At 44.0% G+C, this 288,358-nt stretch overlaps 9 protein-coding genes and 1 non-coding gene across 18 annotated transcripts; 4 read left to right on the forward strand and 6 right to left on the reverse strand.

Annotated features, from left to right (window-relative positions):
- The first annotated feature begins 4,536 nt into the window (after positions 1-4,536).
- On the forward strand, positions 4,537-20,857 carry LOC149975109 (putative E3 ubiquitin-protein ligase HERC3). The gene is made up of 23 exons (XM_090210351.1): positions 4,537-4,840; positions 5,419-5,575; positions 5,724-5,806; positions 6,227-6,454; positions 6,611-6,702; positions 7,743-7,870; positions 7,991-8,148; positions 8,322-8,371; positions 8,493-8,584; positions 9,085-9,144; positions 15,801-15,897; positions 16,000-16,183; positions 16,368-16,519; positions 16,674-16,796; positions 16,969-17,067; positions 17,311-17,490; positions 17,779-17,919; positions 18,341-18,507; positions 18,609-18,678; positions 18,765-18,835; positions 19,187-19,370; positions 19,655-19,757; positions 20,135-20,857. Exons 1-23 carry the CDS (start codon positions 4,621-4,623, stop codon positions 20,344-20,346), a joined length of 3,051 nt encoding a protein of 1,016 aa, XP_090066477.1. The 5' UTR covers positions 4,537-4,620; the 3' UTR covers positions 20,347-20,857.
- Positions 20,858-22,061: 1,204 nt separating this feature from the next.
- On the forward strand, positions 22,062-31,828 carry LOC110498431 (putative E3 ubiquitin-protein ligase HERC3). 2 transcript variants are annotated; one of them, XM_090210341.1, is made up of 24 exons: positions 22,062-22,608; positions 23,082-23,196; positions 23,320-23,390; positions 23,784-24,005; positions 24,229-24,320; positions 24,509-24,639; positions 24,820-24,947; positions 25,085-25,161; positions 25,259-25,377; positions 25,562-25,621; positions 25,724-25,829; positions 25,984-26,176; positions 26,322-26,479; positions 28,218-28,292; positions 28,413-28,457; positions 28,556-28,642; positions 28,766-28,888; positions 29,105-29,248; positions 29,438-29,604; positions 30,271-30,334; positions 30,425-30,483; positions 30,610-30,793; positions 30,982-31,081; positions 31,187-31,828. In XM_090210341.1, the coding sequence occupies exons 1-24, from the start codon at positions 22,146-22,148 to the stop codon at positions 31,402-31,404; spliced, it is 3,201 nt and encodes a 1,066-aa protein (XP_090066467.1). In that variant the 5' UTR covers positions 22,062-22,145; the 3' UTR covers positions 31,405-31,828. The 2 variants fall into 2 exon arrangements, with proteins under 2 accessions (XP_090066467.1, XP_090066468.1); XM_090210342.1 differs by having other exon boundaries at positions 29,543-29,604.
- Positions 31,829-31,947: 119 nt separating this feature from the next.
- herc3 (HECT and RLD domain containing E3 ubiquitin protein ligase 3) lies at positions 31,948-70,149 on the forward strand. The gene is made up of 25 exons (XM_090210344.1): positions 31,948-32,212; positions 33,245-33,582; positions 37,175-37,334; positions 38,033-38,109; positions 38,256-38,477; positions 38,728-38,819; positions 39,124-39,254; positions 39,454-39,617; positions 40,504-40,577; positions 41,655-41,779; positions 42,029-42,088; positions 43,544-43,655; positions 45,890-46,079; positions 49,141-49,304; positions 49,688-49,801; positions 50,225-50,248; positions 50,340-50,429; positions 50,835-51,005; positions 51,286-51,429; positions 53,594-53,760; positions 58,497-58,563; positions 58,774-58,856; positions 66,161-66,344; positions 67,391-67,493; positions 68,161-70,149. Exons 2-25 carry the CDS (start codon positions 33,357-33,359, stop codon positions 68,367-68,369), a joined length of 3,153 nt encoding a protein of 1,050 aa, XP_090066470.1. The 5' UTR covers positions 31,948-32,212; positions 33,245-33,356; the 3' UTR covers positions 68,370-70,149.
- Positions 50,527-50,600, reverse strand: trnaa-ugc (transfer RNA alanine (anticodon UGC)). The gene has a single exon. It is a non-coding gene; the product is annotated as a tRNA-Ala (tRNA).
- A 247-nt stretch (positions 70,150-70,396) lies between the features above and the next one.
- Positions 70,397-153,475, reverse strand: LOC110498428 (protein FAM13A). 3 transcript variants are annotated; one of them, XM_090210338.1, is made up of 25 exons: positions 153,132-153,469; positions 142,326-142,536; positions 138,129-138,338; positions 131,732-131,909; positions 123,415-123,616; positions 120,576-120,707; positions 119,499-119,585; positions 114,580-114,818; positions 103,426-103,470; positions 96,572-96,613; positions 94,134-94,331; positions 93,299-93,527; positions 90,575-90,642; positions 89,891-89,936; positions 84,491-84,644; positions 81,676-81,741; positions 77,832-78,048; positions 77,034-77,178; positions 76,388-76,675; positions 76,192-76,275; positions 75,102-75,197; positions 73,824-73,907; positions 72,902-73,104; positions 72,454-72,555; positions 70,397-72,284 (listed from the first exon to the last, which is right to left on the reverse strand). In XM_090210338.1, exons 1-25 carry the CDS (start codon positions 153,156-153,158, stop codon positions 72,161-72,163), a joined length of 3,477 nt encoding a protein of 1,158 aa, XP_090066464.1. In that variant the 5' UTR covers positions 153,159-153,469; the 3' UTR covers positions 70,397-72,160. The 3 variants fall into 3 exon arrangements, with proteins under 3 accessions (XP_090066464.1, XP_090066465.1, XP_090066466.1); XM_090210339.1 differs by lacking the exon at positions 81,676-81,741; XM_090210340.1 differs by lacking the exons at positions 73,824-73,907; positions 81,676-81,741 and having other exon boundaries at positions 153,132-153,475.
- Positions 153,476-153,667: 192 nt separating this feature from the next.
- On the reverse strand, positions 153,668-204,650 carry LOC110498434 (ovochymase-2). Of its 4 annotated transcripts, XM_090210349.1 has the most exons (27): positions 202,864-204,650; positions 198,452-198,582; positions 193,404-193,497; positions 191,664-191,804; positions 191,191-191,288; positions 189,648-189,774; positions 188,854-189,036; positions 184,556-184,777; positions 182,500-182,640; positions 181,974-181,981; positions 181,259-181,493; positions 180,025-180,210; positions 168,686-168,795; positions 167,819-167,919; positions 166,056-166,333; positions 163,037-163,200; positions 162,680-162,863; positions 161,995-162,213; positions 161,199-161,333; positions 159,854-160,075; positions 159,454-159,636; positions 158,830-158,942; positions 158,608-158,702; positions 158,387-158,480; positions 157,985-158,180; positions 155,262-155,422; positions 153,668-154,545 (listed from the first exon to the last, which is right to left on the reverse strand). In XM_090210349.1, exons 1-27 carry the CDS (start codon positions 203,012-203,014, stop codon positions 154,354-154,356), a joined length of 4,164 nt encoding a protein of 1,387 aa, XP_090066475.1. In that variant the 5' UTR covers positions 203,015-204,650; the 3' UTR covers positions 153,668-154,353. The 4 variants fall into 4 exon arrangements, with proteins under 4 accessions (XP_090066475.1, XP_090066472.1, XP_090066473.1 ...); XM_090210346.1 differs by lacking the exons at positions 181,974-181,981; positions 184,556-184,777; positions 188,854-189,036; ... (4 more) ...; positions 198,452-198,582; positions 202,864-204,650 and having other exon boundaries at positions 182,500-182,617; XM_090210347.1 differs by lacking the exons at positions 167,819-167,919; positions 181,259-181,493; positions 181,974-181,981; ... (7 more) ...; positions 198,452-198,582; positions 202,864-204,650 and having other exon boundaries at positions 180,025-180,150.
- Positions 204,651-212,848: 8,198 nt separating this feature from the next.
- On the reverse strand, positions 212,849-224,465 carry LOC110498432 (uncharacterized). The gene is made up of 2 exons (XM_036954235.2): positions 223,764-224,465; positions 212,849-216,394 (listed from the first exon to the last, which is right to left on the reverse strand). The coding sequence occupies exon 2, from the start codon at positions 216,296-216,298 to the stop codon at positions 213,479-213,481; it is 2,820 nt and encodes a 939-aa protein (XP_036810130.2). The 5' UTR covers positions 216,299-216,394; positions 223,764-224,465; the 3' UTR covers positions 212,849-213,478.
- Positions 224,466-241,943: 17,478 nt separating this feature from the next.
- LOC110498445 (ELMO domain-containing protein 2) lies at positions 241,944-247,502 on the forward strand. 3 transcript variants are annotated; one of them, XM_090209577.1, is made up of 9 exons: positions 241,944-242,425; positions 243,892-244,039; positions 244,286-244,314; positions 245,084-245,181; positions 245,278-245,407; positions 245,567-245,700; positions 245,838-245,906; positions 246,210-246,343; positions 246,452-247,502. In XM_090209577.1, the coding sequence occupies exons 2-9, from the start codon at positions 243,895-243,897 to the stop codon at positions 246,610-246,612; spliced, it is 900 nt and encodes a 299-aa protein (XP_090065703.1). In that variant the 5' UTR covers positions 241,944-242,425; positions 243,892-243,894; the 3' UTR covers positions 246,613-247,502. The 3 variants fall into 3 exon arrangements, with proteins under 3 accessions (XP_090065703.1, XP_021430737.1, XP_021430739.1); XM_021575062.3 differs by having other exon boundaries at positions 242,413-242,650; XM_021575064.3 differs by lacking the exon at positions 241,944-242,425 and adding an exon at positions 242,460-243,805.
- An 83-nt stretch (positions 247,503-247,585) lies between these two features.
- LOC110498444 (dicarboxylate carrier UCP2) lies at positions 247,586-252,127 on the reverse strand. Its single transcript, XM_021575061.3, has 7 exons — positions 251,888-252,127; positions 250,726-250,862; positions 250,385-250,592; positions 250,046-250,243; positions 249,571-249,672; positions 248,749-248,929; positions 247,586-248,322 (listed from the first exon to the last, which is right to left on the reverse strand). The coding sequence occupies exons 2-7, from the start codon at positions 250,849-250,851 to the stop codon at positions 248,208-248,210; spliced, it is 930 nt and encodes a 309-aa protein (XP_021430736.1). The 5' UTR covers positions 250,852-250,862; positions 251,888-252,127; the 3' UTR covers positions 247,586-248,207.
- Positions 252,128-256,038: 3,911 nt separating this feature from the next.
- On the reverse strand, positions 256,039-287,233 carry LOC110498426 (TBC1 domain family member 9). Its single transcript, XM_036954237.2, has 22 exons — positions 286,428-287,233; positions 278,845-278,955; positions 275,732-275,850; positions 274,918-275,146; positions 274,511-274,587; positions 274,214-274,398; positions 270,613-270,820; positions 269,178-269,384; positions 268,639-268,818; positions 267,325-267,475; positions 265,434-265,648; positions 262,912-263,029; positions 262,373-262,658; positions 261,708-261,837; positions 261,348-261,446; positions 261,126-261,194; positions 260,197-260,449; positions 259,989-260,054; positions 259,219-259,302; positions 258,912-258,980; positions 258,176-258,279; positions 256,039-258,014 (listed from the first exon to the last, which is right to left on the reverse strand). The coding sequence occupies exons 1-22, from the start codon at positions 286,546-286,548 to the stop codon at positions 257,223-257,225; spliced, it is 3,873 nt and encodes a 1,290-aa protein (XP_036810132.2). The 5' UTR covers positions 286,549-287,233; the 3' UTR covers positions 256,039-257,222.
- Between the last annotated feature and the right edge of the window lie 1,125 nt (positions 287,234-288,358).

Raw genomic sequence — 288,358 nt, forward strand, 5'->3', positions numbered from 1 at the left:
TTTCCAATCATCACATCTCCCACCTTCATCATCGCCTGGCTGTAGGGTCTCATGTAGGGGTCCACACTCAGGAACACAGCCTCCAACTGTGGGTGTATTCATTAGTGCACACCGTTTTGCAAAGAATACACATTTTTTTGGTAGGGGACAAATTCAGATTAGTCCCTCCCTGTTTCGGTGCAGATAACCTGTTTCTAATACAAATGTATTAACCACAGATTATCAAGTCATTTCACATAACATGGAATGTGTTAGAATTGGAAAATGAATGTGTTAATTTTGTGTGAAATTTTCAGTAGGGCTACTGCATGTGTCCAAGACCATTTTCCCCCCAGGGACATTAAAGGGCAATTACTCCCATTTTCAACTTCATATTCATTATCTACAGCACCAATCCAGTGTCTACATGTGTGAAAACAGTGCGCTTCTATGATCCGTGGTTAAAAAGATAAGAAGGTCCTAAAAAAGGCTTCTCTGTGACATCACAGGGTAGGATTCAAAGTTTAAAAAACGGTGATTTAAAAAAAACCTGCAATGTGGTTCTACCCAGAGGGAAGGTATTATCTTGCTCCCCACATCACCGTGAATCTCAGTGTTGGAAAACCACTGTTTTTAAAACTTTTGATGTTATCAAGTAGAACTTTTTAATGTTACATATATATTTTTACAAAACATAAAAATGCACCATTTCCACATATGTACACACTGGTATTGTGCTGCAGATAATGAAAGTAAGGTTGAAAAGTGGTGGAATTGCCCTTTAAAGTCTATCCTATCCTATCCTCACCTGTCCATCCCTGGTCTGCAGCAGCATCTCCTCCCTCAGATGGAAATCACTAGCCTTGGGGAAACCCTGGAAGTGCTGGTGTAACGTCCAGGCCTTGGACACCGTCATGGTACTGTGCTCCTCTAGTCTAAAGCAGTGGATCTGTAGAGACTGGCTGTAGGGAAGAGGAGGAGGAGACAGGGGTTTGAGTGTATGAGAGGGACAGAGAGAGATATAGAACATGTGTTGTGTCTCTAGGATGGAAATCACATTGTAAATATTTGCATTCCTCTGTGCATATCCTAATAAATCTTATCACAGCTGTACAGCTATGTTACACAGGGCAGGTCATGAAAACTATTGTTTGCCTATGTTTACTCAGGGCAGGTCATGAAAACTATTGTTTACCCATGGTTACTCACTGCAGGTCATGAAAACTATTGTTTTCCTATGTTTACTCAGGGCAGGTCATTAAAACTATTGTTTACCCTTGGTTACTCACAGCAGGTCATGAAAACTATTGATATGACATAAAAACAGAAAGCTACATTGGGTTGTGAGCAAAACGACACATTTTCATTTCTATTTGGCATATATTTTTCAATTGTGCTGTGTTGGGTCTCACAGGGCGGCAGGGTAGCCTAGTGGTTAGAGCGTTGGACTAGTAACCGAAAGGTTGCAAGTTCAAATCTCTGACCTGATAAGGTACAAATCTGTTGTTCTGAACAAGGCAGTTAGTTATCCCACTTTTCCTAGGCCATCATTGAAAATAAGAATTTGTTCTTAACTAGTTAAATAAAGTTTAAAAAGACTTGTTGTTAGAATACATAACATGCATTTTTTAAACTTGGTTGTACATTGGCAGTTTTCCTCTTGTTATATGTCAATTAATTAGTCCATCTCAGTTACACTTTACAGATTAGCGTTTAGGATTAAATAACTTGTTTAATGGCACATTGACCGATTTTTCACCTAGCCGGCTCAGGGATTCAAACCAGCAACCATTCTGTTACCGGCTTAATGCTCTTAACAGCTAGGCTTACAGATCTCTCTGTACATATTCAATTATAGTTTTTAATCCCAGTGCTGAGTTATTGTGAGTTAATGTGTAGTGGCTAATTGTATAGCTAATAGGCTATGTGTTTTGTAGATCGACTGAGCTTTATTAAGCTACAGCAACCAATGTGATTGTTTTTTAATCGTATAGAAATGCAGTAAATGAGCTTCAACTTCAGACCTCACTAAAACTCAAACCCTGGCAATGACCCTTAATACCATAGTAGGATTATAATGTTATTGTAAAACAAAAAAAACACACAAATCGGGTCGTTAGCTTTGGGGAAGAGGGCTTCAGGTTTGCGGAATGGGGCTGGCAGTTAACCCTTATCACATCTACACCTGGCTATCAGCTGAGCCTTGTCTGGCAGCGAAACAGTTCATTCAGCCTAATTTACTGCCTTTTAAAAAAACATAGCTGATATGACTGACTTGCTTAAACAAATGTGGTTTCTACTGACAATTGAGATGTACAAACTATGGCATAAGGGAACGACGAGCGGATAAGAGGCAATCCGAGCTAGGATGGACGTAGTCAAAATAACTATTTGTTCAGCACTTTGAAATGTACAGTGACATAATTCAAAACATGGGCCATTCTTACAGTATTCTCCCTGCACACCAAGTCAGAACCATAGGATAAATAAAGGGGGCATATAAGCAGACAATGAAAGCTTTTACAATATTTGATGATTACATTTTTCTTAAACAGGCTATAGGCTACATGTGCACCATCAAGTCAGAACAGTAGGCTAAGTTCTGAGGGGGGAAAGGGACCAAATTATTAGGTTGAACTACATGGGCTACTAACATCTTACTACACAACATACACTTAGTATTACTTTCTTAGCTACAGTGTACATATCTCCCTGGCATATTACATAATTTATGCAGCAACATACAAGACATTTTTGGATTCACCTTGCTGTGCTGTGCTCACTTGAACAGGAAGGTGGCACGGCTGTCCTTCTTGTGGGCTCTAGAAAGAGGCCAGAGTTCCCGACTTGGAATTCCGAGATGGATGACCTTTCAAAATTATTTTCCGTATTTTCTCAGTCGTAGCTTTTTTCAGAGTTCCCAGCTGTCTTGAACTCACTGAAGTCTGAGATTTCCCAGTTCCGGGTTTCCAGTTATTTTGAATGTGGCAGAAGTCATGCTGGATTGACAGCATGGCCAACGTCTTCAAGCTTTACCAATTGGATATCACGAAATTGGGAAGAAAAAGGGAGTAATATGAAATACAATTTAAAAAAAGGTTCACATGCAATGCCATGGACCAGAAGTTACGATCTTGTCTCATCACTGCAACTCCCCTAGGGACTCTGCGAGCCAAGCCGCACTGGTTCTTGACACACTGCTCGCTTAACCCGGAAGCCAGCCGCACCAATGTGTCGGAGGAAACACAGTCGTACTGATGACTGACTCAGCTTGCAGGCACCCGACCTGCCACAAGAAGTTGCTAGAGCACGATGAGACAAGGAAATCCCGGTCAACCAAGCACTTTCTTAACCCAGACGACACTGGGCCAATTGTGTGCCGTCCCATGGGTCTCCCAGTCACGGCCGGCTGTGACAGCCTGGGACCGAACCTGAGGCTGCAGTCGCGCCTCAGCACTCATTGTTGAATTTGCGATTCTCAACTTGTTGTGTAATGTTTATGTCCAATGTGCGATGAGCACTGGAACATTTTATCTATAATTTCTCTTCATATTATAAGGATTGAAAAGGATTTTCCAGTTGATTGTCGACTTGATTCATGATGATGACTGCTTGTCTAGCTTGCTAGCTAAGATTTTGAAAGTGTGATGTTGACATCAGTTCAGTCATAGTTACGGTAGATATAACGTGATTTGAAGTAAGTTTTTTTCTGTGGTCAATGACCTTGAGACTTCTTGGATGGGCACTTCTAATGTAAGTCTATGGCAGCACCTAAGGGGCTTGAATATTCGAGCTCTACGTGATGTAGTGACCCCATGAGTGACAGAACACTGAGCCAATCACAGCACAACTAGAGAACATTACCAACCCCTCAGCTCCATATTTTCCACAGGCTGCCCCACCACCACAGAAAGCACTGCACATTTTGGAGCTGCCTCACTTAAGGAAGCAAAAAAGAGACCATGTTTGCATGCGGCTTTACTCCATTTTTTTTACATTGTTTGCAAACTGATATGTGACACATACGGATGCCAAAATAACATGCAAAGAATATATATCTATATATATTTAAAAAAATAAAAAAATAAAAAAAGCTTTAAAAAATTGTTTAAAAAAAAATAAAAAAAAATAAAATAAAAAATAAAAATATATATATACATTTTTTTAAAACAATTTTTTAAAGCTTTTTTTAAATTTTATATTTTTTTACATTGTTTGCAAACTGATATGTGACACATACGGATGCCATAATAACATGCAAAGAATATACAGCGCTATGTGCTTGTGGTTAACATTAGTCATCAGCGATCATATCAGCTAGATTGTTGTTACAAAATGTTTTGGACCCCACCTGTTTTGAGGCTCACCTGTTTAGCCTTAAATTTTTTTTTTTAAATAAATAATAATAATAATATATATATATATATATATATATATATGTATAATTATTTTTTTAAACAATTTTGGGGTCCAAAAGGTGGGGTCCAAAACAGGTGGGGTCCAAAAGATTTTGTACATAAAACAATCTAGCTGATATGATCGCTGATGACTAATGTTAACCACAAGCACATAGCGCGCGCGCAGGTTGGACTGCGTTATTACTAATGTAACGTTAGGCATCACCTTCACCTTCACATCATCATGTTTTGCTGGGGAGACGGTTCGAGTGGACAGTTTGGTCTAAACTTTGAGAATGTGTCTGTTCCTATAGCAGGGAATATATTCTCTGATAAAGTCACAGAAATTGCTTGCGGGGAGCAACACACTTTATTTCTCACGGTAGATGGCAGGATCCTATCATGTGGGCGCAACTCAAAGGGACAACTTGGCAGACAGAGGAACATAAATTCAAAACTACCAGGTAAGACATCAATGAATGCTATCGGAATATGTAGCCAGAATTTGCAGAATAAATGCAGATTATAATCACATTCTTATGTAGGCTAATTTGAAAAAAGTGCTACTGGAAAAGTACGTTTGTTTGACTCTGAATGCGTTTATTATTTTTCATCACTACCCCCAAATATTTTAGTGATATTGTTCATAATGTCAGATTATATAATGTTTCGTTTCTGCTGCGTTTAACGACAACTTTTAGAAACGGACACCCCTCAATAAAACTACTGCACAATAGGCGCTCATGGTTTGGTTCCAGTTTCGTTTCTCCCAAAGTAGAGAAATTAAGGAAAAAAAATCCAATAAAATACACACTAGGATCGAACTTGACGTCATCCTCAAGATGACTCAGATAAATTGACGATTAACTCCTTCATGCATTAAATTACATCTTATCAATGTTCTAGCATTTAACCCTTTCCAGGACAAGACAGGACTTCCAAATAAAACGTTGTCTAATCAAATCAAATTGTATTTGTCACATGCACCGAATACAACAGATGTAGTAGACCTGTGTGTGTGCCTGTGTTCTACCCGTTTCAGCCCCAGTGGAGGGTCTGGGGGTAGTGGTCTCTGTGTCTTGTGGTCAGGACCACTCTGTTGCTGTGTGCGCATCAGGACAGGTCTACTCCTGGGGGGCAGGGGGTGAGGGACAGTTGGGCATCGCACCTACTACTGTCTCCAAAGTCCTCAGGCCAAGGCAAGGAAACCTTTAACTTAAACTTGAAATAGATATTGATAGTTAAATATCATCCATGATTTACATTGTCAAGTAATGAGAGCCCTCTTGGATTCCACTGATCACTAACAAAGACAAAATGTACTAGATGTCTCCTTTTTTTTCACAGACCAGTTCCAATACCTTCGCCCTTGCCGATAACAGTGATACAGGTTGCTTGTGGAAATTCCCATTCTTTGGCCCTGACTAAAGGTATAACATACTGTACCTACTGATGTCTCTCACACACGCTGCATTCCATCTAAACTATGACAACCACATGCATCAGTTAGACTACACTTAGAAAAAAAGGTGCTGTCTTAAACCTAAAAGGATTATTCAGCAGTTCCCATACGAGAACCCGTTGGAGAACCCTTTTGGTTCCATGTAGAACCCTTTTTTCAGAGGCTTCTACATGAAAACCAAAAGGGTTCTACCTGGAGCCAAAAAGGGTTCTACCTGGAACCTAAAAGGGTTATCCTATGAGGACAGCCGAAGAACCCTTTTGGAACAATTTTTTCTAAGAGTGAACATCAAAAGGACAGTGAGATTATATTTATTAGGAAAGAATGTAACTCTGGAATTGTTGTGATGTAATTGTAATGAAATATGTAATTTCCTTGTCTTCTACAGGAGGACAGGTGTTCTCATGGGGTCTGAACAGCCATGGACAGCTGGGCCTGGGGAAGGGAGTCCCTCTGCAGCCCATACCTGCCCTGGTGCGCCCCCTCACAGGGGTCCCAGTGACCCAGGTAGCAGCTGGAGGAACCCACACTCTGGCCCTCACCCTCCCAGGCCTGGTCTACTGCTGTGGGGCGAACAGGGCTGGGCAGCTGGGACTCAACCGTGTGGATGAGAAAGGTACTACGACACTCTACCTCTCTTTGTACGCTACTTGTATAAAAAGTTCATTTGAACTTGGATTCCTTTGTTATAACCACTAAGTCATTTTTCAGATGTATTATATAGAGTGGGAATATTGCATGATGCTTGTTTGATGCTTGTTCCCCCTGCCAGGCCGGTTCAACATCTGTTCTGTGCCTGCTCTCAGAGTCTTGGGGGTTTCGTTCATCAGCTGTGGAGAGGCACATTCTGCTGTTCTCACCAAGGTATCATACTATTACTGTGGAGAGGGACACTGCTGTTCTCACCAAGGTATCATACTATTACTGTGGAGAGGGACACTGCTGTTCTCACCAAGGTATCATACTATTACTGTGGAGAGAGACACTGTTGTTCTCACCAAGGTATCAAGCTATTGCTGTGGAGAGGAACATTCTGCTGTTCTCACCAAGGTATCATACTATTACTGTGGAGAGGGACACTGTTGTTCTCACCAAGGTATCATACTATTACTGTGGAGAGGCACATTTTGCTGTTCTCACCAAGGTATCATAGTATTACTGTGGAGAGGGACACTGTTGTTCTCACCAAGGTATCATACTATTACTGTGGAGAGGCACATTTTGCTGTTCTCACCAAGGTATCATAGTATTACTGTGGAGAGGGACACTGTTGTTCTCACCAAGGTATCATACTATTACTGTGGAGAGGGACACTGTTGTTCTCACCAAGGTATCATATTATTACTGTATTTTTACTGAAGGCCCCAAGGGAGATGTTGGTGTGAAAGGAGACAAATCCGACAGCTGTTCATTAGTTCATAAAAAGTATTTAATGTCCTAAACAGTGGGCCCACTGGGAGATAGTTCTGCACACAAAGTCGGCATCCTCTCGAAGATACAATTCATCACATATAAATAAAGCCAGTTATATGAAATGACCTTGAACAGAGGTAAAAAACAAATGATCAAGTGTCTGGATACACAATGAACCATACAAGTTGTTATCTGAGTGCATGAATACAGTCTCATACTAAATGAGAAGTTACAGTTTATTACAGAATAGAAAGTACTAAATGAGAAGTTACAGTTTATTACAGAATAGAAAGTCACAGGTTATACAGAATATGTCCTGATTATGGCTGTTATTACAGATCAAGACTCAGGGCTACCAGAGTAAAGGTCGACCCTTCAATACTATTATACTGTCTCTTTAAGAAGTGATTAGGGCCCTGACCTGACTAGACCAGGAACAACTCTGGGCCTTGACATGTCAACAACTGGTTCTGGTTCTTTGTGGTCTTTAGGGTGGACAGGTGTTCACCTTTGGAGAGGGAAGCCGAGGCCAGCTTGGGCACAACGCATCAGCTAACGAACTCCTACCCAAACTGGTAGAGGGTATGGATGGACTGGCCTCACAGATAGCATGTGGCAGGTAATGACCAACAGCATAATGCTACTTATACACATATATACACATATAATAAACAGATAGGAAAACAATCTTGAACATTCTAAGTCTGACTGTGTTTTTGTCTTACTGTAACTCTGCCAGCCATCACACCCTGGTGCTGGGGTCCTCAGGTCAACCCTGGGCCTTTGGCAGTGGGGTCAAAGGTCAGCTAGGGACTGGCAACACAGGGGGCAGCTTGCAACCCACCTCAGTGCTGCTGAAAAGGGATTCTGGTGGGGCAGCAACAGTCATACACAACGGTACCAGATACAATGTGTATTCTATTCTCTTCTATTCTATTTTGTATTTGATTCTATTCAATGCTATTATGCAGTTACATACTGACTATGTAGTGTTTGTGTGACTGAGTAAGAACACATTACGAGATTTTATGTCCCTACAACCTCTTCTGTACATTTTGTTTTTTTACCAGACATGAAGATATCAGTGGGATGGAATTCAAACTTCATTTACACCACTGAGGTAATGTTTCTGACCTTTTATACCTCAGTAAAAGGGAGACTGAAACGTTCTAAGTGTCTCAAGCAGCTAATTCATGTTTGAGATATTTGAATTTCTTATATTGCTTTATCTTCCTTTGTAGAGTTCTGAAAGAGAACAGCCAATCGGGAGGTTAGATAAAGCCAAGCTGCAAAAATGGCTGACGATGGAGCAAGGAAATGCAGAGGCGCAAAGGTTCATTTATTATTTACATTAAATATTAATACATACAATCTACCGTAGACAAAGGTTTTTGTTCGTTTTTATTTATTTTCTAGCTAACTCAAAATGAAATAAACAAACATTTATTGTTTGGTTGTATTTTAGTAATAAAAAAAATTATACGATTTTATTTTATATTTTAGAATCTGTACAAAACATTCATGCTAACGATTACATCATACAAACCTCACTACATTACACCTGCCCAGACCCGCTAGCCCCCACCCCTATCTCCAGTGCCCTTATCAAACTGCACCATTTTGTTTCTCTCCGTCGCCCATGCTCTTTCAATTTTTTATAATTGTGTGAACGACGGAGGATTGGCTGATTTCCAGTTGATAACTCTTCTCATCAATTATCTTTTTAAAAAGTATTATGTCCAACCCATCGGGTATGTCACTGCACCCTTCAGTTGTATTTATTTTTGTATAATTGTACTGAAACATCAAATGTGTCCACATTTGTTCCAACAGAGAAATATCCTTGATGTTCTCAACAAGTTCAAGTCTGGTGGCCAGTTTCACCAAAGCCAGGTAAGCTATTTTAAAATGGAAGGTTTGGATAGTTTGAATTGAAAACGGTATGTGTACCAGGGGTATGGGTGTAATGGTTCACCAAACCCACAGTTCGGTGTGCATTGTGGTTTTGGGGTCACAGTTCAGTTTCGGTTAAGGTACAGCGGAAAATATTTTTTTTTGTTTATTTTTGCAAAATACACTAAATTAAAAATCATTCTATTTGTTGCCCAAGTCCAGTTTCATTCTGTTCTGACAGAGCTGGTTATGTTGGGTCTCAAGGAGAGGTCTAAAAAGTTGGACCCGTTCCGATATGGACCTGGAGCTTTCCCACCTGGAGAAATATGCATAAATACATTTGTCAATATAGAGACCTGTTCCAAACGGACCAAAGGACGACTAGTTCCATATAGACGTTGTCGGACCAGAGTGAGGGAAGCAGCAGAAAAGTCCATTTGTAAGCTATTTTATTAACCAGAGCTGATACAGTGCGAGGGAGTGTAGGCGACGGAGTGGCCTTATGAGGGAGAGCAGACGGAGGAAGGGCCTTGCGGTGTGTGTTCTGCGAGTAAGTGAAACGAGAGAAAGGAGGAGGCAGGGAGAGGCAGCAACCAACCGAGTCAACTTGCGCTGTCATGTACTGTCATGTTGTGTCTTGTCTCTGTCCTTTCCCTTCACCCTGTCTCCCTCTGCTGGTCGTTGTTAGGTTACCTTTTCTCCCCCGCTTTCCCCCAGCTGTTCCTTGTCTCCTCTAACTACCCATTCACCCCGTTTCCCACCTGTTCCCTTTTTCCCTCTGATTAGGTCCCTATATCTCTCTCTGTTTCTGTTCCTGTCCTTGTCGGATTCTTGTTAGTTGTGTTTCATGCCTGAGCCAGACTATCGTCATGTTTGCTGTAACCTTGTCCTGTCCTGTCGGAATCTGCCGGTCTATCTGAGCCTACCTATGTTTGGTTATTAAAGAAGCTCTGTTTAAGTTAGTTCGCTTTTGGGTCCTCATTCACTCACCGTAACAGAAGAATCCGACCAAGAATGGACCCAGCGACTTCGGATCCTCTCCACTCAGCCGTCGGGATCCAGGGAGCGATGCTAGGCAGACACGAGCAGGAAGTGTCTGCTGCTCGACATGCCGTTGAGACCCTGGCCACCCAAGTCTCCAACCTCACAGAACAGGTTCACCATCTCCGCCTCGATCCACCGGCCACTTCCAGGGCTTTCGAATCTCCGGAGCCCAGAATCAATAACCCGCCGTGTTACTCTGGGGAGCCCACTGAATGCCGCTCGTTCCTCACCCAGTGTGATATTGTGTTTTCTCTCCAGCCCAACACTTACTCCAGGAGCACTGCTCGTGTCGCCTACGTCATATCTCTCCTTATTGGACGGGCTCGTGAGTGGGGCACGGCAATCTGGGAGGCAAGGGCTGAGTGTACTAACCAGTATCAGGACTTTAAGGAGGAGATGATACGGGTTTTTGATCGATCTGTTTTTGGGGAGGAGGCTTCCAGGGCCCTGTCTTCCCTATGTCAAGGCAATCGATCCATAACAGACTACTCTATTGAGTTTCGCACTCTTGCTGTCTCCAGTGGCTGGAACGAGCCGGCCTTGCTCGCTCGTCTTCTGGAGGGTTTCCGCGCAGAGGTAAAGGATGAGATTCTCTCCCGGGAGGTTCCTTCCAGCGTGGATTCCTTGATTGAACTCGCTATTCGCATTGAGCGACGGGTTGATCTTCGTCACCGAGCTCGTGGAAAGGAGCTCGCGCTCTCCGTCGCCTCCCTCTCCGCATCACTACCATCTTCCTCTGCCGGCTCGGGTGCTGAGCCCATGCAGCTGGGAGGTATCCGCATCTCGAGTAAGGAGAGGGAACGGAGAATCACCAACCGCCTCTGTCTCTATTGGGGTTCCGCTGGTCATTTTGTCACTTCATGTCCAGTAAAAGGCCAGAGCTCGTCAGTAAGCGGAGGGCTACTGGTGAGCGCTACTACTCCTGTCTCTCCTTCAAGATCCTGCACTACCTTGTCGGTCCATCTACGCTGGACCGGTTCGTCAGCTTCCTGCAGTGCCTTAATAGACTCTGGGGCGGAGGGCTGTTTTATGGACGAGACCTGGGCTCGGGAACATGACATTCCTCTCAGACAGTTAAAGGAGCCCACGGCCTTGTTCGCCCTGGATGGTAGTCCTCTCCCCAGGATTCAGCGTGAGACGCTACCTTTAACCCTCACTGTTTCTGGTAATCATAGTGAAACCATTTCTTTTTTAATTTTTCGTTCACCTTTTACACCTGTTGTTTTGGGCCATCCCTGGCTAGTTTGTCATAATCCTTCCATTAATTGGTCTAGTAATTCTATCCTCTCCTGGAACGTCTCTTGTCATGTGAAATGTTTAATGTCTGCTATCCCTCCTGTTTCCTCTGTCTCTTCTTCACAGGAGGAGCCTGGTGATTTGACAGGGGTGCCGGAGGAATATCACGATCTGCGCACGGTGTTCAGTCGGTCCAGGGCCACCTCTCTTCCTCCACACCGGTCGTATGATTGTAGTATTGATCTCCTTCCGGGAACCACCCCCCCCCGGGGTAGACTATACTCTCTGTCGGCTCCCGAACGTAAGGCTCTCGAAGATTATTTGTCTGTAGCTCTTGACGCCGGTACCATAGTCCCCTCCTCCTCTCCCGCCGGAGCGGGGTTTTTTTTTGTCAAGAAGAAGGACGGGTCTCTGCGCCCCTGCATAGATTATCGAGGGCTGAATGACATAACAGTGAAGAATCGTTATCCGCTTCCTCTTATGTCTTCAGCCTTCGAGATCCTGCAGGGAGCCAGGTTTTTCACTAAGTTGGACCTTCGTAACGCTTACCATCTCGTGCGCATCAGGGAGGGGGACGAGTGGAAGACGGCGTTTAACACTCCGTTAGGGCACTTTGAATACCGGGTTCTTCCTTTCGGCCTCGCTAACGCTCCAGCTGTCTTTCAGGCATTAGTCAATGATGTCCTGAGAGACATGCTGAACATCTTTGTTTTCGTTTACCTTGACGATATCCTGATTTTTTCACCGTCACTCCAGATTCATGTTCAGCACGTTCGACGTGTCCTCCAGCGCCTTTTAGAGAATTGTCTTTTTGTGAAGGCTGAGAAGTGCACTTTTCATGCCTCCTCCGTCACATTTCTCGGTTCTGTTATTTCCGCTGAAGGCATTAAGATGGATCCCGCTAAGGTCCAAGCTGTCATTGATTGGCCCGTCCCTAAGTCACGCGTCGAGCTGCAGCGCTTTCTCGGCTTCGCGAACTTCTATCGTCGTTTCATCCGTAATTTCGGTCAGGTGGCAGCTCCTCTCACAGCCCTTACTTCTGTCAAGACGTGCTTTAAGTGGTCCGTTTCCGCCCAGGGAGCTTTTGATCTCCTCAAGAATCGTTTTACATCCGCTCCTATCCTTGTTACACCTGACGTCTCTAGACAGTTCGTTGTCGAGGTTGACGCGTCAGAGGTGGGCGTGGGAGCCATCCTTTCTCAGCGCTCCCTCTCTGACGACAAGGTCCACCCATGCGCGTATTTTTCTCATCGCCTGTCGCCGTCGGAACGTAACTATGATGTGGGTAACCGCGAACTGCTCGCCATCCGGTTAGCCCTAGGCGAATGGCGACAGTGGTTGGAGGGGGCGACCGTTCCTTTTGTCGTTTGGACTGACCATAGGAACCTTGAGTACATCCGTTCTGCCAAACGACTTAATGCGCGTCAGGCGCGTTGGGCGCTGTTTTTCGCTCGTTTCGAGTTCGTGATTTCTTATCGTCCGGGCTCTAAGAACACCAAGCCTGATGCTTTGTCTCGTCTCTTCAGTTCTTCAGTAGCCTCCACTGACCCCGAGGGGATTCTCCCTGAGGGGCGTGTTGTCGGGTTGACTGTCTGGGGAATTGAGAGGCAGGTAAAACAAGCGCTCACTCACACTCCGTCGCCGCGCGCTTGTCCTAGGAACCTTCTTTTCGTTCCCGTTCCTACTCGTCTGGCCGTTCTTCAGTGGGCTCACTCTGCCAAGTTAGCCGGCCACCCTGGCGTTCGGGGTACGCTTGCTTCCATTCGCCAGCGTTTTTGGTGGCCCACCCGGGAGCATGACACGCGTCGTTTCGTGGCTGCTTGTTCGGTCTGCGCGCAGACTAAGTCCGGTAACTCTCCTCCTGCCGGCCGTCTCAGGCCGCTTCCTATTCCCTCTCGACCGTGGTCTCACATCGCCTTAGATTTTGTCACCGGACTGCCTTCGTCAGCGGGGAAGACTGTTATTCTTACGGTTGTCGATAGGTTCTCTAAGGCGGCTCATTTCATTCCCCTTGCTAAGCTTCCTTCTGCTAAAGAGACGGCACAAATCATCATCGAGAATGTTTTCAGAATTCATGGCCTTCCGTCAGACGTCGTTTCGGACAGAGGTCCGCAATTCACGTCTCAATTTTGGAGGGAGTTTTGCCGTTTGATTGGGGCTTCCGTCAGTCTCTCTTCCGGCTTTCACCCCCAGTCTAACGGTCAAGCAGAACGGGCCAATCAGACTATTGGTCGCATCTTACGCAGTCTTTCTTTTCGTAACCCTGCGTCTTGGTCAGAACAGCTCCCCTGGGCAGAATACGCCCACAACTCGCTTCCTTCGTCTGCGACCGGGCTATCTCCTTTTCAGAGTAGCCTCGGGTACCAGCCTCCGCTGTTCTCATCTCAGTTCGCCGAGTCCAGCGTCCCCTCCGCTCAGGCTTTTGTCCAACGTTGCGAGCGCACCTGGAAGAGGGTCAGGTCTGCACTTTGCCGTTATAGGACGCAGACTGTGAGGGCTGCTAATAAGCGTAGAACTAAGAGTCCTAGATATTGTCGCGGTCAGAGAGTTTGGCTCTCCACTCAGAACCTTCCCCTTAAGATGGCTTCTCGCAAGTTGACCCCGCGGTTCATTGGTCCGTTCCGTATTTCTCGGGTCATTAATCCTGTCGCAGTTCGACTTCTTCTTCCGCGATACCTTCGTCGCGTCCACCCGGTCTTCCATGTCTCCTGCATCAAGCCCGTCCTTCGCGCCCCCGCTCGTCTCCCCCCCCCCCCCCCATCCTTGTCGAGGGCGCACCCATCTACAGGGTCCGTAGAATTTTGGACATGCGTCCTCGGGGCCGTGGTCACCAGTACCTCGTAGATTGGGAGGGGTACGGTCCTGAGGAGAGGAGTTGGGTTCCCTCTCGGGACGTGCTGGACCGTGCGCTGATCGAGGATTTCCTCCGTTGCCGCCAGGTTTCCTCCTCGAGTGCGCCAGGAGGCGCTCGGTGAGTGGGGGGGTACTGTCATGTACTGTCATGTTGTGTCTTGTCTCTGTCCTTTCCCTTCACCCTGTCTCCCTCTGCTGGTCGTTGTTAGGTTACCTTTTCTCCCCCGCTTTCCCCCAGCTGTTCCTTGTCTCCTCTAACTACCCATTCACCCCGTTTCCCACCTGTTCCCTTTTTCCCTCTGATTAGGTCCCTATATCTCTCTCTGTTTCTGTTCCTGTCCTTGTCGGATTCTTGTTAGTTGTGTTTCATGCCTGAGCCAGACTATCGTCATGTTTGCTGTAACCTTGTCCTGTCCTGTCGGAATCTGCCGGTCTATCTGAGCCTACCTATGTTTGGTTATTAAAGAAGCTCTGTTTAAGTTAGTTCGCTTTTGGGTCCTCATTCACTCACCGTAACATGCGCTAGTAGACTAGCTTCTAGCTTGTCATAGCTAGGTTATTCATCATCCAATATAATTACCTAGTATCTGTCTTGACTGCATCAAACTGCGAGAAGCTAGCTGGCTAAGATAGCCAGCCATTTAGCTAGTAGACTAACGTCTAGCTTGTCATAGCGGTGTTATTTTGGATGCAGTATTTGCAGCATACTGCAGTTGTACTTCACTCTGACTGCAATATTTTTTTGTAGGGGCGAGGTAATGGCATGCAACGCTACATAGCCTATAGGCCTAGTGTTATTTCTTTAATGTTATAATTCGGGTTCACAGTGCGGACTGAACCGAGGTCCCGTACCGAACGGTCCAGTATGAAAAGGTGTACTGTTACAGCCCTAACCAGGGGTTGGAACTGGTTTAGGGAACAGATTTTTTTTGTTTTCGAGGAACAGAACTAGAACTGAGAACAAAGGTGATCTATACTGTTTCAGAACAGAACCGTTAATCTTAAAAGCATGGGGAAAACACGCTACAAAGAGCCTATATCTTATGAAAAAAGATTGCAGTCAGAGTGCAGTATAACACTGTAGTATAACTATAATTAGAATGCAGTATAACTGCAGTATGCTGCAAATCTAATTCAAAGGTCTAATTCAAAGATGTCAATGTAACTAATATGATGATGAAGGTATGACGTGCACTGTAACTGCCAGATCTTTTTTGTTGATATTTTATTTTACTTTATCTGTACTTTCTTTGTGTTCCTAAAATAAAAACAAAGTATAAAAAAAGAAAGGAACGATATAAACCGTTACTTTTTGGGGGTTCGAACCGGTTCAGAACATCATTTGCATCATTTGCAACAACATTGCATCATTTGCTGGTCAGAACAGGAATGGAACAAAAAAAAGAATGGTTCTGTTCAGAGCGAAACGATTGAAAAATGATTTTGGTTCCATCCCATGATGTGTACAGTTAGAACTATGTTGTGTTCTTGCTAATGCTATGCCCTCTGTTTCTTATGACCAGTGAGATTCCACAAGCAGCCGGAGCTTTGACAGTGGACCTAGAAGCTGCTAGCCAGGTTTTCGACCAGCTACTGAACATACCTTGGATTAGGAAATCAGTTAAGATCAACTTACTCTTTAAACCCATATGTTAAATGAATATATATTTAGAACAGAACTAAATGTTACTCTCCTAATTTCTCTGTTAATTTTCTATATAGATAAATATTGAGCCACTGGTGGACAATATTTGCAGTTCAGCAGCTGTCATCAAGTCACCAGAGATCTTTATGCTACTACCCACAATCTCTCTTCTCCATGAGGACCTCAGCGTCATGAAGATGGTCTTGGCTTTATCTATAGTTATCGTTGAACATCTGAATGACACGGCCATAAAAACATTAAGTATATAACCTCTGACCTTGTCACTTTATCAGTGAATTTAGCATCAGTATAATTTTACAGAATTGTATTATAATAGAAGCATAGCTGACACTGACACATGACCATATATTATAAGATAATATTTTTTTTGCTCAGGCAATATAATTTACATATTTGGGACTTGTATTCTTGTACCATCTTATAGAAGAGTGGTGGTCCTCAATGGAGACAAACATCATGACTAAGCACATTCTGATGTGGAAGAATGCCCTGTCATTCATGCTGAGGAACGGTCTTCTGGCTACCCACAACCCCGGAGTCAAATTCCTGCTGGAAGCCCTCAAGTACCTCCACAGAGTCAGTGTTTGTGTCAATCATTTTTATAATCCTCCTGACCATTTTCTGTAGTTGCCGTCTGTCAGTATTGTTGATCATGCCGTAACATACTTCATATTGTGAACTGCAAGGCAGATGTGCAAATCTATTTTGATGCTGACATGTTATTTCAAAGGCAAACAAAAGGGCCGGAAGAACCCAGGAAGTTCCCGCCAGTACCTTTTATGTGGAAGAGATCAACAATAGTGTTCTTCTATTGGGGGATGTGAATCTTTGGCGTTTTTGGTCAACAAGGGAGGTAATAAAATAACCAAATCATCTCTAAATTACTCAAATGTTAGAATTATAATGTGGTGGAATCTGGTTTCACTTGTCCAGTTCTTTCAGTGCAGATTGATGGAATGAGACAGAGATGGAACCCATGTAGACTATTGAGATGCACTTTCATTTTTCTTTTGTGTCACTTCTAGGACACAGAGGTGACACCAGTCATCTTTTGCCGTTACCCATTTGTGTTGAGTCTGATCTGCAAGATGGCGATTTTCAACAACAATGCACTTTTTACTAAGGTATACTGTGTTATTCCACTGGTTGTTTTAAATCCTTTTATTGAATCTTTGTTTTCATAGCCTACCCAGTGATTTCCAAAGACCAGTCTGTATATCACTCTAAATAGACCCTGGAGCTGACCCTGTATATAGCTTACTTTCTCATGTGTTTATGTACATATATATAGCAGGAAATGCATTTCAATGTACTTGTGCACGTGACATGAAAAAAACTTGAAACTAGTGTATATTTATATATTGCAGGAGATTCACAAACTAGCCCACCGGCTAACAGTGATGTGTCCTTCTGGAACGTTCCCAGACAACCCAGAATCTCCCCTTGCCCCAGTCTTCCAGTTGACCTTAAGGCGCCCGTCACTCATCGAAGACACCTTCAGACAACTGGGTGCTGCAGATCATGACTACTTCCAGAGAGAACTTGTGGTAAAATTATCTTTTGTCAGTTCAAAAGGGACAATAAAGTAACATTCAAATAATTATCCCTGAGACCGAATGTTACAACTCAACTAATCTTGGCCAAATCAAACCAAATCTCAGCTACTCGATTTAACATTTTAATGTTAGACTGTCACTACCCACTGGACACACACTGGTTGAATCAACGTTGGTTCCAGTGAAACAAACGTGGAATAGACATTGAATTGACGTTTGTGCCCAGTGGTAGAGTCTAGAACTCAACCTAAATGTGGCCTATCTTACTGTATCCCTCAGGTGCAGTTTGTGGAGGACATGAAGCTGTCACTCGTCAACAAAAGGGACTTCTTCCTCCATGTGTTTGAAGAGCTGTTGGCACCAGAGTCTGAGATGTTCATGTACAACGACACCAAGACACTGGTCTGGTTCCCTGCCAAGGTAAGAACTAGAATTAGGGAATTACGATTTCATTACTGTATAATAAATCACTGCACTCTCAAGCAAATAAAAATTGTTGAGTAAAAACAATCTAAATACATTTAGTCAGTTAATAGCAACAAAAAGAGATTCAACCACTACAGCAGTGCCACTATCTACACTGTATCAATCAATATACAATTGTTTACAAGTATAATCACCATCACTCCCTACTCTCCTCCTGATGTACCAATGTTTTATTATTACTTAGGCTGTGTCTTGTACACAATCGCAGCAAAAATGTTGAATTGCAATATACAGACAAAATAAATATACAAAAAAGGAGATAGAAGTTAGTTGAAAAAGCAGCTTGGGATGGTGCCTGTTCTTGTTTATTCTTGATCTGTGCCTTGGCTCATGTGCCACCTACCCTTACTACCAGCCCAGAGTGGAGGAGAAGAGCTACTTCCTGTTTGGTGTCTTGTGTGGCATGGCCCTGTACAACCACAACATTGTACACCTGCCCTTCCCTCTGGCCCTGTTCAAGAAGATGATGGGGGTCAAGCCCTCACTGGAGGACCTGAGAGAGTTTGACCCTGTTGTGGGAGGGTACGTTTGTATTTTAGAATGTACATTTTAGCATTGAATTAGTGTCCCTTAGAAACGGATGAAAATGTTTAAACATTAATTTATTTTCATTGTAATTGAAGGAGTTTGCGGTACCTCTTGGAGTACTACACTGATGATGATGTTGAAGAAAACCTGGACATGACCTTCACCGTATGTATAATATTGAAACTGATTGAGCAATGAAATATCCCTAGATACAGTATGTGAATAGTGGTAAAACTGTTTATTTTCATCAGGTGATCTGGGATGACCAGAAGGTGGAGCTGGATCCCAAAGAAACAGGAAAACCAGTCACAAGTTTTAACAAGTAAGGCTACAGCAACTTTTACTCCTACAGATGTAAGATCTTAATTTGATCCACCTGTTGCAGAACATTTTTTAAAAAGTGTGGTATATATTTGAGGTTTAAAAAGGCTTCAGACTTGATTTTCCCTTACAAAAAATTTATCAACCCCTACAAAAATGTCCATGAATTATAATCCACATAATAATTCACATGTTCTGTTGCTGCAGGATTATTTTCCTGCTGTAGCAAACTGGCTCACATTACGGTCTTACATCTGTAATGCATAATACAAAGTTGACATTTTAGAAGTTACAACAATCATGCTTTCTGAGTTTTTTTAAAATGTAAAAATACCATTAATTATATTTACAGGAAGCAGTTTGTTGATGCCTATGTGAACCTTGCCTTCAACCAATCAGCGGAGAAGGTGTTTGAAGAGTTCAGGAGAGGCTTCTTCAAGGTGTGTGACAGGGACGTGGTGGAGTTGTTCCAGCCTGAGGAGCTCAGGGGAGTCATGGTGGGGAAAGAGGACTACGACTGGGACACGCTCAAACAGGTCTCTATGTACAACCATCATTCATTACTCAGTGTGGGGCTGGGTGCTGACTTGAGAAATTAGGGCATAAATCGGTCAGTGTTGATGCATTTATATCAATGGGGATTTGCTTTGATGTCAAGTTATGGGTGCGTATCTCAAGTTAGGACTGGGACTAGGAGATAATGTGCTATACATGGTGCTTTGTGACATACTGTGTGACTTTGAGTGGTGAATCGTTTAAATGGCGTGCAAGTTTAATATTGTTTAATTATTACTGCCATTTGTTTGGTTTGTATATCCAGAACACTGTGTATGATGGAGAGTATCATGCTAGACATCCCAACATCATCACATTCTGGGAGGCTTTTGAGGAACTGACAGATGACCAAAAGAAAGCTTTCCTCTGTAAGTATGGCACTAAATTGCTCTCGGTTGAGTAAAACTGGAGAAACCATACAGTCTTTCATAATGCTGGTTTAGGGTTTTGTCTGCATATTTGAACTTCCTGTTCTACAAGAGCATTTACACATCATTTTTGTCTGAACACATTTGAGTAATTAGCAGACACTTACCCAGAGTAACTTACTGGAGAAATTAGGGTTAAGTGCCTTGCTCAAAAGCACAACAACATATTTTCACCTTCTTTGCTCAAGGTTTTTAACCAGGGACCTTTTGGTTGCTGGCCCAATGCTCTTAATCACTAGGCTACCTGCCACACAACGACATCCACTGTATTTCTTCCCATTCTGTCTACCTTTCACTCTCTCTCCCCTCCTTCTCAGTGTTCCTGACGGGCTGTGATCGCGCTCCCATCCTGGGCATGGACAAGATTCAGATGAAGGTAGCGATCCTGCAGAACTCTACTGAACTACATTTCCCAGAATCCCTTACTTGCCACTTCCTACTGCTGCTGCCCATCTACCCCTCCAAGGAGATGCTGCTGGCCAGGCTCAAAGAGGCATGTGCCCACAACAGAGGCTTCTGGAAGGAGTAATGGACACTATATAAAGGCTACTGCTGTGTTCATAATTTCATTCAATGTGTTTCTTACATGTCAATATATCACTTCAGTTTAGCATAGGATTTTGGTTATAGCCTCCTTTTAGGTTCAGATTTGCCAGTTTCTTTCAAACTTTTACATTTTGCCTTTTACCTTGGCTTTTTCTATTGAAAATGTGAAAATTGCAAATCTAGGATATGTAGGCCTACCCTATTATAGAAAAAACATTCCTTGACTGAATGTCTACTAATTCTGGGTGTGATTTTTAAAAAGAACATTCTTATTGAGTAATATACATTCAGTAATATACATTCAAGAGCCTATTTATTTATGCATGTTTTCTTTATTGATATAGTGTGGCATTTGATGTAATCCTACAAGTGAACATCCTTTTTTTCTGGACACGTCTGCATCATCTTTTGACATATATGTCTGTATCTTGTGTTTTATTGAATAATTTTACAGAATAATTCTGTCTGTATCTAATAAATAGAGATGATTAGTTAATCTCAGTTTTCTTTTATCAATGGGAACTGCTGTCAGCATTTCGATGCAGAGCAGTGGTATGGTTTCTCCTACAACATACATAACGTTCTGAGAACCATGTGTTTCTTAGAGCTTGGTGAGAGCATGGTTTTCCTATGGTTATTTTACATACAACCTTCCCATAACGTTTCCTACAGGTTTCCTCAGGGTTCTATTTAAATTAATGTTCTCAAATTGTTCAGAGAATGTTAAGAAACAACGTTCTTCCACGGGAATTTCAGGACTTCAGCATAACGTTTCTTACAGGTTTTATTTAAAGTCATGTTCTCAGAACATTCAGAGAATATTAAAAAAAAAATCAGTACTTCAGCATAACGTTTTCTACAGTTTTCCTCGTGTTCTATTCAGTCATGTTCTCAGAGGTTTAGAGAACATTAAGAAACAATGATTTTCTGTGGGAATTCCAGGACTTCACATAATGTTTTATGCAGGTTTCTTCATGGTTCTATTTAAAGTAATGTTCTCAGAACATTAAGAAAACTTTCCATAAAAATAAGAACCCATAGTAACATTCAAAGAACGTTGGAAGAATGTTATTTGAAAACATATACATTCCATTCCCAGCATCAACAAAATGCTCTATCCTCTATCTTGTTAAGTGTGTTCGGGTGTGTCTGCTGCACCCACTAATTGGCTACACCTGATCTTAATTAGTGCTTGTTTCCTTTGAAATGGGGTCTGTTTGAATATACTTAAAATGAACAGCTTTCTATGAGTTAAAAAACATGGCATGCTTGCTCCATCCTAGTGGTGCAGTGGACTAATTCCATGGCTAGAGAACAGAGAGTTCATGGGTTTGAATCTCACTGACACCATGCAACATAAAAAAATGTATGGTTTGCATGATTAATGCCGAAGCAAATGAATTGTGCTTGGAGTTCAAAACAGTTAACCTAAACTAGCAGTGTCATTAAAAGTCTTATTAAAACAGTTTCAGGACATTATTTTATTACCCTATAATTTCTGTTCTCAGAATGCTATTAAAACACCCAGGAAAATTTTCAGGGAACCATATAAGAACCTCCCTCTGCAACCTAAAAATGTAAGTTTCCGGAACAGGCAACATTTTCACTTCCATTCTCAAAATGTTTAAAAAACATTCTGTTTTCACTGTCAGGAAACTTATGGCTTTGTCCCCAGAACCAATGGGAAACCAAAAAAGTACTTTCGAACAACTTCCAAGGAACCAAATGTGCTAGCTGGGTTGTTTGTTTAAAATACATTACCTCTACCCTGTCCCACTGCAAATGTGCCAACCTGATATTTTCGTTTACTCAGGCCATGCCCATTGTGGCATACGTTTCTGTTTGGAGGAAAATGCCAATTTAGGTTTCGTTTTCGTTTCATGCTGTGTTTCTTTTACAGATATGTCATATGGTCTCGTTCATCGCTTTCAGAACGCACTGACTCCTAGGGCGCAGACTGACCGTCCTGTGTTCCATCAATATGAGCTGATTATGGATAATAATAACACATTTCCAATGTTTTCGTGGGGAGAGAACACCCGTGATGGCTTCGGTTTAGTGAAATCGAATGATTTGGTAAAGGCGAACACGGACGGTTGCGTAAATTTCATACACCTGAAATCTCCAGTTACGCATCTTTCTGCAGGTAATAAAGTGGTCGCGTTCATCAGAAATAATGGGAAACAAGTGTCCCTCGCTCGGATGCAAGATGACAAAGATGGGAGAAGGATCACAGGAAAACTGAGTAAGCACCTTTTGTATGTGTTTTTCCCCACCACAAGAGCCCACTTCTTTACTGAACTGCTTAAACAAAATGTTTAAATCGGCAATCAGCAGGTGAAACAACAACAAAGCGTCCTCCCCACCCGTTTCTGTATAAAGCTGAGGCATGGGGCTTGAGATATGTAACCACTCTCAAATTCATAGATAGTGCTATTGATGCAAGGACGAACCATCCATGATATCAACATTATAGATTTAACAATGTTTTGAGACTATACAGTGTTTGTTTACATGTACATTGTTTACGGACATTGGAGTAAAACAAGCTTATATTTTGAGTTCTGATGGGGTATGACAGTTGAACTAAGCTCGAGGCATTTCTAAGTTATATTCTTCAAGAATCAATGGGTACATGTTATTAAAAATTGGATGAAGTAACTGCTAATTGCCCCTTTAAGCTATTTAATACATTTAATTTATATTTCATGTGTGTAGAGGGTGTGGAGTGCAGGGAGAAGATTCTGGCTCTGAGTTGCTGTGATGCACATATTATTTTACTGTCTGAAGAGGGCAGAGTTTTCTGCCTCACCCAATCATCCAATGTTCCCAGGTGGGTGCTTGACAGAAATGACACATCTCTCGGCTTAGGCCGACTCACATTTTAGTGGCTTCTGTCAATTGTAGTAATTGACCATGTTGTAATGATTACTTTTGGTTGTCTGTGTTTTCTCAGACCAGTGGGTAACTTGAATCACGTAATTCAGGTTGCATGTGGAGACCAGCATTCCATTGCACTAACCCAAGGTAAACAATCACATTCTAAATCACTCAGTTTGAGAAGGGATATGATAGGAGGCTGTCTGTGCTCTTTGAATGTCCTTTATACCAAATAGTCTCTGTTCCAGGTACGTAGATATCAACATGAGAATACTGGAAGAGATGGAGACCTGCACACTGTCAATTTTTTTTAAATATAAAATAAACAGAGGCTTTAATGCTAAAATAGAGATGTTTTATTGGGACATCATCTTGCCCAAAAGTTCATAGTGCAGAAATAAAAGGTGAAAAAAAACAAATGAGTTTGAGAAGGTTCACAATAGACATTAGAAATAAAACTACATTTATTACATACTCTAACAATGCAGCACGTGTCCTGTGATATTTCCTATGTATAAATATTATTTTACCTTCCATTAGATGGTAAAGTGTTCACGTGGGGCCAGAACTCCAGCGGACAGCTGGGTTTGGGGGAGGGAGGGCCCAGCACCTTGTCTCCCCAGCCTGTCAAGTCTCTGTCAGGGATCCCCCTGGCTCAGATCACCGCTGGGGGAGACCACAGCTTCGCCCTGTCCCTCTCTGGAGCCGTGTTCGGCTGGGGCAAGAACAGCGCCGGGCAGCTGGGACTGGGGGACACAATAGGTACTGTATACACAAATATTATTAAATAATATCTCTTTCATTAATAGTTGGTATGTTTTAAAGAAAAGGAGTACGTTTGATATGTTTGAAGCAGACAGTATGAGTAGATAATTTAATGTCAAATAGTATACGTAGATTTTTTTTAACAGCTTTTTCTTTTTACAATAGTCAAAACAGAAAAAGACAAGCAAAGAAAAAAATGGGTGAAATCTATTTTCTACAGACAGAGCTGCTCCAGCTCCTGTTGATTGCCTGAATCTAAAGAAGACCATTGCTGTTTCCTGTGGAGGGGAGCATACTGCTGTTCTGACAAAGGTTCTGACATACACAACAATATTTCCAACTGATAGTATGTTTTTTTTCTGCCAGTACCATTAAGATCTAAAGAATGTTTGGACCAATGATGTCTTGCTGGTTGCCATCACATACAGTAGAAACATTCATATCAACAACAGGAGCCGAACACATCATCATGATAACTGTGTGAATGGCTTTTGTTCTAGGGAGGTTTAGTGTTCACATTTGGCTCGGGTCGATATGGACAGCTTGGACATAACTCTCTCAGAAATGAACTACGACCTCGACTGGTGGCCGAATTCTGGGGGGCAAAGGTGACCCAGATAGCCTGTGGAAGGTATGTAGTTACTAGATTGATATAAGTCATGTGAATCTCTGTAAAATCATACATAGTCACACAAAGATCAATGGATGTAGCTTGGGGTGTCACTGGGTATATTATTGGATATATGCATTCTTAGGGATAACAGTTGATTTGTGATTTTTCCTTTACCTACAATCCTGTTTGTCAAATTAGAAACCACACATTGGTGTTTGTGGGCTCCTTCAAAAATATCTATTCATTTGGGCGTGGAGAGCAAGGGCAGCTGGGAAATGGAGTCAAGATGGATCAGTCTGTGCCTCTGCCAGTACACCTACCACAGGGTAGTTAAAACATTCCTTTCCTTTGCATAACGTAACCTAATTAAAATGCAATACAGTACTTAGGCTGAAATGTTGGTCTCTGTGAAATGATAAAATAACAGGTTTATAACATCCTAACTGTTTTGGGTAACTTTCAGACCACATTGATGACCAGCAAATTGAACAAACCTTTGCTGGAGGAAACCATTCTTTTGCCTTGTGCAGCACTACTCAAGTAATGTGTTTACAGTTCAAAGTTTACAGTTAGTTTGTTCTGTTTGTCCTTAGTACTTAACATTGTTTTAATACAGTGCATAAAATTGTTATAACAGGAATCAGGAAAATGGTTGAATGACTCCAATCTCGGAAAAGTGACTCAAACATTAGATGATGACATCATTAACAGATGGATCTCGGACTGTGACTCAAAATCATGGAAGACGATACAGAAGTTAGTATAATACAAATAAACCTGATGCCTAGGCTCAATACAAATACGCAACTCATGATGGTTGATAATTGGACAAGGCAACACAAACATACATGACTCAGTGACACAAAACAACTACTGAAAAGTTGAAGGTCTCAGGAACTTACATACACGGAACTATAAGATTCTTCACTTTTATTTTCAGGGAAATCACAAAAACATTCTCTTCTGCATCATGTTTAAATGGGAGCTTCCTGGACAAACGGTAAAAATGAACTGCCTATCCATGAATGTTTTATCACATTATTGAACACTTTGTTTTATTGATGCATATTTAATAGTATTTATTGATCTCATCAATCACTAGCCGTGACAAACATTATCAAACCTCACTGAAGCACTCTGGCCTGGACTTGTCATTCGCCCAACTGGCTTTTCAAAAGCTGGCTAAAAAGAATAAAGTGCTAGCTGAGGTATCATTTAATTTATTATCTTTATGATCAGATACTTATTTTCAATAGTTCTGTTTGTTGTCCTTGATATTCAATTTGACCAGTCATTGATACTGTAAGCCACGATAAGTCATTTTAGTTGTAACCCACACAAGCACTCCTGTTATGGTTCTAGGTTGAAGATGTTGTCCAGCGCATTCTCCTTCCCTCCCTGAGTAAGGATCCCATTGGGGTGGAGGGTCTGAGGGTGTACCTCATCATCCCTGAGCTCCTGAGGGTTCTCCGAAAACAACAACGTGGCATGGATATTACTGAGGCCTTCGCTGCTGCCATCCTCAGACTGAACCCAGACAAGCTCCAGGTCCTTGGTAAAGTCACCATCCATCAGAATACCTTTTTTTCCATTCTCTTCTCTTGTCTTGACTTCTCTCCTCCCCTCTTCTTCTCTCTTTTTAAGATATAGCAGGTTTTGTGTGCTGTGGTATTAACTAAACTTTTGTCTAATTCCAATAGAGGGCCTATGGTCGACACTTCCCGACACCCCCTTCAGAACTCTGGTGAAAACATTCCACTATGTGTCAGCAGAGTATCTCCGTATGGTGGCAGAGGAGGATTATGCTGCTGAAAAACTATTTGAAGGGACTGTAAAGGTTATGGAGAGGCTGTATGAGGTAAATAAATATCCATTGCCATAATTGTGTGCCTTCAAAAAGTATTCATACCTCTTGACTTATTCCACATTTTGTTGTGTTGTATTCAAAATGTATTTTTTTAAAAATGAGTCCCCTCAACCATCTACACACAATACCCCATAATGATAAAGTGAAAACATGTTTGAAAATGTATTGAAAATGAAATACAGAAATATTTAATTTACATAGGTATTCACACCTTGATCAATACTTTGTAGAAGCACCTTTGACAGTGATTACAGCTGTGAGTCTTTCTGGGTAAGTCTTTAAGAGCTTTCCACACCTGAATTGTGCAACATTTTTCCATTATTCATTTCAAAATTCTTCAAGCTCTGTCAAATTTGTTGTTCATTTGCTAGACAACCATTTTCAGGTCTTTCCATAGATTTTCAAGTAGATTTAAGTCAAAACTGTAACTCGGCTACTCAGGGACATTCACTGTCTTCTTGGTAAGAAATTCCAGTGTAGATTTGGCCTTGTGTTTTAGGTTGTTGCACTGATGAAAGGTGAATTCATCTCCCAGTGTCTGGTGGAAAGCAGACTGAACCAGATTTTCTTCTAGGATTTTGCCTGTGCTTAGCTCCATTCCGTTTCTTTTTTATCCTGAAAAACTCCTCAGTCCTCAACGATTACAAGCATACCCATAACATAATGCAGCCACCACTATGCTTGAAAATATGGAGAGTGGTACGCAGTAATGTGTTGATTTGGATTTACCCCAAAAGTTTGTATTCAGGACAAAAAGTGAATTGCTTTGCCACATTTTTTTAGCAGTATTACTTTAGTGCCTTGTTGCAAACAGGATGCATGTTTTGGAATATTCCTATTCTGTACAGGCTTCCTTCTTTTTACTCAGGTTAGTATTGTGGAGTAACTACAATGTTGTTGACCCATCCTCAGTTTTCTTCTATCACAGCCATTAATTAAACTGTAACTGTTTTAAAATCACCATTTGCCTCATGATGAATTCTCTGAGCAGTTTCCTTCCTCTCCGGCAACTGAGTTAGGAAGGACGCCTGTATCTTACTAGTGACTAGGTGCATTGATACACCCTCCAAAGTGTAATTAATAACTTCACCATGCTCAAATAGATATTCATTGTCTGTTATGTTTTTGTTTTTTTACCCTTCTTTGCGAGGAATTGGAAAACCTCCCTGGTCTATGTGCTTGAATCTATGTTTGAAATGTACTGCTCGACTGAGGGACCTTACAGATGGGAACAGAAGCCCTGGCATAAGGAAGAAATGAGTTAATTGACAATGTCAATGAATATGTCAAATAATCTATACTGAATTTAATTAATTGGTGTTGACTTGTATCTGTGGGGTACAGAGATGAGGTAGTCATTCAAAAAATAATTACTACACACAGAGTCCAGGCAACTTATTATTTGACTTGCTCAGCAAATGTTTACTCCTGAACTTATTTAGGCCATAACAAAGGGGTTGAATAGTTATTGACTCAAGACATTTCGGCTTTAAATGTTTCATTAATTTGTAAAAATTCCCTAAAACACAAGTCTACTTTGACATTATGGGGTATTGTGTGTTGGCCAGTGACCAAAAAAATCTAAATTTGATCAATTTGAAATTCAGGCTGTAACACAACAAAATGTGGAAAAAGTCCAGGGCTGTGAATACTTTCTGAAGGCACTGTATTTGTATGTATGGAGAAAATGTGCAATGTTGTATGCTCCCTTAACCTCTGTTTTGTTCAGGTCAATTGCAACAGACGCATCAAAATTGCGGCAAGCAATTTCCACATCAACAGAGCCAATCGTATGCTTCAGAATGTGAGTAGCCTATCTCATAAAATGACTGCAGGTTGGTATGAAAATGGGTAATTATGTTCATGATGTCACTGAAATCTACAAAGAGTGGAAAATGATTTAGTCATTTCTAATCCTCTTTAGATGCTCAACACACTTGTATATTGTGACTACCTAAATCTTCCCGAGGTAAGCCATGAAAGTCAACACCAATCAATTGAATTCAGAATAGATGATTTAAAATATTTATTGACATTGTTGATTAACTAATTTCTTTCTTATGTCAGGGTTACTTTGATAAATTTCACCGACAATCCTGCATCTTCAACACAGAGGCTAAATGTATGGTTTGTCAATTGGAACTCAAATACAGCGTAAGTTGTTTCCAAATGTGGTGTTTATTAAAAAAAGGTACCACATTCATTTACTACACTGCTATCAGATTTGAAAAATGAAGGCTAAGTGTTGCCATATCTCAAATGTGTTCCTTTTTTTAGTTTGCCAACCATGGACTTTTAGCCTTTTACGTCCCTACAATACATGTGAGGAGAGAGAGAGCCCTGGAAGATGCTTTCCGGCACCTTCGACAAAGTGGGCACAACTTCACAATGCCTTTGAAGGTTGTTGTTAGCTAGGTTTTATAGTTTTTTTGTGTGTAAAATGTTCATTTTGACTTTGTAGCTATAAATAAGAACTGAGAAAAGAGTAATGATTAAACAAGTAATACAAACACCAGGACTTTGTACTTATTTTAACATCTACCTCTGTATTAGGCAAAGTATTTTCATTTCCAAATCCTTATTTAGGAGTAAATAGCGTATTTTTTTTGTCTCCAGGTGAAGTTTCAAGCAGAGGATGGTGTGGATGAAGGTGGTGTTTCACTGGAATTCTTCAGCCTCCTGGGGAGGGAACTTCTCACAATGGAACCAAAGACACTGGAGGTTTACGAGGACTCTGGACTTGCGTGGTTCACAACAGATGTATGATCCATATTCAATTACAAATTGTTCCCAGATTTAACTCAATCTTTCCCCCACAATGTTTTTGTGTTATTTACCAACTTAGAAATATCAATTATTAGAAATGTATATAATCTGTTATACTTATTATACTGTTAAATATTGAAAGTTCTGATTAGATTATGGCATTCTGTTTTTTTCAATCCATAGTGCGGCGGTATTACTGATGAATTCTACTTACTTGGCCTGCTCTGTGGGAAGGCACTGTATAATCAGTGTGTTCTGAACCTCTGCTTTCCTCTGGCTCTCTTCAAGAAGCTTCTGGGTCTGACTACAACATTGGATGACCTTAAAGAGCTGTCTCCAACTGAAGCAAGGTACAATTATTCTGCTGAAAAAGCTATACAGGTTACTGCCAAAATAAAGAAAACACCAACATAAAGTGTCTTAAAGTTCCAATGAAAACATTTTTTTAAATCTCACTATCAAGTCATATCTGGGTAACAATTAAGCACCTTACTGTGATTGTATTCAATTAAAATGGTCAAAAAGAGCAAAAAAATAGCTTCTTAGCAGAGGACAATTTCTCAAGCAAGAATTTTGCAAGGACTGTCAGAGTGGTCTGAGTGAAAATGTGCTGTTATTGGCAGAGAGGTTTGGAACGCTCTTTCTTATTGGACTATTAACTAATTTACTTCATGGTGATGTCTGATCATCTGATAGAGATTTGGAAGGCCAAAACTCAGTCTCCACAAAACTTGCACTAAACGTGAATTATGATAATGTGGATATATATATGTATATGTCTTCAACTGCTGGCTGTTGATTTAAAGAATCCATACTACTGTATCTAAAAACATTTCAGGATAATGTGTTTCAATACTCCAGCAAAGTTAAGGTTTTGTCTCCTTCAAGTTGGTGGTTCCTCAGTTGCCACTAGTTTGGGTGTTACAAAGCACTTCATTTTAAGTGTAGTTGTTGTTTTAGAGATACTATTATATATCTGCTCAAATCACATTTATCGTTTGTTTGTTTAAAATCAGTGGCTTGCAGAATGTGTTGGATGAAGATGATGAGTTAGTTGAAGCAATGGATTTGGTTTTCATGGTAAGAGAGAATTGATATCTTTAGCCATTTTTGGTAGCCTACACAGGTAACCCCAGCTGATGCTGTAATAATCTTTATTGTCTTTCTAAGTACAAAGGGCAAGAACTGATACCAAATGGAGAGGAGGTCCCAGTTACCATGGTCAACAGGTATATTTGATGACAATAATCTTATCAACATATAAATCTTATGATTCTCTTGAACTAACAAAATGATTCCACAGGAAGTTTTCTGAACTGATAAATAAACATTGGTCTGCCATATATCATTCACAGGAAGAAATATGTTGACTTGTATGTTGACATGAAGCTCAACAAGTCGGTGCAGATTCAGTTTGCAGTCTTTGAGAGAGGCTTCCACAAAGGCTTCCCTATACAGGCATGGAGGATGTTTCTACCTGAGGAGCTGATGACACTTCTACAAGGAGATGACAACTACGAGTGGGACAAGTTGAGAGAGGTAAAGTTCAACCTGCTTGGATATGTCATAAAAGTACATAAGCAATAGAATATGGAAGTTCATACATGTTTGGTAGCCTATCCTGTTTGGTCTCATCCTGTTTGGGCTATACAGTCTATGGCTATAATACAGTGGTATGGTCTACTGTACATGCAGTTGGTTCATTATGTTTTTCTCTGCACTAACAGAATGCCAAGTATCAAGGATATAGGCCCACAGATGACATCATCCAGATCTTCTGGAGTGTTTTCACAGAGTTCTCAGAGGAGGAAAAGAAGAAGTTCTTAAGTGAGTTAACAGACAGTTAATTAAACTTAAATATGTAAATAATTGTATAGTTCCAGAAATGCTTGGTCAGTGGATAATTATTATCCTCTAATTTCTAACTTCTAGCTTTTCTGACTGGAACGGACAGACTGCCCAGAGGACGAAGTCTCTCCAAACTGCAGATGCAAATCACGCCTTTGGGCAGCACTGACGCTGATGAATATTATCCGAAAGCACAAACCTGCTCTGTGACATTATGCCTCCCTAACTACAGCAGTATCGACACACTACAGGAGAAGCTTCTCCATGCTATCACCCACTGTGATGTGTTTGGAGATGCTTGAAATGGTTAAACTGGGAAGCATGTAGCATTTTTTTAATATTTGTTTATCCTCACCAGTCATTATTATTATTATTATTATTATTATTATTATTATTATTATTATTATTATTATTATTATATTCATGTTTTAAGTCAATGAAACACATTCAGAGCTAACAACTGAACATCTTCAAACATATTAAGTCGTCTTAAATATAGTTTTCCTATTTAAATTACTTCAGTATTGCACAATGTGGACCAATATAAATATGTATTTCTTGACATGTTCTACTCATGTTTCCTTCATGCACTGGGATAACTGGATACTTAAAGACCTCTGCTGTTTGAATATCTAAACGACGTGCTGTCTTTGTTAATAAAAATGTTAAACTGCGAATGAGTGCCATAGTAAAAAGAGCCACTGTTAATAAAGATTTGTTGTGGAAGTTCTAGTGCAATACTGTTTTTTAGGAAGTTATGCAAGTACATCGCATGATTCGGCTAGATTTTGCTGACACCAGTCATGCCCGCCACTAGATTCAATACCCACAAAGTCATAAACCCCGCCCTTTTCTGAAATGTCTCTTCATAAAATGTGATGTAACACCTTACCCTAACAGCACTGATAAACGTATGCCTAACGGAGTCTTAAATGAAGACCAAACTGCATTTTTTTGGCCAATTTTATGGCTGTGGAATCTGACTTTGTGGGTATAGAAGTATAAACCCAAAGTCACATGTTGAGTGACGAAGAGCATCAACCTACATCACAACTTCCTTGTTATTGTCGAAACGCCCAGCTAGTGGAATTCAGGAATGCATCTCTACAGGTAAAACACATGCTATTTGTTGCTTTAAATCACGTAGCTACGTTTTGTGCAATTTATTACATTTCTATATTTGAACGTTGAAGAGTCTGTGAAATGCAGATAGATTCACTAGATTGGCTAAATATGGCAAGCTTGCTAGTATTCTGCGAAATGGACGCATTTGTAAATCTCGTTAAGCCCTTACCCGTTAGCTGTCGTTTTTATCCGTATAGCTAGTTACCGACCGCTAGCGAATACGATGGAGTTGACACGATTGACTAGCTACTGTAACTATTTTACATAGTTATAGGCTATAGCTAACTATATACAGTAGCTATAGGGCCATATGGTGGTCACGTCCAGACGATATTGGATGTACGCATAGAGCAATAGTTGGAATCTTACGTCAGCCAAAGTACATCCATCTGCTAGCGCAAGCTCGGAATCATTCCTTGCATATTCATTCAATGTCAATGTAACCCTCTTTCTGTCGTAACCATCACAACAACTATCATCATCCATAAGGCCTTTATCTAGCAATAAGCCACATAGGTAACTGACACATGCAGAATGAATGATGTGTATTGTCTGAGCATGACAGATTGTAGTTGCATTTGTAAACTGAAAGTGCCACATGACTTCTAAGGAAAGGAGGGGCCCATGTTTCCATGTTTACTCCCAAGAGGGCACCGAACCTTTAGAGCAGTTTCTCTCTGCCTTCACCTTGGCTAACTCTGTCAATAGCACGCACGTTGGGAGTGGATTGCGTTAAGGCAGGACAGTTTGGTGCTGCTTAAACAGGGATTACAGAGGCACTGGGTTTATTTAAACAAGCTGGTGGTGCTTCCACCTTATCTTTTCACCGCTCACGTCACACACTCACACCCAGGGCCAGGCTCCACCCCCAGCAGAGTGTTTACCCAGCCTCACTTCATTTTTAAAACATGATCCAACATATCAGATGATGAGTGCACTGTAAGGGCCAATGATGTGATCTTACTACCATCTGACACCCTACTTCTTCTCCTCCTCTCCCCTGTTTCTCCCTTCCAGACTTGTGATTTACACCAAGGGGAGAAGGCAGGGCCGCCTTCTAGCCTGAAGCTCTCCTCCTTCTCCCCCTCCTGTCTTTCACTCTCTCCTTCCCTCCTTCCCACTCTAAGCCATGATGCTGTGTTGGGGCAGTACTGTGGAGGGCCAGCTGGGTATCGGCGGAGCGGGGGACCCAGTGTACGAACCCCGAAGCTGCCAGGCGTTCAATGGGCGTGGCCTGAAGGAGGTGGCGTGCGGCGGGCGCCATTCGCTATTCCTGTTGCGTGATGGGAGAGTGTACACGTGCGGCTCCAACCGCTGTGGGCAGCTGGGCCACGACAAGCCGGGGGACTCGCCAGGTAAGCTGCCAGTACCAGCCAATTAGCAATCTGCAGATGTTAGCTAACAAGCTAAAACTGTTTGATGTTTATTTGTGGTAAAACCTGTGTTTGTTGATATTGTGGGTGGATTAAAAAAATATGCTATACTGAATGCCCAATCTAGTGGAATATTCTATCTTATTGTACTTGGCTGCAACTCTAATGTGTAAGCGCAGGGAAATCTGCCAATGAGCAGATTTGTTCTCTACTATAATGAAACGTTATACCTGTGTCACAACGTTTGTTTAGACCCCACCTCCTTAATACTACAGTAGCATTTAATCACTTTTGCAATGCAGACTATATGAATTCATGGTGGATTAGGTTATATTTACTAAACAGAGGGATAATGCCTGGGAGGAAGGAGGTATGACAATCTTAAAGCTCATGTTATTTATGACATTTAGTGTACGTCCCAATTGGCACCCTATTTCCTATAAAGTGCACTACTCCTACAGTGTAAAAGTAGTGCACTATAAAGGAAATAGGGAGCCATTTGGGATGAATCCTTACTGGTAGCTCACTGGCTCCTTGGCTAAGCCAGGAGAGTTGATAGGTTGGAGAAGCACTATTTCTAGGACTCTAGGACTGTGTTGTCACTCACATGGCTGTTTAATGAGACCATACACTTGACGACTACTTCTGGAAACTACTACAAAACGTTGATTATTGTTGGAAGCACTCCCTTTGCCACCAGTCATTCTCAGAGCACCTTCTCATTTAATAGGCCCTATAACCAGTTGGGCCGATAACACCAGGCAAGGATAGTTTTTTTTTCTCTGTACTGAAAGTGATCAGTCTTAACTTAACTGGTGACATTTTATACTTTTTGGGGAATTATATTAACAGTGGACTGACAAAATACTGAAATATTGTTTTTATTTTTTATTTATTTAAAAAAAAATTTTTTTACCCCTTTTTCTCCCCAATTTCGTAGTATCCAATTGTTGTAGTAGCTACTATCTTGTCTCATCGCTACAACTCCCGTACGGGCTCGGGAGAGACGAAGGTTGAAAGTCATGCGTCCTCCGATACACAACCAACCAAGCCGCTGCTTCTTTAACACAGCGCACATCCAACCCGGAAGCCAGCCGCACCAATGCGCCGGAGGAAACACCGTGCACCTGGCCACCTTGGCTAGCGTACACTGCGCCCAGCCCGCCACAGGAGTCGCTGGTGCGCGATGAGACTAACCAACCAAGCCCTCCCTAACCCGGGCGACGCTAGGCCAATTGTGCGTCGCCCCACGGACCTCCCGGTCGCGGCCGGTTACGACAGAGCCTGGGCGCGAACCCAGGACTCTGATGGCACAGCTGGCGCTGCAGTACAGCGCCCTTAACCACTGCGCCAAAATACTGAAATATTGTTTTTGAGTGAATTATATTAACAGTGGACTGACTAATGGACAAAATACTGAAATATTGTTTTTGAGTGAATTATCCCTTTAAAGCGTCTATCCTTAGTTGAAACAATAACAAAGCAGACACCCCACCTCTATTTTGGTAAAAATCTGAGGAATGGGCCTGGAGATATTTAAATGCTCTCAAAATTATAGGCAGAGCAATGTATGAAAGGACTGACCACCCAACATATTCAACTTATAGTTTTAAGCATGTTTAGAGTCTATACAGTGTTTGTTTACATTTACAATGTTTGCAAACATTGGAATAAAACAAGCTAATATTTTGGGATCTGATGAAGGTTGACAGTTGCAGAAAGCTCATGACTAATTTATAAGTTATATGTTTCAAGAATCAATGGGTAGGTCTATGTATAATTTACAGTCCAAAATTTAAGCCCAAAAATGGATGCAGCAACTGAAGATTCCCAGTTTTTAAGGTTTCAATGTTAAACGGAGCCAATCTGTTATTTTGTAAATAATCCATTATCGAAACAAGAAAAAAAATCCTTATTTTACCAGGTAAATTGACTGAGAACACATTCTCATTTACAGCAACGACTTGGGGAACAGTTACCGGGAGATGAATGAGCCAATTGGAAGCAGGGGATGATTAGGTGGCCATGAAGGTATGAGGGCCAGATTGGGAATTTAGCCAGGACACCAGGGTTAACACCCCTACTCTTACGATAAATGCCATGGGATCTTTAGTGACCACAGAGAGTCAGGACACCCCTTTTAACATTCCACCCGAAAGACGGCACCCTACACAGTGCAATATCCCCAATCACTGCCCTGGGACATTAGGATATTTTGGGGGGGACCAGAGGAAAGAGTGCCTCTTACTGGCCCTCCAACACCACTTCCAGCAGCATCTGGTCTCCCAACCAGGACCAACCCTGCTTAACTGCTTGGCTTCAGAGGCAAGCCAGCAGTGAGATGCAGGGTGGTGTGCTGCTGGCATATAAGACTGAGACTCAATGCCCTATAATAGTATATTTCTGATACACAGGTAGTTTGTATGACGCTGCAGTACAATACTGTATGCTGTGAAATATCTTTCTCCTTTCATCTTATGAGTGGTTTCTACTGTGCTGTGCGTGCCTGCATTCCTATGAAGCTGCTGCTCACAGCTATATCGCATGCAAACCACCACCACTACCACCCAACCACTCTCTAGGCTACATGGTCGGCCACACAGATTTGTGTACAGGAACTGAGGCACGGCAGGAGGAGACTTGTTGGGATGCATTATTTAGTCATCACACACGTGTTCTTGACTTCCAATTCTCAGGCGATATTTAACTATAATTATATCTGCTAAAGTGCTGAGGTAAAATGTATAATGTTAAGGTACATCATTTTTAAGATACAAATTAAATAATTGAATTTGAAAGCAAAGCAGTCTGATGAAACCTATAGGCCTAATGCTGAAACATATTGTTTTTTAAAATAATAAATAAGTACTTTTCTCCAAGAGTGATTGAAAATATTAAGAAATGACTGACATTAACCCCTGTTTATTTTGCATTAATTTCTTCCTAACATGCCTTCATGATAAGTGAAAATGAAATGTGGAGCTAGATAGTTAGAAAGTACTGGGACATTCCAGAAGATGGTTGGTCAGATAGTGTATCCACACTAAATACTTGAAGTGGGTTTGGTCTCTATGGCTTCCAGACAAAGGCCTAGCATAACCTTCCAGAATGCTCAGACTAGAAGATACATTGAGAAAAGACACTTCCTTTTCTCATCCACAGTATAGTCTAAGATGCACCAGTCCTAAAACTGGTACAGGTGTAAGATCTTAATTTGACCAGTTTCTCACAGCAGGAAAATAATCCTGCAGCAACCAGAAATGTGAATTATTGTGTGGGTTATAATTAATGGCTGTTTTTGTAGTGGTTGATACATTTTTGAGGGCAAATAAAGTCAGAAATTATAAACTTTAGAAGCCTTTTTTAATCCTTGAATAGACTACACGTTTGTGTTTCCTGCTATGCAGGACATTTCCTGAAACAACCGGGTGATCAAATTAAGATTGTGCATTTGTAGATGTGGATCGTTCATTCTAAATACTAGTCTTTCTAGAGAGCCTGGCTAAAGTCTGTCATACCCTCGCCTCCTTCCCCACTCCTCCCTCCCCCTTCGTCCCTCCTCCTTACCCTCTAGAACTGGTGGTGGCCCTGGACACCCAGAAGATAGGGGTGGTATCGTGCGGCCAGGCCCACTCCATGGCGCTGAATGAGCAGGGCCAGGTGTTTGCCTGGGGGGCCGGTGGAGGGGGTCAGCTGGGACTGGGGACCGCTGAGGAGACCGTCCCAATCCCCAGGTGACCCAGCATGCTAGAACATACATTATTGAAGCTTTGCTGAGGAATAGCCTACTGGAAGAGGTACATGAAAACCAATGGAATTGTGAGAACTGCATGTGATGGCTACGGGCATATACTTTTTTTAAACCAGACCCGCAACATAGCGAGACTTCCAGGAAGGCTTACGAAACATACCAGGTTGGGTTTGAGAAGTCAATGAGAGAAGTGAGAAATTGGTTAATTTTCTCGAAATCTAAATGCACAACCTGAGATGCTAGCCAATGTCTTCAGTAGTTAAACATGTTATCACTCAAACCTCGTGAAAATGCCAAACTGACGTTTTGATTTTCATCAAAAACAACTTTGTCGGAGGAGTGCCTTTGATTTGACGGCCTGCACATGCACAGTTCGGCGCTAGACGACCGTTCGACCCGATGACGGGTTTCTGCGCATGGGCTTAGCTAGCCAACGTCTCCATGACATCACCTACAGTGTCATCGGTGATTTCTATTTAAGAAGCAGTTTCTGCCCATCTTCATACTGTACTTTGCTGGGAGGGTTACAAAGGCTACAACACGTACGGTGTTCTAGATGTTGATTATACAGGGATTGTAAAGCTAACTGTACATTGCATGTAGTTGGTTAAAATCTGCCAAATACTGCATAGTTGTTCAGGCATTGGCCTCGCAACTCAATGCATCTCCTGTATTTCTCAGGCTGATCAAGAAGCTGTGCGAGCATCGCATCTCTCAAATAATGTGTGGCAACAAGCACTGCATCGCACTCTCTAAAGGTGAGAATGAAGCCAACAGCAACACATCACACTACCACTGATACTGTAGCGCTACACACCAAAGTTACATGCTTAACAGCTCATGCTAGGCTAATGCTAGGTTAATGCCAGGCTAATGCTAGGCTAACCCCTCTTTTCTCTCCCAGACGGTCAGCTGTTCACGTGGGGCCAGAACTCGAGCGGTCAGCTGGGTTTGGGGAAGGGAGAGCCCAGCACCTTGTCTCCCCAGCCCCTCAAGTCTCTGTCAGGGATCCCCCTGGCTCAGATCACCGCTGGGGGAGACCACAGCTTCGCCCTGTCCCTCTCCGGAGCTGTGTTTGGCTGGGGCAAGAACAGTGCCGGGCAGCTGGGGTTAAATGACAAACAGGGTAGGCTAACTAACTTATACGTCGATGAGACATACGTAGAGAGAAGTAATGCACCCCAATAGACTGATGAAGCCTGTTGGACTACAGACCCATTGCTATATGGGTCCAAATGCCCAATCGTTTCTCCGATTATGTGATTAAATGAATGATGGCTTGTAAGCAGTTTATAAGCAGACCTTCATATAAAGCAATGTGATGTTCTGAAGGTAACACGGAATATGTGCGCGTGTGTTTTATTTCCTTTCTACAGACCGGTCTGTCCCTTGCCACATCAAGTTCCTCAGATCCCAAAAAGTGGTTTATATCAGCTGTGGAGACGAGCATACAGCTGCCCTCACCAAGGTGAGGAACACAACTGTCCTCCTGCGTATCTGTCTGTTATGTGTTTATAGTCTTGTGATGAAGCTCTCATATAGTCTTCAGATGATGGTGGGTTTTGAGAAAGCACAGTACTGAAAAAGGACCTGCTGTCTCGTAAAACCTTTAATCCATGAACGTGTTCATGCCTTTGAAGAATTCTCATGTTTGTTTTGGAGGGTGAGGAATATGCATGTGGAATTGTATCGAGCTATGACAGACTGTCCTTCAGCATTCCTTCTCACATCCTTTATTGTAATTGAAGCCTCGCTCTGTGTTTGGTTGACAGGATGGGGGTTTGTTTACGTTTGGGGACGGCTCTCGTGGTCAACTGGGTCATGACTCCACCAACAACGAGCCTCTACCCAGACAGGTGCAGGAGCTGATGGGCAGCGAGGTTTCCCAGATTGCCTGTGGCAGGTACTGCACAACGTAGCCTGGTCAGCGTAGCATAACCTAGCAAAGCAAAGCATAGCCTAGCAAAGCATAGCTTAGTATAGCATAGCAGTATAATAGAGTACAGTACAGGTTTACATCAGTTAAGTTATGGTATGACTACTTGCCTTCTCTGTCCTAGATTCCTCATACTCTCTTTCTATCCTCTCCGTCTGGGTTTCAGACACCACACCCTGGCGTTTGTGCCTTCCTCCGGTCTGGTGTATGCTTTCGGGTGTAACACCAATGGTCAGCTGGGCACCGGGACACGAGGTGACATCAAAAGCCCACTTCCTGTCAAAAGCAGCCTCACAGGAAGGCTCACAGGAAGTCCTCGTCATATGTCAGGTAACTGGATGACTCCAGTTGGGAAGAAGAGAATGCAGGGAAATGAGGCAAGGCAGAATCAGGGAGCTGTTGCTTGAGGAAAATGTCCGGCCTGTTGTAGGAGCAAGTCAGAATAGACAAGAGAACGCATAGGACGTTAAATGGAACAGGCACACGAGAGCAAGGACTTGTTCAGATACATCCACAGCTTATTCAGTGATTCATATAATGTACTGTATATAAAACTATGACTGTAGGGAGGAAGATCACTAGATCACTATAATTCGCATATTAACCATGCGTATTAAAAGTCTATGAATGGGATAAATTCAATGTTCAAAGAATGAAATAGTATCAAAATAATCCCATGTGGTAAAATGTTTGACATTATTTCAGCACTGATTGATGGTCTTTGAGGCGGATTGCTTAGCTTGTATTGCTTTCCTGCCATCTAGTGGACTAAATCAAAATCTAGGGAGCTTCTCGGTGTAGGGCAGCGTTTCCCAAACTGGGGAACCCAGGGGGTGCACATTTAGTTCTTTGCCCTAGCACTACACAGCTGGTTCAAATAATCAACTCGTCATCAAGCTTTGGTTCTTTGAATCAGCTGTGTACTAGAGCAAAAACCAAAACATGCACCTTTTGGAGTTTGGAAAATGCTTGTGTAGGGCGAAGATGCCCCTAGACACTGATCTTGGATTAGCATTTTTCCCCCACTAATAGTTAAGATTAGAATTGGGGGGGGGGGGGGGGGGAGCTGATCCTCGATCTCTCTCAAGGGGAAACTTCACTCAGGAGCTATTTCCTATAAGCATAAACTGTTCCTGTAAGTCACCACAATGTTGTTGAGCTAGCCGATTTTTAAACCAACAGTCAGTAACTCTTCCCTCTCCTTTCCTCTTTCTAGGGCCTGATCATTATGCCATTACAAAAATCAACTGTGGAGGGGACCATAACTTCCTATTGTACTCAGATGAAAAGGTAAAGGACTTCACATAATCGTTTCTCAGCTTTTGGTCATTAACTGATGTAATAGTACAGGCACCGTATTCATAAAGCATCTCAGAATTGGAGTGATCTAGGATCAGTTTAGCCTTTTAGATCATAATGAATAAGATCACATGCACAGGGGGGCCCTGATCCTAGATCAGCTCTCTTACTCTGAGACGCTTTATGAGTACAGGCCCAGACATTGAATTGAAAGACATTCAATTTTCTCTTTCAGGGATGGGAAGAATATGCTTTAGACCAGGGTTCTCCACCCTGTTCCTGGAGAGCTACCCTCCTTTAGGTTGTTTATCCAACCCCAGTTGGAACTAACCTGGTTCAGCTTGTCAACCATTTCATTATTAGAATCAGGTGCACTAGATTAGGGTTTTAGTAAAAACCTACAGGACGGTAGCTCTTCAGGAACATGGTTAGAGAGCTCTGCTATAGACCTAGTAGTGAGGAAGGATGCTGATGTGTTTTCATTAAGTGAGCCAGTTCTAGTTTTCTGCCACTAAGTGGAGCTGTTGCTCCAGTTATTGACCAGCTAGAATGTCTGGATGGTCTCTGCTCTGGACAGAGAGATTTAAGACCAAGGCTATGTCCCAATTATTTGTCCTACCTCCCAGAATGTGCACCTGTTCACTTCCCTTCACTGGTTCAAAAGAAAAGACTGGTGTAATAAATATGGTGAAAACTCCCTCTAGCCGATGCCTCCACCAATCCAGTGCTTTTAGATTTGTGGGAAGTAGTGAATGAGATATTACTGTGATGCACCCCAAGTAGCCTACATCTGTCTACAACGGATATCCTCCTGTTGATTGCCAGGAATGTGACTTGATAACACCAACACACAGATAGATACTCTCTCTACAATGTACTTGGACCTCTCAGAGTATTTATTTTATCTGCAAGTGGGAAAGGGAATGAACCCAAAACACACGTCTCTGGATAGCCTTGTAATGTCTACAGTGGAAGCGCTATCGAGAATATCGTTGCTAAATGTAGTCGGGGACTAGCTGATGTGCTACGTTACCTTGACTCCCCCTGACCCCCTTCTCTCCTCTACAGAGTTCCACCCCTCCTGAAGACTTCCGCGTCACTAACATCAGTAGAAGCATCTCTTTGATTAATGATGCCAGTTTGAATACGTGGAGGATGAAACTCCTAGACAACACAGATTCCACTATCACCAAGTAAGTCAGTGATATGAGTTATTTGTGGATTCGATTTGTCTTGAAAATATTTTTTTGTGAGCAATTGTTTATCGTTTCCTATGCGGAGAATGACATTTCTTTTAGCAGGACGATGATCCTGTGGTGACCCTTTTTGGCTTCAGCAGCTGGAAGCTCTATACCACTTTGAAGACTGGTATCTGTTTGATCTTGTTTCAATTGATTGATATCATTTCCTGCATTTATGTCTTGGTCTCCCTCTGCTTTTAGTGACGTCATTCTCCTGCTGTCTTCAACCGCCTGTTGGAACGCCAGCTTCCTGGATGAGAGGTGAGCATTGATCGACAGCCTATCCTGTTCTTTCACCTGTTTGGAAGGAGACCACGAAAGGAAGCCATGAATATTGAGTCACACCCGGTGTCTCTCTCTTATGTCTTGTGGGAAAAGGCAGAGCGTTCACAGAGGACAAAATCATGTCCTTAATGTCCTTGTCCGACCAACACTCATTCCCATCATGTGCCTACAATTCAGAACTGCTGACCTTAGGGGAAGAGACTCCAGGGAAATACTCCTATCTAGACACACTGTACAGACACACAGAGATTCCATTAGAGATCCGTGCGGAGATAAAGTGCAGATGGCGTGTATGAGGGAGGGGTGGCCATTTTGTGCTGATTCTCCGCCAGATGCCTATCACTTCATGGGAACGACCCTAGTTCCGAGCCCATCAGCGTAATGGTGTCCTCTAGACTAGAGAAGACCAATAAGCACCTTACTGTATGTCCTGCTCTCTCTGCTAAAGCAGCCTGTCCTAAAAATCTACTGGATTTAACAGTTATATAAAACACTGGCAGGTTAAGCCATTAGCTCAACCGAGAGGGAGAGAAACTGACAATGTGTTGCTGGTAGTATGTTATGTTCCCAATCGCACATCTGTTATTGTTTGTAGAGGTCACTCATTTGTGATGGCATCATGTGGGCCGCCCAAGAACGTCTGCACGGTGTTCCTAAAACGAATTGTCTCAATTTGGACCCTTAGAGTATGAAACACACACACACGGCATGCCACAAAGCTGCCTGATTCTGGTGGGCACAGAAGCACTGTTCCCTAGCTAGCATAACGCCTCTCTACTTGTTAGTGCTTATCGTTCCGGTCGGAGTCTCTGTTTACCAAACAGTCACACAAAGCCAAATCTGGTTTATTATGGCTGAATTATTATTATTTTTTATCAATATCTGGAGGTTGTCTGTAAATAGTCGCTGTCCTTCATGCCTTTGAGTTTTCTGGGCTTTGTGGTGTTTCTCTCTCTCTCTCACACACAACACCCCTGGCAGAGTTCACAAGATAAAGCAGTGAATGTGGTTTGGAATGGGCTTAAATACATGGAGGCTCTGACTAGACTTAATATATGGTCCCTGTTCATCCCTAGGTCTGTGTGTGTGTGTGTTTTTGTTTAGGTCTTCGAGCTCTATACCCTGCAGTGAGCTCACACAACTGCCACGTGCCCAGAAGCTAGAGACTCTATCTAACCCAGAGGAACGTGTTGTGTGTTCTATTCATCAATGGTTCTACACAAATTCCTGGATTTAGTCCATCCGTTTATTTATATCTCTGCTGATGTGTTTTTAAAGGGATGTTCTTGTATTTTGAGCGGAACTTCCCTTTTAAGCGCCACAGTTAAAAGTGATGAAAAGTCTGGGTAGTTTATCATGGGTTTCTCTGTTTGGTAATTTTTTGGGGGGATTGGTCTTAAAGGCTATTTTGTTCTTTGTTTGTTCCCCCAGTGATGACAGCCATTTTAAGACCAACCCTAAAGTCCCTGGCATCGATCTCAACTCAGTCCGCCTGCTGTTTGAGACACTCAGTAAACCGCCCTTCGCCAGACTATTGGAGCAGGTAACGACTCTTGTGTACCATGTCTTATCCCAATACCTGAAAGCGGGACCCTCCCTATGCTCAAAAACCAGGGTATGCATAGTTAAAGTGGCCTCCTTCCATCATCTGTACTGATATGAAAACACAGTGAAAAGCAATATGAATGATGACCACTGGGTTTCAGGTCTTTGGTTCTTTCACATAGGAGCAGGTGAAAGAAAGAAGATGAGGAGAAAACACTTTAGGCACTAAAGGTACACTATGTAGAAATCGCTCAGCCATTTCCTGGTTTGTAAAATTCAAATAGTTTGCATGATTTTAGTTTACGTGACACAACAAGCAAGTATAGTGTAGGTAATCATTGTACCATCTAAACCGCTGTGAAATATATTTTCCATAACCACAAATATTGGTACACATAGATCTACCGCTTCTTAACTTGCTTACAATGACAGATCAATAACTCACATTTATATGTACATTTGGTTGGGTCGCCCAAAAAGTGACATATTGCAGCTTTAAAGATGGAATCTGCAGTAGGGGGAAGCAGCGCCACTGGCCACCCCACCACCGTGAGGAGCGTCGCGCTGCATGAGAAAAAAATAAGTACATGTGCTCTTCTATTGCGCGTGCAGTGATGTCTGATGGGAAAAAAACTGTTGTTTGCAGTAACTTGTAATATAGCAAACGGACGTGGCTGTTTCACCATTAAATATTCTAGATTTAATTGAGATGTACCCCAGGTTTTGACTATCCAGCTACTTGGTTCTATCCATCTACTCATAAACGTGTTATGGCTGAGGCCGGTAGATTTGAACTGAGCGAAATAATGGCATTTACAAATCCCCTTTACAGGGTCATTGTCATGGCAACCCTATCATACAGAGTCATGGTTTATGTTTTGACTCAAATGCAATATTTTAGTCCAAGGACACAAAGCCTTGTCTGTCTGTCAACATACTGACTCAGATCTCTAGCCACTTTAATAATTAAAAATTGAATGCAATAAACGTGTCACTTTAAACAATGGCACTTTATATAATATTTACATACCCTACATTACTCATCTCATATGTATATACTGTACTCTATACCATCTACTGCATCTTGTCTATGCCGTTCGGCCATTACTCATCCATATATTTGTATCTACATATTCTTATTCATTCCTTTACACTTGTGTGTACAAGGTAGTTGTTGTGAAATTGTTAGATTACTTGTTAGATATTACTGCACGGTCGGAACTAGAAGCACAAGCTTCAAAAGGGTTTTTCAGCTGTCCCATAGGAGAACCCTTTTTGGTTCCATGTAGATTCATTCATCTGTGAAAAGGGTTCTACATGGAACTCAAAAGGGTTATACCAGGAACCAAAAAGGGTTCTCCTATGGGGACAGCCAAAGAATCCTTTAAGGTTCTAGATGGCATCTTTTTTTTCTAGGAGTGTACGGCGTCTGTTAGACCTAGCCAGCAGCACTTTGGACTGAGCTATGTAGTAGAGTAAAATAGGGGTGTTCAGGGTACACCGCCCCCCTACGCTTTGTTTTGATGGCTGGAGAGTATCATAGGCCACAGCATTGAATTCCCATGCCACATATGAACTATGTCCCCCGTTGACTTCTGAAATGGTACAGCACACTTTACGCATCATCTCAGTAAGATCAACACATACTCTGCTGGGTTTTGATGGTTTCACGCAGAATGCCTACTGGACTGAGGTCATGAGGTTCAGAGCTAGCTAGCCCACTAATAATATGTTAGGGATTTTGGGGCTTCTCAATCTAACTTGATTTATTGTGTTCTATAAAGATCAGGCAGCATTAGCAACCAGCCAACCACAGGAGGCCTCTCCCAAAACATTTTCCTGTGATGTTTTTGTCCCTTTGCCGAGTCCAGCTAATCCTTTAGATTTTGTAAAAAGCTATCCTTGTTCCGACATAAAAAAAAAAAGATATATTGTATCATTTTGGTACAGTATTGCAATGTTGAAAATACATTTCTTAGTCAATATCAAGTATCTCAATTCTTCACCATCGGTCAGTCATAGTTTAAATTTATAAAACTTCAGGTACTCTACTTAACTCATATCATAATATACTAATTTAGTTACATCTGCATTAGCAAATGAAAATAACAAGCATTGTGATGTACAGTGAACCGGTTGTACGGACAGCTGTTAGGTGATATTTTGATGGATGATTTTAAAGTGATGTATCCATCTCTCTCTCCCTCCATCCATGTGTCTCTGTCCTGCCAGGCCACTAAGAGTTTTGAGAGCCTGCTGATCCCCCAGCTGCCCTGCTCTCCCCCTGACGTTGAGGCCATGAGGATCTACCTGATCCTGTCGGAGTGTCCCGCCCTGCACGACTCCAAGAACTACATCACCCTCACCATCCCCCTAGCCATGGCCATACTCCGCCTGGATGCCAACCCCAGCAAAGTGCTTGGTAGGGGGGCAACATAGTTGCATTTCAAGCACACACACATGCACAATCACATGTTAATGTACTATGTACATTGCATGCACACAGACACCCATACGTGCGCACGCACACACACATTGACGGGGCTGTGGTGCACCAGGTCGAGAGCTTCAAGTTCCTGTGTGTCTACATCACTAAGGATCTATCATGGTCCACACAAACCAACACAGTCGTGGCGGGGCACGACAACACCTCTTCCCCCTCAGGAGGCTGAAAAGATTTGGCATGGGCCCTTAGATTCTTAAAGTTTTTAGAGCTGCACCATTGAGAGCATCTTGACTGGCTGCATCACCACTTGCTATGGCAACTGCTTGGCATCTAGCCGCAAGGCGCTACAGAGGGTAGTGCGTATGGCCCTGTACATCACTGGGGCCGAGCTCCCTGCCATCCAGGACCTCTATACCAGGCGGTGTCAGAGGAAGGCCCTAAAAATTATTAAAGACTCCAGCCACCCAAGTCATAGCATGTTCTCTCTGCTATCGCAAGCGGTACCAATGCACCAAGTCTGGAACCAACAGGAACCTGAACTGCTTCTAATCCCCAAGCCATAAGACTGTTAAATAGTAATCAATAGCTACCTGGACTATCTGCATTGACCCTCCTTTGCACAAACTCTTGACTCATCACACATGCTGCTCTTGCTGTTTATCTATCCTGTGGCCTAGTCACTTTATCCCTACCTACAGTTGAAGTCGGAAGTTTACATACACTTAGGTTGGAGTCATTATTAAAACTAGTTTTTCAACCACTCCACAAATGTCTTGTTAACAAACTATAGATTTGGCAAGTTGATTAGGACATCTACTTTGTGCATGACACAAGTCATTTTTCCAACAATTGTTTACAGACAGATTATTTCACTTATAATTCACTGAATCACAATTCCAGTAGGTCAGAAGTTTACATTAAGTTGACTGTGCCTTTAAACAGCTTGGAAAATTCCAGAAAATTATGTCATGGCTTTAAAAGCTTCTGATAGGCTAATTGACAACATTTGAGTAAATTGGTGGTGTACCTGTGGATGTATTTCAAGGCCTACCTTCACACTCAGTGTCTCTTTGCTTGACATCATGGGACAAAATTGTAGACTTCCACAAGTCTGGTTCATCCTTGGGAGCAATTTCCAAACGCCTGAAGTTACCACGTTCATCTGTACAAACAATTGAATGCAAGTATAAACACCATGGGACCACGCAGCCGTCATACCGCTCAGGAAGGAGACGCATTCTGTCTCCTAGAGATGAACGTACTTTGGTGTGAAAAGTGCAAATCAATCACAGAACAACAGCAAAGGATCTTGTGAAGATGCTGGAGGAAACGGGTACAAAAGTATATATCCACAGTCAAATGAATCCTATATCGACATAACCTAAAAGGCCACTCAGCAAGGAAGAAGCCACTGCTTCAAAACCTCCATACAAATGGTTTGCAACTGCACATGGGGACAAAGATCGTACTTTTTGGAGAAATGTCCTCTGTTTGGCCATAATAACCATTGTTATGTTTGGAGGAAAATGGGGAGGCTTGCAAGCCGAAGAACACCATTCCAATCGTGAAGCATGGGGGTGGCAGCATCATGTTGTGGGGGTGCTTTGCTGCAGGAGGGACTGGTGCACTTCACAAAATAGATGGCTTTATGAGGGAGGAAGGAAGGAAAATGTTGTGGATATTTTGAAGCAACATCTCAAGACATCAGTCGGGAAGTTAAAGCTTGGTCGCAAATGGGTCTTCCAAATGGACAATGACCCCAAGCATACTTCCAAAGTTTTGGCAAAATGGCTTAAGGACAACAAAGCCTATAGAAACTTTGTGGGCAGAACTGAAGAAGCATGTGCGATCAAGGAGGCCTACAAACCTGACTCAGTTACACCAGCTCTGCCAGGAGGAATGGGCCAAAATTCACTCAACTTATTCACTCAACTTATTTAACCCAAGTTAAACAATTTAAAGGCAATGCTACCAAATGCTAATTGAGTGTATGTAAACTTCTGACCCACTGGGAATGTGATGAAAGAAATAAAAGCTGAAGTAAATAATTCTCTCTACTATTATTCTGACATTTCACATTCTTAAAATAAAGTGGTGATCCGAACTGACCTAAGACGGGGAATTTTTACTAGGATTAAATGTCAGGAATTGTGAAACTGAGTTTAAATGTATTTGGCTAAGGTATATGTAAACTTCCGACTTCAACTGTATATGTACATATCTACCTCAATTACCCTGTATCCCTGCACATCGACTCGGTACTGGTACCCTGTGTTTATAGCCAAGTTATCGTTACTCATTGTATATTTACTCCTGGGGTTATCTTTCTATTACTTTGTTATTTTATTTTTCTCTCTGCGTTGTTGGGAAGGGCTGTAAGTAAGCATTTCACTGTTAGTCCACACTTGTTGTTTACGAAGCATGCAGGCTCACCGGCGCACAGACAAATACCCTCATGCACACAAATGTGCTGAACAGTGTTTGATACTGTATACCCTGTACACCTCAGTCTACCACAAATACTCTCTCTCCATACTGCACAGTCAGTCCCAGGAAAATGGCAGTTATACAACTGTCATAATGGTATACACTTCATGTGTACAGTGCATCACATTGCACTTCTGTCATACTTTTAAATATGCAGTGTCACTGCAGGTTCCCTTTAAAAGATGCTGGAATGTGATGTGTTGTCTTGTTTTTTTGTATCCCATAGATAACTGGTGGTGTGTTATATTCTGGATCCCCATAGATAACTGGTGGTGTGTTATATTCTGGATCCCCATAGATAACTGGTGGTGTGTTATATTCTGGATCCCCGTAGATAACTGGTGGTGTGTTATATTCTGGATCCCCGTAGATAACTGGTGGTGTGTTATATTCTGGATCCCCGTAGATAACTGGTGGTGTGTTATATTCTGCATCCCCGTAGATAACTGGTGGTGTGTTATATTCTGGATCCCCGCAGATAACTGGTGGTGTGTTATATTCGGGATCCCCGCAGATAACTGGTGGTGTGTTATATTCTGGATCCCCGCAGATAACTGGTGGTGCCTGGTGGATGGCGGTGTGTTCTCCAGGCTGGTGGACATGTATAAGAGCATCGTGGTGTTCCTGTTAACTGGAGGAAAGGCCCTGCTCGTCCCTGTCTTCCTAGAAAACTACACCAGTGCCACGCTAAAGCTTCTAGAGAAACTTCATAAGGTAACATTTCCTGCTAATGATCATGGGGAAACTTCATTAGCTCATTCTTTACATAAAAGTTTCTCTAGATACTTCACAAGTTAAAGTTTTATACTAAGCTTGTGAAGAAACTTCAAGAGGTGTTATGATTCCCGTCCTTAAACAGGTCTACTGTGCGAATAGGAGCCTTAGGTTAGGAACACGAGTTGTCCTTTTTTTAAAGAATGTTGGTAATGCAAAAAATAAGTTTACAGAATTGTGGGAAAATATCAAGTATGCATGATATCCTTTTATATATAAATGTATCAAACCGCAAGAGACTTCCTGATATAAAATAAAGATAAACAATCATAATGATGGGTGTGTGTTCTGAGCAGGGCTGTTGTGCTGCTGTGTGTGTCCAGGTTAACCTGAAGGCCGGGCATGTGGAGTACAACCGCTTCTATATCCCTGACATCACCACCCTGGTGGACATCCAGGAAGACTACCTCAAGTGGTTTCTGAGTAAAGCAGAGATTGTGAGTACTGGAGATCTCTACGTCTCTCTCTCTCTTGTGACGATGTCGTCCTGTGGAATTTGGTGTGTGTGTGTGTGTGTCCAATTATCTAATTATCATCCTAATCCAATGGGATGCTACTCTCACAGACGAGCCCCCTAGCCCCAACCCCTCTCCCCTCCCTCTTTCTCCCTGCATAGTAGAATCTGTCGAACTGTGTAGGCCCTTTCTAGGAAGAGCACAGAGACTTTGTTGTCCCCACCCTCATATTTTCACCTTTGTGCCTTGTAGCTCTGGCCAATGTCTCAGTAAACTGGTATAGCTAAACAGCTATGCCCCTGCCACCAGCTGTCAATCTGAATACACTGTTATGATCCTCTACAATATAGTTTTCATGGGTAATTTGGACAAAACTGAGTTGATGATTATAATTTTGTTTTTCAGAAAATGAGAACACCAGCAGTACAGGTATACAGACTATTTTCTAGTCAAATGAGTGTAAATGCCACGTTATCTATATGCTCTTCAAACGATAACGTTTCTCTTTTCATCCATTCAGAGCTCAGTGACTTTATGTGCCTACCCGTTCATACTGAACGCCCAAGCCAAGACCACCATGCTGCAAACTGACGCTGAGCTACAGATGCAGGTAACAGCCAGGATGGGAAAATATATATGTACATTTTTACAGATGCTCTGGCACAGAGCGACTTATAGTAGTGAGTGCATACGTTTTCATTAGTAATAGTCCCTCGTGGGAATCGAACCCACAACCCTGGCATTGCAAGTGCCATGCTCTACCAACTGAGCCACACGGGACCGTTATATAAAAGTTTCCCACTGTTAACTCAAAGTTTGAAACTGATTTCTGTTGACATTTGCTGTGATAAAATAACTTGTTTTTATAGACAATGTAAGAATGAATCATGTCCCTTGGAGACCATTTAATTGCAATGGTCTTTTTTTAAACACTTGATGTAAAAAAAAAAAATAATAATAATAATTTCCATCTCTCCTACACATATTATTTCCCCTGTCTGTGACCTTTTCCAAGATGGCGGTGAGCGGGGCCAACATGCATAACGTTTTCATGCTGCTGACGCTGGAACCCCTCCTGGCGCGGAACCCCTTCCTGGTGCTCCACGTACGCAGGGACCACTTAGTGAGCGACGCGCTGAGAGAGCTCACCATCTACTCTGACGTCGACCTCAAGAAGCCCCTCAAGGTCTGAGTTCAGCACCTCTCAGGGTCACAAAGGTCATGTAGTGTGTCGTAAATAGACATGGAAAGATTTTTTTTAGGAGAGATCTTTGTAATCAAAGAGAAATAAGATAACACCACTAATCATCAATTGTTTGTCAACGGCTGCACACTGTTGTTAGTGCCACTTGAATTACAGGAACTAAGGCCATATCACTTGAAGATGAGAAAGTGATTGACAGAGTATTTGGGCTCAGTTAGTGCCACTTTAATTACAGGAACTAAGGCCCTCTCTCCCCCTCTAGGTGATCTTTGATGGGGAGGAGGCGGTGGATGCAGGGGGGGTAACCAAGGAGTTCTTCCTACTGCTGTTGAAGGAGCTGATGGACCCTGTGTACGGCATGTTCACCCAGTACACCCAGTCCAACCTGCTCTGGTTCTCTGATAAAGTGAGTCATGTACCACTCAGTGGAGGCTGCTGAGGGAAGGCTCATAATAATGGCTGGAACAGAGCAAATGGAATCGCATCAAACACAAGGAAACCATGTGTTTAATGTAGTTCATACCATTCCACATATTCGTCACCAGCCATTACCACGAGCCCGTCCTCCCCAATTAAGGTGCCACCAACCTCCTGTGTGACCGCTTCTACTTCACAACACTGTACAACTAACCACGATCTTACTGTACATATAGGGCTGATGGCATTCATAACATGATATAATAAAACCGTGAACCACTCACACTGCACAACACTGTAACACTAACAAATGTTGATAACTGAACATATCTAACTGTAATTATAAACTGGGTGGTTCGAGCCCTGAATGCTGATTGGCTGACAGCCGTGATATATCAGACCGTATACCACGGGTATGACTGAACATGTATTTTTACTGTTCTAATTACATTAGTAACCAGTTTATAATAGCAATAAGGCACCTCCGCGTTGCGTTGTGCATAAGAACAGCCCTTAGCCGTGGTATATTGGCCATATACCACAACCCGCCGAGGTGCCTTATTGCTTAAATATAGTGCTGATGTTACTCATAATTCTGTGTAAAAAAATAAAATGCTAAATAAAAAAACACTGTACTCGAAAAGGGACGTAGTATTAAATATTTCTTGCAAGTGCATTGGAGTATAGTACATGATTCAAGAGAAGTGTATTAAATGCCTTCACTGACCTTGGCAACGGTTGCTAGAGGAACAAAATAAAAAAGGGAAGTGTTGCAAGCGAACAGTGTAGTAGTCTATTGAATAACTGTTTTTTTATGTCTCCAGGTAAGAACACGTTCTCTTTTACAGTAATGACAATAAAACATCTCTAACCGTTAATGGGGTACTGTGACATCATAGAATTGGCTCTTTGTAGAAAACCAATGTTAGTCTGTCTGACATGCATCCTAATTGGCCCACTATTCCCTATATAGTGCTCTATGCCATTTGGGACACAGACCCTATCTATTGTATGAAGCAACACCAAGGTCATATTAGTAGTCAAATCCCTTCTACTCATGTTCTGGAAGCCAGCCAACCGCCTCAACATGTCAGAAGGGTCAATTTCATTATCTTCTAAATCTAAACAACATTATGCATTTTCAAAGCCAAAAAAGGTCACAAACAACGTTTCAAAATATTTCTAAATGCTCTGAATAGACACGGTTGGTCTTGGTTACCTGAGTGTTTAGCGGTGTCTCGTATCGTCTTTTGTCTGTATTTCAATGACCTTTGTTAACCCCCCGACCCAGGCTTGGCTGTGTGGCCTGGCCATTGTGCTGTAAGTTGGATACATTCTATTGTGTGAAGGGACATGCCACTAGGCCAGAAAGGTCATATTTGTTGTGGTTTGTTGAGGGTAGAAATAATTATTGTATTGAAATATGAACCGCTTATGTAATGAGAGCCGTCCTATCGGAGTGAGTTGGCGAAGGTCAGCGTTTTTCCAGGAAAAGGGACACCCATGCGAGGCAAGGCGACATCGGGAACGCTCACTCACGTATACAAAATAGCACCCTGGGTCGTGGGAATATTAATGAATGTCAAAACCCTTTGACACTCGCAATTGACAGTAGTGATTTGAAGGAGGAACTCAAACAGGTCTATAACAACAAAATGAAGCTGAATGGCCTCAGAATAGGTTTGTAGGGTTCATCAACAAGCTTTTGTTAGGAAGGCATAATAGGTCATTATTCATATGTAACTTGTAGTTTTAATCAGAAACACATGCGTAATGAATCAACAACAATTCTGAGTAGCCCAGTAATACATTTCCCAGTTGGTGAACATTATTGAATGAAGTGGTTGAATAAAAACAAATTAAATGTTGGTTTGGATTTAAAAACAGACCTTTGGTGGTATGCCAGCCTACATTTCCATCAAAAACAAGATGTACATCTCAATAGTTTCAAGTCCTTTTGTTTTTTACTCTCTTAATACTGATGAACCATTTCAGTAGGCTTCTCTTGTTTCTTCCACCTCCTGTATTTTCTGATCAGTGAGGAACGAGCAACAACAAGAGGACGCCTTTTAATACTATTGCTATGCACCCAACAATGCATCGCCTCTCTACTTAACTTCCTTGTTGTGTCGTCTCTCTCTGTTTCTGCCCAGTGTTTTGTGGAGTACAACTGGTTCAATCTGATAGGGATCATTTGTGGGCTGGCCATCTATAACAGCACCGTGGTGGACCTCCACTTCCCCCTGGTCCTTTACAAGAAGCTACTGGGCGTAGCACCCACTCTGGAGGACCTCAAGGAGCTGTCGCCCACAGAGGGCAGGTAATGTGAATTCATAGCCCAGCCACGAGGCCTCTAGGCTGGGATGGACTTGCATGCTAACTCCCAACTAGCCACATCTTGTTAAAAGTTCTACATGGAAAGTGAGTGTTCTTCATTCATTAAAAACGACTTAGTGTTGAACACAATCTTTCTACTGCCATTAGGTATATTGATTGTCCATGCTGTTTGTATAAATGTATTTTCGTCTTGGGTACGGAGAGATTTCATTCTGGGTTTATTTTTTAAATTCCCTGTTCCCTCCTTATTTGAACACGTTGTGTGAACTCAACATCTCTTCAGAAGGCAATAATTGAGTGTTGGGCTTAGGGTTGGGCAGCATCCAGATCTTCATAGCGTTCCTGTACCATACTAGGGTATATGGTATTACTGGCAGTGCACACTGTTTCTTTCCAAATGCACAAAACAAATTTAGGCAGCAGGGTTCTCGATCCAGGAGGAGATTGTTTGTCTCTGCTGTAATCGCTGTGTCAGCGATTTACAGCTGTGAGTCTTTCTGGGTAAGTCTAAGAGCTTTGCACACATGGATTGCACAATATTTGCACATTATTCTTTAAAAAATTCAAGCTCTGTCAAGTTGGTTGTTGATCATCGCTAGACAGCCATTTTCAAGTCTTGGCATAGACTTTCAAACCGATTTATGAGTAAAAACTGTGACTAGGCCACTCAGGAACATTCAATATCATCTTGGTAAGCAACTCTAGTGTATATTTGGTCTTGTGTTTTTAGGTTATTGTCCTGCTGAAAGGTGAATTAGTCTCCCAGTGTCTGTTGGAAAGCAGACTGAATCAGGTTTTCCTCTAGGATTTTTCCTGTGCTTAGCTTTATTCCGTTTCTTTTTATCCTAAACTCTCTAGTCCTTGCAGATAACAAGCATACCCATAACATGGTGCAGCCACCACCATGCTTAAAAATGTGGTACTCAGTGATGTGTTGTGTTAGATTTGCCACAAACATAGCACTTTGTATACAAGACATAAGGTTAATTTCTTTGCCACATTTTTTGCAGTATTACTTTAGTGCCTTTTTACAAACAGGATGCATGTTTTCTGCCCTGGATTCCTTTTCACTCTGTCATTTAGGTTAGTATTGTGGAATAACTACAATGTGGTTGATCCATCCTCAGGAGAAAACTATCACAGCCATTAAACTCTGTAACTCTTTTAGTCACCATTAGCCTCATGGTGAAATCCCTGTGCCGTTTCTTTCCTCTCCTGCAACTGAGTTAGGAAGGACGCCTGTATTTTTGTTGTGAATGGGTGTATTAATACACCATCCAAAGTGCAATTAATAACTTCACCATGCTCAAACATCTTTTTCTTTTTTCAATCTGGAAAACCTCTGGTGTTTGTGGTTGAATCTGTGTTTGAAATTCACTGCTTGACTGAGCAACCTTACAAACAATTGTATGTGTGGGGTACAGAGATGAGGTAGTCATTCAAAGATCACATTAAACACTAAGTGTGCAATAATAATAAGTTGCATGGACACGAGTCCATGCAACTTATTATGTGATTTGTCAAGCACATTTAGGCTTGCCATAACAAATGGGTTGGATACTTGTTGTCTCAAGATATTTCAGCTTTTAATTTTTTATTAATTTGTAAACATTTTTTTTAAAAATCCACTTTGGCGTTATTGTGTATAGGCAGTGACACAAAATCTCAATTATAATCAAATTTATATTCAGGCTGTAACACAAAAAAATGTGGAAAGAGTCTATGGGTGTGAATACTTTCTGAAGGCACTGTACTTACTGTACATAACCCAGCGGTTGGCCTAGGGTCTAATTGTCTGCAGATGGCCCGGACTTTGGTGCTGAAGCTTTTTATCCTTAGATTACCAGTCCGAGGGCTACAATTAGGGCAGTGCATCGGCCCTTGAGCGTGTCACAGTAAAAGACAGCTTTCTTTAAGGAGTTGGCTCGCTCGGGAGTGTTGGGCCACAAAACAACCCAGACGATGAATAGTGTCTTGTTGTTTTGTCATGGGTTGTGTTGCTTTCTTGGCTTGACTTTTGGGTACACTTAAGACCGAGGCAGTAGAGAGTCGACACAGCTGTGGGTTTTGAACTAAGTGGTGGTGAAGAAATGAAGAAGGAAGAGAAATGAATGACAGTTGGTTAGTCATTTGGGGTGTTTCTTTACTCTAGCATTTCTGTGTACTCCTAGTACTCTGAGTTGAAATAAGATATTTTTAAATGTATTTAACTAGGCAAGTCGGTTAAGAACAAATTCTTATTTACAATGACGGCCTACCCCGGCCAAACCCGGGCCAATTGTGCACCGCCCTATGGGACTCCCAATCACGGCTGGTTGTGATACAGCCTGGATTCGAAACAGGGTGTTTGTATTGACGCCTCTAGCACTGAGATGCAGTGCCTTAGACCGCTACACCACTCGGGAGCCCAAAGATAACTGGATATCAAATGCAGTTGAAGTCGGATGTTTACATACACTTAGGTTGGAGTCATTAAAACTTGTTTTTCAACAACTCCACATATTTCTTGTTAACAGACTATTGTTTTGGCAAGTCGGTTAGGACAGCTACTTTGTGCATGACACAAGTACATTTTTGTTTACAGACAGATTATTTCAATTCACTGTATCATAATTCCAGTGGGTCAGAAGTTTAAATACACTAAGTTGACTGTGCCTTTAAACAGCTTGGAAAATTCCAGAAAATTATGTCATGGCTTTAGAAGCTTCTAATTGGCTAATTGACATCATTTGAGTCATTTGGAGGTGTATCTGTGGATGTATTTCAAGGCCTACTTTAAAACTCAGTGCCTCTTTGCTTGATATCATGGGAAAATCAAAAGCCAAGACTGCTCCAAAACCGCCATAAAAAGACAGACTACGGTTTGCAACTGCACATGAGGACAAAGATCGTACTTTTTTTTGTCCTCTGGTCTGATGAATCAAAAATAGAACTGTTTGGCCATAATGACCATCGTTATGTTTGGAGGAAAAAGGGGGAGGATTGCAAGCTGAAGAACACCATCCCAACCTTGAAGCATGGGGGTGGCAGCATCATGTTGTGGGGGTGCTTTGCTGCAGGAGGGACTGGTGCACTTCACAAAATAGATGGCATCATGAGGCAGGAAAATGATGTGGATATATTGAAGCAACATCTCAAGACATCAGTCGGGAAGTTAAAGCTTGGTCGCAAATGGGTCTTCCAAATGGACAATGGTCCCAAGCATAATTCCAAAGTTGTGGCAAAATGTCTTAAGGACAACAAAGTCAAGGTATTGGAGTGGCCATCACAAAGCCCTGACCTCAATCCTATAGAACATTTGTGGGCAGAACTGAAAAAGTGTGCGCGAGCAAGGAGGCCTACAAACCTGACTCGTTTACACCAGCTCTGTCAGGAGGAATGTGCCAAAATTCACCCAACTTAATGTGGGAAGCTTGTGGAAGGCTACCCAAAATGTTTGACCCAAGTTAAACAATTTAAAGGCAATGCTACCAAATGCTAATTGAGTGTATGAAAACTTCTGACACACTGGGAATGTGATGAAAGAAATACAAGCTGAAGTAAATCATTCTCTCTACTATTGTTCTGACATTTCACATTCTTAAAATAAAGTGGTGATCCTAACTGACCTAAAACTGAATTTGTACTAGGATTAAATGTCAGGAATTGTGAAAAACTAAGTTTAAATGTATTTGGCTAAGGTGTATGTAAACTTCCGACTTCAACTGTACCTACTTCACAGACTACTGTAGTTCAGAGTACTTTGTGCAGAAAAACTCAACTCTACAACCCGTAAGAACACCACTCCAATACACAGCCCATACAAAGCAAGGCAGCATACTCCCATCCTCCCTCCAACTTCAACAGAATGTGAGACATCCCACTTGGCTGCCCTTTGGGTCTGGAGAGAACGAGGAGTTTATTTTCCCCTTGGCACCCTGTCCCTGGCTCTGTTACTCCATGCATGCTTCCTGTGTTGTGTTAGGGTTGGCTAGCTTCTCCCTAGCAAGCATAGCTTAGCGTAGTCCTCCTCCCACACTCTCCATCACTCACGGTCTGTTATTGTCTCCCAGCATTAACATAGCGTAGCCCCCATTCTCCATCACTGTCTATTATTAGCTCCTAGCGTTAGCATAGCATAGCCCATATTCTTCATCAGTGTCTATTAATGGCTACTAGCATTAGCGTAGCCCCCATTCTCAATCACTATCTATTAGCTGTTAGAATTAGCATAGCCGACATTCTCCATTACTGCCTATTATTAGCCGCTAGCGTTAGCGCTCAAACAGGCTAGCGCTACAGGAAGCCTTGTTGTTCCCTCTTCTGTTCTATCCTAGATAATCCAGGTGCTTTGGGGACAGAACACAGCTGGCCACCAGGGTAAGCGATAAAATGTGACGTTAGCGATGTCACTAAATGCTACTGAGGGCAGAGGCCTTAAAATGGAGAGTGTGTTATCCTCAGCTAGGTTAGGGAGAAAGTCTTTAGCGATGGCTGAGGCTTCCAGGGAGGGATGCTGTCCGTGTCAGTGATGAAAAGTGTGCTGGCTGAGTCTTTACCTCAAGACGCAGCTATGTGGGAGGAATTTTGATGAGGATGACATTGGTCTTCTATTTCTCTGTCTTGCGTTTCCCCTCTCTCTCGCTAGCCCTCGTCTCTTTGTTTTTCCACCATAGTGAGACAGAACTTACATTCTCTACGATCATGTGTTAGTGAATACGTCTCTCTTTCTCTCTCTAGGAGTTTACAACAGCTCCTGGACCATGAGGAAGATGATGTTGAGGAGACATTTTGTCTAAACTTTGCTGTAAGTCCTCACTGGGCCCCCCTGTTGTGAATTGTGCCAACTCTTGGAGATGTCTGAACCCCAAACAAAACATAAACCCACTCCCTCCTGAAACACTACGTCATTACCCATTTAAAAGATGACTGTACAGAAAGATCTTCACAGCATTCAGATGCCAAATCAGATTCTGCAGTAGAAATGGAATCTAACCCCCCACTGTGTCCATCCCAGATCACCAGAGAGTACTATGGTCTGACGGAAGTTAAGGAGCTTATCCCTGGAGGAGACCGCATCACTGTGGACAAGAACAACAGGTGGGGCCCCTTTATTTATATATATACACTTCTCCCAAAAAATAATGGGAACACTTAAACAACACAATGTAACTCTAAGTCAATCACACTTCTGTGAAATCAAACTGTCCACTTAGGAAGCAACACTGATTGACAATAAATTTCACATGCTGTTGTGCAAATGGAATAGACAACAGGTGGAAATTATAGGCAATTAGCAAGACACCCCCAATAAAGGAGTGGTTCTGCAGGGGGTGACCACAGACCACTTCTCAGTTCCTATGGTTCCTGGCTGATGCTGGCGGTGCTTTCACTCTAGTGGTAGCATGAGACTGAGTCTACAACCCACACAAGTGGCTCAGGTAGTGCAGCTCATCCAGGATGACACATCAATGCGAGCTGTGGCAAGAAGGATTGCTGTGTCTGTCAGCATAGTGTCCAGAGCATGGAGGCGCTACCAGGAGACAGGCCAGTACATCAGGAGACGTGGAGGAGGCCGTAGGAGGGCAACAACCCAGCAGCAGGACCGCTACCTCCGCCTTTGTGCAAGGAGGAGCACTGCCAGAGCCCTGCAAAATTACCTCCAGCAGGCCACAAATGTGCATGTGTCTGCTCAAACGGTCAGAAACAGACTCCATGAGGGTGGTATGAGGGCCCGACGTCCACAGGTGGGGGTTGTGCTTATACAGCCCAACACCGTGCAGGACGTTTGGCATTAGCCAGAAAACACCAAGATTGGCAAATTCGCCACTGGTGCCCTGTGCTCTTCACAGATGAAAGCAGGTTCACACTGAGCACGTGACAGACGTGACAGAGTCTGGAGACGCCGTGGAGAACGTTCTGCTGCCTGCAACATCCTCCAGCATGACTGGTTTGGCGGTGGGTCAGTCGTGGGGTGGCATTTCTTTGGGGGGCCGCACAGCCCTCCATGTGCTCGCCAGAGGTAGCCTGACTGCCATTAGGTACCGAGATGAGATCCTCAGACCCCTTGTGAGACCATATGCTGGTGCGGTTGGCCCTGGGTTCCTCCTAATGCAAGACAATGCTAGACCTCATGTGGCTGGAGTGTGTCAGCAGTTCCTGCAAGAGGAAGGCATTGATTCTATGGACTGGCCCGCCCGTTCCCCAGACCTGAATCCAATTGAGCACATCTGGGACATCATGTCTCTCTCCATCCACCAACGCCACGTTGCACCACAGACTGTCCAGGAGTTGGCGGATGCTTTAGTCCAGGTCTGGGAGAAGATCCCTCAGGAGACCATCCGCCACCTCATCAGGAGCATGCCCAGGTGTTGTAGGGAAGTCATACAGGCACGTGGAGGTCACACACACTACTGAGCCTCATTTTGACTTGTTTTAAGGACATTACATCAAAGTTGGATCAGCCTGTAGTGTGGTTTTCCACTTTAATTTTGAGTGTGACTCCAAATCCAGACCGTCATGGGTTGATAAATTTGATTTCCATTGATAATTTTTGTGTGATTTTGTTGTCAGCACATTCAACTATGTAAAGAAAAAAGTATTTAATAAGAATATTTCATTCATTCAGATCTAGGATGTGTTATTTTAGTGTTCCCTTTATTTTTCTGAGCAGTGTGTGTGTGTGTGTGTATGTGTATATATATATATATATATATATATATATATATCACACACACACACACACACACACACACAGTGGGGCAAAAAAGTATTTAGTCAGCCACCAATTGTGCAAGTTCTCCCATTTAAAAAGATGAGAGGCCTGTAATTTTCATCATAGGTACACTTCAACTATGACAGACAATTAGGAGAAAATAATTCCAGAAAATCACATTGTAGGATTTTGAATGAATTTATTTGCAAATTATGGTGGAAAATAAGTATTTGGTCACCTACAAACAAGCAAGATTTCTGGCTCTCACAGACCTGTAACTTCTTCTTTAAGAGGCTCCTCTGTCCTCCACTCGTTACCTGTATTAATGGCACCTGTTTGAACTTGTTATCAGTATAAAAGACACCTGTCCACAACCTCAAACAGTCACACTCCAAACTCCACTATGGCCAAGACCAAAGAGCTGTCAAAGGACACCAGAAACAAAATTGTAGACCTGCACCAGCCTGGGACGACTGAATCTGCAATAGGTAAGCATCTTGGTTAGAAGAAATCACCTGTGGGAGCAATTATTAGGAAATGGAAGACATACAAGACCATTGATAATCTCCCTCAATCTGGGGCTCCACGCAAGATCTCACCCCGTGGGGTCAAAATGATCACAAGAACGGTGAGCAAAAATCCCAGAACCACACAGGGGGACCTAGTGAATGACCTGCAGAGAGCTGGGACCAAAGTAACAAAGCCTACCATCAGTAACATACTACGCCGCCAGGGACTCAAATCCTGCAGTGCCAGACGTGTCCCCCTGCTTAAGCCAGTACATGTCCAGCCCCGTCTGAAGTTTGCTAGAGAGCATTTGGATGATCCAGAAGAAGATTGGGAGAATGCAATATGGTCAGATGAAACCAAAATATAACTTTTTGGTAAAAACTCAACTCGTCGTGTTTGGAGGACAAAGAATGCTGAGTTGCATCCAAAGAACACCATACGTACTGTGAAGCATGGGGGTGGAAACATCATGCTTTGGGGCTGTTTTTCTGCAAAGGGACCAGGACGACTGATCCGTGTAAAGGAAAGAATGAATGGGGCCATGTATCGTGAGATTTTGAGTGAAAACCTCCTTCCATCAGCAAGGGCATTGAAGATGAAACATGGCTGGGTCTTTCAGCATGACAATGATCCCAAACACACCGCCCGGGCAACGAAGGAGTGGCTTCGTAAGAAGCATTTCAAGGTCCTGGAGTGGCCTAGCCAGTCTCCAGATCTCAACCCCATAGAAAATCTTTGGAGGGAGTTGAAAGTCTGTGTTGCCCAGCAACAGCCCCAAAACATCACTGCTCTAGGGGAGATCTGCATGGAGGAATGGGCCAAAATACTAGCAACAGTGTGTGAAAACCTTGTGAAGACTTACAGAAAACGTTTGACCTCTGTCATTGCCAACAAAGGGTAAATAACAAAGTATTGAGAGAAACTTTTGTTATTGACCAAATACTTATTATCCACCATAATTTGCAAATAAATTCATAAAAAATCCTACAATGTGATTTTCTGGATGTTTTTTTTCTTCATTTTGTCTGTCATAGTTTAAGTGTACCTATGATGAAAATTACAGGCCTCTCTCATCTTTTTAAGTGGGAGAACTTGCACAATTGGTGGCTGACTAAATAATTTTTACCCAACTATAACTATATCACATTATAACAACAACACTGACTTTAAAAACCGTAAGCTTCTTCCTATCTATTACATCACGGTCCACAGATCATGTTTTATTTCACATTTTAAAAACAAATTCTTATTTACAATGACAACCTGTGAAACACATCAATAAACAACATGTCAGTAAACAATAATTAAACTATTATATCTACAAGTATGTGGTCACCTGCTCGTCCAACATCTCATTCCAATAGCATGGGCATTAATATGGAGTTGGTCCCCCCTATAACAGCCTCCACTCTTCTGGGAAGGCTTTCCACTAGATGTTGGAACATTGCTGCAGGGACTTGCTTCCATTCAGCCACGAGCATTCGTGAGGTCGGCACTGATTGTGGGCAATTAAGCCTGGCTCGCAGTCAGTGTCCCAATTCGAGAGGGTTGAGGTCAGGGTGAACTGCTTAGAAGGCCAAAAGTATTGGGACAAGTTCACTTATGTGTATTAAAGTAGCTAAAAGTTAAGTATTTGGCCCCATATTCCTAGCACTATATCAAGCTTGCGTCTCTGGTACCCTGTTGGATGCATTTGCTGTTTGTTTTGGTTGTGTATTAGATTATGCCCAATAGAAATGAATGGTAAATAATATATTGTGTCATTGCAGTCAGTTTTATTGTAAATACGAATAGAATATGTTTCTCTATATTAATGTGGATGCTAACATGATTACGGATAATCCTGAATGAATTGTGAAAAGGTTAAGACGTACAAATATTAAGATATGCTAACCTCTCACCATTATTGTTTTCGGGGGGTAGCAGAGTGCAGAGCCAAAACAACCAAAAAATGTTCGCTGTCCCAATACTTTTGGAGCTCACTGTATTTTGAGGCGGCCCTTCTGTCACTGACATACAGTTAGAGCAGCTTATGGAGGAGTCCATTGAGGTAACAGTATGGGGGTGTGCTGGAAGCTTGTGTTGAACAGATGGGGATGTCCCCAGCTGGGATTGGGTTCAGAACAACAGCAGCCCACATCTCTCCACAAATCCTCATTATACTTTGACTAGCCATTTGGCCGTGGGGCCAAATCCTCAGGGCCTCCACCCAGAGAGAGAGAGCAAGCGAAAAACTAACCCATTCATCCTGCCAAAACAGAGTCAGACTACGAAGGCCGTTTTGAAGGCTGTCTTATGACTTGAAGTGCAGGCATATCTAGAATTTTCAAGTGACAGATAGCCTAGTGGTTAAGAACACAGGACCAGTAACTGAAAGGTGACTAGGTGAAAAATCTTTCAATGTACTCTTGAGCAAGGCACTTAACCCTAATTGTTGCTGTGGATAGGACCGTCTACTAAAATGTAAATAAGTGAAAGCATAATTCCAGGAGTTTTTCCTACTTATAGACTATAACTGCAGCCCAGAGTTTTCCTGGACAGGTCAGATGGTCAGGAAAAACTGTTAAACAATGAGTCTGGGAGTCACCTTTCCTCTTCATTACACCGAGGGAGGTTTGTTTATTGTGAGTGGAGTTGTGGAGGTTAGCTTAGCCCACAGATGCTATGGCAAGTTTCCTGCTCCCATTCCTCATTGCCGTTTGCCAGATCGAGTGTTTTTATTTCTGGCTGTGGGGCTCGTCAGTTAAATCTCTGGAGGGAGAGGCTGGGGAGTGTGTGTGTGTGTGTGTCTGTTTGAGTGTGACTGTGTCAGTGTGTGTGAGTGTATATTAGCCACATGTGTGTGTGTTAGTAAGAAAGGGAGAGTAGGCCGAAGAGCAACGTTTCTATTCCCCTGCAGCTCTCCTTACGTCTCTGTAGCTGGCTGCTACAGTATCTGTCAGGAAATCAGGTGGGTGGCCAACCATGTTGCTACACAGAGTTCACACATCAATCAATCAATCAAATTTATTTTATATAGCCCTTCGTACATCAGCTGATATCTCAAAGTGCTGTACAGAAACCCAGCCTAAAACCCCAAACAGCAAGCAATGCAGGTGAAGAAGCACGGTGGCTAGGAAAAACTCCCTAGAAAGGCCAAAACCTAGGAAGAAACCTAGAGAGGAACCAGGCTATGTGGGGTGGCCAGTCCTCTTCTGGCTGTGCCGGGTGGAGATTATAACAAAACATGGTCAAGATGTTCAAATGTTCATAAATGACCAGCATGGTCGAATAATAATAAGGCAGAATAGTTGAAACTGGAGCAGCAGCACAGTCAGGTGGACTGGGGACATCCTCCCTGGGCCATGCTGTGCTGAACTCCAGGCCTGACACACACTGCCATCATCATCTTATCCTCCTCACAGGAACCTCACACAGGGACAGATTGTGTGTGTGTGTGTGTTAAACATCCTATGTGCAAGGGCACATTTGACTCTTTATCCAGTCATGTGCTGTTTTAAAGATAAAGTTCTTTACCAGTTAAGTTCCTGACTAAATGAGAGAAATTAATCAGGATAGTCCCATCCTTTAACTGTCATGGTTGTTTATTACTAGGATGAAAGTATTAATGAGTAGAGCTACAATCCACATTGCAGAATGCGCAGTACAAAGCCTCTTAATAGTGACTAAATTCAAGATGGGTGTCTCAGTCCCATGGATCTCAATTATAGATGGTTATGGTGGTGGGTTATGTATGGTCTATTTTAATCTGTTTTGATTGGCCGATGCAGTGGCCAAGGGTCTCCGGGTCTCCAATCTGCCCAGTAGAGCGTGTCTCCAGAACACAGAACACCTCCCCTGTGACACCTCCTCCTGGGAGAGACCGCTAGTCTGTGTCACAAATGGCAACCTATTTCCTTTGAAGTAGTGCACTATATAGGGAATTGGGTGCCATTTGAGACACAGGCTTAGTGCTGCTCTCACTGATATTCTCTATCCTCACAAATCCCTATTCCCCTCTTGAGGGGATAGGCCTGCCATGAGAATGAAGCTATACTGACAGTCACAGGAACAACATGTTCAGTCGCAGCCTCAAAGGAACATTTCACCAAAAAACTATGTTTCATTTGTCCATTGTTGACAGTGTCCCAAACAGTTTTGCTTGTCAGCAATCACATTTTCAAGATATGTAATGTTCAAAATACAGAAATCATCCCTGTATGATGAATTTTGCATCATATGATTAATTTTAATAACAAACTTGTCAATCAAATGATAGAGTAATGACAAACTCAATCAAAAGGCCTAGCTCTGTCAGAGTATAACTTATTCAATCATCAAGCTGAAGGAAAGTCCTTTGTTTAAACAGTTCTATGGCGCTTGGATAGTCTTCAGCAGCTCCTGCTGCTCTCCATGTGGGGAAACTATTCATTTAAACCATAAGGAGGCCACTCAGGCCAGCTGACCTGTAGAGCAGTGGGTTATGGGCCATGTAGTCTTCACCATGATGGCCATCTTAGGGCTGAGTGGCATGGCCGTAGGTGGAGGGGCTTGCCACATCACATGTAGTATTAGTGCAGCAACATGAGACAGGCAGGGGTTTAAGCAATAACAAATGAAAATGGTTACAGGGAATTTCTCTCACTTAAAAATCATATGAAGATGGCATAAGTCATGGCAAAATGTGCAGAATATCACTAAATTCACTTTGAAACTGCAAACTTTTCTATCCACCCTATCGCAAAATGTGTATACGTGCCAGAAATTGGCTTTAAAACTACAACATTTTCTCTCCGTCCCATGTTAAATAGTAGAATTGCATGAAATTAGTTTCACAACTGCAACATTTTCTCTCCGTCCCATGTTAAATAGTAGAATTGCATGAAATTAGTTTCACAACTGCAACATTTTCTCTCCGTCCCATGTTAAATAGTAGAATTGCATGAAATTAGTTTCACAACTGCAAAGCTTTCTCTCCGCTCCATGGCAAAACGTGTAGAATGCAGGAAATTATTGAAATGTCAAATGTTTCTATTTGCTGCCCAGAGTGTTTGCATACGGCCCACAAAGGGTTAGGGCTGGCCCTGGCTATTAACTACAACCAGACTACTGATTGGATCTCCAAAATTAGGATGGTTAACTGTATGGCCACTCAATATTCTTTGTTATGTCTGTCTGTCTGTGTCTCTCTCTGTGTCAGGGAGGAGTTTGTGGAGGCCTACCTGAAGTACATGTTCAGGGACTCGGTGAGCGAGCTGTACCAGGCCTTCTCCTCTGGGTTTCTGAAGGTGTGTGGTGGGAAGATCCTGTCGCTGTTCCAGCCCTCCGAGCTTATGGCCATGGTGGTGGGAAACAACAACTATAACTGGGAGGAAATGGAGAAGGTGAGCTTTAAAGCTAACGCTAATGGTAGGTGATACGAAGCTAACCCTAATGGTAGGTCATACGAAGCTAACCCTAATAGTAGGTGATGGAGAATGTGAGTGCTAATGCTAAGCTAATCCTAATGGTAGGTGATGGAGAATGCTAAGCTAACCCTACATGGTAGATGATGGAGAATGTAAGAGTGAATACACCCCAGGGCAGTCGATCACTGAGTCAAACATCCACGGAAAACACTGGTGTTGACACTACATACTGTTACCGGAGAACATCAAAATGGGTGTGAAATATAATAAAACAGTTGATGCCATACTGCAAAGCACAGTGTCAAAACTAATCAAAATAATTGTTTTAATTGTTGACCCATCACTAAAACGAACCTGTCTTGACCAGGCAGTTCCCGAGGGCATAGCCAATTAGACAAAACCCTTCAGTCAGAAACCAGGAAGTTCGAGCGTCTGTCTGGTCCGTCTGTCTGTCTGGACATGTATGGCTCGCTGAGCCGGGGAGGGCATGGGGATTAGCCATTGGCTAATGGAGGAAGTTAAAAAGGTCACCGTAAGTAATGTGCACTGGGCTTCTCCTGGATTCGTGTTGTTTTTAGCGTGTTGATGTCTTCAGATGATTGTCATGGGTCTGTGATCTGTGTTTACTGCGAGTGTCGTGTGCAGGATATTGACAACATGGTGGGGACTCTGGCATAAGCAGGGTGTTTTCACAGCACTGCTCAGAATGTGGGAAATGTGTATGAAGTTTGAACGCTGGGGTTAGATTAGGCTAGGTAAAGGGTCTGCACCACACACACACACACACACACACACACACACACACACACACACACACACACACACACACACACACACACAGCTCTGAGGAATTCCACAGGCTGTCACATATGAAGGAATCATGTTCTTACTCTGAATAACACTTAATGATAGTGACCAAGTAGAATGCTCTATACAAATCATAGCAGTTGGCCAACTTCAGTTACATAACTGTCCCTAATATAATAGAACCATATTATGTTGTTTTGGCTTTTCTACTACAGAATGCGGTTTACAAAGGAGAGTATTCAGCCACTCATCCGACTGTGAGGATGTTTTGGGAGGTATTCCATGAGTTCCCTCTGGAAAAGAAGAAGCGGTTCTTATGTAAGTACTAGGTAGAGCCCTCGGTTAATTTGTAAGTATTAATGCGAGAGCCCTCGGTTCTTATGTAAGTATTAATACGAGAGCCCTCGGTTCTTATGTAAATACTGAGTAGAGCCCTCGGTTCTTATGTAAGTATTAATACGAGAGCCCTCGGTTCTTATGTAAATACTGAGTAGAGCCCTCGGTTCTTATGTAAATACTGAGTAGAGCCCTCGGTTCTTATGTAAATACTGAGTAGAGCCCTCGGTTCTTATGTAAATACTGAGTAGAGCCCTCGGTTCTTATGTAAGTATTAATGCGAGAGCCCTCGGTTCTTATGTAAATACTGAGTAGAGCCCTCGGTTCTTAAGTAAGTATTAATACGAGAGCCCTCGGTTCTTATGTAAATACTGAGTAGAGCCCTCAGCCAACACCTCGTTAAACTATCACAATGACAATCTGTAGTTTTACTCAAGGTCTAAATAGGCACTTACTAGTGTTGGGACTTAACATTGAGCTTGAGCCACTGGCTATCTATTTCTAACGCTTCAAGGAAAGAAAGCTGCTTGAGTATTAGTACTCTCAGCCTCTGAAACTGTACATCTAACGCTATCTCTCCCTCTCTCAACTATAATACTATACCTAATGCTAACACTAGCCCTCCCCTTTACTGTCCCCTCTTTCCCAGTATTCCTGACGGGCAGCGACCGCATCCCCATCCATGGCATGGAGAGCCTTCGCATCTCCATCCAGTCCACGTCGGCCGAGGAGCACTATCTGCCCGTGGCCCACACCTGCTACAACCTGCTGGACATGCCCCGCTACCAGACCAAAGAGACCCTACACCGCCGTCTCACCCAGGCCGTGGAGCAGTACGAGGGCTTCAGCCTGGTGTGAGACTGTGGCTGGGTCAGTGGCTCCCCCTAGAGGCCTGGAGGACCAGGGGGGGAATTAGCATGGCTGCTAATGCTAATGTACTTTAATAACAACGCCCTGTGAATGGGGGTGGCTGGATGGACGGATGGGTGGTGGGAAGGGGCCTCTTTTCCATAGCACTTTCCCTATACAGTTTACCGTAAGAGATGATATATTTTGAGTTATAATTGTCTTCTATGCAGATTGATGTACATAACTTGAACAGTTTTAATTAAACCAGCTTTTTTTGTTGCTTTAAGATAATTTATTGAATTGAATAGTTTTGGGGGATTTGAAAAATTATACATGTCAGAGGTGAACATTGAAGCCCTTTACCTGCGATCTGGTCTTTTACTGCTGTTCTTGGGTCAGTTTGAGGACGGATGATACCAGATTAATACATCAGTCTGGCCTTTTACCGTTGATCTTGGGACAGATGATACCAGATTAATACATGAGTGAACAGCAGGCAGACAGTTCCATACTCAAGCCCAATAAATACATGGCATTCTAATGCCATACCCACAATACCAGTCTATTTCTACATTAAAAAGACTAACTGAACGACTGGAGTTACTTACATGTATCAATATTTCTTTGATTGCGATGCCGTTGGAGTGATTTTATTACAGTAGTATTGGTGAAGTGTCTTTTCTTTTTTAATGGATGTTAATGTCTGTGTGCATGTTGTCGAGAGGAAACGCTAAAAAGACTCATTGTTACATAATAAACAGAAATACAGCTAATCCACATCTCTTTGATCCCGGTAACCCCAGATTAGGAATAGATAATCTCAATGTCAGAATGAGTGCACATTTGTGGCCTGGCGGATTTACAGATGATCTGTTCATGGTTCCCACCGGTTCCTTCTGTGATGACACCGCATTCGGACCAAAGACATTAGGATTGGTTGATTTGACCTGCAGAATTAGTCTTGGGTCATTGATTAGGTTTAAGGAACAGATTATATTTGGTCATGTTATTAGCAATAACGAACAGCTCAGTAATGTAATGACGTTTGTATGAGGGTCAGGGGACGCTGCACTCTGAACATCTCTGCATCGTTTCCCGGCCGTTACTTCAATGACTATTCTCTCAAGTGTATCTGGATCGTGTGTTGATATGCAAGTGATAGAAATAACTTTGTCTGTGCATTCTGCCTATTCAGTCCTATTACCGAACGTCTCAGCCAATGGAGGTATTGTATTGTATACCATTTCTCTTAAGCCATGTCTTTCTCCACTGTAACTGGGGTTAAGACAAACGTCGTTATCTATAGGGACGGCTGGTCTCCTTGTTTGTCTTTTGTTTTAATACATCAATAGCCACAAATTTGCCCAAGGGGAATAATTACTATTTTGATTGTCACCCTCAGTGTAGACAAAGACATAATAAACAAAAACAAATGTCAGTGAACTTTTGTTTATTCAAAGCTGTGCTAGGGCAATACCTGAGGGAGGCTCAGTGTGTTCTATTATAGCCTGGTCCTTAATCCATTTGTGCTGTTTTGCTGACTAACACTGTTGGCAAGACAACAAACCGATCAGCGACCGACCAGGCTAGGGGAAAAGCCTATTCATTCCTATTATTCTTATTTCACCACGGTAATGGCGACAATTCCAAATCATGGGGTCAATGTTTGCAAATAAGGGCTTATTAGTGGATCTATAACTGGATTGTTTCAAGTATATCATATTTAATTTTGTACCTTCTAAATGGATGAAATGTTTTCCCTGAACAAATAAAACGTAATTCCAGCTTGCCCTGTAGTTGTGTTTTAAATCAAGAAGCTATTTTATAGGTTGGTCTGGGAATAAGGATTTGCTTGTGGATAAATGAGCGGTGCATATAGGGGGACTTTGTGTAAAGAAATTCATTTTGTTGTAGAGTTCAACCAATATGAATGAAATTGCCATGTTCTTTACATGAATGACATTGTGTTCTTGAAGTATTTCCCTGTGAAATGTGTTGACATTCACCACACCAATGAAAACCCAACGCCAACAAACTCAGTAAAAATATGTTTGGTTTTATATTATATATATACAATTTATGTACTAAAATGTACACACCCATAATTCATTATGTCCACCAGTGTTTTACATTCAATAAAAACGAAAGTCACACTATTAAAATGATCCATTTTGGAGAAAAAGGAAAAATGTACTTGCTCACTTAGCAATGTAAACATAGATCTGGATCCATATTTACAAGGAACAAATAGGCTATGAAAATACCTACATAAAAAAAGAAAGCAGCATGCCTTGACTGAGTATTGAAGGCTCTGCGTTGGGGATTGGCAGCTATTTTGATAGTTATTGGGACTTTTCTTTAAGGATGGATGCTCCACACAAAATGGCCCTTGTCGGTCAAAAATATACCACTGATTTCAAGACAGGATAGCTTATTTTCACACAAAGTGAATAGGAAAAGAACACACCAATGCAAAATAATATACAAGCAGTCAAATTCATAAGTGACTGATGACCATGATCACAATAATTCATGAAATTGTATACATTGATCCACTACACTATTTTGGTATGCAATCTGAGTCATTTTCTTTGGATCACAATAACACATCATAGACTATTTGTTTTGCATTCTAGTTCTCAGTTTAAACAAATTAACGCTCCTCTGACATTTCCTCATAGTATGCTAAAAATACACACAATTTCTGGAAACAAACAAATATAAGCATTGATGATAAGTGTGTTTTTCCTAGGTTAACATCGAGATTATTGCCACGTTCACGTGCTAGTCGGAACTAGGAAAGTCGGAAATGTTCGACTTGCTAACTGGTTGTATTTATACATGTGCAGCGTTCAACTAGTTTTCAAGTCGAAAATTTCAGAGTTTCCTAGTTCCGACTTGCACATGAATGTGGCATATGGCACCAATCATGAGTTACATTTAAAAAATCTATCCATTGGCTGAACTCTGCTAGACTGGCTGTCTGATTGGTTGTTTACATGCAGATTGTAACTGTATGTCTCCCTTACAAAAATACACAATCCCCTCATTTAATTTTTCTGATTACTTAAAAGTACATAATCCCAAATCTAATGTTACACTCCACATTAAGACTTTTTTTGAATCCAATATAAAAGTCTATATGAACTATATGAGTCTACATAAACATTCAAAGGAAGAAAAATAAATTAAATCAATACAACACTCTTTGTAAATGTATCCTTTAAATGAGTGATGACTATTTGATGTAGGGTAGTTCTTGGTATCAATCAATATCAAGATGCACCAAAAAAAAATTTAAAATCTTCCTTTGAAAAAAGGTTGGTTTTGGTCCACTCTCTGTGGGGTCAGGAAAATGAGGATGTTTCTGGTTCAGGGATACAGTATTTTCCTCCACTTCCCCTGAAAAACCGATGTGGGGACTCTTTTAAGGCCTGCTACGTTAGGTTAGTAGTCATTCAAAGATGCCCGACATTTTGAGTTCCGGGGTTCTTCTTCTATACGGGGGAAACAACAGACAAGATGGAGTAGCCTCCGGGGCAGCACCTACATGTCAGTTCCAACACCTCTCAGGTCAGTAACTAAGCCATACCGTTTCCCTTCTACAGTTGGGATTAATCAGGGGGCAACATGTTGGCATCTCCTGAAGCCAAATGAGTCTATGGCACAAGAAAAAAATAAACATATTGTGAGGGATGATGAGGTGTATCTGTTTTCCTTTCCATGGGCTGGTGTGGTTCATCTCTTATTGAGACTGAGCCTCATTCATTCCTCTGTCAGTCTTTGATGTTTTATTTTCTTTAGGGGAACTTAGAGGCATCTCCTTTGCTGATGAGAACCTCTATCAGCCTAAGCTTGGCTTTGATGTGCTTGTATTCGTTATACTCTACCGCCAAAGGGGAGCGGTCTTCCTTCTGCACGTTTCTACGGCAACAGCAAGTGGGAGGAAGCAAAATACAAACATTAGCTGAATGGACGACGGTCAAAATGGCTGTGCAACCAAAGATGAAGGACAGTACATCACCTCGCATCATCTAATTGTTTACATTTAGTCCAACTATGACACGAAACAAAGCCGGAAACGTCATCTTACCTGCCGTTTTGCCTGAAGAATTGATCTTCAAACTCTCTTAGGTTCTTGCGGATTCTCTTTTTCTCCTCCCGGGCCTCTTGTAGCTGCTCCACTAGTTCTGGCCTGTGTGTGGGGGAGAGACAAACACTGCTTTAGGCATCTGAACCTCAAAGGTTGTTTTGACTCTAAAAGGCTTTTAAAGTCCTTCAGGTTGTTTCAATCTTAGTTGTTTAAGAAGTTCTTCTAAACACATGAAATACCACAGCTAACTTGAATAGATAAGACATCAACAATAACACGAGACTACTAATGATTGCACTACTTTAATTCTACAATCTAAACTACAATGCCCGTGTTATTCACCCATCCAGATGCTTTAGATATAGGTCAATTACATTTAATCCAATTCAACTTTATTTATCCCCCCAGGGACAATTAAGAAGAGGTCAGGGCCGGCTTGGGTGCTTACATGGTGGCCGAATGCAGGTTGGACAGACGCATGTCGGTGGTGTTCTTGGAGGGCGAGAGCTCGTCGACGGGCGAGATGAAGCCGTCCGTCTCCTCCTCCAGCTGGTCCAGGAAGCCCAGCATACTGAAGTCTGGACGCACTGTCCCTGTGATCTGGGGCTTGTTGTTGGACTCGGAGTCATCCTCAGAGCCATCCTCCTCCTCCTATGGGCACAAAACCAGCGAAGGGGGAGGTCAGTGGAGGGTTAAGGGGGAAAGGGTGAGCGATGCTGGGGTGAACTGATCGTAGTGCCATGGGGCTGTCAAGGGACCCCCAGGGTCAAGAGCTATGTTAATGCAAGAGAATAAAGTATTGTTAATTGAATGTTACTGGAATCAGAGCACAAAGAAACATTTATTCAGTCGTTTTTCAGGCACAGGCCAGTTTGATGAGGTTAATACATGTCTATTGTTAATTTTTCCACTTTGAATTTATTTTAGATTGTCTCAATCAGAACTATTCTAACACATCCACAAATTGCAGCACAGACGTGATGAGCATCTCAAGACCAGAGTTGATTTGACGATCTCCCTATTTTTGCTTGATTGGATTACAGTATTTGATCTGATTTATTTTTGGTGTACACAGACATTGACACACACCATGCACAGGCAAGTCACCTTGTTAGTCCTTCTCACACACTATCAAGTTGATCCCAAAGCAATCAATCTAACAAGTCATGAAGCAGCAATCTAAGCATCAAAAACCAAGTTGATATTGAATCAAAACCGCCCCCCACGAGTGCTATGGGTGGCCACCCAATCCACAGGCTGCAATCAGGTTTGGTTGAGAGGTGAGGGAGTAGGGGATTGGAGGGTGTGAGGGGGAGGGAGTTGCGTTCTGATCACTGATTAGTCGAGCACGAGCAGCAGTGTGTCTTCACCTTGATGTCGTCAAAGAAGAGCGCGGCTTCGCCCTCGATAATGGGCTGAAGTACAGGACCTCTGCGTTTGCTGGAGGGGGAGGCCTGAGAGTTAACAAGGAGGGGTTACCACTCGAGAACTGACCCCAGTTCAGCTCTGACTACAGAGCACATAAAGAAACTGAATAGCATCCACTACAAACTGATCCCGGATCAGGTTTGTCACTGTAGGATTTTCTGCTGAACACTACCATGCTTCTTTTGGAACCTGCACCAAGTACTAGGATCAGAATGACCTGCTCTTGTTTGTGGGACCTTGTCACGACCATAATAGGCTTCTTCAGTGAAAACATAGCAGTAGGCTCTCGTGTGATTTTAAACCTCTGAAAGGCAGGCTGTGTAACAGGTTTTTAGATAAAACAGATAAGAGTATCACGAGTCAGCTCTTTACCACAATGAATTCAGCAGTTGACATAACCCTATATTCCACCATGTACAGCACATAAACGTTTGCTAGGTCTCCAATTTATATAATGAGGATTAAATCTATTATATAAAGTGTGTTCTGTACAGTACATTAGGTTCATAACACAGATTAGATATTGCGTAATCAACGTGTTTACACAAGAAATTAAAAGAGAAAACTGGGACAAAACATTCAAATGTTCTCTTGTATGCCCGTTACATAAACCATATGGAGACTAAATGTATTACAATGGAAAAATATATTCTAATAATCTTTAATGTATTGGTGGTTAGAGGTTATTGTGAGATTATATATATATATTTTTTTATCCCCTTCTGGTTTGAATCCAGCCTCAGCGAATCCCTATATCTGATGAGAATCTGAACTCTTGAACAGCGTTTTCTGCCCCTCCGTACCCATCTTTCTAGTCTAGAGGGAGAGTCTGCACAGCTGTGGTGTGCGTGCGTATGTGTTCGTAGTTCCCTGTAGCCAACTGAGTTGCTGTGGCCCCAACTTGTCACCTTTGAGCTCTGTTAAGAACCTGTGGATCCACTGAGCCACTTAAACCGAGTTTAGCTTTAGGGCATTGGTCTTGAGGCTAACCTAGCGCTACGGCTAGCCACTACATACAGTCCCGCCTATGGACACTGACGTTAATGCTAGCCTAATGCTAACATTAGCGTTGTTCGGATTAAGTGCCCACGTAAAGGAGCTTGATCTTCAGCCAATGCTACGTGGTGACCTTTACCACCAGCTCCTCAAAGAGAAACCCAGGAACAACTCTGCTGTGGAGAAAATGAAGGGAGAGAGCAAAGAGAGCTAGCTACACTTACAATGACGGGGATGGTGGAAACTCTGCAGAGGATCTGTTTGACCAGGCGGTATCTGTCGTACAGGGGCTTCATGATCTGTCTCTCAGTCTTGGTAACCTAGAGAAGAGGCAGAGAGAAAAGGGAAAGGCACATTGTTAGCAATAGCACACCGCTAGTTAGCTAGCATTAGCACTCCCCTGTGGTGCTACAATAGCACTCTGCTAGCTAGGGCTGACACACAACAACATGCAAGGTAACATAGATTCCATCCCCATCAATTCAAATCCAATGTTTTTTTTAGTACCTCAGAGGACAACTGGCCATAAACTAGGATAGGAAGTCACACAGGGAAGGCTATGGGTGTCAGAAAGGACACCTTTCCACCACTTTCTGATAAACAACCTTAACAAGGATTAGCCCTTGCAATTAGTCCAATCAAAAAGGGATTCCATGTCGATTCCTTTACAGGTAAATTAAGACGTTAGCTGGCTTCTCGTCCTTCAGCCATTGTCGTCGCTGAGACAACAGTACTCGTCACAGCTGTCTAAAGACGTTTGGTCTGCCAATAACGATATATTGCAGTGCAGAAGGTCATGTTTTCATTGGTATTTCATCCTTTTAATAATGTATTGTTGTATCTGGGTCTCTGGCTGCATTTATACCAGCAGATATATTATAATATTTGTTTCATGAATTGATCTTTTGACCAACCAGATCAGCTCTGAAAAAGGTCTGCTGTGAAAAGATCTTATGTAAATTGGTCAGAAGACCAATTAGTGGAAAGAATATCAGAAAATGCCTGCCTGTGTAAATGCAGCCAACGTTGTATCTAGGTTGCATGAAAAGATTGCATAGTTCAAAGTACACATCTGTGTGCACACATTCTGCACTCTACACACACACACAAACAGCTTGGTTCAAGACATTATTCACTCTTCAGTTGTGATCTAGGTCAGGTTTTCCACTGGACAGAGACTGATTTAATGCATTTGTTTGATTTTTTTTAGCTATCAGTTACTGTTCAGGCAGATGGGTGGGCTATCTAGAAGGCTCTATGAAATAGTTTTGGGGGGGGGGGGGGCAGAAAAGGGACAGTGGACAAGACACTCACTGGTCTACCGTGGATGCCTTCGTAGTACAGGAGAGCCTTCTGTAAGGCCACCTTCTCAGCACCAATCTGCTCCCGGGTCATATCCTATCAGAGGAGGAAGACACTGTTAGTTAGCCTTTAGCCGTTAACCATTAGCATTTAGCTATTAACAGTGGTCCGGCATGTACAATAAGCGGCTAGGCGGCTCCTATCTCACCTTGACGTCCTCGGGCCGCCCCACCTCGTCCCTCTTCTCCTGCAGCTTGTTCTGGACGCCCTCCAGGGTGTTCTCTACCGGGGGCTTGGGCGCCTTCTCCTGTTGGGGCTTCTTCTCCAGCTGGGAGCCAAAGCTCTTGGGCAGGGTGTTGCTGCGCTGGCGGGTCAGCGGAGGGAGGTCCTCCTCAGACTTGTGGAGCTTGTGCTCTTTCAGGTCTTTGCGGAGCTTGGCCAGTTCATTCATCCACTTCAGGACCTCTGGGTTGTCAGCCTTGTCACTGTGTGAGGGCTGTAAACAACAACATGATTTCTATTAATCCACAAACAGCAGCAGTGGGTAGTTTGACGTCTTCCCACAACATCTTGACTTTATCAGTTGACCCCATTCCTGAGACCCCTCCCATCAGCTGAGTCTCATTATGAACTCTCTAATCGTGTTTACTTTGAAAGAAGTCAGTCGTGTCTTATTAATGTCATTTTATATTTCTGTGCATTTCTTTGGATGCCTTGCTATATCTCCTAATAAGCTTGTTGTGCTGCTCTGCCTTCTCTGATATATTGTAGCTACTTTAGAAATCAATCAGAAAGTGGCTCACTCATTTTTCCTTGCTGTCCAATGTTTCAGCTACAGAGGGGCCACTATTTACCCTGTATTTGCGCTCCTCCTCAAACTTCTCCTCGTACTTGTGGATCTTCCTCTTGAGACCGTGGATCTTCTTGGAGAGCTGGGCTGAGGTCAGCTCTTGCTGGTCGTCGTCACCGCAGGAGCCCAGAGAGGAACTCCTCCTCCGACTGCAGGATAGAGACACAGCCATAGAAATAGAAGGACTGCCTGTTGCTATGGACACAGAGTCACGTTGGACGTATGCACACGCCTTCACTCTTAAAACACACAATCTGATGGCCACCCATTGTACATTTTTTTTTTTTTTAAAACACATGCATGAACACACATCTAATCACACATTATGTGACTCCCATATCTTGCAAATAAAACCGCAGTCTACTATAATTCTCTTCGTCTTAGGTGTTGAGTTTACAATTGCAACTATTGATTGCGACTTTTCCAGACGAGTGTTTGCACTGCAAGAGATAAAGCAGATAAAGGCGCTATACATATACCGCAGTATAGTTGTGACTAAATTATAATGACATTTTACTGCTGTAACGTTCATAGCTAACTCGACTTGTAAAATGCCATTTTTTATAATAGTAAGTCCTAGGTTTTCCTTAGATATTGTAACTACATACCAGTAGCTGTCTAATACTGACCAACGACCTGAGTTTGTTTACAAAAAATGGTCACCCCAATAATACTTCATAAACACACAAACAAACCTACACACACACACACACACACACACACACACACACACACACACACACACACACACACTACTCGTCCCCAAATTCAACAGTACTGTAAATCCATGTTGGTTCCTCACCTGGCAAAGGAGTGTGTATTGGGCGGCGAGGGTGGCACCTCGGTGTCATCTATGTACTGCTGACAATGACCATAGGCGTGGAAACGGGGGGACAGCATGGGGTCGCTGTCCTCTTCAATCAGCTGGCGAATCAGGCGGCCCCCCACTTGGGGCGAAATGCACGCCTCCTCGCTGTCCATGCTCTCCCGTTGCCACGACGAGTAGGCCGGGACTGGCTCTGTGGAACACACATAAAGTAACACAGGTTAGGGGCGGCAGGTGGTTAGAGCGTTGGACTAGTAACCGAAAGGTCGCAAGATCAAATCCCCGAGCTGACGAGGTAAAAATCTGTCGTTCTGCCCCTGAACAAGGCAGTTAACCCCCCTGTTCTTAGGCTGTCATTGAAAATAAGAATTTGTTCTTAACTGACTTGCCTAGTTAAATAAAGGTTAAAAATTGAAATTAAAGTTGGATAATGACAGAACCTCCATGAAAACACACACACACACACTAAAAGTGGGTTAGACTACCATGGACCGCTCCAAAACACACTGCACATATTGATATCACAAGGCTTTGTAATCCAAAAGGTAATGCAATTTAAAAAAAGGAAAGTGACAAAAAACTGCACTGCACACACACACACACACACACACACACATCACCATGGGCAGGGATGAGGGAGTGACCTGTGGAACTTAGCAGGCTCTACCAGCAGTCGACAAACACTGGCTTATCTCTCGCTCAAACACAGCTAGAGCTCAACATGGGCCCTGCTTGGCTGCAACATCTGAACTGCAAACACCACTAAACATAGACAAAGTGTAGTCTAAGTAGAACACAGCAAAATAACGGCTTGCCTATCTGATTGTTGTCTCAAGGGATGAGGCAAGCAGTAAGCAGCGGGAATCCAACTGATTGGATCCAAATGAATCAACCCCCACTTTAAGTCTAAACATGGCGGTCGCTCGTCACCTCGGCAACACCTTCTTGGCACCCGCATCTGAGCGCCCTAAAGGTCACTGCGCCATTGCATGATGAAGCTGTTCACTAAAACTCTCACCACTAACTAATGGCTTACAGACCCATTCGTCTGTTTTCCAGGCTGGTTTCCCCAGCCCCTGGCCTCAGTTCAGCCCCAGCCAGAGTCCACTCCGACTCGCCAATAATTACACTGTGGTGAAAATAACCATGCGGATGTCTCTGACAATCCCAATCACAAGCTATAAATAAATTGGACTGCTCTTTGATGCCTCTGGTTGGGATAATGCAGGAGCCATGGCCTCTCTGGTAGAGGAATGGAACGGCTGTTACTCCAGAGTTAGCCTTGTACCATATCGGTTTGTTATGTCTTCACAATTCCTATGGCCGTTGTCATCAATTTGCAAGACAGCGCAAGCAGATATGGGACCAGAATACGGAGAGTGACTGGCATAGGAAGAATATTGTTGGGCTGTGCATGTGAGAGAGAGAGAAAGACCACGGCATTGTACCCACAGCGGGAGTTGTACTGTATCACAGATCAGTGAAACACACAGGCTGTTGTTGCTAGGAGAGGAGGGAAGGTTTCATTTCAGAGAGCCTAAGCCACCACCACACAACAGCATTGTAAATACAAAACTCAGCCAAGGATTGTTCTACTGCACGTGCGTTTGTGTGGACGTGAGAGAAACCACGGTATTGTACCACAGGAATAAAGGAGACCATGTAGGCTACACTGCACACTGGAGAGGTAACGAACGGTAACATAGCCAGAAGGGATGGTGAGAGCAATAACAACGTCAGGTTTCCATATCACCAATGTAAACATTTAGAAACATCAGAATTCAGTAATCACTCTTTGATCACGTGCACACACACACCCTGTAGCTGCACATGCATGTTTTTCGAAGAAGGGGGGGGGGGGATAGGGACTCATATGGGAAGCGATTTGGGTTCGAATTTCCAAATAAAAAAAGCATTTTTTTTTGTTGGTTTAACATATCTCGAAATTGATAGATAAACGCTTAATTTGCCATTTGTGTCACTTCAAAATGACGTTTTTACCAATAGTAGTCCTACAACAGTTTTGTTTACAAATTGCAGGTCGAATTTCCCAGGTAAATTTTGAGGCATATTGTTGATATTCTCTCGCGCACATAGGCCTATCTGCTGGTCGTCACTAGTTACCACTGTAGCCGATTTTGACTTTGTGGTTGTGATAACTAGTGGAAACCCTAAGGGATTGAGAATATGTTCCTATAGTGTGTGGCCTAACACTTGGTATCTGGACCGTGTTACAGGGTATACAGTGCGTTCGTAAATTAACTTTAGAGTGCCAGAATGCACTCGTCGTTAATTCAGAGCGTTTCGCTTTCGTAGCGATCAGATCGCACACTGGACGCTGTGGCCGAGGAGTGGGGTTGATCTGAGCGTTCTGACCTCACAACGGCAGTCAAGCACCCACGCTAACTGGCTAAAGTTAGCTAGCTTGCTAGTTACTTCCAGACATAAATGAGAGAACACCTCATTCTGACATTTTTTTCGACCTAGCAGAGCTGGTTAGACTGAATTCATGTTATCCGGAGCGTTTGGTGACTAACTGTACTGCCGGCAACAATTTAATTACGATTTTAGTTTGACAACGTTTACTGACACCAGCCATATTCAACGAGTGTTGAGCGTTCATAAATTCATCAGTTATTCTGCGCTCTGGCAAACTCAGACGAGAGTGCTCTGAAATCAAGAGTAATCAGAGGGAATTTACGAAGGCACCCATAGACTCCTCACTCAGCACGACTAGTAGTGCATGCTGGACTAGACAATAATCACGAAAGCCAGCTAACGTTAGCTGTCTGCTGCTATACGGCTAGTTGTTTAGCTGGCAAGCCAACGCGCATTGCTAGCAAATATGGAGAGTTTGCCGGAGTTAGCTGCCTATCATTTTTTTTTTTCGTCTTAGATGTTAGATGTTGAGTTTACAATTGCACCTTTTTGATTGCGAATTTTCCAGACGAGTGTTTGCACTGCAAGTGACAAAGCAGATAAAGGCGCTATACATATACCGCAGTATAGTTGTGACTAAATTCTAATTACATTTTACTGCTGTAACGTTCATAGCTAACTCGACTTGTAAAATGCAATTTTTTATAATAGTACGTACTAGGTTTTCCTTAGATATTGTAACTACATACCAGTAGCTGTCTAATACTGACAAACTATCTGAGTTTGTTTACAAAAAAAGGACAACTGTCACCCCGATAATAATTCATAAACACAAATTACATAACTGAGACTTAGGCTATGAAGTATGGCTTGGGTCATGGAGGTTTTGGCTTGGAAGGTACTTAGTGTGTGCGCGGTATGCTACTATAGGACTACGTGCGGTTTTACACGGTCTTTCAAGGCATGTCGGGACTGCCTGGGGCGCGGGAGGCGCGGGAGCAGTAGCCTAGTCTCCCTAGGCAGAAGGTTGCCTCACACAATGTATCCAATCAACACTGCTATGTATGGGTTTACTAGATGACAGTGAGCAGCAGGTCAACCTCTCAAACAATTCAACGTGTTTTAACCTATTATGTTAGCTTACACAGCCAAGCAGCCATTAGGGCATTCACCATGGTATTTCAAATGAGGTCTTTAAATCAACCAGCACAGCATCCAGCCCATTGTAGTTGAGGTATGCCATGTTGTCATGCCCCTAAAGGTTGGGATGTGATTGGTTGGGAGCAGAATAAGCCCAATCACTGTAGTGATGTTGCCATGCAGTAGTAAAAGGTCATGCAACAGGCATTTGGCCCTTTTCCTCTCTGTTCTGTCTCTAATGGGTTATTTGTATCAAGGCAAGACAAGTGCCGGTTCCATTGCCAGCCAGAATGCCACTTACCCTCATAATAACTCGACTGGAAAGCACTTTTGAAATCAAGGAAAGGGGCGCTAAAGAATGGGGAATCTGGAGGACAGAGAAGAGATGGGATAGGGGCAGGGAGGGAGGGAGGAAAAGAGAAAAATAAGGTGAGATGGAGGGAGGAAAAGAAGATCCAGCCCGGTCACTCTGTTGCATGCGAAAGGTGAAATGAGAATCATAGTGCATCATTCCCAATGACAGAGACATTACACAGTGGTAGACAAGTCCTCTACTCTAACTAGCTCTATGTACGTGGAGCTGGCACACAGCAAATATCTGCTCACCATGACTGCAGTTGGCACAGGCTGCACTGGGTAAAACGTCTCATGCCACTGTACCATCCACCGTCCCAACCATCACTACCTCATCCATTCCTATTGCAACAACCTCATCTGTTTTCCTGCTTATCCCCTCTACAGGACACAGGTACTTACAAATACCTTACGCATAACAAAAACGCTCTTAGTCTCATGGCTCTATATTTAAAGGGGAGAGAAAGGACCTACTGCCAGACAAAAAGACTCCGAATATCACTCAAGTTCACTGCCGTTTAATCCAACACTGAAAACCCAAGCTCTGACTAGCCTTGCTCCTCTGGCTTCAAAAGATCCAAGCGTTCCGATTGCCTTGCCTGCGTCTAGGAGAAATGCTTCTTGTGATATGGGAATGCCATGTCACGGTCAATCATAAGCACTCCCCTGGGAGTTGTAACTCTCAGTAGCTCAGAGGAGTCTAAAGCATTATGCTTTAGGTACCTCCTGTGGCATGGGATTCTGTTGTGCCAGGCAACACGCGGACTGTGACATCAAAACTGAACAAAGTCTGGTTTTGTCCTCCCTCACCTCTCCTCATCCTTCCATTCCTGGCTGTGAGAGAACAACACCTGGTGATACCTCTCTCTTTCTCCAGAAAACACACACTATGTGCGTGTGTAAACACACACACACGCTGCCTGCACTGCCAAAGCCCCTAACACCAAACCCACATTGGCTGCAGCCCTGACTGACTGCATAAGTTAGCATTTCTATGCAGACATACACTACCTGAATATTTATCTGTCTATCACACTCACTTTGGAGCAAACAAGGACTAAGCACCAGGCTTACACAGTGCTCCTTAGCCGAATAGGACAAACATGTCTCAAGCCCTACCACTAGAGGGCGTCTGAGTGCTTTTTGCTCAGTTGGTACTGTACTGTACTAGAGACCACAATTCAAGACAAACAGTGCTGTTTGAGTTGGAAGAAATACTGAATCCAAAGGAAATGTTTGAACAATATTTTCCTTAAGGTGTGACCTATTTCCATTGGGGTTAGGCAGTTTGCGTTTGGCACGACTGCAGCCTGCACCGAGCAACCACACAGGAAATGATTTAGTATCCAATGCTCATGTTACTATAAAAAATGGTGCCCATGCATGTCCCTTCAAGTCTGAAACTGCAAGTGGACTTCTTTCAGGTAACTTGCCCTGTGCAAACAAACATAAGCAATCTAACAACTCTGCATTCAGTCTCACTAGTGTACAAAAACACACTTTTTCAAACTCCTCCCACCTTACTTTCACAATCTCTCACAAAAACAATCAGACAAGTTGTGCAGCATCTAACAGCCTTTCCTTCCTGATACTCCAATCCCACTCAACAACATACTGCCAACAACTGTTGCACCATGGTTTAAAAGCTTACAGAAAAAATAAAATATTTATTTTCTAATATCAAACTCTTTTCTGACATGGTTTAATCCCCCCAAAATCCACTGTATTGCAGTTATTTAACAAAGACATTGAACATTTTGAATGGCTGCGAAAATCTCTCCAAGGTCCTTTTTGACTTACATTTCTTTCTCTCTAAAATATAATAAGCAGACTTGCCCATGATAGACTAATCAATAATATAATACCTCTGTCTAATTCTGTATAAACTATGCATGACCAATGAGATTCGATACCTTGGCATGAATAAACAAATAGACACACTTCATTGCTTACATCCAATGCCATGTGCAGAGTTGAAATCCAACCTTAATGAACACACACACACACACACACATATTGTTCCTAGGGTTAATCTAATCATGCAGGCACACACACACACCATACGCACTTAGAAAAACTAAACGCCAGGAGTGTTTGCAATATCAATGGGAAGACAATACATCCAGACCATATCAAACAAGATCAACGTCAATCCCTATAAGAAAAGATAAAACCTCAACGCCCCTTAAACAGTACAGTATTTTTCACCTGTAATCTTCCCCTTTAATGATTGTCGTTAGCAATCTGGAAGCTATTCACAACCCACAAACTGCCCAATAACTGCCAAACAAAAGGCAAAACATGCCAGCAGCATGTGCAAACCGTAAATACTCACTCTTTCACTCTTCAATAACTCATGGTAGCAGCACGGCAACACAATATTCTATGCTGTTCCCATCACTTGTAAACAAAAACACTCCATGTGGTCTGACGAAACAGGAGCTACATTTGTCAAAAAGGCAAAAAAAAGATCTAAATGCAATATGCTGTGCCAAGCTGTGTACACAAGCACAACACCTTCAGTAATGGTGCAGCTTCTCCAGATATAGAAGCCGAGAGACTTTAAGAGCATCTGAGTCCATAACTCTTCTTGAAGACACAGAAGGAGCCACAACAAGAGGAGGAGGAGAGGGAGCAGGAGGGTTGCAGCTGCCACCCAGACACCCATGTGCTGCCTAGAAGGAAGGGAAGGACTGAGGGAGTGTGTGGAAGAGGGGAAGGCTGGGGGGGGGAAGGCTGGGGGGGGGGGATTGAAGATTTACCTCCCCAGTTGTTATCGTCGGTCAGCGCCGACAGGTCCAAGCGGGGTACGTCCTCGCCACATTCCTGGTCCGAACTCCGGCCGTTGACCCCCTTCCTGTCGGCCGTTTCACAGCTACTAGGCAGCTCCTGGATCTTCATACTACTGAGTCGTGTCTGCACAACCATGGAGAGACACAAAACAACAAGGGCTGGGAGTGAGCATGCTCCTTAAGTTCAGCCATACGCTGCCTCTGCCTGGCCCAGCCTACCACAGCCCTTGCAGGGGGGGTGACAACACTCCTGATTGGTCTACCGGGCGTGTCTGTCTCGTGTGTGTGTGTGTGTGTGTGTGTATGAGGTTTTGCCCCTCCTCTTTTCCCTCTGGGTTCCCACCCCTTCCTCTCTCTTTCTCTGTGCATATGCACTGATCCTTTGGAGTGGTTTGTCTCACAGTAGCCAGAGCAGAAGGGAGGGGGAGAAAAGGAGGAGGAAAAGAAGGAGGAGGGAGAGAAGGAGGTATGGCAAAGAAAAGCAAGCAGATTATTCGCCAGACGCCAGCACACAGGCAGAGATTTTTTTTCCCCTCTCTTCTGCTGCAGAAAGACATCCTTGCCTTGGAGCATGGAGGAGTTCTCTCTTCCTCTTTGGGCTCTCGCCTTTCCTCCTCTCCTGTGCTCTCTTTCTCTATTGTTTTTCTTTCCCTCTTCCGAATCCCCCCCCTCTCTCCCAATCATTTTCTACCCTCTTCACCTTCCCTCCCCCTTATCTGCAAATACCATTATCTCTGTCGTTGTACGCTGTATCTCTGTCGTTGTTAATCAAATACTCTTTCAACATCTCCCCCGTTCTTAGCCCTTTTCAATGCACAACCAAATGGAAGCTTTTTGACCATAGCACTCAAACATCCTATCAGATGCCAGCCTAGCAAAACGTTAACAATCCCTCACCATTACCGAAAGTGAATTCAGATGGTGGGTCATGCAGGCAGGGCGTGCGTCCAAAACAGACAGGACTTTGCACTTCCCCTCTAGCCTCTGCCTAGGCGTGGGACAGAGTTATTTTAGGAACAGATCAGGGATTAAAACTGCCCCAGCCTCATAAATGCCACCTATAAAAGGAACTGCCATTGAGGGTGTTGTGTAACTGGGGGGGGGGGGGGCAGAGGTGAAAGGTGAACGTTACTGTAATGCCAATGATAGGGAGTTATCAAGTGCTCTCAGCTGTTGACTGGCAAATAGCTTTGATGTGACTGATAGTTGGAATTTGTCCCAGTCACCCAGCTATCCAACGCTGGGGACCCTAGACCATGTAACAGCGCACATTTAAACACTCTGAATCTGAATCTCAAAATGTCCTTCCTTTTCACTCTTAATCTCGCCTTTCCTACCCTTCAGTCAAGGAGCACACTACCATTGTTTACTAGGAAAGTGAATTGCGGCCACACAGTGTGTGTGTGTGTGTGTTTTGCAAACATGCGTGTAGCTGGAACACACACACACACTGTGTGTAACAGGACACCGTCAAAAGTAATCTAACCCTAGTTCTAAAAAAGCGAGTGACTCTCAGATTCAAAAGCACCTCATGTTACAGAACACAAGCAAACAAACACTTCAGAAGGAAAACAACTACTACTCAACCCCATAATCAATGACAACTCATTTAGGTTCATATGATTGATATGGGGGCCATTAACAGGCTGTGAGGTCAAACAATAGAAGCCTCTTGACTACATCTGAAGTTGTGAAGAAAGAGCTGATTACCTTGAGGTGGACTAGGGTCAAAGACGTCCAAAGAAGGACAACACTGCTACAAAACGTGTTCTTTGCCCTCTCTTCCTTCAACTGTTTCAAAGCACACTACTTCTTACGCAACAATTCACCCGATGTCATTTCTGCAATGCAGATCTCTTCCGGGCACTGAAACTAGTCCCCCTTGATACCGCCAAAGGGGTCATTGACATACAAATTAATCAAATACTTTCAAAGCATCGCCCCCCCCCCATTAGATGTTATGCAGAGAAAGGACTAGAAATGTAATGTGATCAAATCACGTTTCACACATGGACGAGCTAATGATAGGTTTGACTCAATCTTTTTCAGTCACATTAATCATCATCCGTATTGCGGTTAATGATCACATTGCTGTAAGAATGACAATAAAAACGATATCAAAACGATATGATATGTAGTAGCAGTTAAAAGTTTGGACACACCTATTCATTCGAGGTTTGTTCTTTATTTTTACTATTTTCTACATTGTAGAATAATAGTGAAGACATCAAAACTAGGAAATAACACATATGGAATCCTGTAGTAACCAAAAAAGTGTAATATTTTATATTTGAGATTCTTCAATGTAGCCACCCTTGAGTGTGCAAAGCTGTCATCAAGGCAAAGGGTGGCTACTTTGAAGAATTTCAAATATAAAATACATTTTTATTTGTTTAACACTTTTTTTGGTTACTACAGGATTCCATATGTGTTATTTCATAGTTGTGATGTCTTCACTTTTATTATACAATGTAGAAAATAGTAAAAATAAAGAAAAACCCTTGAATGAGTAGGTGTGTCCAAACGTTTGACTGGTACTGTATATACACACTATTACTTTTTTTAAAAAGTATTCATGTACCATCACAGTAGTCATTTTCAGCAAATGTTTCTATCAACAAGTCTATGGAAAATACTACACACAACAGAAATATAAACATCTGTATACAGTCCCAATCATTTCAGGATTAACCCAGACTCACTAGAAGACAGAACAGCTTAACCGCGGCGACCACTACCCTGGCTGTAAATATCACTGCCACACTGACTGTACATAACCTACTGCACTATAATCCTTTGTCCTAGCACAACTCAACTACTGATCACATTACATCATCACTAGTCGCCCTGGGTAGTGTGATGCAGAGGGAGACCAGGGTACTAGCATTCAGCATTGCAGATAGAAATTGTATGAATAAATATAGCTAGTATGATTCCTTTACTCTAAATGTCAGTGAAAGACATATCTGTTCTACTAAATATATTTCTATCTGAACGTTCCACAATGTTGTGCTCAGGCTTTGGGCTTGGATTTGTCCCACAGTGGGTGTTCTTTCCATTGTTAATCTGTGTGTTAGGGGTTTTATAGACAGGCGACACACAAACACATGGTGGATTTAGGAGGATGAGGCTGGGGTGGTAATGACAGACACAGACAGGGTGGAGAGAAGGGGCTCGTCTGGGAGGGTAGCATGACATTGGATGAGGAGGCTTGATACACAGCCACAAGTGACACGTACGCTAGAACCCGCACACACACACACACGAGCAATAACCCACTTCACCCACATTTTTGTGATCCATTTTTACTACAGTACAATCCTGAGATTTTTACAATATTATACAGATGCAAGAAATCAGAATCTCCACCAAGTAAGCGTCATGTTTGTTTTTTTTTGGAGGGGTTGCTCAAATTGACATGCTGTCCAAGCCTTCATCCAAACAAATACGATCCCTTTGACAGTTGAAATGTCTTTTGCGACAGGGTACTAAGCAGTACAGTAGGCATTACAGATAAAGACAAAAGACTTGTTTGTACAGTTACATTCCAGGTCCCATTGATCTGTACTGGTTTAAGTGGTCCATAACTGATGTGTGGAAGTCTTTAATCTCTTAAACCAGTCCTTACTCCCTGTACCTCCACTGGCCCTGGACTGTGTGTGAAGTATTGGGGACAGGGCTGAGAATGTGGGGGCACGCACGCACGCACGCACGCACGCACACACAATGGAACAGTGAGCTCTAGAAGCCATTCTAGGTGTCGTCAGGTTAAAGAGGCTCAGGCATGCCACACAATGATACACTTCAGAGTGTGTGGTGACCGAGGCCACCACTAAAGCCAAGGCTGTAAAAGACTCTGTCCAAAAACGTTTTATGACGATGTGAAAGCCAAACAGGTCAAATTAACATGTTTCTCACATCTTTCACGTCGACTTGAGTTGCTTCTAGGATAACAAGCAACATACGGATGAAGAAGCGTTCCATCGTGCAAATGACTGAAACACCAGAAGGCTGTCTTTGTTTTGAAGAACAGTAAACTTTAGTTACAGTTTAAACAGACAACATAAAACTGAGCTTCAACAATACCGTTAAAAATATGCTTTAAAACAATACATCTAGTCAAGACATCCATCTGCCTTTGGCTGCATCCCAAATTCCCTTCATAGTTCACTACTGTTGACCAGCGCCCCTAGGGAACACAGCCTCGGGTCTTAGTAGACCGATCAAGAGCACTAATCTACTTAGTACACTAATTGGACCTGCTGTCAGTAGTACGCTCTGATGTCACTAGGTGCTGGGATCCCTCATGCCACCACCTCTGATCTGACACCAACAACCAGCAGAGAGGTTGGCACAAAGACGCCGTGCCACTATGCCAGGCACAGACTGCATCTCAGTGGGTACAGCTTGTTCTGAGGTGGTGAATGTGGAGGAGGTGGAGACAGAGAATTGTGTCACTAAGACCCATCTGGACTGTGTGTGTGTGTGTGTGTGTGTGTGTGTGTGTGTGTGTGTACAGTGTAAGTTAAGTGTAAGTTAAGTGTAAGTGTGTGTGTGTGTGTGTGTGTGTGTACAGTGTAAGTTAAGTGTAAGTTAAGCTTAGTGTAAGTTAAGTGTAACAGAGTAGCCTACTGTACTAGAAAGCAGATGGACCAGTAGATTACATAGGACTGTTTCCATCTGTATACCACCTTAGCAACTATGACCTTATCACTATGCTAAATAGCTTCAGCTGCTTCTGATGTTTTGAATAGCTACACAGTGCTTCACATTCTGAAGTGATACAGAGCTGCAGTGGAAAACGTTCACAGCATTTCCCATCAAGACATGTGGATAAGTCGTTTTTTTGTGTGGTCGATTTTCATTCAAGGAACAGCTCAAACTTTGTTTTGGTTTCTTTTCTACTTCTTTCCATATTGTGTCAATAGTAGTGATTCATTGTTGCTTAGCTGTCAATCTCTCCAAGGTATGTTTGCTTTTCCCCTAAAGAGAAGATGTTTGGCTGCAACATTTTGACTAGCAGAGATGTGGTAGTTCCACATTGCAGTGAGTGGACCAAAATAGTATCTCATTTATCTGCTCCAGTTGTTCATTGGTCAGGAACAAACTCTAGATGTTCCCTCAGACCCCTACACTCCCAAACAATCACCTAGTCTACTGAGAGACTCTGGCCCTATCTTCCGCAAGCAGTGTGAACACAGGAAGCCTAGGAGATCTAGCATGTACATGCAGGGAATTTCAGTGAGAGAAAGAGGAGATAGGAGAGGGAGAAGAGAGAGGAGAGTAAGAGAGGGAATAAAGAGAGAGACAGAGAAAGAGAGGAGAGAGAGTGTGAGAGAATAGAGAGAGAGAGAGAGACACTCAACTCACCCATGAAGGAGTCAGAAGACTGGGGTCCTTTCTTTGACTGTCATTTCTGATAGAGGGGTGAAAACATAGACATGTTGCGTCACCTTTCCTCATGTGAGGATCACACCCTAGCAAGGACACGGGTGCTTTCCACCCAGCCAGGAGCCTGTAGAACAGCGTGCCGAGTTGAGTTTAGGAATGCTCTCTCGCCCCCTAACTCCCCAATGTCAGCGGCATTCTCTCAAGTCTATCGGATTAAAAACGTAGTTAAATAAATGTTGCCCGATAAAGACAGGTGCTGTGACACAATGGGACCAGGCCTCAGGGAGTCCGTCGGAGCCTTAGCAACACAACAATCCTTCTTTAAATAAGTGTCACATTACCTTAGTACACTGTTTCCCAAACTCGGTCCTCGGGACCCCAAGAGGTGCACGTTTAGTTTTTTAACCCGAGCACTACACAGCTGACGGTCAGTTGATTATCTCAATCAGCTGTGTAGTGCTCGGGCAAATCTAAAAATGTGCACCTCTTGGGGTCCCGAGGACCGAGTTTGAGAAACACTGCCTTAGTATCTAGATTAAGTAGTGACAATGGTCGGTATTAGCTACTTCTGTTGGAGAACTTTGCTATCTAAATTAACAGGTGAAAAATGGTCAGTAGTAGTTACAAGCATTTTAAAGGGTGATCAAATGTCACAATGCTTACCGGTTGTCTGATGACTCCATGTTGTTTGTCCCGGCTTCGTCATGTACTCTTGATATGCATTCTTTTAGCTGTATAAAATAGAATACATAACATTTTATTACTCTCTCTCTAACGGTATGCATCAATGTGCAACGCTGATCCTGACATGCTTCCATCAGACATCTATGTCTGGAGCAAAAACATTTTTTCAGGGAAATTATGTTTGGAGAACATTTGACATAAACAGTGTGCCGAGACCCGGTTTACACAATTACACAGGATTTGTTACTCTGTTTGCCCTGGCCATTAGATAAATAAAACACATATCAAATCTAGCAACACATTTATATCACATTATTCATATGTATCTATTTAAAAACATATTTCTCCAAACTGCGAGACCTCTCACAACAACAACCACAGAGAAAGAAAAGCTGAATGAGTCAAATCACCAGTTGGTTATAGAAACAGGTTCCAGAACAGGTGGTGGAGTGGGGTGGGTCACACCAACTAACGAGGGGATGTAGTGTACAGCGTGTACTGTTCTATGGGGCTGTGGTGTTCTGTACACTATGACACCTCCGGGACTAACCCTCGGAGGCTTTGTAGGGCCTTAATGACTCCCCATGGGTTTTGTGCACGCTCTGCTAGAGTGCCTACCAGATGTGGGTTCCAATGTTATTTGTTTTTGTTAAAGTAGATTCGGTGCACTTGATTGAGCTTGCTTGGAGCAACAGAAGTAATAGAACCGTCCCAAAAGTGCAAACCCCGACCGTCTAGCAGTATTCGAGAGAAAACAAATACTATTTGAGCCCAGGTCTTTTACAGTAGCTACCCTCCTGTTACATCAGCCAACCCCCTCTGTCAGTCACTCCCTGTCCTGCCAGCCAAGGTCAAGACATCGTCACTACAGTATGTATGCCAGGATTTCAGGTGTCTTCTCATCTCTTACATAACACAGGTGTGTAATCTTAACCCGGCACAGTCAGAAGAGGACTGGCCACCCTTCCGAGCATGGTTCCTCTCTAGGTTTCTTCCTAGGTTCATGCCTTTCTAGGGAGTTTTTCCTAGCCACCGTGCTTCTACATCTGCATTGCTCAATCTTTGGGTCTTTAGACTGGGTTTCTGTATGAGCACTTTGTGACATCTGCTGATGTAAAAAGAAATACACTGATTGGTTGAGATGGCATGGAAAAGCCCCTAAAGGTCTAGCTATACCCTGTCTGTCCCTCGAAGTGTTTGTTTTTTAACGTGAAGCCGAGGAATCTATTTTCATCCCTGGGATAAGACACACGCTTCAGCCGACCTAGGCTATACATTAGCCTGGGATATTGATGAGACGAGTGTGTCTGTCGACGTTAATAATCAATCAACTTATATTCATAGATGAGGAAGTGCCGCGACTACTTAAGATTTAATGCAGTGAAGACAGCAGATCGGCCCTGTAGCCAATATTACTGGGGCCTGAGCCTATTCCAGCACCGCCCAAAGTCTTTGTGACTTTGAACTAAGATACGCTCTGTATTAAGGGCCGTATCATTGGTGATGAGCCACGGGGCATGACTTACTACCCTTTAAGCTGTTGGCAGGTAACTGTTTGCTGACAAAGGATTCTCTGCTGCATTTGATACATACCGAGGCTGCATCTCAATTAGCAATATTAAAATACTGTGGAACCTGGTTTAGTTCGCCAGCAGTTTGGAAGCATATTTCTGAGACAATGATGTAATGACTTGAGGTAGACAATCCCATACCCTCCAGCATAATGAGACATAATGAAACATACTAAAATATGCCGTGAGGGCCTACGTTTTGAATATCAAATTCAGCCTTCCAAGAGTCCAATATCATATTGCGACACACCTGAAATGGTATGTTTTCTTAATTTGCTATGCATTTATTTTGCACACATAGACAACGTCACTGAGGTAAGCAGTTATTACCTTAACTCCGAAACAAAACACTGTTCTGAACATGACGGTCTCGAACCCTGAACGACAACAAGCCCTTGCTACACAACAACACAGTACATGTGTTCCTTCCTCTTCTTCAAAAGCAAATGCTAATTGAACCTCAGTGAACCTTGTTAACGCGCTGCCCTGCAATTTAGAGTGTTCCAGGGAGGGAGGTTGCTTCGCATTTAGCGAAGCGCTAGAGCACGCTGCCTGGCCTATCACGCGCCTCTTAAGCCTATGTAAGATTGATTAGGAATCCAGCCATTGGCGGCTATGCTGATGTTTATGCCAATGTTCTCTATCTACCTCCATCTCTCTGCTGTCCCCGATTTAGCAGTTCTTGTGAAACATCACCAATTACTCAGCAGTGACTCATAGCAGCCATTAAGAGTAGACGGGGGTTGGTGGTAAGCCAGACGTCACACCAGCGAAGTGAAAAACACCACAGTGGCGTAGACCTTGTCTGCATCACAATGTTTTGTGGGAGAAGAAGAGCGAGGATTATGAGAACCAGGGTCCAGGGAACTTAAAGGGTCAGGTTGCTCTTTGGGAGTATTAAACATGACACTATGAAAATAAATGATGAGCGTGCACCGCAAAATAAGTAAACAAGTTTGCTTCAGAGATTTGGTAAACTGGAAGTAATTGTCTTAGATGTGCTGTTTTGAATGTTTGACCTCCACCTGAATTCAACAAGGGACCTGCATGAAATGGCAACAATAGACACACATCTGCAATGAGAAGGAGCGAGAGAGACAGAGAAAGAAAGAGAGGAGAGAGAGTGACTTACCGCGTGGGGGTCCTGGTTGTCACTAAGCTGGCCAAGCGTGGGGCTCTGGTGGCAGTGTTTAGGCTTCCTGGGTCTGGGACCCTCGTGGTGGAGCCCTCCCTGGCTAGTCTGGTAGTCCCTCCAGACTCCTTCCTCACCTACGCTGACGCCACAGCTGACAGTTCTGCTAACGCTGCCGGCCGCTGGGATGTTCTCCTTGTTGATGTCTCCTTCCCTCAGAGACGAGGATCTGTTTTCAAATGGAGAGAAAGAAAAGAAGAGGAGGAATCAAACCGACTCTCTCCCTTTCTCTCTCTGTAACAAAGCGGCCTGGGTTACAAATGACAAGGTCATCGTACTTATACCTTGTACCCAGGCTAACGCCATGTTTAGAATGTGCACTAATTCTATTTACAGAGTACAGTGGACTTGTCTTATTGACGTTGTATGGGTGGGTGGCTGCACTAATGTAGCCCGCTAATCCATGTCTTCACTGCTTCTCCAGGCTCCATCAGGTCTCTATCAACAAAGATTAGCTGGGTAGCACAAGGACCCCAGACTCCATTATAACCCCAATGGACATGACCACTAGAGGCGAGGCCATTGGAAGCATAGAGTTTGAATTACTAGACTTGACATCGGATCATAATAAGTCTCCCAGTGCACTGATATTGGTCAATCCAATGGTGGAAACTGCCATTGTTGATGCTGAGAATGTCACTCTGTTCGCAACAACTCACACACTCACAAAGGATGACCATTGACCAAATATACCAATCAACAACAGTAAAGGCAGATCCTACACCAATCGGGTGAGACAAATGTCCTATGTAAGGATTCATTCTATGGTCCATACCTGCTTCTGTCCCGGTGTCTCTGAGCCTCTTCCTGCTCCCTCTGGTGTCGACGTCTCTGCCGTGCCGTCGGGGTTACCACGGGCGACGAGGAGCACCCGGTCCACTCGGAATCCTCCGTCGTACTTTGACCTCCTCCGCACATGTGCACATCGAAGAGATGCTGCTCCACTGCCGACCTGATGGTCCTCTCCAGAACACTAGAGAGAGAGATGGAGAGAGAAATAGAGGGAGAGAGGATGTTATTGAGAAATACGATATGCACCAGACAAAGCTTCTTCCGCAGCTGTCATTGAAACGACTGAAATAACTATGCTGCATGGTCACCACTATGTCCTCCTGGAACTGTTCATCATAGTGAGTATATAATATAACTATGCTGCATGGTCACCACTATGTCCTCCTGGAACTGTTCACCGTAGTGAGTATATAATATAACTATGCTGCATGGTCACCACTATGTCCTCCTGGAACTGTTCACCGTAGTGAGTATATAATATAACTATGCTGCATGGTCACCACTATGTCCTCCTGGAACTGTTCATCATAGTGAGTATATAATATAACTATGCTGCATGGTCACCACTATGTCCTCCTGGAACTGTTCATCATAGTGAGTATATAATATAACTATGCTGCATGGTCACCACTATGTCCTCCTGGAACTGTTCATCATAGTGAGTATATAATATAACTATGCTGCATGGTCACCACTATGTCCTCCTGGAACTGTTCATCATAGTGAGTATATAATATAACTATGCTGCATGGTCACCACTATGTCCTCCTGGAACTGTTCACCGTAGTGAGTATATAATATAACTATGCTGCATGGTCACCACTATGTCCTCCTGGAACTGTTCACCGTAGTGAGTATATAATATAACTATGCTGCATGGTCACCACTATGTCCTCCTGGAACTGTTCACCGTAGTGAGTATATAATATAACTATGCTGCATGGTCACCACTATGTCCTCCTGGAACTGTTCATCGTAGTGAGTATATAATATAACTATGCTGCATGGTCACCACTATGTCCTCCTGGAACTGTTCACCGTAGTGAGTATATAATATAACTATGCTGCATGGTCACCACTATGTCCTCCTGGAACTGTTCACCGTAGTGAGTATATAATATAACTATGCTGCATGGTCACCACTATGTCCTCCTGGAACTGTTCATCATAGTGAGTATATAATATAACGATGCTGCATGGTCACCACTATGTCCTCCTGGAACTGTTCACCGTAGTGAGTATATAATATAACTATGCTGCATGGTCACCACTATGTCCTCCTGGAACTGTTCACCGTAGTGAGTATATAATATAACTATGCTGCATGGTCACCACTATGTCCTCCTGGAACTGTTCACCGTAGTGAGTATATAATATAACTATGCTGCATGGTCACCACTATGTCCTCCTGGAACTGTTCACCGTAGTGAGTATATAATATAACTATGCTGCATGGTCACCACTATGTCCTCCTGGAACTGTTCATCGTAGTGAGTATATAATATAACTATGCTGCATGGTCACCACTATGTCCTCCTGGAACTGTTCACCGTAGTGAGTATATAATATAACTATGCTGCATGGTCACCACTATGTCCTCCTGGAACTGTTCATCATAGTGAGTATATAATATAACTATGCTAGCATGGTCACCACTATGTCCTCCTGGAACTGTTCATCGTAGTGAGTATATAATATAACTATGCTGCATGGTCACCACTATGTCCTCCTGGAACTGTTCATCGTAGTGAGTATATAATATAACTATGCTGCATGGTCACCACTATGTCCTCCTGGAACTGTTCACCGTAGTGAGTATATAATATAACTATGCTGCATGGTCACCACTATGTCCTCCTGGAACTGTTCATCATAGTGAGTATATAATATAACTATGCTGCATGGTCACCACTATGTCCTCCTGGAACTGTTCACCGTAGTGAGTATATAATATAACTATGCTGCATGGTCACCACTATGTCCTCCTGGAACTGTTCATCGTAGTGAGTATATAATATAACTATGCTGCATGGTCCTCCCTATGTCCTCCTGGAACTGTTCATCGTAGTGAGTATATAATATAACTATGCTGCATGGTCACCACTATGTCCTCCTGGAACTGTTCATCGTAGTGAGTATATAATATAACTATGCTGCATGGTCACCACTATGTCCTCCTGGAACTGTTCACCGTAGTGAGTATATAATATAACTATGCTGCATGGTCACCACTATGTCCTCCTGGAACTGTTCATCATAGTGAGTATATAATATAACTATGCTGCATGGTCACCACTATGTCCTCCTGGAACTGTTCATCATAGTGAGTATATAATATAACTATGCTGCATGGTCACCACTATGTCCTCCTGGAACTGTTCATCGTAGTGAGTATATAATATAGAATGGCAGTGTACTCACTTAGTCAGGTCAGATCTACACCGGACAGATGAGAGGTGGTTGCTGTGGAGAGAGAGAAAGAAAATAGTGAAAGAGAGAGAGGAGAGAGAAAAAGAGTGAGAGAAAGAAAGAAAGAGAGGGAAAGAGGGCGAGAAAGAGAGAAGGGAGAGAAAGAGAGAAAGAAAGAAAGAAAAGAGTGAAAGAGAGAAAGAGTGAGAGAAAGTAAGAAAGGAGAGAAAGAAAGAGTGAGAGAAAGAAAGAAAGAGAGAGAGAGCATGTTTTAAGACAGCAGAGAGACAGGTGGTCTGAACAGGCAGCCCTCACAGGCCCCAAGGCTCTGTAGCTGACCACAGGCAGCTCTCACAGGCCCCAAGGCTCTGTAGCTGACCACAGGCAGCCCTCACAGGCCCCAAGGCTCTGTAGCTGACCACAGGCAGCCAGGGTGTGTGTGTTATGTATGTACATGTGTCTGTGTGTGTGTGTGTGCGCGAGTGTGTCAAAACGTCAGCCGTATTCAGCTCCTAAGGAGGCCCTCTGGGAGCAAAGTGGCTGGCTGCCATGGTCACCGGTAAGCTGTGATCGCACGTCTCCCCCTTAATATTAGTCTATTGTTACACACGCACGTGCACACAAACACAAGCACGCACACCTAATGAAGAGGACATGACAGGCCCTAAATACAGTGAGTGGCAGCAGATTGCCAGCTCCTCTCTCATCTGACGTGTCTGTGTGTGTCAGTTTGTGTGGTGTGTGTGTGTGTTTGTGTGAGTGCGTCTGCTAGACCAGGTGATAGTGATATGGGCTACTACCACCTTCCCTTAAGGGATAGCATGCAGTGTCAGCACAGCTATTGAGGCCAGGCGTACATTTTTCAGTTCAACAAAAACATGAATATAGGTCGTTACTAATGGCCTTTGGCACCATACTCTAGATACAGTATCTTACTAAATATGAATATTACATCTTATTAATACAAATCTAGAATACACTCCTCAATCCATTTCAATGTCAATAAGAGGCTATTTGAGCTCCAACAGTACCAGGAAAGACCAGAGGAATTCACAGAAATACACACAAGCATGACTTCCTTCCTTCAGCTTGTGTGTGGGGGTACTGAGCACCCAACAATACACAATATTCTCCTTACATCTCATCCATCAGCATCAGTGTTGACAGTGATAGCGCGTGTGTGTGTGTGTGTGTGTGGGGGGCCAAGGTGAGGATGGACAAATGAGAGAGCTGATGGAGGAGAGATCAGAGTAATTATATGGGATTAAAACAGTGATTCTAGAACATAGATGAAAAGTGTGTGTGTACGGTGTTAGTGTGTAAACAGAGCATAAAACAATGAACAGTCACATCAAACAAGAGATGAATTGAAGCCAAGCTTATCGCTTATCTGATTATCGCGAGGTAATTCTGATGACTTTTCAAAATGTTTACAATCAACACATTTTTTAGTCTGGCATGTTCTATTCTCGTTCAGTTCTAGCCAAAGGTTTTATTTTAAAACTGGGTTAACGGTAAATGTCGCTATGTCCCGAAAATAATTGACTAAAATGGATGACACTGTCAGTGTTGAAAAGCCAAATATACATCTGGTACCAAATGCTAGGGGTTAAAATAACTAACATGTATTAATGTGTCACCAAGATGTTATGGCCCATAATGTGTCACCAAGATGTTGGACACCGTAATATTTTGAAAGGTTAAAATGAATGAATCAAATGTATTTATAAAGCCCTTTTTACATGAGCAGATGTCACAAAGTGCTTGAACAACCAAAAATAACTTCATATGTCACGAGGTACTATGGGTCATTTTGACACCAAAATATACTGAACCAAAATATAAAACACAAAGTGTTAGTCCAATGTTTCACAAGTCGAAATAAAAGATCCCAGAAATCTCCCATACGCACAAAAAGTTTATTTCTCAAATTTTGTGCACAAATTTCTTTACATCATTGTTTTTTGTTGAGCACGTATCCTTTGCCAAGATAAACCATCCACCTGACAGGTGTAGCATACCAAGAAGCTGATTAAACAGCATGATCATTACACAGGTGCACCTTGTGCTGGGGACAATAAAAGGCCACTCTAAAAAGTATTGTCACACAACACTGCAGATGTTTAAAGTTTTGAGGGAGTGTGCAATTGGCATGCTGACTGCAGAAATGTCCAGCAGAGCTGTTGCCAGAGAATTGAATGTTAATTTCTCTACCATAAGCCGCGTCCTACGTTGTTTTAGCGTTTTAGAGAATTTGGCAATACGTCCAACCGGCCTCAAACGCAGACCACGTGTAACCATGCCAGCCCAGGACCTCCACATCTGGCTTCTTCACCTGCAGGATCATCTGAGATCAGCCACCCGGACAGCTGATGAAACTGTGGGTTTGCACAACCAAATAATTTCTGCACAAACTATCAGAAACCGTCTCAGGGAAGCTCATGTGAGTGTTCGTCGTCCTAACCAGGGTCTTGACCTGACTGCAGTTCAGCATCTTAACTGACTTTAGTAAATGCTCACCTTCAATGGCTTAAACATGTTTAAGACAAGGGAAGGAACCTTAATGAATAAAGTTAAGGTCACCATTAGAGGGAGACATCATTTGGATATCCTAGTTACCTTGGGATGGGGTGAATCGTTAGGACTTAGTATTTATCAAACATATGGTAATAAGTACATAATAAGCATGTTATGACAGGTCTTTAATATTTAACCCTATTCATAATGCAAACGCTTCCAAGATGGACAATAAAGTTCTATTCTATTCTGTCTCCTGTTGTGTCTTTTGGACAGCGCCATATTTATCCTGCAACAAGGGCAGCAGTCGTTAGCCTGTTTACATGCAACCTAAACCTCCCAATGTGAAGTCTCTAGTCTAGTGTAACAACCAGGAGACTGGGAATGCCAACCCCATGCTAAGTAGCCTCTGTCCGGGCACAGCAGCGGGCAAAAGGGGGGCAAGTACCGGTAGGCTACCAATCCATTCCAGGATATGACATCACTGTCTGGAAAGGGATTATATGTACCACTGAGTTTAGCTATTAAAACCTTCCGCCCACTCTAGACACGTACATGTAACAAGTCTGGAATGAGGTGAGGCTTGGGGCGCGTCTCAAATGGCACCCTATTCCCTATTTAGTGCACTACTTTTGACCAGGACCCATAGGGCTCTGGTCCAAAGTAGTGCACTAGATAGGGAATAGGGTGCCATTTCGGATGCAGCTTGGTGTGCAATGAATATGCCCTGTGGGTCGTGAACTGTCAAACAGTCGGCCCCTGGCCATGACCTTCCCTTACCACAAGAGGAGCACACATGGTTCTCTTGACTGTCAACAAAATAAGAGACTGTGACTCAGGATCCAGAACCTCCATCTTAAAACAGAGACAAGAGAGAGATCCAAATCCAGGACTGAGAGCATTATGATATCAAACACTTATTTCATGTTAGATAAGCAATGATTCATTTAGGTTCATTTAAAGTTTTTCCATCAGCCGGCAAGCCAACAACAAGAAGAAATAGAAATAGTAGCTATCATTATAACTAGGCCTTGGGTAGGTATCATTATAACTCAAAGCAAACCACAGGGTGGAATTGGAGTCAGATAATCAACATGGTTACAATCATTGGAGACCTATTTGTGCTCCAATACTGTAGTCATGGTGACAGACCAAAGCACCACAACAAATGTCCTACTGGGGATCTACTTCCATGGCAGAGCGCTCCATCGTGTCTTTATGGAGATGAACTGGTTAGACGGTGAGGCTATAAGGTTGCATCCCAAACTACACCCAATTCCCTTTATAGTGCCCTTGTCAAAAGTAGCGCACTATATAGGGAGTAGGGTGCCATTTGGGACGTTCCATGTTACTTTTACTCTAGCTAACAAGTGCGTGAGTGAGTGAGTGAGAACGCTATGCTAAACATGTTATAGGAGTGGGTCAGAGGCACTAGAAGTGCTAACAGTCCATTAAAAGCTGTAATATATAATTATCATTGAAAGCAAGTCTAAGAAGCGGTAGATGTTCTGTGCGCGCTATTTCTATGCTTCCCATGCTTAAGTTTAGTTTTTGCGTGTTTTACTTTTGGTTTTGTACATCAACTGAAAGTACAATATTTTTGGTTATGGAAAATATATTTCACAGTGGGGTGGCAGGTAGCCTAGTGGTTAGAGCGTTGGACTAGTAACCCAAAGGTTGCAAGATCAAATCCCTGAGCTGACAAGGTAAAAATCTGTCGTTCTGCCCCTGAACAAGGCAGTTAACCCACTGTTCCTAGGCAGTCATTGAAAATAAGAATTTGTTCTTAACTGATTTGCCTGGTTAAATAAAGGTAAAATAAAAATATTTCACAGTGGTTTAGATGGTACAAAGATTGTACATGCTTGTTTTGTCACAAACTGAAATTAAGCGAACTATTCGAATTTTAGCAACCAGGAAATGGCGGAGCGATTTCTGCATAGGGCACCTTTAAAGGAGTATTTGCAGTGTTATGTTTATAGTCTATGGGTCAGAGAGTGAATGTGATGTTCTAGAAGGAATGGGTGACCCATGTTAAGCTAACAGTCCAAGTGGTGGGTTACCAGGCAACAGGCATCTCCATGGAGCCACACATACAAACATTGACGCACACACACACACACGTACACACTGACACACACATACATTGACACACACACACCACACACACACACGTGCGCTAGAAGGCAGTAAACGTAGAGGAAAAGCTCCCAGAGTCACTCTACAGGGGGCTTGAAACAGACCAAACATTAAATGAGAACCTACACCTCCAACTCGGTGTGTGCCCAACCTACAGGGATTCAAAAGGAAATGAACGTCCATTCAACTAATCCAGTATTACACCACAGTCACTTATTAGCCAGGATTTGATCACCATAAAAAGGAAACATGGTTGAAAGGTGAGCTCTGTTTCTGACTGGGAAAGGATTAAGCTATCCTGTGGTACCCACGGTGTGTATGTGACGGAGAACAAGTAGACGCTGGACTTACTTAGAAAGCATGACTCACTTAAGAATGTTGTGTGAGGAAGAGAGAGAATTACTGTGCAGGGTAGCACATAGGCAGTCTAGCACATAGGCAGGCTATCACAGGCTGTGTAGTGGTAAACATCAGTCACTGTGGTAATGTTTCTCCTCTGTAGTGTCAAGGTCTTTGGCATCAGGGGTGGACTGGGACCAGAAATCGTCCCTAGCATTTCTAACACACCGGCCCTTATTTTTTACTTGATACCCCCATACCGGCCCATTTTTATCCTCGAGGCCTCCACACTAGGCTTGGGCGATATACCGTTTATACCGTATACCGGAGTATTTGGAAATACTGGCTGTGCTATACCACTGGAAGAAACCTAAGATGTGTCAAATAAATTATATCCAGCTCAGGGCTCCAGCTATGCATTTGGTTTGCTAACTTGCTAGATGTCAAGATCAAGCTTCTTGGTTACAGCAGAGCCATTCAATCCCCTCCTGGGTCAAGATCCCTGTTGCCTAAATTGTTTTGTGCGTACCCAGTATGGTACAGAAAAGGTATGAAAATCTGGATACTGCCCAAACCTACCCAACACCAGCCCATTTGTCCCTTGAGGGCCCCGACAGGCCCACTGGGCTAAAAATGGACCAGCCAATCTGGCATTTGCCCGTAATGCCAGATGGCCAGTCCACCCCTGTTTGGCATCCTTCATCATCATATACATTATGGCCTCTGAGCCATCACCATCGATGAGCGAAATCATTGTGAAAATATCAGATGTATGCTACTGGTCACGGTCTTGAACACATAACTAGGTATATGTGAAGGATGAAACCTGTTTAGGGTACATTTCAAAGGAGAAAAGGCCGAATGAGGGTCTGTGTCAAGGCTTATGAACTTAATATAGAGTTCAGCAGGTACACTCAATGTGCCTCAAAGTACCTGGTGAAGGCGGTAAAGTTGACATGACTAGAGTTTACAGTATCAGCCAAACAGGAAGTTAACAGGAAGTGATGCCATAAAATGTCATGGGGGGTGCCTGACTGGAGGGTGACTCATAGATCAGGTGTCAGAGCAGAATGATCCGGTTCAACCAGAAATTCCACTAAGAACCTTGTTCGTCTGATCTCACTGTATGGCAAGGTGTCAAAACTAGAACGATCCGGTTCCATTAAGAACCATGTTGGTCTGATGTCACTGTATGACAGCGTGTCAAAGCAGTTCATATGTTTTGGTGAATATTTCCATCAAGTGGAGGTGTGACAATTGAGTGGATTGTCAAACTATGTTGGGAATCTGGTTCCGCACTATAGATGTAGTAACATGAAATGTTCTGTTATATGATATATTTGTGAAGCTATGTACCTATTTCTTCAGATACTTTGTCAATACAGTGATGGATCAATATCCAGATGTATGAAACAATGGGATGTACTGTATGACAATTGATCTCATTTGAGATGTTAAATTGTACAATTTCAGGAGTACAGTGTGTAGGGCCGTTGGAGAGGTCAATATCCAGAATGACCAGCACGATAACAATAAACGAAAAGGTGTCAGTCTCAACCTCAGGGTTGAGAGAGATCCCTTTCTTCTCACTACTATACAAAATCAGGGAAATGTTTTGGTTTTTACAGCTTTACGGGAAGTCTTGCTGGACCAGAGACCACGTGCTCACACTGCCACCATCATAACAACGACAGCTTGCATGTGCACAGCATGCCCCCTCCCTCCCCTCCTCTTTCTGGTGGGCCTATTGTTTCCTATGTTAATGCATTGAGATGGCATGAAATACAGCGGATAGGCCCCATGACCCCACATCTCCATAATAACATCCTGTCGACCTCTTTTCTCAGGACAAAAACAAGACCAGGACCTACCTTATGTAGAAAGGAGATATGGGTCTGCTGTCTTCCTCTTGGGAGCTGAAATGCAAAAACAAAAACACACAAAAAAACAGTTAGGTTAGCCACTGTGGGGTGAGAGTGATGCAATATTACATATGAAGCACACTTTTTTTTTTCTCCCATTCTCTGCACCTCAGTGGTGTTTTTAGGGGACAGAATGTCCTTTTGTCTCTGGAACAATAGCCACCTAATGCTCCAGTCAGTTCAGTACGTTTTGTTAAAGCTTGTCTCTGGGAATTATTAAAGCGACAGTTGAAGGGCCGTGTGTGCCCTCCTCTGGTATAGCTCTGGCGGGGCCTGGGCCAATAGTTACACATGACAGAAATGATGCAACAAGAACGGGAACTTCTTAATGTGGAGATTGCTTAACATGTCCATATCCTGAAAAATACGTTAACCTGCCGAGGGCCTTACTACCCTAAACATCACGTAGCCTACAGAAGCATGTGTGTGATTAACATGGTGTATAAAATTGCTGCAAAAAGCCCTAAATATTGCCACGGAAAGGGTTACATAGCCTTCATAAGAAAGCCAAACCTCAATCACCAGTGCCATTTTCTCATAACCATGGGGTACAGTACATGAAAGTTGGCAATTGTGCCAATAAACAGCTAATACTGTCTAATCATGGGTTGTAAATAGGGTTAGACACTTTTGAAATTAAACAATAGACTCACTAATACACACAAGACTGAATTGTGGTTAAATGGGCCATGGAGAAAATATTTGGACTCTGTGTTTTTGGGTACGTGCAGTAGCTCCAGTAGTCTAACGGTAAGGAGGGTGTGAGTATGTCACCGTCTAGGGCTGAGAGGGGAGAACATACCACTGGTTTAGCTGCCCGGGGTGTAAAGGCCGAACACCGTACCAAGTTCAAAACAGAGGATTTAGGTTTCAGTTTGTCGGGAACCGAAATGGGCCGAAGTTCATTCAACTTCAAAAGCTTACCATATCACATGATCTGGCCTCTATCTTGAAGAATTCTGAATGAGTGTGTGTATGTGAGATTTTTTTCTTCCCTTACCTCCTCTAATACAACCTACGTACATAGTCTATGAAATCCCCCTTCCGCATCAAGGTACCAAGAGCACCTCACAACAGCATTTCACAATTTGTACGTATTGCTAGTGGAAGCCAGCCGAGAAATGTTTCCCTATACTTAGGCCGTGTTAAACAGTCTGGCAAGCGTATTAAAATAATGTGTGCTGTCACGAATTGTTGCAAACGGAAATCCTGCTTACCCACTACCTTACTTAAGGAATAACAAGTGGCTCTGTTGAGGAGACTTAATCCTCGCAGAGGTGACGGAAAACTAGCAAACAACTCGGCCAGGCTGGCAACCCTCCACCATTTTGTAGACAAATAAATCATCTTTATTTCATTCAACTCAACACATTTTTACCATAGTGCCCTATTGACCAGGTTGTTTAAATAATAGTTTCTCAATACCCTATACCAGTATAAGGACAATTTGTTTGACACTACCATTTTCACATTTTGACTCATTGGTCATATTCAAGCAAGAATTCATTTCAGGTTCATAGCCTTGCATTATTATATGGATGTGACTACTAGCCTGGAATCTAAACTTTGGTTGAAACTGAGCCATATTCCGTTTGGGTTCCAGTCCAGGTGACTCCATGAGGATCTTACTGGAGTATACGTTCTCCTGATTGGAGGTCAGTGTTCCAGCCCTCCTCCCCTTCTCCTCTGCGCCCGCCAGGCCTCTTCCACACTACTTTAATAAGGACGATAAACCATAGCCTGCTTCATGGTCCATTCTTAGAATTTTTGGAGAATAGAACCTGCAGTGTACCAAACCTAAAAAGCTTGGACCGGTTACCTACTTGAGCCCCTATTGGTGTACACTCTCAAAACCCAAGTTACAGACGGTACATTCCACCATAGACCAAGGTGTTAAGGGAATGCTACCATAAACCCATCACGCTTCAGAGATTACCACATTTTTGCCAAAGGGGCAATGGGGGAACAGGCTGGAACTGTGGAGAGAAAAGTAGCCAATTGTGAATGAGCAATATGGTTTGTAGGCAGCTTTCCTTCTCAACCAGTAAACCAGTTTTCAATGCATTTCTAGCATAATTCTAGAGTAATGAAAGGGAACAGCTGGCGAGAGCACAGTGACATGCTCATATGATCATCCAGATTCATTATGTTGAGAGGTACCAATGACCTTGACCTGTAGTTGTACTGTGGTTGACCAGTGTCAGCTCTTCACGTTGACATTATGGCCATAAGCCAGGTCAACGGGGTTAAATCACCATGGCAGCAGGAACATGGCGACTTCCTCTTACTAAGCTACACTGAACAAAAATATAAAACGCAACATGCAACAATTTCAACGATTTTACGGAGTTACAGTTCATATAAGGGAATCAGTTCATTGAAATAAATTAGGCCATTACTATGTTGGTCACAGATACCTTTAAAAAAAGGTAGTGGCGTGGATCAGAAAACCAGTCAGTATCTGGTGTGACCACCATTTGCTTCATGCAGCGCGACACATCTCCTTCAGATAGAGTTGATCAGGCTGTTGATTGTGGTCTGTGGGATGTTGTCCCACTCCTCTTCAATGGCTGTTCAAAGTTGTTGGATATTGGCGGGAATTGGAACACGCCGTCATACCCATCGTTCCAGAGCATCCCAAACATGCTCAATGAGTGGCATGTCTTGTGTGTATGCAATTCAGCTTTCATGAATTGTGTACAGATCTTTGATACATGGGTCAGTGCATTATCATGCTGAAACATGAGCTGATGGTGGCAGATGAATGGCATGACAATGGGCCTCAGGTTCTCGTCACCGTATCTCTGTGCATTCAAATTCACATTGATAAAATTTAATTGTGTTTGTTGTCCGTAGCTTATGTCTGCCCATACTATAACCCCACCGCCACCATGGGGCACTCTGTTCACAGTGTTGACATCAGCAAACCGCTCACCAACATGATGCCATACACGCTGATGTGATGGGCTGGAGTGGGTAGACGTGGTCTGCGATTGTGAGGCCGGTTGGACGTACTGCCAAATTCTCTAAAATGACGTCAGTCGATTAGTCTGCACTTCACTGTGCTACGTTTTCCACCTGTCAGCTTAGATGATCAGCATATAAGCAGGTTTTGAGCCATGAATAAGGGCTTCACTTTACATGTCGGCCTCTCACCGGTTTGGAAAATACCAGTTTGCCGGTGGCACTGCTATGGTAGAGAAATTAACATTGAATACTCTGGCAACAGCTCTGGTGGACATTCCTGTGTGAGACATCTGTGGCATTGTGCATGTCTATAATGATCATGCTGTTTAATCAGCTTCTTGATATGCCACACCTGTCAGGCGGATGGATTATCTTGGCAAAGGAGAAATGCACACTAAAAGGGATGTAAACAAATTTGTGCACAACATTTGAGAGAAATAAGCTTTTTGTGCATATGACAAATTTCAAGGATATTTTATTTCAGCTCATGAAACATGGGACCAAAACTTTCCATGTTGAGTTTATATTTTTGTTCAGTGTAAATAGTCAATAATCAACACCAAAACACCAGCTGATAGCCTAATTGTAATAGCAGAAAATGGCCATCACATCTACAGATGGGCCTTTAGAGAGTGAAGGGTCAATGACAGACTTGGAAGTCAAACATGGCAGAAACCATGGCAACTAGCATCTTCTTGACTAGTGTCACTGTAGTCTCATCTCTTCCTATACATTTCCAACCCCCCCTCCTAACCTATAGGCCGGTTTAGCAGCCAATAACATTTGAGCCAAGTCTCTGACCCTCTTCTCCTATTTGCTGTTCAGGAGCCAATGACACCTGTTTGAATCAGAATTGATATCCTCTCTCTCTTTTTCTGCAGATGGGAACCATTGTAGGAGTATCCTATAGGTTAGAATGGTTGAGGACAGGTGCCAGCTACTAGGGTTTTCCCTCCTTAAATCCAAGCAGACTTGTTGGATGAGGCTCCCTGTTGGCCAACAATAACCTCCCCAGAGTGTCTGACACTCACACCAGACCGTTACATTCCTCACCCAACCCAACCACACCACACCCACACACACACACACCCCCCCCAACCCGCTTTCAATGGATTTCTTTCTAAGAAAGATAATGGGTCACAAGTCAGTGAACCATGGCAACTACATACAACAACCAGCATGTGCATGTAGCCTGTATCTAGAAGAGACCCTATGAGTGCCTACGTGATGTGACAGGTAGCCTAGCAGTTAAGAGCATTGGGCCAGTAACTGAAAGGTGGCTTTTTTTCAATCCCAGAGCCAACTAGGGGCGGGTTGTTCACATGCCTTTATTATGCTGGCTTGTGCTTCTGATTTGAGACATGAGGATGAATTGATAGGAGCCTTTGTAATGATGAAGCATCCATCCCGGTTGCTAGACAGGATCAATGTCTAAACCGTGCACAGACAGTGGGCAAACATTTCTTCACAGTCTCCTAGTGTTACCACGAGTTGATCTCTGATGATGATGCAATACCTCTATGTAGTATCCTAGTGATCTCTGATGATGATGCAATACCTCTATGTCATATCCTAGGAAACCCACTGTAGTCTACTCTCAATGAGATGTGTGTACAATGTTAAACATGCACATGTGGAGTTTGCATAGCAGTGCCACCGGCAAACTGGTATTTTCCAAACCGGTGAGAGGCCGACATGTAAAGTGAAGCCCTTATTCATGGCTCAAAACCTGCTTATATGCCGGTCATCTAAGCTGACAGGTGGAAAACGTAGCACAGTGAAGTGCAGACTAATCGACTGAATCAATTGATGGAAAATGTGTAATTGTAGTTGTTTTTTAAAGGGGAGATCTGATAAAGACTAGCATAGAAGGATGAAGAACAGAAGTAGAGAGGGGACAGAGAAGTAGAGGAGGGGCCAATAGGAGATATTCTAGCCAAGGGGTTACAATTTGACCCCAGAGAAATCAACTGATAACCTAAGTACGTATCTTCCAATGGCCTAGATCTCACAGCTCAAGATTTAACAAAATGCAGTTCAACACCACTAGCATTCTACCCATCTCTCAGTTGAAATCCAGTTTGATCCAGTTTGTTCCTGCTTAGTGCTGGATGCTGTACTGACACAGATACAAGCCTGACACATACCTATGGAAAGTAAGGGCAGCTTAATTGCACATGTATTTATATACAGTTGTACTATTTATACATAGTTTATGCTCAATGTTAGCCATCCTATACTCCACTGAAAACATGAGGCAACTAGTAGGCTTTGGGTTCTTAGGCAGTAAAGTATGCGTTTCCAAATAGGTCTGGCAATCCTTCGCTAGCTATACCAGTCTGCTGAACTTTAGCTAAAAGGTCCGTCACATCATGTGACAGCAGCAATAGAAACACTGTACCAGTCAGCTATTAGCATAGCTACAACAAGAGACAGGGTTGCTTATAAAGGCTACGAGGGTCTCCCTGTCACCCGATCCCCAAATCGGCCATCCGATACCCCAGACTAGGGTATTTTTAAGGTATAATCCTTTAAGCCTCCGATAGATTTACTGTCCCTATGAAGTGCATGACGAGGAAGGCTGTTGCCACTCAATGGGAAAGCACCTGCTGCTATTGCTAGGGATAATTAGGTAATGATATTTATTTAGATGAAAATCTCTTTAGATGCACAATGTCATTTTCAAGAGTGTCCAAATGAAAATGAACTAAAACAAACAATACCTAGTAACAATAATAATATGGCAACTACTGTCCTTTAACAATAACTTTGAAATAATAATAATAATAAATAATAATAGTAAAAAAGCCCTCTAGAAAGTCCCATTTTACAACCTAAAAAGGAATAGTGTTGTTTTGTCATAGGTTATCTGTCAAACATTTTACTAAGGTTGTGTCTTGTTGATACAAAAAAATACACTGTACAGTTGAAGTCGGAAGTTGACATACACTTACAGTGGGGAGAACAAGTATTTGATAACCTGCAAAATCGACAGTGTTTCCTACTTACAAAGCATGTTGAGGTCTGTAATGTTTATCATAGGTACACTTCAACTGTGAGACGGAATCTAAAACAAAAATACAGAAAATCACATTGTATGATTTTTAAGTAATTAAATTGCATTTTATTGCATGACATAAGTATTTGATCACCTACCAACCAGTAAGAATTCCGGCTCTCACAGACCTGTTAGTTTTACACTGCCGTGCTACCTGTCCCAGACTTGCCGTTTTAAAAAGACAGCAGAAGTGGTAGAGATACTCTTAATGATCGGCTATGAAAAGCCAACTGACATTTACTCCTGAGGTGCTGCACCCTCGACAACTACTGTGATTAATAATTATTTGACCATGCTGGTCATTTATGAACATTTGAACATCTTGGCCATGTTCTGTTATAATCTCCACCCGGCACAGCCAGAAGAGGACTGGCCACCCCTCAGAGCCTGGTTCCTCTCTAGGTTTCATCCTAGGTTTTGGTCTTTCTAGGGAGTTTTTCCTAGCCACCGTGCTTCTACACCTGCATTGCTTGCGGTTTGGGGTTTTAGGCTGGGTTTCTGTACAGCACTTTGAGATATCAGCTGATGTACGAAGGGCTATATAAATACATTTGATTTGATTTGACTGTATCACAATTCAAGTGGGTCAGAGGTTTACATACACTAAGTTGACTGTGCCTTTAAACAACTTGAACATTTCCAGAAAATGATGTAATGGCTTTAGAAGCTTCTGATAGGCTAATTGACATCATTTGAGTCAATTGGAGGTGTACCTGTGGATGTATTTCAAGGCCTACCTTCAAACTCAGTGCCTCTTTGCTTGACATCATGGGAAAATCAAAAGAAATCAGCCAAGACCTCAGAAAAAAAATTGTAGACCTCCACAAGTCTGGTTCATCCTTGGGAGCAATTTCCAAATGCCTGAAGGTACCACATTCATCTGCACAAACAATAGCAAGCAAGTATAAACACCATGGGACCACGCAGCCATCATACCGCTCAAGAAGGAGACGCACTCTGTCTCCTAGAGATGAACATACTTTGGTGCGAAAAATGCAAATTAATCCCAGAACAACGGCAAAGGACCTTGTGAAGATGCTGGAGGAAACAGGTGCAAAAGTATCTATAGCCACAGTAAAACGAGTCCTATATCGACAAACTGAAAGGCCGCTCAGCAAGAAAGAAGCCACTGCTCCAAAACCTCCAGACTGCGGTTTGCAATCATACTTTTTGGAGGAATGTCCTCTGGTCTGATGAAACAAAAATAAAACTGTTTGGCCATAATGACCATCGTTATGTTTGGAGGAAAAAGGGGGAGGCTTGCAAGCCGAAGAACACCATCCCAACCGTGAAGCACGGGGGTGGCAGCATCATGTTGTGGGGGTGCTTTGCTGCAGGAGGGACTGGTGCACTTCACAAAATAGATGGCATCATGAGGCAGGAAAAATATGTGGATATATTGAAGCAATCTCAAGACATCAGGAAGTTAAAGCTTGGCCGCAAATAGGTCTTCCAAATGGGCAATGACCCCAAGCATACTTCCAAAGTTGTGGCAAAATGGCTTAAGGACAACAAAGTCAAGGTATTGGAGTAGCCATCACAAATCCCTGACATCAATCCTATAGAAAATTTGTGGGCAGAACTGAAAAAGCGTGTGTAAGCAAGGAGGCCTACAAACCTGACTCAGTTACATCAGCTCTGTCATGAGCTAAAATCCACCCAACTTATTGTGGGAAGCTTGTGGAAGGCTACCCGAAACATTTGACCCAAGTTAAACAATTTAAAAGCAATGCTACCAAATACTAGTTGAGTATGTAAACTTCTGACCCACTGGGAATGTGATGAAAGAAATAAAAGCTGAAATAAAATATTGGCGCTTCTACTGTTCTGACATTTCACATTCTTAAAATAAAGTGGTGATCCTAACTGACCTAAGACAGGGAATTTCTACTAGGAATAAAAGTCAGGAATTGTGAAAAATTGAGTTTAAATGTATTTGGCTAAGGGGGTATGTAAACTTCCGACTTCAACTGCATATTCACTTCTTCTATTAATGAAGGCGTATTGGGGGTATGGCCAGGCACTCCTAATGCATGTTTTCAAAGACAGTTTCAGGCTTTACCTGAAGGTATTTTTAGACGCTGTTATCTTATCTATTTAAAGGCAGTAAAAGATACAAAAAACACTGCAAAGTCCACCACTTCCTCATATGCATTTATACTGTATGTGCGTGTGTTTGCGTGCATGCACACATGTGCTCGTCTCCAGATCAACTACTAGAGAGCTGTTCTACACAAGCTGTAACATAACACAGCCTCGTATCGGTTCAGTTTAGCATCCGTTAGCTTGTTCCTACTATTTTGTTTGCTTAGCATACATGTTCCATTTGCTCCTGCGAGATGAGCTCTGCTTTCATTTTCCTAGCTGATACTTAGCATTGAATATCTAGTGAGCACATTTATTTCTTACAAGCCCTGTGTCAGAGGTCCTCTTCCAAGTAACACCACACAACATGAAGCCTGTATTCAGCAGTTACCAGTTTCCACTGAGCCATTTATTAATTCTGAATAAACATTGAATAAATATATATTTGGGCTCCTGAGTGGCGCAGCGGTCTAAGGCACTGCAGCTCAGTGTTAAAGGCATCACTACAGACCCTGGGTGGATTCTAGGCTGTATCACAAACGGACGTGATTGGGAGTCCCATAGGGCGGCAAACAATTGTCCCAGCGTAGTCCGGGGTAGGGCGTGGCCGGGGTAGGGCGTGGCCGTCATTGTAAATAAGAATTTGTTCTTAACTGACTTGCCTAGTTAAATAAAAGGTTAAATAAGCAATTCCTATTAAAACAAACTTGATTTTATGCATGCCCAATATGACCAGGCCAATATTTTGTCTTTTCCATGAACAACTACCTACAGGAAGCTTATTGATTAATTGACTGATTGACTAAGCCCTCCACAGACAAAAGCTCCATCTTAAATCTTACATCATAGTGACTGCATGCCATGCACTGAGGACAAGGCTATCTTGTTTAAGAGCAACTGAACACTGGGTGTGCTAGCTAGCACTAGGCTAATGCCAACATCAACCCTAAGGAGGCCTCAACAACCAACCAACACAGCTGTACATGTTATTTTGCAGACATGCTATTCCCAGACTGGGGATAGCAGACAGACAGGGTCCAGTTTCAGCCAACTTATAATAAATATGTTTAGATGCCTTTGGGATGCCACAGGAGCCTTGCGACCAAGATTGGCTCCCGGCTTTTTAGATCCCAAATGGCAGCTGGCTGTTCTGAACTCAGCACAATCACCCTACAATGACGGGAACGTCTCACCAACGCAAACAGTGGTCATAAGATATTTACAACTAGTCTCTCGTACTGTGTTATTACACAGGGTTACTAGTATGTACCTTTAAACTCATACTGTACTATTACATACTGAAAATAATAATAACTATTTCTATAGCGCTTTTCAATACAAGTAACAAAGTGTTTCTCGTCATAAAATAAAAGTACTAGAAAATAAACAAAGACAGGAGGAAGGTGAAGGAAACAAGACAGCTAATTTGAATCACACATTCAAATCATACATTAAAAGCATCTTTATAAAACTGTGTCTTCAGCAGGGATTTAAAAAGAGGCACTGAATCTGCAAGCTTGATCTCGTCTGGCAGACCCTCCCAAAGTCTAGGGGCCCTAATGGAAAATGCTTGGTCTCCTTTCTTTTTCAACCGAGACTTTGGAATGGTCAACAGGTCCCTGCCAGAGGATCTCAGGCTGCGTCCTGGCTCGTAGGGAGATAAAGGATCAGAGATATAGGACGGGACTAAACCGAGCCTTAAACATGATTGCCAGAATCTGGGTTCTAGCAAGGCGGGGGCCAAATAAAATAACATTAGATTTCTTCTCATTGAGCTGGAGAAAATTGTCAGACATCCAACATTTGATGTAATAGTGCATGTATGTATTGTAATAACGTGTAACTCAATGTTTACTAAAATGTGTGCAGATAGATTGATACACTTTTAAGTGACTTCCATAAAATCATAAAACCTGTGTTAGCAAGTTAGGCTATACTTCAGAAGTCTTGGCTAACATCCAGGACATGCAAGCTGTGTTAGCAAGTTAGGCTATACTTCAGAAGTCTTGGCTAACATCCAGGACATGCAAGCTGTGTTAGCAAACTAGGCTATACTTCAGAAGTCTTGGCTGACATCCAGGACATGCAAGCTGTGTTAGCAAACTAGGCTATACTTCAGAAGTCTTGGCTGACATCCAGGACCTGCAAGCTGTGTTAGCAAACTAGGCTATACTTCAGAAGTCTTGGCTGACATCCAGGACCTGCAAGCTGTGTTAGCAAACTAGGCTATACTTCAGAAGTCTTGGCTGACATCCAGGACCTGCAAGCTGTGTTAGCAAACTAGGCTATACTTCAGAAGTCTTGGCTGACATCCAGGACCTGCAAGCTGTGTTAGCAAACTAGGCTATACTTCAGAAGTCTTGGCTGACATCCAGGACCTGCAAGCTGTGTTAGCAAACTAGGCTATACTTCAGAAGTCTTGGCTGACATCCAGGACCTGCAAGCTGTGTTAGCAAACTAGGCTATACTTCAGAAGTCTTGGCTGACATCCAGGACCCGCAAGCTGTGTTAGCAAACTAGGCTATACTTCAGAAGTCTTGGCTGACATCCAGGACCCGCAAGCTGTGTTAGCAAACTAGGCTATACTTCAGAAGTCTTGGCTGACATCCAGGACCTGCAAGCTGTGTTAGCAAACTAGGCTATACTTCAGAAGTCTTGGCTGACATCCAGGACCTGCAAGCTGTGTTTCTTCTCTGCTATGAGACAAGCTTTAATTATTCAGGGAAGAGGTGCTACATGGACTACTGAACCACCAATACCATATGCATTGGAACGCGTTTTACATACATTTGTCGGCATCCGTAGCATCTTATTATGCATTTAATAAAAATAATCAGCTACCTAATATAACCTCTTTCCAAATTCCAGACATGCTATTGTGCTCCTGAATGAATACAAACATCATGAACTACTAACCTGTTAAAAACTACCTATTTCTAACTTTCCACCATACGGCCCCAAAATAACTGTCTGTTACTACACTACACACTGACCTGTTCAGGACCTCCGTGGTCTTGACCGCGCTGACGTCCCAGGCGTCCGTGGCTGGTCCCTGAGGTTCCTGTGGGGCCCCCGGTGGGGTCAGCTCCATTCTCTCAGGGCTGGGGCTCCTCACCTCCGGAGCCAGGGGAACGGGTAGGACCAGGGGCCTCACATAGGGCAGGCCAGGAGAGAGACTGGGAAGGGGCACGGCTCGGAGCACTGTCGTTGTCTCCCGCTTTACTTTTCTCACCTGTGGAAAGAGACAAGGAGAATGAGGGATGAGTGAGGCGGGTGGATTCCCTGTAATACCAGAGCCCCATGTGTAAAGCCAGAGATGTAAACGATACCTGCCTCAGCATACTGTCACAGGGGCAATCAGATCAGCTGTGCTGACCTTTAGTCGGGTTACTACAGAATAAAACATGCATTGGAGGATAGGCTATGTACAGTAGAGACATGGACTGGGTTGTATTCATTTGGGCACACCATAACAAAACAAAACATTTGGTGTTCAATGCAAATCGTTTAATGGAAAAGTTTAGATAGTAAGTACCCATTTTGGCCTGTTTGCTTCTGTTTCATGCCTAGTGAATACGACCCTGTGGAAATGAAAAGGGTTAAACTCCTCTTTCTCTTACCGTGCTGACTCCTAGGGGGTATAGCTGGCGGTAGCCTTTCGTATCTATGGTGTACCTAAAGCACCTCATCCGTACCACTGGTATGTCACACCGACCTTTCTTCATGTCGATGGTGTGTGCAACCACTAGGCTATACTCTTTCAGTTCTACAGAGGTGCGCTAGCTACATCTAATGCATATAACTGAGAGGTGTGCATTTGGGGGTAAGAGAAAAGTGTGAGAAAAGAGAAAAGTTCAAATGTTAGCAGTCCACTGTGTTGTATGCCTAATGGGTCTGAAGCCTACAGCTCAACTATTGATCAAAGGCACAATAACCAATCCCGGCAGGGTTTGTCTCTGGACAAAAGCCAATGCTAAACCATTTAATGATGAGAAATGGAAGTGCTTTATCAGTGAGCCATGTGAGCCACGTTTATCAATGGAACATCCAGTCAGGGCTGGAATCGCCATGGAAAAGGTCTAATAGTTCATGTTTTTCCATTACAGAACAGTTTGAAAAGCTTCTAAGCCTAAGGGACTAGATTTTGCACTTCAACGTCAATGTCAGGAGTTAAGTGACGTATTTGGCTTAATGTGGGGGGGCGGTGCATCCAGAACGCCAGAGGGTGGCGAGGGCTTCCAATCTCTTCAAGCACCTGTAAGGCCAACCTCAACTAAGGCTTGATTTTTATGTATACTTGTGTAGGTGTATAGGCCAACGTAACGTTGACATTGTTTACACTGAGTGAGGATGCGCAACGTTTTGGGGTGTAATGCAAAAGCAATATACCAAGTATTATAAACTGAGTGGTTCGAGCACTGAATGCTGATTGGCTGACAGCATTTATTTTTACTGCTCTAATTACGTTGGTAACCAGTTTATAATAGCAATAAGGCACCTCAATGATTTGTGGTATATGGCCAATATACCAATGCTAAGGGCTGTATCCAGGCACTCCGCGTTGCATCATGCTTAAGAACAGCCCTTAGCCATGTTATATTGGCCATATACCACACCTCCTCGTGTAACTAATGACTTTTCCCAGGGAGTAATAAGCCATTTTCTATTGTTGAAAGAAGTAACAGCGAATATATTAGTTATTTTTTTGTAATGACCCCAACACTGGTGATGTCAGGAAGTGACCGATCAGAAGAACTATGGGTAAATAAACAGCATTCTGTCACCAAGAAAGGCAAACTGGCAGAATGACAATGTGTTAATGACAGACTTTTTAGGCTAAACAGTTTATTATTGTCCAATTGACCAAAGAGGAGGTGACCTCATTTGAAAACAACGGCTTAACAATTACAAGTTGCTGCCAAAAGAAATACCAACAATCTGTGATTTGACGAGGTACACTCCGTTCTGGAGTCATTCACAACCACCTGGAGTCATTCACAACCAAAACATGCCTTTTAAATCACCAAAACTACCTTTAGTTGTAGAGGCAGCGGTGTTGACAGACCAGTTGTCTAAAGTATTTTGTTGGAATGAGAGACATACCTGTTAATGTGTTGTAGGCCTTGAGAAGAACAACACCCACTCGGCTGAGCCTCTCATCACAACACAATGATCCAAAAACACAAGCTATTGTTTACAGCAGCAAAAACACTTTCACATAAATACCGGAGAAGGAGTGACATTAAAATTCCAATACCGCTGTTACCATAACAACAGCGTGTTTGCTTACGTTTTGAAATGTAAATATAAATAAGAGCACAAGCAAAATAGACTACAGCAGTTGAATGATAATGTCACCATGGACTTTTTTTTTTTAGCTGAGAAAGTCCCAGCTAAAATAGGGAAAGTCATTTGCCCTCACGACAGGAGTGTTCACTGTGTTGGGTAACGTGGTACATACAACAACAGGTGAACAGGGTCAGATATACTACATCATAAACATTTTTTAGGGCCCTCTGACCGATGGTGGCAATTACTCATCTCACGTTTCCCAACACTAGACCAGAGCCTCGACAGATAAGATGAATTTACAGCCAGGCTCTACAGAGATATAAATACATCTAAACTGAGCCTAATTTATGCGAAATGGAAACACTAAGATTCGATTAATCGATTCCAAATGTCACAGCCCCTCTCAGTTGCACACAACAGATTTATATAGCCATGCCAAACTAGTGTCACACTAAGGCCCCAAATGTGTGTGTGTATGTGTGCTCACTGCACAATACATACATCTGAATGACTCTCAGCAAAAGAACCGTACCAATGGCTTTTCAACTATAGTTCCCCCTCCCACCATAAAGTCAAACTCCAGTAGCAAGCCAGCTAGCTAACTTATCTACACGCCATTTCTTTGTTAGGTTATACATTTAAACAACACCGTCATCCGAGGCCATCATGGGTAAATATCCCTGATAAGCATGCATTGATTTTATTAGGCTGCAGATTACTGATTGATTATATAGAAAGCCATTTATAAAAGGAACCCCATGGTTAATTACAGGATGTGACTGTATTTATTATGTAGTGGGAAGTCATGTGCTTTATGTGACTGCATCAACATTACATGAAAAGGTCAATTCCCTTCATTTTCCATCAACATGAAACTAAAGGGGAGTTCCCGCCATTCTAAAAGCCCTTGAATTGTTATATTTACGGTTATCATTTCAATTACAATTTATATTAACACGTTTGTTTTATCCAGGGCCATATTATTTCAAAGGTCAACTGGCGTTCTAACATTTCCTGGAACGCTATCAAAGCTAACTTCACTGAAATGGCTCAAAATCTAATGAACAGACAAACAAAACCAACGTGTGTGTCAACAACAATGTAGTACGCTACATTAGATCCTGCTAGCGATGCTAAATATGAGCCTAATGCACAGGCTCAGTGATTTTACAGACTCATTTAACATGACATTTTAGTCATTTAGCAGATGCTCTTATCCAGAGCAACTTACAGTAGTGCGTGCATACATTTTCATCCTTTTTTCATACTGGTCCCCCGTGGGAATCGAACCCACTACCCTGGCGTTGCAAGTGCCATGCTCTACCAACTGAGCAACATGGGTCCTGGGGACTCTGCCAGGGATACGACAACAAAAAACATCCCTCATCAGCAATAACTTGTCTTATTTTTCATCACACCATGCTACGCCAATCCCATTGTTCGCTCAATCAGCATTTCTCAATCTCTCCTCTGGCTTCTGTCTGGATATTAAAGAATATCCTATGGGCTAACTCTGCTCATTCTTTTATGGCCTTAGACAAAACAATACATTCAGCTAGTGTATGTAGGTCTATGAGTCACAACAATAGAATTAGAATTTAATTCCATTCTAAGTCAAGGGTTACAACTTTATAAAATATCTAAGAACGGAAATTGGTTGGTGAAGGCTATTCGGCTGTCTGCATCACAATGCCACAGGGAGGTCTGGAAGGGCATATAGTCTGCATAGCTCCTGTGTGTCATTGTGAATTAGCTTGATTGTTGTTGTGTTGTGGCTCGTCTGGCTTCCTCTCACTGATTTCCCTTATCAAATCAAGTCATGTGAGCGAGTGGCTTGATCAGAGCCATCACTATCAGAAGACCAGGGCCGGCTCCAGGCATAAGCGTTCGCTTGGGGGTCCGACCTTCACAAAAATGAGTCGGGGTCTCAACTTTTGAGAGTTAGAATACACAAGGTGCAAGTTTGACATTTGGTTGTGGATCAGCAGTTTCTCTCTTGTTTTGTCAGTCACTGACAGTCACTCAATCAGCTAACAATTTTTAGATTGTTAAGTTAGTCTAGTCAGTTATCTAAACTTGTAGTAATCATGGCCGAATAATCACAGCCTTTCCCACGACTGACCCTTGATGGGTATAATACAAAGCAGGATCAATGAGTTATCAAAGTCCTCAATTGTTTATCAAAGTCATCAAACTGTGCATGTGCACAACGCGCGTACAGGCATGTGTGTGTGTTTGTGTGAGTGTGTGTGTGTGTGTGTGTTTAGGGGAGATGCAAATACAGCCACAACATTAGGTAGTTTGTGGCATCAGAGCCCGTATCCACAAAGCCTCTTAGAGTAGGAGTGCTGATCTAGGATCAGTTTCGCCTTTTAGCTTATAATGAATAAGACTATATGGACAGATGGGGATCTGGTCCTAGATCAGCAATCCTACTCTGAACCAGAGCTAACCAGAGTATATCAGATATAATCGATAACACGTCTGTATTGCCATGGTTACGGTGCAATTATAAGGATTGGATGTCTATTTTAGGATAGTGCAATCTAAAGGCAATCAAATAACCATTGTTAATGTTTTTCAGAGAGAACAAGTCAATATTTGAATGTATTCACTGTACCTTCTGTTTCCTTGGAGTTATGATTGGATTTTCATTGGATAGTTCTTTTGATGACTTCGTGTCATCTGGTGGACTGCTGGATGCAGCCTGGAAACATAGAGGAACGACAAAGTACATATCATATAATTCATATAACATGATGTATTTTTCTGTCAATAACTTTATTGTTTATGCATCAAGTCACATCCCAGCGCATGTGACAGACGGGGCATTTTAATACATGGGCTACTAACAATATAACTATGGGTTGGGATTAGCCCAATTAAAATGCAATGTGACTTTGTGAATATAGGATGATTGCTGCAATAAACAGCTATGAGTGATCACTGTGTATCAGTCATTTCAACACTTTGGATACCATATCTGTAGTATCCTCACGCGTTGACCTTGGAGTAGCATGTATCACAGCTGATATCACTATGAAAATATGATGCAGGGACTTGCACATGCATGTATAGTTGTGACGAAATCTGTTTATTTTTACGTTTCAAAACCATGTCTAATTGACTACGTCATGTGACCACATTGTTGCTATTTAAAGTACCATGTTGGGGATTTCTTAGTTAAAAGTACTCTGTAAGGGGAATTCTACATTGTTGAGGAATTCTTAGTTAAAAGTACTCTGTAAGGGGACTTCTACATTGTTGAGGAATTCTTAGTTAAAAGTACTCTGTAAGGGGAATTCTACACTGTTGGGGAATTCTAAGAGTCGTAGTTCATGCAGGTTAACACTGAGAATCCTACATGTGTACATTGGGCATAGGGAGACAGCCTGCATTCTCATCCTGACACAAACACATACCTAAACCAGTGGAGGCTGCTGAGGGGAGGACGGCTCATAATAATGACTGGAACGGAGCCAATGGAATGGCATCAAACCATTCCACTTATTTCGCTCCGGCCCGTCCTCCGTAATTAAGGTGCCACCAACCTCCTGTGACCTAAACATTGTGTTCCATGGCAGGTGCACACACAAACTAAAACAAGTATGCACTAGGCAGGCAGCACGTACTCCTCGTACAGATACCTAAACATTGTATTCCATGGCAGGGACACACAAAACACACACACGCATACCTTTTTCTTTCTGGGAACTGGAATAGGTGTCTTTTTTGGTGTCTTTTGAGTGGGTGTGGGAGTGCTTGGTGTGGTTCCGAGTGTTTTCGGTGACTCAGTATCTGTCCTATTCACCGGGGTCTCCTTGGCCTCCTGGGAAAAAGACAGCAACAAAAAAAGTTTCACACACAATCCACCTATTGACCACTATAGAGCGGCAGGTCCAGAGGAGCAGCATGAGTTACTGTAGACTTTTATTCCTTTTGTTATTGAAGGTACACCATTGCCTCATCTAATGGTGTGAAATATCATGCCAGCTATACATTCCAGAACAGATTTTAGATTAACATTTCTGTTGGGGTCAAGGGTAGGAATTGGAGAGTGAAAATCATATGACAATGTAAAAATGTCTTCTGACTTAAATTCCCAATGATTTTGCAGTGGTGAGTTCCCAAAGTGATTCTCATAGCAGTGTGTGTTCTACCTCCCTCACAAGTGTGTTCTACCTCCCACATAACAGTGTGTTCTACCTCCCTCACAACAGTGTGTTCTACCTCCCTCACAACAGTGTGTTCTACCTCCCTCACAACAGTGTGTTCTACCTCCCTCACAACAGTGTGTTCTACCTCCCTCACAACAGTGTGTTCTACCTTCCTCACAACAGTGTGTTCTACCTCCCTCACAACAGTGTCGAGAACAAGTGAGACAGGTAAATTGTGCTGTGCTGTCTGACCCTAACCTCTAACCCCAACCCCTCCACTCAAACACCCCCATGGTCAACTCATGCCCCCCTCTTTCTTACAGTAAGAGGACAGGAGCACCTGTATCCATGGCTGCGTGCGGAGAAAAGCAATGAGCGGCATGTGGGAGGTCAATGGTCAAAAAGCAGCCTCAGGAGATGTAGCCCTGTGTGTAAGGAGATCCCAATAGGAGCTGGTCAGGCGGAGGGATATCCCACAGGTCAGCAGCCAACTGGGGTCTCAGGTGTTGTGAGGCCCCTAAGGCCCCTGGCTGCTACAGACATTTACAGCACTGGACAGAACTAGAGATATCTTCACGTGAGGCCACCACACACACACACACAACATGCAATGATAAATACACTCAGCACTTCCTTTGAGGGCTGACTGACCAAATTACCACTTTGTCCTTTATGTAGAAAGTGATTGAGAAACTCAAAATGGAACTCATGATAAAGTGCTATTTCATGGAATTTAGGTATGTTTGACACATACTCTTAAAATAAAGCATTCATGAAGTCATGTACAGTATGTCTGGGGTAACATTGTTAGTCGAGTAACCAGACCCTTGTACAGTACCAGTCAAAAGTTAGGACACCTACTCATTGAAGGCTTTTTCTTTATTTTTGACTATTTTCTACATTGTAGAACAATAGTGAAGATATCACAACTATTAAATAACACATATGGAATCACATAGTAACTAAAAAAGTGTTAAACAAATACAAATATATTATATTTGAGAATCTTCAAAGTAGCCACCCTTTGCCTTGATAACAGAGTTGCATTCTCTCAACCAGCTTCATAAGGTAGTCACCTGGAATGCATTTCAATTAACAGGTTTGCCAAGAAACACGAGCAAGGGACATTAGACCGCTAGAAATCTGTCCTTTGGTCTGACGAGTCCAAATTGGGAGATTTTTGGTTCCAACCGCCGTGATTTGGTGAGACACAGAGTAGGTGAACGGTTGATCTCCACATGTGTGGTTCCCACCGTGAAGAATGGAGGAGGTGTGATGGTGTGGGGGTCCTCTGCTGGTGACACTGTCTGTGATTTATTTAGAATTCAAGGCATACTTAACCAGCACGGCTACAACAGCATTCTGCAGTGATACGCCATCCCATCTGGTTTGACCTGGCCTCCACAATCAACCGACCTCAACCCAATTGAGATGGTTTGGGATGAGATGGACTGCAGAGTGAAGGAAATCAAATGCTCAGCATACGCGAAGCCAAAAAGTGCTCAGCATATGTGGGAACTCCTTCAAGACTGTTGGAAAAGCATTCCAGATTAAACTGGTTGAGAAAATGCCAAGAGTGTGCAAAGCTGTCATCAAGGCAAAGGATGGCTACTTTGAAGAATCTAAAATATACGTATTTTGATTTGTTTAACACTTTTTTGGTTACTACATGATTAATGTGTCTTATTTAATAGTTTTCATGTCTTCACTATTATTCTGCAATGTAGAAAATATTAAAAATATAGAAAAACCCTTGAATGAGTAGGTGTGTCCAAACCTTTGACTGGTACTGTAGTTAAAAACGGCATTAGGGGTATACTGTAACAGGTCAAACTCGCCAGAGGCCTTTTCTACACTGACCAATATTGGCCCTTTCTGACACTAAGGGCACAGGCCCAAGTCAGGATTGACAATTGGGAAATAATTATATTTTTAAATCCTTAATGTTTTGTGAAAATTCAACCAAACATAATGGATTCTTAAAGCAGGTAAATAAATATATTTTACAGCTTGATGGATCTTCTTGTGCCTGTATGTGTATTCCCATTATATATGATTTTCTTCTCCTCAAGCGCATCAAAGGGTAGTCTAGACTCATTAAATATGGACCGATAGCAAGAACAGATCAAAACAAAGATGTTCCCTTGGAAGAGTCGTGACTGAGATTGCGTCAAGCCAAATCAATTCAAAGATGGGTATAACATCACTCGCAGGCAAACAAAATGTACCCCCAAAATAAATTCCGAAATGGCACCCTATGCCCTACATAGTGCACGACTTTTGACCAGAGCCCACATAGGGAATAGACAGGGAAGACCAAACCAGCCCAGATCAGTATGAACATTTGTATAAAATACATGTAAAATACCAGTAACTCACTTTAACAATGATGATGTTAGAGGGTATAGATTCCTGTATGTATTCTCCTCTGTTTCCATCTCTATTGAAGACACAGTGCTCTTCTTTATGGTCGTCATCTTGGTGGTTGTTGTTGAATATGCTGCTGTAGTTCTGGATCAGCTTTGCCATGATCTTATTACAGATGTTCTGCTCCTGGATCCCATCGAACCCAGAGGACACACTGGTGACAGAGACAGTCAGAGAAGATTAGAGATGGCATATAATGATACAAATTGTCACTATCATAAGTACAATATTGTAGCAACATTGACAAAAGGATTGGAACTCTTAGCCAGAGACAGAAGAGGAAGCGAGACACCCCACTCACTGTTTTTTTCTGGTTCAATGAAAGTCAATGAACTAAGTAGACTAGACCCAGATATTATTGCATTGGTTTCTAGGGGAGAGACGCCCAGTTAAGTAGACCGGAACTGACCGTTATTTTCCAATGGTAAACGACCTGAATACATTTTCTTCATTTATCCACCATCTTTAGTTTAGCTACAGTGCCTTGCAAAAGTATTCATCCCCTTTGGCGTTTTTCCTATTTTGTTGCATTACAATCTGTAATTTAAATAGATTTTTATTTGCATTTCATGTAATGGACATTCGTGAAGAGAAATGAAAAAAATAACTTGTTTCAAAAAAATTAGAAAAAATGTAAAACAGAAAAGTGGTGCGTTCATATGTATTCACCGCCTTTACTATGAAGCCCCTAAATAAGATCTGGTGTAACCAATTACCTCCAGAAGTCACATAATTAATGAAATAAAGTCCACCTGTGTGCAATCTAAGTGTCACACGATCTGTCACATGATCTCAGTATATATACACACCTGTTCTGAAAGGCCCCAGAGTCTTTCAGACCAAGGAGCTCTCCAAACAGGTCAGGGACAAAGTTGTGGAGAAGTACAGATCAGGGTTGTGTTATAAAAAAATATAAGAAACTTTGAACATCCCACGGGGCACCATTAAATCCAATATAAAAAAAGGAAAGAATATGACACCACAACAAACCTACCAAGAGAGGGCCATCCACCTAAACTCACGGACCAGGCAAGCAGGGTATTAATCAGAGAGGCAACAAAGAGGCCAAAGATAACCCTGAAGGAGCTGCAAAGCTCCACAGCGGAGATTAGAGTATCTGTCCATAGGACCACTTTAAGCCGTACACTCCACAGAGCTGGGCTTTATGGAAGAGTGGCCAGAAAATTGCTTAAAGAAAAAAAAGGCATGTAGGTGACTCCCCAAACATATGGAAGATGGTACTCTGGTCAGAAGAGACTAAAATTGAGATTTTTGGCCATCAAGGAAAACGCTATGTCTGGCACAAACCCAATACCTCCCATCACCCTGAGGGGATGTTTTTCACCGGCAGGGACTGGGAAACTGGTCAGAATTGAAGGAATGATGGGTGGTGCCAAAATCGGGGACATTTTTGAGGGAAACCTGTTTCAATCTTCCAGAGATTTGAGACTGGGACGGAGGTTCACCTTCCAGCAGGACAATGACCCTAAGCATAGTGCTAAAGCAACACTCGAGTGGTTTAAGGGGAAACATTTAAATGTCTTGGAATGGCCTAGTCAAAGGTTTCACAATAACAAATATTTTGCATCTTCAAAGTGGTAGGTAGGTTGTGTAAATCAAATGATACAAACCCCCCCAAATCTATTTTAATTCCAGGTTGTAAGGCAACAAAATAAAAAAATGCCAAGGGGAGTGAATACTTTCACAAGCCACTGTAGGTGTTTGACTGACAGACATAGGGTCATAGGGTACTTATCATTCAAGCCCCACCCCCTATTTGCTGCAATACAACACCTTCCCTGCCATGACAAAAGGCATCAAAAGCTACAATACATAATTTCTGCAGGTGCCGTTTGACACAAAACAAGGTCAACAAGGACAACATGGTTCAAGGAAAACACAAGCACCACAACAGCTTTCACATCATAATAACACAACAGTCCATCGACAAAGTGCTTATCTACAGCCCTTACGGCGGAAAACATGATGCCACATCATTAAATAGAAGACAGTAATATTATAGTGGATCTCGATGAGTAGGGCACAGGAGGTTGGTACCACCTTAATTGGGGAGGAAGTGCTCGTGGTAATCGCAATCGGGCGGAATGGTTTCACATCAAACATATGGCAACCACGTTTTACTCCGTACCATTAATTCCATTCCAGCCATTAAAATGAGCCCGTCCTGCTATAGCTCCTCCCACCAGCCTCCTCTGGAGTAGGGCACATTCCAGTACCATGTCAGGCCAAGTCAGGACAATCTAGTAGCACTTGATACCAGATCATGTCACTGAGTTCTTCCTGAACAGCTGTTTAACATGCCTACATGGCCTGGGCTCTGGGCTTAATTATACCCCTCTCTGATTGGTTGATGGAGGGAACAAACTGAGGACATGGTGTACAGTCTAAGGCCCCAGCTGAGGTATGTCACTTCCACAGAAGGCTGGTGGGAGGAGCTATAGGAGGACTGGTTCATTGTAATACCTGGAATACAATCAATGGAATAGAATCAAACACATCAAACATATGGAAACCTCCGTTCCATTTATTCCATTCCAGCCATTACAATGAGCCCGTCATCCTATAGCTCCTCCCACCAGCCTCCTCTGGTCACTTCCTGGTCCTGTTACTGTACCATAGAGTTCGATAGAGGACACAGTTGCCACAAAACCTATTTTAGTGGACAGCACCATTGTGGACGTAATAATGGCAAAGATAGGGTGCGTGGCCTCTTTCCAACTCTATGTCCTGTACAGACCCTCCAGTGATAGTGAGACGATGTGCCATCAGAGACGGATTCCCTGGCACAGACACCAGGGGTTATTATAAGATATGGTTGCCAATCAGGTGGGCAAGAAAGCGGGCAGGGGTGGAACATAGTGCCCTCGATCACGGTGCAAGCCAAATGGGATGGGACTGTGAGATCAGTATGAACATATTATTACTATTTTGTTGCATTACAATCTGTAATTTAAATAGATTTTTATTTGCATTTCATGTAATGGACATTCGTGAAGAGAAATGAAAAAAATAACTTGTTTCAAAAAAATTAGAAAAAATGTAAAACAGAAAAGTGGTGCGTTCATATGTATTCACCGCCTTTACTATGAAGCCCCTAAATAAGATCTGGTGTAACCAATTACCTCCAGAAGTCACATAATTAATGAAATAAAGTCCACCTGTGTGCAATCTAAGTGTCACACGATCTGTCACATGATCTCAGTATATATACACACCTGTTCTGAAAGGCCCCAGAGTCTTTCAGACCAAGGAGCTCTCCAAACAGGTCAGGGACAAAGTTGTGGAGAAGTACAGATCAGGGTTGTGTTATAAAAAAATATAAGAAACTTTGAACATCCCACGGGGCACCATTAAATCCAATATAAAAAAAGGAAAGAATATGACACCACAACAAACCTACCAAGAGAGGGCCATCCACCTAAACTCACGGACCAGGCAAGCAGGGTATTAATCAGAGAGGCAACAAAGAGGCCAAAGATAACCCTGAAGGAGCTGCAAAGCTCCACAGCGGAGATTAGAGTATCTGTCCATAGGACCACTTTAAGCCGTACACTCCACAGAGCTGGGCTTTATGGAAGAGTGGCCAGAAAATTGCTTAAAGAAAAAAAAGGCATGTAGGTGACTCCCCAAACATATGGAAGATGGTACTCTGGTCAGAAGAGACTAAAATTGAGATTTTTGGCCATCAAGGAAAACGCTATGTCTGGCACAAACCCAATACCTCCCATCACCCTGAGGGGATGTTTTTCACCGGCAGGGACTGGGAAACTGGTCAGAATTGAAGGAATGATGGGTGGTGCCAAAATCGGGGACATTTTTGAGGGAAACCTGTTTCAATCTTCCAGAGATTTGAGACTGGGACGGAGGTTCACCTTCCAGCAGGACAATGACCCTAAGCATAGTGCTAAAGCAACACTCGAGTGGTTTAAGGGGAAACATTTAAATGTCTTGGAATGGCCTAGTCAAAGGTTTCACAATAACAAATATTTTGCATCTTCAAAGTGGTAGGTAGGTTGTGTAAATCAAATGATACAAACCCCCCCAAATCTATTTTAATTCCAGGTTGTAAGGCAACAAAATAAAAAAATGCCAAGGGGAGTGAATACTTTCACAAGCCACTGTAGGTGTTTGACTGACAGACATAGGGTCATAGGGTACTTATCATTCAAGCCCCACCCCCTATTTGCTGCAATACAACACCTTCCCTGCCATGACAAAAGGCATCAAAAGCTACAATACATAATTTCTGCAGGTGCCGTTTGACACAAAACAAGGTCAACAAGGACAACATGGTTCAAGGAAAACACAAGCACCACAACAGCTTTCACATCATAATAACACAACAGTCCATCGACAAAGTGCTTATCTACAGCCCTTACGGCGGAAAACATGATGCCACATCATTAAATAGAAGACAGTAATATTATAGTGGATCTCGATGAGTAGGGCACAGGAGGTTGGTACCACCTTAATTGGGGAGGAAGTGCTCGTGGTAATCGCAATCGGGCGGAATGGTTTCACATCAAACATATGGCAACCACGTTTTACTCCGTACCATTAATTCCATTCCAGCCATTAAAATGAGCCCGTCCTGCTATAGCTCCTCCCACCAGCCTCCTCTGGAGTAGGGCACATTCCAGTACCATGTCAGGCCAAGTCAGGACAATCTAGTAGCACTTGATACCAGATCATGTCACTGAGTTCTTCCTGAACAGCTGTTTAACATGCCTACATGGCCTGGGCTCTGGGCTTAATTATACCCCTCTCTGATTGGTTGATGGAGGGAACAAACTGAGGACATGGTGTACAGTCTAAGGCCCCAGCTGAGGTATGTCACTTCCACAGAAGGCTGGTGGGAGGAGCTATAGGAGGACTGGTTCATTGTAATACCTGGAATACAATCAATGGAATAGAATCAAACACATCAAACATATGGAAACCTCCGTTCCATTTATTCCATTCCAGCCATTACAATGAGCCCGTCATCCTATAGCTCCTCCCACCAGCCTCCTCTGGTCACTTCCTGGTCCTGTTACTGTACCATAGAGTTCGATAGAGGACACAGTTGCCACAAAACCTATTTTAGTGGACAGCACCATTGTGGACGTAATAATGGCAAAGATAGGGTGCGTGGCCTCTTTCCAACTCTATGTCCTGTACAGACCCTCCAGTGATAGTGAGACGATGTGCCATCAGAGACGGATTCCCTGGCACAGACACCAGGGGTTATTATAAGATATGGTTGCCAATCAGGTGGGCAAGAAAGCGGGCAGGGGTGGAACATAGTGCCCTCGATCACGGTGCAAGCCAAATGGGATGGGACTGTGAGAACAGGAGACAGAACACTTTGGTCTGTGTGTCTTCAGACACCGTTTATAAGCAATGCGGGCAGGAAGGCATGGGCCAAGGACATGGATGACTGGGAACGCCCACTAATAACGATGCACGACAGATTGGACAGAGAGGGCAGTAGAGTCTTTAAGGTGTGTGATACGTATCAGACCACTTAAAGTCTTACCACCGACTCACGGAAGTCGGATTGATCCAACAATATTGTTACTATTGATTTTTTTTGGTTAACTTTTGTGTTAGAAAGTCTGACTTCAAGTAATATTCACCAAGCACCTCTGAAACCCTGTCAGTGGAATTTACAGGCAGGGATGAGTTTCCTTTTAGTTCCTCTCAAGTAGTGCCAGTACCACTCAAAGGGATGCCGGTAGAAGTGGAAGAGAATGTGAACTGTAAAGGAGAAATGCATGAGCCCTCTCTGAGTGCACGTAGTGAGGTTTCTATCACCACAACATTAATGGCATGTTAAGCCTACAGCCCTCCATGTTGGTTAGAGGTGGAGTGTATGTGTGTGTGGACATGTTTAACCAGAAGTCCCCACAAGAATAGTAAACAAACAAAAATGTGACCAAATGGAGACATTTTGTTGGTCCAAACAAGGTCAAATGCAATTTATAGGGGGTTTAGGGTTAGAATTTGTGTTAGAATTAGTTTCAGGTTTAGGAGCTAGGGTTAGGTTTAGGGTTAAGGTTTAGGGAAAATTGGATTATGAATGGAACTGAATAATGTGTCCCTACAAGGTTAGTTGTACAAGACTGTGTGTGTGTGTGTGTGTGTGTGTGTGTGTGTGTGCGTGTGTGCGTGTGTGCGTGTGTGTGTGTGTGTGTGTGTGTGTGTGTGTTCACACGCATAGGCTTGTGTGAGATAGACAGAGAAGGTGGAGGAGGAGGAGGGAGAGTAGCCTAGGTGCTAGAGCGTTGGACTAGTAACCAGAAGGTTGCGAGTTCAAACCCCCGAGCTGACAAGGTACAAATCTGTCGTTCTGCCCCTGAACAGGCAGTTAATCCACTGTTCCTAGGCCGTCATTGAAAATAAGAATTTGTTAACTGACTTTCCTGGTTAAATAAAGGTAAAATTAAATAGAGAGATGATTGAGAGACAGATGATTGAGAGACAGAGGATGAGCCAGGAAAGTGTGCAACAGTGTGTGCCTAAGCCCTCTCCCTTTCTCCCACCTACTCTTTCACATGGCAACACATATCAACACCGGTTTAGAATAGGACAATGTTGATGGAAACACAAAACATCAATCAATCAACCTGATTCCAACTATTTAGGCAAGTCAGCCAAGAAGTCCCGGTACATAGAGATAGCTACTGTATGTGTGTGTGTTATTCAAAGACTGTTATAGACAGGCAGGCAGGCCACAAGAGCCTAATCTCTCTCACTCACTCACGCACACACACACACACACCTCTCAGGCGGGATAACGATATGCTCCAAGAATAAATCAACATCCAAGCAGGTTTTAATACGCTTGTTAAGGAACGTTCTACCCTTTAAAACAGCAGGTGGTAAATAGCAAGGGATCAATCAATGTTGTTGGAGTGGAGACGTGAGGAAGTCAGGACAACTCATTGGAGGTTGCTGGAGTTCTCAGGACCCGTTCTATCTTCTTATTTTATACAGGCGTGTTTTGTCTTATAGAACTATTTTTATATGGAACAATTTAACATTAATCAAACGATGAACTGACTATTTACACCTTAGAGAGACTATTTTCCCGGACTCTCCACACAGCCAACCCTTACACACAAGCACAACACTGCTGTTCTATAATATACTATTTAGTCAACTGCGCAACCAGCACATTATCCACTTTATATGGTAAATACAGTCATACTTGACATAGCACATACATTATCTATTCTGTATATCCTATTGAGTACATACCAGGATATTACTATGTGGACCCCAGGAAGAGTAGCTGCTGATTGGCAGGAACCAATGGGGATCCAAATAAAATACAAAAACGACTATTCTATAAAAAAAATATATTATTGATTATAAACTGGGTGGTTCGAGCCCTGAATGCTGATTGGCTGACAGCCGTGGTATATTTAAGCAATAAGGCACGAGGGGGTGTGTTATATGGCCAATATACCACGGCTAAGGGCTGTTCTTAGGTACGACGTATTGAGGAGTGCCTGGACACAGCCCTTAGCCGTGGTATATCGGCCATATAGCACAAACTGTTGAGGTGCCTTATTGCTATTATAAACTGGTTACCAACGTAATTAGAGCAGTAAATATACAATCTGATATACCACGGCTGTCAGCCAATCAGCATTCAGGGCTCGAACCACCCAGTTTATAACAGACCGTACACCACGGGTATGACCAAACATTTATTTTTACTGCTCTAATTACGTTGGTAACTAAGGGCTGTATCCAGGCACTCTGCATTGCATCACGCTTAAGAACAGTGGTTATCCGTGGTATATTGGCCATATACCACACCCCCTCGGGCCTTATTGCTTAATTATAGTACTGCAATGTTGAGGTAGCTAGTACACGACCATTTCACTGCACCTTTTATACCTGCTGTACAAACTGTGTACGTGACAAATAACATTTGATTTGGAACCGTTTCTGTGTATCTTTTTAAAATGATATAGCACTAACGCTCTGTCAAACCATTTTCCTCCCTAACATCATGCATGACTCGTAACACATATACCATAACCTGACTTTAACAAGGCCTTAGACATAATGACAGTCACCTGCCATTTAGACCCACCTTGCAACCCATCTGTCTTATTAAACCCATGGCAAAATCCCATGAACATGTAATAAAACACACTGGAAGACATTGGACCAACATGGCAACCTAAGTGTGTTATACCACTAACTCACTGACCCACTAACACCAATCCCAGAGACGGGCTGCAAAACTTACTGGAAGACATTGGGGCCGAAGACAGTTGCCAGATTGAGAGCGGTCATGAGGTTCTCCCTGTGGCGCTGGTCCACCTGGGTGAGGAAGAGACAGAGGTACTGTAGGAGGCTGTAGTGGACGTCTGGCATCTGGTGGAGTAAGACCCTCAGGTCTGAGCAGAAACCATCCTCACTGGACTCTGGAGGGAAATACACAGGAAGACCCATTTAAAAACTAGTTCACTCTGGGGAAAATAAAGCTGTTCTGTTCAATTCATGGCGGCAGGTAATTTAGCATTGTAACCGAAAGGTCGCTGGTTTGAATCGCAGAGCCAACTAGGGGGAAAATCTGCCAATGTGCCATTGAACAAGGCACTTAACCCCAATTGCCCCTGTTAATTGCTCTGGATAAGAGCGACTGCTAACTCAGGTAATTGTATTCTATTCTAGACATTATTAGAGAGGGGAGAGACTGTGTTGTGCTTTGGTTGAACAGCTGCACACCTAGAAGGAAACCACAAACATGTAGAAACAACATGATCAACAATTAAAAGATTGGAAGGCATTTTGAGAGTACTGGACTTTGAAGCTCCACTTTGTTGATGAGAAGGAGAAAATACGATTATTAACCCAGATACCAATGCATTGGCATGATCCTGTTTTTTAATAATACCTTAGCTCACATGACCTACTTTATAATCTGTAAATAATAATTAGTCTATCATGACTGACAAAACAACTACACACACAAGCTTTGGTTTTGGGTTCTGAGAGTCGTGGCCTTTCAGCTTAAGGTCAAGTGTGTCCAATTGAAAATAAGCCTACTAACACCCTAGACGCACATTGATATTTGAAAGAGAATGACGCACACACCTGCTCTAAATGTATAATCTATGACCACGATGCTGGTAATACCTTAGCATCAATACCTTAGCCGAGTGGCGCAGCGGACTAAGGCACTGCATCTCAGGGCTAGAGGCGTCACTACAGACCCTGGTTCGATTACAGGATGTATCACAAACGGCCGTGATTGGAGTCCCATAGGGTGGCGCACAATTGGCCCAGCACCGCCCGGACTTGGGTTTGGCTGGGGTAGGCTGTCATTGTAAATAAGAATTTGTTCTTAACTGACTTGCCTAGTTAAATAAAGGTTCAATAAAACATTACAATTAAAAAGGCAGTGAAAACATAATGATGCCAGTCAGGATTCATATTGGGGTCAGGGGTGGATACAGGGACATACCTACTGGTCTTGAGTAAGGCGTGTGTGTGTGTGTGTGTGTGTGTACACAGCAGGAGGGAATCAGGAGCTCTGAGAGCACTCACAGCTGTTGCATGTCTGGTGAGGTGAAGTTCAGAGATGTGTGTGTGTGTGTGTGTGTGTGTGTACGCTCCCTTGCGTGCATGTGAGTGTGTGTGTGTGTGTGTGTGGGGAGAGGTGAAGTGGGATCAGATGGAGACGTCAGCCCTTCACTCTGCCAAGACCACCCAGACACAGGCTTGTTCCTGGGTATTATATGACCATAGAGTTACTCAGTTGATCCACTGTCATTTTCTACAACACAACAAAATAGACTGACCCTAATCTCAGACTAGTGACTGCTATCACTAACATGTCTCTATTGGTGTCTATGATAGTGACCTCTTTGCATATTTCCCTTCATTTCTACAAGGTAAGACATAATATCAGTAACCAGATAAACAATATCAAAGAATTTCGGCCTGAGAATTTCGGCCTGACAAAGAGAGGAAGCTTGAGATTGAGGCTAAATAGTTCATATTGACCAACCATAAACGGAATATTCACAATAAAATTAATCACAATCCAAAATATTGTAATTGCTTTATCGTTGCCATGGCAGTCACGTAGCAGAAAATTCCCTCACGTGGCAAACCTGTCACATGCGGTCGCGTCGAACATTGCAATCTGCTAATGGTTGTCATTACCTGCCAGGGCAGTAAAATGTCAGCCAACCCACACTGGGTTTTTAGATGGGTTTCCTGGCACCCATGTTGCATCATCTGTGGCCATTCCAACAACACACATGACACACACAGAGAGCGGGAACATTCAGATCACCCTCCACCTCTCTGGGGGGCATAAAATAGATCCGTGTGTCCTGTCCAAATGTTTTCCATCTTTCTGTCGTATATATCGTTCTATCATTCCGATGAGGATGCATCTATTGGCCAATGCATCTACCCCATCTTTTTGTCATTCATTGTTTTGTCATTAAATACCAAGATGGCATAGCAGTCAGGCGTTCTTTGTCCTCGTCTTGTCCCGTGTATATATATATATATATATATATTTACATCTTTCTTCGCATATCTTTTATATATTTTCTTTTCCAAAAACTCAACTTCAAAACAATCTCCTGCAACCCGCCTCACCAATTAAAAAAGAAGAAGTATTATTTACCTCAAATCTGAAATTCACAATAGAAGCTAGCCAGAAGCTAGCCAGTTTACTGGCTAACGTTAGTATTCAGCTAACCACGGTTTGTGGTCATCAGCTATCCTTTAGCTCGAAAAGCCATAGCCAGTTTTGTACAACGCGACTCAGAACATACCTGACCTATTTTTCTCTCCATATCCCCGGATTTCAACCGCAAGCTCTGGACATTTACACCTGGAACTGGCAGCTAGATAGCTGCTATCCGTGTGACTATTGGCTTACGTCGATCCCGGAGCAAACATCAATTATTCCAGAGCTAGCCAGCTGAAGAGTTCCCTCAGCCACTCCTGGGCTACAATCACCTATCCGGACCCGTTTTACTGCCGACGCGGAGCCCCACCGAGCCTTCACGACTGGACTACCGATGTTATCTGTTCGAGGGAGTTATCCAACTGGCCCCTCTGTCACAACGTTACCCGAAAGCCCATCTGCGGCCCGCTAATCATTAGCTGTCTTATCAGCTGCTATCTGAATAGGTCTATCGGACAATTTTTCTTGGGTCACTATAACTATATCTATTTTGCCATTTGGATTGATCGCCTCTACCACACTCGACCCAAACTGCTACAGACCTATATCTAGACAGATTACCTACCATTTCGAATCCCACCATACCTTCTCCTCTATGCAATCTGGTTTCAGAGCTTGTCATGGGTGCACCTCAGCCACGCTCAAGGTCCTAAACGATATCTTAACTGCCATCGATAAGAAACAATATTGTGCAGCCGTATTCATTGACCTGGCCAAGGCTTTCGACGTATTCATTGACCTGGCCAAGGCTTTCGACTCTGTCAATCACCACATCCTCATCGGCAGACTCGATAGCCTTGGTTTCTCAAATGATTGCCTCGCCTGGTTCACCAACCACTTCTCTAATAGAGTTCAGTGTGTCAAATTGGAGGGCCTGTTGTCCGGGCCTCCGGCAGTCTATGGGGGTGCCACAGGGTTCAATTCTTGGACCGACTCTCTTCTCTGTATTCATCAATGATGTCGCTCTTGCTGCTGGTGAGTCTCTGATCCACCTCTACGCAGACGACACCATTCTGTATACTTCTGGCCCTTCTTTGGACACTGTGTTAACAACCCTCCAGTCGAGCTTCAATGCCATACAGCTCTCCTTCTGTGGCCTCCAATTTCTCTTAAATACAAGTAAAACTAAATGCATTCTCTTCAACCGATCACTGCCTGCACCTGCCCGCCCGTCCAACATCACTACTCTGAACGGTTCTGACTTAGAATATGTGGACAACTACAAATACCTAGGTGTCTGGTTAGACTGTAAACTCTCCTTCCAGACTCACATCAAACATCTCCAATCAAATGTTAAATCTAGAATTGGCTTCCTATTTCGCAACAAAGCATCCTTCACTCATGCTGCCAAACATACCCTTGTAAAACTGACCATCCTACCGATCCTCGACTTTGGCGATGTCATATACAAAATAGCCTCCAACACTCTACTCAATAAATTGGATGCAGTCTATCACAGTGCCGTTTTGTCACCAAAGCCCCATATACTACCCACCACTGCGACCTGTACTCTCTCGTTGGCTGGCCCTCGATTCAAACTCGTCGCCAAACCCACTGGCTCCATGTCATCTACAAGACCCTGCTAGGTAAAGTCCCCCCTTATCTCAGCTCGCTGGTCACCATAGCAGCACCCACCTGTAGCACGCAGGTGCTCACCCCCAAAATCAATTCTTCCTTTGGCCGCTTCTCCTTCCAGTTCTCTGCTGCCAATGACTGGAACGAACTACATAAATCTCTGAAACTGGAAACACTTATCTCCCTCACTAGCGTTAAGCACCAACTGTCAGAGCAGCTCACAGATTACTGCACCTGTACATAGCCCATCTATAATTCAGCCCAAACAACTACCTCTGCGCCTACTGTATTTATTTATTTATTTTGCACCCCATTATTTCTCTCTCTACTTTGCACATTCTTCCACTGCAAATCTACCATTCCAGTGTTTTACTTGCTATATTGTATTTACTTCACATCTATGGCCTTTTTTGTTGTTGCCTTTTTTGCCTTTACCTCCCTTATCTCACCTCATTTGCTCACATTGTATATATGCTTATTTTTCTACTGTATTATTGACTGTATGTTTGTTTTATTCCATGTGTAACTCTGTGTTGTTGTATGTGTCGAACTGCTTTACTTTATCTTGGCCAAGTCGCAATTGTAAATGAGAACTTGTTCTCAACTTGCCTACCTGGTTAAATAAAGGTGAAATAAAATAAAAAAATTAAATGGTCACGCCCTGTCCTTAGAGATCCTTTTTGTTCTCTATTTGGTTAGGTCAGGGTGTGACTAGGGTGGGCAATCTATGTTTTATATTTCTTTGTTGGCCAGGTATGGTTCCCAATCAGAGGCAGCTGTCTATCATTGTCTCTGATTGGGGATCATACTTAGGCAGCGTTTTTCCACCTGTAGTTTGTGGGATCTTGTTTTCGGTACTGTGCTGTTTAGCCCTACTAGACGTTACGTTTCGTTTTTGTATTTGTTGTTGTTTCGGTGTTCATTTAATAAATGAAAATGTACGCCTACCACGCTGCACCTTGGTTTGATCCTTCCATCGACGATCGTAACAGTCATGCTCTCCTGCCGTCTGCTCATCCATCCATCCCTCACTTCTTTATTCCCTCCCTCAGTTTAACCCTTTCCTGTACCTTGGCACCAGGACTTGAACCAATCACATAGTTATTTTTCTCGCCAATCCAAGTCCTGCTTCTTCATTGACTTGTATCCAGCCAGGCCCACACTCTCTTAATGCATCCTCTGGCACCAAGCCATGACAAATATTCCTATTCATCCAAAACGTTTATAATATACACTTTCTGTCATCTCTGACAACCACAAGTCACTTTGAACCAAAACACAGTCTATGCCCCAAATGGCACCCTATTCCATATTTAGTGCACTACTTTTGACCAGAGCAATTTGACCAAAACAGAGATTGTCAAAATGAGTGCACTACATATGGAATATGGAACTGTTTGGAACCATTTGGAACAGGGACTAGATTCCCTTCCCTTTCCATCATCCAGCTTGAACTAGATCATCATGGAGGTGAGTTAAGACCAGAGTAAGGCCAGTACAGTCTGTGACGGGCATGGGACTGGCTTGACCTTATATGGACTTATAATATACACTGTAAGGACTGAGGAGTCTGAAGAAGGACTCTGAGCTGAAGCCAATGCTTCCCCTGTCTCTCTGCCTTTCCACTGCCTGAGTCAGTGAATGTCTGTCTCTCTGCCTTTCCACTGCCTGAGTCAGTGTCTGTCTGTCTGTCTGTCTGTCTGACATACAGTCCCGTGGTCCAGACACTTCCTCTGTGTTAAAGGTAAACTCCTGTCTCCTGCACAGTGTAAGGGCCAGACAGTGACCCATGCAGACATGTAAACATAGCCTGTTTTCAGCGAATCAGAAGTCAGAACCGTGATCTAGATACGTAGAACACTGACGAAGAGCTGCAGGATTTATAGGTGGGATTGGGAAATGGTTTAGGGCGAGTGCCAACTGGTATTCTTAGCTGTAGATTGTTCTGATAGGATCTCTGTAGAAGAACGATAACACTGATTACACTGGTGTGGTATGTAGTATCTGGTAACGAAATGGAAGCACCGCTTGAGCATGATTATGCTGCTTAATGATAATGACTATGTATCATTACCGTTCATTTGTGACCTCGACACCGTGGTTAAGGGAATAATCACTGATGTGAGAATGGGAATACAGTACATGGTATGATAGTCATACGACTAGAGAAGTGGGCTGTCACAATTCTAATGTTGTGAATGGAGACAGTCAGGGTCAAAGACCCTAGAGAAGAGCCCTGTTGACAGACTATGATCAAATCGATCATCATTATCTGACCATTATGCCCCAAAGGACAAGTTCCTTCACAGTTTATAGACACACGCATTGTATTATTCCAAACAGTAACATTTCTCACCCTGGTGCTGCTTTATAAGGGCAGGCTGTACGGTGGAGTCGACCAGGCCTCCTGGCAGGTCCCTGAGGTACTGTTTGAACAAGCTGGCCACTGTACACACATCCGCCTCAACCAGGAAGTCCACGTCCTCACCGTTCTCCAGCCGCTGTTTCAGCCCCTCCACCGCCCGCACATTACCGTTGACCCTGAACAGACCCTCATGATGAAGAGCTGGGGATGGAGAGAGAAGAGAGAGGGGCGAGATGATGGAGGGATGTGGAGGATGGGAAATGATGGCAGGTGGAGAGAGGGGTAGAGAAGCACAGGGAAAGGGGGATAGAGAGGGGGATGACGAGGGACAGGGATGGCGAGAGTAAGGTAAGAGGAGGAACGTGGAAGGAATAGAAAAGAAGATGCAAACAGATAGAACGCATGAGGAGATAAGATGGAGAGGTTCGGGGAGTAACCAGACAAAGGAGAGGTTGGGGGAGTAACCAGACAAAGGAGAGGTTGGGGGAGTAACCAGACAAAGGAGAGGTTAGGGGAGTAACCAGACAAAGGAGAGGTTGGGGGAGTAACCAGACAAAGGAGAGGTTAGGGGAGTAACCAGACAAAGGAGATGTTGGGGGAGTAACCAGACAAAGGAGAGGTTGGGGGAGTAACCAGACAAAGGAGATGTTGGGGGAGTAACCAGACAAAGGAGAGGTTGGGGGAGTAACCAGACAAAGGAGAGGTTGGGGGAGTAACCAGACAAAGGAGAGGTTGGGGGAGTAACCAGACAAAGGAGAGGTTGGGGGAGTAACCAGACAAAGGAGAGGTTGGGGGAGTAACCAGACAAAGGAGAGGTTGGGGGAGTAACCAGACAAAGGAGAGGTTGGGGGAGTAACCAGACAAAGGAGAGGTTGGGGGAGTAACCAGACAAAGGAGAGGTTGGGGGAGTAACCAGACAAAGGAGAGGTTGGGGGAGTAACCAGACAAAGGAGAGGTTGGGGGAGTAACCAGACAAAGGAGAGGTTGGGGGAGTAACCAGACAAAGGAGATGTTGGGGGAGTAACCAGACAAAGGAGATGTTGGGGGAGTAACCAGACAAAGGAGAGGTTGGGGGAGTAACCAGACAAAGGAGAGGTTGGGGGAGTAACCAGACAAAGGAGAGGTTGGGGGAGTAACCAGACAAAGGAGAGGTTGGGGGAGTAACCAGACAAAGGAGAGGTTGGGGGAGTAACCAGACAAAGGAGAGGTTGGGGGAGTAACCAGACAAAGGAGAGGTTGGGGGAGTAACCAGACAAAGGAGAGGTTGGGGGAGTAACCAGACAAAGGAGAGGTTGGGGGAGTAACCAGACAAAGGAGAGGTTGGGGGAGTAACCAGACAAAGGAGAGGTTGGGGGAGTAACCAGACAAAGGAGAGGTTGGGGGAGTAACCAGACAAAGGAGAGGTTGGGGGAGTAACCAGACAAAGGAGAGGTTGGGGGAGTAACCAGACAAAGGAGAGGTTGGGGGAGTAACCAGACAAAGGAGAGGTTGGGGGAGTAACCAGACAAAGGAGAGGTTGGGGGAGTAACCAGACAAAGGAGAGGTTGGGGGAGTAACCAGACAAAGGAGAGGTTGGGGGAGTAACCAGACAAAGGAGAGGTTGGGGGAGTAACCAGACAAAGGAGAGGTTGGGGGAGTAACCAGACAAAGGAGAGGTTGGGGGAGTAACCAGACAAAGGAGAGGTTGGGGGAGTAACCAGACAAAGGAGAGGTTGGGGGAGTAACCAGACAAAGGAGAGGTTGGGGGAGTAACCAGACAAAGGAGAGGTTGGGGGAGTAACCAGACAAAGGAGAGGTTGGGGGAGTAACCAGACAAAGGAGAGGTTATGGGAGTAACCAGACAAAGGAGAGGTTTTGGGAGTAACCAGACAAAGGAGAGGTTGGGGGAGTAACCAGACAAAGGAGACATTGGGGGAGTAACCAGACAAAAGAGATGTTGGGGAGGAGAACGAGAGAGGGACAGTCAATCTCTTCTACTGATGGCAGAATGTTTGTTTTATGTTTCTGGGACACCTAATTAAGACATTACTCTACCCCAGGGCTCTCCAACCCTGTTCCTGGAGAGCTATCCTCCTGTAGGTTTTCACTCCGACCCTGTTCCTGGAGAGCTACCCTCCTGTAGGTTATCTCCAACCATGTTCCTGGAGAGACACCCTCCTGTAGGTTTTCACTCCAACCCTAGTTGTAACTCACCTGATTCAGTTTATCAACCAGCTAATTATTAGAATCAGGTGCGCTAGATTAGGGTTGGAGTGAAAACCTACAGGATGCAGTATCTCTTCAGGAACAGGGTTGGAGATCCCTGCTCTCCCCCATGGTAAACAGTGTGCACACTATATCCAGTAACATAACACAACCATACTACTCTCAGACATTGACAGGGAGTGGAACCTTTCATGGTCAACTTGGAGAGTCTCTCTGGATCACTGAACATTGCTGCACACACACAGGTGACAAAGGGTCAAGTTGATGCATTCATTTGGTGGGTGCTTATATTTGTCCTATTTCACAAATGTACAAGTGTGTTTTATATGCATGTGTGAATTAGAAAGGACTTTTTTGCATATCCCAGCTCCCCTGAGACACCCTCGGAGAGGAGGGGGGGTCACAGCTAGGGTCAACCATTATCAACAGTGACCCTGGAGCAAGTAGGGTTAAGTGTCTTGCTCCTCACATCAACAGATGTTTCACCTTATCGGTGCTAGGATTTGAACTAGTGACCTTTCGGTTACTGGGCCAACGCGCTAACCACGAGGCTACCTGCCGCTGCAACCATGTGAGTTATACTTTATTAAATTGGACGGCAGTTTCTGGAATTACACGGCATTAAGCGTTGCTCTGCTGTTGTTGTAAACGGTCTACAGGGCCACATGCAGTTGTCTAACGTTGCAGACAGAAATGCCATGACGTGATTCCTTATTCTACATGTCAGAAAGGCATTTTTGCTGTACATGCTGTAGCATATTTTTCTGACCGTTCCAAAACGTTGCACATCCTACCGAATGCTACCAGACCAGTGGGCTGCAATGGCAACACTGCAGCGAACAAATCATTTAAACTAGAGATTGAAATGTAATTAAGAAACGCTCGTTACAGGCACATTCACTATTACCTAACTAAAACTGTAAAATGTAAAAAATAAATTAACAAAAACAGTTAACAAAAAACAATACCCTCCGTCTTTATCCACATGGCATGTGCTCCTGTCTCCCTCCTATTTCCTAATCACAACGATGCGTGACCTGATTATTCAACCACACCCACAAATATAGAACTATGTGCAAGGCCCAATGTATGATGTGGGTGTGCTGAGTTTCTGAGAGGGCGTCATGTGGTCATGAAGAGGACATCCTACTGCTGTATAATAGAACTACGCTGACCTCTAGTGGGGAAACAAGGGAATTACTACTAGAAGGGCTAAATAGACCATTTGATAGCAAAATAATACAGAATAAACCAAGGATACGTCTATCATGGTATGGAGCTTGTATTTGTATTTATACCAATAAAATTACACGTTTGCAAATCATAACAGTAACACGTGATGTCAAATAGTGTAAAATGTGGTTTTACACAACACAAAGCCTACAGTTGGCAGTCTAATAAATAATGACATGGTCTTTTCATAATAGGAAGATAAATAAAAAATGAGGTGTCATAAAATGATTATATGAGTCTTGAGGCAAAGGTACAGTGGATGTTAAAATGTAACACATGATTTTGCATTGAGATGACTTACACAAAGCATAACTAGCCAGTGAACACAGTGACTTTGGACTGAGGGCTAACACTGTCATTGTTAACCTTGTGTTGTCTTGACAGCAATCAGGTGGGTTATTGACTCAATGCCAGAGAAAGATAGCTGTGGTTATAGATACAGTATAAAGCAGAGTTCTATATCTACGGATGTGGCTATCACAGTAGCAGCTATCACTCCCATCTATTTACAGTGGATTTCAACTTGATCAAATCAAGGAAATCAAGTCAGAAAAAAAATAGCGTATTAACTTGTTTGTTAATAATAACAAGTTAGTCTCGCTAACAAAATCGAGCCATCCCTACAACTACTTCAGAATCAAAATGGATGCAGAATGACCATTAGAAAATGACTGTGTATAGAAACATTAAAGACCGTCCTATCCCGCATCTGCTCTCACCCCCCCTTGACCCCCAACCTCCTCAGCTCACCATGTTCTCGGAGGAACTCTACCATGCTCCGCACCACCAGGGGCACGCCATCCTTCACGAGGCCCAGCTCCCTGAGCTCCAGCAGGGACACGCCGAACAGCCTACCGCCCCTGGCCTCCACTCCTCGAGGTCCCCTGGAGGTCCCCCTCAGCATGGGCAACTGGACCATCTTCTTCATGTCTTGCTTGATCTGTACCGCAGCCTTGTTGTGCTGGAGATAGGAACACAGCAGAGAGCAGCAGTCAGCAACGGGAACTACTGGCACTGTGGGCACTGCCACGTCCGGCACCTCCATAGGGGCTGGGGATGCCCTCTTCTGCCTTGGCACAGTCAGTTAGTGTGTGGAAGGGATGGAGGGACCCTTTGGAAAGGGCCACACACACACAAGCCGACACACAGAGAAGTTGGGAGAGAGTTAGTGTTGGGAGAAGGGGGAGGGGTTTGGGCTGTGTACCGGTTGCTACGACAAGGCTTTGGTTACCATGCACACCTGTGGCTGAGGGGAGGGGTGAAGACCGAGGCAAGCAGTGAGTGAGAAGAGAGCTGGTATGCACACACAAACACACGCACACACACACACACACACACTGAAGTGGACTGCAAGCTGGGCTTGACAGCTTGGGATATATTGATAGAAAGGAAAGAGGCTGGAAATTCATCTGTTGTCAAGAGTCTGTTTACTTACTACATTATACATGTAGAGCTTGCATTAAGTCATAGGGTAAACCATAGAAACAGAATTCATTCTGTGGGGTTCTATGGGGTAAACGCTCCCTGACTTAAAGGCGTTATTTTCCTGTGTTTTATTCAATGCCTTCAGAAAGCATTCATACCCCTCCATTTTATATTCAGGCTGTGACAAAACACAATGTGGAATAAGTCAAGGGGTGTGAATACTTTCTGAAGGCACTATATGTACTATGTTTTGCACACGTTCCTTAAAAAAATACTTAATCTATGAATACATTAGTTGTGTACACATTTTAAAACAGTTTGGGGAACTATAATGTCAATATAAATGGAACTGAAACTTAAGCATGCAAGAGATAGTAATGACAGATACATGTTGTTATCAGTGGTTATACAGTGGTTATACAGTGGTTATACAGTGGTTATACAGTGTCTATACAGTGGTTAGTGGCTATACAGGGGTTACATAGTCTCTATACAGTGGCTATACAGTGGCTATATAGGGGTTATACAGGGGTTATACAGTGGTTATACAGTGGCTATACAGTGGCTATACAGTGGTTATACAGTCTCTATACAGTGGTTATATAGCAGTTATACAGTGGCTATACATTGGTTATACAGTGGCTATACAGTGGCTGTACAGTGGCTGTACAGTGGCTATACAGTGGTTATACAGTGGTTATACAGCGGTTATACAGAGGCTTTACAGTGGCTGTACAGTGGCTGTACAGTGGCTGTACAGTGGCTGTACAGTGGCTGTACAGTGGCTATACAGTGGTTATACAGTGGCTATACAATGGTTATACAGTGGCTATACATTGGTTATACAGTGGTTATACAGTGGCTATACAATGGTTATACAATTTCTATACAGTGGTTATACAATGGCTATACAGTGGTTATACAATTTCTATACAGTGGTTATACAATTTCTATACAGTATACAGTGGTTATACAGTGGCTAAACAGTGGCCATACAGTGAGACAAAAACTCATTTTCTAAATACCCATGTTAACCCATCACCCTCTGAGTGCAAACGATGTAAGCTTCTCATATAGAGTTGACCTGGCACACACACACACACACGGCTGTTACTGTGAGATAGATTAGGCCTTGTGTGTGTGTGTGTGTGTGTGTGTGTGTGTGTGTGTGTGTGTGTGTGTGTGTGTGTGTGTGTGTGTGTGTGTGTGTGTGTGTGTGTATTTGCATCAGCTGTTGGCTATCTACTATGACCCACTAAACTTGCCACCTGTTCTAACTCACACTCGCCACACACTCCTTTCATAGGATCAGATTACTGATAGTACTGTGTAAACTCTTAGTCTAACTAACTCTTAAACTAACTAAGTGTGACATTAGCACACATGTGATTACAGTAACGCATTTGTTGATTGACATCAAGGTCCAACAGCATCACAACAGAGGAGCTACTACTTCTCTGTTCTACACAGGATCAGAGTAGGGCTTTGTTTCACACACTGGCTGGTCACAGCATCAAACTGAGCATGTGACATCCAGTCACCCTGGAGTGCACCACTTCAAAAGAGACAGAACACAGAGCGAGAGAGAGAGAGAGAGAGAGACCGAGACGGAGAGAGAGAGAAAGAGGAGAGCGAGAGAGGGGGGCCTGAATGACACAATGGGATCATTGTATTATGTAGTTATTAAGTAGTAGTCAAGTGCCTCCACAAGAAGCATAACTCATTTAAAACATTCTTTATGAACCTGTTAATCTAGATAAGAAATAATATTTATTACCCGTTCTATCTGGACACTTCATTTCTACGTAATGTGACTAAATGAGTCAATGCATATGCACACAACACAGCAGCAAGCACGGCCAAACAAAATGACAATACTACCACACACTCCATGCAAAAGCCATCACTACTCTGTCGTAAAGGGAAGCACTATTACACTGATCTCTGCATATCCCCAATCCATTCAACACTAGCCTGGTCCCAGATCTGTTTGTGTTATCTTGTCAACTCATATGGTCAATGTCTGGGACCGGGCTAATTCAACACAACCATCCCACTCTAAGGCCTGATGTCACTTTTGGATTTAACCATTCGTCTTCCACTGATTCAAACATACGTCTATAATCTCAGCCGGGCTATTTGGGACCCATCTCCCAGATGGTGCTCAGAGGGTTACGGAGAGGGGAGCTGTACCATGACAGATGCCTTAGCATTAGGACCCCATGTACACACACAAACAGGCGCGCACACACACCTTTGGGGTCCGGAGATGCCCCCCGTCTCTCTCTCTCTCTCTCTCTCTCTCTCTCTCTCTCTCTCTCTCTCTCTCTCTCTCTCTCTCTCTCTCTCTCTCTCTCTCTCTCTCTCTCTCTCTCTCTCTCTCTCTCTCTCTCTCTCTCTCTCTCTCTCTCTCTCTCTCTCTCTCTCTCTCTCTCTCTCTCTCTCTCTCTCTCTCTCTCTCTCTCTCTCTCTCTCTCTCTCTCTCTCTCTCTCTCTCTCTCTCTCTCTCTCACACACACCTTTGGGATCCCTTTGGGGTCCGGAGATGGCTCTCTCCTCTCTCTCACACACACACACCGTGGCATTGGCACGCACAGCTCTAAGGGTTCACAGTTTCATTAGAGCAAGGTGATAACAGATAGGAGGACTCTATAATAACTATGTCTCCCAGTTTCATTAGAGCAAGGTGATAGCAGATAGGAGGACTGTATAATAACTATGTCTCCCAGTTTCATTAGAGCAAGGTGATAGCAGATAGGAGGACTGTATAATAACTATGTCTCCCAGTTTCATTAGAGCAAGGTGATAGCAGATAGGAGGACTGTATAATAACTATGTCTCCCAGTTTCATTAGAGCAAGGTGATAGGAGGACTGTATAATAACTATGTCTCCCAGTTTCATTAGAGCAAGGTGATAGGAGGACTGTATAATAACTGTCTCCCAGTTTCATTAGAGCAAGGTGATAACAGATAGGAAGACTGTATAATAACTATGTCTCCCAGTTTCATTAGAGCAAGGTGATAACAGATAGGAAGACTGTATAATAACTATGTCTCACAGTTTGACATTTTCATAATGAAGTTACCCTTTCATCTTGACGGTGTGGTTACACCTCACCTAGCGATGCCTTCCGAGGGAGTAGGAATGTATTAAGAGATTATTCTGTAATTGGTTACATATTTTGACGTTCTTGTCACTTACAAGGGAGGGTGAACATTTTTTGGGAATGAATTTAATTAATTTGAAATGAACACAGAGATTTTATATGAGCTGTTTTATAAAGTGAATATTGTAATAGTAATGCGTTAGAAACAATACAAGATGAAAGTAATTTCATTCAACATTAAACTGCCTGACTGTGTACATATCATTGCCAATTTCATCAACGTTTACAGGGAAACATTTGTTCTATAGAGCAGCGGTTCCCAAACTCTGTGGTGAGGGCAGGGGTGACACCCCTCCCCCCCACAAAAAAACAACAACATGTGAATGTAATTATTATTATTTTTTTAAAGGAACTCGGCTTTAAATTTACTCTTGAAAGTTGTAATAGTAGAACGCACAAAGTGCAATTTCTAAATTGGGTCGTACATCATCAGTTCCTCTTATCATGTCAGTCACTGCAGACCTTAGAGTCCTATGTATAAATGTCCAGATCAACTAGCCCATGTCAGCTAACGTTTTTTTATTTAGCTTTTTTAACCTATAGATTTTATTATAAAAAAATTTAACATATAGAAATAGACGTGATGCGGGGGGGGGGGGGGACCCCTGGTGAAGTGTGAAAGTGTGGGAACCCCTGGTATAGAGGATTAAGTAGTCAGGCTTGGAATATCTCCAGTACGTCTCCAGTAGATCTCAGGTACGTCTCCAGTAGATCTCAGGTACGTCTCCAGTACGTCTCCGGTACGTCTCCGGTACGTCTCCGGTACGTCTCCGGTACGTCTCCAGTAGATCTCCAGTATGTCTCCAGTAGATCTCCAGTACGCCTCAGTACTTCTCCAGTACATCTCCAGTACATCTCGAGTAGACCTCCAGAATGTCTCCAGAATGTCTCCAGAATGTCTCCAGTACATCTCCAGTACATCTCCAGTATGTCTCCAGTATGTCTCCAGTATGTCTCCAGTAGATCTCCAGTACGTCTCCAGTACGCCTCAGTACTTCTCCAGTACATCTCCAGTACATCTCGAGTAGACCTCCAGAATGTCTCCAGAATGTCTCCAGAATGTCTCCAGTACATCTCGAGTAGACCTCCAGTATGTCTCCAGTATGTCTCCAGTATGTCTCCAGTACGTCTCCAGTACATCTCCAGTACGTCTCCAGTATGTCTCCAGTATGTCTCCAGTACGTCTCCAGTACATCTCCAGTATGTCTCCAGTATGTCTCCAGTATGTCTCCAGTACGTCTCCAGTAAATCTCGAGTAGACCTCCAAATGTCTCCAGTATGTCTCCAGTACATCTCCAGTAAATCTCGAGTAGACCTCCAAATGTCTCCAGTATGTCTCCAGTACATCTCCAGTAAATCTCGAGTAGACCTCCAAATGTCTCCAGTATGTCTCCAGTACATCTCCAGTAAATCTCGAGTAGACCTCCAAATGTCTCCAGAATGTCTCCAGAAGATCTCCAGTATGTCTCCAGTAGATCTCCAGTACGTCTCCAGGACGTCTCCAGTACGTCTCCAGTAGATCTCCAGTACATCTCCAGTAGACCTCCAGTAGACCTCCAGTACGTCTCAACTCATGTCGGTAGCCATGAAATGCTTTGAAAGGCTGGTCAGGCCTCACATCAACACCATCATCCCAGAAACCCTAGACCCACTCCAATTTGCCTACGGCTCAACAGATCCACAGATCCACATTCCTATGTGGGAATGCAGTTCATTGACTACAGCTCACCGTTCAACACCATAGAACCCACAAAGCTCATGACTAAGCTAAGGACACTGGGACTAAACACCTTCCTTTGCAACTGGATCCTGGACTTCCTGATGGGCCGCCCCAGGTGGTGAGGGTAGGCAACAAAACATCTACCACGGTGATCCTCAACACAGGGGCCTCCAGGGGTACGTGCTCAGTCCCCTCCTATACACACTGTTTACCTACGACTGTGTGACCAAGCACGACTCCAACACCATCCTTAAGTTTGCTGACGACACAACAGTGGTAGGCCTGATCACCAACAACGATGAGACAGCCTATAGGGAGGAGATCAGAGACCTGGCAGTGTGGTGCCATGACAACAACCTTTCCCTTAACATGAGCAAGACAAAGGAGATTGTTGTGGGCTACAGGAAAAGGCAGGCCGAACACGCCCCCATTCACATCAACAGGGCTGTAGTGGAGCGCACCAAGAGACTATCATAGAAATAGACGTGGTGCGTGCACAGGGTGCGTGGGATGTTACCCAATGCTGGAAATGGGGCCTGAGTGAAAAAGTTTGGGAACCCCTTGTATAGAGGATTAAATAGTCAGACTTGGAATATCTCCAGTAGATCTCCAGTAGATCTCCAGTAGATCTCCAGTACGTCTCCAGTACGTCTCCAGTACATCTCCAGTATATACGTTGGCTCAGTACTACAGCTGTAGTAGTATTTCAGTAGTGCTCCTGCACAGGTGTTTAAGAGCTAAGCCCTGTCTGAGCTACTCTGCCTGTCAGTGACACAAGCCGTTGCAAGCAGATGTCCCCTAAATCTGCACACACAGACGCACTCACGCCACGCACACATGCACACACATAAACACACACTGGTGACTCACTGAGACAGTGACCTAGAGTAAGGGATAAGTGTACTACTCACTCAGCTTATAAAGTGGCACAATCAAATACAACTTTAACCTTTCTCTCTCTCCCTCCTTCTCTCTCTGTCCCCCCTTCTCTGTCTCTGCCCATCTCTCCCTCCCTCTCCTCTATATCTCTCTCTATCCCCCTTCTCTCTCTCTCTCTCTGTCTCTCTGTGTCAATTCAAGGGGCTTTATTGGCACGGGAAAACATATGTTTACATTACCAAAGCAAGTGAACTGGATAAATAAAAGTGAAATAAACAATACAAAAATTAACAGTAAATATTACACACAAGTTCCAAAAGAATAAAGAAATTCCAAATGTCATATTATGTCTATATACAGTGTTGTAACAATGTGAAAATAGTTCAATGTCACGACTTCTGCCGAAGTCGATGCCTCTCCTTGTTCGGGCGGTGCTCGGCAGTCGACGTCACCGGTCTTCTAGCCATCATTGATCTATGTTTCATTTTCTATTGGTTTTGTCTTGTCTTCTTACACACCTGGTTCCAATCCCATTCATTATATGTTGTGTATTTAACCTTCTGTTTCCCCTCATGTCCTTGTCAGAGATTGTTTGTTGTTATGTTTGTGTTTTATGGATTGGTGTGCGACGAGTTCTTGTACCCACATTTATTTCATTATGGACTTTGGTTTTGGAGTTTGTGTTTTAAGTTATAAAAATACTCCATTTATACTGAATTGGATTCTCCTGCGCCTGACTTCCCTGCCACCTACACACACGACGTGACATTAAAGTACAAAAGGGAAAAGAAATAAACATAAATATAGGTTGTATTTACAATGGTGTTTGTTCTTCACTGGTTGCCCTTTTCTTGTGGCAACAGGTCACAAATCATGTTGCTGTGATTGCACACTGTGGCATTTCACCCAATAGATATGAGAGTTTATCAAAATTGTTTTCTAAATCTTTGTGGGTCTGTGTAATCTGGGGGAAATAAACTCAACAAAAAAAGAAACGTCCTCTCACTGTCAACTGCATTTATTTTCAGCAAACTTAACATGTGTAAATATTTGTATGAACATAAGATTCAACAACTGAGACATAAACTGAACAAGTTCCACAGACATGTGACTAACAGAAATTAATAATGTGTCCCTGAACAAAGGGGGGGTCAAAATCAAAAGTAACAGTCAGTATCTGGTGTGGCCACCAGCTGCATTAATTACTCCAGTGCATCTCCTCCTCATGCACTGCACCAAAATTGCCAGTTCTTGCTGTGAGATGTTACCCCACTCTTCCACAAAGGCACCTGCAAGTTCCCGGACATTTCTGCTGGGAATGGCCCTAGCCCTCACCCTCCGATCATTCCTTCAACAATAAATGCGAATCCGACAATCACCCCTGGTGAGACAAAACCACCGACTCGTCAGTGAAGAGCACTTTTTGCCAGTCCTGTCTGGTCCAGCTATGGTGGGTTTGTGCCCATCGGCGACGTTGTTGCTGGTGATGTCTGGTGAGGACCTGTCATACAACAGGCCTTACAAGCCCTCAGTCCAGCCCCTCTCAGCCTATTGCGGACAGTCTAAGCACAGGTGCATTCCTGGTGTAACTCAGGCAGTTGTTGTTACCATCCTGTACCTGTCCCGCATGTGTGATGTTCGGAAGTACCGATCCTGTGCAGGTGTTGTTACACGTGGTCTGCCACTGCGAGGAAGATCAGCTGTCCGTCCTGTCTCCCTGTAGCGCTGTCTTAGGCGCCTCACAGTACGGACATTGCAATTTATTGCCCTGGCCACATCTGCAGTCCTCATGCCTCCTTGCAGAATGTTCACGCAGATGAGCAGGGACCCTGGGCATCTTTCTTTTTGTGTTTTTCAGAGTCGGTAGAAAGGCCTCTTTAGTGTCCTATGTTTTCATAACTGTGACCTTAATTGCCTACCGTCTGTAAGCTGTTAATGTCTTAACGACCGTTCCACAGGTGCATGTTCATTAATTGTTTATGGTTCATTGAACAAGCATGGGAAACTGTGTTTAAACCCTTTACAACCCTTTACAATGAAGATCTGTGAAGTTATTTGGATTTTTATGAATTATCTTTGAAAGACAGGGTCCTGAAAATGTTCTTTTTTTGCTGAGTTTGTGTCTCTAATATGGTCATACATTTGGCAGCTCAGTTTCCATTTTGTGGGCAGTGTGCACATAGCCTGTCTTCTCTTGAGAGCCAGGTCTGCCTACGGTGACCTTTCTCAATAGCAAGGCTATGCTCATTGAGTCTGTACATAGTCAAAGCTTTCCTTAATTTTGTGTCAGTCTCAGTGGTCAAGTATTCTGCCACTGTGTACTCTCTGTTTAGGGCCAAATAGCATTCTAGTTTGTTCTGGTTTTTGTTAATTGTTTCCAATGTGTCAAGTAATTATCTTTTTGTTTTCTCATGATTTGGTTGGGTCTAATTTGTGTTGCTGTCCTGGGGCTCTGTGGGGTCTGTTTGTGTTTGTGAACAGAGGCCCAGGACCAGCTTGCTCTTCTCCAGGTTCATCTCTCTGTAGGTGATGGCTTTGTTATGGAAGGTTTGGGAATCGCTTCCTTTTAGGTGGGTGTAGAATTTAACGTCTCTCTCTCTCACACACACACCAACTTCACGTACTTATCAGTGTAACGCTTTTAATGATTTTTGCCAACTACTATAATCTTACAACTACATAGTACATACACATGAAAGGAAATGCAAGCTAATACCTAATGGCCTCTAGCTTGCTACTCTATTGTTGACTCAACCATTATATTGTGATTAGCCCTTTTAACCCCTTATCCCCTCTCCTGTCATCATCCCTCTCTCCTCCCCCAGAGGACCAGAGGGACATTATCGCACTACTGCTACAACCTGTTGACGCTGTAAAAGAATGGCTTCCTATAAACACCTGGAGGGCCGTGACAGTACAGATGAAGGATGTTAATTTGATCACCCTGTTGCAGGATAATTTAAGGAAATTTAAAACATGTAGTGCATTTGAGGTTTTAAAAGATTTCTGAAGTTTGTAATTTTCACCCCGAAATTTCAGACTTGATAGATCTTTCGTAAGGGAAGGTCAACCCCTACAAAAATGTCCATGAATTATAATCCACATAATAATTCACATTTCCTGTTGCTGCAGGATTATTTTCCTGCTGTAGCAAGCTGGCTCAAATTAAGATCCTACATTTGTAGCAACTGTTGAGTGTTGAAGAGAGTAGTCCATACACTCTTCAACTACTTGTGAACTTGACAAAGCATACTTCTTTTGAAGTCCACCATTACTCCTAAGTGTCTAGATGGGATGCGAGAGCCTATTCTCATTTACACAGCTTTTTGTGAATAAATCAATTGTATGGTGATTTTAGACCACACAGAAGTTTGGCCGCCTCCTTAACTGACTCACAGAGGGGGATAGCATGCCCTAGCATGCTTCCTCTTATTCCCTCCCCCTCTTTGTCTCTCCCAATGTGGGTGACCGTAGGAGCAACTGGTATGGCAGCACCACAGGAAAAACAGTCCTAGCAGTAACAACTGCTGCTCAACTAGAAGTCTGAAGTAGTGACTAGCTCGTATCACAGTCTTCATACTATGGGGTAGTTGTTGTCCTTATAAGGCAAGTAATCCTGAGACTATAGAGGGAATGGACTAGGGTTTACTCATAATATTGCTCAAATGTTCCTTGTGTGAGATGGATATTTTTTAAAGAGTTTGTCATAACGGCTTTCATTACAGATTCCCTTTTAAAAACTGAGTCACTGGATCATTGCTAAGGAACATGGACTCAGATAGAGTTAGTTAGCATAAAGGTAGCACTGTTCTAGTCATGCTGCCATGATGCCATCTCTACTGGGTTTATGTGTTGTAGCCCATTAGGGAAGTCTGACTCAGAATTACGTGATGTCGAGTAAGAGTTACCAGGGAGAGAAAAGCTTGGTCTACCTACTGAACACACAGTGCTGGAGAACGTTCTTCACTTTCAGTAAACACGTCTTGTCCCTGTTACTCTGATGCGTGTTTGTGCTCAGTAACCTAAATAAAGTTATTTTGAAGGTGGAGGGAGATGTAGAGAGAGAGGACAGTGTTTCAGTGCCAAGAAGAAACAGACTGCAGAACTGTGACAGCTAGAAGACATTTTAAAAAGACTCTCTCTGTGCCCAGACTGATGTAAAAGCCAACTCTCGCTGTCACACACACACACACACACACACACACACACACACACACACACACACACAAAAGAGTGTGCTGCCTATGGCTGAGTGAACTGTAAGAGTGTCCCGTTATACATCCATGAAGCGCCTTGCCACCGAGATAGAAGCCCCTGTGCCTGCCAGCCAGGTCGGCTGAGGAAAAAGGCTTTGTAGCTACTTACACAGATGGTGAGCGCTCCTGCCCCCATTCTCTCAGGGAAATGCCTGCAGTCTGCAGAAAAGAAGGATGAAGAAAAATTACTATCCTCCCTCCTTCTTCTCCCTGTCTTCACTCCTGTCCCGGATACACACCGCCTAAACCTTGCCCAAAACTGGCAAACCCTTTCACCCAGACTAGTGCCATCCAAAAGTCCCCAATCAACAGCAAAAATAATCCAAGGTAGAGTGTGGAACAATGGGTAAAGACTCCAGTCTACACAGGAGATTCCTTGTTTTACAACCCCCTGTTCTGAAACACAGATTAGTGGCTGGCTGTCTCCTCCTGGGCTGAAATCTGAGCCCCGCGCTCTCATTGGCTGAGTGGATGGGTCATGTGACTAAAGGAATATCATTTTGAAGAGTCTGCCTGTAGGATTTGGCTGAGTCAGAAGGGAGAATGGATGACAGTATACTAAGGCTGGGGAGGAAAGGGGGATTTTATAATCCTTGTGAGGTAATATGTAGAATCACATTACTGTTCCAGAAGTGAGAAAATATTCAAAATAAGGATTTTATTCAAAGATCCATAATGGAAGCAATTGCAACATGAATCATGATCACATTACTTACAATATTTCTACATGGTGAGAATAGGAGTTTGATATGCAGACATTATGCGAAAAGTATTCCCTCAATCATCTGTACTGGTATACACAGTATAATCCTAATGTCCATAAGGTACTGTGGTGCTGCAGTGTATTAGACCTCCCTACTGGAGTGGCAGGTAGCCTGGCGGCTAAGAGCATTGGGCCAGGTTTGAAACCCCGAGCCGACTAGGTGAAATACTGTATCAGCCGATGTGCCCATGAGCAAGGCACTTAACCCTAATTGCTCCTTTAAGTCACACTGGGTAAGAGCATCTGCTAAATGACTCAAATATATGATGAAACCTCTTGGGGCCTGCAGTGTATAAATACTGTAGTGTTAAACCTTAATGAGTGTAGACGGTAGGATCAATCTGCCCTAACAGGATCGGATCATTTCCCACCTACCTAATAGATCATGTTATGCGTCAGGTTAAACTAATCTGATCATAGCTCTGTGGTTAGGTTCCAACTCCAACCCACACTATCCAACCTGTCAAAACAGTTTTGAGATGAGTCATTATAATCTGATCCTAGATCTGTGGTTAGGTAGCAACTAAATCAACATCCCCCCAACAGTTCTGAGATCAGTGATTTCGCTTTAGTTTAGCGACTTCTCATAGATGAACCTCTTCATGTTATCACCGATCCAGTCGTTGAAGGAGGACACTCTGGTGAACACAGAGGGTTTCTTGTCCTTGATACAGCCGAAGGCGCCAAAGCTGACGATGCCGTGGACCTCCCAAGGGTCTGAGGCTGAGGGTTGGCAGGCGAAGGGTCCACCTGAGTCACCCTGCAGAGGAGGAGAGGAGAGAGGATGAGGAGAGGAGAGAGGATGAGGAGAAAGGAGAGTGAACATTTTAATGTAATTATAGATGACAACTAAAATAATCGCTAGTGAATTATTTTCAGACATTAATTCACATCATAGGATAGGAAGCACACGTACTCAACGTACTCAGGCTACTAAGGCTATACGGTAAACACACTACAGAGGGAAAGAACAACACTGAGAGTAGCACAAGAGCTGCTGGGTAAAATACATAGCAACACGTGGAGGTCAAAGACTCACACTGCTGTCATTCATATGGACCTCATTATGACAGACAACTATGTAGTTCCTATGCTCTTTGTCCTCTGTCCCACCACAACAACAAACTAATTAAACCATTATCAAGGCTGACTGATCACAAACAAATGCTATGTGCTGTGTTACATAATGCATTCCAATCAGGAGAAACCACCGGACTGTATTATCATTGTGTAATATAACAACAAGCCACTTGGTCTCGGTCGAAGCCAAGGTGATACAACCAGCCAACCCCCGTAACCTACCCCAAAACTAAGCACTAAAGCTGGTTAGTTAGGTTGAACAACCAGGCCTTCACCCAACCTCTCCTAGCACAAAACGAGCCACTCTCTGGATAATAGGTTGTACCACCAGGCTCTCTCGGTTCCTCCCCTTGCCCAAAACGAGGCACTGTAGCTGGGTAGGGGTCCGTAGTCTACCTGGCAGGCTGACTTGAGCTCGTCTGGAGACTCGTATCCGGCACAGATCATAGAGGGTCTCAGGGTGTCCCACCAGTAGGCTGGCTTACTGCAGGTGGCAAAGGGGACGATGGGCAGGGCTGCCTGGTTCAACTTCTTAGATACAACAGGGAAGAGGCTACCTGGAGAGAGAGAGATGGGAGGAAGGGGGAGGGCCGGCAAGTTAGGGGAGTGGCGAGACAGGCATGCCCATGTAATGTTCCCCATGCAAATGTCTATAATGACCATTACAACTGCTGTCTAATTCAACATGGACATGATCCCATGGTCGCCATGCTAGCTAGCTTCTTAGCTTGCAAGCCTCGCTATCCTCATTGAACCCGTTGTGAATAGCCTTAACATATCACTCCTCCTTGTATCTCTCTCTATACATGACTAATGTATGGATATCCAGTATGTCTACTAGCTATGTTATAGTCCTATACTAGAGTAATCACTGAGAGTCAATGGGAGCTCAGATAGATACAACAGAACAGATGATGTTAGAGTCAGATATAGCATTGTGTGTGTCGCTGCCTTGTCACTGTGTGAGGGGTTGAGTGCTTTCTTTGTCTCTCTCTGGGGTCATCTGCTGCTGTGCTGAGTTGATTCAGACTCTATACGTGGTGTCAATAGTGTGCTGAGTTGACTCAGCCTCTATACGTGGTGTCAATGCTGTGCTGAGTTGATTCAGACTCTATACGTGGTGTCAATAGTCTGCTGAGTTGATTCAGACTCTATACGTGGTGTCAATAGTCTGCTGAGTTGATTCAGACTCTATACGTGGTGTCAATAGTGTGCTGAACTGATTCAGACTCGATACGTGGTGTCAATGCTGTGCTGAGTTGATTCAGACTCTATACGTGGTGTCAATGCTGTGGAGTGCCACCTGGCCTCATGAAAACTTTATCAGCCCTGAAAAGAACATGACACACCCAGTCAGCCAACACCAGGCTTTGCATTAATATTGTAGCCTGCTTATAATCCCTCCTAGGCAAGGAAATCTATTAATTGACTAAAGCTCAGCGTTCAACACCATAGTACCCTCAAAGCTCATCACTAAGCTAAGGATCCTGGGACTAAATACCTCCCTCTGCAACTGGATCCTGGACTTCCTGATGGGCCCCTCCCCCCCAGGTGGTGAGGGTAGGTAGCAACACATCTGCCACGCTGATCCTCAACACTGGAGCTCCCCAGGGGTACGTGCTCCTGTACTCCCTGTTCACCCACGACTGCATGGCCAGGCATGACTCCAACACCATCATTAAGTTTGCAGATGACCCAACAGTGCCTGATCACCGACAACGACGAGACAGCCTATAGGGAGGAAGTCAGAGACCTGGCCGGGTGGTGCCAGAATAACAACCTATCCCTCAAACTAACCAAGACTAAGGAGATTATTGTGGACTACAGGAAAAGGAGGACCGAGCACGCCCCCATTCTCAACGACGGGGCTGTAGTGGAGCAGGTTGAGAGCTTCAAGTTCCTTGGTGTCCACATCAACAACAAACTAGAATGGTCCAAACACAAGACAGTCATGAAGAGGGCACGACAAGGCCTATACCCCCTCAGGAAACTAAAAAGATTTGGCATGGGTCCTGAGGTCCTGAGATGCTCAAAAGGTTCTACAGCTGCAACATCAAGAGCATCACTGCCTGGTATGGCAATTGCTCGGCCTCTGACCGCAAGGCCTTATGGAGGGTAGTGCGTATGGCCCAGTACATCACTGGGGCTAAGCTGCCTACCACCCAGGACCTCTACACCAGGCGGTGTCAGAGGAAGGCCCTAAAAATTGTCAAAGACCCCAGCCACCCCAGTCATAGACTGTTCTCTCTACCGCGTGGCAAGCGGTACCGGAGTGCCAAGTCTAGGACAAAAACGCTTCTCAACAGTTTTTATCCCCAAGACATAAGACTCCTGAACAGGTAATCAAATGGCTACCCGGACTATTTGCATTGTGTGCCCCCCCCAACATCTCTTTTTACGCTGCTGCTACTCTCTGTTTATCATATATGCATAGTCACTTTAACTATACATTCATGTACTTACTACTTCAATTGGGCCGACCAACCAGTGCTCCCGCACATTGGCTAACCGGGCTATCTGCATTGTGTCCCACCCACCTCCCACCAACCCCTCTTTTACGCTGCTGCTACTCTCTGTTCATCATATATGCATGCTCACTTTAACCATATCTACATGTACATACTACCTCAATCAGCCTGACTAACCGGTGTCAGTATGTAGCCTCGCTACTTTTATAGCCTCACTACTGTATACAGCCTGTCTTTTTACTGTTGTTTTATTTATTTACCTACCGATTGTTCACCTAATACCTTTTTTGCACTATTGGTTAGAGCCTGTAAGTAAGCATTTCACCTGTTATATTCAGCGCACGTGACAAATAAACTTTAGATTTTGATTTGATTTGAATGCCCTGAGCTGGGTGAGATGGGTGGAGCTATCAATGTCAGTTTGGGGAGAGGTTCTTTGGGGCTGCTGATGTTATTGCATCATAAAATAGTTAAATGTTTAGTCTCAGCAGAGGTAGGTATTGCTATGCAATATGTGCCGTGTATTGAAATGGTGTATTTTCAAACGTGTATTTGAAGTGGTGTGTCATGTATCTGAATTGCAAGGGTGTGTGTTTGTATGTGCACCTACGAGTGTGCCTATTGATGAACAACTATTCCTAAAAAACATACCTTTCTCGTCGCCCCACCCCGTGACGTAGCAGGGTTTCCCAGCAGGCATCAGGGCACCGAGCGCCGGCAGACACACGGGACTAATCTCCCTGGTCATGTTGACTTCAGAGCTCAAATGCACCAGGGCGATGTCGTTAGTGATGTCCGTCTTGTCCTGCTCGTACACGAAGCCCTTGTGCCTGATGATGCCGTCCACCTGGAGTCAAAGAAATCAAATCAAATGAAACTTTATTTAGAAGAAGAAAGAAAAACATCGCCACCTACTTTACAGTAAATCAATAAAAATGAAGGAGATAAAAAACCATCAATAACAATACAGAAAGAGAGATATCATATTCCAGTTTATACTTAGATATTACAAGCTTTTATATCTCAATAAATAAACATTCAAATGCTGTTCACCTTGTAGCAGGCCTCATGGGAAGGGAGGTCCCGGGATGAGTTCATGTGGTGTTTACCCAGACACATGCGCCAATAGGTGGGGTTACCCAGAGGCCTGGATGGGGTCGGTGGAGAAGGGATTTTTGGTTAAGGTTAGAAAGTTAAAGGGAGTTTCTATTATTACGCACATTTTGGGATTGGATAGAATAATGTGTTAATGTGAGGTGTGTGTATGTGCTTACGCCATGAAGCAGTGAGCGGCCGTCAGGACCCATTGCTTGTGGATCAGGGAGCCTCCACAGCCATGCATGTAGGGGATGGGATTAAACGGACTGGCCTGAAGAGAGAGAGATTCATCAACATACATGATTACACGCCCACACATGCATGTAGGCACTAGTTGCAAATAAGTCCTGCACATACGCGGTTGCACACACACACATACACACTAACCCAGGCCTCACCTGCATGGAGACTTGCCAGGGCCAGGAGTGGGGCACAGCCTCTACCCCGTTGACCACTCTCAAGGTGGCACTACTGGGGGGTACAGCAGGGCTGCCACACGTCTCAGGCCAGCCTATAGGAAGAAGAGAGACAGGTCAATATACAGTTAATAAAAAGGTACTCATGAAAGTATTTTCAAAGTGTCAGTCAGTGGGAAATGTCACCGTGCTGTTGGAAAGGGATAGCCACTTATAACTGAAGTCTGGTTGAGCTGGCAAGGCTCCAATTGATGTACCTAGAGACAATGTCTCTGTGGTAAACATAGCAGTTGTCCAGATGAACTTCCCATGAGAAGATAGAAGTTGGCCATTTTTAGTTTAGTTTTGACAGAGAGTCATGCTGAGACCAAGGTCACTTTTACAGATGAGCCCTGTATACACATCAATACACACATCAATATTCACATCAATACACGAAAAGCAAAACACAATCATAGAAAAACACATTCTCAGTAAAATGGTCTTCAATCTGCATTTGCCACAGATCTACGGTCAGATATTTTTATTCCCCCTAATGGTTCATGTTAGGATTTGCGTCAGGGTAATCTGATCCTCGATCTGTGGTTAACCAGTGGTTGTACTTACTGATAGTGATGTTGTCCCATGGGTTAGCGGGAGGGGGAGGCAGAGTGGGGAACAAGTTGGGATCAGTGGTCCAGTAACCACGGAAACCCTTCTCCACATTGGCTTTGTTGCTGAGGAAACGGACCACAGCCGTGTTGCCGACGACAGTAACCTCAGCGGGCGGCGCAAAGCCACAGAAGCGATCTGCACAGGTAAAAAATCACAAACAAGAAAAGTATTATTGAAGTAATGTAGATTTATCACATATACTGTACTTAGTTACATTGATCAAAGTAATGCACCCTTGAAAAAATTACAATTTGTAACTTGAATCCACAGCAGTTCGCAGAAATCCAACAAAATATCCTCTATGAATTATACTTCAATGGCATCTCTATAGTGTTATCGCTATGGTACCAACCTTGTGAGGTCAACCCTGCTCCACCGTAGATCTCCACGTAGTCCACACACTGTCCCAGCTGGTTCACGGCCTGCACCTCAAAATGGGTGAAGACAATGTGGATGTTCGAAGCTGAGGGGATGGAGATACGCCAGGTACACACAGCCTGGTCTAGGTAGTTGTTAGGCCAGTTGGGAGAGGTGAGTTCTCCCTGCTCACTGCTGAAGACACCTCCACATGAAGCTGTAGGAGGAAGTGGGAGAGAGGAGGGTGGGGAGAGTCTGTGTGTAAAGACTTTGTGTAAATCCATAAGAATGTTAGGCTGGCCTCCCAGGTGGCGCAGTGGTCTAGGGCACTGCATCACAGCGCTAGCTGTGCCACCAGAGACTGGGAGGTCCGTGGGGCGACGCACAATTGGCCTAGCGTCGTCCGGGTTAGGGAGGGTTTGGCCGGTAGGGATATCCTTGTCTCATCGCGCACCAGCGACTCCTGTGGCGGGCCGGGTGCAGTGCGCACTAACCAGGGTCGCCAGGTGCACAGTGTTTCCTCCGACACATTGGTGCGACTGGCTTCCGGGTTGGATGCGCACTGTGTTAAGAAGCAGTGCGGCTTGGTTGGGTTGTGTTTCGGCGGACGCATGACTTTCGACCTTCGTCTCTCCCGAGCCTGTACGGGAGTTGTAGCGATGAGACAAGATAGTAACTACTAATAATTGGATACTACGAAATTGGGGAGAAAAAGGGGGTAAAAATGTTTGTTGTTAGGCTTAGTGGTGAAACTGAAGGTGCGCCTAAGCAGTGATCTGAAGTCAGATATGTATTCCGCCATGGCCCGTATGGTGAATGTTCACATTAGGACTGTTGCTAATGGTGCTGATCCTAGAACTGTGCTTAGAGGCTTCTTCCACAAGGAACGTCTGTCCATTCACCCAGCTCCACTCACCTTGGCTGGGGTCCAGAGCCTTCCAGGAGGCCCTGAAGCCCAACTCCACTCACCCTGGCTGGGGTCCAGAGCCTTCCAGGAGGCCCTGAAGCCCAGCTCCACTCACCCTGGCTGGGGTCCACAGCCTTCCAGGTGGCCCTGAAGCCCAGCTCCACTCACTCTGGCTGGGGTCCAGAGCCTTCCAGGAGGCCCTGAAGCCCAGCTCCACTCACCCTGGCTGGGGTCCACAGCCTTCCAGGTGGCCCTGAAGCCCAGCTCCACTCACCCTGGCTGGGGTCCACAGCCTTCCAGGTGGCCCTGAAGCCCAGCTCCACTCACCCTGGCTGGGGTCCACAGCCTTCCAGGAGGCCCTGAAGCCCAGCTCCACTCATCCTGGCTGGGGTCCACAGCCTTCCAGGTGGCCCTGAAGCCCAGCTCCACTCACCCTGGCTGGGGTCCAGAGCCTTCCAAGTGGCCCTGAAGCCGGTGTCCACCACCTTGTTGTTGGAGGTGAAATAGAGGCTCAGTCTGTCACCGATACTCACTAGGTCCTGAGGGGGAATGTGACTGCAGTAGGTACCTACAAAGGAGACATAAGGAGGTTATAAGGTGACGTGGTGAGGTTATAAAGATGCATTAAGGGGTCATAAGGAGGCATGCAGTGCATCACTTAATTGGTCTCCTCTCCTTCATATGTACTGACAGGATAGAGAGAAGCAAGATCTTTCTTCTGATATGAGACAAATCAAGGGTTTCAAAGGCTAATCAAACATTGTTGGCGGAATCTTTTTGTGCAAACAATGTCTCCTGGGCCTTAATCTACAACTGTCATTATGATAACGACAGTAATCTGTCTACTGTGATTAATGATATTCAACTACCCTATTATCAAGTCCATCAATACGTGTCCTGGCTGACAAAGCATATCAGTTGTTGAAGAGACAAGAGCATTCTCTGTTACAGCTTTCTTGTCACAGTGTTTCATCTTGCCTTCCAGTCAGTTGTACGGCTGCCAGAGCAAACAACTTGACTCTGAAATGTCATTTACTCTTAATCATATTGGAAAGTAATGACATTGACGTGTTTGAGGTGAGACACAATAACGCACACAGTAATCTCATTTATCAGACACAAGTGACCCCGCAAATTAATCGTCAGACAGGGTGTGTGTGCTCACGCACATATCACCTACCCCCCCTCCTCCCACACACACCAAAGACCCTTACATACGGCTGTACTACCTAGGCTGGCTAAGCTGTCGTTGATGGTGACCTTGTCGTTGAGACACAGCTGGGTGTCCTCCAGGGAGAAGTTGTGGAAGTGCAGGTGGACCAGTTTACCGTCGGGCACCTTGATGTGCCACTGGCAGTGGGCACCGTTACTGTAGCTGCCCGGGTGCCCCATGCTGGACAACACGCCGCTCTCGCCAGCCATGTCCTTTGGCCCGCCGCAGCCAGATGCTACAAAGAGAGGAGGAGAGGGGATGGGAAGTAAGTTGAAGGGAGGACAGGAAGGGACAAAGAGAGAAAGAGGGGAGTCGGAAAGAGAGAGAGGGAAAGAGAGAGAAAGAGGGGAGTCGGAGAGAGAGAGAGAGAAAGAGCGAGAGAGGAGCAGGAAAAAAAAGATGTCACGCCACTCCAAATCAACCAAAAAGCTTGATATTAGAAACCGATTTAGACCGGTTGGAACCAGTTCTCGAGTGGCAGTGCAGTCGCAGGCACTGCATCTCAGTGCTAGAGGTGTCACTACAGAGCCTGGTTTGATTCCAGGCTGTATCACAACCGGCCGTGATTGGGAGTCCCATTGGGCGGCGCACAATTGGCCAATCGTCGTCCAGGTTAGGGTTTGGCTGGGGTAGGATGTCATTGTAAATAAGAATTTGTTCCTAACTGACTTGCCTAGTTAAATAAAGGTTAAATAACCTACTGTGCTGTTTGTACATGTCCCTGCGGATGACATTCTCCATCCAGGGGATGTAGGCCGAGGCACGGGTGAACACAGAGGGTTTCTTGTCCATGATGCAGCCATTGGGACCAAAGCTGGTGATGCCGTGCACCTCCCAGGGAGCGTTGGCAGAGTCCTGGCACACCAGGGGACCACCTGAATCCCCCTGTGTCACATGGCGATGGTCAACAGCACTTCATATTGATGACATCATCAACACAACCATGACAAAATTAATCAAATAGTTTTTTTGTATCATGTAAACACTGCATAAGTCAATGGATAATTTTTTGCATTATACAGTATAATACTATGCGGGTATATATCCCACTTGAGTACCTGACAGACAGACTTGAGCTCGTCAGGCAAGGTGTAGCCCATGCAGATCATGGAGGTCTTGACCTGGAACCACCAGTAGTCCAGCTTCTTACAGGTGTTGAAGGGCACCACCGGCAGGGCCACCTGGTTCAGGGTCTCAGCCACTTTGGCATTCATGGAATCACCTGATTAAAAAAGATAGAACCGGTTAATTTATTGTTTGGTCCTCAGCCACTTTGGCATTCATGGAATCACCTGATTAAAAAAGATAGAACCGGTTAATTTATTGTTTGGTCCTCAGCCACTTTGGCATTCATGGAATCACCTGATTAAAAAAGATAGAACTGGTTAATTTATTGTTTGGTCCTCAGATACTTTGGTATTCATGGAATCACCTGATTAAAAAATATATAACTGGTTAATTTATTGTTTGGTCCTCAGCTACTTTGGTATTCATGGAATCTCCTGATTAAAAATAAATGAGTTGCTCCAGTTAATTTATTGTTATCAACTGATAGTGCTTGACATTTATTTTCGACTAATCCTTTTTAGATGCTTTTTCATAGAAAACAAAGGCTGTGTTTACACAGGCAGCCCAATTGCGATCTTTTTTTCACTAGTTGGTATCAGATCAGCTCTGAAAAAGAGCTGATTTGAAAAGATCTGATGTGATTGGTCAAAAGACCAATTAGTGAACCAAAAAAAGAACAGAATTGGGCTGCCTGTGTGAACGCAGCCAAAGACGCGTACAGCGAGATCAACGTTGAAATTCAGTGGATGTATTTTCAATTGTTAACCAACAGAGGGGGTGAAAGCACCGGAAGAACTGGAACCAGGATTGGCAGTATGGAAATAGGAAAACTGGTCAAGGAATGAGTTATGGTGGTTGGATGGATTGTTGTATTTTGTTGTAACTTGTACCTGCTTGTATATATTTGTGGAAGGGAAGAGTCATATGTTTTTTTCTGACAGCAAAATTAGGTCACAATCCTAATATCTTGCTATGACTGTATCCCACTTACAGTGCCTTGCGAAAGTATTCGGTCCCCTTGAACTTTGCGACCTTTTGCCACATTTCAGGCTTCAAACATAAAGATATAAAACTGTATTTTTTTGTGAAGAATCAACAACAAGTGGGACACAATCATGAAGTGGAACGACATTTATTGGATATTTCAAACTTATTTAACAAATCAAAAACTGAAAAATTGGGCGTGCAAAATTATTCAGCCCCTTTACTTTCAGTGCAGCAAACTCTCTCAGAAGTTCAGTGAGGATCTCTGAATGATCCAATGTTGACCTAAATGACTAATGATGATAAATACAATCCACCTGTGTGTAATCAAGTCTCCGTATAAATGCACCTGCACTGTGATAGTCTCAGAGGTCCGTTAAAAGCACAGAGAGCATCATGAAGAACAAGGAACACACCAGGCAGGTCCGAGATACTGTTGTGAAGAAGTTTAAAGCCGGATTTGGATACAAAACGATTTCCCAAGCTTTAAACATCCCAAGGAGCACTGTGCAAGCGATAATATTGAAATGGAAGGAGTATCAGACCACTGCAAATCTACCAAGACCTGGCCGTCCCTCTAAACTTTCAGCTCATACAAGGAGAAGACTGATCAGAGATGCAGCCAAGAGGCCCATGATCACTCTGGATGAACTGCAGAGATCTACAGCTGAGGTGGGAGACTCTGTCCATAGGACAACAATCAGTCGTATATTGCACAAATCTGGCCTTTATGGAAGAGTGGCAAGAAGAAAGACATTTCTTAAAGATATCCATAAAAAGTGTTGTTTAAAGTTTGCCACAAGCCACCTGGGAGACACACCAAACATGTGGAAGAAGGTGCTCTGGTCAGATGAAACCAAAATTGAACTTTTTGGCAACAATGCAAAACGTTATGTTTGGCGTAAAAGCAACACAGCAACACACCATCCCCACTGTCAAACATGGTGGTGGCAGCATCATGTTTTGGGCCTGCTTTTCTTCAGCAGGGACAGGGAAGATGGTTAAAATTGATGGGAAGATGGATGGAGCCAAATACAGGACCATTCTGGAAGAAAACCTGATGGAGTCTGCAAAAGACCTGAGACTGGGACGGAGATTTGTCTTCCAACAAGACAATGATCCAAAACATAAAGCAAAATCTACAATGGAATGGTTCAAAAATAAACATATCCAGGTGTTAGAATGGCCAAGTCAAAGTCCAGACCTGAATCCAATCGAGAATCTGTGGAAAGAACTGAAAACTGCTGTTCACAAATGCTCTCCATCCAACCTCACTGAGCTCGAGCTGTTTTGCAAGGAGGAATGGGAAAAAAATTCAGTCTCTCGATGTGCAAAACTGATAGAGACATACCCCAAGCGACTTACAGCTGTAATCGCAGCAAAAGGTGGCGCTACAAAGTATTAATTTAAAGGGGCTGAATAATTTTGCACGCCCAATTTTTCAGTTTTTGATTTGTTAAAAAAGTTTGAAATATCCAATAAATGTCGTTCCACTTCATGATTGTGTCCCACTTGTTGTTGATTCTTCACAAAAAAATACAGTTTTATATCTATATGTTTGAAGCCTGAAATGTGGCAAAAGGTCGCAAAGTTCAAGGGGGCCAAATACTTTCGCAAGGCACTGTATCTACACAATGCATATTGTAGCACCCTTAACCCAACCCCTAGCAACCTCGTCAAGAGATTTGGATCACAGCATAAGGTGTTGGGTTGATAGGCGCTGGTCTGGGCTACCCCTCCAATATCATGGTGTCCTCCAATAGGAGTCACAATAAATGGCAGACATCACAAAACATCTCAAGCCCTCACCAGTCTTCATCTCCACAGCCGATGGCATAACATTGATTGTGTGTTCACTACACAACGCCTGTGTCCCAAATGGCACCCTATTCCCTATGCAGTGTGCTACTTTTGACCAGGGCCCATAGGGCTCTATATAGGGAATAGGGTGGAATTTGGGACGCATCCAAATACTCATGAGACAAAAGAGGTCACAGGAAATCGTGGACGTCCCAAACCCCTCACCAGACTCATCTCCCCAGCCGGTGGCGTAACACTTCTTGCCCCCCTCCAGAACCTCCTCCAGGGAGGGCAGGCAGGAGTAGGAGATCTGATCGCTGGGGGTCACTTCCCCACCCAGCCTGACGAGGGCGATGTCAAACTCCACCGTGGGCAACGTGGGGTACTTGAAGCCCTCGTGGCGGTAGATGCCCGTCACGCCGAAGCAGCGCTCCGTGTCTTCTGTGAACGTCAGGTTGTGTTTGCCCAGGCACATTTTCCAGCGCTGGAGCTCGTCAGCGTACCTGCAGAGAGTGCGAGTCACATAGATCCTAATGTTTAGTGCACTCATTGTATAAACACACACACTGATGCAGACATCCTCCTTAACATAACCACCCATAACTACATCATAGAAATTGAATGATTTGACTTGGGAATATACACTTTAAAGGATCTATTTCTATGTACAAAACCAACCACCAACCGACAGAAAAACCTACAGTGTACAGAGTTCGCTGGCAATAGCAGCATACCATCAATTCCTATCTATCAGCATGGTTCTCTGTGACAGGGCAGAATTAACTCTGTGGGTCATTATACACAGTTGGAGACATTAATTGGACTAACAAGACCCAGCACCAGCCCTGTAACAAGTCTTAGATAAGGACCTTGGTAATGGTTGTGACAGACAGAGGCATAGGCGTCCCAAAGAACTGCCTGTCTGCATTACGATAATAGGCTCCAGACACAGGGAGGGACATTTTCTCAACTTTCATGGTCTAAAAATACTTTTCTGTTTTGTTTACTTCACATGACACAGAACAATATTACGTAATGTCAGCTCAGTGGTGTAAAGTACAAGTCCCAAGTACTACTTAAGTCGTTTTTTTGGGGTAGCTGTACCTTTAGTATAGATTTTTTTGACAACTTTTAGTTTTACTCCACTACATTCCTAAAGAAAATAATGTACTTTTTAATCTATACATTTTCCTTGACACCCACAAGTACTTGTTACATTCCGAATGCTTAGCAGCAGGGTAGGAACATTTTCCAATTCAAGAACATCAAGAAAACATCCCTGGTCATCACTACTGCCTCTTATCTGGCAGACTCACTAAACACAAATGCTCCATTTGTAAATTATGTCTGAGTTTTGTAGTGTGCTTAATATTAGGAATGTAAAATGATTTAATACTTTTACTTTTTCTTTTGATACTTAAATATATTTTAGCAATTCCATTTACTTTTGATACTTAAGTACATTTAAAACCAAATACTTTTAGACTTTTACTCAAGTAGTATTTTACTGGGTGACTTTCACTTTTACTTGAGTAATTTTCTATTAAGTTATCTTTAAATTTACTTAAGTATGACCATTGGGTACATTTCACACCACTGTGTCAGCTCAATCAAATGTAAAAGGTACATTTTAAAATCTCAAAAGGTAAAAATGTATGCCAAAATCGTCTTGTTTTGTGCACACCATAGAGACATGCTGGCCTACATGTACGGTGATATGTACCTGTGACACAGTTGAGGGGAGTGCACATTTATAGGAATAGAATTACCGCCCAACACGGAATGGACCATTGACTTGAATGAGAATGTCTGTTCTAGTAATTCTGCCACTGTGTCTACGTCCCAAATGGCACCCTTTTCCCTATATATTTCACTACTTTTGACCAGGGCCTATGCGTCTCAAATGGCACCCTATTCCCTATAGGTCCTGGTCAAAAGTAGTGCCCTAAATAGGGTGCCATTTGGGACTCAACCTGTAGTTCATTCACCGTATGAAGCAATGGGCAGCTGTCATAACCCAGTTCTTATGGATGAGAGTTCCTCCGCAGGTGTGGAAGAACTTGGGCGTCTCCTGACTGCTAGGCCTAACCTGGGTAAAATAAAACATCAGCTTTTAAAGTGATAGATCGCCCAAATTATTCAATGACATGTTGGTTTCCTTAGCCTGTAAGCAGTCTACGGACAAGGTACGATAGCAATCCATGCTATGGGCCATGTCTCTAGACTGCTCACAGGGCAAGGAAACCAATATGTCATTTGTTTGAACTATTCCATCAATAGTGAGCCAGTCGTGCCTATTTGTCTTCTAAAGGCCAAATCTGTGGGACAGACAGTGCGCAAACACACAACCACCCACACGCACAAACAAGCATAGTGTACGACGATGCCTCTGATATAATCAAAGTTGTTTTAAATAATGATGGGGTTGAGTTGAAGGGACCCTTCTCATTAAGTTTTATTAGCAGTGTGTGTGTGTGTGTGTGTGTGCAGTTTCAGGGTGTGTGTGTAATCCGACCCATGTAATGATGATGTCAATTAACAAACATGTCCCATCTGAAAGAAGTCTTGTCCCTGTGACTAGTGTAGCTGCATCATGATAACAGAGAATCTCATTCAAAACCTATTGGTGATATTGCCCTTGAGAGATGAGATGCTGGATAAATGAATTCACTTGTTGTTGTAAAAAAAGTTGACACATTTGTGATGTTCCCTGATGCATAATCACGTGACTTGGTTCTGGGTATATGCCTAAGACATGTTAGCAACCAGGCAGCCATTTTGGATTTGATTCAGGAATAACAGTGTTTGATGGATCTAAATGACCCTAAATAGAGTTTAGACAGACAGTGTCTCACCTGCATGGACACCTGCCAGGGCCAGGAGTGGGGGTTGGCTGGCTCTCCATTGACTATGCGGGTGTGGATGGTGGGGGGAATGGCGGGTTTGCCACATGTGGTTGGCCATTCTAGAGTAAAGGACAGAACAGTTGTTATCTTATCTGACATCAGCGATAAGACTAAAGGGTTATTGTTTTGATAGAAGTAAGAATTTTTCCCATAGTCATCTCCTCCCCTCTCCTCTCCTATTCCTTTCCTCTCCTCTCAGCTGTGCCCGAGAAGAACCCCCCCACCCCCCGAGGCAGCACGATGCACAGTCCATCTGTAAAACTCGATTTCAGCAATTGGCTTGGCAGGGGCCCGGCCACCTGGGGCCCATCAAAGGGTAAAGAATGGGGCAAAGGGTAAGAGACAACCAGAGGGCAACTGCTGCACTAAGGGCACTTCATACTACACTGTCTGCATCCTAAAATGGCACCCTATTCCCTATACAGATAATAGTATACTAATTTTGACTGGAACCCTACTGGGCTCTGGTCAAAATCAATGCACTATAGAGAATAGGGTGCCATTTGGAACGTACAACGGTCAAAATCAATGCACTATAGAGAATAGGGTGCCATTTGGAACGTACCACGGTGTTTACAGCTCCAACAAATAATCTAGTTTTACTACACATCTGGGCACTACACATCTGGGCAAATAAACCCAGGATTCTACTGTACTCTACAGACTGGCCACCTGAAGGGCTTTTGGGGGGCGTTACTTGGTCTTAGGGTCGTTGTCCTGTTGGAGGGTGAACGTTCACCCCAGTCTGAGGTCCTGAGCGCTCTCGCGCAGGTTTTCATCAAGGATCTCTCTGTAATTTGATCCATTCATCTTTCCCTAAAACCTGACTAGTCTCCCAGTCCCTGCCTGTCACCACCGTAAGGATGGTGCCAGATTTCAATCTTGGTTTCATCAGACCAGAGAATCTTGTTTCTCATGGTCTGAGAGTCTTTAGGTCACTTTTGGCAAACTCCAAGCGGGCTGTCATGTGCCTTTTACTGAGGAGTGGCTTCCGTCTGGCCACTCCACCATGAAAGCCTGATTGGCGGAGTGCTGCAGAGATTGTTGCCCTTCTGGAAGTTTCTCTCATCTCCGCAGAGGAACTCTGTAGCTCAGTCAGAATGATAGTCGGCTTCTCGGTCACCTCCCTGACCAAGGCCCTTCTCCCCCGATTGCTCAGTTTGGCCGGGCGGCCAGTTCTAGGAAGAGTCTTCCTAGAGGACAAAAATCAGTTAACCACCTAACTGAGGAACTCAACTTAACCTTGCGCAATACCCTAGATGCAGTTGCACCCCTAAAAACTAAAAACATTTCTTATAAGAAACTAGCTCCCTGGTATACAGAAAATACCCGAGCTCTGAAGCAAGCTTCCAGAAAATTTGAACGGAAATGGCGCCACACCAAACTGGAAGTCTTCCGTCTAGCTTGGAAAGACAGTACCGTGCAACATTGAAGATCCCTTACTGCTGCTCGATCATCCTATTTTTCCAACTTAATTGAGGAAAATAAGAATAATCCAAAATGTATTTTTTATACTGTCGCAAAGCTAACTAAAAAGCACTATTCCCGAAGTGTGGATGGCTTTCACTTCAGCAGTAATAAATTCATGAACTTCTTTGAGGAAAAGAATATGATTATTAGAAAGCAAATTAAGGACTGCTCTTTAAATCTGCGTATTCCTTCAAAGCTCAGTTGTCCTGATTCTGCACAACTCTGCCAGGACCTAGGATCAAGAGAGACACTCAAGTGTTTTAGTACTTTTAATGGCATCAGACTGAGGCTCTGCATCTGTCCTCGAGCTCCTAGACCTTAGTGCTGCTTTTGATACCATCGATCACCACATTCTTTTGGAGAGATTGGAAACCCAAATTGGTCTACACAGACAAGTTCTGGCCTGGTTTAGATCTTATCTGTCGGAAAGATATCAGTTTGTCTCTGTGAATGGTTTGTCCTCTGACAAATCAACTGTACATTTTGGTGTTCCTCAAGGTTCCATTTTTGGACCACTATTGTTTTCACTATATATTTTACCTCTTAGGTATGTCATTCGAAAACATAATGTTAACTTTCACTGCTATGCGGATGACACACAGCTGTACATTTCAATGAAACATGGTGAAGCCCCAAAATTGCCCTCGCTCGAAACCTGTGTTTCAGACATAAGGAAGTGGATGGCTGCAAACGTTCTACTCTTAAACTCGGACAAAACAGAGATGCTTGTTCTAGGTCCCAAGAAACAAAGAGATCTTCTGTTGAATCTGACAATTAATCTTAATGGTTGTACAGTCGTCTCAAATAAAACTGTGAAGGACCTCGGCGTTACTCTGGACCCTGATCTCTCTTTTGTCGAACATATCAAGACTGTTTCAAGGACAGCTTTTTTCCATCTACGTAACATTGCAAAAATCAGAAACTTTCTGTCCAAAAATGATGCAGAAAAATGTATCCATGCTTTTGTTACTTCTAGGTTAGACTACTGCAATGCTCTACTTTCCAGCTACCCAGATAAAGCACTAAATTAACTTCAGTTAGTGCTAAATACGGCTGCTAGAATCCTGACTAGAACCAAAACATATGATCATATTACTCCAGTGCTAGCCTCTCTACACTGGCTTCCTGTCAAGGCAAGGGCTGATTTCAAGGTTTTACTGCTAACCTACAAAGCATTACATGGGCTTGCTCCTACCTATCTCTCTGATTTGGTCCTGCCGTACATACCTACACGTACGCTACGGTCACAAGACGCAGGCCTCCTAATTGTCCCTAGAATTTCTAAGCAAACAGCTGGAGGCAGAGCTTTCTCCTATAGAGCTCCATTTTTATGGAATGGTCTGCCTACCCATGTGAGAGACGCAGACTTGGTCTCAACCTTTAAGTCTTTACTGAAGACTCATCTCTTCAGTGGGTCATATGATTGAGTGTAGTCTGGCCCAGGAGTGTGAAGGTGAACGGAAAGGCTCTGGAGCAACGAACCGCCCTTGCTGACTGGGATTCTCTGCCTCTAACCCTATTACAGGGGCTGAGTCACTGGCTTACTGGTGCTCTTTCATCCCGTCCCTAGGAGGGGTGCGTCACTTGAGTGGGTTGAGTCACTGATGTGATCTTCCTGTCTGGGTTGGTGCCCCTCCTTGGGTTGTGCCGTGGCGGAGATCTTTGTGGGCTATACTTGGCCTTGTCTCAGGATGGTAAGTTGGTGATTGAAGATATCCCTCTAGTGGTGTGGGGGCTGTGCTTCGACAAAGTGGGTGGGGTTACAGGGCCTCCCGGGTGGCGCAGTGGTTAAGGGCGCTGTACTGCAGCGCCAGCTGTGCCACCAGAGACTCTGGGTTCGCGCTCAGGCTCTGTCGTAACCGGCCGCGACCGGGAGGTCCGTGGGGTGACGCACAATTGGCCTAGCGTCGTCCGGGTTAGGGAGGGGTTAGCCGGTAGGGATATCCTTGTCTCATCGCGCACCAGCGACTCCTGTGGCGGGCCGGGCGCAGTGCGCGCTAACCAAGGTTGCCAGGTGCACGGTGTTTCCTCCGACACATTGGTGCGGCTGGCTTCCGGGTTGGATGGCGCTGTGTTAAGAAGCAGGCTTGGTTGGGTTGTGTGTCGGAGGACGCATGACTTTCAACCTTCGTCTCTCCCAAGCCCGTACAGAAGTGGGTGGGGTTATATCCTTCCTGTTTGGCCCTGTCTGGGGGTATCATCGGATGGGGCCACAGTGTCTCCTGACCCCTCCTGTCTCAGCCTCCAGTATTTATGCTGCAGTAGTTTATGTGTACTTCTCCTGTCTTATCCGGTGTCCTGTGTGAATTTAAGTCTGCTCTCTCTAATTCTCTCTTTCTCTCTTTCTTTCTCTCTCTCTGAGGACAAGAGCCCTAGGACCATGCCTCAGGACTACCTGGCATGATGACTCCTTGCTGTCCCCAGTCCACCTGGCCGTGCTGCTGCTCCAGTTTCAACTGTTCTGCCTGCGGCTATGGAATCCTGACCTGTTCACCGGACGTGCACCTGTCCCAGACCTATTATTTGACCATGCTGGTAATTTATGAACATTTGAACATCTTGGCCATGTTCTGTTATAATCTCCACCCGGCACAGCCAGAAGAGGACTGGCCACCCCTCATAGCCTGGTTCCTCTCTAGGTTTCTTCCTAGGTTTTGGCCTTTCTAGGGAGTTTTTCCTAGCCAACGTGCTTCAACATCTGCATTGCTTGCTGTTTGGGGTTTTAGGCTGGGTTTCTGTACAGCACTTTGAGATATCAGCTGATGTGCGAAGGGCTATATAAATACATTTGATTTGATTTGGTTCCAAACTTCATCCATTTAAGAATGATGAGGCCACTGTGTTCTTAGGCAACTTCAAAGCTGCAGAAATGTTTTAGTACCCTTCCCCAGAGCTGAGCCTCGACACAAACCTGTATCGGCGCTCTACGGACAATTCCTTTGACCTCATGGCTCAGTTTTTGCTCTGACATGCACTGTCAACTGTGGGATCTTATATAGACAGGTGTATGCCTTTCCAAATCATATCCAATCAATTGATTTTACCACAGGTGAACTCCAAATCAAGTTGTAGAAACATCTCAAGGATGATCAATGGAAACATGATGCACCTGAGCTCAATTTCTTGTCTCATAGCAAAGGGTTTATTTCTATATTATATACATTTGCAAAAATTCTCAAAACCTGTTTTCACTTTGTTATTATGTGGTATTGTGTATAGATTGCTGAGGATTTTTTTAAAATACATTTAATCAATCAATTTTAGAATAGGGCTGTAAACGTAGCAACATGCTGAAAACGTAAAGGGATCTGAATACTTTCTGAAGGCACTGTACATACTTACAGTGATGTTGTACCAGGGGTTGGGCTGTATAGGGGCCTCAGTGGGAACAGGCTGGGTAAGGGTTAGGTACCTACTTACAGTGATGTTGTACCAGGGGTTGGGCTGTATAGGGGCCTCAGTGGGAACAGGCTGGGTAAGGGTTAGGTACCTACCTACAGTGATGTTGTACCAGGGGTTGGGCTGTATAGGGGCCTCAGTGGGAACAGGCTGGGTAAGGGTTAGGTACCTACCTACAGTGATGTTGTCCCAGGGGTTGGGCTGTATAGGGGCCTCAGTGGGAACAGGCTGGGTAAGGGTTAGGTACCTACCTACAGTGATGTTGTACCAGGGGTTGGGCTGTATAGGGGCCTCAGTGGGAACAGGCTGGGTAAGGGTTAGGTACCTACCTACAGTGATGTTGTACCAGGGGTTGGGCTGTATAGGGGCCTCAGTGGGAACAGGCTGGGTAAGGGTTAGGTACCTACCTACAGTGATGTTGTCCCAGGGGTGGTGCTGTATAGGGGCCTCAGTGGGAACAGGCTGGGTAAGGGTTAGGTACCTACCTACAGTGATGTTGTCCTAAGGTTTGGGCTGTATAGGGGCCTCAGTGGGAACAGGCTGGGTAAGGGTTAGGTACCTACAGTGATGTTGTACCAGGGGTTGGGCTGTATAGGGGCCTCAGTGGGAACAGGCTGGGTAAGGGTTAGGTACCTACCTACAGTGATGTTGTCCCAGGGGTTGGGCTGTATAGGGGCCTCAGTGGGAACAGGCTGGGTAAGGGTTAGGTACCTACCTACAGTGATGTTGTCCCAGGGGTTGGGCTGTATAGGGGCCTCAGTGGGAACAGGCTGGGTAAGGGTTAGGTACCTACCTACAGTGATGTTGTACCAGGGGTTGGGCTGTATAGGGGCCTCAGTGGGAACAGGCTGGGTAAGGGTTAGGTACCTACCTACAGTGATGTTGTCCCAGGGGTTGGGCTGTATAGGGGCCTCAGTGGGAACAGGCTGGGTAAGGGTTAGGTACCTACCTACAGTGATGTTGTCCCAGGGGTTGGGCTGTATAGGGGCCTCAGTGGGAACAGGCTGGGTAAGGGTTAGGTACCTACCTACAGTGATGTTGTCCCAGGGGTTGGGCTGTATAGGGGCCTCAGTGGGAACAGGCTGGGTAAGGGTTAGGTACCTACCTACAGTGATGTTGTCCCAGGGGTTGGGCTGTATAGGGGCCTCAGTGGGAACAGGCTGGATAAGGGTTAGGTACCTACCTACAGTGATGTTGTCCCAGGGGTTATGCTGTATAGGGGCCTCAGTGGGAACAGGCTGGGTAAGGGTTAGGTACCTACAGTGATGTTGTACCAGGGGTTGGGCTGTATAGGGGCCTCAGTGGGAACAGGCTGGGTAAGGGTTAGGTACCTACCTACAGTGATGTTGTCCCAGGGGTTATGCTGTATAGGGGCCTCAGTGGGAACAGGCTGTGTAAGGGTTAGGTACCTACAGTGATGTTGTCCCAGGGGTTGGGCTGTATAGGGGCCTCAGTGGGAACAGGCTGGGTAAAGGTTAGGTACCTACAGTGATGTTGTCCTAAGGTTTGGGCTGTATAGGGGCCTCAGTGGGAACAGGCTGGGTAAGGGTTAGGTACCTACAGTGATGTTGTCCCAGGGGTTGGGCTGTATAGGGGCCTCAGTGGGAACAGGCTGGGTAAGGGTTAGGTACCTACCTACAGTGATGTTGTCCCAGGGGTTGGGCTGTATAGGGGCCTCAGTGGGAACAGGCTGGGTAAGGGTTAGGTACCTACCTACAGTGATGTTGTACCAGGGGTTGGGCTGTATAGGGGCCTCAGTGGGAACAGGCTGGGTAAGGGTTAGGTACCTACCTACAGTGATGTTGTACCAGGGGTTGGGCTGTATAGGGGCCTCAGTGGGAACAGGCTGGGTAAGGGTTAGGTACCTACCTACAGTGATGTTGTACCAGGGGTTGGGCTGTATAGGGGCCTCAGTGGGAACAGGCTGGGTAAGGGTTAGGTACCTACCTACAGTGATGTTGTCCTAAGGTTTGGGCTGTATAGGGGCCTCAGTGGGAACAGGCTGGGTAAGGGTTAGGTACCTACCTACAGTGATGTTGTACCAGGGGTTGGGCTGTATAGGGGCCTCAGTGGGAACAGGCTGGGTAAGGGTTAGGTACCTACCTACAGTGATGTTGTCCCAGGGGTGGTGCTGTATAGGGTGCTCTGTGGGAACAGGCTGGGTAAGGGTTAGGTACCTACAGTGATGTTGTACCAGGGGTTGGGCTGTATAGGGGCCTCAGTGGGAACAGGCTGGGTAAGGGTTAGGTACCTACCTACAGTGATGTTGTCCCAGGGGTTGGGCTGTATAGGGGCCTCAGTGGGAACAGGCTGGGTAAGGGTTAGGTACCTACCTACAGTGATGTTGTACCAGGGGTTGGGCTGTATAGGGGCCTCAGTGGGAACAGGCTGGGTAAGGGTTAGGTACCTACCTACAGTGATGTTGTACCAGGGGTTGGGCTGTATAGGGGCCTCAGTGGGAACAGGCTGGGTAAGGGTTAGGTACCTACCTACAGTGATGTTGTACCAGGGGTTGGGCTGTATAGGGGCCTCAGTGGGAACAGGCTGGGTAAGGGTTAGGTACCTACCTACAGTGATGTTGTACCAGGGGTTGGGCTGTATAGGGGCCTCAGTGGGAACAGGCTGGGTAAGGGTTAGGTACCTACCTACAGTGATGTTGTCCTAAGGTTTGGGCTGTATAGGGGCCTCAGTGGGAACAGGCTGGGTAAGGGTTAGGTACCTACCTACAGTGATGTTGTACCAGGGGTTGGGCTGTATAGGGGCCTCAGTGGGAACAGGCTGGGTAAGGGTTAGGTACCTACCTACAGTGATGTTGTCCCAGGGGTGGTGCTGTATAGGGTGCTCTGTGGGAACAGGCTGGGTAAGGGTTAGGTACCTACAGTGATGTTGTACCAGGGGTTGGGCTGTATAGGGGCCTCAGTGGGAACAGGCTGGGTAAGGGTTAGGTACCTACAGTGATGTTGTCCTAAGGTTTGGGCTGTATAGGGGCCTCAGTGGGAACAGGCTGGGTAAGGGTTAGGTACCTACCTACAGTGATGTTGTACCAGGGGTTGGGCTGTATAGGGGCCTCTGTGGGAACAGGCTGGGTAAGGGTTAGGTACCTACCTACAGTGATGTTGTCCCAGGGGTTGGGCTGTATAGGGGCCTCTGTGGGAACAGGCTGGGTAAGGGTTAGGTACCTACCTACAGTGATGTTGTACCAGGGGTTGGGCTGTATAGGGGCCTCTGTGGGAACAGGCTGGGTAAGGGTTAGGTACCTACCTACAGTGATGTTGTCCTAAGGTTTGGGCTGTATAGGGGCCTCTGTGGGAACAGGCTGGGTAAGGGTTAGGTACCTACCTACAGTGATGTCGTCCTAAGGTTTGGGCTGTATAGGGGCCTCAGTGGGAACAGGCTGGGTAAGGGTTAGGTACCTACCTACAGTGATGTTGTCCCAGGGGTTGGGCTGTATAGGGGCCTCAGTGGGAACAGGCTGGGTAAGGGTTAGGTACCTACCTACAGTGATGTTGTCCCAGGGGTTGGGCTGTATAGGGGCCTCAGTGGGAACAGGCTGGGTAAGGGTTAGGTACCTACCTACAGTGATGTTGTCCCAGGGGTTGGGCTGTATAGGGGCCTCAGTGGGAACAGGCTGGATAAGGGTTAGGTACCTACCTACAGTGATGTTGTCCCAGGGGTTATGCTGTATAGGGGCCTCAGTGGGAACAGGCTGGGTAAGGGTTAGGTACCTACAGTGATGTTGTACCAGGGGTTGGGCTGTATAGGGGCCTCAGTGGGAACAGGCTGGGTAAGGGTTAGGTACCTACCTACAGTGATGTTGTCCCAGGGGTTATGCTGTATAGGGGCCTCAGTGGGAACAGGCTGTGTAAGGGTTAGGTACCTACAGTGATGTTGTCCCAGGGGTTGGGCTGTATAGGGGCCTCAGTGGGAACAGGCTGGGTAAAGGTTAGGTACCTACAGTGATGTTGTCCTAAGGTTTGGGCTGTATAGGGGCCTCAGTGGGAACAGGCTGGGTAAGGGTTAGGTACCTACAGTGATGTTGTCCCAGGGGTTGGGCTGTATAGGGGCCTCAGTGGGAACAGGCTGGGTAAGGGTTAGGTACCTACCTACAGTGATGTTGTCCCAGGGGTTGGGCTGTATAGGGGCCTCAGTGGGAACAGGCTGGGTAAGGGTTAGGTACCTACCTACAGTGATGTTGTACCAGGGGTTGGGCTGTATAGGGGCCTCAGTGGGAACAGGCTGGGTAAGGGTTAGGTACCTACCTACAGTGATGTTGTACCAGGGGTTGGGCTGTATAGGGGCCTCAGTGGGAACAGGCTGGGTAAGGGTTAGGTACCTACCTACAGTGATGTTGTACCAGGGGTTGGGCTGTATAGGGGCCTCAGTGGGAACAGGCTGGGTAAGGGTTAGGTACCTACCTACAGTGATGTTGTCCTAAGGTTTGGGCTGTATAGGGGCCTCAGTGGGAACAGGCTGGGTAAGGGTTAGGTACCTACCTACAGTGATGTTGTACCAGGGGTTGGGCTGTATAGGGGCCTCAGTGGGAACAGGCTGGGTAAGGGTTAGGTACCTACCTACAGTGATGTTGTCCCAGGGGTGGTGCTGTATAGGGTGCTCTGTGGGAACAGGCTGGGTAAGGGTTAGGTACCTACAGTGATGTTGTACCAGGGGTTGGGCTGTATAGGGGCCTCAGTGGGAACAGGCTGGGTAAGGGTTAGGTACCTACCTACAGTGATGTTGTCCCAGGGGTTGGGCTGTATAGGGGCCTCAGTGGGAACAGGCTGGGTAAGGGTTAGGTACCTACCTACAGTGATGTTGTACCAGGGGTTGGGCTGTATAGGGGCCTCAGTGGGAACAGGCTGGGTAAGGGTTAGGTACCTACCTACAGTGATGTTGTACCAGGGGTTGGGCTGTATAGGGGCCTCAGTGGGAACAGGCTGGGTAAGGGTTAGGTACCTACCTACAGTGATGTTGTACCAGGGGTTGGGCTGTATAGGGGCCTCAGTGGGAACAGGCTGGGTAAGGGTTAGGTACCTACCTACAGTGATGTTGTACCAGGGGTTGGGCTGTATAGGGGCCTCAGTGGGAACAGGCTGGGTAAGGGTTAGGTACCTACCTACAGTGATGTTGTCCTAAGGTTTGGGCTGTATAGGGGCCTCAGTGGGAACAGGCTGGGTAAGGGTTAGGTACCTACCTACAGTGATGTTGTACCAGGGGTTGGGCTGTATAGGGGCCTCAGTGGGAACAGGCTGGGTAAGGGTTAGGTACCTACCTACAGTGATGTTGTCCCAGGGGTGGTGCTGTATAGGGTGCTCTGTGGGAACAGGCTGGGTAAGGGTTAGGTACCTACAGTGATGTTGTACCAGGGGTTGGGCTGTATAGGGGCCTCAGTGGGAACAGGCTGGGTAAGGGTTAGGTACCTACAGTGATGTTGTCCTAAGGTTTGGGCTGTATAGGGGCCTCAGTGGGAACAGGCTGGGTAAGGGTTAGGTACCTACCTACAGTGATGTTGTACCAGGGGTTGGGCTGTATAGGGGCCTCTGTGGGAACAGGCTGGGTAAGGGTTAGGTACCTACCTACAGTGATGTTGTCCCAGGGGTTGGGCTGTATAGGGGCCTCTGTGGGAACAGGCTGGGTAAGGGTTAGGTACCTACCTACAGTGATGTTGTACCAGGGGTTGGGCTGTATAGGGGCCTCTGTGGGAACAGGCTGGGTAAGGGTTAGGTACCTACCTACAGTGATGTTGTCCTAAGGTTTGGGCTGTATAGGGGCCTCTGTGGGAACAGGCTGGGTAAGGGTTAGGTACCTACCTACAGTGATGTTGTCCTAAGGTTTGGGCTGTATAGGGGCCTCTGTGGGAACAGGCTGGGTAAGGGTTAGGTACCTACCTACAGTGATGTCGTCCTAAGGTTTGGGCTGTATAGGGGCCTCAGTGGGAACAGGCTGGGTAAGGGTTAGGTACCTACCTACAGTGATGTTGTCCCAGGGGTGGTGCTGTATAGGGTGCTCTGTGGGAACAGGCTGGGTAAGGGTTAGGTACCTACAGTGATGTTGTACCAGGGGTTGGGCTGTATAGGGGCCTCAGTGGGAACAGGCTGGGTAAGGGTTAGGTACCTACAGTGATGTTGTCCCAGGGGTTGGGCTGTATAGGGGCCTCAGTGGGAACAGGCTGGGTAAGGGTTAGGTACCTACCTACAGTGATGTTGTCCCAGGGGTGGTGCTGTATAGGGGCCTCAGTGGGAACAGGCTGGGTAAGGGTTAGGTACCTACAGTGATGTTGTCCCAGGGGTTGGGCTGTATAGGGACCTCAGTGGGAACAGGCTGGGTAAGGGTTAGGTACCTACCTACAGTGATGTTGTCCTAAGGTTTGGGCTGTATAGGGGCCTCAGTGGGAACAGGCTGGGTAAGGGTTAGGTACCTACCTACAGTGATGTTGTCCCAGGGGTTAGGCTGTATAGGGGGTTCAGTGGGAACAGGCTGGGTGGTGTCTGTAGTCCAGTAGGCTCTGAAACCTTTAGCCTCCACGAAGAAGTCAGTATGGAAACGCATCACCAACTTGTTGCCCTTAGTTGTGATGGTGGCTGGAAGTTGGTCACCACACCATGGACCTGGTAAGTAAAAACAACAACATCAGATGCTTCTACTACTACTGCTACTTCTACTACTACTACTACTACTACTACTAATAGTACTACTACTACTGCTACTTCTACTACTACTACTACTAATAGTACTACTACTACTGCTACTTCTACTACTGCTACAACTACTACTACTACTGCTACTACTAATGCTGCTGCTACTACTGCTACTTCTACTTCTACTACTACTAATAGTACTACTACTACTGCTACTTCTACTACTGCTACTACTACTACTACTACAGCTACTACTACTACTACTAATGCTGCTGCTACTGCTATTACTACTGCTGCTACTACTGCTACTACTACCAATGCTGCTACCACTACTACTACTGCTACTACTACTGCAGCTACTAGTGCTGCTACTAGTGCTGCTACTACTACTACTGCTATTACTACTACTGCTACTACTACTGCAACTACTACTGCTGCTACTAGTGCTGTTACTAGTGCTACTACTAGTGCTACTAGTGCTGCTTCTGCTAGTGCTGCTACTACTACTACTGCTACTACTACTACTACTGTTGCTACTAGTGCTGCTACTAGTGCTACTACTAGTGCTACTAGTGCTACTAGTGCTGCTACTACTACTACTGCTGCTACTAGTGCTACTAGTGCTGCTACTAGTGCTACTACTAGTGCTACTAGTGCTGCTACTAGTGACTTCATTTTCATAACAATCTGGCTCAAATTAAGATTCTACATCTGTACTACTACTACTACTGCTTCTACTACTACTGCTACTAGTGCTGCTACTACTACTACTACTACCACTACTACAAGTGCTACTAGTGCTACTACTACTACTACTGCTTCTACTACTACTGCTACTAGTGCTGCTACTACTACTACTACCACTACTACTACTACTAGTGCTACTACTACTACTACTCTGTAACTTATCATTTTATTTATAAATAACCTTTCATAAAATTGGGTAACAATGTGCTGATGGTACACAAGCTGCAGCACTATTCAATCAAATGTTTAAAATCACCATATTTGTACTCACTGTGTTTTGTACTCTCAGCTCCGTCATTATAGATGTCATACGCCACCACGTTATCCAAGCATTTGGAAGTGAAAATGTCCTTGGCTTCCACGTCGAAGTGGGTGAACGTCAGAGTTATGGTCTTCCCTTTGGGCACCTCCACACTCCACATGCACTCACTGGCCGCCTTGTAATTCATAGGCCAGTTCTGAGACTTAATAACCCCTTTTAACTCATGGGAGGCCCCTCCGCATCGCTGTGGAATGAAGGTGGGGGTTAGTGTGTGTACATACTGTATGCATGTGTGTGTGTGTGCGTTTGCCCATTCATGGGTCAGTGGGTAAGTGCATGCATGCGTCCTTGTGTGGGTGTGGGTCTGAATGATGATAGTGGGCAGACGGGATATAAACAGATTAGAGTAGATGAGCTGCAGCCTCCTCAACATTAGCCAGAGAGCAGAGTAGAATTTACTCAGCAGTAAGCACAGTGTGTCACAGTGATAAACAGCCAGTGCAAGCCTATGCAATACACCCTAATGTAGCTGGTCGATCAGCCCTGGTATCTGGCTCTCCCTGTTCATTTAAAGATGGAGTGTATGTGTGTTTACTCAGATGGAGCGGGTCCGTGGAGTTTGTAACAGAAATAACCGTTTAATGCATCCACTTTACATACATATTGATATCTCTTTAAATGTGGGTGTCGACGTCCAAAACCTTGGGTGTCGACATCCATAAACTGAAATGTCTGATCTACTCAAAAAAAACTGTAGTATAACGCCAGAAAACGCCAAGGTAAAACAGCAGTTGAAAACATTAAAGCTACCACATCAGAATGAATGACTTAACAAAAAACAACTCCTCCTTCAGACCTCCTCACCCCTTTCCCAACTGAAATGTCAAGCCCTCTGATAGATCAATTATAATCATGATCAAAGCATTTTCCCTCGTTTGACCAGTGTACCCTGACCTGTGCTTTCTCAGTACTTACCACTCATACTTCTCGTTCTATGACGTTGCTCCTGTCATAAATACGCACTACGAATCTAAAGTTCATTTTATGGCCTGTCATTATTAGTAGTGGAGCTGCCTCAGCGATGTAAGGTGCCTCAGGTGTGTGTGTGTGTGTCTGTGTTTGTGTGTGTGCGTACATATTCACATGTGTGCACGTTTGCATGTGCATGCGCATGTGTGTGCACGTTCGTGTGCATGCGTTTGTGTGAATGTGTGTGTGTGTGTGTAAGCGGAGAAAGCTGGGATTATTACCGGCAATGTCCTCAGGATACACGGCCTCCCACTTGGCGGAGAAGCCTCGGTCAGAGAGACGTGAGTCGGACAGGAAGCTCAGGGACATCTTGTTATTGGCACTGACCACCACAGGGGGAAGGACGTAGCCACAGTGTGTGCCTGGGATGGAGAAGGAACGGAAATTAGGAGTATTGGATCGGAGGAGAGGGAGAGGGAGAGGGAGAGGGAGAGGGAGAGGGTCCTATTACTAATATAGAAACATAAGAGTAGTAACCAGAATTTCAAATACACAAATGTTAATTTCCATGCATACCAATGTTGGTCTAGCAAAGATATGGAATAATTAGACATTCAATAGACATTACAGAGAACAGACAGATTTCTGATGAGGCACGGTCTTCTCATCGATGAAGAACATGTTAGTCATAATGTAAATATAACCTTGAAAAATAAGACACATCAATCAAATGGTTTCACGTCACCTAAAGGTCTAAGGGCACAACATCTCAGAAAACATACTCCTCCGCTTTCAACATCTACTACTCCCTACGCTACCTCAGTAACTATAGATTTTTTAAATGAAGGAGATCAGAGTTCTGAAATGACACAGCACCAACTGAAGCACGTACAATGGCAGCCTGGTGTTTTGCTCCTGTACTTGTTAGGTTTAATGTGTGCAGTCAGGGGCCAACCATGCCCTCCTGCTGAGCCCTGCTCCCCCTGGCAGGGGGTTGCGCCTGTTCTGACAGTTAGAGCTCCGACAGAGACCTCTGGTGAGGAAGGAACTGACCGTTACTCACACACACACACACACACACACACCACCCCCCCCCCACACACACACACGCACACACACGCACACGCACGTGCACATAAACACACACACACACACACACACGGAAGGGGAGCGAAATATCTGTCATCCTAAATGTTTTGACATCAGCTTGAATACCACACTGAATAGGGTGTAGGGAGAAGTTGCACCTAGATGTGAATCGTGGGTCAGTTAAAACATTTCCTCACTAATGCTTAAGGTTAGGATTGGGGGAGGTAAAGCTGATCCTAGATCTGTACCTCGGGGAAACTTCACCCCAGAGCACTAAATAGTGTTCTTTGGATGGTGTTAGGTTCTAAAATGCTGAGTTTACGACTTCAGCGTCTTCCAGGTCTTCTTTAACGCAGAAACAAAGCTGTTTCCTTTCTTTCTGCCCCCCACTCTCAACTTAACACACACACACACACACACACACACACACACACACACACACACACACACACCCCCCCCCCCCCCGCAGGTGTAATTGTCTCCACTCTACCTCTGCTACAGAGTGTTGTGCCAGAGATAAAACTATCAGACTCCAGCTTTCTGATGTGAATAACAAGGAGGTCACATTTACAGTTCCCTAGCCTCGCTCCTTCTCTGGGGAGAGATCCTAATCAACAGCTTTACTGCCCTGAGGACAGGAGACAGGCACTGGCACACTCAGCATACTAGCCTAGCTTGGTGCTTGGCGCTCTGTCCAGGAGTCAAAGTCCCCCCCCCCCTTTTCATTTCAAGCAACGGGGCACATTCTGCTCAGCATATGCTTATCTGCTGTCTCTTGCTACTTGATTTGTTTGTTGTGTGTATGTGTGTGTGTGTGTGTGTGTGTCCCTCAGTTGACAAACAGCTTGTTTGGGAAATACGAGGGGGAGTGGGTCCATAGGCTATCGCCTGGCCCCCACTGCCGCCATTTGGGGGTTTGGCATAGTTTGGATGGGCAGGCACATCTTACTAACAAGAAACTAGAGGCTGGTAGCCATTTTGGCGTTTGGCTACAGATACTGTAGGTGGGTATTGTGGGTGGCTTGTCTTATCAATGGACTAATGGCTGTCAGAGAATACACTGGGTGCCATTTTGGGGCTTTCATAGAGACCGACGAGCAATTTGGACGGTCCATCAGAGTTTACCAAACAACAACAACAAACAACTAAAAGTGTCTGTCCTCTATGACACCATTTGGAGCCATTTTTGGATCTCCATAATAACACATTAACAGGGGATCCAGGTTGGGTGGACAGGCTGTAACTTACCAAGCGCCTGGAGGCTGTCAGAAACTACAAGCTTGTCTTCGCCACACTGGCCCACCTCTCCCGTAACGGACATGTCTGTGACGTGCAGTTTGACCAGGAAACCTTCCGGAGCTGTGATGTTCCAGGAGCAGTGAAGATTCCCGGGATACGCATCTGGGAATCCCATAGAATGGATCTCCCCTTTACGGCCAAACAGCGTTCCGACACCACCGCAGCCTGAGTCTGTAGCAGAGAACATGAAGCTTGGGTTAGTGATGAATGAACAAAGCTTAGGGCTATGGGAGACTCCCTCGAGCACGCACACACACAAAAACGACACACCCACCCTATTGTTTTGGCTGCATTCATTCTTATTTAAAGGACAACTCCACCCAAAAATATGTTTTGGGTATTTGTTTAATTAGTCTATTGTTGACATAGTCCCAAAATGTTTTGCTTGTCATCAATCAAGTTTTCAAGATATGTAACTTTCAAAATACAGAAATCATCCCCGTATGATGCATTTTGCATCATATGATGCTGCGTTTTGCTTCATATGATGGGATGGTTTCTGTACTTTGAAAGTTACATATCTTGAAAACTTGATAGCTGACAAGCAAAACGTTTTGGCACTATGTCAACAATAGACTAATGAAACAATCACCAAAAGATAGTTTGGGGGTGGAATTGTCCTTTAAGCTGCCTGTCAGCCTCTTATCATTGTGTCTATGTTAGGAGAAAGGCAGCGATAACCATTATGCCAGCATATCACACTGGTGATAATTTACCAACAAACACTGCTCATCAATCAGCTGGTTTATACTGATCTTCACAACATAGCCAACAATTTACATCTGTTCAGCTGCGTCCCAAATGGCACCCTATTCACTATATACAGTAGTGCACTACTTTTGATAGGGCTCTGGTCAAAAGTAGTGCACTATATAGGGAATAGGTTGTCATTTGGGATGCACAGTTAGAGTATGGAAGTTGCTAGAGGCAAAGTTATGCCTGCTATGTATGCCTGCTGTGTGTAATGTGGACATAGTTTAGCAATTTATCTCGCTGAGGAAATCAATCCTTCTATATCATTTAAATGAATGAAAAACTAGAAAAAGAGGCGAGTTTTGACAAAAATGTTCTGGTGAGGAAGGTTTAACAACATCGATAGTGTTGCTGCTGCAAGCCACTGAATTCTAATCAATTATACCACGGAGAGAGCTCACATATTTCAACTGGAGTCAAGAGGAGGAGGAAGGAGGGCTACCTGCAGAAAGTCAATACGGCTGTAACTGTGGCATACCAAGTACTCGGTCTATATGAAAATCACAATTAGAAATACAGGCTAATTCCTAGAATGGGCATATAACCTCTGAACGCGGCAATCTGACTGGTCCACTCATAGATATAGAACTTATATATTGTCTATGGGTACACTCATAGATATAGAACTGATATATTATCTATGGCTACACTCATAGATATAGAACTGATATATTGTCTATGGTTACACTCATAGATATAGAAGTGATATATTGTCTATAGGTACACTCATAGATATAGAACTGATATATTGTCTATGGGTACACTCATAGATATAGAACTGATATATTGTCTATAGGTACACTCATAGATATAGAACTGATATATTATCAATGGGTACACTCATAGATATAGAACTGATATATTATCTATGGGTACACTCATAGATATAGAACTGATATATTGTCTATGGGTACACTCATAGATATAGAACTTATATATTGTCTATGAGTGTACCCATAGATATAGAACTGATATATTATCTATGGGTACACTCATAGATATAGAACTGATATATTGTCTATGGGTACACTCATAGATATAGAACTGATATATTATCTAGATATATTGTCTATGGGTACACTCATAGATATAGCACTGATATATTATCTAGATATATTGTCTATGGGTACACTCATAGATATAGCACTGATATATTATCTATGGGTACACTCATAGATATAGAACTGATATTTTATCTAGATATATTGTCTATGGGTACACTCATAGATATAGAGCTGATATATTGTCTATGGGTACACTCATAGATATAGAGCTGATATATTGTCTATGGGTACACTCATAGATATAGAACTGATATATTATCTAGATATATTGTCTATGGGTACACTCATAGATATAGAACTGATATATTGTCTATGGGTACACTCATAGATATAGAACTGATATATTATCTAGATATATTGTCTATGGGTACACTCAGAGATATAGAACTGATATATTATCTAGATATATTGTCTATGGGTACACTCATAGATATAGCACTGATATATTATCTATGGGTACACTCAGAGATATAGAACTGATATATTGTCTATGGGTACACTCATAGATATAGAACTGATATATTGTCTATGGGTACACTCAGAGATATAGAACTGATATATTGTCTATGGGTACACTCATAGATATAGAACTGATATATTGTCTATGGGCACACTCATAGATATAGAACTGATATATTGTCTATGGGTACACTCATAGATATAGAACTGATATATTATCTATGGGTACACTCATAGATATAGAACTGATATATTATCTATGGGTACACTCATAGATATAGAACTGATATATTGTCTATGGGTACACTCATAGATATAGAACTGATATATTATCTAGATATATTGTCTATGGGTACACTCAGAGATATAGAACTGATATATTATCTAGATATATTGTCTATGGGTACACTCAGAGATATAGAACTGATATATTGTCTATGGGTACACTCATAGATATAGAACTGATATATTGTCTATGGGTACACTCATAGATATAGAACTGATATATTGTCTATGGGTACACTCATAGATATAGAACTGATATATTGTCTATGGGCACACTCATAGATATAGAACTGATATATTATCTATGGCTACACTCATAGATATAGAAGTGATATATTGTCTATAGGTACACTCATAGATATAGAACTGATATATTGTCTATGGGTACACTCATAGATATAGAACTAATATATTATCTATGGGTACACTCATAGATATAGAAGTGATATATTGTCTATGGGTACACTCATAGATATAGAACTGATATATTGTCTATGGGTACACTCATAGATATAGAACTAATATATTATCTATGGGTACACTCATAGATATAGAAGTGATATATTGTCTATGGGTACACTCATAGATATAGAACTGATATATTGTCTATGGGTACACTCATAGATATAGAACTGATATATTGTCTATGGGTACACTCATAGATATAGAACTGATATATTATCTAGATATATTGTCTATGGGTACACTCATAGATATAGAAGTGATATATTGTCTATAGGTACACTCATAGATATAGAACTGATATATTGTCTATGGGTACACTCATAGATATAGAACTAATATATTATCTATGGGTACACTCATAGATATAGAAGTGATATATTGTCTATGGGTACACTCATAGATATAGAACTGATATATTGTCTATGGGTACACTCATAGATATAGAACTGATATATTGTCTATGGGTACACTCATAGATATAGAACTGATATATTATCTATGGGTACACTCATAGATATAGAACTGATATTTTATCTAGATATATTGTCTATGGGTACACTCATAGATATAGAGCTGATATATTGTCTATGGGTACACTCATAGATATAGAACTGATATATTATCTAGATATATTGTCTATGGGTACACTCATAGATATAGAACTGATATATTGTCTATGGGTACACTCATAGATATAGAACTGATATATTATCTAGATATATTGTCTATGGGTACACTCAGAGATATAGAACTGATATATTATCTAGATATATTGTCTATGGGTACACTCATAGATATAGAACTGATATATTGTCTATGGGTACACTCAGAGATATAGAACTGATATATTGTCTATGGGTACACTCATAGATATAGAACTGATATATTGTCTATGGGCACACTCATAGATATAGAACTGATATATTGTCTATGGGTACACTCATAGATATAGAACTGATATATTATCTATGGCTACACTCATAGATATAGAAGTGATATATTGTCTATAGGTACACTCATAGATATAGAACTGATATATTGTCTATGGGTACACTCATAGATATAGAACTGATATATTATCTATGGCTACACTCATAGATATAGAAGTGATATATTGTCTATAGGTACACTCATAGATATAGAACTGATATATTGTCTATGGGTACACTCATAGATATAGAATTCTATGCTATTCTATGGTTTTCCCCGTAGTGTACTCACCGGTTATAGCTAGTGTTGTGGGCATCATGGTGGTAGGTTTGACCGTGGTCGGGATGAGGCCGGTCTTGGTGAATGTGGCACTGAAACCCTTGGAGGTGAGAGTGGCATCGCTTTTGAAACGCACCACCATCGTGTTGCCACTGGAATCCAGGCGTCCTGGATTCTTACTACCACAGAATCGACCTGTGAGAAAACAACATTTCACTGTTCAGAAACCCCTGAAGAGTTCGATTAGGCCACTAATCAAACTACACAGTTAGTTATAATAACCCAAACTCCAATTTGTGGTACACTGATGTAAAACCTGGGCAGGCCTTATGCACCACTGAAGTGAATTTGAGTGTTGCCGTGTGCATAGTTGATTTCACTCCCCACAGCCTGTTTCAACTGCCAAGTGCTCCTGTTGCATGTCGATTAAGATACAATACCTCCTAAAACTAGTTCATTAGTAAAGTTGCTCAAATTGTGAGACTTAAGAATATATTGATTGTGGGTTTGGAGGATTGAAGAGGTTGCACTCGTTGTCACAGTCTCTCTGTTCTCATCATTGAAAATCCATGAACAAAAGTAGCCTATTTTAGAAAATGAATATTTGATTGTACCCATATTATGAGGGTAGGGTATAATTAGGGTATTTTGACATATTATGAGACTAGTGAATAAGTACATTTTGAGTGTTGGCCTACACATATTGTGCAACAGGTGTGTAGGCCTAAGTATGTCTGTACTATAAGTATCTATACTAGTCCAACTGCTGTATACCAGAGTTAGCATAACACAGAGTGATGTCTTACCCAACATGGCGGAGCCGGTTTTGTGGCCATCGTAGACATCTACGTAATCTCTACAGGCCTCAGGGACCAGGTCGAAGGAGGAGAACGTCAGTCTGATCTTCTCTCCCTCTGGTACAGTGATCCTCCACTGTGGACCACATGCACACACTATTTCATTTCACCACACATTTCGTACACAAACATATTCATTTAGTTTTTACCACAAACATCCATTTTAAACACAAACAAATCCATTTAGTTTGACCACAAACATCCATTTTATACACAAAGATATGCATTTTGTTTGACCACGAGCATTCATTTCATACACAAACACATCCCTTTAATTTGAACACAAACATCCATTATATTTCCATTACTTCATCAAACATTCAATCAATTACAAAGATTAAATCAATGATCAAAGATCAACGATTCAATCAATGTCAAGATAAATCCATTATATAACCACATGCACCCACATGAGTCTGATATTCCTTCTAGTAGATTCTGGTGGGGGCGGGGTTTTTGGCACACAATTGAACGTATTCATGTTCCAAGGCAGGGGCTTTCTAAGTAAGGCACAACCTTAAGAAAAACATTACGGATAGAAGTGACATCTCTAGAATAGACTCAGTCACTCGTCAGCAGGAAACGGGCAAGGGTGTCCTTTCTCTACATTTCATTTCTATCTACATTGCTTTATGCATAATTTCTCCTCAATGTTCCCATCCATCTCTTTCTCTCTCTTTCTGCCTGGAGGGTGCCCAGGTTGCAGACGGCTGCATGCGCTGCATATTGACACGAGTCATGAATAAAAATCATCCAATATCTCCTGGGCTGTGACGGTTTGGACAGGAGCCCATCCGCCTCAACATCCAAGCCAAGGAGGAGACAGAAAGCAACATGAGCAAGCCAGATAATACACAGCCAAACAACAGGACAAAGCATGAGTCCCAATTGGCAACCTTTCCCCTACATAGTGCACTACTTTTAACCAGAGCCCTATGGGACCTGTAGTGCACTATAAAGGGCTATAGGGTGCCATTTGTGACGCAGCCCAATGATCTAATGATCCAAACCAAGCAAAAGCTGACGTCAAAGCGCTCAGCCGTGCTCCGAGCCAAACACGACGCGAGTTGCTCCCCGATCTCGATCCACTATCCAGAACATCAAGCATGGTCAACAGCCCCCTGTGTTCAGATGGTGCCTAGTGACCATGGATTTACTAAAGGGGCACCTCATTTGTAAACACCCCAAAATATAGGAGTCCGTTTCCCCACTGATTGTTATTGATGTAGCTAAGCTCCATAAAGCACACGACATGACGCACCATGTTATTATTATTCACTTCCTCAGACAGAGAGAAAGGCCCTATTGATTGTAAAGTACCTCACAGAAAGACTGGGGCCATATAAACAACGTGTTGTGGATAATACACCACCTGGTAGAAAGATGCTGCCATGTGTATGGCAGATTGTGTGTGGTACCATGGATGGCATGTCCTTGTGGAAGCCGCTAGTAGTGTGAGAGTGTGTGTGTGTGTGTGTGTGTGTGTGTGTACCTGGTAGAGAGCCCCGTTCTCATAGTTCTGTGCTGGGAACCCAGGGGTCAGTAGATCACCGCGGTCACCTTGGAGAGCGCCACCAGCCCCGGCTATTTCTGGAAGCAGGGAGTGTGGAGATGGAGAGGACTTCAGCTGAACAGACACCTCAAGGATACCCACCATCCATCCATTGCTTTCTCTCTGTCCTCTTTCTCTGTTACTCCTTCTATGTCTCCTTGCCCCCCGTCTCTCTCTCTCTCTCTCTCTCTCTCTCTCTCTCTCTCTCTCTCTCTCTCTCTCTCTCTCTCTCTCTCTCTCTCTCTCTCTCTCTCTCTCTCTCTCTCTCTCTCTCTCTCTCTCTCTCTCTCTCTCTCTCTCTCTCTCTCTCTCTCTCTCTCTCTCTCTCTCTCTCTCTCTCTCTCTCGCTCTCTCTCCTGAAAAGTTCTGAATGTTCACAACTATGATCACTGTTGATAATGGTGTTATTGTACCTAAAGTACTCTCTGGTGTCACAGCTTGGTACTTCGCTTTGAATCCCTTGTCTGTATTTCTGTCATTGGTGTCAAAGAACAACAACATAGAGTTTCCTAATGACACTATCGGTCCGGGTTTGGAGCGCCCACACAACCTCCCTGCAGAGCCAAACAGAACAGAAGAGAAAGAAGAAAACAATATGTGGATTACTGTACATATAGAACCTTTTATGTCAAATCAATAGCTACTGGCCATACGTCTAGACCTACATGTGCAGTCCAGTATATCTATATACCATTGATATTTCCAATACATTCCAATAAATGCATGTATGCATTTTTTGTTGCTATGTTACAGAAACAGTCGAGTAATGTCAAACATCAATGTGACATTCCGCAGTGCAGAGTTGACCTCCCTCTGAAAGTCGGTAATCTTGTTAGGGGCTGTAACTTAAAGTGGAGTAGTGAAGAGGAAGGCCAGCCAGGCTTATAGGCTGTGTCCGCCGTGGACGCTCTAATTTGGGTTTGACATCAAAGCTCAATCCCTTTATAGCCGTGGAGTGTGGATGGTCCTGTGGGGCTGTGTGTTGAGGGTCTGGGGAATAGGGGACACTGTGTGTGTGAGAGGGAAAGAGAGAGAGAGAGAGAGAGAGAGCGTGAGTGTGTGAGGTGTGTCGTGCTGCAGCCAAGGGGCAGAGGAAGTGAAGAGCCAGAGGAAGTGTTGCAACAACGCTGCAGGGTTAGTTATGTGTGTATGTGCGTATGTGTGTCTGCATCCATGTGTTAATGTGGCACGGTGGAAAGTGTAACACAGCTGAGAATGATGGCGTGGCCTCACATTTCCATCCACCAATCTCTAACTATACAGTATAGAAAGTATAGAAAAGTACAGGAAAAAAGCGTGTCCTAACCACAAGGTTTAAACATCAACGCTTTTGCACAGTCACCTTAATAGTTCCACCTCACACTTCACATAGCTTCCCTTTGCTATGCCAGACATCCCAGCGTGTCAGCTAAGAGGTGAGAATGGACAGTTGGAGAGAGAGAGAGAGAGAGAGAGAGAGAGAGAGAGAGAGAGAGAGAGAGAGAGAGAGAAAGAGAGAGAGAGAGAGACAGAGAGAGAGAGAGAGACAGAGAGAGAGAGATTCTCTGGCTGGGTGTCTAATTCTCCCATCCTGTCAGAAACAGTCTGAAGAGCACACACCATCACCTACAGGCGTAATAGAATATGATATGCGGAGTAAATTAAATATTAAAATGTAATATGTTTGCTCAAGTAAATGAGCTTGTAATAAAATGGGAAATGGGGAAAGCTAGTGATAGTGGGGAGAACATGGTGGTTAGAGTTGTGTAAAGTCAAGGAGAAAAGATCTGAGGATAGATCAAACAACTGAATATGATGTGTACGATGTGCTGGAGACTGTATGATACTTGTTTTCTACAGGCTCAAAGGACAGAAATGGAATTACATTCCTTTGAATTAAATTCCTTTGTGCCCCACCATACCTGAAGACATGCCAAGGATGGATCCCCTGCCCTACACCTGTACCCCACCTCTCAAAACCCTGTGTGGATCAATATCTGATCTGTATACCGAGCTATTTGAGAAACCACTACCCCCCACTCCAACACACAAACCTTACCATATGTCTCCCCCTCAGGTTTCAGTAATAAATGTTGGCCTACCAAACCCTTTGCCTGGATGTATTGGCCTTAATCCACTTAATTAGTCTGGCTCCAGTGTCTCCAGTGTCTTACCAATGACTCCCAGGTTGTCCTGTATTGTAAAGTAGTCTGCTGTGCACAGGTCTGTTGCCTCCAGGGAGAAGTGTTCAAACCACAAATGGATCACCTGGAGTAGAGGAAAACAAACAGGCAGGTTTTTATTATTCACTGTCTTTGAGACTAGAGCAGTAGACATACTGCTACTTAATAGGAGGCTTGACTGTGTGTGTGTGTGTGTGCATATGCGTGTGTGTGCGAGTGAGCGCGCGCGAGAGAGAGAGAGAGAGAGAGAGAGAGAGAGAGAGAGACAGGAGAGGGAGGGAGGGAGGGAGAGAGAGAGAGAGAGAGAGAGAGAGAGAGAGAGAGAGAGAGAGAGAGAGAGAGAGAGAGAGAGAGAGAGAGAGAGAGAGAGAGAGAGAGAGATTAAAATCGAGACGACGGGGAAAAAGAGAGGAACAGATAGGGAGAGAGAGAGGAATGAGAGAGGAATGAGAGAGGGGGAGAGAGAGAGAGAGAGAGAGAGAGAGAGAGAGAGAGAGAGAGAGGAATGAGAGAGGAATGAGAGAGAGAGAGAGAGAGAGAGAGAGAGAGAGGAATGAGAGAGAGAGAGAGAGAGAGAGAGAGAGAGAGAGAGAGAGAGAGAGAGAGAGAGAAAGAAAGGGGGAGAGAGAGGCAGTCTCAGTCTGGCTTGCTTGGCAAAGTGAAAATGTTTTTTTGTTTTCCTGTCTCTTCTCCTTCTCCGGATGTCGTAGCTTGAGAGAATGAAAGAGACGGCAGAGCAGCCATCTGTCACGGTGTGGAGCTGTGTTTACCCATGTCTCAGAGCTACATCTGATCTAAGGGCTTTCTGTTCTGTTCGCCTTGCCTACCTTCCGTACTGTTATACCCTGGTGTCTGTCTATGGTTGCTTCCTAAATGACACACTATTCCCTATTTAGAACTATGGGCTCTGGTCAAAAGTAGTGCACTGCATAAGGAATAGGGTTCCATTTGAGATGCAGACCTATGGCTACGCCTGACATCCTTCCAGCTCAGAGACTCATATCAAAAGCACTATTCCAATGAAAGATCATTGAAATGATGATCTGTTCTGGTGGTGACGGTGATCGAAGGCGTCTTTTAAAGCATTGTTCCGCTGCAGGTTTTGTTCTATACAAGTCAACCAAGCATTCTGGTTTAGAGTTTTTCAAAGTTAGTGATGTGGTTCATTTGATGTTTTTAGTCGTTATCTTAATGGTTTCTGCACCTGCCAAACATTCTCTCTAGCCGCTGTGCATTAATAAAAGATAAGGGGATCCCTTTGATGAATATTTATCAGGCAGACACAGAATCTCCTTTAAGGACAAGAGGCCCTGTTCCTTACAATATGACTGGGTTCCCATTTTCCAATTTCCAAAATGGCCGCCTGTCCTTGTGTTCTCTTCTGCTCTGTATGTGCACTGATGGGTGAAAGGACAGGGCATGGAAAGGTGTCTGGCGTGTTACTTCCACCCATCAGCTCCTGTCAGATCAGTGGTCATCATGGAAATGACATGAGGCTTTTTTAGATTATCTCTTGAAAGTTTAGAATTCTTAAAAATACATCCATTCTTCCTTTATCTCTTCCATGAGGTAGTCAATGATCCAACCAGTGACTACTTCAATTAAGAAAGAAAGAAAGAAAGGAAGGAAGGAAGGAAGGAAGGAAAGAAGGAAGGAAGGAAGGAAAGGAGGGAGGGAGGCTAGTCAATGACATTTGAACAGAGCCTATGAGACTTAGTTGAGTTTTGACATGTATACTGAACAAAAACATGTTAATTGTTGGACCCATGTTTTATGAGCTGAAATAAAAGATCCCAGAAATGTTCCATACTCACAAAAAGCTTATTTCTCTCAAATTTGGTGAACAAATTTGTTTACATCCCTGTTACTGAGCATTTCTTATTTGCCAAGATCCACCTGATCAGTGTGGAATATAAAGAAGTTGATTAATCAGCATGATCATTACACAGGTGCACCTTGTGCTGGGGACAAGAAAAAGCCACTCTAAAATGTGCAGTTTTGTCACACAACACAATGCAATTGGCATGCTGAATGCAGGAATGTTCACCAGAGCTGTTGCCAGAGAATGTAATGTTCATTTCTCTGCTTTAGAACATTTGGCAGTACATCCAATCTGACTCACAACTGCAAACCACATGTAACCACGTCATCCCAGTACCTCTACAAATCAGCCGGGCTAGACAATCTGGACCCTCTCTTTCTAAAATGATCTGCCAAAATTGTTGCAACCCCTATCACTAGCCTGTTCAACCTGTCTTTTGTATCGTCTGAGATTCCCATAGATTGGAAATCTGCCGCGGTCCTCCCCCTCTTCAAAGGGGGAGACACTCTTGACCCAAACTGCTACAGACCTATATCTATTCTACCCTGCCTTTCTGAGGTCTTTGAAAGCCAAGTTAACAAACAGATCACCGACCATTTCGAATCTCATCGTACCTTCTCCTCTATGCAATCTGGTTTCAGAGCTGGTCATGGGTGCACCTCAGCCACGCTCAAGGTCCTAAACGATATCATAACCGCCATCGATAAGAGACATTACTGTGCAGCCGTATTCATCGACCTGGCTAAGGCTTTCGACTCTGTCAATCACAACATTCTTATTGGCAGACTCAACAGCCTTGGTTTCTCAAATGATTGCCTCACTTGGTTCACCAACTACTTCTCCGATAGAGTTCAGTATGTCAAGTCGGAGGGCCTGTTGTCCGGACCTCTGGCAGTCTCTATGGGGGTGCCACAGGGTTCAATTCTCGGGCCGACTCTCTTCTCTGTATACATCAATGATGTCGCTCTTGCTGCTGGTGATTCTTTGATAAACCTCTACGCAGACGACACCATTCTGTATACCTCTGGCCCTTCGTTAGACACTGTGTTAACGAACCTCCAGATGAGCTTCAATGCCATACAACTCTCCTTCCGTGGCCTCCAACTGCCCTTAAACGCAAGTAAAACTAAATGCATGCTCTTCAACAGATCGCTGCCCGCACCTGCCCACCCGTCCAGCATCACTACTCTGGACGGTTCTAACTTAGAATATGTGGACAACTACAAATACCTAGGTGTCTGGTTAGACTGTAAACTCTCCTTTCAGACTCACATTAAACATCTCCAATCCAAAATTAAATCTAGAATCGGCTTCCTTTTTCGCAACAAAGCATCCTTCACTCATGCTGCCAAACATACCCTCGTAAAACTGACCATCCTACCGATCCTCGACTTCGTCAATGTCATTTACAAAATAGCCTCCAACACTCTACTCAACAAATTGGATGCAGTCTATCACAGTGCCATCCATTTTGTCACCAAAGCCCCATATACTACCCACCACTGTGACCTGTATGCTCTCGTTGGCTGGCCCTCGCTTCATACTCGTCGCCAAACCCACTGGCTCCAGGTCATCTATGAGTCTCTGCTAGGTAAAGCCCCGCCTTATCTCAGCTCACTGGTCACCATGGCAGCACCCACCCGTAGCACACACTCCAGCAGGTATATCTCACTGGTCACCCCCAAAGCCAATTCTTCCTTTGGCTGCAACTCCTTCCAGTTCTCTGCTGCCAATGAGTGGAACGAACTGCACAAATTTCTGAAGCTGGAGACTCTTACCTCCCTCACTAGCTTTAAGCACCAGCTGTCAGAGCAGCTCACAGATCACTGCACCTGTACATAGCTTATCTGTAAGTAGCCCATCCAATCTACCTCATCCCCATACTGTATCTACTATTTATTTATCTTGCTCCTTTGTACCCCAGTATCTCAACTTGCACATTCATCTTCTGCACATCCTACCATTCCAGTGTTTAATTGCTATATTGTAATTACTTTGCCACCATGGCGTATTTACATGCTGTATATAGATTTTCCTACTGTATTATTGATTGTATGTTTGTTTATTCCATGTGTAACTCTGCTTGTTATATGTGTCGAACTTCTTTGCTTTATCTTGGCCAGGTCGCAGTTGCAAATGAGAACTTGTTCTCAACTAGCCTACCTGGTTAAATAAAGGTGAAATAAATAAATAAAATAAACCTTCACATCCGGCTTCTTCACCTGCGGGATCGTCTTAGACCAGCCACCCGGACAGCTGATGAAACTGTGGGTTTGCACAACCGAATCATTTCTGCAATAACTGTCAGATAGCGTCTCAGGGAAGCTCATCTGAGTGTTCGTCATCCTCACCAGGGTCTTGACCTTACTGCAGTTTGGTGTCGTACTCAACTTCAGTGGGCAAATGCTCACCTTCAATGGCCACTGGCACGCTGGAGTAGTGTGCTCTTAACAGACGAATCCCGGGTTTCATCTGTACCGGGCAGATGGAAGACAACATATATAGCGTTGTGTGAATGAGCATGGTGGTGGTGGAGTTATGGTATGGGCAGGCATGAGCTTCAGACAACCAACACAATTTAATTTTATCAATGGAAATTTGAATGCACAGAGATACCGTGATGAGATCCTGAGGCACATTATCATGCCATTCATCTGCCGACATTACCTCACGTTTCAGCATGTTAATACATGTCGCAAAAATCTGTACACAATTCCTGGAAGCTGAAAATGTCCCAGTTCTTCCATGACCTGCATACTCACCAGACATGTCACCCATTGAGCATGTTTGGAATGCTCTGGATCAATATGTACGACAGCATGTTCCATTTCCCGCCAATATCCAGCTACTTCGCACAGTCATTGAAGAGGAGTGGGACAACATCCCACAGACCACAATCAACAGACTGATCAACTCAATGTGAAGGAGATGTGTCGCGCTGCATGAGGCAAATGGTGGTTACACCAGATACTGACTGGTTTTCTGATCCACACCCCAACCTTTTTTAAAGTGTGGAATCCATAGATTAGGGCCTAATGAATTTAATTGACTGAGATCCTTATATGAACTGTAACTCAGTAAAATCGTAGAAATGGTTGAATATTGCATTTATATTTTTGTTCAGTGTATTTGTTTGAAGGAAAGAGCACAGTAAAAGGAAAAGAGGTTACTGTATAAAAATCTTAGTGTTTTGAATGTGTTGCATTGTGGTACTTACCATGCCTGGGTCCACAGTGATGTGCCAGCTGCAGCTCATGCCGCTGTCGTAGCTACTGGGGTGATTCATGCTGGTGAACTCCCCCGACGGGCCCTTGAGTGCCTGAGGACCCCCGCATCCTGAATTGACCTCTTGTCCCACACACACGCACACACGCACACACACACACACACACACACACACACACACACACACACACACACACACACACACACACACACACACACACACACACACACACACACACACACACACACACACACACACACACACACACACACACACGCACTTGATTACATGAACATTCAGTTGATGTGTCAGCTGCAGGGGAACAGCTTTGGGTAATGTTGGCAGAATAATTTGTTTTGATTAGAACCCTTGTTATTGGGCTGTTATGTATAACATGGAAGAGTAACACAATGTCATTATGGAACATCCTGCTGGGACAGACTGTTTGATGATATAGTGGCACTACTTACGTTAATAAGATTATTCGAATTAAAGATTGCTTCACCAGTCCCATTTAACAAAAGCAATTGGTAATTGGTAATTAATTGGTACCCTCATACAATGGTGTGGCCAATGACAACATGGTCAGCAACCATCCTATACAACCAATACAGTACACGTTTTTTAAATATAATTTGCACACATACACACTGTGTGTATAGAATATTAAGAACACCTTGCTAATATTGAGTTGTACCCCTTCTTTTTGTCCTCAGAACAGCCTCAATTCTTTGGGGCATGGACTCTACAAGGTGTCAAAATCGTTCCACAGGGATGCTGGTCCATGTTGACTGGATGTTGGCTGGATGTTCTTTGGGTGGTGGACCATTCTTGATACACACGGGAAACTGTTGAGCGTGGAAATCCCAGCAGCGTTGCAGTTCTTGACACACTCAAACCAGTGCGCCTGGCACCTACTACCATACCCTGTTCAAAGGCACTTAAATATTTTGTCTTGCCCATTCACCCTCTGAATGGCACACATACAAAATTAATGTCTCAAATGTCACAAGGCTTAAAAATGCTTCCCTTCATCCACACTGATTGAAGTGGATTTAACAAGTGACTATGATGGATCACAGCTTAATAAGGGATCATAGCTTTCACCTGGATTCACCTGGTCAGTCTATGTCATGGAAAGAGCAGGTGTTCCTAATGTTTTGTACACACATATATCTATCCGTATGTTGACTAGTAGTGTATCTACAGTGCATTCATAAAGTATTCAGACCCCTCAACTTTTTCCACATTTTATTATGTTACAGCCTTATTTAAAAATGTATAAAATTGTTATTTTTCGTAATCAATCTACACACAATTCCCCATAATGACAAAGCAAAAACAGGTTTTTAGATTAAGAAAACATTCACATTCACATAAGGATTCAGTACTTTGTAAAGGCACCTTTGTTGAAGCAGTTTGGAACCACCAAGACTCTTCCTAGATCTGGCCGCCTGGAGAAGGGCTTCGGTCAGGGAGGTGTCCAAGAACCCGCTGGTCACTCTGACAGAGTTACAGAGTTCCTCTGTGGAGATGGGAGAAACTTCCTGAAGGACAATCATCTCTGCAGCACTCTGCCAATCAGACTTTCATGGTGGAGTGGCCAGACGGAAGCCACTCATCAGTAAAAGGCACATGACAGCCCGCTTGGAGTTTTCCAAAAGGCACCTAAAGACTTTCAGACCATGAGAAACAAGATTCTCTGGTCTGATGAAACCAAGATTTAACTCTTTGGCCTGAATGCCAAGCGTCACGTCTGGAAGAAACTGGGCACCATCCCTACAGTGAAGCATGGTGGTGGCAGCATCATGCTGTGGGGATGTTTTTTAGCGGCAGGGACTGGGAGACTAGTTAGGATTGAGGGAAAGATGAACGGAGCAAAGTACAGAGAGATAGATCCTTAATGAAAACCTGCTCCAGAGCGCTCAGGACCTCAGACTGGGGTGAAGATTTCACCTTCCAACAGGAAAACGACCTGTATAACGACCTAACTATACAGCCAAGACAACACAGGAGTGGTTTCAGGACATGTCTCTGAATGTCCTTGAGTGGCCCTGCCAGAGCCCAGACTTGAACCTGATCTAAAACCTGATCTAAAATGGAGAGACCTTAAAATAGCTATGCAGCGACACTCCCCATCCAAGCTAACAGAGCTTGCAGAGAAGAATGGGAGAAACTCCCCAAATACAGGTATGCCAAGCTTGTAGCATCATACCCAATAAGACTCAAGGCCGTAATCGCTGCCAAAAGTGCTTCAACAAAGTACTGAGGAAGGGTCTGAATACCTATGTAAATGTGATATTTTCAGTTGTATGTTTTTTACAAATTTGCAAACATTTCTAAAAACCTGTTTTTGCTTTGTCATTATGGGGTATTGTGTTTAGATTGATGATAAATGTTTTTTAATACATTTTAGAATAAGGCTGTAAGGTAACAAAATGTGGAAAAAGGTCAAGGGGTCTGAATACTTTTAATGCTCTGTATAATGTAGACAGAAGCTAGACAGTTTTTGGCCTGTCAATATGACCATCACTTCAAAGTGCAGACATTATTCCTGGGCAAGGTTTATTGAATAAGGGATTTAAAGGACGAATAAAAGGAGAAAGGATATAAAAGGGAGAGAGAGAGAGAGAGAGAGAGAGAGAGAGAGAGAGAGAGAGAGAGAGAGAGTGAGAGAAATAGAGAGAAATAGAGTGAGAGTATTTGCATTGTACTAGACCAGTGTACTGTGTGAGTGCTGTCTCTGGAGTCAGCCGTGTCTCCTAAGACAGTCTCACTCATAGAAATGGATGACAGCCATTATTCTTAGGTACGATATGACTGATTTGGCTACCCGAGCCAAGGTAGCGTGGGACAGTGTTAATAACATCATAGATTTTTATTTGATTTAAATGCTGTATTTTTTGGGAACCAGCACAGAACTGTAAAAAGGCACCAAGATATATTGCAGATAGGTGGACTATATTATATGATAAATAGATTGACACCTTGTCAGAAGCCAAAACAACACGCATGTTATCTCACATTTTAACTCAGATGATTTGATGGGCTGTTTTCTAACTATAGATGAAATAGAATGACTCATGAAAAAAAATGCAGACGTGACAAATTGAGGACGTATTTGTCATGCTTTCTATGGTGACAGAGTGACACTATATGAAAAATATGTCCAGCAATCCATAACAGTGCTTGGAACCGCGTCAGTGCATCAGTATCCAGTGGTGTGACCAATGAGAAGCCAATGTCCAAGGGGACCAATTAGACTTTCAGATATCCCTAAAGGTTCGCAGGAGGTTTGTCTATAGACGTTCCCTCAACGTTAGAGGGAACCTTTGCCTTTTGTTGTCGTTCTGTTCCTCCACAGCTGGGTCTCAGCTCGGACTGTCTGTCTGCCACACTGTGAGGCCAGTGGCAGGGGACGTCACTGTGACTCACATCACAAAGGTACCACAAAGACACAGAATCCCCTTAGAATATAACTCTCTGTCTCGCCCTGTACCCAGAATGGAGGCACATTCAATGCCAGAAGTATTCAATGCCATTATTACTGTAGCAACGAATGCCGTTGGTTTGTTATTGCGGTATACAATGACTCAGATCATTCTTCTATACTTATCATTTATTGCTGATATGAAAGTGTGGCTTAATTTAATCCTAAATAATAAAACATCTGTCAGAGACAGAGATACATTAAGAGCACAATGTACAGTGATGGAAATTTAAATCAAAATAGACAACAAAACATCACTTTTCATCTTCTTGTCAGCAAACTCACCACCAACCGACAGCCATTACCCACCCACTCCCCAGACGCTTAGCTAAGCCTGCTATTATGGTAAATGTATAATGGTCCATAAATCACACAGGTCCATAAATCACTGTTTCATAGTCCTGCTGAGAGGCATTGAACTTTCTGGTGTGAGTAGAGCTAAAAACCTTCATTTGATTGAAGTGTTTCAAGTTTTGTACTCACACACCTCCTTGACAGTGATGAAGTTTAGAGGGATAGTACAACTCCTATGTGTTTACAGTATATACAGTAGTACTAATCATCTGGCCTACATGAATGTGTTTAAAGTATATAGCAGCTCACCACCAGGTAGCCTAGCAGTTAACAGAATTCGGTCAGTAACCTAATGGTTGCTGGTTCCAATCCCTGAGCTGAAAAGGTGAAAAAATCTGCATTTCAGTCCTTGTGTAAGGTTAACCTCCAACAACAACTTCTCCCCGGGCACCGATGACGTGCATATCGATTAAGGCAGCCCCCCGCTCCTCTCTGATTCAGAAGGGTTGGGTTAAATGCGGAAGACCCATTTCGGGTTTAATGCATTTAGTTGTGCAACTAACTAGGTATCCCCCTTTCCCTTCCCTCCATTTAAACATACAGGTAGTACACTACTCACCTTCATCAGTGGGGACGCTGTTCTTGTCAGTGAAGTAGATGACCACCAGTCCGATGCAGGCGCCAGTCAGAGCCACAAACAGTAGTATCAGGCTCTTCTCCAGGGTACTCAGACCCCTGGACGTGGGCCTCTTCTTTAGGTCTTCCTCCATGCTCTCTGTTCACAGTGGTGGAGCAAATGTGCTTTGCCTCTGGTGCACCTGCGTCTCACGGTCTGGTTCGACCTTTGCTAGACTGGCTGTACCTTGGACTCTCCTGAACCTGGACAAGGGACACGGAGCGTGTCTGTGCGGAGACTTTTTGACTGTTTAGGATTTTTGGACATGTTGTAAAACGTGTTTTTGTGTGCATAGGGTAAATTAGTTGATGTCATTTTGACTCTCAAATAAAACCATTAGGATACTGTACATAGCTTCAGTAGGGGCAATGGTAAAATGTTTTACCTCTCACCTATAACTTAGCCTGTTGTAGGCTACTACAGAACCGTTATACGCATTGTTGTACAGTATAGCCTATAGCAGGGGTGTTCAACTCCGACCCTATGAGGTACAGAGCCTGCTGCTTTTCTGTTCTACCTGATCATTAATTGTACCCACCTGGTGTCTCAGGTCTAAATCAGTCCCTGATTAGAGCACAACATTGAAAAAAAACACAGTGGAACTGGCTTCGAATTCCAGAGTTGAGTTTGGGGGGGACAATGGTAGATGACCTGTGTTTACGCGAGGCTTGTTTATATTATTAACTTTGTCCCTACACTCGACCCCGAATCTCATTTCAAAACATTTACTGTCTCAACCTCAGCTTTTATAAGAGGAGCGGGGCCCGTCACACAGTGCACTGCAATTATCGTCAAGCTTACTAATTGATTAATGTAGTACAGAGCACTTCTGGGCTATGGTTAAACTCTTTAATGTGGCTTAAGTGCCAAAGCACTTAGAATTAGCGCTGGATTTGATTAAAGTAAAAGGCATGATGGGGACTAGGCTCACAGGAAGCTGCTGTGTAGTCATCTATGTCCCATAGGAGTCCCACAGACGCTACCTGGCAATCAATTACAATTTGTTAAACTAATGGATAATGTGCTAGAAACAGGCTTGTAAATCCTGCCTGTTGTAATCAGGGGTCCCTTCCCAGGATGCATCTAAAATAGCACGTTATTCCCCAAATAGTGCAGTACGTTTGACTAGTGCTCTATGTGCCCTGGTCAAAAGTTGGGCACTTTGTAGGGAATTATGGGCCGTGGTCAAAAGTAGAGCACTATGTACGGAATAGGATGCAATTTCGGACACTTCGTTGCAAATTTCTAATGGCTCTCTGTACAGACAGACTGGCTCATGCTGGCTTGCTGTAATGCTGCCAGTGTGTTTGTAGCAGGGGAGAACGACTGCCCCCTCAGATTGATGCCATGGAAGTTCGAGGCCAACCGAGGTACTAAAGGCTTTGTTAGCAGAAAAACAGGATCCCCCATTATAGTGAATGGAAAAATGACAATCTTCATGGTAAATCTTTGAGTAAATAAAACAATTTAGAAGACAATCATGGTACCAACAATTGCTTCTAACACACCAGATGTATGTCCTTGAACCGATTATTTTAAAATCGCACACAGAAGAAGTTATAAGGATAATTAAGTTGCTAATGGCAGCCAGCAGTACTCCGGAAGCCTTCAGCTTCAGTTACTCAATGAGAGGGAGCAGCACTTCCTGGAGTAGCTCAAACTGCGCATGTTATGTCTTCATCAGACACCATTTAAACAGACTTCACTTGGCTTCAATGCGCTATTGAGTCTTCACATAGGAATTAATGGTGTCACGTGATCAGTGGCTTTGTCCATTTATATATACAGTCATTGGTTTGTAGAGAGGAGTTTCAAAGCGCTGAGATAAGCACTTCACTATGTACAGACTGATAATAGCACAAGCCAGAGAGATATTAGAGCAAGCAGAAGAGGGCCATTTACAACCAGTCATAAACACTAACAGAGATCAGCACAGATCAGAATGATTGTCAAGAAAATTGTGAAAATGGTCTCTGTGGAGAGATTAATTTCACCACACAAGCCATATTGTTAAATATTTATACAGCACAGAACAGTACAATGTATTATCAGATAATGTTTTATTATCTAGGTGAAGTGTGAGTTACACTGTAGCGGTTATCTATCTGGCTCCCCAAGGTCTACTTTAGAGGGTTAGATGTTGTGAACCTGTGGTGCGTTGGTTCGTGTTACCATAGAAACCCTGGGCTTAGGATATGGGAAGTAGCACACTCACATACAACAGCACTGGGTTTGAAATGGCACCCTGTCCTTTATATGATACACTACTTTTGACCAGGGCCCTACTATGACTGTAACTTGGGACTCAACCTGTGTTCCAGTACTATACAGCACAGGAGTTTGGTGGCAACTTAATTGTTGAGGACGGGCACGTGGTAATGCCTGGAGCGGAATAGGTGGAAAGGTATCAACAACATCAAACACATGGTTTCCATGGGTTTGACGCATTTCCATTCGCTCCGTTCCAGCCATTATTATGAGCCGTCCTCCCCTCAGCAGCCTCCTCTGCTGTACAGGTGTGAGTTGATGTTTTTTACTGTGTGTTAAAGTGAGGCCATCTTGTTTGAATTGAATTACCAAGAAGGATGACGAAGGCTGAAGGATGATGAAGTATGAAGAAGGATGAAGGCTGAATCACTATTTCTCAACACGTGATTGTGTGAGAATCAACCCTCAGCCACGGGCAACGTCCGGCGAGACAGAACGCTCCTCCTCCTCCTCTGACCGACAGGTTTTTAATTGGACTTTTAATCAGAGTCGACTGCAGGAGAGTTGAGGAATCTTTATATCATCTGAGGGGGCGATAATGATAAGGGACAGTTTGGCAACTGCAATATTCACGCTCGCCATTCGTCATTACAAATTAGGCCGCTCAATAACGACCTACGTCTTCATTCACACGCTCCTAATTGCGGATTGGAGATTAAAAATAACTTTAGGAGAGATTTGCATACAATGTGGAAGCGATACCAGAGGTTTCTTCACAATAACTTTGGAGTCAGGGTTAATGAGTTTCATAGAGGAAGTGCTTAAATTTGGCTTAATCTCCATGGAGATTGAATGGTTGGAATTACCTCATCATATAAAGGCCTCTTGGATTCAGCCACAGTCTGATTAGACAGAGACACATTCACTATGGTAACCAGTCACTTTAAATACCTAATATATCTCTAGGAGATAAGCACCTAGGCCTATACATTCCCTCCAATTCTTCCCTTTGGGAAAGACAGGAACAAGTGGTGATATACTGTACTCCCACTGGGCACACACTGGTTGAATCAACCGTGTCATTTCAATGAAATTACGTTGAATCAACGTGGAATAGACGTTGAATTGACGTCTGGGCTGAAACAGAAACTTCTTATCTCTCCTTGGCAACACATTTAGGAGCATATCATTATTTAAGAGAACTAAATTAAATGATTTAAGATATTATACAGTCGATAATGATTTTATATAATGTCTTGCATTTTTTGTTGGTTGTGGGTCAATTCTAGTAGGTGGTTGAGATATTTTCTCAGTTGCTTTACATTTCAACTCAAGGGGGAGAAACCCCTTCACTTGGGGCTCCCGAGTGGCGCAGCTGTCTAAGGAACTGCATCTCAGTGCTAGAGGCGTCACTACAGACCCTGGTTCGATTTCAAGGTTGTATCACAAAAGGCTGTGATTGGGAGTCCCATAGGGCGGTGCACAATTGGCCCAGCGTCGTCCGGGTTAGGGTTTGGTCAGGGTAGGCCGTCATTGTAAATAAGAATTTGTTCACAAATAAAATAAATACAACTGGACACCTGCCATGGAGGATGCTTCCAAACTAAGATATCTGTGAAGTGACATTAACAACTCTCAATGCAACTCTACCCTCCAAACTTGCTCACAACTAACTGCACACCACTCACCACAATGACATCCGTTCACAACAATACTAGTAAAAGTCCTACAACTACAGGTCAGTATATCAACCCTGCTGCTGCTGCAGGTCTTCAATATATCAGCTGCAAAACATTTTAGTGCATCAAGAATGGATTGGATTTATATAGCAGTTTTCCCAGTCGCTCAAATCGCTTTATTAGATGTGGTGTGTCAATGTGGGGGATATTTTTCTCAACCATGAGTGTCTCTGGGAGGGGGAGGGAGAGGGAGAAAAAGGGAGAGAGATAGAGTGTTGCTGCAGTGTGTGTGTGTGTGTGTGTGTGTGTGTGTGTGGAACCTCTGTCCACTGGGGGACCAATGATTTATAGAAACATCTGTCAGCCGTTATAAAGCAGTCTCTAGTGAAGACAGCCAAGGTGACCTTAGTGTGTGTGTGTGTGTGTGTGTGTGTGTGTGTGTGTGTGTGTGTGTGTGTGTGTGTGTGTGTGTGTGTGTGTGTGTGTGTGTGTGTGTGTGTGTGTGTGTGTGTGTGTGTGTGTGTGTGTACCTGTGCTTGACTTTCAGCATGTGAAAGGTTACGTACGTGTGTTTGTGTGTGGAACGGCGGGGTGGTTAATAACAAGCCACTATAAAATGCTCAGGTCTGCAGTGTGTAGTGTTACACAGTGATGGAGTATGCTGGATTGGAGGAGGGAGAGGAAGATAGAAACAAGTATGTGTTCCCCTATGAACAAGAGCACATAGGGGAACACACACACACGCATAAACGCGTGCACACACACACACACACACACAGAAGCGCACACACACACCTCAATCCTTCCAAACACCTTTTCCCACAACGCTTCCCAACAATGCGAAGTAATGTAGGCCATGTAGTCCACAGGGGCCTGAGCAGCAGACGACATCGGAGGAAGTTCCTTACTGTAGCGCTGCCGGTGATTCAAGACAACAGTGAGTAAACAAAACAACTGGAGCAGTACTGGGGAGGCGCTATAAGAGCTGTTCTGGGGTCAGGGAGAGAAACAAAAAGGACTGAAGCAGTACTGGGAAGGCACTATAAGAGCTGTTCAGAGGTCAGGGATAAAGAGACGCTTCAGGGGAGAGGCAGGGGCTTTAGCTGCCCTGCTGTTGCTGACTGATATGGCGCTTTTATGATAGAGAGAAAGTGAGAGAGAGATAAAGAGGGGGAGAAAAAGAAAGAGAGAGAAAGAGGGAGAGAAAGAGAGTGAGAGATATAGTGCTTTTATATGACATCATCATAGAGGGAGAACATAAAGCTTGACATGAGTCATTACATCACCCAGTGCTCCAGAATAAACCCCAGTGGTTCATCTATGGAGAATAGCTAAGCATCGCTAAGATCACCAGACCCTTACTCATAATCACATACGTACCAATCTCAAAATACAATCAGTAAACAGCAATTAAGACAGAAACTGATCCCCATGATAAGATGGAGTCTGAGTGAGTCTGATGTGCGTCTAAAGATCCGACAGGGAATTATTTGTGATTTGTATTGGTAATTGTAATGGCTTGTGCTCAAGCTGCGTCTAGGCTACACGAGGCCTTCTACGGATTTTCTGTGTAGCTGAGATGAGTCTCTGTGTGTGTGTGTGTGTGTGTGTGTGTGTGTGTGTGTGTGTGTGTGTGTGTGTGTGTGTGTGTGTGTGTGTGTGTGTGTGTGGCTAACTGGGTCATAGCAGGAGGTTTAACACAGTTTAACTATTTTTCTGAAGTGGACATTTTATCTGGAGGGCTAGAGGGAGTCTTGATATAGACTCTAACTAACACGCAGTCGAAGCACCACGCCGAAACCTGATATTCAGTGAAGCTCAAAGAACGGTTATGTAGTGGTGACTGTAGAGGAATTTCCATAGAGAGGGGAAAAATGCCCCGTGAGAATATAACAGAATCGTATGAGACGACACAACAGTGACATTCAGAGAAATTCACTCACCAAGATAGAATGTAGACTCCACTAATCTTTTCCAACGCTAGAGCATAATTGGATTTCTTAAAGCGCACTGACACATTAATGTTAGATGATGATAGACTGGCCAACTGTTGATGAACACGGGCTCTCAGTTTAATTAAGTTTCTGGGCCCCGCACAATTGATTTTCATCTAAATCAATGATCATCTGCAAGTAAAATAGCCTATATCTATTTTTAAGGCAGGGATTTCATTTTCCAAACCCTATGATTTATAACTCTAAAATACAACTCAGTTTCAATTCCACTCCCTATATTTCTTATCCTGCCAGAGAGGAGAACAGCAGCACTCATTGTACAACATTACAAAACAACCTTTCCATTTCAAACAGGTGCATTCAAAACAGCCCCACCCCCAACCGTCTGGAACCAAAAGACTGCGGTCATGACCAGATTGGATTCTGGGTAGTGATATTAGACAGGACATACAGTGCAGAGTGTGATTTTAATATTGAATAATACAGGCTGCAAGTTACTATGGCAGAGTGAGAGGTATTTTTTCTCACTTTTTTGAGATCCCCTACCTCTCATGTCTGTTTCTCTCTGTCTCAGTCTCTCTCATCTCTCTATCTTACAGTCTTTTCATCACAATGAATCTCCTCTTGTGTTTAACATCCACCGCCTATGGCCACTTTCAAATGGGAACCAGTCGCAGGGACACGGGGGGCGAAGGGGACATTAAATATTGAAACACCAGCTAATTAAGGCCGGGGTGAGGGAGTCAGCATTAAGGCTGGTGAGCCGACTGCTGCTGGTCGTGATCTATGGACAGAGAGAGAGAGCGCGAAGAGACAGAGAGAGAGAGAGAGATGGGGGAACATTGAAGGAAGATGGGAGGGAGAGGATCAGGGGATGTTGTAGCTCTACACATGTAGAAAAAGTGTCAGTACAAATCCAATACATCTCTCAAAGGTAGCGGCACAACAAAATAGGTTGGTGATGCACTTCACTGTGGCAGCCCCTTTAATCAGCAACTGAGATGACTGTCTGGTTGTGAGTGTGTGGGGGGTGTGATTCTCGTCTTAACACCTTGAATACCAGGGGGATGGACTTTTGTGTGTGTGTGTGTGTGTGTGTGTTCTTTTGACAGGGAACAGAATAGCCCAGGACACCTAACCTAACAGCCCACTGTGACGAGTGCAGTGATGAGTGGTGACACACACATACACCCAGACACACAGGAAGTGACAGCACAGTCCTGTGAAATCAGTGTATCACACTGAGACAGAGGGTGTATTCAAACAGACAGTTAGTTGTAATTCCCAAACAAAGTAGATTGGCTGTGAATATTCCCCATTCCACAGTAGGATGTGATGGTAAGCCTATATCAACACGTTGAGACTACGTTTTCAATGTTTTATAATGTAATAACTTCATTACTCTTAATAACAATGTGGAGGAAACAAGGTTTATGTAATATTTTTAAGCGGATATTTTCTCCTAAGGAAAAAAAGTATGTTTAAGGTGATTCTAAAAGAGACTAGATAAATTGAAAGTTTTAATTAACTTTATGTAAGCAGACTCATAGTTTAATTTACTCTGCTTAACCCATACATTTCACATCACTGGATTTGGAATGTAGACCTACCTACCTCTTACAATGACTGGCTTTGGAATGTAGACCTACCTACCTCTTACAATGACTGGATTTGGAATGTAGACCTACCTACCTCTTACAATGACTGGCTTTGGAATGTAGACCTACCTACCTCTTACAATGACTGGATTTGGAATGTAGACCTACCTACCTCTTACAATGACTGGCTTTGGAATGTAGACCTACCTACCTCTTACAATGACTGGATTTGGAATGTAGACCTACCTACCTCTTACAATGACTGGATTTGGAATGTAGACCTACCTACCTCTTACAATGACTGGCTTTGGAATGTAGACCTACCTACCTCTTACAATGACTGGATTTGGAATGTAGACCTACCTACCTCTTACAATGACTGGATTTGGAATGTAGACCTACCTACCTCTTACAATGACTGGCTTTGGAATGTAGACCTACCTACCTCTTACAATGACTGGATTTGGAATGTAGACCTACCTACCTCTTACAATGACTGGCTTTGGAATGTAGACCTACCTACCTCTTACAATGACTGGATTTGGAATGTAGACCTACCTACCTCTTACAATGACTGGATTTGGAATGTAGACCTACCTACCTCTTACAATGACTGGCTTTGGAATGTAGACCTACCTACCTCTTACAATGACTGGATTTGGAGTATAGATGCATCATAAAAAAACAAATGGTGACTTACATTTTGAACATCTGTCTTATGTACTATGTACTTATGTACTTATGTACTTATGTACTTATGTACTCTCGGAGGACCTGAGCCCTAGGACCATGCCTCAGGACTACCTGGCCTGATGACGCCTTGCTGTCCCCAGTCCACCTGGCCGTGCTGCTGCTCCAGTTTCAACTGTTCTGCCTGCGGCCATGGAACCCTGACCTGTTCACCGGACGTGTTACCTGTCCCAGACCTGCTGTTTTCAACTCTCTAGAGACAGCAGGCGCGGTAGAGATACTCTTAATGATTGGCTATGAAAAGCCAACGGACATATACTCCTGAGGTGCTGACCTGTTGCACCCTCGACAACCACTGTGATTATTATTATTTGACCCTGCTGGTTATCTATGAACATTTGAACATCTTGGCCATGTTCTGTTATAATCTCCACAGCCAGAAGAGGACTGGCCACCCCTCATGGCCTGGTTCCTCTCTAGGTTTCTTCCTAGGGAGTTTTTCCTAGCCACCGTGCTTCTACACCTGCATTGCTTGCTGTTTGGGGTTTTAGGCTGGGTTTCTGTACAGCACTTTGAGATATCAGCTAAAGTAAGAAAGGCTTTATAAATACATTTGATTTGATTTGATTGGATACTAATGGATTTACACATAAAAACGTGCATTTTGAAAAAAAATCTTACTACTAATTTGTGTTCTCTAATAGAAGCCCACAGTAATTCCCAGATTTAGTCATTTTTACTTTCACTGTGCCTAATCCAATCAAAGATGTAAAACCCAGAATTAAACTAACCCAGCAAGTGAACGATTCTACATTTAAATGATTTTGAAAATAAACTGTTTTTAAGTCTTTGAAGAGACTATATTTCTCCTTCTCCGCAAATATTCAACCATCTAATTTCAAAAGTATTTTAATTTGAATGTAATCTAATTTTAATGAGAGATTATAGCGAGAGGAAAAAGGCTTGAATAGTGTGGAGTACTGTATACACACACTAATGTGTGCTTTGGGTCAATTTCACCACTGTCTCAAAGACATTCTTTTGGGAAAGGGCTGTATAAAGCCCATCGACAACTAATCCACAAGGGGTACGCACCACCACTTCTCTACTACTACCTGCTGATACATCCTGAACAATGTCCCCTGTGGTTTCAAACAGCCTTCTACAGCAGTTTTCAGATGCACTTATTGAAACAAAACACTGTACCTGATGATACAGTGTGTACAAACTAAGCATATACAACATCAGTATATTTATGTTTTGATTCAGAGCAAGTCAAAAAGCTGACATTTCATGTAGTATACGAACAGAGTCTAACCAATAGTTTAAAAAAGAAGAGTATTAGGATCCCATAAAGGACATGACAAGCTGGGTGTTTCATGAGGAGGGTCCACAGACCAATTGGAAGAGGAATTTAAAAATAGAGACCTCAGAGCTCCTCGGATTAGCAATGTCTCTACTACTAGACATTACTCACGCTCTCAATCGTTTCCGGTCCCCATAGATCAGCTATCAGCTACTGCTTCAAACAGACCCTTTACCCATCCTCAAGCGATGTCTGATAACACATTGTAACTGAGGAACTCACACTGTGGGGATGCATGCTGCTAACGCTCTCTTGAAACACCTGTCAATGAATCCAGACAAAAACTGCTCGGCTGTAGATCCGTTTTCGACCTTGAGTTTAAAAAAAAATCCAAAACGGAGAGAACAGAGACTAAATATAGAGCACCTAAATGCACACAGGCCCAGTGTTATATTGTGTATAAGACATACGGAAATGAGCACAGCAGAGGTTTTATTCATCTTCTTTATCAAGACAAAGTAAGTAGTTACCCATTCAAAATAAAATCTGCAACAAAAAACAAACTAAATAAATAATAATATATTAATCTTATAAATAGAGGTTGTTCAATACACCCGGAACGTTATCATACTGTATATTTACCAAAATGCACCCACTGCACTGAGAAGTAGTGATATTTAGTTGCACATCTGTAAAAGGTATGATACTGACAGTAATATGTATGTACGCCCAAAGATCAGAGGCATGTACTGTATACACCAGGACTTCATAGTGGTAAAATGAGTTATGACTGCCATAAGTACTAACACACATGCGTTTCACTAAGATATTATTATTGCCATTTTTCATTAAATACTGTTAGAATCTCTCTCATCTAAAAAATAAGTTGTCCATACCAAGAACCTATTTTAGCTTTTTGTTTTGCCCTCTTCTGTTGATAATCATCAACCCTAACTACGGTAACATTCTATACCACAACATCTGACCAGTAGGGTTAGGGAGAGATCCCAATATCCACACATGGCTTGGCATCGGAGGAACCATAACAAGGGGTGAACCAGCCTGCTTTATAGGGGACTCAGCTGATGGTGTGGGCTGCATACAGCCCGCTGCTTCTCCTTCTCACTCCAGCACGGCGGTAGGGGGAGGGTGCGCGCAGCACTTGGGCCGTCTGACATTTTTCAGCATGGACCTGAAAACGTTCTGCTGCCTCCTCTTGTTTTTCCTGCTGTTGGCGTCGTCCACGGCAACGGTGGCGGGCGAGTCGGGCACCACCGGCGGCACTGAGATGGACTTCCTGAGTGATGACTGGGTCACGACCTTCTTCTCTTGTTCTTTGATCTTACACTGCAGGTGGCTCTGGATGGCAAAGCCAAGGGACTCGGGGTCAACGGCTGCTCCGTACACCTCCCAGGTCATCCCCTGCTCGTCCCACAGCACATCGTGCACGCTCTTCTCTCCTTTCTGTTTCCCCTCCTCGTCTTCGTCCTCCTTTTCCTTCCTCTCCGGCTCCAGCTGCTCCTGCTTCTTCTTGCCCAACAAAGCCTTAACGCCCCCAACCCCCTTAACAATGCTCTGCTTCGCTGCTTTCACTGCCGTCTTGGGTTTAGTGTCCTCTGTTTTTTTGGAGGTTGTCGTTGAGGCCTGGCTGGGCTTGGTAACGGAAGGAGTTGACTGCGAAGGAGGAGGAGCAGCCTTATTGTCGGAGGATTTGGTCTTGCTTGCGGCAGTTGGCGACAAGGGGGATGGAGCTTTAGCAGAGGGAGGCTTGGCAGGCTGCGTTGGCACGGTCTGCCCTTCATTAGACACCTTTGGTTTCTCTGCTGCATTGGGTTTGGATTGGGAGTCTGCCACTGCCTTCTCGCCTTGATGCTGGTGATGATTCGCTTTAGCTACCGGCTCGTTTTGGCTGCCGCACGATTCGATGTTGATCTGGTAGACGGGCTGCAGAGGCGGGAGTGCTCCTCTCTGCTGGATGTTGCATAGCGCTGCTGCCCCCCCGACTGCCAGATCTTTAGGCTTGGCCCCCAGCCTGGCGACCTCTGCATGGAGGGCCGCCACCGCCTCCTCTGCATGGAGCACCACCCCGGCACTCTGACTGGAGCATAACCCCGCCTCCAGGGTCAATCGCTCTGACCCGGACCTGAGACCTGCGGTGTAGTTAGGTGGCGGGGGGCAGGATGGACTGCTGCCCATGTGAATCTGGTGGAGGGGCACCTGGTAGACCACAGACAGGCTCTCAGCTGCTGCTTCCTCCCTCAGGGCAGCACCTCTGTCAGTGGACCTGTAGGGCGGGGGCAGAGGAAACAGGCTGGGGCTGGTGGAGACCGCCCGGCTGCACACGTTAGCCACTGCCTGGACCTCCACATCTTGGCCCTGCTTGCTATGGGTGGGGGTGGCGGTGGGGGTGGCGATGGGGGTGCGGGTCATGGTGGAGGCCTCCCGGTATAGTTTGCAGTGGGCTTTCTGTTGCATCTCCTCCGAGACCGAGGCAGTCTGGACGGCTTCGTCTGTCACCTGTGCTGCATGGTAGGCAGGCTGCTGGTTCTGGCCCTGTTGGGCCTCAGGCTGTTGGTTCTGGCCCTGTTGGGCCTCAGGCTGTTGGTTCTGGCTCTGTTGGGCCTCAGGCTGTTGGTTCTGGCTCTGTTGGGCCTCAGGCTGTTGGTTCTGTTGGGCCTTGTTGGGTGACGAGGGAGACTCCTTCTGTGATGAAGACTCTGATGATGCCGCCTGCAGGTGTTTATCTAAGCAGATCTCTGTCTTTGCTACTGGAGTAGGTTTTAAATCCTTCTTCTCGGGAGGTGCCGGACTTGAGGCCTTATTCCTAAGCCCTACGTTCTCCTTGCTGTCTGATGATGGAGGCGTGATGGTGATGGCAGCATTGACAGGAGCTACTGCAGTCTCCTTGGTCTGTTCCGGCTGTGATGTAGCTGCCGTTTTATTGTATTCCGTTTGGGAAGGAGGGTTCTGAGAGTTTGTCTTGGGCGTATTTTCTTTAGAGGCCTGTAGAGGACGTTCTGATGGAGTAGGGTTGGTGGCGGTGGCGGTGGCGGTGGCGGGGCTAGGTAAAGGTGACAGACTCTGTGTTGTAGTACTATTATCAGCCTCTTTTGATTTGTAAGGAGGTGGAGCAACCTTGTTTGAAGTCACTGCAGCTCCCTCTGCCTTACCTTGTTTGGGAGTTGTCAGAGACGTCAGCACTTCAGAGGCCGAGGTATGCTTTGGATCACAGGTCTGAGGGGGATGTTGATTTGGTGTGGTTGCGTTTTTGTTGTCCCCTTCTAGTAGCGACTCCTCTTTAGCTACTGCAGAAACTCTGGCTGTAGCACTCTGTACTGCTGTGGGCTCTGGCGATGGCTTGGCTGCACACCCCTCCCCCGCCCCTGCTCCACCAGGCTCTTTCTCTCTGCAGTAATTTGTATGCACGTCAACCTTTGATGATGTAATGGCGGACGACAGGCTGGCCTTACAGATATGCTTCTCCTTCTCCTCGGCGGCGGCTGTGGGGGTTAACGCTGTCAAATTGGCGTTGCCGTCCCTACGGCCCTCTGCCGTCGCCTCGGTTACACTCACACCTCCTCGGCATGTCAATACCATCTGCTGCTCTATTCCAATCACATGCTCCGATGGCGATTTCCCTCTGTCGCCATTGGTCGAGAAAGTTGTGTTGGTGTTGGACCCCACTCCGCCGCCAACCGGTTGTCCATGGCCAGTTGATTGGATCCTGGAGGTTGTGTTGGGGGTTGTCAGACACAGGTTATCCCGTGTGTGTTCTGTAGGGACAGGGGTAGTGGTAGTGGTGGGGGCAGGGCAACCCTGAGTGAGGTTCAGGTTAGGTTCTTTAGCCCAGTTGGCGTTAGACTCCTGGTTTCCCAGAGCTTCCACTCCAGCCAGTTGAGGGACCATTTGGACTGTCACTGTCCTTTTTGGGTTGGTTCCCATCCTCTATTGAGACAGTCCTCTGAGACACTTCTACTGTAGGGATCCAAAGTCGAACCAGGTGTCCACAATCCTGTCCCTGTCTATTTGTGTAATTCCCTATAAAGTAGGAAAAATAGAATAGTTTTAGATTCAGAGAAGAAGTATGAACAACACATTAGATCCTTCCATGTACATAACGATACTATACGCCTTATATAGTATAATATCCTCTAATATAATAGAGAATGATGATCTTGGTAATGTCTTTCTCACTCTTGCATATTACATCCTGACCTCAAAGGTGATATCGAAACACCAAAAAAGACGTGAGACTTTATTACAATTATTTTTAAACAGAAAGACATTTTAACTTGAAATTAGAAAACTAACAGGGTGAGTGATGAGGAACAGTTGTACCGCAGTGTAGTGCACTCCAAAAAACATTTATGGATATTTTTCAAACTAGACTTTCATCCTCGATGAATGTGACCAATGAGGCAATACATTAAAACAATGGGAGTTGACACCTTCGCTTATTTCTGACTCCTAGTATCCATCACAATAAAGACTGTGTGCCAACTACCGCATCAGAACTGAATGTATTAACTGAATCTGTAAACAAAGCAACAGATAATAGCAATAACTCCAAATTACTAAGAATAAGCCCAAGACAATGATGCTTCAATACTGACCTAAACTGTTTTGCTGCTCAGAGATGGTTGGCCTTTCCTCTTTTCATTCCAGTAAGTACATTTCATTTTAATGTGTCTCTGATGACTGCAAACTGATTTGAAATGATGGACCATGAGCACTCCGAGTCCCTTTGGAGCAGAGAAGATAAAGCAATGCCAAAACTAAGATTAACTATGCCACAAATGATTTTTGCTCAAAAACTGATGGAATTTGAAAGACTACGGCAATCACAAACACTTACCACACACTTCAACAAGCTTGAGTGAATTAAATAATTCCTCTTAACCCAGGAGGAAATCTATTGAATTATCCTTAAGTGGGGACAGAGGCATTGACTTTGCAATCGCAACAAGTGAAAGCAATAGTGTAGCCTTAGTTCCATGTTTGACTTTACCATTAGAAAAAACATATATCCCAATGCCCAGGGCAGTGATTGGGGACATTGCCCTGTGTAGGGTGCCGTCTTTCGGATGGTACGTTAAATGGGTGTCCTGACTCTGTGGGCACTAAAGATTCCATGGCACATATCGCAAGAGTAGGGGTGTTAACCCTGGTGTCCTGGCTAAATTCCCAATCTGGCCCTCATACCATCATGGCCACCTAATCATCCCCAGTTTACAATGGTCTCATTCATCCCCCCTCCTCTCCCCTGTAACTATTCCCCAGGTCGTTGCTGTAAATGAGAATGTGTTCTCAGTTAACTTACCTGGTAAAATAAGGGTTAAATAAAGAGCTATCAGACACTGCAGCCTACAGATGTAGGATCTTAATTTGTTTCCTACAGTAAGAATATGAATTATTATGTGTACTATAATAAATGGACATTTTTGTAGGAGTTGATCAATTTTCTCAGCAACAAAATAGTGATCAAATAACGATCCTATATCTATGACAGAAGTCCTTTTAAAAAGGTCTGAAATGAGCCATCTGCTGGCCTCAAACACAGACCTCTGTGTGTTTGTTGGTCTCATCTGTTGCAAAATCTCCCCTGAAGCTACAGCAACAGACCTGTTTATTGTGGACATAGATAAGACATTGAACCATTTTGGGGAGATTTCAAATGCACTTCAATTAGCCCATTGGATTTTTCCAACAGGCTTCATTCATCATAGAGTCTGTTCATTTTCGACTCTGTGATCTTATTTTCCTCGTCATCCTTCTACAGGTTATAGCAATTAAAAAGCAGGCCTATTGTCATTAATAACAAAGCAAATGTCTCGACGAGTTATCCTTATCCTTCTAAATCAGACACTTCTAGTTACTGAATGTCCTAGCCAGGCTACTAAATATTCCATTTGGAATTGTAGGCTCAAATACATCACAGTGTATTGGCTTATATGTAGGCCAAACGCACACACCCATCCGAAGATAAATCTCAAGCAGTGTCTAAGCCTGCAGCTGCAGACTCCAGACAGAGAGAAATAGAAAGAGTGAGTGAGCAGGGGCCCACTCAAAAAGAAATCCGATTTCTGAAAGGTACGAACTAAATGGCTTTGCCATGGTATTTTTAGTACAGAAGGAAAATAGGATGGCTTGTATAGTCCTGAGTGCTTGAGTTGTGATTTGTCAGATTGGATTTTCCATGCCACACAGTTGGCAAACGTCCACAGTATATTCACACTATACGAAAGTGACCTATTACTACTGCACCACTCTCTCTGGCTGTCGGACGAGATCACATCCAACCCCTTGGAAGTGTGAAGTGAAATGATGGTTCCCTATGAAATTGTTCTTCAATGGCCAACCGAGCATTCAGCAATCAACTCTCCCGCAATAATTGAACCAGGTGTACAGGGGCAAAATGAAGAAAAGGAATCAGAGCAACTCAGCACTCACACAGACACACTGTGTGGGACTCCTTGAACTGTCATCCGAGGACGTTCACATCCTATAAAGTGATTTCCTATGTAGTTTATCTCAATCAAAATTAGATGCTGACTTCAAGCATCTGTTGTTCTGGAATTTTGTCTCCTAGGGTGTTGTTTTTGGGACTCACTATTAATCATCCTCATCATTAAGTTTGTTCTCAGCCAAGGAAAGGTTAGTCTTCTTTTTTCTGCACAAAACAATGAATAGGCCCGTATTCATAAAGAGTAAGTGTGAGAGTAAGAATGCTGACCTAGGATCAGTTTAGGATCAATATTCCATATAATAGAACTGTGGGTTTAAGTTACTCTGTCAGAGTACATTTTGAGGGGAGAGGCAGAGGGATAGACAAGTCACTCCTTTATTCAGGGCCCGTAATGATTCATAACGCCCCTCAGAATAGGAGTGCTGATCTAGGATCAGGTCCCCTCTGTCCATGTAATCTTATTCATTATGATCTATAATACTAAACTGATCCTAGATCAGTTTAACTATCACGCTTACTCTTTATGAATAAGGGCCTTGGTTCCTTGAAGCAGGAGGTGACTGTATCCTACAGGAAGGGGTCAGTGTGTCCTCTGCCTCATATAGAGTAGCTGTGGGGTCTCCCATCAGGAGTTCCATCACCCCATGCTAATATCGAAGATGTGCGAGAGGCCCCCAAGCTGTTCATTTGAGACACGGGAGCATTGTAATTAGATTTGTCTTGTTTCTTACTTCGATGGGAATTCAGTGGAATAAACCAAGCAGATGAATCAACAAGGTGGTAAATAAGATCCAGCGAGGTACACTATATGAGGACACCTGCTCGTCAAACATCTCATTCCAAAATCATAGGTATTAATATGGAATTGGTCCCCCCCTTTGCTGCTATAACAGCCTCCACTCTTCTAGGAAGGATTTCCACTAGATGTTGGAACATTGCTGCGGTTGAGGGGGTTGCTGCGGTTGCTGGGGTTGAGGTCAGGTCTCTGTGCAGGCCAGTCAAGTTCTTCCACACTGATCTCAACAAACCATTTCTGTGTGGACCTCGCTTTGCGCACAGGGGTATTGTCGTGCTGAAACAGGAAAGGGCCTTCCCCAAACTGTTGCCACAACGTTGGAAGCACAGAATCGTCTGGAATGCCATTGTATGCTGTAGCATTAAGATTTCCATTCACTGGAACTAAGGGGCCTTGCCCAAACCATGAAAAACAGCCCCAGACCATTATTCCTTCTCCACCAAACTTTCCATTTGGCACTATGCATTGGGGCAGGTAGCGTTCTCCTGGCATCCGCCAAACCGAGATGGTGAAGCGTGATTTATCACTCCAGAGAACGCGTTTCCACTGCTCCAGAGTCCAATGGCGGTGAGCTTTACACCCCTTCAGCCAATGCGCATGGTGATCTTAGGCTTGTGTGCGGCATCTCGGCCAAGGAAACCCATTTCATGAAGCTCCCGACTAACAATTCTTGTGCTGACGTTGCTTCCAGAGGCAGTTTGGAATTCTGTAGTGAGTGTTGCAACCGAGGATAGACCATTTTTATGCACTTCGCACTTCAGCACTCAGCGGTCCCGTTCTGTGAGCTTGTGTGGCCTATCACTTCGCGGCTGAGCCATTGTTGCTCCTGGACGTTTCCACTTCACAATAACTGCACTTTCAGCTGACCGGGGCAGCTCTAGCAGGGCAGAAATTTGTTGGAAAGGTGGCATCCTATGATGGTGCCTTGTTGAAAGTCACTGAGCTCTTGAGTAAGGCCATTCTACTGCCAATGTTTGTGTATGGAGATTGCATGGCTGTATGTTCAATTTTATACATCTGTCAGCAACGGCTGAGGCTGAAATAGGCAAATCCATTCATTTGAAGGGGTGTCCACATACTTTAGTATATAATGTATATTATTGTTAATCAATACAATATAGCGGTCCAAACAGGACATAGATTGTGTGAACACCCAACAGCATCATTCATTGGTAAAAAATTAGGCTAATACTGACATTACTGATAAAACAGGAAGAATACTGCTTTAAAAGCCCAACGCAGTAAAGAAAAGTGACGTTCCTGTGTTTTATACATATTTTCACACTATGAGGTTGGAATAATACTGTGAAATTGCGATGATAATGCCATTTTAGTGTAAGAGGTGTTTGAAAAGTATGCCTGAAATTTCTGCCTGCCTGGTGACATCACCATGGGTAAATGAGTTAATAGACCAATAAGAAAGAGAGTTCCAAACCTCTCTGCCAATAATAGCTTGATTTAAATTTTCCCATCCCAACTCAGACCACTCCCAGACAGTCCTAACAAAATTATTGCTTTAGAAATTTATCTTTGCTAAGGAGCAATATTTTGTTTATTTTTTACAATAAGAATTGAAAATAATCACAGTGAGGTACTTAAATTGTTACCCAGAAATTATTTGATAATTAAATAAAAACTGCATTGGAACTTTATCACAAAATAATTGCACATTCTACATTTGCAAAAATAAATACATTAAATATTTTGAAAACCATTTTCAAAAAGTTTATCGTACAGTACAGTAGCATGAAATATATCTAGGACTACTGAGGTTTCTCCCCTCTTGAATTGACTGAAATATTACATACAGTGGGGCAAAAAAGTATTTAGTCAGCCACCAATTGTGCAAGTTCTCCCACTTAAAAAGATGAGAGAGGCCTGTAATTTTCATAATAGGTACACTTCAACTATGACAGACAAAATGAGAAAACAAAATCCAGAAAATCACATTGTAGGATTTTTAATGAATTTATTTGCAAATTATGGGGGAAAATAAGTATTTGGTCACCTACAAACAAGCAAGATTTCTGGCTCTCACAGACCTGTAACTTCTTCTTTAAGAGGCTCCTCTGTCCTCCACTCGTTACCTGTATTAATGGCACCTGTTTGAACTTGTTATCAGTATAAAAGACACCTGTCCACAACCTCAAACAGTCACACTCCAAACTCCACTATGGCCAAGACCAAAGAGCTGTCAAAGGACACTAGAAACAAAATTGTAGACCTGCACCAGGCTGGGAAGACTGAATCTGCAATAGGTAAGCAGCTTGGTTTGAAGAAATCAACTGTGGGAGCAATTATTAGGAAATGAAAGACATACAAGACCACTGATAATCTCCCTCGATCTGGGGCTCCACGCAAGATCTCACCCAGTGGGGTCAAAATGATCACAAGAACGGAATCCCAGAAACACACGGGGGGACCTAGTGAATGACCTGCAGAGAGCTGGGACCAAAGTCACAAAGCCTACCATCAGTAACACACTACGCTGCCAGGGACTCAAATCCTGCAGTGCCAGACGTGTCCCCCTGCTTAGGCCAGTACATGTCCAGGCCCGTCTGAAGTTTGCTAGAGAGCATTTGAATGATCCAGAAGAAGATTGGGAGAATATGGTCAGATGAAACCAAAATATAACTTTTTGGTAAAAACTCAACTCGTCGTGTTTGGAGGACAAAGAATGCTGAGTTGCATCCAAAGAACACCATACCTACTGTGAAGCATGGGGGTGGAAACATCATGCTTTGGGGCTGTTTTCCTGCAAAGGGACCAGGACGACTGATCCGTGTAAAGGAAAGAATGAATGGGGTCATGTATCGTGAGATTTTGAGTGAAAACCTCCTTCCATCAGCAAGGGCATTGAAGATGAAACGTGGCTGGGTCTTTCAGCATGACAATGATCCCAAACACACCGCCCGGGCAACGAAGGAGTGGCTTCGTAAGAAGCATTTCAAGGTCCTGGAGTGGCCTAGCCAGTCTCCAGATCTCAACCCCATAGAAAATCTTTGGAGGGAGTTGAAAGTCCGTGTTGCCCAGCAACAGCCCCAAAACATCACTGCTCTAGAGGAGATCTGCATGGAGGAATGGGTCAAAATACCAGCAACAGTGTGTGAAAACCTTGTGAAGACTTACAGAAAACGTTTGACCTCTGTCATTGCCAACAAAGGGTATATAACAAAGTATTGAGATAAACTTTTGTTATTGACCAAATACTTATTTTCCACCATCATTTGCAAATAAATTCATTAAAAATCCTACAATGGGATTTTCTGGATTAGTTTTTCTTATTTTGTCTGTCCTAGTTGAAGTGTACCTATGATGAAAATTACAGGCCTCTCTCATCTGTTTAAGTGGGAGAACTAGCACAATTGGTAGCTGACTAAATACTTTTTTTGCCCCACTGTACATATCACAACGAATCACGTGATACAATAGGCGAGTTGGGGGAATAGACCCTGACAATTGAATGGTCATTTCAGATCTCATTCTGAAATAGTAATTCGTAGGTCTGTGGGTTTCCCTGGAGATACCATATATTTCAAATACAATTTTATACAGTCAGTGACCGGTGACTAGAATGCATGGACTTAGCGATGGAGATAATGTAGCCTAGACATACATCAACTTTACCATTATGACATGAATTCCTTTAGAGCATCACATAGTAGAGAATATCCTTCTTTCTCATCTATTTCACGTTTCACTTCTACTACACATTAGTAGGCCTATAGGCTACCCAATCCGTCTGTAGCTGTGAACATGTCTATGCATTCGTCATATTAGGGTCTCCTCTCTCGAACAAAAATATCCCCACTGCAATTACAGTTTCAACCCCAGACAAGTATCTTATGATGTAGCCTACAAGTTTGATATAGAAAATACAACATTATCGTAGCCATGACAAAACAAAGGGATGTGCAGATGAATGCGATGAAAATATACAGTTTGGTGAGAGAAACAACATCACAACCATGTCAATTGACGATGCACAACCGAACCCCACTCCTAATAACCAACACATCAACACTTAGGAATTTCAGGACCCCCCTTGCGGCTTTACAGTCATATTTGACCTTGCGGAGGAATTCATTATCTGTACACTTATTATCTTAACGACACTTTATTCAGACAAAGAGGAGACAGCTTACCTGGTGCGGTGTAGTCCCCGTATCATATCATATTCGGGGGTTGATTACTGCGCTATTTAGCCCCTGTTTGTTTCCACGGTGCGGCTGAAGCACCCGGCTGAATATCAATGAAATAATTTCAAGCAGGTCTCCGTGACATAAAGCCGCGCCTTCGATCGGAGCGGTTCGGGATACAGGTCTGATCAGAGGAGGTAGCCTAAATGATAATTGGGTCAAGCATGTAATATCGATTTTCTTGCGAGGGTCTAGCGAAGATGTGGCTGTGCGCTATGACTCATGCTTGTTTGGTTGGGTCCTCCTCCTATACAAACAGTTATCATATCAAACTTGCTTTACTCTTCACCGAGCAATAGGCTACATTGTCATTGGAGCTAACAAATCGCGGTGTCACCGCTCTCTTTCTGCGAGATCGTGCTGTCCCAGGGGATGTCCACACTGCATTGTTTTCGGGATGCTCAATGACTGTAAAAGAGAAAAAGAAAAAAGAATGGGGGGAAAATGGTATGAACGAGAGGAGGACACAGAATGGTATAAAAGAGAGGGGGACACAGAATGGTATGACAGACAGAAGGACACAGAATGGTATGACAGACAGGAGGACACAGAATTGCAGGGACATTAGACATCAAACAAAGAGAAAGCAGCATTTAATTACATATGATAGGCTAGTTATTTCCTGCTGTGGTATCATCTATGTTCCACGCATTTGGAGCATTGGGCACTATATATCTAGTGGGAACCGCAACACTGTCTGTAGTGTTGTGTTGAGGCAGTGGCTATACACTATCCATTTCCATCACTGGATATGGATGTGACTATGCATGCACTTGCACTGAAGGGGAAAAGCAGCATAATTATGCCCAGTACTCAGTGGCGGTTCTAGCTTGTATGGCTCCCTAGGCTCCCTAGGCGGACATTTGAAACAACACAAATAAATAATCATAACATTTAAAACTATATAAATATAAATAGATATACAAAAATAGGACTCCTAAATATCAAAAATAAATAACAAAGACAAATAGAAACAAATTGTAATATATAAATAAAAAATATAATTGAATTACACTATTACCCTATTCCTAACAAAAAAAACACACAGAAAAATTAAACTGCACAAATCCGTAAATCACACAAATACACAAATAGAACAACACACTTATAAAGAGAACCTGATTATTACACTATTGCACTTCAAACAATAAACACACCAACTAAATTGCACAACTAATTGCATTAGTACTGTACACTGTTAGAGGTGCGCTATTTGATAGATTCCCCCAGCTTCCCCAACCCCGGGCTTCCAGTGGGGAGACCGGAGGTCAACCTACCCCCGCTTCCTCCCCATCTTGTACTTTTGAGTTGGAGACCTTCCCAGGCAGTAGCCTGCCTAGCTCACAAACTAGAATCAGGACGCCCACTCCGACAAGGTTAATTGACCCACAGTCCCACACGGTGACAGGATATCATTGACGTGACGTGCAAATGAGCGATAGAAAACAGTTCACGCAAATGTCACCATTTGGAATATTATTATGTATTTTTTTTTTGTGCGGGCACCCCATGCTGCCACCGGCAAGACGCTGCACCAGGTGGCTTCCCATGTTGCCTATGCCTAAATCCGCCACTGCCTGTACTGTATGCAGTGGAGATGTGATGTTTCACTGTGACAGTACAGTACATGTGGTGCTGTTCGACAGCAGTGCACTCAGGGGGACAATGGCTCTAGTCTAGATTTCCAGGTCAAATGAATCTGATTCAGTATCTCCTCCATGTGTTGTCCTCCCTGTCATGTCCCCAATCCTCATCGCCAAGACACTGTGTTATGGATCATTGCTCCCTGGGATCCTTGGGAAGTCCAACGATGACATCACCCCGTTGAAGTTGAAATGTAAAATGGTAAGGTAAGGGTTATTGTAATTGTCAGGCGTAGATGTAATAGGTGGCAGGGAAGTCAGGCGCAGGAGAGTCAAATTGAGTGTAAAATGGAGTCTTTTAATGAAGTCCACGGAGTATGCTCCATAACACTAAATGTACATAAACATGGGTACAAGGACCCGACGCACACCTATACAACAATCACACTACACTGACAATAAAACAATCTCTGACAAAGACATGAGGGGAAACAGAGGGTTAAATACACAACAGGTAATGAATGGGATTGAAAACAGGTGTATGGGAAGACAAGACAAAACCAATGGAAAATGAAAAAAGGATCAATGATGGCTAGAAGACCGGTGACGTCGAACGCCGAGCACCGCCCGAACAAGGAGAGGCAACGACTTCGGCAGCAGTCGTGACAGTACCCCCCCCCTGACGCGCGGCTCCAGCTGCGCGTCGACACCGGCCTCGGGGACGACCCGGAAGGCGAGGTGCAGGGCGATCCGGATGGAGACGGTGGAATTCTGATAACATGGAAGGATCTAACACGTCCTCCACCGGAACCCAGCATCTCTCCTCCGGCCCGTACCCCTCCCAGTCCACGAGGTACTGAAGGCCCCTCGCCCGACGTCTCGAATCCAAAATGGATCGAACAGAGTACGCCGGAACCCCCTCGATGTCTAGAGGAGGCGGAGGAACATTACGCACTTCAGCCTCCTGGAGCGGGCCAGCCACCATCGGCCTGAGGAGAGACACATGGAACGAGGGGTTAATACGGTAATGAGTGGGTAGTTGTAACCTATAACATACCTCGTTCACTCTCCTCAGGACTTTAAACGGCCCCACAAACCGCGGACCCAGCTTCCGGCAGAGAAGGCGAAGGAGCAGGTTTCGGGTCGAGAGCCAGACCCTGTCCCCTGGTGCGAACACTGGGGCCTCACTGCGGCGACGGTCTGCGCCAATTTTCTGGCGCCTTATGGCACGCTGAAGGTGGACGTGGGCTGCCTCCCAGGTCTCCTCAGCGTGCCGAAACCAATTGTCCACCGCAGGGGCCTCGGTCTGGCTCTGATGCCAAGGAGCCAGAACCGGCTGATACCCTAATACACATTGAAAGGGAGTAAGGTTAGTGGAGGAGTGACGTAGCGAGTTCTGAGCCATCTCTGCCCAGGGCACGAACTTCGCCCACTCCCCCGGCCGATCCTGGCAATAAGACCGCAGAAACCTACCCACATCCTGGTTAACTCTCTCCACCTGCCCATTACTCTCGGGGTGAAAACCTGAGGTAAGACTAACCGAGATCCCCAGACGCTCCATGAACGCCTTCCAGACCCTTGATGTGAACTGGGGACCCCGATCAGACACTATATCCTCAGGCACCCCATAGTGCCGGAAAACGTGTGTAAACAGGGCCTCTGCAGTTTGTAAGGCCGTAGGGAGACCGGGCAAAGGGAGGAGACGACAGGACTTAGAAAACCGATCCACAACGACCAGGATCGTGGTGTAACCCTGTGAAGGTGGAAGATCGGTCAAAAAATCCACCGACAGGTGTGACCACGGCCGTTGAGGAACGGGTAGAGGTTGTAGCTTACCTCTGGGCAGGTGTCTAGGAGCCTTGCACTGGGCGCACACCGAGCAGGAAGAAACATAAATCCTCACGTCCTTAGCTAAAGTGGGCCACCAGTATCTCCCGTCAAGACAGCGCATCGTCCGACCTATCCCAGGATGACCAGAGGAGGGTGACGTGTGAGCCCAATATATCAATCGGTCGCGTACAGCAGACGGAACGTACAGACGACCAGCTGGACACTCAGGGGGAGAAGGCTCTGCACGTGACGCCCGCTCAATGTCCGCGTCCAGCTCCCACACTACTGGCGCCACCAAACACGAAGCTGGGAGTATGGGAGTGGGATCCATGGACCGCTCCTCTGTGTCATACAGCCGAGACAATGCGTCTGCCTTAACGTTCTGGGAGCCTGGTCTGTAAGAAAGAGTAAACACAAAACGAGTGAAAAACATGGCCCACCTTGCCTGGCGAGGATTCAATCTCTTTGCCTGCCGGATATACTCCAGATTGCGGTGGTCAGTCCAGATGAGAAAAGGGTGTTTAGCCCCCTCAAGCCAATGCCTCCACACCTTCAAAGCTTCTACGACAGCTAACAGCTCCCGGTTCCCCACATCATAGTTTCGCTCCGCCGGGCTGAGCTTCTTAGAAAAGAAAGCACAGGGGCGAAGCTTCAGTGGCGTACCCGAACGCTGAGAGAGCACTGCTCCTATCCCAGCTTCGGATGCGTCCACCTCCACTATGAATGGCAAAGAGGGATCCGGATGAGCCAGCACAGGCGCAGAAGTAAACAGAGTCTTCAGGTGCTCAAAAGCCCTGTTCGCCTCAGCCGACCACTGCAAGCGCACCGGGCCCCCCCTTAGCAGTGAGGTAATGGGAGCTGCCACCTGACGGATAAACCTCCGGTAGTAATTGGAAAACCCCAAAAAACGCTGCAACTCCTTTACCGTGGTTGGAGTCGGCCAATTACGCACGGCTGTAATGCGGTCGCTCTCCATCTCCACTCCTGAAGTGGAAATCCGATGCCCTAGGAAGGAGATGGATTGTTGGAAAAACAAGCATTTCTCAGACTTGACATATAGATCATGCTCCAACAGGCGACCAAGCACCCTGCGCACCAGGGACACATGCTCAGCGCGTGTAGCAGAGTATATCAGAATATCATCGATATACACCACTACACCCTGCCCGTGCAGGTCCCTGAAGATCTCATCTACAAATGATTGGAAAACTGATGGAGCATTCATCAACCCTTATGGCATGACCAGGTACTCATAATGACCTGAGGTGGTGCTAAATGCAGTCTTCCACTCATCACCCTTCTTAATACGCACCAGATTGTACGCACTCCTGAGATCCAATTTTGTGAAAAAACGTGCCCCGTGCATTAACTCAATAATCGTATTGATCAGAGGTAGCGGGTAACTATATTTCACTGTGATTTTATTAAGACCTCGATAATCAACGCACGGGCGTAAACCGCCATCCTTTTTTTTTCACAAAAAAGAAACTCGAAGAGACGGGTGAAATGGATGGCTGAATGAACCCCTGATGCAGGGATTCAGAGATATATGTCTCCATAGCCTCCGTCTCCGCTTGCGACAGGGGATACACGTGACTCTTGGGATATGCAGCGTCTACCAGGAGATCTATCGCACAATCCCCCAGTCGATGGGGTGGTAATTGAGTCGCCTTCTTTTTACAGAAGGCGAGAGCCAAATCGGCATATTCGGGGGGAATGCGCACGGTGGAGACCTGGTCTGGACTTTCCACCGTAGTAGCACCAACGGAAACCCCTAAACACCTACCTGAGCATTCTCGCGACCACCCTGTGAGAGCCCTCTGTGGCCAAGAAACAGTGGGGTTATGACAAACTAACCAGGGTAGGCCTAGCACCACAGAATACGCAGGAGAATCAATAAGGAAAAGACTAATCTTCTCCTTGTGACCCTCCTGCGTTATCATACACAAAGGTGCGGTTACCTCCCTGATAAACCCTGACCCTAATGGTCGACTATCTAAGGCATGAATAGGGAAAGGCATATCCACAGGAACAATAGGGATCCCTAAACTATGAGCTAGACTTTTATTAATGAAATTCCCAGCCGCACCCGAATCTACTAGCGCCTTATACTGGGAATGCAGTGAAAAGTCAGGAAAAGAGACAGAGACAAACATTAGTGCAGCAGAGGGCTCTGGATGAGAATGGTGCCTACTCACCTGGGGTGACGCCAGAATGCCCTGCCTGCCCTCTCTATTCCCAGAGGAACCAACCCGGCACCGACCAGCAGTGTGCTCTCTGCGACCTTGAATGGTGCTCGAGCGGGAACCCCCTCCGGTCTCCCTGCGCACCATCCCTCCCAATTCCATAGGTTCGGGAGAGAGGGTGCGGGAGGATGGAACAACCAGACCCCGATCTAGACGTCCACGAGTAGCCAGCATGTTGTCCAGCCTGATGGACATGTCCACCAGCTGGTCGAAGGTGAGGGTGGTGTCTCTACAGGCCAGCTCCCGACGGACGTCCTCGCGTAGACTACAACGGTAATGGTCGATCAGGGCCCTGTCGCTCCATCCAGCGCCGGCAGCCAAGGTCCTAAACTCCAAAGCAAAATCCTGTGCACTCCTCGTCTCCTGCCTCAGATGATAGAGAAGCTCACCCGCTGCTTTGCCTTCAGGTGGGTGATCGAATACTATCCGGAATTGGCGGGTGAACTCCTCAAAATGGTCCAGCGCCGCATCCTCCCTACTACACACAGCGCTGGCCCATTCCAGGGCTTTCCCGGTGAGGCATGAGACGAGGGCGTAACTCTTCTCACGGTCAGATGGTACTGGGGAGGCCGTGGCTAGATACAAGTTCAGTTTAAGGAGGAAACCCTGGCAGCCGGCAGTATCTCCGTTGTATCCCGTAGGTAGGGATAAATGGATCCTCGATTCCGGAGAGGAAAAATCGTTCACGGGAGATTCCGGTTGTGGTGGTGGTGGCGCTGGAGAAACTCCCTGTCTCTCCCAGCGATCCATTTTCATGGCAATGTGATCCATGACGGAGCTGATAACGTCAAGCTCCCTAGCTTGTTCCTGAACGCGTTCCTCCAGCTCCATGGGCATAGTGTCCTCTCCTGCTGACTTCATATATTGGTCAGAGATTCTGTCAGGCGTAGATGTAATAGGTGGCAGGGAAGTCAGGCGCAGGAGAGTCAAATTGAGTGTAAAATGGAGTCTTTTAATGAAGTCCACGGAGTATGCTCCATAACACTAAATGTACATAAACATGGGTACAAGGACCCGACGCACACCTATACAACAATCACACTACACTGACAATAAAACAATCTCTGACAAAGACATGAGGGGAAACAGAGGGTTAAATACACAACAGGTAATGAATGGGATTGAAAACAGGTGTATGGGAAGACAAGACAAAACCAATGGAAAATGAAAAAAGGATCAATGATGGCTAGAAGACCGGTGACGTCGAACGCCGAGCACCGCCCGAACAAGGAGAGGCAACGACTTCGGCAGCAGTCGTGACAGTAATGAACACGAGGGGAGAAAGAGAGCTGGTTTCAAGCGCAGGGCGCAGCAGGTGTTTATTGCAAAGGACCACAGGAGGAGGCAGGTAGCTGGGTCCAGGGGCAGGCAGAAGGTCATACACAGGGGGTCCAAAAGGGAAACAGTACAGGCAGGGAAAAGGCTGGTAACGTAGTCCGGGAGATCGGGCAATAGGTAGGTAACAGGAAATCCGATAGGCTCAAGTACAGGCAGGGAATAGGCAAAAGGCGTCATTAGTGAGGCAGGCAAAAACTATCCAACACAGGAGGAGTAAATCACAGGGAAGCCCAGTGCTCCGAAAGACGTGTGTCACAAAACAAACAATACCTCACAGTGATGGGGTGCAAAGAACTGAACTAAATAGTGTGTGATAATGACATACAGGTGTGTGAACAAGTGAATAGAATTCAGGTGATTAGGATCTGGATAGTGAGATGCGTTCAGGGGATCTAGGTGTTTGTGTGTGGGCTGGAAAGTGAGCTGCGTTCAGGGGATCTAGGTGTTTGAGGGTGTGGGCTGGAAAGTGAGCTGCGTTCAGGGGATCTAGGTGTTTTAGGGTGTGGGCTGAAAAGTGAGCTGCGTTCAGGGGATCTAGGTGTTTGAGGGTGTGGGCTGGAAAGTGAGCTGCGTTCAGGGGATCTAGGTGTTTGAGGGTGTGGGCTGGAAAGTGGGCTGCGTTCAGGGGATCTAGGTGTTTGAGGGTGTGGGCTGGAAAGTGAGCTGCGTTCAGGGGATCTAGGTGTTTGAGGGTGTGGGCTGGAAAGTGAGCTGCGTTCAGGGGATCTAGGTGTTTGGGGGTGTGGGCTGGAAAGTGAGCTGCGTTCAGGGGATCTAGGTGTTTGAGGGTGTGGGCTGGAAAGTGAGCTGCGTTCATAGGATCTAGGTGTTTGAGGGTGTGGGCTGGAAAGTGAGCTGCGTTCAGGGGATCTAGGTGTTTGAGTGGGCTGGAAAGTGAGCTGCGTTCAGGGGATCTAGGTGTTTGAGAGTGTGGGCTGGAAAGTGAGCTGCGTTCAGGGGATCTAGGTGTTTGAGAGTGTGGGCTGGAAAGTGAGCTGCGTTCAGGGGATCTAGGTGTTTGAGGGTGTGAGTTGGGAGCAGACGTTACAGTTATGGTGATGGTTAAGGTTGTGGTTTGGGTAGGAACATCCCAAGAATACCAGAAAGCACCAACACTGTGTTATGATGGTATAATGACACATTTTGTAAATCATGGTAGGAATTACTGGTATAGTATTGTAGTATTGAATGTCAACGTTTTCTTAATTTCTGTCAATAAACTAAATAGTTGGAATACTTACAATTTCAAATCAAATCAAATTGTATTAGTCACATGCGCTGAATACAACCTTACCTGTGAAATGCTTACTTACAAGCCCTTAACCAACAATGCAGTTCAAGAAATAGAGTTAAGAAAATATTGACAAAATAAACTAAAGTAAACCATTTAAAGTAACACAATAAGATAACAATAACGAGGCTATATACAGGGGGTACTGGGTTAATGTGAGGAACATAGTGAGTGTAGCATTGTAACCAACCGTCTGAAGGGATTATAACATTAAGACATGGTTGGTAATGTCATCCTACTGTATTTCAGTGGGTCTCTGATCACACACACACACAGACACACACACACACACACACACACACACACACACACACACACACACAGACACAGACACACACACACACACACACACAGAATAGCTCACCATTCCTATTGGACTCAGTAATTGTGTAGGGTTGACCTCTGGCCCTAAGAAGCCCAGGGAAGATTATTAGATGAGACAGCAGCCACTGAGGCCTGTGATACAAACCTTAAAGGCAGAGTGCAGTCTTATATACAGTACCGGTCAAACGTTTGGACACACCTACACATTTCAGGGTTTTTCTTTATTTTTTAAAACTATTTTCTACATTGTAGAATAATAGTGAAGACATCCAAACTATGAAATAACACATATGGCATCATGTAGTAACAAAAAAGTGGTGAACAAATTCTTAAAAAGTAGCCACCCTTTGTCTTAATGACAGATTTGCACACTTTTGGCAAGCTTCATTAGGAATTATTTTCCAACAGTCTTGAAGGAGTTCCCACATATGTTGAGTACTTGTTGGCTGCTTTCCCTTCCCTCTGCAGTCCAACTCATCCCAAACCATCTCAGTTGGGTTGAGGTCGGGTGATTGTGGAGGCCAGGTCATCTGATGCAGCACTCCATCACTCTTCTTCTTACACAACCTGGAAGTGTGTTGGGTTATTGTCCTGTTGAAAAACAAATGATAGTCCCACTAAGCGCAAACCAGATGGGATGGCGTATCGCTGCAGAATGCTGTGGTAGCCATGCTGGTTAAGTGTGCCTGGAATTCTAAATAAATCACAGACAGTGTCACCATCAAAGCACCCCCACACCATCACAACTCCTTATCCATGCTTCTCGGTGGGAAATACACATGCGGAGATCAACCGTTCACCTACTCCGCGTCTCACAAAGACACAGCGGTTGGAACCAAAAATCTCAAATTTGGACTCATCAGACCAAAGGACATATTTCCAGCGGTCTATTGTCCATTGCTCATGTTTCTTGACCCATGCAAGTTTCTTCTTCTTATTGGTGACTTTAGTAGTGGTTTCTATATAGCAATTCGACCATGAAGGCCTGATTCACACAGTCTCCTCTGAACAGTTGATATTGAGATGTGTCTGTTACTTGAACTCTGTGAAGCATTTATTTGGGCTGCAATCTGAGGTGCCATTAACTCTAATAAACATATCCTCTGCAGCAGAGGTAACTCTGGGTCTTCCTTTCCTGTGGCAGTCCTCACGAGAGTTTCATCATAGTGCTTGATGGTGTTTGCAACTTCACTTGAAGAAACTTTAATATTTCTTGAAATTGTCCGTATTTACTGACCTTCATGTCTTAAAGTAAGGATGGACATTCGTTTCTCTTTGCTTATTTGAGCTGTTCTTGCCATAATATGGACTTGGTGTTTTACCAAATAGGGCTATCTTCTGTAAACCACCACTACCTTGTCACAACACAACTGATTGGCTCAAAGGCATTAAGAAGGAAAGAAATTCCACAAATGAACTTTAACAAGGCACACCTGAAATGCTTTCCAGGTGACTACCTCATGAAGCTGATTGAGAGAATGCCAAGAGTGTGCAAAGCTGTCATCAAGGCAAAGGGTGGCTATTTGAAGAATTTCAAATATAAAATATATTTTGCTTTGTTTAACACTTGTGTGGTTACTACATGATTCCATATGTGTTATTTCATAGTTGTGATGTCTTCACTATTATTCTACAATGTGTAAAATAGTAAAAATAAAGAAAAACCCTGGAATGAGTAGATGTGTCCAAACTTTTGACTGGTACTGTATATATATATGTCTATATATTTCCACAGTAATAAATCTGTGAAAAGGACAATATCTTTGAGTGTAAAAGCTGTTAGAAAAGGTCACCTGAAAATTCATGTCATGTACTGTCATGTTGTGTCTTGTTTCTGTCCTTTCCCTTCACCCTGTCTCCCTCTGCTGGTCGTTGTTAGGTTACCTTTTCTCCCCCTCTTTCCCCCAGCTGTGCCTTGTCTCCTCCTAACTACCTCGTCACCCCTTTTCCCACCTGTTCCCTTTTTCCCTCTGATTAGTCCTCTATATCTCTCTCTGTTTCTGCTCCTGTCTTTGTCGGATTCTTGTTTGTGTTGTTCATGCCTGAACCAGACTATCGTCATGTTTGCTGCAACCTTGTCCTGTCCTGTCGGAACCTGCCGGTCCATCTGAGCCTACGTTTTGTTTTGTTATTAAAGAAGCTCTGTTTACGTTAATTCGCTTTTGGGTCCTCATTCACGCACTGTAACAGAAGAATCCGACCAAGAATGGACCCAGCGACTTCGGATCCTCTCCACTCAGCCGTCGAGATCCAGGGAGCGATGCTAGGCAGACACAAGCAGGAATTGTCTGCTGCTCGACATGCCGTTGAGACCCTGGCCACCCAAGTCTCCAACCTCACAGAACAGGTTCACCATCTCCGCCTCGATCCACCGGCCACTTCCAGGGCTTTCGAATCTCCGGAGCCCAGAATCAATAACCCGCCGTGTTACTCTGGGGAGCCCACTGAATGCCGCTCGTTCCTCACCCAGTGTGATATTGTGTTTTCTCTCCAGCCCAACACTTACTCCAGGAGCACTGCTCGTGTCGCCTACGTCATATCTCTCCTTACTGGACGGGCTCGTGAGTGGGGCACGGCAATCTGGGAGGCAAGGGCTGAGTGTACTAACCAGTATCAGGACTTTAAGGAGGAGATGATACGGGTTTTTGATCGATCTGTTTTTGGGGAGGAGGCTTCCAGGGCCCTGTCTTCCCTATGTCAGGGTAATCGATCCATAACAGACTACTCTATTGAGTTTCGCACTCTTGCTGCCTCCAGTGGCTGGAACGAGCCGGCTTTGCTCGCTCGTTTTCTGGAGGGTCTCCGCGCAGAGGTAAAGGATGAGATTCTCTCCCGGGAGGTTCCTTCCAGCGTGGATTCCTTGATTGAACTCGCTATTCGCATTGAGCGACGGGTTGATCTTCGTCACCGAGCTCGTGGAAAGGAGCTCGCGTTCTCCGTTGCCCCCCTCTCCGCATCACTACCATCTTCCTCTGCCGGCTCGGGTGCTGAGCCTATGCAGCTGGGAGGTATCCGCATCTCGACTAAGGAGAGGGAACGGAGAATCACCAACCGCCTCTGTCTCTATTGCGGTTCTGCTGGTCATTTTGTCACTTCATGTCCAGTAAAAGCCAGAGCTCATCAGTAAGCGGAGGGCTACTGGTGAGCGCTACTACTCCTGTCTCTCCTTCAAGATCCTGCACTACCTTGTCGGTCCATCTACGCTGGACCGGTTCGTCAGCTTCCTGCAGTGCCTTAATAGACTCTGGGGCGGAGGGCTGTTTTATGGACGAGACCTGGGCTCGGGAACATGACATTCCTCTCAGACAGTTAAGGGAGTCCACGGCCTTGTTCGCCCTGGATGGTAGTCCTCTCCCCAGGATTCAGCGTGAGACGCTACCTTTAACCCTCACTGTTTCTGGTAATCATAGCGAAACCATTTCTTTTTTAATTTTTCGTTCACCTTTTACACCTGTTGTTTTGGGCCATCCCTGGCTAGTTTGTCATAATCCTTCCATTAATTGGTCTAGTAATTCTATCCTCTCCTGGAACGTCTCTTGTCATGTGAAATGTTTAATGTCTGCTATCCCTCCTGTTTCCTCTGTCTCTTCTTCACAGGAGGAGCCTGGTGATTTGACAGGGGTGCCGGAGGAATATCACGATCTGCGCACGGTGTTCAGTCGGTCCAGGGCCACCTCTCTTCCTCCACACCGGTCGTATGATTGTAGTATTGATCTCCTTCCGGGAACCACTCCCCCCCGGGGTAGACTATACTCTCTGTCGGCTCCCGAACGTAAGGCTCTCGAAGATTATTTGTCTGTAGCTCTTGCCGCCGGTACCATAGTCCCCTCCTCCTCTCCCGCCGGAGCGGGGTTTTTTTTTGTTAAGAAGAAGGACGGGTCCCTGCGCCCCTGCATAGATTATCGAGGGCTGAATGACATAACAGTGAAGAATCGTTATCCGCTTCCTCTTATGTCTTCAGCCTTCGAGATCCTGCAGGGAGCCAGGTTTTTCACTAAGTTGGACCTTCGTAACGCTTACCATCTCGTGCGCATCAGGGAGGGGGACGAGTGGAAGACGGTGTTTAACACTCCGTTAGGGCACTTTGAATACCGGGTTCTTCCTTTCGGCCTCGCTAACGCTCCAGCTGTCTTTCAGGCATTAGTCAATGATGTCCTGAGAGACATGCTGAACATCTTTGTTTTCGTTTACCTTGACGATATCCTGATTTTTTCACCGTCACTCCAGATTCATGTTCAGCACGTTCGACGTGTCCTCCAGCGCCTTTTAGAGAATTGTCTTTTTGTGAAGGCTGAGAAGTGCTCTTTTCATGCCTCCTCCGTCACATTTCTCGGTTCTGTTATTTCCGCTGAAGGCATTAAGATGGATCCCGCTAAGGTCCAAGCTGTCATTGATTGGCCCGTCCCTAAGTCACGCGTCGAGTTGCAGCGCTTTCTCGGCTTCGCGAACTTCTATCGTCGTTTCATCCGTAATTTCGGTCAGGTGGCAGCCCCTCTCACAGCCCTTACTTCTGTCAAGACGTGCTTTAAGTGGTCCGTTTCCGCCCAGGGAGCTTTTGATCTCCTCAAGAATCGTTTTACATCCGCACCTATCCTTGTTACACCTGACGTCTCTAGACAGTTCATTGTCGAGGTTGACGCGTCAGAGGTGGGCGTGGGAGCCATTCTTTCTCAGCGCTCCTTCTCTGACGACAAGGTCCACCCTTGCGCGTATTTTTCTCATCGCCTGTCGCCGTCGGAACGTAACTATGATGTGGGAAACCGCGAACTGCTCGCCATCCGCTTAGCCCTAGGCGAATGGCGACAGTGGTTGGAGGGGGCGACCGTTCCTTTTGTCGTTTGGACTGACCATAGGAACCTTGAGTACATCCGTTCTGCCAAACGACTTAATGCGCGTCAGGCGCGCTGGGCGTTGTTTTTCGCTCGTTTCGAGTTTGTGATTTCTTATCGTCCGGGCTCTAAGAACACCAAGCCTGATGCTTTATCTCGTCTCTTCAGTTCTTCAGTAGCCTCCACTGACCCCGAGGGGATTCTCCCTGAGGGGCGTGTTGTCGGGTTGACTGTCTGGGGAATTGAGAGGCAGGTAAAGCAAGCACTCACTCAAACTCCGTCGCCGCGCGCTTGTCCCAGGAACCTTCTTTTCGTTCCCGTTCCTACTCGTCTGGCCGTTCTTCAGTGGGCTCACTCTGCCAAGTTAGCCGGCCACCCTGGCGCTCGGGGTACGCTTGCTTCCATTCGCCAGCGCTTTTGGTGGCCCACCCGGGAGCATGACACGCGTCGCTTCGTGGCTGCTTGTTCGGTCTGCGCGCAGACTAAGTCCGGTAACTCTCCTCCTGCCGGCCGTCTCAGGCCGCTTCCCATTCCCTCTCGACCGTGGTCTCACATCGCCTTAGATTTTGTCACCGGACTGCCTTCGTCAGCGGGGAAGACTGTTATTCTTACGGTTGTCGACAGGTTCTCTAAGGCGGCTCATTTTATTCCCCTTGCTAAGCTTCCTTCTGCTAAAGAGACGGCACAAATCATCATCGAGAATGTTTTCAGAATTCATGGCCTTCCGTCAGACGTCGTTTCGGACAGAGGTCCGCAATTCACGTCTCAATTTTGGAGGGAGTTTTGCCGTTTGATTGGGGCTTCCGTCAGTCTCTCTTCCGGCTTTCACCCCCAGTCTAACGGTCAAGCAGAACGGGCCAATCAGACTATTGGTCGCATCTTACGCAGTCTTTCTTTTCGCAACCTTTCGTCTTGGTCAGAACAGCTCCCCTGGGCAGAATACGCCCACAACTCGCTTCCTTCGTCTGCGACCGGGCTATCTCCTTTTCAGAGTAGCCTCGGGTACCAGCCTCCGCTGTTCTCATCTCAGTTCGCCGAGTCCAGCGTCCCCTCCGCTCAGGCTTTTGTCCAACGTTGCGAGCGCACCTGGAAGAGGGTCAGGTCTGCACTTTGCCGTTATAGGGCGCAGACTGTGAGGGCTGCTAATAAGCGTAGAACTAAGAGTCCTAGATATTGTCGCGGTCAGAGAGTTTGGCTCTCCACTCAGAACCTTCCCCTTAAGACCACTTCTCGCAAGTTGACCCCGCGGTTCATTGGTCCGTTCCGTATTTCTCGGATCATTAATCCTGTCGCAGTTCGACTTCTTCTTCCGCGATATCTTCGTCGCGTCCACCCGGTCTTCCATGTCTCCTGTGTCAAGCCCGTTCTTCGTGCCCCCGCTCGTCTTCCCCCCCCCCCCCCCCCAATCCTTGTCGAGGGCGCACCCATCTACAGGGTCCGTAGGATTTTGGACATGCGTCCTCGGGGCCGTGGTCATCAGTACCTAGTAGATTGGGAGGGGTACGGTCCTGAGGAGAGGAGTTGGGTTCCCTCTCGGGACGTGCTGGACCGTGCGCTGATCGAGGATTTCCTCCGTTGCCGCCAGGTTTCCTCCTCGAGTGCGCCAGGAGGCGCTCGGTGAGTGGGGGGGTACTGTCATGTACTGTCATGTTGTGTCTTGTTTCTGTCCTTTCCCTTCACCCTGTCTCCCTCTGCTGGTCGTTGTTAGGTTACCTTTTCTCCCCCTCTTTCCCCCAGCTGTGCCTTGTCTCCTCCTAACTACCTCGTCACCCCTTTTCCCACCTGTTCCCTTTTTCCCTCTGATTAGTCCTCTATATCTCTCTCTGTTTCTGCTCCTGTCTTTGTCGGATTCTTGTTTGTGTTGTTCATGCCTGAACCAGACTATCGTCATGTTTGCTGCAACCTTGTCCTGTCCTGTCGGAACCTGCCGGTCCATCTGAGCCTACGTTTTGTTTTGTTATTAAAGAAGCTCTGTTTACGTTAATTCGCTTTTGGGTCCTCATTCACGCACCGTAACATTTCAGCCTTTTTTGTTGGGATGGAGTTTTGGCCTTCTGTTGTGACATCACCATGTGGTAAATAAGTTAATAGACCAATAAGAAAGAGAGTTCCAAACCTCTCTGCCAATAACAGCTAGTTTTAAGATTTCCCCTCCCCATGCAAACCACTCCCAGACTGTCCTATCAACATTTTTCCTTGAGAAATTGCTCTTCACTAAGAAGCTATTTTTTTCTTTTAGACATTTTAAATTTAAAACAAGCACAGTAAGGTACTTAATTGTTTTCCAGAATTTATTTGAAATTGAGATAGAAATGGCTTCATTTGACGTTTTAATTATGATTTAAACACACCACAACATATATGTCACATCAACAGCATCCTCCCGGACTACCTAGACCCACTCCATTTCACATACCGTCCCAACAGATCCACAGAAGACGCAATCTCAATCGCACTCCACACTGCCTTTTCCCACCTGGACAAAAGGAACACCTTTGTGAGAATGCTGTTCATTGATTACAGCTCAGCGTTCAACACCATAGTGCCCATGAAGCTCATCACTAAGCTAAGGACTCTGGGACTAAACACCTCCCTCTGCAACTGGATACTGGACTTCCTGACGGGCCGCCCCCAGGTGGTAAGAGTCTGCCACGCTGATCCTTAACACTGGGGCCCCTCAGGGGTGTGTACTTAGTCCACTCCTGTACTCCCTGTTCCCCATCAACTGCGTGGCCAAACACGACTCCAACACCATCATTAAGTTTGGTTACGACACAACAGTGGTAGGCCTGATCCCCGACAACGATGAGACAGCCTATAGGGAGGAGGTCAGAGAACGGGCAGTGTGGTGCCAGGACAACAACCTCTCACTCAATGTGAGCAAGACAAAGGAGATGATTGTGGACTACAGGAAAAGGAGGGCTGAACAGGCCCCTTAACATCGATGGAGCTGTAGTGGAGCGGTTGGTGTCCACATCACCAATCAATGAAATGTATTTAGAAAGCCATTCTTACATCAGATGATGTCACAAAGTGCCAAACATACCAAGACAGTCGTGAAGAGGGCAGGACAAAACCTTTTCCCCCTCAGGAGACTGAAAAGATTTGGCATGGGTCCCCAGATTGTCAAAAGGTTCCACAGCTGCACCATCAAGAGCATCCTGACTGGTTGCATCACCGCCAGTAACTGCTCAGCATCTGACCGTACATCACTGGGGCCAAGCTTCCTGCCATCCAGGACCTACATAATAGGTGGTGTCAGAGGAAAGCCCATAAAATTGTCAGACACTCCAGTCACCCAAATATAGACTGTTTTCTCTGCTACCGCATGGCAAGTGGTACCGGAGCGTTAAGTCTAGGACCAAAAGGCTTCTCAACGGCTTCTACCTCCAAACCATAAGACTGCTGAACAATTAATACATTTGCCACCGGACTATCTACATTGACCCTCCACCCCTTTTGTGCACTGCTACTACTCATTGTTTGTTATCTATGCATAGTCACTTCACCCCTACATGTACAAATTATCTCAACTAACCTGTACCCCCGCACACTGACTCGGTACCGGTACCCCCTGTATATAGCCTCGTTATTGTTATTCTTATTGTGTTACTTTTTTTGTTTTGATTTTTTGTTTAATTTTTACCCCTTTTTCTCCCCAATTTCGTGGTATCCAATTGTTAGTAGTTACTATCTTGTCTCATCGCTACAACTCCCGTACGGGCTCGGGAGAGACGAAGGTTGAAAGTCATGTGTCCTCTGATACACAACCCAACCACTGCTTCTTAACACAGCGCGCATCCAACCCGGAAGCCAGCCGCACCAATGTGTCGGAGGAAACACCGTGCACCTGGCAACCTTGGCTGGCGTGCACTGCGCCCGGCCCGCCACAGGAGTCGCTGGTGCGCGATGAGACAAGGATATCCCTACAGGCCAAACCCTCCCGGACGACGCTAGGCCGACCTCCCGGTCACGGCCGGTTACGACAGAGCCTGGGCGCGAACCCAGAGTTTCTGGTGGCACAGCTGGCGCTGCAGTACAGCGTCCTTAAACACTGCACCACCCAGGAGGCCTTATTGTGTTACTTTTTATTATTATTTTTTACTTTAGTCTATTTGGTAAATATTTTCTTAACTCTTCTTGAACTGCACTGTTTGTTAAGGGATTGTAAGCAAAAAAGCATTTCATAGGAAGGTCTACACTTGTTGTATTCAGCGCAAGTGACAAATAAAGTTTGATTTGATTGATGTGGTCAAATGTGCTATCGGAATCTATTGACATATACATACCATATAGATATAGATAAATATATAAAAATATATAATACATTATTGATTAAAATATATAGATAAATAGTTGAAGATACTTAGATTGATAAAGCTATATCATAGATAAAGTAAAGTCTCCATACATGCAATGTTTTTTTTTTGCCAAAACATTAGTGTTTAAAAATGGGAGATTGACATGTCTGATTCCATACTTCAATCAAATATGAACACACTACTAATTCAAGGAATTTGTCGAGCTGTTAAACTTAATCCCTATACCAGTGACCATGGTTTCTTTAGAGAAGTATTTTCACCATACATCCTATGCAACATCCGCACCTTCATGTGGCAAGTATAGGAAATGCAGCTATTATAATAGGTTAGTGCCCTCAATTTCAACTCTGGACCTCAAAGCCTGTTCCACTGTTTTTTTTTTCATTGTTCCCGTCTAATCGGGGACTGATTTAGACCTGGGACACCAGGGTGCAATTAATTAGCAGGTAAAAATTTTTACTCCAAATGTTGGTGAGTTCCGTTTTGTTCTTAAATATAAGTTGTAGTTGAGTTGTGGCTCTCTTAAAAATAAAATAAAGCGGGTAGAAGAAGTTGGAAGGAACCCCACAAACTTCACTTTAGAGCAGAATTTATCATTTATAGCAGCTTGTGCCAAACCCTTAGCAGACTATTCAGATTGGAATGGCAACACGTGGAAACCATACAATTAATAGGAATTACAACGTCCGTTTAAGAACCCAACAACTTGTATGTCACGTTGAAGATCGTTTGGAGTACACGGTTTCTGTTCTGTTGCAAAACGTTTTGACACAGAATCTGCGTATTGAATACACCCCAGGATTCCATCAACTCTCCATACCCCAACCCAACAGGTGGCGCTAAAGGTAAAGTGGTACACTTGTGGGTCGAGATTCTCTTAATCAAAGAAGAGGTTAGCCAAAAAATACTTGTCAACATCACTATCTCAGTGGACACATCTTTTTTAGTTTAATCTGAGGAATTTGTCATTGCTAAAGTAAATAACGCTGCCAACTAGGTATATTTATTGCTATCTTCACTCAAGTCAAGGCGTAATTGCTGACATAATCCACCTGATCCACCTACTAGAGGTAAATATTGACAACCTGTTGTGAATGTGTGGCTAAGCTAGCTAACGTTAGTAGGTAGCTAGCTAGCTAACGCTTAAAAGCCAGGTATAGCTAACTGTGTTTATTAACATGTTGACTTTCTTTCTGGGGTTAATTATCTAGGTCTCTAACTGCAAGTATTCCACAATCATTGATTTGCTAGCAAGCTATCCGTTGAATGCTGTTCCAGAACAGTCAGTTTGTTATAGCTAGTCTAGTTAGTGTTGTAACGTTACCGGTCAATGAAATGACTGTACATTTTTAGTACCCCAACAACTAACTTAGAAACCTGAAGCTACTGTGCTGAAGCTTTACGGTGGAGGCACAGTGGCTGAAATGAGACGATCTACTACGAGCTGACTAGCTAGCTGTTAGTTAGGAGCTAACTAACGTTAGCTGCTAAACAAAAGACAAGCTGTCAGTCGGCTAACAAAGCAGTTATTTTGCCAAGCAAAAGCCATTTGTGTAAAGACACCTGCTAAAGTAGGAGCTCAAATTACAATAGAGCCGTTCTGTTCATGTTGCAACGTGTTCTCTCATTTCACTGGCAAGCCTGGTTCAGCGGTGCCACAGCCTGCACCTGGTTTCTAGGCTGTACGACGCACTAATTGGCAAAATGAATCACGCCTGGTCTCCTAGCTAAGTAAATGACTGTCCTGGAACAGCATTCAACAGATGGCTTGCTAGCAAATCAATGATTGTGAAATAGTTGCAGTTAGATTTAGATAATTTGGGAGGGGGACACCGTGGAAAGTTACTGCTACGGTAACTTTCCAGTGATTGACTTGACCTGACATGACCACCTAGGCCTATCTGATGACATGCCATTTTAAGATTAGCTACGTATCAACCGTTCCCATTGAATATGGGGTTTTGTACAGAGTAGCCAATGATTGTTTTTGGGGAGGTCCTGCAGTACTTTAAAGACTGATAGCTTGAAGGTATCAATAGCTAGCTCCTACTACAGAGACATTACCATTGCTGGAGAAGAAAAAAAATCTGCCATTAATACCATTGCACGGCGTACAACTAAAGGATAAATCGATAGACTTGTCTGGAGTACACAGGGAATCTTTTTGGGTGCTCATTTGTCAATGTTTCGAAGAAGAGGCACGGCTCGCCATTGCTGTCCTACCAGTATGTGTCTTGGAAGACTCTTATGATTATGGTGTCATTCACTTGCCTTGTTGTATTTTGAACTCTTGCTGACATGTTTGTTGTAGACCATGTTCGGCAGCATCTGGGGATACTTCTACACGTCCTTCCTTAGATACTGGCTGAAGTGGTTCATCAGACAGGTGACAGGGAAATGCGAGCTGCAAAGGATTTGTGCCGGCTACAAGCCTGGGGCGCCCAGGACAACGAAAGCAGGTGAGGTTACATTCTAGAGCTAAATAGTGTTCATTAGGGTAACAGAGCATGTTTTAAAGCGTTTTGTTACGGAAAAACAACAATTGGCGTCTCTAATTGGACAAGTCCAGATAGTCCTCCCTGTTTTTCCTCCATTCGATGCCCAATGAACACTACCCAGCCTATACGAAAAACAAGTTGTCAGTTGTGCTATTCATTATCATTTTGAACTGTTTTTAACCTGGCATTTGATTTTTCTTCATTCAGAATACTCACTCAAGAACTCCAAATCTAAGGTAAATGTTGGAAATCATTCATTTCACTTGATTTTTACTGAAGCAGGAATGCATGATTGACTAGTTATCATACAGACAACCACAATCAACTGTTACATTTAACCCACTTAACAAATCCATTGATCAGTACCTCGATGGTTGCTATTCACATTCTTATCAACAGTTCATGGGCATTTCCATGGTAATAGAGAGATGCGGAGACTCTGATTTTTCACTTTTAAAATGAATGGCAAACAAATACCAATGATTGCAAAGTTAAACAAAACATACAACTCAATGCACATGACTACTTTAACAATTTCCACAGAATATTTTACAAAAACACATTTAGTTGAACAGTGCAGATGCAAAGTTTGGTAATAAAATGAGGGTTTGTGCTGTTGGTGTTGTCATTCACTTACCAAACCTTTGCATCTGCACTGTTGGAAGTCGTCGTTGTGTGTAGTTGTATGGTTTGCTTAACTTTGCAAATATTCGTTTTTGTTTGGCATACATTTTTAAAGGGAACAATTGAGTCTCAGCATCACTCTGTTACTATGGTATTTCCCCCATACAAAGTTTAAGGCAGTAGGTGATACATAGTTGGTTGTTCCATCATCTGACCTCAGTGATCATCGTGCGTGTTATGACATCATAGTCTGTAGGAGAAGTACTAACACAAACTCTGAGCTATTACCATGGATGAGATAACTAATCACACCATCTCTCTCCTCTGTCCCTCCATCCTTTTCCCCTCCCTCTCTCTTCCTCTCTCCTTCCCTCTCTCCAGCTATTAAGAGCTGCTGTGGAAGTGGAGGAGGATGGTTTGGAGAAGCATCTGGATCTTGTCATGAGGGAAAAGAATGTCAAAACGCAGAGGGATCCCACGTCAGTCTTGTTACCCTTTACAGTTTTCTTAATATTTTATATAGATGATTTTATATGGTATGTATTGCTGACTAATGTGTGTCTCTTTGGTCCTAGGTTTAAGGTGAATCTGAAGCTGTGTCTCTTACAAATAACGGGATACAGGAACTTATTCACGTCCGTGGAAGAGTTGAGGAAGGAGAATTTTGACTCGGATAAAGTCCAACACGAGGAAATGCTTTTGAAGGTACTGTGGCCGTTCATTTGTTTTATGTCAATGACTAGCATGGAGCAGTGGAATGTTTCTGGATGAGATTCAACATGACTGTTTCAACCTTTTTAATATCATCTCTATTTAAAGGTAAGTGTAAAGCATTAACAGGAATGGACTTGTCTGACTCTACAGTTGTGGGACCTGTTGATGCCCGAGGTCAAACTGGAGTCCAGAGTTACCAAACAGTGGGGTGACATTGGTTTCCAAGGCGATGACCCCAAGACTGACTTCCGAGGAATGGGCATGTTGGGCCTAACCAACCTTGTGTGAGTTATGTTGTCTGAATGACTGTACAGTCCTTAACAATCTAACCTTGCTCATTAGTATTCTGAAAAGTTGTATATTTTTTTCTCAAGTTTAAGCTAGCTTAAACTTTTTTTATTCGGTATCTTGTTTATTACAGGTTCTTTAGTGAGAACTACACTGAAGAGGCTCGGCAAGTGCTGTCCCACGCAAACCATCCCAAACTGGGGTAAGGATTACGTAATTATCTCATTTTAGGAGTTGACTGGCCTGTTGAACTCTGTTCTTTATATGTCAGCTGTTCTGTTGCACATTTCAGTATATTCACTCATCTGTCAATAGTTGTTTGTTTTAGCTTGCCCAATGTACTGGGTGGGTAGAGTTTCCACATTTGAGACTTTTCCATTAGTCCTAAAGGGAAACCTCTGCCCACCTGGGCCCCAAACAAGCTAAAACAAGCACACCCAAAGTAAACCTACTTTGACAACATTTATAGCCTTTTAATGATTATCATATGTGTGTCATGTTTCAGGTACTCCTATGCCATAGTGGGTATCAACCTGACGGAGATGGCGTACAGTTTACTGAAGAGTGGTGCTCTCAAACCCCACTTCTACAACACGGTGTCTGGGAGACCCCAACTGCAGCACCTCCATCAGCTGTTCTGTAAGTGTATGCTAATCGCGCTCAACTCTGTTTGTCAGTAGCATAGGGGATAACTCCCTGCTTCAGGTTACCTAAACCCCTAAGTCTGTCTTGGCCTCCCTGCTTCAGGTTACCTGGTGTACAAGTTTGATAAGTTCTGGGTGGAGGAGGAGCCCGAGAGCATCATGGAGTTCAACCACTACAGGGAAAAGTTCCACGACAACATCAAGATTCAACTGCTGGACCCCGCCGTCGCCCTCACCATGACGGATAGTCCAAGAAGTAACTGACCGACCAACCGACTGAACGGGTCTCGCTTGGACCTAATTGGGACCACCAGAACCTCGATACACTACAGCGTACTTCCAAATCTATAAGGGACATTTTGAGCTAGCTTTCACTTCGATCTTAGTTTAGACCCAATCTACACACCTCTTTTTTTATTTGTATAAATTAGTGACTTTAGTAGTTTTTATAAATAAATAAGACCAAATGACTGGAATTCAACCCTCTGCCACAAATAATGACCATTCCAATGCTTCAAATATTACAAAAGGGGAAATAAAATAGTAGGGCACTTGTTCTATGTAGTTGATTGGCTGTGTACTTTTCAGTGGACATGGAAAGGAATTACATAATAGTTTTAGAGGAAATGGAGATTGGTGAATAATATTAACTAGCTGGTAACTAGGTTTGAATTTCTTTAACAAAGTCAACAAGTGCCGTCTCGCATGTATTCATAATAACTTTGCCTACTCATTCTCGTATTTGTCCTTCTTGCTCAGGAATCAAATATGTGTCCAGAGAGGGAATTTATATTGTAGTAGACTTACAACTAAGGAATAATTTGTTTACCTAATGCTCAGTGGTTGTACTACTTACTCAGACACTGAGAGCTCTGTGCATGTTTTAATGCGTTTGAATTGATACCGTCGTTGTTGTCAATACATTTCAATAGGTGGTGCTGAGATTACTGGTTATTACGCCGCTGCCTATTCCACACATTCGTACAATATTGTCTTTGCTGAAAGCTGACTTTGTATGGTATTTTGTCTGTTATTTATAGGCCGTGGGCCCTGATTTTTTTTTTTGAAGATTATTTTACATTTTGTAGACCCAGTATGGATCTTTGTAACGACTGACACATGTCCAGTGTTAATAAATTAAACTTCTGATGTGATGTTTTTGGATGTGTGTGATGACTGTCAGCTGTCAGGCCCGAGATTGAGATTAAATGGATTGTGTAATGAACAATACAATGAACACAGGCAAACAAAGTATATTTATTAAGTTCAATATATTGCAAATTACCTCCATCTAAATACTAATTATTAAACTATAACTAATAAAACGTTTTGGGGGGGAATTAAGAGAAAGGGGGAGACCTAGTCAGTTGCACAACTGAATGCGTTCAACTGAAATGTGTCCTCCGCATTTAACCCAACCCCTCTAAATCAGAGCGTTGCGGAGGGGGCTGCCTTAACTCTAGTCGTTCCTAGAGTACTCTGTATCCTAACCCTAGTACATCTGATTTAAAGTAACAGCAGCTTGCTGATTAGTTCACATTTGGCAGGTGTGCTAAATACACTATAGAGAATGGCTAGAGGTCCCCGTGGACTGGTTTGAGACCGTAGGAGAAGTATAGGTCAAAATAAATAACAATAGAGAAAATAAAACTGTTCTCCAAGGTAGATGCACTTCAAATGCACTTTCACAACTCCTTTTTTAACAAAGGATTCCTCATTATTCATACAACATGCTGACGAACACATAGGAATCTTAACGTTATGGATCGTGGTCCATAGTATTCCTGTAGTCTACACTACATTGTGGGTCCAACTCAATATGGCTAGGGTTTGTGCGCTTGTCATCATTAGGAATGAAGTTAACTTTTGTCCTCCATCTTCTGCTTTCCTACCATCATGACTCTCTTGAGCTGCTCAAACGACACAAACATCACAACGTTCCATGAGCCCAGCCTTAGAAATGAGGGCACAAATCTACAGGGAACAAGAGAGGACAAATTAAACATTAGTTGGCCTGTCTGGGAGAGACTTTCAACTAAAGATCCCTGCGAATGCTCCAAAGTTTTGCTTAGTAGAGTTCAGAGGTGGCTGCTGGGAGGAGCTATAGGAGGATGGGCTCGTTGTAACGGCTAGAATGTTATAAATGGAACGTAGTCAAACGTGGTTTCAATATGTTTGATTACATTCCAGCCATTACAATGAGCCAGTCCTCCTATATCTCCTCCCACCAGCCTCCTCTGGAAGAGTTACTGTGTCAAGGTAACCATCCAAAACAGCAAAATCAATTATATATCATTGAGGACTCTAAAATGTACAACTACATCCGACTGCCTTGTTCTATCAACAGACTGAAGGACACCGGTCTGTTTGTACAGTGTGTGTGACTGTCTGTGAGCTCACCCTTTGTAGAAGGCTGTGGGTCCCTCTTTGGTGGCCATGGTCCAGGCACAGTTGATGGCACTCTTATACTGGCCCGGCGGAGAGTTCATGTATCGTGTCTTCACCACGTCCACCGGAGAGGCAATGCAGGTGGTAACGAAGCCGGCGCCGAACGCAGAAGCAAAATGACACGGGAGGTTATCTGTGGGTAAACGGTCATCATAAGCCCTTTTGAAACACTGTCACAAAGATATCAATGGGCACCTATTTTCAGTATGATTAACAATTTTAGATTTTGTGGATACCATGTTTGTAAAAGTCAACTAGCCAGCTAACTATTTCGACCAAAAAGTGCAATTCGTTTTAATGGCCTGTATTTCAAACTCAATTTGCTAGCTAGCTAATTTGTTTCCATAGAAATAGAATGAGAACATATTGCTATGGTGAATCCATTATGACACGTGTAACTAATCATAGTTTAAAGATTGAACCTTAGATGAACTAGTGGATTAACACAGATGTATAACAGAAATGCTTACACTAAAGTTAATGTTCAAGTAGTGCCATGCAGATACATTGTACTGTATAAGGCCTCTGTCTCGAGGCCTGCAGGAAATCATTATCTCTGTTTTATACCGCTTTGTTGTGAAAGGTGCAATAAAAATCCATGAGATAAATGTTAGCTCCGTGTTATTCCATAGCTGGACAGAATATTATGTACCAATATGTATACTGTTATCAGGCTTTCAAGATACATGAAGAACAAAAGAGCGAGAGGGCATGTGGACTTCTGCCCAGTCAGCTGTCTCGCTGTGACTGTATGCACCAATAGCACCCACTCACCTGACAACAGGTTGTGCCTAAGAATGGCCTCCTTGATGAGGTCATAGGTCACAAGCTCTGTGCAGTTGACCAGAGCGTTCCTAGTGATGTTGGGTAGACAGCCTGGAGTGAACAAGAAGCACGTCGGTTGGTTGATAACCCCAATAGTTATACCAGAATTAAACCACTAGTCTATCATTAGTAAAAGGCCCAAGAAAACTCAACAACAACCTGCAAAGCTAAGCTTTATTTTCAGGTGCACTCAAGTTCTGTCCTATGGGATCATCTACTTTGCAGTATCTGCTCCAATCAATATCTGTACATCCCTGACATTGAATGACAGTGACATAGACAACAATCTTTGGTCTTTTCTATGCAAACAGTTCCACTACGGACAAACACAATCAATGGGGCTCAAAGCTGGCAGCAACACAACCAATGGAGATTGGTGTTACTTGCAAATCAACCGATTGGGCCCAGGGTTGTACTGACTAACCTTTCCAGAGCCCGCGGATGCCCTCGTGGTTGAAAATGTGTTTGTAGGCCTGCATGGTGCCCGTGTAGCGACGAGCCACCCCGGTCAGGTTGACCTGAGCCTGGAAGCGGACCTTCACCACGTCCGTGGGCTGGGCAAAAGACACAGCCATGGCCCCTGTGGTGCAGCCGGCCAAGATACGGATACCAATATTTGCAGCTGGGATAGGACAGGGGCAGAGGGTTTGTTAAGTACTGAAAGGATGATGATTGAGGTACTATATGATGCTTCTTCTCTTGGTACAAAATATGTAACATCACAGATTATTATCGCAGATGAATAACTGTTATCCTAATTTACTGTCTGCGCCGCCAGAGTAGAAGTTTTTGACGTTGTCATAGAAGCCGATCCTGATGGAGGCAAAGCACATCTGTCTCTGTAAGCCCGCCACCAGACCGTTATACAGCGACCTGGGCCCCTCCGTCCGGATCATGGTACTGATTGTCCCAAACACCCCCCTGTAGCGGATGCCCTTGGTAGCTTCCGACGCCACCTTCTCTCCCTGAATCTGGGGTTCACAAGTGTCAGTGTTAACGGAGGTCCCCACAAGAATCAGTGTTACAGGAGGTGCCAGTAAAATTCAGAGTTACAGGAGGTCAGACTCAAGTCTTCAGGGCTGGAGGTGGACAGTGAACCATTACCTGGAGTCTGACTTTGGCTGTATCCAGGGGAAAGGTGACCAGGTCAGCGATGCAGGCCGCTGAGCCAGCACTCAGCAGCTTCACCCCCAGGGTAGGGGGTGTATCGGAGGGCTTCATTCCCACCATGGTCCCTGGTACTGCAGACAGTGAAGGAGGAAGAGGGAAGGATGTCAACACTGCCGCATCTATTCTCTCTTACCATCCTTGGAATTTAGGAAAATGCTGTGGATATTGTTGAGTAAATATGCCGGTCAATTTGTTGATTCAGTTTCTAAAGTACAATAGCCTGTGCAGTGTGTAGCCTATTGTTGTGGCAGGAGGGATTTTGTGATATTTGAAAACACATTACATCATAATAACAACTGAACAGCATTGATTATAATAATCTATACAATCAACCAGATCAAATAAACATCAGTTATATGTAGGGGTGGGTTGCACCAACCTGGATGAACTCAAACTGGGTTAAATCAAGGTCAATAACTGGGTTTAATCAAGGTCAATAACTGGGTTTAATCAAGGTTTAAACGGGGTTAAATCAAGGTTCAATTATTAATCTTGTTGCACCACATTTTAAACCTAGTTTTAAATTAATCTTTGTTAAATGTAAACCTTCTTCTAAACTAAGTTTAATTTTGTTCTTAGTTTAAATCTTCTTGCTCTATTGTTTTAAAATGAAATTAAAATGTAGATAAGGGATTATTCTGAACTGCTCCTGCAGGAGGTTTAAATTGATAAAATGTCAGTGTATGTGCTTCATTTTCAGTGTGATTAACGCTCTTGTGGATACCATGATTGTAAAAGTCAACTAGCCAGCTAACTAATTTGACCAAAAAGTATAGTTTTAATAGCCTGTATAAAGGACACAAGCTAGCAATGACCAGTGCTAATTTGTTTCCATAGAAATAGAATGAGAACACGTTGCTATGGTGAATCCATTATGACACATGTAACTTCTCATAGTTTAAAGATCGAACTTTAGATGAACTAATCCAGGTTTAAAATTAAATGGTGCAACACATCTAAAAAAGAAACCAAGATTTACAAAACCTATATTAGGTCTAACCAACAACAACAAAAAATTAAACCATGTTGGTCAAATCAAATCAAATTGTTTTGCGAGTGTAGCGAAATCTAACAGGTAATATCTGAGAGTACTTACATTGTTATTAATCCTGTGGATTAAAATCCGTTTGACTAGCTATTGGTTTACTGCAGGACGTGAGAGCCCAAACTACAGTCCCAGGGAGCCAGCCCTAACCCTGAAACAAGGAGTTGTGCATCCTCATATTTATTCAATTTTTTACTGACTTGCCACAGAGAGAGGTGTTACTGTGTACAGGAGCACGGGCCAAACCAAAGTCCACTCACTGTCAAGAAAGTCAATGTCCAAATCAACCCTACAGCAGCGCACAGCTTCTAACATTCGTGAAAAACAACACATTTACCAGTACATTACTTTGAAACTACAATGCAACATTTAATGGGAATATTTCATTAATCTCAGTGCAATGTGGCAACATTCCCCACTCATTGTGTAATGGTACCTTTTGGTACCTTTTGTCATAAACTCAGCAAAAAAAGAAACGTCCTCTCACTGTCAACTGCGTTTATATTCAGCAAACTTAACATGTGTAAATATTTGTATGAACATAACAAGATTCAACAACTGAGACATAAACTGAACAAGTTCCACAGACATGTGACGAACATAAATGGAGGGGGGGGGGGGGTCAAAAGTAACAGTCAGTATCTGGTGTGGCCACCAGTTGCATTAATTACTGCAGTGCATCTCCTCCTCATGGACTGCACCAGATTTGCCAGTTCTTGCTGTGAGATGTTACCCCACTCTTCCACTAAGGCACCTGCAAATTCCTGGACATTTCTGTGGGGAATGGCCCTAGCCCTCACCCTCCGATCCAATAGGTCCCAGACATGCTCAATGGGATTGAGATCTGGGTTCTTCGCTGGCCATGGTAGAACCCTGACATTCCTGTCTTGCAGGAAATCACGCACAGACTGAGCAGTATGGCTGGTGGAATTGTCATGCTGGAGGGTCATGTCAGGATGAGCCTGCAGGAAGGGTACCACATGAGGGAGGAGGATGTCTTCCCTGTAACACACAGCTTTGAGATTGCCTGCAATGACAACAAGCTCAGTCCGATGATGCTGTGACACACCGCCCGAGACCATGACGGACCATCCACTTCCAAATCGCTCCCGCTCCAGAGTACAGGCCTCGGTGTAACGCTCATTCCTTCGACTATAATCTCGAATCAGACCATCACCCCTGGTGAGACTAAACTGCAACTCGTCAGTGATGAGCACTTTTTGTTAGTCCTGTCTGGTCCAGCGACGGTGGGTTTGTACCCATAGGCGACGTTGTTGCCGGTGATGTCTGGTGAGGACCTGCCTTACTACAACAGGCCTACAAGCCCTCAGTCCAGCCTTTCTCAGCCTATTGCGGACAGTCTGAGCACTGATGGAGGGATTGTGCGTTCCTGGTGTAACTCGGGCAGTTGTTGCCATCCTGTACCTGTCCCGCAGGTGTGATGTTCAGATGTACCGATCCTGTGCAGGTGTTGTTGCAAGTGCTCCGCCACTGTGAGGACGATCAGCTGTCTGTCCTGTCTCCCTGTAGCGCTGTCTTAGGCGTCTCACAGTACGGACATTGCAATTAAGTGCCCTGGCCACATCTGCAGTCCTCATGCCTCCTTGCAACATGCCTAAGGCACGTTCACGCAGATGAGCAGGGACCCTGGGCATCTTTATTTTGGTGTTTTTCAGAGTCAGTAGAAATACCTCTTTAGTGTCCTACGTTTTCATAACTGTGACCTTAATTGCCTACCGTCTGTAAGCTGTCAGTGTCTTAACGATCGTTCCACAGGTGCATACATGTTCATTAATGTATGGTTCATTGAACAAGCATGGGAAGCTGTGGTTAAACCCTTTACAGTGAAGATCTGTGAAGTTATTTGGATTTTTACAAATTATCTTTGAAAGACAGGGTCCTGAAAAAGGGACATTTCTTTTTATTCTGAGTTTACATAGCCATCTACCACAGAGTATTTGGAACCACTGGGGCTCTTTTACTCTGTTCACCCCACAGCTACCAGCAGACCTATATGAATATCAGAAGTATCCGTAACACGAAGATGGGTTTACTGAATGTAATCATTCCCTTCATTACAACAATATGTTGCTTATCTACAACATTTGTAGCAACAACATCAGTAACGTGCAGTGGACCCATCGTACCAGCTGTCGAGAGGCTTGTCTAAGCTCTCAGCCAATAGGAGTTAGGGTGTGGAGGACAGGGGCTTAAGGTGGGAGAGTTTAATTGGCTAACAGCCAGATTCATGACAGTCTGTCAAAAGGTAACTGGTGTTCCTGATGAAATTGTGACAGACCAGGTGAGATAGTTGGCTTTATTTCGATTGGCTGCCTATTGATAGAGACGTTTAAACATACCAGGCTGTAGTGTTCAGTCTGGTTTAACCATGCTAGCAGCTACCTTAATTCTCTACAATAAGTTACATGTCACTGGTGTTTTTAGGGGGACAAAATGTTTGAGCACATGTTGGAACGGACTGAAGTCCCAGAACCGTTCAAATCGTAATGCTGGCACATGTAGAGTGAAGAGTTTGCCTCTCGGTCAATATACAGAGGTGACAGAAGTGGGAGGGTTGTGACGTGATCTAGGGACTAAAGGTCAAATGGGTCTGATAAGAGTATTGCCTTACAGCAGGGTGTTTTCCCTCTCTCCCTCCTCAGCTCAGCTACTGAGAAACGCCACCTTCTTATGTAAAAGACAAAACTGACCCTGGGCCCCCCGAGTGGCGCAGAGGTCTAAGGCACTAAGGCAGTGCTAGAGGCATCACTACAGACCCGGGTTCGATCCCAGGCTGTATCACAACCGGCCATGATCGGGAGTCCCATAGGGCAACACACAATTGGGCCAGCATCATCCGGGTTTTACTTGGCTTTACTTGGCTCATCGCACCCTAGCGACTCCTTGTGGTGCGCCGGGCAACCTGCATGCTGACCTCGGTCGTCAGTTGAACAGTGCTTCCTCAGGCACATTGGTGCGGCTAGCTTCCGGGTGTAAAGAAGTGCGGTTAGGCTGACCACCCAGGTTCATGGTAAACACACAGGAATGAGAACTTGATAAACAGAACATTATTGGTTAACATATTACCCCTGTAGACAAAGGAAAAAAAACAGTGATTGGAGTATAAACAGAAAATAATCCTAAAAGCAAGAGGGAATTGGGGACATTGTTTGCTACCATACATAAGACTTTGCACCTACCGTGTAGGCTCTGGGATGAATGGTAATTTATTTATTTTTTTAAACACACTATCATTCAGCATCACACATGATTAATTAGGTGTTAATTTAATAAATCAAAAATCCAGTGTTCTACATCAGTTTCCCAAAGACGGTCCTGAATCAGCTGTGTAGTGCAAGAGCAAACACGTGTACCCAGGGGGGCCCCAGGACCGAGTTTTGGAAACCCTGTTCTACATTCTAATGACCTTTGAATCCATAATTTAGGGACCTTTGCGTTTGCTCAGGTCCTGGGATGAACAAGTATTACATAACTGCAGTAAAAGGAGAACAGAGACCAGTAAACACTTCAACCCAATCCATTACTACGTTAATGGATTAATCATTGCTAGAGAATGTTCCCATATGCATTACAATGGCAAGCTCTTATTGGTCAACCTGAACCACACCCCCAGGCATCTGCAGAGCAGCAGATGAGAAGAAAGCGAGAGATTTCACAAACAACCTGTATGTGACAAAGTCTCTATTTCAGCATGTCTCCCACGCTGACACTGCGCACCATTGTCGAAGCTAGAGAACTGCAAAAATGTTAGCCATTAACCCTTCACTTAGATAGAAAAGAGAAAAGTATTTGCAGTGGTGGCATCAGAGATATTCTACTCCCTCATTTTTTGCTTGTTTCAAATGGAGCCGAGTAGACCATTGAGCTGAGTAGACCAGACCCAACTGCTATCGCATTGGTGTCTATGGGAGAGCCACCCCCTCAAGTAGACAGGAACTGACCATTCTTTCAATGATAAACAGCCTGATGAAAGCATCCTCATATATCCTGATCTTTGGTGGCATTGCAGAATTTTGGGTCTGATTCTGGAACATTCTCTTCTCCAGCAGAGGGTGCTCCGTCTCCATCTCTGTATAGATCCGTCTTCCCCTCTCAATGTCGAAACAGAGCTTATCAATATTTATCCCAGGCTACAGTATGAGCAACCCTAACTGATAAATCCCATAAAGAGACATGAGACATTTTAATATGTAGCGTAAGACCGTTCATTCTACACTTTTTAATTAGTTGAAGTGGTACACTTAAAAATCATGACCTTTGTACATGACAAAATCATTCACATTGGAACAAAAAAATAAATAAAACAGTAAAAATATACAGAGCAAAAAGTTCAAAAACATTGTTTTAAAAAAAATAAGCTTTTGGAGTGTGCTGACGACGAGTGCAGGAGTGGCACAGAAAAAAGGCAGAAAACATGCTTATGGAATTAAAAGGAAAGATGTTGTAAATGTCATTTTTTCCTGATAAAACAAAGTGCATGTGCTCTACAGTTCAGTATGCAGGCTAAGCTACCACACGAATGAAATCTAAACAGTCTTTTCCTTAGTGAATTTACTGAAGTACATCTAGCCAGATAAAGGTTTCACCACCATTCATATTTCATTCCAGTGCAAGTGTGGGTTATCCTGAAGCGGCGGCAACTAATCTTCCCAACTCTAGAAGTACAGTCACTTCTTCATTGTAGCTAACGGATGCTACCCGTCTTAACCATTGTTTCTAGTGTAAATTAGCGGCTAATAGATTAGCAGTGAGTAGAACTGCCCCACAGGTTGCTGTTAGTCAATTAGCCTAGCGGCTAATGAGTTAGCGGGTGACAGAACTCTACAACGACTGAGCAGTGTTCCTCTGGGACTGTGACAGGCCACTCCTGGACTGGGCTGGTGGTCTGTAAGACTTAAACATCATGATACGTAGTAGTCTAACTGGTTTAGCTATTATTAGTAGTAACATGTATACATGACTTCATATAAAGTACAGCAAGCACAGCTAATACATGTACAGTACACACACCACAGCTCTGCCTGAATTCCTTTTGAGGTCAAAGGTCAATAAAGCCCTTTTTGTCCTTCCCTGGTCCCTCTGCTGAACAGAATCTAACCCTAAAGATAAAACCAAGTTGTTGACATCTGGTAAAATACATTGCTAAGAGCAGGTATTTATTTGATTTTTTTACTCTTATAGTATTGCACACAAATGTTAGACTTATCAGTTCTAGCAGACTGTCATTCTTGTCACCCAACAAAGAGGAGAAGACTGGGTTTTTCACGTTGTACATTTACATGACATGTTTCCCTGTTTTCCGAAGCAGTCAACCTACAGAGCAGGAGTCTGTCTCTGTAAATTCTCTTTTTCATTGAGGCATTAGTCACCCAGACAGGGAGATCTCATAGTCGCTAGCGGACAGTAGGGAGCACCCCACTTTCCTCACATTCTTGGCATTGGTGATACGTGCGGCCACCTCCACTGGCTTCTCGAAGTAAAGCACCAGGGCCTGCTCAGTGAGCACCGATGCCAGGAACTGCTCAAAGGTGATGGCCCAGTCTTTATCTATGCTGGTGCTGTGAGGCAGCCCCCCATCTCTGCCATGGGGCCCACCTTCACCGTGAAGCCCATTCCCTACCCCTCCACCATGGGGCCCATTCTTGCTGCGCACCAGGACCGTGTCGTCATTAATGTCCTCGCAGTGAAGCTTGTCGTCGAGCTCATGGGAGCCGCCGCTGAGCACCGAGTAGGACGACATGGACGTGTCGTCTTTGGTCTCGTCATCTGAGATGAGCATGGAGGACGATGTCCCTGTGTCCTTCGGGGACGAGTCCTCCAGCTTAATGTCCTCCATGGCAGACAGCTGCTCGCCCCTGCCATCCCTCTTCGCAGGGCCACAGGGCCTGGCCTGGCTCTCCTTCTCCCCCTGGCCCCTCTGCTGGAAGACACCCCCAGGCTTGGTCCCTCCATCTCGGGCTGGCCCACTGGTTTTGGCCTCCTCTGGATCATCCTGGTCCTGCTCCTCCTGGTCCTTGGAATGGCAGAAGAGCTTGCCCACCTCGCCCATCTCCAGCAGCAGGCTGGTGACGGTGGCCGTGGCGTGGTACAGCTCCTGCTCCTGGGCGTCCTCGTTGAACATGTTGTACAGTGTCTTGCACAGCTCTATGAACTGGCTCTGAAGGAGAGAGAGAGGAAGACATAGGTTAGCCTGGGAAGGAAGACGAGGTAGATTCATTGGCACGACACACACAATTTCATAGCCTCACACAGCCACATTGATCAAGTGGACTCCACTGACTCCCCCTGGGGAGGTGGAGTGGTTCTTAATGCTCTTACCTGGTTGAGTTTGGGCAGATCCTTCATGTTGTCCAGTTTGTTCTTGGTGCCCTGGTTCCACAGCCTCAGGTAGTGGCGGTAGTCAGGGGTGTGTAGTTTCTTCACTGTAGAAACAGAGGTGGCCGTTAAGAGTTAAAAGCTAGCAGCCTGGCACGCTTTGACTATTTATAGGAGGCCATAACAACAACTAATGTATGTGCTGTTGTCAAGTAGAAAGTGTTGAATGAATAAGATAACATGCACCAATAATGCCCTCAATAAACTGAAGTGGCATGCAGGCCTAGCTTGGGGACTATTTAACATGCAACACTCCCAGTTGCACTTTGAGACTGTTCAATTCTATTAGGAATCTATTGCTTTAATGGGAATTTTATTGTCTGGAAAATCAGTAAGTATATCGTCCCTAATCAGCGACCGTAGACAATTTTTGCTCCAAGAAAACATGATACATAGAAAAGTAACAGTGCTTCCCCTTTTCATCCCAGACTTTTGGGATGTGTGTTTATGGAGTCAAATGGTTGGAAATCATTTCAAATAGGAGGGAGATTAGAGAGCTACAGCTAAGTTCCTTACAGTGAGATGAGTGTTCTTGAGGTACAGTAAATAAAGGCCTTTGCAACAAAAAAAAGGAACATGAACGGTAGACTTTGTGGCTTAAGGTATTATCATTTAGATTGGAGCATTTACAAACTAGCGATAGATACGCGTCTCATAACTGTTTTATAGCAGTGCGTACCTTTCTCAGTCTTGAACGTGACCCTGACAAAGCCATCATCCTTCTCGCTCTTGCACTTGGGGTCAAGGCCTGGAGGAAGGGAAAGGTCAAGAGTGCAAAGGTGAAAGGACACATTAGGAAGTTATCTGAAGAAGACAACAAAAAGTGGGAGGTTGAAATAGGTTGATGCATGCCATGAGTGGAGTGTGACTGTGATTGAGAGCACATAAGGCCCTGGTCAACATTAGTGGACTATACAGGGAAAAGGGTGCAATTTGGGGTGCAAACATTGTGTAACCTCTGGCGTGTTGATGAGGACATGGCCTACCATTGGAAGTTTCCGGGGTGATGTCCTCAAAGAAGTACTGGGTGGCCTCGAAGGCAGAGTCTGGTTCCTGCTCATGGGTCACCTCTGGGAGGGGACAGGAAGATACAACATTTTAGGCCTTACCATTGTTATTATAATTGATAGCATTATATAGCGCCTTTCCAAGTGCTGTAAGGGGCGTTATCGTAACGCCTTAAACACTGCAGTTGAAAAAGTGCAATATAAATTGTATCCATTCATCATTATCTTTCCATCGAGGCCTCACACATCCCAATGTTGGATCATAAGTCTGAAGTCATTTCTGTATCCTCTTCTCGCTAAACATCTGTTAGTTCTCAACATATATCATTCTGCCAGAGACAATATTTCCATGTTTCCTTGTGGCTGGCAAAGGAAAAAAGCTAACCCCATCATTCCGAGAACCAAAACAATAGCTGCTTCAGGCTTTGCTGTTATACAGGGAATTAACGCGACCTGAGCCAGAGAGCCATGAAAGCCCTTCTGATTGAGAGGTAGATTTCCAGCAGAGTGAAAATACTGCTGTGTGAGTCTTGAGCACCATCCAACCGCAGCTTCCCTTCTCCATATGCTCAACCAAGCGAGGGAGAGAACAAAATAATTTATCTTTGCTCCTTTACAGTAAATAAATCCAATCCCCTATCCTTAAAACATCCTCCCCCTCACTCAGTTATGACAGCATATAAGGAGTATAGATTTCCCTCTGGACTTCTTTCCCTCTCTGTGAACAGTACACACACACACACACTTACCAGGAATCACATGCATCTTGTACAGGAGCTTCAGTTTCTCAGTCAGATCCCCATGGCATAAAACACCTGAAATACACCATAGATGCGATAATTTGTCATAACATTTCATTATGTCTATATAGACTTAATATCCATTTTGACCAGTTGCTACAATCATTAGTCAACTTCTATTTGATACACCCCCTCACCCACCTCCACCAATACTCACTCAGTCCACTAATAAACTCCCGGAAATTAATCAGAGAGTCTCCGTTATGGTCCAGGAGCCTGAAGAAGCGCAGGGCCAGGAGGTCTGCATGGGCCCCGTTGACAGGGGCCCAGGGGAAGAGCAGGGAGAACAGCCCCCTGAACTGCTCCAGGTCGATGCGGTACTGCTCCAGGTAGGGCAGGCTGGGGTCGTGGCGCTCCGTGGGGTTGCTGCCACCCGTTCCGCCCCAATAGCAGCTGGTCAGGTGTTCCGCCTGGAGAATGAAGATGGTAGAAATAGATTTGATAGATTCAACAGGGTTTTAATGTGAATGAAAGAAATATATTACATTTATGTAGCAGTTTTCTAGAAAATGTTGAAGTATAAAGAAGCGAGGTGAGGTGGAATGAGACCAAATGGTGATACCTATGCTAAATGTGGGGAAATGTGGTCGCCCACAGTGAGGAAATGCATATAGATACCGCTGAATTGCTTTGCACAATGTTTCTAATGGATAAGTACTTGATAAACAGAGAACAATGTGAACATTGCACAACATTGGGTACTAAAAGTTCTCTACTTCTCACATCTTATACCAGCACCCCTGACCATTAGAACTGTGCTGAAGACTCATCCGTCTTTTTCCATGTCCTCTAACAGGACTGAGCAATGAGCGTCCGTTGTGTTAATGGATGAAGAGTAAAATGCTGTTGCCAGGGTTTTAGCTCTGTCTCTATGGATATTAAGTACCGGCTCCAACTATAGCCCATAATTCAGTGTTGCCGTGGCAGCAGGGCACTATGTGAGAGCTAGGAGAAATGAGACGCCCTGCCAAAGAGAAAGGGAGGCTGAGGAAAAGCAATACAGGAAGAGATTAGTTCCTTTAAGTTCCTATTGGTTAGAGGTCAGTTCCATTTAATCATATTGGCTACAGCATGGCTGTCACTCACCTTGAACAGAACGTAGAGCTCCTCCAGTTCGTCGATGCTGAAGGCAGTCTCCGTGACAATGGTTCTGACCTGAAAGAGAACAGTGGATTTAGGACCTGTGTGAGGAGATCAGAACTAACCAGTATTGAATACAATCAGAAACAATGGCTTAAAATGACTTCAAATCCTCCACACCCAACATCTGTTGTACCATACAGTGTGTGTAATAGCAGGGGTCGTTACCACGTTGCGTTTGGTGGTGTCCTCGATGGTCTGGATGACCCTTAGCCTCTGTTTGAAGCGCATCTGCTCGATCACGTCTGCCCGGATGGAGCCAAACTTCTACAAACAGCCACACGGGACCGAGAGAGAGAGGTCAACACTGCTGCTATCCTACGGCTGGGATATTCACTGAGACTGCATAATCACCAGCCAGAGTAAAGGTCAAAACAGAGTGACAGTTCTACCAGTGAATACACTTGGGTCTAGGAAGCAGGGTTGGGCTGAATTCCATTTAAACTTAATTGACTGAATTGACCCCATCTCTGACAGATTGAAGGAGTAATTGAATGACGGTGCCCTGGTCATGTTGAGGAGACTCACCTCGTAGGAGCTGCGGACCAGCTTGAAGATGTCCACCTCCGGGTGGGGATCCCCATCGTCTGTCAGCAGAGAGTGCAGGTGGGGGATGGGAGGCAGGGTGCTGTCCTTATTGGACACGCTGTCCAGGTACCTACACACAAACGTGTCACACAACCAAATCCTTTATATTGACAGCTTATCAATATCAAGCTTTAATTGAATTAAGAAGTGTTCTTACTGCAGTGTTTCAAAACAAGATGATCTCTCGTGTCACTTCCGCCAACACAATTCGACCTTTGACCCGACTCATGGGGTCTGCTCTTTGAGGGAATAACTAAAGTACCATGACTGACCAGCAAACCCATGTTGAATTACCTAATTGGTTATGGTTAGGATTAAGGTCAGGGCAAAGGTTAGGGTTTTAGTTTTAGTTCAGGTTAGGTTCAGGGTTCCAGTCATGAGTTGGCCTACCAATCATGTCCCTTTAGTCCAGGGCTGTTCAAATTCTGGTACTGCAGGGCTAAAACCCTTCTGGTTTTCATCAGACCTGGTGCACCAGGTGAATACAATTAACTACCAGGTAGAAACAAATCAAGAAGTGTTTCTGCCCTCCAGGACCGAAATTGAAAAGCCCCGTTTTAGTATCTTTGGCCCCTTGTCGGTCTTCCACCCCCACCTGTCCTCACCTTCCCAGCACGGTCATGGCCTCTCCATCGTCCTTGGCCCCCAGCAGCTGGTGGATGTTGGCGTGCAGCACGCTGAGCGCCAGCTGGAAGATGACCTTGATGCCCTCGTAGAAGAAGCAGTCGACCACCACCACGGCACTCTCGAAGGGCATGACACTGAGGAACAGGGTGAGGAACCAGGAGAGGGAAATGGTAGAGATGACTCCCAGGTCCTGCATGCAGTCGTAGAGTTCAGGGACGTACTCCCTGGCCAGCTCCTCAAAAACACCCTGGTCTACCAGAGCTCCTGGAGAAGGAGAAGTGGGAGGTTAGCAAGACAGAAAAAAAGACACTGATACAATAAGAGGGAGAACGATGCCAACAGATATGCACAAAGACTGAGGGACACACACACACACATCTGAACACAAAACATCTGAACACAAAACATAAAATAGAGACACTGAGACCAAGTTAAAAACGCAGAGGCAAACACACCAGTCGACCACAAAGCCACCCATTGCCCTACTACAGCCGCATACCAGAAGCTTCCAACTGACCTACGACCCTGGTGTTGTAGTAGTCAGGCAGCATCCGCTCACACAGAGCCACCAGCAGCCAGAAGGCCTCCTCCTCTTTAGCATACAGCAGCAGCACCGACGTCACAATGTTCATGGCCTAGGAAGAACCACCAAGATTATTCAGAATAATACATTCAACTTCTATAGTGCTTTTCTTTACAGAATCTCAAAGCCCTTCAAAAAGCCCTTCAAAAATCAAATTAAACAGCTATGTGACAGTAGGTCTGGACTACAGTTTTCAGCCTGAGTTAAACGCCTTCAGAGTTTCAAGCTGCCAGATGGACCAGCAGTCAAGAGGGAACCTCATGGCTTCGACCCGCAGGGGGAACCAAGATTAGGGACCCGCGGGGGAGTCAGAACAGCTATAGAAGTGGCAAACTACTATGTGACTTGACCATTTATAAACTGAAGAGCAGTGTGAATGTTTGTGTTGTAAAATAAGTGTATGTGTAACAAGCTCTCACGATCTCACTGCAGAAACAGATGTTTGTCCACAAACATAACATTTTGAAGATTAGGCATTCATTCTGAATGGTTAAGTTAAGGGTTAAGGTTTGGGATAGACAAAAATAGTGCTTAGCGCTGGGATTGAACACGCGAGTTTCAGAGCCGGAGCTCGCAGCTTACGCCCATCTGCCATCCCTGTCCACAGGACTTAAAGGTAATAGCGCCAACATTGCCCCTAGAGGCCGGTTTTGAAGTAATCTCGTGACGTTCTGCTTACCTGGACGGATGTCTACTTTGGCAGTGGATCTTGAGCGAAAGGACTGGTGCGTCTGTGTGCGTATACTATATACCATGCGTGTATACTACACTGCTCAAAAAAATAAAGGGAATACTTAAACAACACAATGTAACTCCAAGTCAATCACACTTCTGTGAAATCAAACTGTCCAGTTAGGAAGCAACACTGATTGACAATACATTTCACATGCTGTTGTGCAATTGGAATAGACAACAGGTGGAAATTATAGGCAATTAGCAAGACACCACCAATAAAGGAGTGGTTCTGCAGGTGGGGACCACAGACCAATTCTCAATTCCTATGCTTCCTGGCTGATGTTTTGGTCACTTTTGAATGCTGGCGGTGCTTTCACTCTAGTGGTAGCATGAGACGGAGTCTGCAACCCACACAAGTGGCTCAGGTAGTGCAGCTCATCCAGGATGGCACATCAATGCGAGCTGTGGCAAGAAGGTTTGCTGTGTCTGTCAGCGTAGTGTCCAGAGCATGGAGGCACTACCAGGAGACAGGCCAGTACATCAGGAGACGTGGAGAAGGCAACAACCCAGCAGCAGGACCACTACCTCCGCCTTTGTGCAAGGAGGAGCACTGCCAGAGCCCTGCAAAATGACCTCCAGCAGGCCACAAATGTGCATGTGTCTGCTCAAATGGTCAGAAACAAGACTCCATGAAGGTGGTATGAGGGCCCGATGTCCACAGGTGGGGGTTGTGCTTACAGCCCAACACCGTGCAGGACGTTTGGCATTTGCCAGAGAACACCAAGATTGGAAAATTCGCCACTGGCGCCCTGTGCTCTTCACAGATGAAAGCAGGTTCACACTGAGCACATGTGACAGACGTGACAGAGTCTGGAGACGCCGTAGAGAACGTTCTGCTGCCTGCAACATCCTCCAGCATGACCGGTTTGGCGGTGGGTCGGTCATGGTGTGGGGTGGCATTTCTTTAGGGGGCCGCACAGCCCTCCATGTGCTCGCCAGAGGTAGCCTGACTGCCATTAGGTACCGAGATGAGATCCTCAGACCCCTTGTGAGACCATATGCTGGTGCGGTTGACCCTGGGTTCCTCCTAATGCAAGACAATGCTAGACCTCATGTGGCTGGAGTGTGTCAGCAGTTCTTGCAAGAGGAAGGCATTGATGCTATGGACTGGCCCGCCCGTTCCCCAGACCTGAATCCAATTGAGCACATCTGGGACATCATGTCTCGCTCCATCCACCAACGCCAAGGTGCACCACAGACTGTCCAGGAGTTGGCGGATGCTTTAGTCCAGGTCTGGGAGGAGATCCCTCAGGAGACCATCCACCACCTCATCAGGAGCATGCCCAGGTGTTGTAGGGAGGTCATACTGGCACGTGGAGGCCACACACACTACTGAGCCTCATTTTGACTTGTTTTAAGGACATTACATCAAAGTTGGATCAGCCTGTAGTGTGGTTTTCCACTTTAATTTTGAGTGTGACTCCAAATCCAGACCGCCATGGGTTGATAAATTTGATTTCCATTGATAATTTGTGTGATTTTGTTGTCAGCACATTCAACTATGTAAAGAAAAAAGTAATAATAAGAATATTAATAAGAATATTTCATTCATTCGGATCTAAGATGTGTTATTTTAGTGTTCCCTTTATTTTTTTGAACAGTGTATATACCATGCGGGTATACTATATACCATGTGTGTATACTATATACCATGTGTGTATACTATATACCATGTGTGTATACTATATACCATGTGTGTATACTATATACCATGTGTGTACCTGGCAGTAGCCTATGTTGGGGTTTCTGAAGGCGTAGGCAGTAAGGACCCTTCGTAGGGCAGCGATCCCCATCTCGTTCTGGAAGGCTGGGTGTTCAGGGAGGGAGCGGTGCAGGTCTCTCTCGATCTCCTCCGTGGCCAGGTTGTACTTCCCCATAGACTTCTCTACCAGGTCCTCATAGTAGCCAGGGTGGGTCGCCATCTCGTTGATCGCCCCTGGGGCGGGATATAGTGACCACAGTTAGTATAGCGTTAAACGAGGCCCATTAGCACCAGACCATCAGCCAATTGCTGTTTAAAAACAGTCTGGTGAAACAAAGTTAATGTCAGGCCCAAGGTTTTCAGGGGGAAATGGAAAGAGAGCCTGTGATGCGAGTTCCGCATTTGGACGTTAACAATGCAACATCTTAACTCCTCCACATTTACTGGATTGGTGCTGAAGAGAACCTCCCCCCAACAGTTATTTTTTGATTATCTTCAAGACCATATAGGGGATTATTTTACACCTGGCTAAATTAGGCTAGCATTGCAATGGCATTGCATATTCAATGTAATCAGTTTCAGAAATGGTTAGAGTGATGAAACCAGAACTCAAGCCATTGCTTATTCCATCTCTACTAACGGAGGGATGTGGCAAGCAGCCAGTAGACATGCAGTTGTAAACCTTCCACTTTAGGTAGAATCCCTTCTACACTGAAACCTTAGTGCCTTTATAGCCCTCCCCCTCCCGTACTCCCAGCTGCGGAAGCAGTAACAACAACACAGGCTAAACCATTAAGAGGGGAGTGGGTGGGGGGGGCAGTCCTGGGTAAAAGTCTGTTGAATCATAACACCCTCAAATTCACTCTTCTAGCGCAGTCAAACTCAGGCTTATCAACAGTTCCCACTGTGACAGTGAGTATGAGTAGAGGGAAAAGTATAGAGGTTGCATTCAAATGCTGCATCTTCTTCCACATAAAAACACAGAGCTTTGCCAACAGAGACGCTAGGCTAACATGTAAACACACCAGTCCATCCAGGAAGTGCAGATGTATGGCTGCCATGGCGACTGCGGAAGGTACCACAAGGGGACGGAAAGAGCAGGTAGATAAGTCGCTAACTGTTAGTGCTGTCGCGTGGGTGCAAGGCATTTCCTCCAGGAAGAAGAGGCTGAAGTATAAAACATCGTTTAGTGATCTCAGCAATGACTCTCCCTGTAGGCCAACTGGTTCTTCAGGTTTATTTATATAGGTCAGCTTTTCACAGCTACAGTGGTCACAATGTAGGCCTACGTCTCTAACACAACCCCTACATAAGCTGCTGTGTTTGTAAAGCCTGGTTAAACCAGACTGACAGTGTTCAGTTTGGTGTACAGTAAGTAGACTATAGAATGTGTGCTCTCACTGTAATATGCTGTAGCAGTGGACGTGAAGCATGCAGCCCAGTTACAGGTTAGATACAGTACGATACTGCTGCTCAGGCAGGAGATGGCAATGCATTCCATTCCCAAGGCCAAGCTAATGCATGTTTAATGAGGCTACCCAAATCCATATGTACACTGAAAGAAAAAACTAAAAACCAAAACTAAAATCTGATGTGTTTTTTCTGTTGTTTTTCCTCCTGTGATAACAATAACTATAGTAATGAGATGTGTGGTCCCACCACACGATGCCGAATGCAGGTTAGGAGTTGGTGTATGAGCACGTAGTACTGTCTATCTGTGGTCTTTGAGTGTGTGTGTCAGCGCGGCTTGTGGAGATACAGAATGAGTGAAAGTCGAGTATATGAATGTCAAGAACCGGGGGGCATAATGTAATATACAAATGACTATGTACAGTGCATTGTGAGAGTGCATTGTGAGATCATGCCCACGCCGGACTGTTTGTGAGAACGCGTGCGACTGTTGGCCTCACCGGAGAAGAGCAGCCACAGCTCTCCCCTCATGTTCTCTGGGATGCCTTTAAGCACCAGGTCCTTGGTCTTCTCTGTACGGTACATACACACCCCCTGGCCGTACTCAGTGATGTGGTTCTTCCACGCCTGTTCCTTCAGGAACTCCTTGGCCTGGGGAAAAATTAAAATTGACAGTTAATAATCTTGAATGTGTTGGAAAAAGAAAAGAGAAATGTCATGAGACATTTCATGCCAGTAAAGCTCCCCTTAGAGAGAACTACAGAATGATGTTCAAGGACAGAGAGAGTGAGAGAAAGTAGACACGCTTACATTCTTTCAATACACGCAGAATGTAAGCGAGAGAGATCAGGATGGTTCGTAGGAGGCAAAAAACTAATTACCACCTCATTAAATAACGAGCCAGAGAGCCTTCAAAGCCTAAACAATATTTCTAACTTTCGACACAGACGTATGTAGCACAAATACTCCCCTAGAGGTCTCTGAAGAATTTCATTAAGGCTTTATTTACTTCAATTAACTTGGATTTAATATACTTTCCACACACTTCCCCCTCCATTGGTCTACATCTGCAACTTCCCTGCAGGCCTTTGAACTGTGCAATGCAAAGCCAGCTGGAGGTTAGCACAGGAACAGAACACACTGACTGTAAGCTTTGTTTTAGATCAAGGTTGAGACACTGATGGCACCGACAGACATGGCCGCTCTGTTTCTGGCTCCTAAGCAACTTTGCTTTGTTGTGTATTGTTAGATATTACCGCACTGCTGGAGCTCGGAACACAAGCACTTCGCTATACCCGCAATCACATCTGCTAAATAGTTGTACGCAAGCAATACAATTTGAATTGAGGCTTGGGAAAAGCCTCAGGTTATTACATGCAGATATTGGATTCCCAATGGCTTATTCAGCATGCAGGTATATACACGCAATTACAGTTTGTTACAATATCTTGTCACTGTAAATAAATGTATTCAACTCAATTAATTTAGTCCCAGTTCAGTTCCATCAATCATGTGCAATCATTCCAATTCTCTACTATAGCATCTTCTTGTGTTCGACCACATGTTTATTTAACTAGGCATGTCAGTTAAGGACAAATTCTAATTTACAATGACATTCCTACCCCAACCAAACCCGGATGACGCTGGGCCAATTGTGCGCTGTCCTATGAGACTCCCAATCACAGCCGGTTGTGATACAGCCTGGAATCGAACCAGGGTCTGTAGTGACACCTCTAGCACTGAGATGCAGTGCCTTAGACCGCTGCGCCACTCAGGAGCCCCCAACATGTGAACAGAACATTAATTGACCGTACCAGTTTGGGGTTGAACTCCTCCGGCGAGCGGCGGCGGTACATGGTCATGAGGGCCTGGGTGGCGGTGGGCACGCTGTTGTCATTGAGGTTAAACTGGCGCTCACCCTCGGAGGAGCCCTCTGAGCCCAGACTGCTGCGTTGGGGACTGCTGGAGAGGAGAGAGCCCTGCTGGGAGTACACCTAGAGGAGAGAGAGACACAGATTCAGGATCAGAATTAGGAGATTGTTAATGCAGCCAATTATCATGAGTTTATCATAACAACTGTTCTGAGACCTGTGATGAGATGACAAACTAATAATACTGAGAATACACCTGGTGGAGAGCAGAACAAGTCCAGGATCAGGGTAAGGATAGTTAATGCAGTGTGCTTTATGATAAGAGCTGATCAGAGACCTGTGATAATAATCATGCTAAGTATTTACTGAAGACCCGGAGTAGAGGGAGACTTATCAGCAAACTTGGGGAGCAGTTGTGGAAGAGTATAGACCTAAATGATGTACAACATCCTAGATATACAATGACATAGATGTGCCCTCACCTCATCGTCAGAGCTGTTCACACTCCCGGTGGTCTCCCTCTCGAAGTAGATCTTGGAGGTGGTCTGCTGCAGGAAGTCAGAGATCCTCTGGACCAGGAAGTCCCGGTCCTTGAGGTTGGCGAACAGGAAGGTCATCCTGTTCTTGGTGCTGATGGACACTGGGCTGGGGAAAAAGTTGGAGCTGTCTGCCTTCTCCACTATCGTCACCTGGGAGGGGCAGACACACAGAGGTCTGTCACAACAGATATGTCATTCATGTATCAGTCACAAGAGATATGTCAGTCACAATAGATGTCAGCCATATGTCAGACAACAGATATGCCAGTCATAACAAATCAAATGTTATTGGTCACATACACATATTTAGCAGATGTTATTGCAGGTGTAGCGTAATGCTTGTGTTCCTAGTTCCAACGGTGCAGTAGTATCTAACAATTCACAACAATACACACACATCTAAAGTAAATGAATGGAGTTAAGAAATATATAAATATTAGGACGAGCAATGTCAGAGTGGCATTGACTAAAATACTAGTAAATTGAATACAGTATAAAATATATTATATGAGATGAGTAACACAGTAAGTAAACATTATTAAAGTGACCAGTGATTCCATGTGTATTGGGCAGCAGCCTCTAAGGTGCAGGGTTGAGCAATCGGGTGGTAGCCTGCTACCACCCGGTTGTGTCAGACAACAGATACGCCAGTCACATGTCAGTCATAAGATATGAGTATGCAACATAAGATATAAATCTCCTATTTCATATGAGAAAGTGTTCGATGTAGAACATGAATTACAGTAACCCATCACATGTGTATTGATTTATTACACCATCTAACCACATAGGTCAATATTCTCATGTGCAATGACCTAAGGCCAACATACCATACCAAGCACACAATAGGTTTCACCATATCAACACTTCAACCCACATACTAGGTGACTGAATTGATTCAGTGCCACACATCGTAACACTAGACATTAGTAGTCGATCCACGTTCTGCCCTGCCAGCTATTGGTAGTTTAAGATGGCTGATGGGGATAGGATGTGACAGGGTGGGTGGGGGGGATGGGGTCCTGATTGACATGGCAATGGGAGGGGCAGCCAGTGACTAAAGCAGATTGGGAGTGACAGCCCCTACCAGAGTGTTAAGCCGGCTGCTGCTCTTTCTAACTGCCCTGCTAGTAACCCCCTACAGCAGCCCAACTTGTCAAAGGTAACCTTTCTTTCCTGGTGGAAAATCTCAAATCTATAGTGGTCCCACATTGACTTATGTCTTGGCATCATCCAACATTGTCACAAAAGTATATAGTTCAACGGTCAACAACCCGAAATCCCAGAGAGCTCCAGTCAGTGCAGACTACTGCTCCGGGCCAACACTAAGCTCCAGGACTACGGTCTATCACCAGAGTCTGTACCCAGCCAGACTCACCTCTCTAAGGGGGATGATGAGGCTGCACAGGGTCTCCTCCTTGGAAGTGAAGCAGATGTAGTTAGTGGAGACAAACATCTGGCCCAGGATGTGCATCTTGTTGAAGGGGGTCCAAAGGGTGCAGCCTGTGTGTCCGTCCAGCTTCTCATCCTTGGGCAGACGGAACAAGGCCCGGTAACGCTCGCTCTTAGCTCTGGCATCCAGGTCCCTGGGTGAGACAACAAGGTTCAAGAGATTGTCTAGTCTAGAGACGGTCAAGAATCTAATTCGGAACATAATCTGTTGTCTTTAAATAGCAGCAGTAAATTGAGAGTAACTGTCGGTGCAGTTCTTGACAGAAACCGGTGCGCCTGGCACCTACTACCATAACCTGTTCAAAAGGCCCTTAAATCTATGGTCTTGCCCATTCATGCTGAGAATAGCACACACACACAATCCATGACTCAACTGTCTCAAGGCTTGAAAATCCTTCTTTAACCTTTCTCCTCCACTTCAGTCTATATCATGGAAAGAGCAGGCATTCTTAATGTTTTGTACGCAGTGTATTTCCATACAAATTTATATATTCCAAATACCTTTACAAATGTATGTCACACATTAAAATACATTTAGCAAATGTTTTATATTTCCCATGTTTCCTAAAATGCATCCCAAAAACAATTTCAAATGTTTTATTTTTCTTTGGATGAAAAATAAAATAAAATCAGGTCAATGTAGTGAAAGAGCAATTTGCAACCAAGTATGACAGTATAATACTACAACAGACATCTAGATGGGGCAACAGCTACTACTACAACAGACATCTGGATGGGGCAACAGTTACTACTACAACAGACATCTAGATGGGGCAACAGTTACTACTACAACAGACATCTAGATGGGGCAACAGTTACTACTACAACAGACATCTAGATGGGGCAACAGTTACTACTACAACAGACATCTACAGTGCCTTGCGAAAGGATTCGGCCCCCTTGAACTTTGCGACCTTTTGCCACATTTCAGGCTTCAAACATAAAGATATAAAACTGTATTTTTTTGTGAAGAATCAACAACAAGTGGGACACAATCATGAAGTGGAACGACATTTATTGGATATTTCAAACTTTTAACAAATCAAAAACTGAAAAATTGGGCGTGCAAAATTATTCAGCCCCCTTAAGTTAATACTTTGTAGCGCCACCTTTTGCTGCGATTACAGCTGTAAGTCGCTTGGGGTATGTCTCTATCAGTTTTGCACATCGAGAGACAATTTTTTCCCCCATTCCTCCTTGCAAAACAGCTCGAGCTCAGTGAGGTTGGATGGAGAGCATTTGTGAACAGCAGTTTTCAGTTCTTTCCACAGATTCTCGATTGGATTCAGGTCTGGACTTTGACTTGGCCATTCTAACACCTGGATATGTTTATTTTTGAACCATTCCATTGTAGATTTTGCTTTATGTTTTGGATCATTGTCTTGTTGGAAGACAAATCTTCGTCCCAGTCTCAGGTCTTTTGCCGACTCCATCAGGTTCTCTTCCAGAATGGTCCTGTATTTGGCTCCATCCATCTTCCCATCCATTTTAACCATCTTCCCTGTCCCTGCTGAAGAAAAGCAGGCCCAAACCATGATGCTGCCACCACCATGTTTGACAGTGGGGACGGTGTGTTGCTTTTACGCCAAACATAACGTTTTGCATTGTTGCCAAAAAGTTCAATTTTGGTTTCATCTGACCAGAGCACCTTCTTCCACATGTTTGGTGTGTCTCCCAGGTGGCTTGTGGCAAACTTTAAACGACACTTTTTATGGATATCTTTAAGAAATGGCTTTCTTCTTGCCACTCTTCCATAAAGGCCAGATTTTTGCAATTGTACGACTGATTGTTGTCCTATGGACAGAGTCTCCCACCTCAGCTGTAGATCTCTGCAGTTCATCCAGAGTGATCATGGGCCTCTTGGCTGCATCTCTGATCAGTCTTCTCCTTGTATGAGCTGAAAGTTTAGAGGGACGGCCAGGTCTTGGTAGATTTGCAGTGGTCTGATACTCCTTCCATTTCAATATTATCGCTTGCACAGTGCTCCTTGGGATGTTTAAAGCTTGGGAAATCTTTTTGTATCCAAATCCGGCTTTAAACTTCTTCACAACAGTATCTCGGACCTGCCTGGTGTGTTCCTTGTTCTTCATGATGCTCTCTGCGCTTTTAACGGACCTCTGAGACTATCACAGTGCAGGTGCATTTATACGGAGACTTGATTACACACAGGTGGATTGTATTTATCATCATTAGTCATTTAGGTCAACATTGGATCATTCAGAGATCCTCACTGAACTTCTGGAGAGTTTGCTGCACTGAAAGTAAAGGGGCTGATTAATTTTGCACGCCCAATTTTTCAGTTTTTGATTTGTTAAAAAAGTTTGAAATATCCAATAAATGTCGTTCCACTTCATGATTGTGTCCCACTTGTTGTCTTCACAAAAACATACAGTTTTATATCTTTATGTTTGAAGCCCGAAATGTGGCAAAAGGTCGCAAAGTTCAAGGGGGCCGAATACTTTCGCAAGGCACTGTATATAGGGCAACAGCTACTACTACAATATACATCTAGATGGGGCAACAGTTACTACTACAATAGACATCTAGATGGGGCAACAGTTACTACTACAACAGACATCTGGATGGGGCAACAGTTGCTACTACAACAGACATCTGGATGGGGCAACAGTTCCTACTACAACAGACATCTATATAGGGCAACAGTTACTACTACAACAGACATCTAGATGGGGCAACAGTTACTACTACAACAGACATCTAGATGGGGCAACAGTTACTACTACAACAGACATCTAGATGGGGCAACAGTTACTACTACAATAGACATCTATATAGGGCAACAGTTACTACTACAATAGACATCTATATAGGGCAACAGTTACTACTACAATAGACATCTATATAGGGCAACAGTTACTACTACAATAGACATCTGGATGGGGCAACAGTTACTACTACAATAGACATCTGGATGGGGCAACAGTATGAGTAGTAGTTAGAGAGTTGGAATCTGTCTTGAGGGAAATACATTTGAAAGTCTTGGGCTAATGAAGCAAACACCGGTGTTCAAAGTTAATAGTGCCAGTAAAAGTTCAGTTGTACCTAAAAGGATTATGACAAAGTCGTGCTGTTGATTTAAAGAATGCAAAAGTGTGTGAGCCAAACTACTAGAAATGAACCCAGTTTAAATATACTACTAATGCCTCAGTTGGTTTTCCTTCAGGCACGTTGGAACAAGACTATACATTCCTTTCCTCTGAAGTCATTTTTGTTGTTTGTTGGTGGTCTTATGTAGTCATTTAATTAAGTCGTGGTATATGGTTTATTAAACTTGGTAAAACTTACAATGTCATGCAACCACATGGAATGGCTGTGAATGGTTATAGGTCACCCGCAGCAAAGAATTTTGTGCAGCATTATAAATGACTACATCTCCCGAGAAAACCAATCCTCCTCAACTATCAACCGAACCTATTGAGGGGAGACCAACAAATCTATCGACTACAACATCCAGCCTCACCAAACTCTCCCAGAACCTCCCCAGAACCCCCTCCACCAAACCTCACCTTTTGAGGGCAGACACCTTTTTGGGTGTCTTCCTCTTGAGTTTGGGCAGAGAGCGGTCCTGCTCAAAGCCCTTGTTGTCAAGGAGCTGTCTCATGGCGATGTTGGCCAGTTGCTCCATCAGCTTGAAGGTCTCGTTGATGTTGAGGAAGACCGAGAAGACATGCTCAGCCACCCGCGTGCTCACCTTGACCGAGGAATGGAAGCATGAATGAAGGTTAGAGGGGTGTATGGATGGATAAAGAGACGTTAAAGCGAGGGTAACATGCAGTATAGTTGATATGATTTACAAGGCTCACCTTGACTGCATCGGGGAGGAGGAGTGTGGCGCTTTTCTCCAGCTGGGTGATGTCGGCCCAGCGGATCACCAGCTTGGCTGAGGAGGGAAGAAAGAGACGGAGAGAGAGCGCGAGAGAGAGTGCGCGCGAGAGAGAGAGAGAGCGAGAGCGCGAGAGAGAGACGAGAGAGAAAGCGAAATTGAAGATGGTTGCATTTATACATTTTTGGGTTGCATAAAAGCCGATCGTTTGAAATATACATCACCGCATCTTAAAAAATACATTGTATCCACACAGAGAAAATATCAAGGGGCTGTACTATTTTTGGGACTTATGAAGGCTCTTCAAAAGCTATGCATAATCGGTATGTAGTACTAACAGGTATGCAGTGGTGTGTGTACCTGTGCCAGCATGCCAGTGGTCCCTACCTTCTTTCCCCAGCAGGTAAGAGTAGAAGCAGATGTGGTTGATGCTGAGGTAGAGCCAGCCCTGCCGGGGCACACGGCCCTTCCAGTAGCTACAGGAGTAGTAGTTGACCAGCTTCTCCTCTTCAGGCATGCCAAACAGCTTACGGAACGTACAGATGGCCTCCTTGAATTTGTCAGTGTCATCATCCTCCTTCACGTCGTGGTTCTTGTTGTACTCTGCGATAATACCCTGGGGGCAAGAGAGAAATAGACGGAGTGAAGGACTTTGAGAGAGACAATCAATAAAAGTTCACCAATTCATTTTAAAATAGAGATAGCTAGAAAGTGAGAGAGTGAGTGGCTGACAAAGTGAGAGAGCAAAATAAATCTTATCTGGCTAGCTTTTGTAATCTATTCATTGAGTAAGAACTACTTTATCGCCATACAGATACATACAGAATCTGATTTAGAGGCTGTGTCAGTAGCTGGACCTGTTCTTAGGTTACAATAGTAAATACAGCCGGGCTTCGTTATTTTGCCCCTGGCAGGAGTTATTTTGACAATACAACTTTGACTACATGCTAGGCTAATATTTCACCTGGCATGACGAACACAGGCAAACGTCATACGTTTCAATATCCAAACTGTCAAAATGAATTGCTGACAACCACCATTACCATTGTCACAAACACCATTACAAAAAGATTTGTGAAATTCCACCATGCAACCCCTCTAAACACAAAACACAACCAACCTTCCAAATCCCAGAGAAGTCCATACTGTTTCTTTAGAGACAAGCATCTGCTAAGTGACTCATATATACACTAAACAGTACCTGAACTTTGCCCTTGACAAAGGTAGTGATGTCATTCTCGTTCTCAAAGATGGACAGTGTCTGCAGGAGGTTCTGCTCCAGCCACTCCCAGTGCTCTGTGATCTCCTTACGGGAGCACCCTATGGAACGAGGGAGGGGAGAAGAGACGGAGGAGGAGGAGGAGGAGGAGACAGGGGTGCATCAAGGAACTTGATTACAAGAGGCTCCCAGGAGAATGTGGAGGCATGGAGTTTTACCCATTATTCATTTTTTTTGAGACATTACAGCATGTCGACTGAGACGCTCTTCATCATTCTTACAATTGTATGCAAATTTAACATGTTTAGCATACTTGGAATCCAAACCTACTCTTCTGGATACTAAGTAGTATGGAGGTACATGATTCAGGACCAGTGACAGACGAGGGGAAAGACAGTACGGAGAGCAGTAACAAGCTGTTCAGACGGCTAATCAAGACTACTAGACAACCCACCAGGCTGTAAACCTAGGTGTTATTTTAGACTGACCTAAAAAAATAAAATTTAACCAGGCAAGTCAGTTAAGTACAAATTCTTATTTATAATGACGGCCTAGCAACAGTGGGTTAACTGCCTTGTTCAGGGGCAGAACAGATGTTTAAACTGTCAGCTCGGGGATTCAATCTAGCAAACTTTTGTTTACTGGCCCACATCAGAAATGTGCCCAAATCAGCTTTTTAATTACCTTAGAAATATTGTCAAAGTGTGACCATTCCTCTGTCAAGCCCACACTGACTAATGCATGTTTTTATTACTGACAGGCTTGATTATTGCAATACACTCCTGTCTGGTCTCCCCCCCTCAATGAAAACATTGGCCAGCTTTAATTAATTCAGAATGCAGCAGCACGTGTGCTTACAAAGGCCAGGAGGAGAGCACACACACACCACCTATTTTAAAGTCACTGCATTGGTAAGCCAGTTAGTTTTAGAGTGGATTTTAAAATTGCTTTATTGATTTTTAAAGCACTACGTGGGTTTGCACCTGAATACATGTCTGATATCTTAAAAGCATATGTGCCGGGTTGTCCCTCAGATCCTCTGTCACTGGCCTTTCAGCTGTTCCAAAGGTCACTCAGAACCACAACGTTTGGTGAGGCTGCCTTCAGCCACTATGGTCCTGGCCTTTAGAACAGCCTCTAGACATGCTTTTACTTAGGGTTCTTTTAAATCATATTCCCATATATAATCACATGTATTTTAATGCATTAGTCTCATGTGCACTGTTATTTTAAGTTCTCTTAAATGTTTTATTGTCTTAAATACAAATAACTATCTTTCTCACCTTTTATTTGTTAATCACTTTTAAAACGCATCCTGTAAGACATGTGCTATATAAATAAAGTTGGATTAAATCTAGACAGCCCAGCCACTGACATTACTTGGCCATCCCCTCTGCTCGGCCTACATTTACTACCACACATATGGCGATAAGCTCATGGCTACAGCGCTATTGGCTAATTAGCTTCAGATATGTTACGATCCTATTTAAAAAGGTGAAATAATAATGCCCTGCAATACAGCACACCTTAAATTCAGGGAGAATTTTTAATAGTATTGGCAGGCAAATCCTTATTGGTGCTACTGTGGCTACTTGTTAGCAGCTACTTAGCGCTAGTGAAATCTGAGAGCCAGTCCAGGCAGAGCCTGCTAGCACAGAAACCTCAGTGTCCACTATCGTTAGAGGCCTCATCCATCATCCATCTCCCCTGTAAGTAGCCCACTGCTGCTCATCTCTTAGCTACATTAGTGATGACGTCTGGCAGACAGACTGCTCCACGCTCCCTCTGTGCTGGAGGATGGGCGGATAGGGAGAGGGGAGGGAGGAGTGGTTGCCATTTCAAGGCCAGCCCTCAGGAGTCTTCTTCTCTGGGCTTCCATTTCAGAGAGGGTCTTCTCTCCTGTTTCTTTCCCCTACTCCTTTTTCCATATGGGACCACCCACTAAGGCAAATACACATGCTCGTAGTCACACACAATTCAATACAACAGACTTTTCGATCCACCATCTCCATCCCACCATAAAGCCAGATTGAGCTACAGGCCTTTCTATTGTATCATGGATGCTGTGTGTGCAGTGCTTTCCTAAGTCAACTTATATTATTTTGTGACTAGAAAAGTCTAATTGTTGTGATGCAATTTGTGTTTTGATCTTATTATTTCCGTGATCATTTCATTTTGGGTCATACAATGTAAAATAACAAAGTTATTTCTATCAATGTTAAAAGTTTACATTCTAATACCGACTTTGTCATCAGGCCTTTGTATTGGTCTAGACTATATGTCTGACAGATGAGACTGACTCACAAACAAAAAGGAGAAATCAAAACGTTACCGGTAGGCATGACCTACCTGGCACCCGTGACCCCCTAACTAAAACTAAACTCAAGAGTCAAAACCGTTGCAGTGTGCGTGTGTCTCTCCGCTCTCTCGCCGTTCATTTAAAAACAGAGCCATTGTTCATTACGTCTGGGGAGTATAGTTCTGAAGCCTCTCCTTACTTACACAATAATCCCTCTTTAAAAATAAATCCTTCCTTTCCCATCCGCTTGTCATGTTGGGTCCGTGGGATTGCATTATGGCTCCTCCAGAGTAGTAAATTATTTGTGTGACATAACTGCTCAAGGAAAGAGGAAGGTGAAGATTGGGTTTTCTGTGATGTCACAAACCATTGTAACTAGCCAAAAGAGGTGTGATGAGATAGCCCATTTGATTGAGATCGTGTCAGTATCTTACATTTACAGCCCTGAGTTAACCTTTTAGCTTTTCCATATAGGACATTAGGGTGGTTAACCCTTTAACATGCAAAGAGACAGTGTTAACAGATGAATTCAGCAGATGTAATGTAAGCTTTATCACACTAGCTAATTAACTAAAAAAAATCATGACAGCTCCTCATATTTTGAGCGAATCCCCATCGATTCCCATTCCTGGTATCCGTTTCCCCCCAGTCTAGCCCTTTAAGAGCAGTGGGCCATGACGTGATGCTTGGCATTAGCAGGAAGTGAGAACATGGTGCAGGAAGAGAGGGCCTTGTGTGCAAAGGGGAGGGGGGAGAGAAAGAAAGAGTGAGAGAGAACTAGACACACAGTACACACCATGAGCAATGATCCAGTAGATTAGGGAGTCAGGTGTTTGGTAAAGGATTCTGTAGGGGGCCACTCGAGCACTGGAGTCCAGCACCACGTCCAGTGTTCCCACCAACAGACCTGCGGTGGGAGGAGCAGGGAATACCGTGGGTTAGGGAGGGAGACATTGTGGGAATATCATGATCGTCTATACAACATTGTTTGGACGTTGAATAGATAATGCATTGACTGTCTTGAGGATAGAAAATAAAACCTGTAAGTGATCCAAGAACTTAAAAAGCAAATACAAACAAGTCATGAATCCTCCCCCTAAAAAAATGACTTCAAAGCAAAAACCCAACAAAAGAGTTTCTGTTTTAGCCCATTTCGGACACGTAACAAAGCACCCCCCTCCACCATGTGAGACAGCAGACCGTTCTGGGACATTAACCCTTGTTAGACCACTTATGCTCTCCTCGAAAGGCCCTTGATGGAGCCCTCTGGCTATGAGATCACCACTTATGAAATAGAGGGAGGAGGAAGGGGTATTTAGGGCTGATGGGCAGCTGTGGCTTTCCTGTCCTGACTGCTTCATGCCCAATTTATATTATAGGACCAAACCGAGCCACACAAACCAGGGCTGTGCCCGTATCTACAAAGCATCTCAGAGTAGGAGTGCTGAACTCAGATCAGTTTAGCCTTTTAGATCATAATTAGATATGTTTATATGGACAGGTGGGGGGACCTGATCTTAAATCAGCACTCCTACTCTGAGACATTTAGTGGATGGGGTCTGGGCTGGCCTGGTTACACATCCACCCTAGTTGCTGGAACTGGGCTGGAAAAGACACAGTGAAGAAATATCCCAGCCAGCACAGTACGGTTCAGGTTGGCACTAATGTGGGAATCTGGTATCAATGTTCTTGTATGGAGAAGTGGGGTGGATGGGCAGATGGCACAGAGCTCAGATTTCCCATGTGACAGATCGATGCGGAGAGAAGAAGGTGAGAGTAAAGTCACCTGGAATAAAAAGGACGAATCCCCTATAATCTAATGACCGAGGGATGAATCCCCTATAATCTAATGACCGAGGGATGAATCCCCTATAAATCTAATGACCGAGGGATGAATCCCCTATATTCTAATGACCGAGGGATGAATCCCCTATAATCTAAATCTAATGACCGAGGGATGAATCCCCTATAATCTAATGACCGAGGGATGAATCCCCTATAATCTAATGAATGAGGGAAGTGGAGAGATAGATGGACAGATTATGGACTCATGACAGCTGAAAGAAGCCAATAACTCCCGTCTCTTTTAAAGAGTTGTTTTATTACCCTAATGCTTCTTATCTCTGATACAGTAATAATACATGACTAGTGTCTAGCTACTGTCTATTGTAAACCACAAGATCATAAAATAAGAAGAAACTGGTACCACAATTCAAAAAAAAATATATATATATATTTTCTTTTAAAGTGGAGGAAAAACATCTGAAGTGATGAATACGCTAGTCTTGCTGAAAGGCTTTTGTTGTGAATAGTGATAAGTCTCGTTTTTTTTTAATGTCTTGGGGTCTACACTAATATGTTGTCATCAAAGTTTGAGTGGAAATGACACTCTCCCAACAAACTCAACCTTTGATAGAAAGAAGCTTTTTCACTGCCATATTCCACAGTCACCCCAAAACTATTCCCTGTTGGGAGTTTTACCATGACAGCTTTTTGCCAGTGACGCATCAGACGCATACAATTCTATGAGTCACACAGACCGAGATAGATGAAAATAGCAATATGGGGAGAGAGGGGGAAAGAGACAGACATGCAGAAAGGGAGCAAGAGAAACCAAAACGGCCAGTCTGGATGATATTCTTCCGTCCATACATAATGTCTGCTGGAGAACTTCTGGGACACCACTCATCTCCACTACCTGCTCTAATAAAGACATCTGAATACAATTAAATCTATGGGGATTCATTTCCCTCTCCCTTCTGTTCTCTCTCTCCCAATCAAAGGTTAGGACGAATTCAATGAGAAGTGCTTAAATAATGATTAAAGGCAAATAGATAATTAATATATCATTAACATTAATTGAATATGATCAAAAATGGCTGTATATATCACAGAGTGGGCCTTTAAGAGGCAGTAAGGGCAATTCAGGTTTCACATTGGATGGTCAGAAACAGAAAACTGAAAATAAACTAGATGGGAGAGAACAGAACAGCTTGGCCGATATGCAAAAGGTTTGTGTGTTAGCCTCCATTTCAAAGGGTTAGCACAGACACCGAAGCTGTTGTTGTTTCTTGGGGCTGGCTAATGCAAGGATACAGGATCTGGGCCTTTCTGGCAAACATGTTGTGGGCATAAGGACATTTTCAGTTTCAAAACTTCAACCGGTTGTTTCTGTTGAACAGTGTTGAATCCAGTTCTGCACCCCCAGGGTTGCACATTTTTGGTCTAGCCCAGCACTGACACCACATTCAGCTAAGAACATGATGAGTAGACTAGTTGAATTGAGTGTGCTAGTGCTGGGCTGGAACAAAATGTGCAACCATGGAGGTTACCTCAAGACATGGAGTTGCAGAACACTGAACAAATACCTGTGAAGCACCTCTCAGTTGGATAGACAGGGCATGACCTGAACCCAGCGGTGTTGCAGGGATGTGTGTTAGGGGTTAACACAGGAAGCACAGGTGTCAAGCACAACAAAAGAGACCACTGACGAGTGAGACCCACTGAAGGATGACACCCACAACATCCTGTGACTTCCACGACTACATGCAACCTACAGCTCAAACCGCTCACTCCAAATAATCTGCACAGTTAAGATATCAACAGCAATGGAGAGGATTAGTATGCACGGTATTTTATGAAGAAGGAATTAGTGCACCCTACATCATCGTGACAATATTGCTTGTTTTGATCAGAGGGCTACTTTCCCTGCTTTCCCCCTCAGAACACATGATCCTCCACCATGCTATAATAACAAGAGTTAACATGAGCTACTGTACTGTGGTGTTTTGTATATGGTGAAGAGACGGACCCCAGACCTATAGCCTAGTGTTGACCCTTTAATCCATAACATGAACTTTGGGAAACCACACAATTGTCTGTGACTATATGTTCCTATACATTTGATTGTACTTTCAACATCCCCAACGTAACACACACACACACACACACAAAGAAAAACAAGACGTACAGAAACTAAGCTCCACTGATGAGAAATGCTTCCTTTGTTGTGGGTGGGGATGGAAAGAAACGAGTCTGAGTGTACATACAGTAGACTGGAGAACAGACCAGCATCATGTGATGTTTTGGACTTTTTATAGATTGGAGAAGCCAAGAAACAAGGTCAGAAGCTGGGCTGCCTATTGTTACTTAGCAAAGCTCCATTCTTTGTTCAGTTGAGACAGCTAGTTCCTACTTTCTTAGAGCAAAAACAATCGGTTTTCCTCTCCTTTTCATCGGTCTCCATCCTGCTTTCTGTTGGGTCTATTTCAGCGTTTCATCTGGAAAAATGTATAGCAGTGGAGGGGAAGTTCCGATGGGGATTGAAGGAAGGGTCCCACCCTTGATTTGGGGGTCTGGGTTCCCTGCCAGATCATTTTTATGGAGAAGGACTGAGAAGCTCAGTACTGGTGACTTATTAAAAAATGACTTTCTACTCCAAAAATGAACAAAAATACAATTATGCTGACACCCTTTCATATATAATTTCCACCTCCAGAAATGAGCGCAATAACACATTTGTAAAATTATTTTGAAATAAATATTTTAACATTTTATATAGTCTATGCATGGTCCATATGATCAGGTATGCTATTAGCAATAAGCATCATCACCTGTAGCCCAACTGATGCAGAGAAGAGCACATAAATAGGCTGAAGCATGGGACTACCTGTCTGCAGCTAAACTAATTGGTTAATGATTAGCCCAATAGGGTAACTAGTTATTATGCATAAACACAGTGAATATAGTGTAGAGCTAGCTACCTGGTAGGGTAACCCAGGGTAACACACCCCCTGCCTGTACTTGAGGTAGGGTGGTGTTTTACCTCAAAGTTATCGTACAATTGTTCAGTGTTACATTTATCCCAAATATCCCCCATGCACTAAAAAATGCCTGGTGCAGTTCTTGCATATTTAGGAGTTGAGAAATATGCATGCATCGACTGCTTGTCACAATGCATGTTTCCCTCCTTATGGCACTTGTAACCTGAATGTGCCATGAGAATAATATGTATCTTGCATAGAACACACAAAAACAAGCGGACTATAAAATATTAACCATTGTACTATGGAGTTACCCGATTTTTATATTCATGACTTGTTTGTTTGCAGAGGAAAAGTACATGTGGACTGTTCTAGCATTGGCAGAAATATTTTCTCATGTTCCATATTGTTTTGGACGTGGCGGTAATGATTTTGCTGTGGAGCAGCACCACAGCTAAATGACTACAGCGAAAACACTGGTCTATATTCTCCCAAGTACTGACACAGCTCCTAATCACCCCACTGGTTGAGAATCAATATGGTTTCAAACAACAAGAACCTGATACGAAGTAACACCATACATGTTATTTTAAGTCATGTTTCTCTAACCTAACCCCCTGTAACACAGCTGTAGTGTTATTCCTTTTCTTCTTTCCCAAGCCTCAATGTGTACCTCCAGGTCAGAGGTCACCAGATAAGATAGATAGGTGACGTAAAGCAGCAGATGATAGTGTGGGTAATGTTCGATGGTCAAAGAGGTCGATGGTTAGAAGTCTAGTCCAAGTGTCTATTGAGGGCGATGTCATCATGTGTACGTGATGTTAGTCACCCAACACATGTAGGCCTAGTAGAGTTTCAGGTCATAACGACTCCAAAATGTCACACTATTGTGAAATGTTAGGTAATATAGGTTGGCTTATTGTCCCTTGGATAGTGTAATTTCTGCATTGAAAGTATCATATGGCGAATAAGCTCCAATCCAACATTTGTGGTGGAAGGTAGCCTAGCGGTTAGAGCATTGGGCCAGCACCCAAATGTTCGCTAGTTCTAACTCCCGAACCGACAAGTTGAAAAATCTGCCCATGTGCCCTTGAGCAAAGCACTTAGCCCAAATTGCTCCAGTGTCGCCGTAGATAATGGCAGACCCTGGCAGAGACACCACTCTCCGAGGGGGTCTCAAGGAGAGTGGGGATATGCAAAAACAAACATTTCCAAGTCACATGCGTATTAATACACAATTGTACAAGTGGGAAATAGAACAAATATAAGCACCTACCAAATTACCAGTCAACACTTCACAATTGAAGCTTGACATTTTTCAAATCTTATGACTTAAGATTGATTTTAGGGGAACTAGTCATCTATAATGAAACTGTACAATTTTTTATTTCTCAGTCTCTATAAATTAATTAAATAAAAAAAATGATAATGTTGACTTCTCATATCAAGTAGCCTCATAAATATGGCTATAAATCAAAAAGCGTTGGCCCTGGTGCCCTTCCATATGCCCCAGGAGGACCAGGTGCTCGCTTGGCTTTCTCTGCCCGCTGAAAAGGGGTGTTTACTGGGCAGTGCCAGTCATTGTGCCCAGGCTCTCTCTTCTCCTCAGCAGGCCAACTGGCACACCACACGGTCCGCTCAGTATTCACATAACAATGACATCATCACATATCACCACCGCACGCTTTGTGTCGCTATCCCGAGACAATAGGGAGAGGCAGAGCGTTGGTTCGGGGGCTAACTTTCAGTCGCTGGCATGCAGGAAAAAATAATATCTCCGTCCTTCAGTAAAATGTCAGCGAAATGTCTTGTTGCTGACCAATGAAGTGAGATACTTGCAGGCCATTTTGGCTCCCCTTGTCATATTCATTACTGGCTGGCTGACACTGAAGAGGGAGTGACTGACTGGCACTGAGGACAGCAGCACACAGTTCAACTCTCTTTGACCCACCATGACTGCAACGGCCAGTCTAGTCAAAGCAGGGCTACATAGATACTGTATAGAGAGGGCTATAGATATATCCATACAGAGTCATCTCTATGGCTCGGAGTCAAAGACTTGGACTGAATCTACTGTACCTATAGTGAACCTGACTGACTTTTCAACTGATCATGTTCTATCCTTTTTTTAACAAGGTAGCATCATTCTCAGAGTTGCGATGAGTTCAACAGACAGACTGAATCCAGGTCAGCCTGATTGGGATGGCACCCTATGCCCTACATTATGCACTACCTTTGACCAGAACCCCATGAGCCCTGGTCAAAAGTAGTGCACTACATAGGAAATAGTGCACTACATAGGAAATAGTGCACCATTTCAGATGCAGACACAGTCGCCACCACCAACGGTCCTTAAAATGATTGCTCCTCCCTGATGTAGCAGTCCTCCTAGTGACTGTGGACTAATTTGGATGGAGTGAGTGAAGTCGAAGAGGAGGAGATGAGTAGAGAAAGGACAGGGAGAGATGATTCAGCATGTACTACTCCTGCCGGGAAGAAAGAGTGTGCCTTTGCTCTGCATGTCTCCTTGTGTATGGGTTGTCTCGGTGGCATTCAAAATTCAGTACGGGGAATGACACATCAGCCATTTTAACATTCCCTGGGCGTGCTGGGCTCTAATCAATCACAGGTTCATTTCCATTCATTGGAGCCTTTTAACGGTCCCAAGTGCTGGAATTTGTCTTCCCTGTCAGGGGAGATGTGTCCAGACGTATGTTAGCTAGCTAGTAGCATAATGACATTACAATTGGAGTGAACTAAGCGCAGTCAATGATTATCTATTTAACAAATCTATGCATTTCTTTCCTTGTTTTGTTAATGGTTTAAAGGGTATATAGAAGGCTTACTCTTTGTAACAATATTAGTTACAATTTTCCAGGATCACCTAAAGTACAAGGCCTACATAAATAGCCCAGATCTTGGGATGCTGATCAATAGGGTACATTAGCTGCTGAATGCCCACTAGCTCCATTGTATGTAGTTCTATGGGAGGAGGTCCATAAACGTACAACAATGGCCTATTCTGAGCCTAAAACCTTATTCAGATAAAAATCACACCTGCATTTGTCTAGTTATAGTAGCTCCCGAGTGGCACAGCGGCCTAAGGCACTGCATCTCAATGCTAGCGGCATCACTACAGACCATGGTTCGATCCCGGGCTGTATCACAACCGGCTGTGATCGGGAGTCCCATTTGGCCATCATTGTAAAATAAGAATTTGTTAATAACTGACATGCCTAGTTAAATAAATAAAATATAGTAGTAGGGGCTATTTGGGTCACGTGTCTATTCATTCATACAGGTCTACATCCCCTCATGCCATTGTCACCCCTTTGATACCCGAGTGACCTGACCTCTATCCCTCACTACGCATGCAATCTTCTCTCCATCACTAAACATCTGTGAGGCATGAATAATCTCCCAAACCAAGCGAGAGACCCGGCCAGAGGACAATAATTTGGCTTGGCACTGCTTGCATCACAGCTGTAATAGCGTTAAATAATCCTAGCCAAGTATATCTGAACTCGACGATAGAACATTCGTGGAGTTGAGCTATGCTTGGCTACAATAAGCCATGATTTAGAGACCGAGAGAGAGACAGTTATATGTATCTCACCCGCTAGTCCTCCTCTGCCGTCCCCGTGGCCCTTGCGTTTCTGGAGGATGAAATACGGATTTGCTCGCTCTGTTATCCACAACGCACCCGCCTGCAACACCTCTTCAGGGTGCACCCACATCTTCGTCCAGCGGATTCTAAAAGCACATCAAATCCAGCTGATTCAGGCGGTGCCTGTCAAATGAACTGGAATGCTGGTTCGGTCAGTCCAGGGGCTGAGGCTCGATGCCGGTCCACCGAATAACACGTACAATTGGACAAGGACAACTTGGTTACAGTGTAGGTATAGAACTATGACAGCATAAAGACCCTATTTATTCGCTAAAAACACGCTCTCCAAACTTCCATGCACGGCCGCGTGAGAGGTGATTGGATTCCAGCCGTGTACGCCAAATATGCAAAAAAAATGTGTGCAATACATTCAGTGGAACTCAATTACTAGGTGGCACAATAAAGCAGGTTTCGCATTAAAACAACCGAATCTGACAGATTTCTGTAGGGATGGATCTGAGAGCGACACTTCGGTTCGGTCTTTGTTGTTTATTATCTGTGTTGTAACCGCTGTCAGGTGGATATCGATGCCGCCGACGAGTCCTCGTTCATCGGTCGTCAGATATTTCAGAATGAGCGATGGTTGGACGCTAAATAATGTGCCCACAAGCACGTTATATCCATTAGGCTATTTACAACCTACTATCCAACATATATGTATGCTGCCTGGCTCCACATCGAACAACAATGTCATTTAATGCAACCCACTCTCTAGCGCCGCTACCGCACAGCTCTGTATTAACAACACGCGTCATAGAGTGGCCACATCGTTACGTCAACTTTGTGGGAGTTGTTTGTATAATTATAGCCTAGGCCCTACGTGGTAATAAAGTATAATTCAAATGACTAAAGTTGTTCGTCGATATGACTTGGCTACTGTTTACAAATACCAGGTGTCGAAGCTGTCTTCAGGAGCAAAGCTGTCACTGCTGGCTCTTGCTGTTTTGCATTTGTTGTTTTTGCCACCTGGTACCAATTAGTGGATCAATTGTAATGGTTTCCATTGTTTCTTTCATCTGTACTTTATTCTTTAATGCAAATATCATCAAAGCAATTTTATAAGCAAATACAATTGCCATAACTTACACCTATGTCCAGTGGGTAGGAGTTTTACAATGACATGCCACACACATTTGGGATTTCTTAAAATCTTGAGAAAGGGGTGTTTAAGAATGAAAACGTTGAATTAGTAAATTCCCAGTTAGTCAGAGGGCTGAAAAGGTACACAAAAATAATATCCAGTTTCAAACATCAGTTCCTTCAACACCACACACCCACAAACCTGTCAGACATGAGTCAACAAATGTTTGTGTGTCAACATGTTGGGTAAATATGTGGGAGTTAATGGAGATAGGAATGGTTTATATTCCACAACGTCTCTCTGTCTACAGTATGTGGTCCATGGTCTGCTAAAGGCCTGTACTTAACTGTGCTTGTTTTTTTTTTTATATATATATATATGTGTTGGTTTAGCTTTGCTAAACTGACTGCACTTTAAGGTTTCACAGCTTCCATCGACGCGTGGGAGACCTTGTCTGAGGTTGCTCGACTTTCTCTCGACAGACCACATTAAGTAAACGGGATTCAGAGCTGCAGAGATGAGACAGATGTCGCTATACTTTCTGTTTTTGTCGGTTTAGACTGAGGCTGAAGGTAGGGACAAGCAGATGTGCATAGTGCACTATTTGTTTTTACCCTCCACCTATTCACCAGTAACCACAGTGGGGCTATGTCAGGGGCTCTGTTCAGTCAGTGTTTGTGTACATAGTCTGGAGGAACAGTTTCATCCACAGATGTGGGGGATGGAAACTTGACATTTAGGACTAACAAACAAACCCACTGACATAATGCCGACTCAAAGGGACCCCCTAAATACGTGT

Source organism: Oncorhynchus mykiss, chromosome 19 (genome assembly GCF_057628025.1).
Source record: "Oncorhynchus mykiss isolate SJ-2025 chromosome 19, ASM5762802v1, whole genome shotgun sequence".
In the NCBI taxonomy this organism is placed as follows: Eukaryota; Metazoa; Chordata; class Actinopteri; order Salmoniformes; family Salmonidae; genus Oncorhynchus; species Oncorhynchus mykiss.

Bases quoted from the DNA above. Each gene is read 5' to 3' on its own strand.
- LOC149975109 (XM_090210351.1), top strand. From the start codon at position 4,621: ATGTTTTGCTGGGGAGACGGTTCGAGTGGACAGTTTGGTCTAAACTTT. The intron at 8,372-8,492 runs GTAATGTTTCTG...CTTCCTTTGTAG, and splicing joins ACTTCATTTACACCACTGAG to AGTTCTGAAAGAGAACAGCC. The intron at 17,920-18,340 runs GTAAGAACTAGA...CCTTACTACCAG, and splicing joins TGGTCTGGTTCCCTGCCAAG to CCCAGAGTGGAGGAGAAGAG.
- LOC110498431 (XM_090210341.1), top strand. From the start codon at position 22,146: ATGTGCCAACCTGATATTTTCGTTTACTCAGGCCATGCCCATTGTGGC. The intron at 24,006-24,228 runs GTACTGTATACA...TATTTTCTACAG, and splicing joins GGGACTGGGGGACACAATAG to ACAGAGCTGCTCCAGCTCCT. The intron at 30,794-30,981 runs GTAAAGTTCAAC...CTGCACTAACAG, and splicing joins AGTGGGACAAGTTGAGAGAG to AATGCCAAGTATCAAGGATA.
- herc3 (XM_090210344.1), top strand. From the start codon at position 33,357: ATGATGCTGTGTTGGGGCAGTACTGTGGAGGGCCAGCTGGGTATCGGC. The intron at 51,430-53,593 runs GTGAGTCATGTA...GTTTCTGCCCAG, and splicing joins TGCTCTGGTTCTCTGATAAA to TGTTTTGTGGAGTACAACTG. The intron at 53,761-58,496 runs GTAATGTGAATT...TTCTCTCTCTAG, and splicing joins CTGTCGCCCACAGAGGGCAG to GAGTTTACAACAGCTCCTGG.
- LOC110498428 (XM_090210338.1), bottom strand. From the start codon at position 153,158: ATGGGGGCAGGAGCGCTCACCATCTGT. The intron at 90,643-93,298 runs GTAAGTCACTCT...TATTTTATACAG, and splicing joins ACAACCAGGACCCCCACGCG to CTAAAAGAATGCATATCAAG. The intron at 78,049-81,675 runs GTAAGTGGCATT...TGTGTTCCACAG, and splicing joins CCAGTCGAGTTATTATGAGG to AGCCAGTCCCGGCCTACTCG.
- LOC110498434 (XM_090210349.1), bottom strand. From the start codon at position 203,014: ATGGAGGAAGACCTAAAGAAGAGGCCCACGTCCAGGGGTCTGAGTACC. The intron at 184,778-188,853 runs GTGAGTACACTA...TCTCTGCTACAG, and splicing joins CACAACACTAGCTATAACCG to ACTCAGGCTGCGGTGGTGTC. The intron at 161,334-161,994 runs GTAGTACAGCCG...TCTCCTTTGTAG, and splicing joins CGACAGCTTAGCCAGCCTAG to GTACCTACTGCAGTCACATT.
- LOC110498432 (XM_036954235.2), bottom strand. From the start codon at position 216,298: ATGGGAACCAACCCAAAAAGGACAGTGACAGTCCAAATGGTCCCTCAA.
- LOC110498445 (XM_090209577.1), top strand. From the start codon at position 243,895: ATGTTCGGCAGCATCTGGGGATACTTCTACACGTCCTTCCTTAGATAC. The intron at 245,182-245,277 runs GTCAGTCTTGTT...CTTTGGTCCTAG, and splicing joins AAAACGCAGAGGGATCCCAC to GTTTAAGGTGAATCTGAAGC. The intron at 245,907-246,209 runs GTAAGGATTACG...GTCATGTTTCAG, and splicing joins GCAAACCATCCCAAACTGGG to GTACTCCTATGCCATAGTGG.
- LOC110498444 (XM_021575061.3), bottom strand. From the start codon at position 250,851: ATGGTGGGAATGAAGCCCTCCGATACACCCCCTACCCTGGGGGTGAAG. The intron at 250,593-250,725 runs GTAATGGTTCAC...TGTGAACCCCAG, and splicing joins CAGCCAAAGTCAGACTCCAG to ATTCAGGGAGAGAAGGTGGC. The intron at 249,673-250,045 runs GTTAGTCAGTAC...TGTTCACTCCAG, and splicing joins CATCCGCGGGCTCTGGAAAG to GCTGTCTACCCAACATCACT.
- LOC110498426 (XM_036954237.2), bottom strand. From the start codon at position 286,548: ATGTGGGTGCACCCTGAAGAGGTGTTGCAGGCGGGTGCGTTGTGGATA. The intron at 263,030-265,433 runs GTACACACATGG...GGTTCTTCCTAG, and splicing joins CCAACATAGGCTACTGCCAG to GCCATGAACATTGTGACGTC. The intron at 258,981-259,218 runs GTAGGCCATGTC...CCCTTCCTCCAG, and splicing joins CACCCCGGAAACTTCCAATG to GCCTTGACCCCAAGTGCAAG.